This window comes from Lepidochelys kempii, chromosome 20 (assembly GCF_965140265.1).
Source record: "Lepidochelys kempii isolate rLepKem1 chromosome 20, rLepKem1.hap2, whole genome shotgun sequence".
NCBI classification, from domain to species: Eukaryota; Metazoa; Chordata; order Testudines; family Cheloniidae; genus Lepidochelys; species Lepidochelys kempii.
The window spans coordinates 22,851,501-23,097,934 of NC_133275.1; the positions used below are offsets into that span (position 1 = coordinate 22,851,501).

Here is a 246,434-nt window from a genome sequence, read left to right on the forward strand (position 1 = left end):
AATCAAAATCTTGGAGAGCTAAACTCCACGAAAGAAGTTTTTTGTTATCATCCTTGATGGTAGGAAGCCACTTCAGCACAGCATGGTTGGTTTGTAGGTGGAAACGCTGTCCCCAAATGTATGGGCGTAGCTTTTCCGGAGCGTAGACAATGGCATAACATTCCTTTTTGCTGATTGACCAGGGGCTTTCCCTCTCAGACAGCTTCTTGCTGAGAAACACGACAGGATGGAATTCTTGATCCAGTCCTTCCTGCATTAAAACTGCCCTGTAAAGGTTCGGACTCACCCCTGCGGCGCCTCCTGCTGGTAGTCGTCGGGAATTAGCTCGTCCAGCCCCCAGAGCGCCCTCTGCAGACCAGTGATCTGCCTTACCGCCAGCCCCCATGTCCCTCCCAGGACCCGGTGACCCTTTCTTTGGGGTGCTGCCCCCCCTGGCAGGACCCCCACACTCTCAGGTTCTGGGTCTCCCCACCCAGGGGGACCCCCACTCTCTAACCCCCCCACACCTCACCTCAGTCTGGGCTACTGCCAGTCCCCACTTAGCCCTTTGTATTGGGGGCAGACTGCAGTGTGTATACCACTCATCATAGGCAAGGGGGTTTTGGACCTGCTGCCTCTGCCTACCCGTGGACTGCCCCTCTGCAACCCTGCGCCTATTCAGGCTGTAGTCAGGCCTGCAGCCTGAGGCTTTCCAGGCCGGAGCTCCCAGCTCCTCTGGCTCTTCCCCGGCCCTGGTACAATCTAGGTGTCCTGCTCGGCACCTTGCAGCCAGGCCTTTTTCCCTCTTCAGGCAGAGGGAAACTGACTGGGCTCCTGGCTCACAGCCTCTTATAGGGGCCAGCTGGGCCTGATGGACCTGGCCACAGCTGCGGCTGTTCCCTTAATCCGGCTGGGCTTTGCCCCACAGCCCCAGCCCTCTCCCTGGGCTGGCATCAGCCCTGTCAGGGCTGGAGCGGGTAACCACCCCGCTACATGCCCCCACACCACGCTCAGACGCATCTGTGGTTACTAGGAACAGTTTGTCAAAGTCTGGGGCCCTTAGCACTGGGTCAGTCAGACATGAGTGTCGCTTTAAGCTGGTTAAAGGCCTTCTGACGCTCTTCAGCCCACTGCACTGCATTTGGCTGTTTCTTTTTGGTTAGGTCTGTCAGTGGGGCGGCGATTTAGCTGTAGTGTGGTACAAATCGCCTGTAATACCCGGCCAAGCCTAAGAAGGATAGGACCTGTTTCTTTGACTTTGGGACAGGCCACTTTTGGATAGCATCCACTTTGGCCTGTAGGGGGTTGATAGTTTCTTGACCCACCTGGTGTCCAAGGTAAGTCACTCTGTTTAGGCCTATTTGACGCTTTTTAGCCTTAACAGTTAGTCCCGCCTCCCTAATGTGCTCAAAGACTTTTTTCAGATGCTCCAGGTGTTCTTCCGATGAATCAGAAAAGATGGCCACATCATCAATGTAGGCGACTGCAGATTCTCCCAATCCCGCTAGGAGACTATCTAACAGTTTTTGGAAAGTGGCGGGTGCATTTCATAACCCGAAAGGGAACTCATTAAATTCATACACCCCTACATGGGTGATGAAGGCTGACCTTTCCTTGGCAGAATCATCCAGCGGTACCTGCCAGTACCCCTTGGTTAAATCCAAGGTAGAGATGAACTAGGCACGTCCCAGTTTCTCTAATAGCTCATCTCTGCGTGGCATTGGATAGTTGTCTGGGCGAGTTACAGCATTTAACTTACGGTAGTCCATGCAAAAGCGTATCTCCCCATCTGGTTTGGGAACTAGAACCACTGGAGATGCCCATGCACTGTTAGAGGGGCGGATTACACCCATCTGTAGCATGTCCTGGATCTCCTATTCTATAGTAGTCTTGGCTTGAGGAGACATCCGGTAAGGTTGGGCTCTAATTGGGTGAGCATTACCTGTATCAGTGGAGTGGTATGCCCATGGTCCGTCCTGGGGTGGCTGAGAACATTGGCGCAAAGCTAGTGCACAGCTCCTTGATCTGCTGTCACTGCATACGTCCAAGGGTCATGGAGAGGTTCACCTCTTCCACACCACCGTCACTTTTTCCTTTGTAGTAGACACCTTCAGGCCACTCAGGGTCATCTCCTCCCTGGGCTGTAAACTGACAAACCTTTAATTCTCTGGAATAAAAGGGCTTTAGAGAATTAACATAGTACACTTTAGGCTTTAGGTTTGAAGTGGGGGATGCTATGAGACAGTTAACAGCTCCCAGGTGCTCTTGGACCGTGAATGGCCCTTCCCACAACACTTCCATCTTCTGGGCCTGGAGCACCTTCAAGACCATGACCTGGTCCCCTACTTTGAAGGAACACTCTCTGGCATGTTTATCATACCAGGCTTTTTGCTCTTCCTGAGCATTTTTTAGGTTTTCTCTAGCAAGAGCTAAAGAGGTTTGGAGGGTGTTTTGTAGGTTGTTTACAAAGTCCAGAATGTTAGTTCCTGGAGAAGGCGTAAACCCCTCCCATTGCTGTTTCACCAACTGTAATGGCCCCTTAACCTCGCAGACATACACAAGTTCAAATGGTGAAAACCCTAAACTGGGATGTGGTACAGCTCTGTAGGGAAAGAGCAACTGCTGCAAAACTAGGTCCCAATCACTGGAGTGCTCATTTATGAATTTACATATCATGGCCCCCAAAGTTCCATTAAACTTCTCCACCAGGCCATTTGTTTGATGGTGGTAAGGGTTGGCAACCAAGTGGTTCACCCCATGAGCTTCCCACAGGCTTTTCATGGTCCCTGCCAGGAAATTAGTTCTCAAATCTGTAAGGATGTTGGAGGACCAACCTACCCTGGCAAAAATGTCTGTTAGTGCCTGGCACACACTTTTAGCTCTGGTGTTGCTTAGAGCTACTGCTTCCGGCCCTCGGGTGGCAAAATACATGAAAGTCAGTATGTACTGCTTTCCTCTGGGTGTCTTTTTTGGAAAAGGACCCAGAATATCCACAACTACTTGCTGAAATGGGACCTCCATGATGGGGAGTGGCTGGAGAGGGGCTTTGATCTGGTCTTGGGGTTTTCCCACTCTTTGGCACACCTCACAAGTAGAAACATCCTTGCCCATTTCCTCCCAGTGGAATAACCTCCCCAAATGGTCTTTGGTCCTGTTCACCCCAGCATGGCCACTAGGGTGATCATGGGCTAAGCTCAAGAGCTTTTCCTGGTACTTAGTTGGAACTATCAACTGTCTCTGTGATTCCAGTTCTCCTGGTGCCTCCCAGAAAGAGTTTCCTTGTATAAAAGTCCTCTGTCTACCACAAACCGGGATTGGTTAGAAGAGTTGAGAGGGGGTGGGTTGCTCCATGCCGCCGTCCAAGCTCCCTGGAGGCTTTTATCTGCTTCCTGTTTGGCCTGGAACTGTTCCCTTGATGCTGGGGACATCAGTTCCTCACTGGATAGTGGACCTGGGCTTGGTCCCTTGGGAAGCAACGCGGGGGATGGGGATGGTTCCAGGGACAGTGACCCGCTCTCTGTGGGTGCGCTAGGTTGCGGTTCAGGCTCCAGTTGACCCTCTTGTGCAGGTTTAGCTGCTGCTGTCAAGGCAGGTTCGGTGGTGCCCTCTGGCGTTGGAGCTGCAGACGGGGTTGGAAGCGCTGGACTCAGGGCTGGCAACGGTTCTGGTGCTGGTTGCTCCGCCAGTTCTGCTTCTGGGACTGGCTCTGGCTGGATCTCTGCGACTGGATCCATGACCGCTGTCACAGACGTTGGCCTGGGGTCCGATTCCACCACCTCAGTCTGGGTCTCTGGTAACACAGACGGGGCCCTGGTAGAAGTTTCCAGAACAGAGCTAAGTGTGACAGCTTGCTTAGCCTGGCTGCGGGTGACCATTCTCACCCTCTTGGCTAGCTTTACATGGTTGGCCAAGTCTTCCTCCAGCAGCATGGGAATGGGATAATCATCATAGACCGCAAAAGTCCACATTCCTGACCAGCCCTTGTACTGGACAGGCAACTTGGCTGTAGGCAAGTCAGAAGAGTTTGACTTGAAGGGTTGAATCATCACTTGTGCTTCTGGGTTGATGAATTTGGGGTCCACTAAGGAGTGGTGGATAGCTGACACCTGTGCTCCAGTGTCCCTCCATGTGATAACCTTCTTCCCGCCCACACTCACAGTGTCTCTTCGCTCTGAGGATATCTGGGAGGCATCTGGGCCTGAGGACCTTTGGTGGGACCTCGGTGCAATGAACTGTAATCTTTTGGGGTTCTTCGGGCAGCTGGCCTTTACATGCCCCAGATTATTACATTTAAAACATCGCCCAGCTGACTGGTTACTGGGGCGAGGTGGGTTGCTGGAGAATGGTGTGGTGGGACGATAAGGTGTTGGGGGTTTTCCTTGGGGTTTAGTTGGGGCTTTGGGCTGCCCCCGGTGGTACGGTGTGGTCTCAGGGTGTCCTTTCTGGTATCTGCCCAAACCGCGACCAGGGTTTTTCCTCTCTGCTACCTCTACCCGTTTGGTTCCGATTTGCCCCACCTCCCTGACGGTCTGGGACTGCTCATATTGATCAGCATAAGAAGTAAGACTTTCTGCTGAGTCCATTTTCTGATCCCATTAACACTGTTTTATATCATCGTTGGTCAAAATCAGGAACTGCTCTTGTATAACCAAATCACACATCCCTTCAAAGCTAGTTACACCCCTTCCTTTGACCCATTTATCTAACAGATGCTTCATCTGGTTTACATAAGCCGCATTACTTAGTCCAGGCCCTCTCTTAAGGGCTCTAAATTTTACTCTGTACGTTTCACGTGTAATTTGAAATTGTTTCAAAACCAAATCCTTAAATTTACCATAATCAGAAGCATCCTCAATAGGCATCTTGCTGAATATGCCAAGAGCTCTGCCAGTCAATTTTGCTACCAATGTGGTCATCTTGTGATCGTCAGGAATTGCATGGAGTGTGCACAGTCTCTCAAAGGTGATGAAATATTCAACAATATCACTGGATTCATCATACTGTGGACACAGTCACTCCCATTTGTGGATTTTTGGGGAAGGATTGTTAGGGTTATCGCTTCAGCGCTAACACTGCCTCCAAGCGTTTTGCTTCCATTTCCGTCTCCAAGCATTTTGTCTCTGCCTCCGCTTCCAAGCGCTTTAAGGCCATCTGCCTTTCATGTTCTTTCTGTCTCTCTTCAGCTTCAAATCTGGCTAATTCTAGTTTTCTCTGGACATCACTTTCTGTCATCCTAGCCTTCCTGTGCTTAGCCTAGCCTAAACCCGAGAGCTAAAAAGAAAAAAAAAAGAAAAGAAAAAAACAGCTTGTGAATTCCGTTGCTGTAACTCAACTCCTCTGCCTTCAGGCAAAATAAAAAAAAACTCCAGTTGCTTTCAGCTTTTAAAAAAAAAGAAAAAAGAATCACCTCTGTAAAGTCAGAATGGAAGGTAACTTTACAGGGTAACAAAAGATTTAAAACAGAGGAATTCCCCTCTAGGTTTAACTTCAAAAGTTACAAAAAACAGGAATACATCTCCCTCTAGCAAAAGGAAAATTCACAAACTAAAACAAAAGATAACCTAACGCGCTTTGCCTTGTTTACTTACACTTTTTGTAATATCAGAGACTTGTTTCAGGATTGTTTGGAGAAAATGGATTTCCCTGACCTGGTGCCTCTCTGCCTCCCCAGAGAACACAAAGAAACACAAAAACAAAAACCTTCTCCCACAGATTTGAAAGTATCTTCTCCCCTTATTGGTCCTTTTGGTCAGGTGCCAACCAGGTTATCTGAGCTTCTTAACCCTTTACAAATAAAGGAGGGATTTTATGATACCCTTAGCTGTATGTTTATGACAGCAGCTAAAACAGTTATATAACAAATAGAAGAAAGGGAAGTTGATAGTAATGTAAATCAGAAGCTAGGGATTGTAGAAAACTGATAAGGAAAGTCAAGGGGCACAAGGAGAAATCTATGGCTAGCAGAATTAAGAACAATAAGAAGGAGTTTTATTAAGTATGTTAGGAACAAAAATAATTCTATCAACAGTAATGGTCCACTACTAGATGGAAATGGTAGACGTGTCAATAATAATTAAGAAAAGGCAGAAGTGTTCAATAAATATTTCTGTTCTCTAATAGGGAAAAAACAGATGATGTATTCATCATATGATGATGATAACACTCTAACATCCTCAAGAGATACTAGTGGAATGGAAAAATAGCAGCTACTAACGTCAGACATTTTTAAATCACCAGGTCCAGACAACTTGCATCCAAGAGTTTTAAAAGAGCTGGCTGAAGAGCTCACAGGACCATTGATATTGATTTTCATTTAGTCTTGGAACACTGGGGAAGTTCCAGAAGACTGGGGAAAAAAAGCTAATGTTGTGCCCACATTTTAAAAGGGCCAGCGGGATGACCTGGGTAATTATATTCCTGTCAGTCTGACATCAATCCCAGGCAAGATAATGGAGCGGCTGATATGGGACTTGATTAGTAAAGAATTAAAGGAGGGTAATACACTTAATGCCAATCAACATGAGTTAATGGAAAATAGACCCTGTCAAACTAAATGATTCTTTTTTATTCTATTACAAGTTTGGTTGATAAAGGTAATAATGTTGATGTAATATACTAGGCTTCTGTAAGGCACTGGACTTGGTATTGCACAACATTGTGATTAAAACCTAAGAATGATACAAAATTAATATGACACATTAAATAGACAAAAAGCTGGCTCAAAACTTAACTGTAAATGGAGAAGCATCGAGTAGGTATGTTTATAGTGGAGTCCCACACAGATCTGTTCTTGGTCCTACGCCATTAAACATTTCATCAATGACCTTGAAGAAAACATAAAATCACCTCAGATAACGTTTGCAGATGACACAAAAAGAGTGAGCGGTAAATAATGAAGAGGACAGGTCAGTAATACAGAGCCATCTCAAACGGTTGGTAAACTGTCACATCTCTACTCAAGTAGCAATAGAGAGGTTCTTTTATCTCTGTATTTGGCACAGGTGCAACCACTGCTGGACTCCAACGTCCAGTTCTGGTGTCCCTTATTCAAGAAGGATGTTGATAAATTGGAGAGGGATCAGAAAAGAGCCACAAGAATGATGGAAGGATTAGAAAACCTGCCTTACAGTGAGAGACTCACGGAGCTCAATCTATTTAGCCTAAGACAGAGGTTAAGGGGGGACTTGATCACAGTCTATCAGTACCTACATGGGAAACAAATATTTAATAATGGGCTCTTCAGTCTAGCAGAGAAAGGTCTAACACAATCCAATGGCTGGGAGTTGAAGTTAGACAAATTTGGATTAGACATGAGGCATACATTTTTAACATTGAGGGTAATTAACCATTGGAACGATTTACCAAGGTTATGGTGGATTCTCCATCACTGGCCATTTTAAAATCCAGATTGGATCTTTTTTCTAAAAGATCTGCCCTAGGTATTATTTAGGGGAAGATCTCTGGCCTGTGTTATACAGGTCAGTCGAGGAGATCACAGCGGTCCCGTCTGGCCTTGGAATCTATGAAAAGCGTTATCTTCATTGCCGGTCAGGGATCTAGCTTCCCTGACTGTCTCTTTGCCTTTTGAACAGCCTGGCAAAGAACCCTAAACAAGAGAAATATCCAGCACCTGTGCTCCGTGCTGGATCATTGAGCTAAAAATACTAACATGGAGCTAGTAGTTCTAATAACAGGGCCTCCCCATTTCTACAGTCTCTTTCATCCTACAGAATCACAAAGGTTTTGCAAGCTGTGTGGACAGAGATCACTGAAATGCAGCCACCCTGGCCGTGGGTAACTGTTTATCCCGGATTCCTGCACCCACCACTAATATGCAGCACCTTCTGGGGTGGGGCACAGCAACTGTTTATACAGGGATCCTTCGCCCAATGCTGAGGTGTAGCTGTCTCTGGACTGGGGGAGGGGGCGCACACAGGGGCTGTTTATACAGGGATCCCTCGCCGAGCACAAAGATGCAGGCACCTTGTGGGTGGGGCTGGCTATCTGTTTAACAGCTCAGAACAACACTGTTCAAAATGTCTGATAAAAAAACCAACCCAAACGGAAACAGTTCTGGGATGTTATCCATACCCAGCAAATACTGAGGCACGTGGCTGGCCAACCTGTGCCCAGGCTACCAGTGAGGAGGGGGCCTGTGCGCCAGGCCAGTTCAGGACCCCACAATTAGGTAATTCTGAGGTAGTTACTCTATTAAAACCTTCTCTCTCCCCAAATACATGCTCTGTCCATCCATCCCTTCACACACCCACTACCCATCCATCCCCATATACACCCTCCCATCCTCACACACCCCTCTATCCCCCTACACACCCCACTATCCAGCCATCCATTTATCCCATACACCCCCCTCCATCCAAACGCATACACACCCCACTATTTATCCATCCATCCCTCCATCAATCCCCATATGCACCCCTCTCTCCTTCCACCTATCTCCATACACATCTTCCAGCCCCATACTCACCCGCCCATCCACCCAAACCCATACACACCCCACTAGTCATCCCTCCATTCCCATATGCACCCCTCCCCGATACTCATCGCTCCATCCACCCATCCTATACACATGCATCCCTCTATCCATCCCCATATGTACCCCTCCATGCACCCCCCATACACACTCATCTATCTGTGGATTTTTGCTAGTGCCTATCACCTTGGGCACCTATGAACACAGATGTCCTTGCTATCTTACCATCCTGTGGCTGGCATCATTTACAAAACAGACAGGCTATCCGACCTCACCCACCCTTGGAGTCTGTTGTGCCATAAGATGTCAATTACACAAGCTCCTGAGCCCATGAGGCGAGGTTGCCACACAAACGGATTTTATTTTGCAATCCAAACGGCTTCGCTGGCAACCAGGCCAGAGAAAGATGGCAGAGGGAAAAGGCAGGGCATCCCAGAGAGATAAGAAAGGGAGGAAAAGAAAGAGGGAAGTAGCTGGCGTATCTGGAAGGCTGGGCCAGCCAGGTGGTTGGACTCACTGAGTTTCTCATTATTACAAATCCCAAGCGCCTGGTCTCTCCCCTTACCCAGAGCACCTCGCAGGAGAGAATTCGAGATAAGCAGCAGCTGTCGTGTTCTGAGCTGGTGGGACCTTAACTTCCCCACGGGACTGCCCATGCCGACGCCGTGCCGCTGGTCTCAGTTCAGAGGCCGGGAGCTAGGCTGGGTGGGCAATCACTGAGCCAAATCCTAGGTCGCTTCTGCAAGGGGCTTTTGGCAACTCAGCAGTGTGCGTCTCTCGAGTCAGGGCTGAGCCCCCGGCTCCATCGGGTGCCGCATTACAGGAGGGGTCTTAGGTCTTGCCAGGTTGTGGCCATTAAAGACCCCCCAGCCTTTTTCACAGGACTGGAGGTGGCAATGCCAGAGTCCTGCCCGGGGCAGAGCCAGGCTTTGCACCAGGCAGGGCGATGGGTCATTGGCAGGAAAGCAAGTCCACCCAGCACCCACCTAGCAGCGGCGGCTTCTGTCCTGTGGGACTGGGCCCGGTTCCCCATTCCGGGTGTTGAGACCTGGCATTCTTCCTTTTCTCAATCAGATAATATGTTTGAAAAGGTGCCACATGTACACCAAAATGCTGCCGGGGGGTAGAGGTAGGGGAGGGGTTGTGACCCCTTGGTACAGCTAGCAGAGGGCACAGGCATGCATAGGATTACAGGGATCCCGTGGGTCTGATATCTACATTATAACGCGCCAGAGGGTGGCATGTGAGGTCTCTACCCACAGCCAGCAATGCACGGGGACGGCATGACGAAGGCAAAACGTACATACAGATTATATTTAAGGAGCTATGTCTCTATACTGAACATTATGGTCTTAGCCCTGGTCTACACTAGGACTTTAGGTCGCCGATGTAAACCTGCACCCGTCCACACGATGAAGCCTTTTATTTCGACTTAAAGGGCTCTTAAAATCGATTTCCTTACTCCATCTCTGACAAGTGGATTGGCGCTTAAATCGGCCTTGCCGGGTCGAATTTGGGGTACTGTGGACACAATTCAACGGTATTGGCCTCCGGGAGCTATCCCAGAGTGTTCCATTGTGACCGCTCTGGACAGCACTCTCAACTCAGATGCACTGGCCAGGTAGACAGGAAAAGAACCGCGAACTTTTGAATCTCATTTCCTGTTTGGCAAGCTGCAGGTGACCATGCAGAGCTCATCAGCAGAGGTGACCATGCAGAGCTCATCAGCAGAGGTGACCATGATGGAATCTCAGAATCACAAAAGAGCTCCAGCATGGACTGAACGGGAGGTACGGGATCTGATTGCTGTATGGGGAGAGGAATCCGTGCTATCAGAACTCCGTTCCAGTTTTCGAAATGCCAAAACCTTTGTCAAAATCTCCCAGGGCATGAAGGACAAAGGCCATAACAGGGACCCGAAGCAGTACCGCGTGAAACTTAAGGAGCTGAGGCAAGCCTACCAGAAAACCAGAGAGGCGAACGGCCACTCCGGGTCAGAGCCCCAAACATGCCGCTTCTGTGATGAGCTGCATGCCATTTTAGGGGGTTCAGCCACACCTACCCCAGCCATGTTGTTTGACTCCTTCAATGGAGAGGGAGGCAACACGGAAGCAGGTTTTGGGGACGAAGAAGATGATGATGATGAGGAGGAGGTTGTAGATAGCTCATAGCAAGCAAGCGGAGAAACTGGTTTTCCTGACAGCCAGGAATGGTTTCTCACCCTGGACCTGGAGCCACTACCCCCCGAACCCACCCAAGGCTGCCTCCTGGACCCGGCAGGTGGAGAAGGGACCTCCAGTGAGTGTACCTTTTAAAATACTATACATGGTTTAAAAGCAAGCATGTGAAAGGATTAATTTGCCCTGGCATTTGCGGCTCTCCTGGATGTACTCCCAAAGCCTTTGCAAAAGGTTTCTGGGGAGGGCAGCCTTATTGCGTCCTCCATGGTAGGACACTTTACCACTCCAGGCCAGTAACACGTACTCGGGAATCATTGTATAACAAAGCATTGCAGTGTATGTTTGCTGGCGTTCAAACAACATCCATTCTTTATCTCTCTGTGTTATCCTCAGGAGACTGAGATATCATTCATGGTCACCTGATTGAAATAGGGTGCTTTTCTTCAGGGGACACTCAGAGGTGCCCGTTCCTGCTGGGCTGTTTGCCTGTGGCTGAACAGAAATGTTCCCCGCTGTTAGCCACGGGGAGGGGGGAGGGTTGAGGGGGTAGCAACGCGGTGTGGGGTGGCAAAATGCGACCTTGGAACCAAAGCACATATGCTACGTATGTAATGTTAACAGCAAGGTTTACCCTGAAAGAGTGTAGCCACTGTTTTATAAAATGTGTCTTTTTAAATACCACTGTCCCTTTTTTTTTCTCCACCAGCTGCATGTGTTTCAATGATCACAGGATCTTCTCCTTCCCAGAGGCTAGTGAAGATTAGAAAGAAAAAAAAATGCACTCGTGATGAAATGTTCTCTGAGCTCATGCTGTCCTCCCACACTGACAGAGCACAGATGAATGCATGGAGGCAAATAATGTCAGAGTGCAGGAAAGCACAAAATGACCGGGAGGAGAGGTGGCGGGCTGAAGAGAGTAAGTGGCGGGCTGAAGACAGGGCTGAAGCTCAAATGTGGTGGCAGCGTGATGAGAGGAGCCAGGATTCAATGCTGAGGCTGCTGGAGGATCAAACCAGTATGCTCCAGTGTATGGCTGAGCTGCAGCAAAGGCAGCTGGAGCACAGACCCCCGCTACAGCCCCTGTGTAACCAACCACCCTCCTCCCCAAGTTCCATAGCCTCCACACCCAGATGCCCAAGAACGCGGTGGGGGGGCTCCAGCCAACCAGCCACTCCACCATAGAGGATTGCCCAAAAAACAGAAGGCTGGCATTCAATAAAATTTAAAGTTGTAAACTTTTAAAGTGCTGTGTGGCATTTTCCTTCCCTCCTCCACCACCCCTCCTGGGCTACCTTGGTAGTCATCCCCCTATTTGTGTGATGAATGAATAAAGAATGCATGAATGTGAAGCAACAATGACTTTATTGCCTCTGCAAGCGGTGATCGAAGGGAGGAGGGGAGAGTGGTTAGCTTACAGGGAAGTAGAGTGAACCAAGGGTTTCAAGGAGTTTCATCAAGGAGAAACAAACAGAACTTTCACACCGTAGCCTGGCCAGTCATGAAACTGGTTTTCAAAGCTTCTCTGATGCGCACCGAGCCCTCCTGTGCTCTTCTAACTGCCCTGGTGTCTGGATGCGCGTAACCAGCAGTCAGGTGATTTGCCTCAACCTCCCACCCCGCCATAAACGTCTCCCCCTTACTCTCACAGATATTGTGGAGCACACAGCAAGCAGTAATAACAATGGGAATATTGGTTTCGCTGAGGTCTAAGCGAGTCAGTAAACTGCGCCAGCGCGCCTTTAAACATCCAAATGCACATTCTTCCACCATTCTGCATTTGCTCAGCCTGTAGTTGAACAACTCCTGACTACTGTCCAGGCTGCCTGTGTATGGCTTCATGAGCCATGGCATTAAGGGGTAGGCTGGGTCCCCAAGGATAACTATAGGCATTTCAACATCCCCAACAGTTATTTTCTGGTCTGGGAATAAAGTCCCTTCCTGCAGCTTTTGAAACAGACCAGAGTTCCTGAAGATGCGAGCGTCATGTACCTTTCCCGGCCATCCCATGCTGACGTTGGTGAAATGTCCCTTGTTATCCACCAGAGCTTGCAGCACTATTGAAAAGTACCCCTTGCGATTTATGTACTCGCCGGCTTCGTGCTCCGGTGCCAAGATAGGGATATGGGTTCCGTCTATGGCCCCACCACAGTTAGGGAATCCCATTGCAGCAAAGCCATCCACTATGACCTGCACATTTCCTAGGATCACTACCCTTGATATCAGCAGATCTTTGATTGCGTGGGCTACTTGCATCGCAACTGACCGGTAGCTTTCTGGCGTTGCAAGCTTCCACAGGGCTGTCACCACTCGCTTCTCAACTGTGAGGGCTGCTCTCATCTTGGTATTCATGCGCTTCAGGGCAGGGGAAAGCGAGTCACAAAGTTCCATGAAAGTGCCCTTACGCATGCGAAAGTTTCGCAGCCACTGGGAATCGTCCCAGACCTGCAACACTATGCGGTCCCACCAGTCTGTGCTTGTTTCCCGAGCCCAGAATCGGCGTTCCAGAGCATGAACCTGCCCTATTAGCACCATGATGCATGCATTGGCAGGGTCCATGCTTTCAGAGAAATCTGTGTCCATGTCCTGATCACTCACGTGACCGCGCTGACGTCGCTTCCTCGCCCGGTATCGCTCTGCCAGGTTCTGGTGCTGCATATACTGCTGGATAATGTGTGTGGTGTTTAATGTGCTCCTAATTGCCAAAGTGAGCTGAGCGGCCTCCATGCTTGCCTTGGTATGGCGTCCACACAGAAAAAAGGTGCGGAACGCTTGTCTGCCGTTGCTCTGACGGAGGGAGGGGCGACTGACGACATGGCTTACAGGGTTGGCTTACAGGGAATTAAAATCAACAAAGGGGGTGGCTTTACATCAATGAGTATTTCAGGCAGAACTTCACGGAGGGTTCCAATAAGAAATGGTGCACCTAAGTAATTGTTCTTATTGGAACAAGCAGGTTGGTCTGGCCTCTGATTGATACATGGCTAGATTTACCTTGCTGCACCTTGTCTGTGAGTGACTGCAGTGTGACCTAGAGGAATGAGTCCCCTAGACGGGGGACGGGGGGAAGCAAATGAGTACAAAACAAATCTGGTCTATTTCTTGTTTTGATCCACTCCATCTATCTTTTACATCTTTGGCTGGCAGCAGACGGTGCAGAAGGACTGCAAGCCATCCACATCTCATGGCTGCTCGGCAGAAGACGGTGCAGTAGGACTGCTAGCCATCCTCATCTCTTGCCTGCCTGGCAGAAGATAGTACAGTAGGACTGCTAGCAATCTGTATCGCCTGCCTGCTCACCATAAGATGGTTCAATAGGACTGACTGCAGGACTAAAGAGAATGACCTGGTCAAGTCACTCCGAATTTAGTCCCTGCGCCCATGTCTGCCCAGGCGCTCCTGGCCTGACGATGACGGCTACCAGTCGTACTGTACCGTCTGCTGCCACAAGGCAATGGGTTGATGCTGCTTGTAGCAATGCAGTACCACGTCTGCCAGCACCCAGGAGATATACGGTGACAGTTACCTGAGCGGGCTCCATGCTTGCCATGGTATGGCGTCTGCACAGGTAACTCAGGAAAAAAGGCGCGAAACGATTGTCTGCCCTTGCTTTCATGGAGGGAGGGAGGGAAGGGGGGCCTGACGATATGTACCCAGAACCACTCACGACAATGTTTTAGCCCCATCAGGCATTGGGATCTCAACCCAGAATTCCAATGGGCAGTGGAGACTGCAGGAACTGTGGGATAGCTACCCACAGTGCAACACTCCAGAAGTCGACTCTAGCCTCGGTACTGTGGAAGCACTCCGCCGAGTTAATGCACTTAATGCACTTAGAGCATTTTCTGTGGGGACACACACACTCGAATATATAAAACCGATTTCTAAAAAAACGACTTCTATAAATTCAACCTAATTTCGTACTGTAGACATACCCTTAAGGTCTGTGAGGTAAAGCAGGTCCCCAGGCAGAAGGGAACAGACACTTATCCCTGTCTGTCTGGGCTGGGCACATGTATATTGCATGCCCCAGGGCTAACTCAGTCAGCATATAAAACAACGGACACCCACAAGACAAGCTACCTTTGCTGTCCGGGCCAGGGGCGGGCTGGAGGATTTGCAAAGACAGAAGACCCCACAATGAGTCTCTGAAGGGGGGGCCTCTTGGGGGAAGGGATCTTATTCCATAGCTACATAACAGAAGAGGAGAGGGGATGAGGTTTGATCTTTCATTTAGGAACTAGGCTGCCAGCTCAGGGGTACCTATCGCTAACCTGTGGAGGGACAGTGGTTGAGAGGGGCTCTCAGCCCCACCTATAGCTAGTGGAGTTGGGGAGCCAAGCCCTGGCAGCCACAGATGCAGGCTTCCTCAAGCTAAGGGCAGGTGGTAGCGAGGGGCCTTGCAACCCTGGGTACCCCCGGGAGGTTTACCCCCACGCTTCCCTATCAGCTCTGCCACTGGTCCCCACCAAATCCCAGTGGCCGTGATCTCCTTTTCACTCACTTGGTTTTTATACCGTTCCCATCTGATACCCTCTACTGGTACCAGAGTGCTTGGGGGATTCTTTGGAGGAGGAACGTTGCGGGACACTGACCAGCTGAGGTGTTCCACTCCAGAGGGGGCTTTGGCGTGTGACATGGTCCCTATATACGTGTACTAAGGCAAAGAAACCTAAATTAAGATGCAATTAAGATGAAGAGTCCAGATCAGTAACCGAAGGGTAAAAACAGGACAGGGATATTGTACACCAGGACTTTCATAGTGAAAGTGACACTTAAAAGACATCCAATCATGTTAAGGCTGGAAACCAACAGTTAAGGCACCCAAACAACCTTAACTCTGCCCATGCAATGACCAAAACTTTATCCATAGAGATTAAGGAGAGAAGGGACCACTATGAGTCTGACCTAATTGCGCAGGCCATCACGCTTCACCCAGTTACCCTGCACTGAGCCCAAGTGACTCGTGTTTGCCTAAAGCCGCTTCCAGAACAGGCCTCATGTGTGGACGGGAAGCCATCAAGTTCTGCGGATTCCATCCCTGCCCCTGGCCGTTTGTCCCATGGGCAAGCAGCCTGATTTAAACATTGGTGCCTCATTTCTCATTTGGGTTCAGCTTCCAGCCATTGTTGTTTGTTCTGCCTGTCTCTGCTAGAATGAAGAGCCAGGATTTTCTCCCTGAGATGCTGCTGAAACAGCCACCTCATCACCTCACTAGCTTTCGGCTAAGCTCAACAGCTCCAGCTCTTTCAGCCTCACAGTCAGGCGTTTCCTCCAGCCTGGGGGTCCTTTTTGTGGCTCTCTAGGTGGGCTCTGGTCCTGGCCCCAGACTCCCCAGTTGTGACTTAACAATTCTGACCAAGGCACCTCAGGCTGTGCTCTGCGCAGAGTTTTCATGCAGTATAATTATTGCTAGACCTGTGACTTTGTACAGAGACAGTTCTACCTGTACAACGCCTGGTGTGAATGCACTTATATCAGCATACAGGTGCCTTATGGGACACCTCTCCCCTCCCAGAGCTGAGACTAGAACCCAGGAATCCTGCCTCCCAGTCCCCTCTAAACCTGCTCTAACTACTGGACCCTGCTACCAGTAGCCAGACGGGTCAGTTTTACCTCCTGGGACGGGAGTTGCAGGGGCTGGATTTTAAAGAGGGTGTGCCTTTAGTTTGTCGCTTTTACTGTGCAAGAGAGTTATAACCCATGAAAACACATGCCCTGAACATCCTGTTCTACAGGCAGAGTAAGGTGTTTCTGTTGAGACTCCAACTCAGCCCATACTTGGTTTGGGCTCAGGACAGGAATGATGGTGCAGGGGAGGGGGACAGTATCCAGGGAGAGGAGTGGCTAGTGGTCTGAGCAGACGCTCATGCGATGAACTCCGGGCCTCTCGTCCTTGGGAAGGAGTGGGGGCTAGCAGTCAGAGCAGGGGAAGGGAAATGGGAGTCAGGATATGGTTTTATTCCCAGTTGTGGCGGTGAGAGCAGAGGGGCAAAGCTAGGAATCAGGACTCCTGGCTTCAATTCCCAGCTCTAGGAGGGGACTAGGAGTCAGGTTCTACTCCCAGCTCTGAAAAGAGCCTGGGGGATAAGCAGGAATGGAGGACTCCTGGCTCTAGTCCCAGCCCTGGGAGAGGTCTACCTGTTCTGCCACTGACCTGTATATTTTATGTAGCTCCAGGAGAACAGAACATCCTCTATCGGCTGGTCCTGCTTTGCCACTAAAGCTCAAAGCCTCTTTCCGGGTAGCCAGCAAGTGTTACTGTCCATCCCTCTCGCTGGGGTTGCACTAAGGAAGTTACAGTGAATCCAGACCACCTGCCCCAGCTCCACACCCTGGTAGCAACCCAAAAGCAAGCACCTCCCAGGCTGTAATTAGTCCATTATCCCCCTTTAACAGATGGGAACCTGAAGCCCAGATCCTCAAAGGTATTTAGGCTCCTAACTTCCACTGAAATCAATGGAATGAGGGGAAGGGAAGTGAATCAAGAGAATGAATTCAGTGAGTCCTGATACCCTGTTCCTATCACTAGACCCCACTCCCCTCCCAAACCTGGAAATAGAACTCAGGAGTCCTGGGTCCCAGTACCCCTGCTCTAACGCTATACACGATTCCCTTCCCAGAGTCGTGGATTGAACCCAGTAGTGCTGGCTCCCTGCTCCACCCTTCTCTAATCCATTAGGCTCCTCTCTCCCCACAGTGCTGGGCATAGAACCCAGGAGTCCGGATTTCCAGCCCCCTGCTCTAATCTGTAGCCTCCCCTCCTAGAAAAGAGCTTGCACGCCCCCTGTTTTAAATCTAGTTACCAGAGAATCTGGAAATACAGGAGGGCAACTCCTAGAGCCAAAGAAACTGCAAGTGTGTAGGATGGGGACTCCTTGGCAGGTGGGACCTAATTACCAGGGTGTCAATTAATGCCCTGACTTTTAGGACAATACCGCAGCATCCGTGCTGACCACCAGGAGGCAGGGCCTCACTTCTCAAATACTGTATACCTTTTGCCGTTTACAGTCTCTTCCATTCATTCAGAGCTTCAGGGGGCTGCTCTTGAGATTCTCCTTGAAACCTTTTATCAGCTGGAAGGTGCCCAGCTGAGCCAGGGGAACTGTCCACTCGCTCCTCCACAGCGACCCCTCTCCTGCCCCCAGGATCCTGGAGAACAAAACATCACAGACCAACTGTCAATCGCAGTTGACTTCCCAGGCCCACCTGGGGGCTGATGGCTGTGTCTGGGCTGAGTGATTAGGGATCAAGCAAGGGGAGCCCTCAGCATCTTGCACCCAACTCACAAATCCAGGGAGGAGGCAAAATAAGCAGCTGGCATCTCAAATGAGTTTGGATGCCGTGCAGATGAGCTCTTGAGATCCAGAGTCCTCTGCTGGGGTCAGCTGCTCCACTAACGAGGAACGGAAAGGCTCATTAGATCCTGCACCCAGATTCCTGTCCCCTTGCAGTCTATTCTTGCCTGTTCCTAGCTTTAAGTGTCCTCTGAGTGATGGGGCTCCTACCGTTCTTTGGGGAGACTCCCCCCACACCCATCACTGCAGGGTTTAGGGGCAGTCTCCGCAGTCAGCCACTGTCAGCCCCCACAGGATCTCGCAGAGGACACACTGTTTGGGTTCATCTCTGGCAGCGCTGTAGATATGTCTTCATTGAGATATCAAGCGCTCTGTGACATGACTGAAGGGTTTTTTTTAGGGGTCTGTAAGGTTTAGGGCAGGTATTCCCAACCTTTCTGGGACCATTTCCACACACCCCTCCTGCTCAATATGGGAAGGGCAAGGTGGTCACAGCATCTCCACAGCCCCTGTCATGACCCCCAGCTGGAGAACCCCAGACTTAGGGGAAAGGCATTCAGAGCCTTTCACGTCTACGCTGCCACTTCAGATCCAGCCCAGTAGCGATCAGAACCCATTCCCATCTGATGCCCCCACCATGTGATACGAGTTTGCTGGGGCTCAGCCAAATTGCTAGTGGGACAGGTGCCCACAACACCCAAAAAGGCAGTCTATTTAGCACAAACCTGCTCCCAGTTTAGCAGTGTTGGCAGAGGGCATGGCGACCAAGTGAGCTCTCTTCCCTCTGAGATAGGGCAGCGGCACCTTGGTAGGGGGCACTGAATCGTGCCCTGCCAATGGCTGGGCTGCACCTGGTTTGTGGCTAAGAGGATTCACTTTCTATTGCTGGAACTCATTAGCTAGCTTTGCCCATAAGCAAACAAGCTGTGTTTAGCCAGCAGGAGGAAGTTGTAATTACAACTACCAGGAGGCCCCAGGTGGATTAAAAGTCCATGGAGCCTACATTGCATTGCTGCATGCTGCCCAGCTGTGGTTTCCATCTGTCACGGTGCGGTGGGGGGTGTCTGGCACACCCCCTGCCTGGTATTTAACAAACAGATTTTCTTTCCATGATGATCCAACACCCACCATTGTCCTGACAATTTCTAGGGCTACCCATAGAGAGGAACTGCTGTTCATCTTTGTGTCTGGGTTGCCGTTTTAGGTGATTTTATCACAAGTCTCATGATCTTTGGGGTTTGTCTTAAAGCGCCAGCTCCCAGAGTCGTGGGTTTACAGGAGAACTGCAGCTTTCGTTGAAAGAGAGTTTCTTGACCTTGTAGTTGTGGAGAAAAGCTTGAAAATGTGACCTGTATGCGGCCGAAAGGCTCAGACATGAGAAGGCAAAGGAAAAGAACCCAAAATGTATTATTTTTTTTAAAAAAAAATATTTTTAAGCCAATCTCATGATTTTCGAGGCCTGACTCGTGATTTTTGGATGCTTGGAGTTGACAAAGCTGTGTTCCCCCTGCTGGCACACGTGAATAAGCAGCCCTCCGTTTTCAGGAGCACCTGATGTTTCGCACGCTTGGTGCACACACAGGGCCGCCGGAATGCAGCCACCTCTGGGCTGGAGAGCACCAGGCCGAGTTGCACAGCAGAAAGGGGAGGAGTCTCAGTCCAGATGCATGGTCACGTCCACCCATGGCAGCTGTGCTGTAATATCCTGAGGCAACAACCAGGGCGAATAGCCTGTGCCCATCGCCATGGTAACCAGGTGCCTTGGCATGGAACTTGGGCCCATCACCATGGCAATAGAGGGCGGCCTCACAGCATGGCCTCGTGGCGCCTCAGAAGGTGGGATACGCATGTTGTCATGGTAACCAAGCGCCTCATGCCATCCTCACAGGTGGGATGGGCCCATCGCCACGGTAACCAAATGCCGCCCCATGCCCCCACCTGATGTCACAGCCACCCAGGTGGGTGGGATGGGCCTGTTGCTGTGGTAGCCAAGCCCCTCATGACATCATCCTCAGGCCCTGTCATGTCTGGGGAGGCCCCAGTGACCCCCTGAATGCAGCCACCTGCACAAGCCTGCCCTGTCTTCCCCCTCCAGGCCCCACACCCACCCCACAGCTGGGGATGAGGCCTCATGGGAGAGGTGCTGCCACACTCAAGATGGCACCTCCTCCCACGTTCAGGGGTGGCGGCCGCGGGGCTTTAGCAGTCGCCCTTGTATGCCACACTCAAGATGGCAGACACTAGGCGGCCCTCCCGATGTTGCCCTTATTGCCACACTCAACATGGCGTCCGCCCGCTCGTCGATCGGTTCGTGCCACGCCCAAGATGACGCCCGCGTTGGGCCGCTCCTCGTGTGCCACACGAAAAATGGCGGCCACCGGGCGGTAATGAGAAAAATTCCATACCCCCGGAAGTGGGGGGTGGTTTTCGAGACCACTTCCGGGGCGAGAGGTCACCCGGTGTTTTGCCCGCCCCGCCCCCTCCGGCAGGCATGTCCCCCGCCATGGCGACGGACGGGCCCGCGCTGGCCGAGCTGCTGCTGCAGCGGCTGGAGCGGGCCGGGGGCAGCGGCCTGGGCAGTCTGGAGGCGGCCGCGGCGCTGGGCCTGGAGCACCAGCAGCTGGTGGGGGCGGTGAAGAGCCTGCAGGCGCTGGGGGAGGTAGGGCCGGGGGTGGGGCAGTGGGAGGTGGGGGCTCCCCGGGGGAGGGGCAGTGGGGAGTGGGGGCCAGCAGGGGGAGGGGCAGTGGGGGATGGGGGTTCCCGGGGGATGGGCGTGGGGCAGTGGGGGCCAGCAGCGGCATGGGTGTGGGGCAGTGTGGGGCAGTGGGAGGTGCAGGCTCCCGGGGGAGGGGCAGTGGGGAGTGGGGGCCAGCAGGGGGATGGGCGTGGGGAGGTGGGGGCTCCCGGGGGAGGGGTGTGGGGGATGGGCGTGGGGCAGTGGGAGGTGGGGGTTCCCAGGGGAGGGGGCCTGCCGGGGGGGACGGGGGGACTGTTGAGCCTGAGGAGAGGTGAACAGATGGGCTGGAGGGAGCAGGGGGGAGGGGAGGCTCCTAGGGAAAAGGGAGTGGGGGTGTTGAGGGCCATGTTGAGGTGTCCTTCACGATAGCAGCTTCTCTCCCCCCCCCTTACAAAAGGACCCCTTCTGTATCTCTCTTTACCCCGATACCCCTTCCACGCACCCACTGCTTCTGAAATCCCTCCTTGATCCTGTCTCCCCAAACTATTCTCCTTGTCCCCTGTCCCACCCCTTTGTGCCCCCAGTCTTTCCCAGTATCTCTTTGATCCTTGCAGGAGCTCCCTGTGCTTCTCACCCTGCCCTTCTGGAGCAGCCATGGAATTGTGCCAGTCCCGGCCGGCCTGGAGTAGGCTGAGCTGTGGCAGTTGAAGTATCCATGGTATCCCTAAAATCACTCACTGTCTTTTTAATCTTGCTCTGTTGGTCTCAACGATGTCCGGTGGCAGCAAGTCCCACAGACTTTTCACTTGGTACATACATACATAACCTGTGGAACTCCCTGCTACAGGATGTTGAGATTGATGAGATTACTGGTTCTGTGGAAGAAGGTAAAGCAGTGGATGTATTGTATCTTGACTTTAGCAAAGCGTTTGACACGGTCTCCCACAGTATTCTTGTCAGCAAGTTAAAGAAGTATGGGCTGGATGAATGCACTATACGGTGGGTAGAAAGTTGGCTAGATTGTCGGGCTCAACGGGTAGTGATCAATGGCTCCATGTCTAGTTGGCAGCCGGTGTCAAGTGGAGTGCCCCAGGGGTCGGTCCTGGGGCCGGTTTTGTTCAATATCTTCATAAACGATCTGGAGGATGGTGTGGATTGCACTCTCAGCAAATTTGCGGATGATACTAAACTGGGAGGAGTGGTAGATACGCCGGAGGGCAGGGATAGGATACAGAGGGACCTAGACAAATTGGAGGATTGGGCCAAAAGAAATCTGATGAGGTTCAACAAGGATAAGTGCAGGGTCCTGCACTTAGGACGGAAGAACCCAATGCACCGCTACAGACTAGGGACCGAATGGCTAGGCAGCAGTTCTGCGGAAAAGGACCTAGGGGTGACAGTGGACGAGAAGCTGGATATGAGTCAGCAGTGTGCCTTTGTTGCCAAGAAGGCCAACGGCGTTTTGGGATGTATAAGTAGGGGCATAGCGAGCAGATCGAGGGACGTGATCGTCCCCCTCTATTCGACATTGGTGAGGCCTCATCTGGAGTACTGTGTCCAGTTTTGGGCCCCACACTACAAGAAAGATGTGGATAAATTGGAAAGAGTCCAGCGAAGGGCAACAAAAATGATTAGGGGTCTGGAACACATGACTTATGAGGAGAGGTTGAGGGAACTGGGATTGTTTAGTCTGCGGAAGAGAAGAATGAGGGGGGATTTGATAGCTGCTTTCAACTACCTGAGAGGTGGTTTCAGAGAGGATGGTTCTCGACTATTCTCAGTGGTGGAAGAGGACAGGACAAGGAGTAATGGTCTCAAGTTGCAGTGGGGGAGGTTTAGGTTGGATATTAGGAAAAACTTTTTCACTAGGAGGGTGGTGAAACACTGGAATGCGTTGCCTAGAGAGGTGGTGGAATCTCCTTCCTTAGAAGTTTTTAAGATCAGGCTTGACAAAGCCCTGGCTGGGATGATTTAATTGGGGAAGGGTCCTGCTTTTGAGCAGGGGGTTGGACTAGATGACCTACTGAGGTCCCTTCCAACCCTGATATTCTATGATTCTATGTTGCTGTGTTCAAGAGCTCATCAAGATTCAAAGCGGAATAGCAGAAATATCCTGAATGGTGATTGCTGATGCTAAAATAAGAGTCCCAGAAGGGATAAAAACACTTCATTCTGCCCAATCAATCTATGAGGGAATAGGAGGAGACCTTCATGAGGGAAAATTATTCCTCCCTGCCTGCGGTGTGGCTTTCATGCCTTCCTCTGAAGCACTTGGTACTGATCACTGTCAGAGACAGGATACTGCACTTAAATGGGCCTTGGGTCTGATCCAGTGTGATGGTCCCTGTATTTCACAGCCCCCCTGTGTGTTCCCCTCAGGTCATCGAGGCTGAACAGCGATCCTCTAAACGCTGGGAGCTGACGTCCGAGGGGAAGGAGATCATCCAGGAGGGAAGCCATGAGGCGCGTGTCTTTGACAGCATCCCTGCTGAAGGGCTGCCCCAGAGCAAGCTGATGGTGAGGCTGGCTTCCCATCCCTCACATCTTCAGTGTCTCATCTCCTGCCAGAACTTCGCTGTTCTTCTACATTCTGCAGCCTGGGAGTCAGGACTCCTGGGTTCACTTCCTGACTCTGGGAGGGGAGTGGGGCTGGGAGTCAGGAAGCCAGGGTCCCGTTGTAAAATTGGGATAACTCTGGCCTTCCCCATGAGGGTGGTTGTGTTGCTTGACCAAGTGCCTGTAAACATTTCTGAGCCCTGGGAGGGAGGGCAGAATATCCTGCTTGTCCCCCTTTCCCCTGCGGGTGTTTCTTTTCTTTTTTGCTCCGCCTGGATCTGAAATCTCCCTTGTCTCTTGTTGCAGAATCTGCCGAGTGGGAAAGTGGGGTTCAGCAAGGCCATGTCCAACAAGTGGGTGCGGCTGGACAAGAACGCGGATGGGGGTCCGCGCATCTTCCGGGCTGTGAGTGTTTTGTGGCGGGGCTTTCGTCAGAAGGGAGATTTCCAAGCTGGGCCCTCCTGGCCCCCGAATCCCCCTTTGAATCTCGCTGGGCCGAGCAGAGACCCTTTAGCTCTCGCAGGTCAGTCGGTGAGCACCGAGCGGGTGGTTGGACCCCTGAGGTGAAAGGCACTACGGAAATGAACAAGCTTATTCCACCCTCCACCATTAGGAATGGCACAGTGCTGTCACAGCTCGAGCTTACTGAGTCCCTGGCTTACTCTGGGCGAAGCTGCCTGGGGCACCTCAGGGGTGGGGGAATGCTCCCACACCCAGGGGGGTGCTCACTGCTGGTCTCCTGTCCCCCAGGTGGAGAGCGTGCAGGACTCTGTGCGGGAGAAGCTGCAGCTTGTGCAGCAGGGAGAGGCTGAGAGCCTGGAGGAAAAAGACAGGAACGAACTGAAGAAACGGAAACTCCTGACGGAAGTGTGAGTTGAGTGCCCCCCATCCCCTCCACCGGCTTGAATCCCTCTGCTGCTGCAGCACGGTCAGGAGTTAGGGATTCTCCCCAGCAGTAATGTGGGGTGCTGGGGCTCCCCTGTGCTCAGGAAGCAGGCATGGGTCTGATTGTACCTTTGGGGTGCACATTTTCCTCTCCCCACTAGAGGGCAGCAGCTGGTGGGTCCATTTCCCTGCTGCATCTGTGCAGTGTCCCCTGCTTCTGATCTTTCCTTTGGTGGTGGGGAAGCTCCCATGTCTAACAGCCTGCGCGTGCGTGCACACCCACCCCCACACCCCTACCTCCCTGCCCCTCCAGGCTGTACTGCTTAGCCAGCCTGGCTGCCGGGCACCCAGCCGGGCCGTCCAGTCCCGCTGAGGGTCGTCGGTGTCCTGGCTCGTGGACTGGTGCAGCCGGCTCAGACTACAGCTCCCAGCATGCATGGCTTGGGTGAAGACAGACTGGGCCATGCTGGGATTTGTCGTCTAGATGAGCTGTGCCGCCACTGTAAAGGCCAGTAGAAGTCCCAAGGGCCCGATGTGGTTTGTTAGGCAAATGGGCTGCCTGGTTCTGCTGTGCCCTTCTCCCAGTCCCAAGCCATGATCTTTGGCACTAGGCTTCCCACTGGGGTCACCTCTCTGCCTCCCTTCTTGTGTACAGGGTCATCAAGACCTACTGGATCCGGAAAGGCAGCGCCTTCTCCACCACGGTCACCAAGCAGGAGACGGACCTCACGCCAGAGATGATCGCCAGGTGAGGCGCATGCTGCCTCCGGCAGAGTCTGCATCCTTGCTCTCCGCCCTGCGCTAGGACCATGGGGGAGCCGCAGCCGCGCACATGTAAATGTGGCTCTTCGGAATCCCTCTGCAAACGGCCAAGGCCTGCCTGCCTGTGGACGCCCCTGCCCCCTGTCAGGGCTCTGTGGTTTCTGCGATGGCAGATGGGGGCACCCCCAGCGTGCGCGTATGCTATTTAAAAGGCCACGAACGAGGCTGTAAGAACATCGTGAGCTGTGGTTTTGTTGCAGAAACTTGGGCCGGTGGGGGGTTATGGCTTCCGCACATGTGAGTGGTGTGGCCCCGCGTGCCAGGTTTGGCCCAGCCTCCCCTTCAGGCCAGATTTGAGTGGCATTTTGTCCTGGCATGTGGGGTCACTACACCACTCAAAAAAATGCTTTTCTATGGTTTTGGGTGGGGGGGGTTAAACGTGGGGTTTTATGGTGCTGGAACCGACCTCACCAAAACTGCAACGTTAACAACCACGACCACAACTTTTGAACTAAAACCTCTCGGCTTCCTTACAGCCTTCGCTCTTACCCAATGTCTAGACCCTAGAGTCGCTCCTGGGTGGACAGGGGGCTGGAGGTGAGGGGATACTAGTGTCCTCTGAGCAGCTTGGAGTGCCGGTACTACAGGGCCCATGGGGCGGGTATCCCAATGAATAGGCAGCCATGGGTCAGCTGAGCAGGTGGGTGTGGGGGGTACAGAATGTGTGGGCATCTTCCCCAGTGCCTCAGGCAGAGCTTGTTTCCCCACTTGACGAGGTGGGTGGGGCTGGGGGCTGTTGGCTCAGGAAGCAGCTGGAGTTGCTCTGTGCTTGCTGACTGGTCATGAAGGGGTTGGGAGTGTGAAACGGATGACACCCGATTCTCCAGGCATCAGCTGGGACGGTAGGCCTCCTTCCTGCCTCGGCAGCTCCCACTTTACCTGCTTCCAGCTATGGCTGAAATGTCGACCCAGCCCCGATCTCTGGGCTCCAAGTGCCAGGTTTTCCTCCACGTTCACTGTGGGTTCATATCCCCCCTGGGGTCCCCTCCCCCCACCGGTAGATGTGTAAAGCCCATGTGGCTCAGCCTCGTGGGTCTTTCAGACGAGCCCTGCCCACTCTGCAGGGACAGTGACAGGCTTGTGGCCTGGGTCCTCTTGTCCCCACTGTTACGTACTGGCTGGCTGTTGCCCTCCACCCCAGAGGTGGCTGCATTTCAGTGGCACCATGGACTATAGGTGGGTGGAAGGTGCTGTACAAAGCCTGTTACTCGCTCAGTCAGTTCCACAGGGCTCGCCCCCTGTGACCTTTCCCCACCCTTCGTCCACAGCGGCTCGTGGCGTGACCTGAAGTTCAAGGCGTACAACTTCGAGGCGCTGGGGATCATGCCTGAGAGCGGGCACCTCCACCCGCTGCTCAAGGTCCGCACCCAGTTCAGACAGATCTTCCTCGAGATGGGGTGAGTAGCCACATGTGCCCCTGCAGTCTCTACCCTGGCGGTTGGCGGGGGCATCTGCCCGGGGGGCTGCGGTACAGAATGCAGACCATGTCCTGCAGTGGCGAGTACCGGCTGGGGTCTGCACAGCTGCTGCCAGCCCTCTTGTTTGGGAGGGGAAGGGAGACAGAGAGCACCCTAGGTTCCAGCCAGCCCGGCCCAAGGTTCTGGGATGGGACTGTTCCCTTCAGCATGATCTCCAGTGTTGGGAGCCAGGACTCCTGGGTTCTCTCCATGGTTCAGGGAGGGGAGGAGATGTAGGGGCTAGAGTGGGGGAGTTGGGAGTCCTGGCTCAGCTGTTCCTTTGCTGTGTAGCTTTGGGCAAGTCACTCCCCTCTCTGTGCCCAGTGGGGCTACCCGGTGCCGTCCCCCAGGGGGATGGGTGTGTGTGGAAGCTGCTCTGGGCTCCTCTTGTGACCTCTCCTCTCACCATCCAGAGGCCTTGTGCCCCTGCCCATGTGGATGGCAGTGCCCGCACAGTGCCAGGATTGCCCTGCGCTCTCTGGAACGGGGGTGCTCACTGGTCCCGTGTCTCGCTCAGTTTCACAGAAATGCCCACCAATAACTTCATCGAGAGCTCCTTCTGGAACTTCGATGCCCTCTTCCAGCCACAGCAGCACCCGGCCCGCGATCAGCACGACACCTTCTTCCTGCAGGGTCAGTCATCCGCGAGCCCCTGCTGCCAGCAGGCCTATCTGCTGCTGTGGGGAGCACAGCAAAGAGTGGGCCTTTCCCCTCTAGGGGGCGCCGCCTGCGCCCCAGGGCTGGCTCAGGGCGCGGGAATGGCTTCTGTGTGAGCTTGCAGGGTGTCCACCAGTCCCTACCTGGCCAGGTCTCCTTATCTCAATGGTGCTGGCAGAGGTGCTGTGGGGAGTGACCAGAGTCCCAACCCCCCGCTGGGCTGGGGCGCAGTGAGGGGTGGGTTGCTCACCCAGGCCTGTGGCTAAATGGGGGGCATCAGGCTGGGGGGGTGCAGCATCTTCTATGCACATTAGCCCCACTTGTCACCCCTGCTGCCCCTCTGGCTCCCCGCTGCTCCTTGGGCCCCCTCCCAGACCATTTAGCATCCCCGGGTTCCTGGTGGGTCAGGGGGAGTCACTCCAGCCCCCTTTGCACCCCCTGGATTCCCCCAGATCCTGCCAAAGCCACGGATTTCCCCATGGACTATCTGAAGAGAGTGAAGAAGATCCACTCGCAAGGAGGCTACGGTTCCCAGGGGTGAGTGTCCCCAGCTGTCGAGCTGGGCTTGGAGCCCAGAGGAACAGGCTGATCTCGGGGTGGGGGTGGGAAATAGGACATGGGGCCTTTCCCCACTTGGGGGCGCTAGCTCTGATCTGGACCGGGGGCTGGCTGGTTCAGGGTGGTGGGGAATGGGGACACGGGGCCTTTCCCCTGTAGAGGGCACTGGCTCCAAACCGGCCCCAGGGGTGTGGGGGACTGGCTGGCTCAGAGTGGCGGGGAAGGGGACACGAGGCCTTTCTTCCCTAGGGGACGCTGGCTCTGATCCAGCCCAGGCTGGGAGGGCTGCCTGGCTTGTGGGGGGGCAGGGAATGGGATTTGGGGCCCCTCCACTCTAGGCTGCTCCTTTGGTCTGGGGCAGCTCCCGTCCCCCATTGCTGCTTGGGGAACCTGCCTGTTCCGGGGGCACCGCTTAACCCTTTGGCACCTGGACTGGGGGGGACTTTGGGGGGTGTGGGGGGGATGTTCCACCCTCCCCTTCCCCCAGCGATTTGCCCGCAGCAGCCTGGTGCCATGGGGAGCTCTCCCCGCCCATCCGGGGATTGCTCTGCTGCGCTCCTGCCCCACCCCCATGCCCAGCGTGTGTCGGATCTCACACCTCCGTACCCCCCCCCCGCCCCCCCCCCCCAGGTACAAATACGACTGGACGCTGGAGGAGGCGCGGAAGAACATCCTGCGGACGCACACCACGGCTGTCAGCGCCCGCATGCTCTACCGGCTGGCCCAGCAGGTAGGAGGTGCCACGCCCCCCCCCCCCCCCCAGCTGTGCTCCCCCCCCCCCCCCCCACAACTCTGAGCCCTGGCTGCAGCTGCCCCTCAGCCAGACCCAGGGCCCCACCCTGACTGTGTGTGTGTGGGGAAGGGGAATGGGAGATGCCGGGGCGCAGGAGGAGCTGGGGGGCAGGGCTCTGCTGCCCCCAGTGGCTGGGGCTCAAGGGGCTGGGGGTGAATCTGGCCTGGGGCTGGGATCCCATGCTGCAGTGGCCTGGTGGGTGGAGTCCAGGGGATGGGCTGGGGCTATGATTGACACCTCTCTTCCCTGCCCCCCCCCAGGAGAAGTTCACCCCAGCCAAGTATTTCTCCATTGACCGGGTCTTCCGGAACGAGACACTGGACGCCACCCACCTGGCCGAGTTCCACCAGATCGAGGGGGTGGTGGCCGACTACGGGCTGACGCTGGGGGACCTCATGGGCACCCTCAGGGAGTTCTTCACCAAGCTGGGTATGTGCCAGCTGCCCGCCGACAGGGACAGACAGCGCCATGTGCGGAAGAGCGGGAAAGCCGACCTCTGCGAGGAGCTGGCAGGATGGGGGAAGCCGGGATGGAGGTCCCTGATAGGGGAGGATTTGGGGCGCTCAGCGGTATCTGCTGCCAGCGAACACCCTGGACAAAGCCCAATCCAGGGCTGAGCTTCTGCCACCAGCAGGCTCCAGAGGAGGGTCCTAGCAGGAAGGGGCGGGGGCCAGGCAGGGTGGGGGTGCAGGAGAGGACACAGGGTCTGGCAGGCTATGGGGTGGGTTCAGGATGGAGGGCCAGGCAGGGTGTGGGGTGCAGGAGGGGACATGGGTCTGGTAGGATGTGCAGGGAGGAGGGGGCCTGGCGGTCCATGGGGTGGCTGCAGGGGGCCTAGCAGGGCCGCATGCTCTCACTGGCCTGTGTCTCGGCAGGGATCAGCCAGCTGCGTTTCAAGCCGGCCTACAACCCCTACACGGAGCCCAGCATGGAGGTGTTCAGCTACCACCAAGGTGAGGGGGCGCCAGCCCCTCGCAGCCAGATCAGCCCCTTCTCCCCTGAGCAGCACACGCTGGGCCTGCCGGCTGCGGGGGGGCAGGGCAGGGCAGCTTCAGGGTCTCGGATGAGGGAGTTGCAGGTTGGGGTGGCATGTGCCCCCCAGCCAGGATTAGCTGTGGTGCCCGCTGCAGCGTCTCCCAGCCCCCCGGAAATCAAGGTGCTCCCTGATCCTGAGCCAGCACTGGGCGGCGAAAGACCTGAAGTCAGGCCCTGGGGTCAGTAGAGGGGGTCCCCTTCCCCCTGGCAGGCTGGCACTGCGGGGCTCCTGCTCTCCAGTCATGCCCTGCACATCCATGCCTGGCCGAGCAGCAGCAGCCAGGCCAGGGACCTGCTGGGTCCAGCCCAGGGATCCCCAAGCTCACAACACCCCCATCCAATCCCACAGGGACAAAGGGGTCAGGGTTTGGGGTGGGGGCTGGCCCGGCAGTCCTGGCCCCATGGCAGGGCCTTGGATCCCACTCAGAACAGAACCGTCTGCTCCAGTCGCTTCTCTAGATGCCCGGAAGCGTCTCTCCCCCGGCTCCCTAGCCCTGCTTAGGGGTGCCCGACCGAGACTAACCGAGCTGCCATCTCCCTTCCCGTTGCAGGGCTCCAGAAGTGGGTGGAGGTGGGTAATTCGGGGATCTTCCGCCCAGAGATGCTGCTGCCGATGGGCCTGCCGGAGGGCGTGTCGGTCATCGCCTGGGGCCTCTCTCTGGAGCGGTGAGGAGGATGCTGTGGGAGGGGGTGGGCACACAGGCTCACAGGGGGTGGGCTCACAGGCGGCCTTGAGGGTGCCAGTGGAGGCAGTCAGGGCCCCTTACAGCTCCTGCTAATGTGGGGGGCCATAGGGCTGGCCATGCTGGGAAGGGGATGGAGACGCCCAGCGTGTGCCATGGCTGTAGGGCAGCTCCCAACTCCTCTTCCTGTGCCTGCCTGACACCCGGCACTGCCCGTAGATGGTAACGACTTGTGCTAATCCCCATGTAATCCTGCGCCTGTGGGAGGGGGTGTCTGCACAGCCCGGGCAGAGCTCTGGGGACCAGCACCCCTCTCAGCCGGGGTGACTCAGAGCCAGGGGGTTTCCAGCCAGCAACAGCCATGCTCTCTGGGTCTGGATTGAGGGGCACTGGCAGAGCTATGGGGCGGGAGCCCAGGGCTGGGCTAGCAGGGGGCTGCGGGTCGGGACTGAGGGGCACCGGCAGAGTTTGGGCAAGGGGTTGGCGACGTGGGGTTGGCGACGTGCTTGCCCTGTGCCCTCTGTTGCCCAGTGGAGGGTCCGTTACGGGTGGGTCAGCAGCAGGGCCGCACTCCCCTAACACCCGCCTTCTCCTCCAGCCCCACCATGATCAAATACGGCATCAACAACATCCGGGAGCTGGTTGGGCACAAGGTGAACCTGCAGATGGTGTACGACGGCCCGCTCTGCCGCCTCGACGCGTAGGGTCCTGCCGCTGGGCCAGCCCCGTATTTATTAGTGCCCTCTCCAGGGGGCTCCCCTCCCCCTCTGCAGCTGGGCTCGGGCTGCCCCGCTTCCTGGGCAGAGGGCTGGCAGGGCGCCCTTGGCCCCCTTCCGTCCAGCCCCCTGCTCTGCCCTCCCCGCTGGGGGACACGGCAGAGCTGCCCAGGCCAGTGCCGGCACCTGCAGCCTGTTGCGCCTCAATAAAGGGCTAGTGTCTGGGCTGGAGACTCTGCTCTGTTTGGAATGGGGAGGGGGTGGGGCGCACTCCTGGTGGGCTTTGGGGGGGGGGGAGGACTCCTGGGTCCTGTTCCAGGCTTGGGGGCGTGGTGGGGGTGGGAGTCATGACTATAGGTTCTTCCCCCAGCTGTGGGTGGGCAGTGGGGTGTAAAGGCTAGTGCAGAGACCTGGGTTCTCTCCCTCCCAGCCCTGTTTGTATGTGGGGTGACTGCACCCCATATGATGGGGGCGGGGCCTGCACCACAGCTGCGAAGAGAGGGGCAGCATGTTGGGGAGTGATTTCCTGACCCCCACCATCTGCTCGGGGTGTGTGCTGGGGGCTTTGTTCAAAGGGGGGTGGGGGCAGCACTGAGCCTGTGGCCCCAGGGCACAGAGCTGGGGGGAGCCTCATGGCCCCTTCCTCTGCAGGGCTGGATGGGGGGGAATGGGAGTGAAATCTCCACCTCAGCCCTGGGGCTGGGAGTGAGGGGGGCTGCGTGTTAGGAGTGAGGGGGGCTGATCTTGGGGCTCTTTCAAGAGCCCCCTCTGGCACGTGGGGCTCGGGGCTCTGTGAACCAACGACCGGAGCCAGGGGAATTTTCTGAGTCCATATTTTATTTAACAAACCGATCCCAGTCCCTTGTGCTGCCAGAGCCCTGGGGGGTCCCTCCTCCACAGGCACCTCGGGGCAGGGGCCGTGTCCAGAGCGAAGTGTTCCCTGTCCCTGTGGTGCAGCGGGGCTTCTGGCTGGGGCGGAGCACCCCTTCCAGCTGGGGGAAATGGCCCCCACTGTGACCCCCAGTCAGAGCAGCCCGTAGGCAGTAACTGCCCTTCCCTTCTCCAGGCCTCGGCTCGCTCAGCCCCCCAGCACAGACCCGCCCTCCTCGGTCCAGGCACTGTTGGCGCAGCCAGCCTCCTGGGGGGTTACAGCTGCAGGGCCAGGAGGAATCTCTGCTGGTGCGGGGGCTCGCTAGCCACTAGAGCTCCCCCCGTCACAGGGACCCCAGCCGGGATGCTGGCGTCGGGTGAAGGACGCGAAGTGACAGGGACGGGAGGGAACGGCAGTCCCCCCGATGTCTGCGGTGGGGGTCTTGCCTGCCCTCGGGCACCATCCGTCCCGGCTGGGGCTCTGGGCTGTGCGGTGTGTTGGGCTGGTGGCCGGCACAGCCTGCTGGTGGTCTCTGGGTGCGCCCGCCGGCTCAGCCCCTCCTGTCCATGGCTGGGTGGGGCCTGCCCTACGTGGGCTGGGCCGCCCCCTGTAGCATGATGTGCACCTCGCCGGGGCTGTGGGGCTCGGCTATGGGGGGCTGCGCACGGTAGAACCCTGAGGGGGGTGCGGGTGCGGTGTCCGAGTCGTTCTCCTTGTTGGGCGCATCAGGCTGTGGCCCCAGCAGCCAATCTGGGGGGAGATGGGACAGCAGTGAGCGGGGGGACGTCGCCCTGACCCCCAGCTGCACCCCGTGTCATGACCCTCAACCATGCACTCTGAGCCTCTCAGGTGCTCTTGGTCTACATCTCTGTGGGGAAACTGAGGCACAGAAGCGACTGACCTGAGGTCACTCAAAGCTGGGAACAGAGGCGAGGAATTCTGACCCCACCCTGCTCCTATTTAGGACTCTTGGGTTCTAGCCTGGCTCTGGGAGGGGAGTGGGGTCTAGTGGTTAGAGCAGGGGCTTAGGTGCCCAGTTCTCCAAGTGTCTTCTCCTTCCCCTCTCTGGGGGCAGCTTGGATGGTTCTGAGCCTGTTGGGGGTTCCCCTGGGTCACAGCCAGGCAGGGTCCCCATCCCAGGGAGAAGGATTCTTCTCTCCCCAAGTGGGGGTAGAAATGGGGGGCTCCTAGCAGGAGGAGCGGGGGCTCATTCTCCATGGCCCAGTCATCCGCTGGCTTCGAGCTGCTGGCAATCAGCCCACCTGGCCACAGAAGGCTTTTTTTGGGGGGGGCCCACTGGAAACCTAAAAACCTTCAACCTTCCCTCCCCCCCCTCTTTTTTCAAGTTTCTAAAAACTCTTGAGTTTTAACGGCAGCTTTTGGAAACTCGGCTGGTGGTTTTTCCAGGTGTGAATAACGCCCCGCCCTGAGTGACGTCCGTGCCGTTGCCAGCGCTGTCCACGCCGGCACTTCTGTCCGTGTGAGAGCTCCAGTCGCTTGCGGCGGTGGGTTTATTAAGCCGACGGGAGAACTCTCTCCCATCGGCCAGCCTGCAGTGTGACCTTGGACAGGTCGCTGCCCTGCTCTGTGCCTCGGTTTGCCCTTCTGTGAAATGGGGCTAATGCTGCTGCTCTTGTAGTGCTTAGGGGCTGCCTGAGGAGAAGCACGGGATAAGAGCGGTTATGACCTACAGGAATCGCCCTGCTGCTGCGCAGCCACCTCTGGGGTGGAACGTGGCTGCTGTTTAACACCCCACAGCACCAGCATCGCAGGGAAGTCGCGGCTGCCCTAGTGCTCCAACCTGGCAGCAAGAGATGATGATTTACCGCTCGTGCCCCTCCGTCCATCTCTCCCACCCCGACTCACCTATGAGGTCATGGGCCAGGTCCTTGATGAGGTGCCCCACGATGGCGTAGGCCACGCCCACCACCACGAGGGCGGCCATGAGGAGGTAGAGCACGGCCTTGGGCAGGGGGATGAGGTCGCGGACGGGCGGCTTGTACTCGCTGTACAGGGGCTGCTCGTTGGCGGACGAGTGCGGGGACAGGAGCCCCACTGCTTCGGTGCGATTGAGGCTGGTCAAGTTCATGAGCTGCAGGGCGGACACGGCTTCCATGCCCTGGTGCGGGGGGCGGGGAGGCGCCCGGACGCCTGGGGCGGGAGCTTCAGGGTGGGTGGAGATGGCCTGCAGCATGGGGACAAAGGTCTCATCCCTGTTATGGATGGGGAAACTGAGGCAAGGGGCGGGGCTAGGCTCATGGGGTGAGTCAGTGATGGCTGGGAATTGAACCCTGGCATCCTACCTCCTACCCCCTCCTTTTGTCTGCTTCATTGCAAAACTTCCTGCTTCAGGGAGAAAAATCCAGTCTCTGCCCCACTTCTAACACTCCCTTCAAGGAATTAGGATGGGAACCCAGGAGTCCTGGCTCCCAGCCCTCTCCTGCCGCTCTAACCCACTAGCTCCCACTCCTCTCCCAGAGCTTGGGATGGAACCCAGGAGTCCTGGCTTCCTGTCCTCTGCTCTAACCACCTGACCCTACTCCCCTCCCCAAGCTGGCAACAGAGGGAAGGTGAGTCATGACTCCTGGGTCTAACTGCTTCATTCTACAACTTCCAGGCTAAGAACCCAGGAGTCCTGATGCTCCATGTCTAACTGCTAGACAACACTCCCTTCCCAGAGGTGGGGTAAGAACCTGACCCCCAGTCCATTTCCTGACCCCCAGTCCATTTCCCTCCTGCCCTGCTGGAGCTGGGGATAGGACCCAGGAGTCCTGGCTCCTACTTCCCTGCTCTGACAAGGTGGTCGAACCCATGTATCCCGCTTCCATATGCCTCGCTGTAACCAGGGGGCCTGCTCCCCTCACCCAGCCTGGGGGCAGACAGGCGGAGGGAGGGGGGCTGAAGCTTCGGCCCTCTGGGCTCTGGTGTGGAGCAGGCAGAGTTTAACCCTGCACTTGCTGGTCGGGCCCTTTGTCATTTTCCTTGCACTCTGGATCTTAGTCTCACTAGGCGGAGCTGGAAATCACTCCAGGTTCCTGAGCCCTCCGCCCTGGCAGGACCGTTCCCCACGGCACTCCCCATGCCTACTGCAGGCTTCCCCTGCTGCACCCTGCGGTGTGCCGGCCAGGTGTGCTCGGGTCCGGGCTCAGCAGCTGGGCTTAAGCCTGACCTGTCACCCCTTTGGCTGATTCCCCACTTGCTGCTGGTTAGCCACAGAGCGATGTGGGGCAGGGGCTGGGAGCTCCGGAGGGCGGGCGTGGCTCAGAGGGGAAGCTCACACTCCCGCAGTGTGGCGGGGTTTGCCCATTGGGAGCTGAAGGGGCTAATTTGGAGCAATACATATTTTGCATTCTAGTCGTGACTGGAGTCCTCAGCCAAGGTCAGACTCTGTTGTGCCAGGGGCTGCACAGACCCGATCCCAAGATTGGGGTCCCCATGATGCTGGGGGCCAGACAGACCCCCTGAGATCTGGGCCCCCACTGGGGGCCACAGAGAGCCCCCCCCAAGATTGAGGGCCCCATTAGGCCAGGCGCTGCCCACATGCAGAGCGAGAGCTCATGAGCTAATCGGCCAAGGCAGAACCGTTATCCTCACTTTACTGACGGGGGAAACTGAGGCCCAGATTGACCAAATGGCTTGCCTGAGGTCAGCCAGGCTGCTTGTGGGACTCTCCTCCCTGAGGGCAGCACAATCCAGTCACCAAGGCAAAGCTGGGTTCTGCTGTCAGCTCTGCCCCCGTGGCCAAACCTTTCCTCCCCATCCCCTCGGCTGCAGGTTCCCCTCCCAGTGTCCCTGGAGACAGCGAGCTCTGGGGCAGGGGCTGGCTCTCGGTTGGTTAGAACAGAGGACAGGGAGCCAGAGCAAACGGGGCCCCTGATCAATCTGTGCCTCCAGTGTTTCTGGAACACAAGCAGCCCTAACTCAAACCAGTTGTGTCCTGGGGGGAGGGTGCCTGCTGGGGGGGGCCAGCCCAGGCCCGCTTTCTAGGAAAGTCCAGTGACGTCAAAGCAGCTAAACCCCCACCCAGGCAATTGATCACGCTGCTCTGCTGGGGTCAGCCCCCCCCATATCCCCCCTCTCCAGGAGCGTTACTGGGGTCTCAGGGCTTGTGTGGGGCCCTGGCCCTGTCCTGCTGGAAGAACCCAGCAGCTTTGTCCCTGGCACTAGGGTAATTTCACTTTTATTCCCTTTTGCTGCTCCAGGTCTCCCCTGGCTTCGGGGGGAGCCCCCACCCCAGTGGGTGGCCGCCAGGTCCCAGAACACCCCTCCCCTGTGCGGTTCTCCAGGCGATGCTTCTGCTAAAAGCAGCAGAACTACTCCCCCCTCACTAGCCATCCTGGGGGAACCAAGGGTTCAGCTCGGCCCCCTAGTGAGAGACCAGCCCTGCCCCTCAAAAACCTCCTTTACCAAACGTGGCTCCGATCCTGGCAGGACCCCTCCCCCATGAAGTGCACCCATCTGGCTCTGCCAGCCTCTGCCCTCTCTTGGGCTGTCTCAGGAGGGGTTTGCCTGCAGGTGCCAACCCCCAGGCTCAAAAATCATGAGCCCCCCAAATCTCGAGCCTGGGTCGCAAACCCTGAGCTCAGCCGACTACGGCACAGCGGGGGCTGGTTATCTGCCTCCGGGGGCATTTCGGGGTCGCAATGCCCAGCTTGTCTCCACAGCAGAGAGTTCACAGCTCCCTCTTTGTGCAGCACTCTTGCCCTACGGCAAATAGCCCAACCCGAACTCCAGCTATTGCCAGCATTACCACCCTGACAACGGCGGGCACCCACCCAGGGCTGACATGGGGCTGTAGGACCTCCTGCAGCCAGAGCTGTGTTAAGTCTCCGGGGGGGCTCAGGTCTCGGCCCACGCAGTCAGTAGCAGGAGCGGGCCCTGCATGGTTCAGTTCAGTGGTGGGCCTGGCTGCCATCACTCTCCTGCTCCAAGGGGTTTCATCGGGGTTCAGAACTGAGCCCTACATTTGCACACGCCCTGCAGGCGAGGCAGCCCCTGGTCTCTGTGCATCTGCAAAGCAGGGAGAACAGGCCCAGCTTCCTTTGGCCCAGCTGGCTTCAGGACTGTCTCTCACCACATAGAATCATAGAATATCAGGGGTGGAAGGGACCTCAGGAGGTCATCTAGTCCAACCCCCTGCTCAAAGCAGGACCAATCCCCCATTTTTGCCCCCGATCCCTAAATGGCCCCCTCAAGGATTGAACTCACAACCCTGGGTTGAACAGGCCAATGCTCAAACCACTGAGCTATCCCTCCCCTGCAGCACCTGGCACCATGGGCATCCCCTGACCTCAGCCAGGGGTCTGTGCAGCTCCTGGCATCATGGGGGGCCCTGATCTCAGCTGGGGGATCCATACAGCCCCTGGTACCATGAGGGTCCTCCCCACCCCCAGGATTTCAGCTGGAGCCTCGTTGTGCTGCCATAATACAAATAATAGAAGTGTCCTTACTCTGACTTTTTTGGTCAACTCCAGGGTCTTGGCTGGGGCGAGCAAGCCCTAAGCCCAGAAAACAAGCCATGGGTGTTCGAGCAGGTCTGGGCTATAAAGGCCGGATGGGAGCACTGTGCCCTCTAGCCTGTCCTGCTCAGCCCAGCCCAGGGCTCCCTCCCAGCCAGTCCTGCATCCAGGCCAGTAACTTCCCAGCTAGAAAGTCGCCGAGGCTCGATTTGGTGACTCCCCAGTGCCACAGACCCCACCCTGGAGAGTCAGTTCAAGGGTCAATTCCCTGCCCTGTTAATGGGCTCCTTCCTAGGAGGGGCCCCCAGAAGAGCCAGAGGCGTGGGGGTTCCCCACTGGGCAGCAGGCTAATTCCCTTTGCGCAACAGTCTGGGCTGGGAGCCAAGGGCTTTGCCGAACGCTGAGACTGGGCCCAAGCTTTCCAAGGAGTCACAGATTTATGAGGCTTAAAATAACTCCCCTGTCGCACAGGGCATGGAGCTAACACCAGGGGCAGCAGAGGGGAAGGGGCAACACAGCCGCTGGGCAAGGACGTCTGGAGAGCTCTCGATTCAACTGTTAACTGTCCATCTGCTGCGACCCCGCCTCCAGGAACAGGATGTAGGAGTCCTGACTCCCAGTCTCCCTTGAGCCCCTTGCAGCTCTGAGCCCACTCCTGGGACCAGAGAGAGAACCCAGGAATCCTGGCTCCCAGTGCTCTAACCAATAGACCCAGCTCCCCTCCCTGAGCCATGGTTAGAACCCAGGAGTCCTGGCTCCCAGTGATCTAACCATTAGACCCCACTCCCCTCCCAGAGCCAGGGATAGAACCCAGGAGTCCTGGCTCTCAGTGCTCTAACCACTCGACCCAGCTCCCCTTTCTCACCTGGGCTGCGTGGATTCTGTCTGCTCTGTTGCTTGATGGTGCATCTGTTCCCACTTGGTGGCTTCACCCAGGCGGTGAATGGGACAGGCCCAGCCAGGAGCGCTGTCCGGGAGGTGGGGAGCTGGGCGTCCCTGAAGCGATGAGCCACAGTCGGACCCTCTGGAACGATCAGAGCAGACAGCTGGAGGTGAGCATTAAGGGAGAGGCTCCACCCACACAGTTATGTCATTACCAGGGCTGTGGGTGATTGGCTGTCTGGGACTGTTCAATAGGGGGCATTGCAAAGGGGAGACCTAGGCTGTGGGGTTTGTTGTGTGAAATTATGCTCTGGACACCTGGGTTCTATTTCTAGCTCTTGGAGGGGAGCGGAGACTAGTGGTTAAAGCAGGAGGGCTGGGAGTCAAGACTCCTGGGTTGTATTCTGGGCCTGGGGAGGGGAGTGAGGACTAGTGGTTAGAGTAGGAGGGGGGAGGAAGGCTGTGGGTCAGGACTTCTGGGTTCTATCACCAATTCACACAAGGTCCTAAGCTGGCAGTTCTTAACCAGGACACAGGACAGAGCACAGACAGACTCCAGTCTGGGAAATCGTTAAATCTTGCTTTCCTAAAGGCCCTTGGCAGCTTCTGTTCCATACCGCGTTCTTCCTCACGTCCAGTTCCAAACTGCAGGTCAGCCGCGATCACCTTCCACCCAAGGCACAGCTGTGTTAGATGAAGTGATGAAAATGAGGAGGGATCCCCCTCAAGGTGTGATGTAACTATAAGGTAAAATACATTACAGTGAAAGGGGATCCGTCCCTCAGGCCAAAGGATATCAGCATGCTTTGTGCTCTGAATCTGCTGTTCAAACGCTAACAAGTACAGGGATTATTTGCCCACCAGTGAAATGGAGCCACCTCTGGGGTGGACCGTGGCAGCTATTTATACGGGGGGATCGCTCACACAGCACTGAAATGCAGCCACTTCTGAGGTGTAGTGTGGCAGTTGTTTAACAGCACAGCAAGGCTGCAAAGCAGTTCAGGACAGGAGAATTTAGCTAGCTTGTGGTTTCTGGCTGTCTAGCCGCCATTCAAGGAAGCTAACCATGAGAGTCGTGGTCTGGGAGTTTTCTTTGCAACCCTAAGACCCTTCGTTATTTATTTTAATGAAAGCCTGACATCTGCAAAGCCCGCTAATGCAGCTCTTGTGTTGCTCGTTTGGGTGCAGCCCCGCACCTCCATTCCAGTGAAGGGGACAGGGGATAAGTAGGTCTAGAAAGAGGTAGCCTGGTTTATTGGCTAGGGCACTGCACAAGGACTCAGGACTCCTGGGTTCTATTTCCCATCCTGCTGTCTGACCTTGAGCAAATCCGTTCCTCAGTTTCCCCTCCCAGTCGGTGTCTACTGAGACGGTGTACACCCAGCACCGTGCGACCCTGGACTCGGAGTGGGGCCTGAGGAATACAGGAATACACATAAGATGTGACTACAGGTGCGTGGGGTAATTTTCAGACTTGTCTTCCTACGATGAGCTGAATCTGGGAGTCGCTGCATAGGCAGAACACAGTGTGGGCAGGTTTCTATCTCCCAGCCCTTCCCCGAAAGGGGTGAAGCCGGGATCACTAGCTCCAGCGCACAATTTCCAGCTGGGAGCAGTAAGGAGCCTCTGTCCTCTGCCCTGGGGACACAGACTGTGAAGGCAAGGATGGCAATCTCCCAGGGCAATCTGTGAGGCCAGGGCAGTTGTGGGCATAGGATGGGCCCCGCTGTTCTTCCTCACTTCACCATTCCTCCTGCTTCCCCCCTCCGGCTGCTCAGGAAGATGACGAGCTGGGAGTGCGAAGAGCAAAGGGGTGTTAACAAGATAGTGTCAACGCCGGGTGGAGTGCTGGTGTGAAGCACTGAGTGCAGTGTGTCGGGCCTCTCTCTGCAGGCCTGGTGGCATGGAGCTCTCCTGGCAGGAGACGTGGGAGCTGACGTGATCCAGCACAGAATGAAGCAGGGGCCTGATCCTGGAGCTCTAGCCGATGTAGGGATTCGACGGGGCAGGGCCCAGTGGGCTGTGGGAGGGTGTTTGCTGCCGATTCACTCGGGTGCATTCCAGCTACCAAGGTTCCACCCAACAGCGATTCCCACGGTGTCTAACTGTCCTGAGGAAAGTGGGAGGGAAGGAAACAGGGAAACCACAGGAGGTCTGATGATATGGAGGAGAAAGAGAGCCAGAGGGAACCACCGGGTTGGCTCTGTCCAGCAGCCTCTTTGAAGTGTAGACCAAGCTTTTGCCACCAGGGTGGCAGAATTCCCTGCAAATAAAGGAGTGGGGCATATGAGAGAGAGAGAGCCATCTCGGGTCAACCAGAAGGCAATGGACTAGCTGATCAGATGGATCTGATCTGATTGGAGTCCAGCAGCCTGAACTGCAAGGGAACCGACCCTCTTGTCAATGTGACCTGGTTCTGCAGTGCTGAGGGCGACCTGCTGCTAATGGTATTTAGGTGACAAGGTGAGAAGCTGAGACATCAGATGTTGGCACCTCCACTGCTATAAATATCACCCTGCTGCTCCCTGCACAGATGCCAGGCTCAGAAGAGAAGCTTCCGATCTGGATCCCCACACGTGGGACATTAGCCCTGGTACACTTGACATGAGGGAAATAAACACCTGCTGAACTTGACAAGTTCAAGAAAGGAGCTGATGGGAGGTGCCTCTAAACTTGAATCTTTCTCCTTCAGATTTGGGCCAAGAGCCTGTTGAGTGCCTGGACAAGCAAGGGGCTTGAGGTGCTGGAAAGCAGAGGGGGCAGAGAGAGCAAGACAGATCTTGATGTGGATATGGTCGTCCAGATGCAGAAGTGATGTGTAAAGTGGTGTGAGCCCCCCTTTCACTCAGACTCTAGCCATGTGTGAAAGGGTCTAATGCTGCTGCAATATACACACCTCGGGGCTGGAAGAAAGTTTACGTTAAACAAGGCCTTTTCCTACCTCAACTTACACCCTAGGGTTGGGCAGGACGGGGGCAGGAGAATTCCATGCAAAGCCAATGGCTCAAGAGGAGCTGATTACGACATTTCCCCTTCAATGCTGTGGGAAGTGACTAAGGCGGGTGCAGGGATCGGAATTGGCAGCAAGTTACTTCCCCATCCAGTCCTGCTGAGCAAGCCGATTGCACGGCCCTGTGAGACAAAGCAGGGCCTCAGTCTGGTCAGTCACTCATCATTCCTGCCTTGGTCGCTAAACCCATTTGCATGGAGCCCAGTTAGCCACAGCAGCATTGCTGTCAACTTTGAAACGGCATGTCTAAGAGAGAGGCTGATCCAAACACCCCACATCGTACACCGCGAAGCTCATCTCTGAACATGACTCCCCTCTCTGCCAACTCTTCGCTCAGATGCCCTGGCCTCCATCTCCAAGATTACCATGCTGCCATCCCACCCCGGTCTTTGTTGGGCCATTTGCTGCATTTCTCATGCTCTGCTCCTCCAGGGTCAATTTCAGCATATTCTTTCTGGCCCACGCATGCAGGCGGTGTGGATTTTTCATTCTTGAGTGGCACAGTTTCCAGATCTTAAATTCTCTCTGGGAAGGGGGAAAAAGCAACCAACCACCAAACCCTGTTTCATGAGGTGGAAGGTGCTGCTATTCCAGGCATCAATGGATTACAAGTGTAAAAATAACACGAGCTGGAAGAACTAGCCTGTGATGTCACCCAAATCCCAGATGGGAACCATTCACAAGTTCTCACAGAGCAGGGATCACACTGAACTTCTCAGTCCCAAACCTGTGAAATTCGATATTTGCCACAAAATGTTTGTTTACAAAATGTTCCTTTCTTGTCCAACAATCCCTGGAGTGAGATGAGCTGTCAGATAAGGTCGGGGGAAGTGTCTATTTTATGATCAGAAAGACAGTAAACGTTATTAGTCCTCTTGCTGCCATAGTTTCTTGTTGAGTCCCTAGAACTGTTAAAGCTGCCAGAATACCTGCTTCCTGTAAAACATCTGGACTTTTGTGGAGATTTTCGGAGGCTATTGACTACACTACAAGCACTACCGTGGCACTGGGATTTTTTTCTCATCAAAGTAGTTGGCTCACTATTCTGAGGTAGTAGCTAGATCAAGGGTGGTACATTGTGTCTACCCTGGAGGTTAGGTTGACCTAACTATGGCATCTTTGGGCGCAATTTTTTTCAGGGCCCTGAGCGACGTAACTAGGTCAATCTAATTTTTTTGTGTAGACCAGGCCTGAGTTGCCTTATTGGAAGAAGGCACTAGTCTCCTACTGAATTTCAGTGGGGTCTAAACACCTATTTGGAAATCCCAGCCTTCTTCAGTGGACTGTTTTTTAAATGGTTTCAGAGTAACAGCCGTGTTAGTCTGTATTCGCAAAAAGAAAAGGAGTACTTGTGGCACCTTAGAGACGAACCAATTTATTAGAGCATAAGCTTTCGTGAGCTACAGCTCACTTCCTCAGATGCATATCGTGGAAACTGCAGCAGGCTTTATATATACACAGAGAATATGAAACAATACCTACTCCCACCCCACTGTCCTGCTGGTAATAGCTTATCTAAAGTGATCATCAGGTGGGCCATTTCCAGCACAAATCCAGGTTTTCTCACCCTCCACCCCCCCACACAAATTCACTCTCCTGCTGGTGATAGCCCATCCAAAGTGACAACTCTTTACACAATGTGCATGACAATCAAGTTGGGCTATTTCCTGCACAAATCCAGGTTTTCTCACGTCCCCCCCACCCCCATACACACACAAACTCACTCTCCTGCTGGTAATAGCTCATCCAAACTGACCACTCTTCAAGTTTAAATCCAAGTTAAACCAGAACATCTGGGGGGGGGGGTAGGAAAAAACAAGAGGAAACAGGCTACCTTGCATAATGACTTAGCCACTCCCAGTCTCTATTTAAGCCTAAATTAATAGTATCCAATTTGCAAATGAATTCCAATTCAGCAGTTTCTCGCTGGAGTCTGGATTTGAAGTTTTTTTGTTTTAAGATAGCGACCTTCATGTCTGTGATTGCGTGACCAGAGAGATTGAAGTGTTCTCCGACTGGTTTATGAATGTTATAATTCTTGACATCTGATTTGTGTCCATTTATTCTTTTACGTAGAGACTGTCCAGTTTGACCAATGTATATGGCAGAGGGGCATTGCTGGCACATGATGGCATATATCACATTGGTGGATGTGCAGGTGAACGAGCCTCTGATAGTGTGGCTGATGTTATTAGGCCCTGTGATGGTGTCCCCTGAATAGATATGTGGGCACAATTGGCAACGGGCTTTGTTGCAAGGATAAGTTCCTGGGTTAGTGGTTCTGTTGTGTGGTATGTGGTTGTTGGTGAGTATTTGCTTCAGGTTGCGGGGCTGTCTGTAGGCAAGGACTGGCCTGTCTCCCAAGATTTGTGAGAGTGTTGGGTCATCCTTTAGGATAGGTTGTAGATCCTTAATAATGCGTTGGAGGGGTTTTAGTTGGGGGCTGAAGGTGACGGCTAGCGGCGTTCTGTTATTTTCTTTGTTAGGCCTGTCCTGTAGTAGGTAACTTCTGGGAACTCTTCTGGCTCTATCAATCTGTTTCTTTACTTCTGCAGGTGGGTATTGTAGTTGTAAGAAAGCTTGACAGAGATCTTGTAGGTGTTTGTCTCTGTCTGAGGGGTTGGAGCAAATGCGGTTGTATCGCAGAGCTTGGCTGTAGACGATGGATCGTGTGGTGTGGTCAGGGTGAAAGCTGGAGGCATGCAGGTAGGAATAGCGGTCAGTAGGTTTCCGGTATAGGGTGGTGTTTATGTGACCATTGTTTATTAGCACTGTAGTGTCCAGGAAGTGGATCTCTTGTGTGGACTGGACCAGGCTGAGGTTGGTGGTGGGATGGAAATTGTTGAAATCATGGTGGAATTCCTCAAGGGCTTCTTTTCCATGGGTCCAGATGATGAAGATGTCATCAATATAGCGCAAGTAGAGTAGGGGCTTTAGGGGACGAGAGCTGAGGAAGCGTTGTTCTAAATCAGCCATAAAAATGTTGGCATACTGTGGGGCCATGCGGGTACCCATAGCAGTGCCGCTGATCTGAAGGTATACATTGTCCCCAAATGTGAAGTAGTTATGGGTAAGGACAAAGTCACAAAGTTCAGCTACCAGGTTAGCCGTGACAGTATCGGGGATAGTGTTCTTGACGGCTTGTAGTCCATCTTTGTGTGGAATGTTGGTGTAGAGGGCTTCTACATCCATAGTGGCCAGGATGGTGTTATCAGGAAGATCACCGATGGATTGAAGTTTCCTCAGGAAGTCAGTGGTGTCTCGAAGGTAGCTGGGAGTGCTGGTAGCGTAGGGCCTGAGGAGGGAGTCTACATAGCCAGACAATCCTGCTGTCAGGGTGCCAATGCCTGAGATGATGGGGCGCCCAGGATTTCCAGGTTTATGGATCTTGGGTAGTAGATAGAATATCCCAGGTCAAGTACTCCTTTTGTTTTTTAAATGATTCTTATTAGAAGTGAAGTCATCAGGCAAACAGAATGAAGGCAATGACACATACATGTGAGGCATCCCTTGTTTTTAAATACTGGATCTTTGATCAATCTGAAATGGTTATTCCTGGACAGGGACTTCCTGTGTGGAACTGAGGATGGACTACCCTTAACAAGAGAGGAGCCAGGAAGTGACACAAGCCTTTTGTTCAGATGTCCATTTGTGTGTAGATAGCATGACGCCCGCGTGGCCATTCAATGGGGTCGATTCTCAGTCACACTAATGGTAGCATAAAGGAGGCTTAAGGTGGGTCAAAATGGTTCCAGAATACAGGCCCAGTGGGGGCCACTGGCAGCAGAGTATAAACTAGAGCAACCTCAAAGACACTGTAATTTACAGGGACCTGCACAGCCTCAGAATATGGAAAAAGAAAAGGAGTACTTGTGGCACCTTAGAGACTAACAAATTTATTTGAGCTTAAGCTTTCGTGAGCTGTAGTCTCTAAGGTGCCACAAGTACTCCTTTTCTTTTTGCAAATACAGACGAACACGGCTGCTACTCTGAAACCTGTCAGAATATGGAGACAGTCAAATTGTCTTAAAGGACCCATCCTCACAAAGGAAATGAGAATTATATCCCAAGTTCTAACTTTGACTCTGCTGCACATCACTCCAATTCCTTGTGTGTTTCCCCAGCTCTAAAATGGGATAGCACTTTTAGATCCAAGGATTAAAAGAGAAATGCATGGATCCCTCTGAGCAGGAGGATTAATATAATTTTAACTAGCCTTTGAAATGCAAGCATTGAATAATGTGAATCGCCGTAAATAGGAGAAGTTACGTAGAACAAATCTACGAATTTTTATTAAGCAGTTCCAGACAGCGGTGGGGAGGGCTGGGAATGCAACTTTGCTTCCTTAATACAAGCAGGCATTCAAAACAAAGCCAAGATGGTTTAACCATCTCTTGCTGGTTTCCAGCTACTTCCCTTATACAAGATTGGATTGGGATAGGGGGAGAACCGGACTCTAAAAAGCAGCAGACAAATACATCTCTGAAGAAGTTGCATCCCCTGGTTGGACACAATCATGCAAATTTGTATTAAAGAGCCCTCTCGCCATGAAACCAAGAATGCCTCTGTCTGTAGTGTTTTCTTTAATAATTGTGTTTTCAACATCGCTGGCAACTACCAGTTTATTTTCATTTTTTACTGTTTGGAACCTGTTGCATTCACATAGGCATGAAGAACACCAGGGAGGTGCATACACAGTGAGATGAGGGGATGCTTTAGATCCTGCGCTTCTGAGCCACAGAAACCAAAATCTCCTAGGGGCTAAAGCAACAAGTGAGGGTAGATGATGTTCATGCTTCTCCAAATTGCTCTCCAGGTGCACCTGAAACCTGCCAGAAATCTGTGACTATCTAGGATTTCTTTGTCATTCCTGTCCTATGGCCACCTCGGATTGAATGGAGAAAATGGGGACGAGTGAGCAAAACCCTTCCACACCACGAGTAACCCATAGTTCTACAGCTATTTAGTCCTGGACTACCCATCCCCCAGAGCTCTGCTAATGTCCTTCAGTCTCAATCCCCACCTGCAACAGGAGTGTAAACAATGCTGGGGGGGGGGCTAGCTTCTGTTCCAAACTCAGTGTTTCCTTTATTAATGCAAGCTCTAGATTTGGGGGGATGAAAATCCCCCCAACACTGCAGTGCTCTACACCCAGGCTCCCTGCTACTCCAGCTGTCTTTTGTGCAACTAATTCTGCCAAACTATGTTGGATGTGCCGCCCCACCCCCCAGCCTGGACCCCTCAGCCCTGCCCCTTCCCCCAGCTTTGCCTCCCCCCCCCCCCAGCCCGGTCCCCCCAGCTCAGCCCCCCTCCCCCAACCTGGAGCCCTCAGCCCTGTCCCCTTCCCCCAGCCTGGTTCCCACCACCTCCGCCTTCCCCAGCCTGGACTCCCCCTCACTCCCCGCTTTCATGCCCCCTCGACTTCTCATTGGAGGAGCTGAGGGCGGGGAGGGCGCTGATTGGCTAGCAGGGCTGGCATTCTCCGGCCCAGGCCCGGCCCACCCCTCTTCTCAGCGGGGCCGTTAAGGGGCAGGGAAGTGGCGGGAAAAGCTGCGGGGAGGGGGGAGGGGCGCTGGGAGCCCCGATCCAGCCCAATCTCTGGGGTGAGCCGCCCCCCAGGCCCCACCGAGAGGCTTGCAATAACAGAGGGGCCACATATATAAGGGAGCCTTATACAGGCCTCCCCAGTTCTATATGGGCCCCCCTGGGAGCCCCAATACAGCCCCCCCAGTTCTGTAGGGTCCCCCTGAGAGCCCTAATATAGCCCCCCCCAGTTCTATATGAAATCCACCTGGTGAGCCCTGATATCGGGTCCTCATCCATCTACAGGCTGCTCACCCCCCTATGGGGTCTCCCGCACTGTGAGCCTGGGTACAGCTGTCCCATGTGGGGGTCCTTTCCCCTAGGGGCTCCTCACACCGGCCCATTGGGGATCCCCCCAGCCTTGCTATAGGGCACCACATGCTCCTATGGGGCAATACAGGAGCCCCTTCACCCTTAGGAGGGAACAAAACAAGCACCCCACCCTACAGAATTAAATCAAATTAGAGGGGTTTATATATACACACACACACACTGGTAGGATTCACCGATCTATTTATCTAGCAGGCAAAACACACACCCATCTAGCTATCCATCTCCTCTAATTTGATTGAATTGACTAATTTCAATGTATTTAACGCTTACCATCAGTATTCAGACACAGTGGGAATTCTTTTAGGCCCTTTTTGAGCATGAGAAAATCTTTGATCAATTGATTTTTTTTTAAAGCAAATATTAAGAGTCATAATACTGCCAACCCAAAAAAATCCAACCCCAAATTCTAAAAAAATCATGGCTTAAAAATAATCAATAGACAAATAAATTTGGGTTGTCAGATTACGATGACAGATTATTTGCTATCTTTAGGGGGTCATGATTTCAAGCATTTATTCTCATCCACAAAATTTAGGAATGACTTCTTTCATTTTTTGTTTTTAATGAAAACTGAGATGCTCACATGATCCCAGGAGCTGGGTCTTTAAGAAAAACAGCAATGTCTCAGAGGTGGGAATCCTGAAGTCAGATTTTTCCCAGTAAAATTTATCTAATTATATAAAAGAGGGAGGATGTGGAGTGGAATTGTAGTGATTGGTCAACAGCTAGCTTCCTGCAACATTTCAGTTTAGTAAATGATGTGAATTTAACAAACATTGTATGTACTTATCTCTCCTTTTCAAAATTAAATTCCTATAGAGTTTTGAAGATCTTGGTTGAGGTCAGACAAGGTTACACTTTCAAATCCAGGTAACCAGTGTAGGTTCTAGGTGTTTTATTATTAATTATTAATTATTATTATCATTATTTCTATTTTAGTAATTGCTAGAACCTCTTGACTGGGGATAGAAAAGGAGGACTTGTGGCACCTTAGAGACTAACCAATTTATTTGAACATAAGCTTTTGTGAGCTACAGCTCACTTCATCGGATGCACACTGTGGAAAATACAGAAGATGTTTTTATACACACAAACCATGAAAAAATGGGTGTTTATCACTACAAAAGGTTTTCTCTCCCTCCACCCCACTCTCCTGCTGGTAATAGCTTATCTAAAGTGATCATTCTCCTTACAATGTGTATGATCATCAAGGTGGGCCATTTCCAGCACAAATCCAGTGGGGACAGTGTTAGATGTGGTACATACACACATAACAAAAAGACAGTCCTTATCTCACAGAATTTACAATCTAGGTAAATACAATTGACTTATACAGCTAGAAAGCTAAAAATGTTTCTAGATCGATGCAATTTTGTAGTTCTCTAACAGAGGTTAGAGTTGCAGTGTCTTTATATTTATATATATATCCTCAGTGTTTTAACAGTTTTTCTTAGCAAATTTTGTTCTATAGTACATCTAATAAAATACAGACTATTTCAAACTCTCCAAGCAAAATCAAGTCAGACATAAAAATAGCGTATTTTGTCCAGCTCTCTAGGTAAATTGGGAGTAACTCCAGTGAAGTTATATCAGTGTAAAACTAGTGTAGAAGAGAAGCAGATTCAATATTAGAGCTGGTCAGGAAATGGATTTCCCATTCTATGACAAATTTTGAGAGTTTGACTTTTTTCCTGGTTCCAAATAGGGACGAAGAGCCAAAGTCTCAAAATTTTTCATAAACTGAAACACTGAAAAAAATGATTTGGGGTAAATTGAAATATTTCCTTTCCATTAATTCAATATGTTGTGTTTCAGTTTTGACCTTTTTTATTTTAAAAACATTTTAAAATATAAAATAACATAGATTTTTAAACAAAAAGTAGTTTTGAACTGAAAATTCCAAATGTTTAATTATGAAAATGTCAAAACTGGCTGTTTTGATATTTTTCAAAAAATTCTTTTTCAAAACAAAAAAATAATTGAAACTGACATGGTCCCATGGGAAGATTCAGTTAGGAGGAATCAGCATTTTCCAATCCCCCATAAATGTCATCAAAAGTTCCTATCAAGCTCTACTGGATATGAGTTTAAAACTCTCAGTTTGATTTGGTAGCTCATGTAGGTCAGTGATTATTCTGTTATTCTTATTAATTATATGTGTTACTATAGAGACTAGAGGCTGCAACAAGACCAGGGCCCCATTTTGCTAAGAGTTGTACAAATACTTTGTAAGAGACAGTCCCTGCCCTGGAGAGCTTCAACTCTAAATAGACAAGGTAGAAGGGAAGTGACTTGCTCAGGTCACACAGCAAATTAGTGGCAGAGCCAAAGGCTAGAATGAGTCCCAGTGGAGTGCCTGATCCATGCAGCCTCTGAAAAATCTCTCTAATTTTTAAAGGTTACAATGTCTAATCAGGAATGTGAAAGTCCAGAGCCAGAAGAGGAGCAGGCTAAACCGGACAGCCCGTTCTTTGATGATATAGAAAGACGTGAATTACATAGTGAGATCCTGTCCAGGTGAGGCGTTTTGCACAGACTTCTGTCTAATATTTGCTGAGAGCCAGAGAAAGGGGAGAAAATGCTTTGCCTTGTGCCAGGAATATGTCAACAGAAACTTCCCAAAGAAGAAATGTGTTTTTAATAAATATATAGTTGGGAATGCCTTGGTTGTTCATGTTAATTGTAGCAATTTCCCAGCCTGTATTCAGATTAGGTTTTCTAATTAATATAATTGGGTATGGACAATGTTTCTAATTGCATTCTTAAGTTAAAAAGTTAGTTTGGAGGCAGTATTTCCCAATGGATAGAGAACTGGAATGGCACTCAGGAGACCTAGGTTCAATTCCTGGCTCTGCCACTAGTTTGCTGGGTGACTTTGGGCAAGTAATGGCCCGTGCCTCAGTTTTCCCAGCTGTAAAATGAGGGTAATGATGCTGACCTCTTTTGTAAAGTGCTTTGAGATCTCCTGATGCAAAGTGCTGTCTAATTAATGACTCACACATTCTCTTGTGTTGAGCACAGGCAGAATTACTCATTTTAAGTCCTATAAAGTGGTTCCCAGGCCATCTACTGCTTTTAAAGAGGTGGTGACAGTCAGTGCATTTACGCCTACTCTCAACATAGGCTTTGAACCAATGTAATTATTTCAGTTGGGGTATGATTAGATATTAGTTTAGTATAGTTACATTGGGATACCCCTAGTGTGTGAATACAATGACATATGCTACACTGAAAAAAAAAGACACTGTCCGACGAGACTAAGAGTTATAACCATATTGGTTTCATTTTCCCGAGACAAGACCTACATGTAGCTAACAGTACCCACACTAGAGGGTTGTACTGCTTTATACTGGTTCATAGGTGCTGGAACTAGGGGTGATGCCGCACCCACTGGCTTGGAGTGGATTCCACTATATACAGGGTTTACAGTTTGGTTCATAAGCTTTCGTGAGCTACAGCTCACTTCATCGGATACAAATGCATCCGATGAAGTGAGCTGTAGCTCACGAAAGCTTATGCTCAAATAAATTGGTTCGTTTCTAAGGTGCCACAAGTCCTCCTGTTCTTTTTGCGAATACAGACTAACACGGCTGTTACTCTGAAACCAGTTTGGTTCAATGACTCTCAGCACTTCCACTATACAAATTGTTCCAGCACCCCTGTACTGGTTTGAAACTGATACAAAAGCTGTGTGTAGACAACCCTTTGGATGGGAGCAGTTATGCTAGGCAGTTTGTCTTTCAGCTCCTCTCTATAGGACTTAAATGGCCCCCCAGCACCTGACACTTCTAGTGTATTTATTTAGAACCCAGATCTCCTGCCTCCCAGGGCAGTGGCCAATCCAGTGGGCCACACTGCCTCTCTTGTAGTAGCTGTGTACATACAGCGCACTGACTGTATACAAAGCCACCTGGCATGGGGGTTGTTAACTTGTATTTCTGTATAAGAGGACAGAGCTAATCAACAGCAGGTGTCTCTGGCTTTTAATTCCATCACTGAGCTGCTTCACCTTGGCAGATGGCTTGGTTTATTTAGACCCATTTCCTCCACGCCTCCTCAGGACCAAATGCCAACATAAGGCAACATAAGGCAAGGTTAAGAAACATTGATGTAGGCGTGCCAGCCAATAGCATCAGGAGTTGAGCGGGAATCCTGATCAGTACAGTATATAATGTGCTAATGCAATAATGTACCCAGAAGGCTGATCCTAAGCACACTGCCTTCCATAGGCAAGGGTACTGATTTAGAACCTGAGGCTGCTCATCATGTGTGTCATCCCCCCCCACCCCATCAAATGGAATTAGATGTCAATTTTGCTAGCATTGCAGAAATAGTTTCACAAACAAGTCTGCCAACAGGGACTCTGTATTTCCTTTATAAAATAGAATTAGCTAACACAGGAGCTGTCAAGTTTGTGATTAATGGATTCTGGTTAATAAGCTGCTTTAATTATTGGATACACAAATGTAAAGGACTAAAATTCCCACAAGAGAGAAATTAACAAAATAGCTGGGACCAGTTTTCTTTGGCATCTGATTTTGCTCGATAACTTTGGCTCTAGTCTTTGTAATTTTTCTTCATGTATTGAATTGTGATGGTAGTTTTGTATAGCTGCAGCCTTCTTACATGCATACAGGCACCAGTGACCAGGGGAGGATCTGACCTTCGCTGTTTGGTTTTAAAATGCTCCCTTACTTTAGGAGTGACAGCAAGGGAAAGGATGGGAAGTTTACCTTTTCCACAGAGCAGGTAAACTTCCCCCCTTGCTTCAGATATGTCAGTTACTCTTATCTGGAAACAAAGTGAATGCTTTCACAATGAGTCCTCAAACTCACCTAAGTTTTGGCCTTTGAGTGTAAGTTGGGGTACAGGTGAATACAACACACGTTCATTTATTTCAATTTAAATGCAGGAAGGAATCGCCCAGCACATCTCTGCTCTGCCCCACTGCAGATGTACCTGTAACAGCATTGGATGGCAAGTCATCCAATTATTTCGCAGCCCTGGATTCAAACATTGAAAATCTGCAGAAAAGAACGCAGCAGCTGATTGAGAAGATCAACGAGAACCGGAAGAAAGACCACACTGTCATGAGCAATTTCAGGGAGAGCCTCCTGCTGAAGGTGAAGTGGATAGTGAGATGGCTATATGCAAGGGCTCGAGGGTGGAAGCCAAAGGAAGGAAGAGAAGTTAGCTAGCTTGGTGAAGGAGGAGGGGTTTTAATGCTGAGCAAAGGAAAATGTGTGTGTGGGGAAGTGCTATATATCGGGGGGGTGGATTGTCCCCTTCCATGGTATAAACCCCATGTCATTCCAGCACAGAGGCAGGGTTTGCCCCAGGCTGGAACAGGCAGCAGGACCCACCATATATCCCAGGGGATTGGCCTGAGACCGGAGACATCTGCATGAAAGCCCTTTGCTTCTGATGCATCGCCCCCTCTCACACACACCCTGGAGTCTCCCTAGAAGGCCCTCCCAAGCAGGAGCTGCACTAGGGCCCCTCCTCAGAGGGATAGGTCACACAGCACGGGGTGGGAAAGGTAATACAGCCCAGAACTGTGTTCTCTTTTCCTTTTGAACTTCACTGGGTGCAGCGTTCTCCAACCCACACGCCTCCTCCAACAGTCATGCTCCTATGCTCCTCTCCCCCACCACCCCCCCCAGATCCCAAGACAACTGGGCCAAGGGGAGGGATGGCTGAGCCCTCCATTTTCATGGGAGTGGGAAAAGCCGTGTGAGGAAGGTCTTCTCGCATGGGTCTTCTTCCCAGGGACCCATACTGGGTTATGGAATCATCTCCCCAAGGAAAGTTGGGGGAGTTTCACCGTATAGAGCATTTAAAAGTAGATCGGACAGAACAAAAGAGGGGAGCAGCAGCTAGACTCTACTTGAAAGGAGATGGACTAGAGGGGCCCTGTCAGTCTCCATGTTCTCCAATTCTCTGCTACGTTGCAGCGAATCAGTACAGAGCTTGTTTTTAATGTAAAACCACTTTACCTGCCAACATCAGTGAAATCCCAACATCACGCCTCACCCACTAACTTGAATCCCTGTGACATGCAGCAACCCCCATTGCCTCGCTAATCTCCTCTCCACTCTGACTGCACACACATTAAAGATCGTGCACTCACAGAATGTTTATTTAAATGTATTTTAATCATGTTAATCAGTCACAGATCACCCGCCTGAATGTCCTCCTTGCCTCCAAGGCATTAAATCAGATGCTTTGGAGCATACTTTTACATACATGTAAAGAAAAATAATGCAACAGTGGGGCGCTTTCCATTATAAAATCAGCTACAGACGCTAACTTGTAATATATAGAACGCCTGGCTCTTATCTAGCACTTTTCATTCATAGATCTCAAAGCACCTTACAAAAAGTCAGAATTGTTGTAAAATGGGGAAACCGAGGCACAGCAGGTCAATATGACTTGTCCAAGCTCACCCAGCAGGCCCGTGGAAGAACTGGGAATAGAACCCAGGTCTCCCAAGTGCTATACGAGAGTGAGATATTTATTAATTATTATTAAGAGAGGCAGTGTGGCTTATAGGATACAGTACTGGACTAGGACCCAGGAGACCAAGGTTCTATTCTTGGCTCTGCAACTGGCTTGCTGGGTGACCTTGGACAAATCACTTCACCTCTTTGTGCCTCAATTTCCCCAGGGGGATAATGGTACTGACCTCCTTTGTGAAGTACTTTGAGATCTACTGATAAAAACTAGGGATTATTATGCAAAAGGAATAACAAACCAAAGCTTCATTTTATGCCAGTGACTTCAAAGCATGGAACTAAGTTAAGAGGAAAGTCATTCGAATTCTTTACCACCTTCTGATCGCTGTGGTCTAATGCACTCCAACTTGCCATAAGGCTTCCACTTCCATCTCCAACAGATGCAGAAACCAACACGTCTCCCATTTCACACTCGCCCTCGCAAAACCTTCATCATGGCCTCTACCAGGAGCAGCTCAGCACATCTCCGGTCACACATTCCATGCACTTGGGAAGTTATTTCCGCCTTACCATTGCTGAGGCGGTCATTAAAGCTTTGGGCCAGATTTTCAAAAGTATTTAGGAGCCCTAAAAATGCAGGTTGGGGCTTTTGAAAATCATGCTAGCCACCTAACTCCTGGGAGAGCTGGAAATAGAACCCAGGTGTCCTGAATTGCAGTCCAGTGCCCTGATCTCTGGGGCACATGGCCGCTAGTAGGCTAGAATCCTCTTGTGTGCCATATTGCTGTTTCCCATGAAGATCCCACTCCTGCATTCAGATCCATGCAGGCAGATCCTCATGGAGTTGCACTGAAGTGCTGCATGGACCAGTTGTAGGGCTGGGGTCTGCATAGGAATAAGGAATTGCCAGCCTGGCCCAGGCTAGCAGTCCCTGGAGTCAGTATCCTGGCTCCCACATGGCCAGCCCCAGATGCTTTCAGAAGATGGTATAAGAAGCCTGCAGTAAGCATTTACATTTATGCAGAGATCAGTTTTGGTCTACTCTGTCTAAAACTCATGAAAAAAGTCACACTTAGGGCAAGACTCAGCCCCATCCCAACATGGCAGAGCACCCACTGAAATCAATGATAGTTGCATCCCGTTACTCTGGGAGTGGGGGGATAATGCAACCCTTAATATTCAAGCCATCAGCCTCTGATCCATTTTAATTCCTAAGGCCTGTCTTTCCTTGCACTGCAAAAGGTTTCGAGTTTGGCAGAGAAGCTGGAGGAAATGATGTTTCTCATTTACGATCGCCATAACAAGCAAATGCAGGATAAGCTCCAAGAGCTCTCGGAGATAATGGAGAGGATCAGCCAGATCCAAACGGAGCTCAGACAAGTCTGCCACACTGTGGAGGCAGCTTATAAAGACTTGTGCGTGCAGCCAGAGGTGTGAGAACACTGGGAAGAAGGGCCAGCTGGAATGAAAAGCCCAAAGGAACCACTCAAACCATCGTGTAGCTACTATTCTGATGCAAAAGGAAAAATAAGACTACAGGTCAGATAAGGGCCCCTTTTTCTATTCCTGTTGCAGTTTGTTTAATTGTTAAAGTTGTTTTAAAAACTCCTAAACTTTCAAGCTCTGATAGTGTCCTAAAGGGCATGAAGCCAGACAGGTTAAAAACCACAGCTGGCAAGAGTCAGTCTTCATAAAAGTGGGAATAAGTCTTATCTACGTGGGAGGGAATGTTGAGATGTCATTAAAGCCCACTGAAGATACGAAAGGATCATGCAATGGCCAGTGGCTGTTGTCAAACTTCTGCACCCTGCTGCCTTTGAAATGTCTTTCTTCCAGTGTGGCAGGGGGAGATTGTTGTCGCTAACTCTCTCCTAGCGCTGTTTATTGTAAAAGGCATTTTATAAAGATCACATGAATGTTACATTCCACTTTGTTGGTTTATCAATAGCTGTAAACATGTCTCCTTCAGTGACTTGCCTGTTCGTTATTTCCAACCGCTGTCTGTGCTGATATGAAAAACACAATGGGATTTAAAGCAAAAACATAAGATTCTGTCGCTCAGTTTCTTTACAGGAGAACAGAGTTTAAGCTGCTGTTCCTGATAAGCCCTTATTATTCTCAAACGCAGAGAACAAAAAGACCACTTACACATGCAGGGGCTGAAAACAGAACCTGTTCTGCTGCACATCAGACCTACAGGAAAGGAACAAAAAGTCCTAGCCAAGCGGGGGTGTGTGGGGAAAAGGGCAGGGAGCACTGCACTTTCTGTCCTAAGAAGCCACTTCCACCCATCAGTCACAGCCAGCAGATCAGAAAACCGGCAAGTTATTTTTATATACCGTTCCTGTTGCCCAATGCTGGACACGGCTATTTTATAATTCCTGGGGCAGCCCCAATTGTCTTAGCACATGTAGGTGGGCTGGGACTTTTTGCCACAGTCATGGAACCTGAAGCGGTGTGGAGGAGAAGGGTCGTTTCAGGTGGATCAATCCAGAGAAACCACCCTGGTTGTTAAAGAGTTTTCAAGCAAGGATGGCTCAGCTGTCTAATCCCCTTGATAAGGGCACATCTCCTACTCTTGGTCTAATGTCCATTTCACATAACGAACAGTACAGACCAGATTGTCAAAGTTGGGTGTTGAGCACTTTGAAAAAAATCTGGAGCTACATGTAGTCATAGGCCATGGCAGTTGCCTGTATGAAACTTTGCTTTCTTGTAACCTATTTGCCAGAGATTAGGGGCTCAATCCACCTGCCTCAGCTAGGATTGAATTTAGCTCCAGCTGTTCAGCAAGTTGAACACTGCTGGCAGAGAGACTACAGTACAATTCTGGTATTGAACATACTGGTTCTTGTGCAGAGATGGACTGTGCACTGAAAACTCAACCGCCAGCACATCACTAGAGCTAGGGCAGCTATTCTGCGTAGGTTCTGATACCACCCCATCACTGTCATATCTGAGTGCTTGAGCGAAACACCTTGGAATAAAAGGCAGGCCCGAGGGCCAGAAGTTTCAAGAGAATTCAGCATCCACCATCGGACCTAGATCAAGGAAAGAGCTCAGGGCATCAGGCGTTGATATCTCTCGGAAATCTGGCTTCAATTGTGGGGGCCAAGCACTTGAAAAATCTGGCCCTGGTTTCTTTGGAAAACTTTTCCCTGAAGGAAGTCAAGTTGTGCACCCAGAGCTCCCATGACTGCATCTCACATACACAACCCAAGGGACACATTTCCAATCCTTCTGCCCTGATGATTGTGGGAGCATTACAGTGAGTTACTGAACATCTTGATCTGTGCTCAGCCACTCTTCAACTGCTCAGACTTCACCACTCACCCCCAAGCCCTACAATCCGAGAGGTCTCAACAACCTTCCCAAGTCAAGAAAGTTACCTTTGAGTGAAGGGATGTGAAATTTGAACACAGCCTATTGCTGGTCATTTTCTTCTGTTTTGCAATGGCCAGGGCAACCAGCCACCAAATGTTAACAGTTTACACAGTTCAGCGGCTCTGATTCTATCCAGCAGCGGGTTGCAAGGTACACAAACAACTAACCACCGCAAACCGAAAAAGCAAGATACCATATATTTTAAAATTTATTCATGTAAGTAACAGAAGGGATATGAGATCAGCTGGGTTCAACTGTGGGATACTGTGAAAGAGAAATTTGGTAACAGGAATGCTAAATGTGTCTTCTGTGGGTTTTACAGCTGGGGAAACTGAGGCATAGAGTTGCCTGCAGTAAGTCCGTGGCAGAACCAGGAATTTAACCCCATTCTGACCCCCAGCCCTGTACAGCATTGCTTCACCTTGGTAACAACGTTTAGCTCAGTAGCTACATTGTGCAGATGCCCGTTCGACACGTCCCATGACCTGGCTGTGTGTGAAGATTCAGGTTTTACGGCTTCAACACAGCTTTGTAAAGAGCAGAGAGTTCTCCCAGCATGCAATAGTGCCTCCATTCAGATAATTCTCAGAAGCAAGTTAGCTGAACTTGGACACCCAGTGGAAGGAGAGGTGAACCACTGATGATTGACAGTGCATTCCCGCCCTGTTGAAACAGGCGGGCTTTCCCACACAGCTCCTGAATTTACAATCAAGGAGAAAGCAAGCAAGCCAGCTCCATGCATCAAGCAGCCAATCCAACATCACAAATCCACTGACTTTTGTTACATGACAATCCACTTCACAGAAGTTTCGCTAATTGCACCCTCTCCCATACCCCCAAAATACAAATGCAATGCTGGCAAAGATGGTCCGCTACTGAGCCTCTCTCCTTGATCCTTTACGGCAAACAGAGCGGAAGATGACCTCCCAGATCCTTGAGCTTGAAAACCAACTAGCTGATTTGGGGGGGAATTGTATTGCAAAGTAAGAGAGAATCTAGGAGTCAGCCCGAAGAGCTACATTCAGATTCTGTATCACAGCAGCAGCCTCTGGCTTGTGACTTATTATCTTGAGAAAGAAAAATCAAAAATCTTTGTATACAAAACAATCATTCTTCTGATGTAGTGAATTTAAGGCAAAGGTGATATAGGCCTCCTCCATATTGGATTTATTTGCTGACGGTGAAGGATTGAAGTCCGGTGATTGCTCTGCCAAGGATGAGAGCATGGATATCATGCGTGCCTGTGGAGTGAAGAGAAACGGGAACAAAGATCTCACTGGGTGATGTTTAGGATAACCGGAAGTCACCAATTTGCATGCGGTATGTCTCAGTTCCATGGAACTGCCTCTCCGGAGCTAGCAAGGACAGATTTTGGCTGCTTTGTTGCAGAGAGGATGGTTTGCATCATAACAACCGTGGGAGAATATGGATCCCTTTGTAAGGAAACAAACCCCAAACCTTTCCCCCCAGCAGCATGGCTTTTGTAGCACGAAACCCAGGAGACTAGAAAAGGTAAAACTGAAATCCAGTGAAAGAGGAACGAATACAAGGTCTTGGCTACATACAGAAGTTTAACTAGACTGGCATGGCTAAAACGGTTCCAGTGGTACAACCATTATCTGTGTGGACACAGTTGTACTGGTGCTACATACCAGTGAAGTTCCTGACATATGGGAAGGGGAATATACCATATAAGGCACCTTTATTCCCCTTCTATCATGTCCACACCAGTGGTTGTAGTCATGTAACTATATTGGTAAATGAAAGTCACCCCCTGCCCCCCCAACAAACACCATTATCTGGGGGTAAAACCTGTGTATAGACCAGGCGTAAATCATCAGATGCTACAGGGATGAGCATGTTCCAAGATTATCCATCAAACAGTGGCAGGGGTTGCTTCCCCCGGAAGGTGAAAAAAGACTATATTAGCGACGAGCGAAGCAAATCACTAACATGCAGCCACCTCTGGGGTGGAACATGGCAGCTGTTTCAGCAGCATACAGCAAGAACATCATATTCAGTTGGAGCTCTAAGCCTCAACGTGACACAGGGAGATTAGATTGGAGGGGAGGATGCCTCCTACTGAGGCCCACCCTGCTCCCTGAAGCACAGCACCCCTGAGCATCCTGCTTTCTATCCCTTACCTCCACTGTCCCGAAGGAGCTGGGAAATCCTAGGAACCTTCATGACATTTGATACAGAGGTGTATGGAGTGGGGGGGGGGAGATTTACCTTCATAGGTGTTCACAGCCTCCAGGTTCATGACATGTCGGATGACATGATATTCGTCGGCGATGCCGTTGCCCCCCAGCATGTCCCTGGCCTGGCGGGCAATATCCAGGGCTTTGCCGCAGGAGTTCCGCTTCAGCATGGAGATCATCTCGGGGGCAGCCCTGCAGCAACAGCAGCAATCAAGGGGACTAGGGTGGAAGGACGAGCTCCCCGGTAGAGCCAGGGTTTGTGCCATGTTGGCACCAGGCTTAGACCCAGCAGCCTCGTTTCATACTGGGGAGACCTAGCGGCTTGGTCAAAGGGGAACAGCCTGTTTTTCTCTAATCACGTGGTCTGGATCAGAACCAACGCTCCTAGAGGGGAATAGGACCCCCTTCCCCACCTGCATGAGCCAGGCAGTCCCCAAATTTGGGGCTGGATTGGAGCCATTGCCCCTTAGAAGGAAAAGGCCCTGTATGTCACACATACAAATTGGGGAATGACTGCCTAGGAAAGAGTACTGCGGAAAGGGATCTGGGGGTCACAGTGGATCATAAGCTAAATATGAGTCAACAGTGTAATCCTGTTGCAAAAAAAGCAAACAATTCTGGGCTGTATTAGCAGGAGTGTTGTAAGCAAGACACAAGAAGTAATTCTTCCACTCTACTCCGCACTGATTAGGCCTCAACTGGAGTATTGTGTCCAGTTCTGGGCGCCACATGTCAGGAAAGATGTGGACAAACTGGAGAGAGTCCAGAGAACAGCAACAAAAAATGATTAAAGGTCTAGAAAACATGACCTATGAGGGAAGATTGAAAAAAAAAATTGGGTTTGTTTAGTCTGGAGAAGAGAAGACTGAGAGGGGACATGAGAACAGTCTTCAAGTACATAAAAGGTTGTTACAAGGAGGCGGGAGAAGAATTGTTCTTCTTAATCTCTGTGGACAGGACAAGAAGCAATGGGCTTAAATTGCAGCAAGGGCGGTTTAGGTTGGACATTAGGAAAAACTTCCTAACTGTTAGGGCAGTTAAGCACTGGAATAAATTGCCTCGGGAGGTTGTGGAATCTCCATCATTGGGGATTTTTAAGAGCAGGTTGGACAAAACACCTGTCAGGGATGGTATAGATCAGGGACAACCAACCCGCGCCTGAGAAGGAGCCAGAATTGACCTATGTACGTTGCTGAAGAGCCACAGTAATACGTCAGCAGTCCCCCCGCCTGCCAGCAGCCCTGCTGATCAGTGCCTCCCCCTCCTTCCCCATGCCTCCTGCAGCATGCAGGAGGCTCTGGGAGGAGGGGGAGAAGTGAGGGCATGGCAGGCTCAGGGAAGGAGGCAGGAAGGAGAGGGGCCTTGGGTGAAGTAGGGGCAGGGCCTGTGGCAGAGCCAGGGGTTAAGCAGCGAGCACCCTCCCCCCCGGCACATTGGAAAGTCGGTGCTTGTAGCTTCAGCCCCAGAGCCGGTGTCTAGACAAGGAGCCGCATATTAACTTCTGAAGAGCCACATGAGGCTCCGGAGCCCCAGGTTGGCCACCCCTGGTCTAGAGAATACTGAGTCCTGCCTTGAGTGCAGGGGACTTCCAATTTTATGATTCTATGTCATTCCACAATGCCTTACGCCACCAGTCCCACCGCCCAGCCTGGGGCTGGATCAGAGCCTGTGTTCCCTGGAAGGATAAGACCCTGGATCCCATTCCCCACCCCTGAGCCAGCCAAACCCCTTCTAGCTTTGCAGTCTAACCCACAGAATAATATTTTTTAGTTAAGAAAGGCAGGTACATACTTGTCTTCATCCTTTAGCCTCCCCAGCTGCAGGCAAGCCTGTAAGCCAATGGTGATCTCGGTGAGCATATCAGCCAGCTTCTTCTGGACCAGCTGGTTCCTAGCCAGCGGCACCCCAAACTGGATCCTAGGGGTGGACAACTTAGTTAGGAGACTGAGGAGCAAAAGTCACTTAAAACTCCTGGGGCAGATCCGCCTCTGGTGACTGACTTTAACTGGCATGGAGTATTATACTAGGTGTATTAGGTAGAGCCTAAAGGCCCCATCCAAAATCCACATTGTGCTGGGTGCTCTCCTGATAAGCTCACGTGGTGGGAGGGGAAAACCAAGGCCCAGAGATAGGAAGGGACAGCAGAATCAGGGACAGAACCTAGGTGTCCAAGTCACAGTTCAGTGTCTTATGCACTACACCGTCCTTGCTTCTCATTTGACCTGATCTCTGCTCAGCGACAAAGAGTTCCATTGGACGCTCTACAACGGACAGTTCTTCTGAGAGCTAGAACGCTTCATATATACTGCATGTAATCGGCTGGCAGCACAACTGGACTGGAAAGAGCTAGTGAGCCCCATGAAAGCCCTTCACTGTTGGACTCCACCGTGTTCTCCCACAGCTAACCGCTGGCATTCACCCTGGTGGGTTAGGGAAGGGGGCTGGGAGTCAGGACTCTTGGGTCCCATTCCCAGCTCTGCTACTGATCCACTCTGCGACCTTGGTCAAGTCCCTTCACCTCTCTCCCTCAGTTTCCCCTCCTGTCAAGGACTCTCCCATGAGGTCTGAATGAATCAGTGCCTTTAAGAAGAGGCAGGCAGGGATCCCCCAAACCTACGTGGGGCTTCCACCCACCCCAGGCACAAAGAATTCTTCCCCCCGACCCCACATGCAGTCATTACCTGTCCAAGGCATACTGCCTAGCTGTCTCCAAGCAGAATTCAGCAGCGCCGAGCGCTCCCCAGGCAATGCCATACCTGGCATTGTTCAGACAGCCAAACGGACCCTGGCAGGACACGAGACAGAGCCTTGATCATTAACCTCCAGGCAACGTTGCCAAGGAAGAGCACATGACCTCTGCTCCCGCCAGCCCCCTGCATTAACAGGGCAACAGGATCCTGGCTTCGTGCCATTGTCTCTCTCTGCCCAGAAGGATTTGGGGACCACATTTCTAAGCACAAGTTCATTGGCATTCATCAAAACTGACCACAGGAACGGCTCATCTCTCCAACGGAACGCCCCTGGACAGTGGGGGCTGTTTTATACAGCGATCACTCACCCCCTGAGGAAATGCAGTTGTCTCTGGAGTGGAGAACAGCAGCTACTTATCCAGGGATCACTTGGCCCTGTGCTGAAATGCAGCTGCTTCTGGGGTTGGGGCGGGGCACAGCAGCTGTTTTCATCAACCACACAGCAACCATACCCAAGACAGGAAGCAAAGAAGAATCCAGCAGTCGATTGCTTCCTATGGTTTGGGAAGCTGAAGGCAATTGCCAAGGTGAGGATCAGGCCAGGACACCTGGATTAACATCCCTTGGTTTAAAGGCCATTCCCCTGCAGCACAGTGCCCCCTAGCACCGCACTGGAATCAGCACTGGCTCTATGGGGAAAGCATCCGCTGCTGGCCCACCTCCCCACGGCAGCTGGAGTCTCTCCTCCTAGCAGTGTCCCCAGCCAACCCTGCTTAGGCTGTGAGATCATGGGGAACCGAAGAATCGGCTGGTGGGAAAGAGAGGCTGGACTTACCGCAAGCCCGGAGACATGTGGCAGCAGGTTCTCCTCCGGCACCTCCACATCCTCCATCAGGATCATGCCGGTGGTGGAGGCCCGCAGGGAGAACTTGCCCTCGATCCTGGGTGTCGACAGGCCCTTCATCCCCCTCTCCAGAAGGAAGCCCCGGATTCTCCCGTCCTCACACACAGCCCACACCACGCAGAGATCCGCCAGTGGGGAGTTGGTGATCCTGGGAGGAGGCGATGTGAGACCCCGCTCATTTCGGAGCCTCCCAGAGCTCCCTCCTCAAAGGAGGCAGGATGGTACCAACCAGACAGGGAAAACGAGCTAGAGGGGAGATGTGAAACGCTCCAGCAACTCAGTAACGGAGCCGGGGATAGAACCCAGGAGTCCTGGCTCCCTGCTCTAACCACTGGACCCCACTCCCACCCTAGAGCTTGGGATAGAACCCAGGAGTCCTGGAGAGGCCCAGGATTGGCTGAGCCATGGGGAGCAACAAGGCAGGGCCAAGGTTATCGGGGTACAGCAGTTGTCTGGGAAGAGGGGGCTTGCCCAGCTCTGGGGCCCCAGAGGATCTGGTCTCAGGACAGGGTTTCAGTGAGACCAAGGGCCTGGAGCGTGGGTGGCTGCTGAGAGCCGAGGGCAGGGCTAGCGGCCGGGCTGCCGGGGCCTGGCTCTGTCTCTGTCTCACCAGGTCTTGGAGCCGTTGAGCGTGTAGGTCTTGCTGGCCGGGTGGTAGCGAGCCCTTGTCTCCATGCCCCCGGGGTCGCTGCCGTGGTTGGGCTCAGTCAGCCCAAAGCAGCCCAGCAGCTCCCCTGTGGCTGAGGACAGGAAGCCAGTGGGCTTGGGCTTGAGCCGCTGCCCCAACCCTCCCCCCAGGTCCTGCCCCCCCCCAAGGTCCTGCCGCCTCCCCCACCTCCCATCCCCGAGACACCCTCCCCCACGGCCCAGGTCCTGCACCGACCCCTCCCTCCACCAATTCCCACCTCTCTTGTGACCCTCCCACCAGGTTCCTGCACCGCCTCTCCCCCATCAATTCCCACCCCCCATCTCATCCCTGCCCCAGCTCCTGCACTGCCCCTCAACCACCAGGCAGTGCCCGTCCCCCCGCCCATCTGCTGCCCCCAAGCACTTTTCTCCTAGGTTCCCCCCAGCTCCCAAGCCCCTACTCACCCCAATGCCCTCCCCCTGCCCACCCCACTGAAGGCCCCTCTCCCTCCCCCAATTCTGCCCCCAACACCCTCCCCATGGGTCCTGCCCCTCCAACCTAGTTCCCACCCTCCAGACGATACCCAATCCCACAGTTGCCACCCCTCCCGCCATGGCTCTCACGTCACCCAGGCCCAATACCTGCCCTGCCCCCGACTTCTGCATCCTCCCTCCCCCGACATTCTCCTCATGGCTCCTTCGCCACCAGTGGCCACCCCCCACTCCCTGTATGCCTGCCCCCACAGACCTTCCCCACCCTGTGCTCCCTCCCAGCAGCCCGCCTCAGGGGGGCAGGGGGCAGTTCCTTCCCCCTCCCGCCAACCCCCACTCCTTCCAGGTTATCCCAGCAGAGAGCATTGTGGGAAAGAACCATCCCAGCATCCTCCCTGCTCTGCCAGCTGGCCAGACAGCCGGGGCCTGGCTACAGGGGACGTCTACCAGCTCCGGAGCCAGCAGCCTCCCGGGTGGATCCACGCTCCCCGCTCCTAGCCAGGGAGAGCCCCCACCCGCGCCTCTCGCTCACCCAGACGGGGCAGGTATTTCTGCTTCTGCTGCTCCGTGCCGTAGGCGTTGATGGGGTGCATCACCAGGGACGACTGGACGCTCAGGACTGAACGGTAGCTGCTGTCCACTCGCTCGATCTCCCGAGCCAGCAGCCCGTAGGCCACATACGTGGTTCCGGCACAGCCATAACCTGAGATGGGCAGAGAATGTGGACAGGACACACATCAGCAGCAGCACGGGTCCGAACCCCGCCCTGGGTCGGTCAAGACAAGAACCCCCTCCCCACCTGAGGACAGCTGGGGAACGGCTCCCCTCAGCACCTGCTACCTCATGTGCCAAGGACTGATGGGGGCCATGCAGGCAGAGTGGATGGAGGAGCTCAGAAGGGCTGAGACATGCCAGTAGGGGGCATCGTGTGCACTGGGGATAGTCCATGGGCACCTGCCGCCTTCCCAAACGGAGCCACAGGGCCTGCATCGCCCGGGCACAAAGCCACAGGGTTTGAGATGCCACAGCAGCCACTGGAAAATTGGTCCCTAGATACCGGGGGGCCCAATTCAGCACAGCCGTGTGACCCCTTTTTGCCACCCAGGCTGGTGTAAAAGGGCCTTGGGACTGGTGTAACCCCTCCCCCTCACAGGACAGGAGCTGTTGTACCCCCCTCAGCCACAGGGGGCATCCCAGGTGGGGCAGAGGTGGGCATGGCCAAGGCAGGAGGCGGCATGACTGGGGTGAACGTGAAGGCAAGGAGGGGCATGTCAAAGGGGGGCCGTGGCCATTACACGGTCCCAGGTGAGCACAGGTCAGATCAGCTCTCAGGACTGTCCATAGGGGTATCCAGCGTACTTCAGGAGAGCTCTCAGGGGCTTCACCACCCATGGTGCCCATCCGTCAGCTGCTGCTGCTCTCGCCCACCATCCCTCTGCCCCGTGTCAGCTGGTGAGATCCCTCCCCGTGGCGTGCCAGCCCCTCCCTCCATGGGACGCACTGTCCTCGAACTGAGATCCACTCCACGTCCCGGCCAGTGACCCTCCCAGCCATGGCCGGAGGGGAATCCCTCCTGGATCCAGCTCACCTTTGATGGTGGAGCCCAGGATTCCCAGCTCCCCCAGCTCCGACACGATGTCCCGGTGAAAGACTGGAAAGAGGAGACACCAAAGTGTGTCTGTGAGTGCAAAAGGCAGAGTCACTGCCCTCTGCCTCCTCCCCCCACCCCGGACACGGGGATCCCCAAACCAGATCAGGACTGGAGCTCCAGCCATGCAGCCCACCTGGCTCTCCCCGACAGCAACGCACGATCTCTGCAGCCCCACCAGCGGGTTTAATCTGCAGTTCCCTCCCCCAAATGCCTTTAATTCAGGCATCCACCAGGCCCTGAAGGAGGCTACAGACATACAGGCACGTTCCGATCTCAGTGAGCCCTGGGTAAATCTGGAGTCACTCCCTGACTACAATGGGGTCAGGGCCGGATTCTGATCTCGGAGCCCCTGGGGCCAATTCCAGAGTCACCCACTGAATTTAAAAGAGGAAGCTGGAAGAACAGCGGGCGGCATCTGGGTCTGTAAATCACCCCCAAGCACCTCTGGTTTGCATGCAGCCATGGCACATGGATCTCTGGGACGGGCGGGTCTGGGCAACGCTGCCGCAGACTGGACGCAATCGGACAGCTCCCGGTGCTAGCGGCTGCAGTCAGCATCTAAACCCGAAAGAGCTACTGGGGGCTCCGGGGACAGAGACATGGGTTTTTGGAACAGTCACGGGTTCTATCCCTGGTGCTGGCTTCAGGCACCTTCATTCCGGTTGGCCATGACAATTCGTGGCATCAACTTCTCCTGGCAGTAGGTGCGGAAGGAATCCCGGATCATGAGCTCCTCCTGGGTTAGCTGCCTCTCCAGCTGCAGGGGATCTCGCCAGTCAAACTGGGCTCCCGGGGCTGGAGGAAGACAGTCAGAGCTAGATGCACACCTCACAGCTTCAGCGCCAACCCCTACCCCTACCCACGCAGGGAGAGGGGAAATGACAAGCCAGGTACCTCGTCTTCTCAACCCAACCTCCCTCGGGCTGGAGGCAGATCACAAAGGGGAACATTAATCCCAAAAGTAAAGCGTGAGGGTATTGGCTGCGGGGTGGGGGGCCCAGGGCTGGAATAGCAGGGGCGGCGGGTCAGAATTGAGGGGCATGGGATGGAAGCCATTCATTAAAGCCGATTCCTGCCCAGCCTTTACTGGAATCAAATTAGTAATTAATAATAGACCTAGTTCAGGCCAATGCTTTAAACCCCTGATTTACAGACACTGGGAACCCCTTGTTGTAAAAAACCCCAAGCGCTGCCTTCTGGCTGTTTCACTTTCTGCTACTGATGGATTCGTAGAGGCACTCCGACCCTGTTCTCTTCAGTTTCTCCAGCTGTCCAAGGGTCAAAAAGTCATTTCCAATGGGAGCTGGAGGGCGGGCAGTTACCTTTCCGGGGCTTCTCTTGGGCCTTCGTTTCTTTTTCTGGAAAAGCAGAGAAGAAGCCGGGCAGGTGGGTTATTTTATCCCTGCTCTGCTGAGGACGCAAAGCAGGAATCACTGGATCAGATCTCTACCCTGTGCCACGCTGAAGGGACCCCTTCTGGGCATCCCATTACCCGTGCCAGCTTCTTAGCCCTGCGGAGCTAAAAAGCCAGGGATACGGAGGTGGGGCTGTGACAGACTCAGACCCTCCGTGGTTGGGGGACTTGTGACACCAGTGGGTCCATGGTGATGGAGGCCTGTACTTCCCCCATAGCTCCAGCCCTCCACCCCCACCCCCCCCTTTAAAAAAAACCCCAACATTTAGGGGGGCTGGCTTGGGGGGTGTTGGGAGGGGCCGCACCTGCTCCTACTCACCCTTCTGTGCCGCTATGGTGCCCTGGAGCCGGCTGGCGCCTATCCCTGCCGCACAGCAACGGCTCCGTTCTAGCAGCCTGGTCGTGGTGAGTCTCAGAGCCATCTGGGGTTGCTGCTCGTCGGGAAGGGGAACGAGAGAGAGGCTGCTTGGGGGCGACCGCCAGACTCACTGATAAATCACTCTCACGATGCAGGGCGTAGACAGGCCCCGCTGATCTTGTAAGCCTGTTTCCCCGATGTGTCCCCTGGATGTTGTTCTGTCTACATGACAAGGCAGGGCGGCGTTTTAATGACACTAGGGAAGCTGTGTTGCAGCCGGGGCCCTCCCATGGGTTCTGCTGTGTAGACAAGACCCACAGCACCCTTTGTTGTTTGCGAAGGGGCAGGAATTGCCCAGACACACAGTCCACACTGGATCTCTGAGCCAAGCCCCACCTCTGGGTGGGGAGTGGGGTCTAGTAGTTAGAGCAGGGGGCTGGAAGCCAGGATTCCTGGGTTCTCTCCCGAGCTCCCGGTGGAGGGGGGAGGACGGCAAGCGCAGCTGGGAGCCAGGACTCCTGGGTTCTATTCTTGGCTCTGAGTCTCCTCCCAGTGCAGCTCCCCACGGATTCGGGAGGGCTCTGCTAACGGACCCAACTCCAGGATCGGGGCCTTCGTTAGGTTACAAGCCCCGGTGGTTCAAAACCTTTATAAACCCGCCTTCCCGCGGCGGCACAAACCCCTGTGCATTAACCCCCTGGCTGCCAGCCCCCAGCCCCTTTGCTTTAGCTGCCGGGGGAGGGGAGAGGGCCAGGCATCGCCCAGCTGCGGGAGCCCGACCGAGCCCAAGGCACCACGGGGGCCTCTGCAACTGGGCCCCGGGAGCGGAGCTGAGCAACCCCCCCCCACGGAGAGCCCCCCTAGGCCTGCCGCTCCCCCAAGCTACCCCGAGCAAAGAGACCGACCCCCACCCCCAGCACAGAGCGACTCACCTGGGGGAGGTTCTGAAACTGACCCGGGGGCAACACGGGAGACCCTGGGGTGACGTCAGCAGGAATGGGGGCGGGGCGGCATTTTGAGTGTGGCGGAAGAGAGAGAGATTAACTCCTTGCTGTCCCTCTGGCTCAGCAGCGAGGCCGCAGCGGGGGGGGGGGGGGGGGCATGCCACATGCCGGTACCGCGGTGCGGGCACATATTGCCTGTAACAGACCGCATCATGCGAGCTTGCACGTGGCTGCACGGGACACGCCAGTGGACGCTGCATGCAACCCCTGTGTGGCGGCCACTTCACCTTGCAGCTACGCGTGGGTGAATCATCTGTCTGGGTGTGCAAACGCTGCAAGCATGCAACCTCACGGCGCATGCAACGCTCACGCGCGGCATTTGCAGACACGCAGGGGGAGAAATCATGCATGCCTGCAGCAGGCGCATGCCGGCCCCCTCCGCCTGCAGCAGCCGCGCACTTGTGAAAGCGGCGTGCAACCCCTGGGTGCCTGCAGCGTTTGCATGCAGAATCTGCAAACACGGGGAGGAGGAGATTGTGCATGCATGCAACAGGCGCTCGCCGGCCGCCCCTGCCAGCCGTAACCGCCTGCTTGCAAAGGCCGCTTGCCACTATAAGAGGCACACTGCGTTTGTTTGCAATATCTGCATGCATGCAGCATCTCCTGGCTGCTAACTGCTCCTGCAAACGCTGGATCCTTCTCTGCCTGCAGCTGGGCTGCCCCGGGGGTGAAGAGATTTGGGGGTTAAAAAAACCGGTGAGAGAAATTATCAAAGGGGAGGAGGGACGAGAAAGGGAGCGCACCCCGCCTTTCACCGGGGGGGGGGCGTGGTTGACAAGCCTCCGTCCGTGATTGGCCACCGAGAGGGGGCGTGCGAAGGATCTTGAGCAACGCAGCCGGGGGGGGGGGAGCCCGTGGTGCAGAAACAGCCCCGCCCCCGCTGTCAACGTGGGCCGCACACAGATAAAGTGCATGGGGGGGGATATCAATATTAAATGTCCCCCCAAACTCCGCCCCCCAGAGCAGGTGGGGGCTGTGATTGGGTGAATAAGCAGACCCCCCCCAACCCCTGCAGTCAGGGCGGGTTAAGACAGCTTCGGAAATGGGACCCCACTTCCCTCAGTGGGGGCGGGGGTGTGACATTGGTAAAGTGTGGGGGGGGAATGCCTGGCAACCCAAACCAGCCGGTCCCTTCCAGCCAGAGTGCCCCCCCCGCAGCTGGTCCCTTCCAACTAGAGCTCCCCCCCCCAGCCGGTCCCTTCCAGCCAGAGCGCCCCCCGCCCAGCCCCAGCTGCAGATTCTAGCCCGGGGCATCTGGCCCACTGGATCCCTGCATCAAATGGGTGGGGGCCCATTGATGCTTTTCTCTCTCTCTCTCTCTCTCTGATACACACTCACACAGAGCCTGCCCCCCCCCCCCCCCCCCGGCGAGCCTGGACACCCCAGTCTGTGAAATGCAGTTGTCAGGACGCAGGCATGGGCTAGGTGCGGCCAGCAGAGGGCCCCACTGGCCATGGATTGTGGGCCCTCCCCCCAGCAAACACCTTGAGATCCCTGTGCTCCATGGGCCGGGGGTGGGAGCAAAATAGGAGAAAGGAGTCGGGAGGGGTTTGTGGTGCCCCTCACTCCCAAGCCGCAGCCCCCTGCTGTCCCAGCCCTGAGCTCCCCCCACCGCAGACAGCTGTGACAATGCACCTTGAGGAAGGGGCCTGGGAGTTAGCTCTCCCCCTGGGTTCTATTCCCAGTTCCAGGAGGGGAGAGGGGTCTAGTGATTACACCCCGGGGGCTGGGAGTCCTGGACTCCTGGGTTCTGCTACCACCTTTGCCACTGACTCACTGGGTGACCTTGGGCAAATGACTTTCCCCACTCTGTGCCTCAGTTTCCCCAGGGAGATGACACCAATCCCTCTCCTGGGAGCGCAGGGAAGGCATTTGGCAGTGGAAGCCCTGAGTGGGAGGGGAGCGGCCCTGGGTCTCCACCCCCGAGTGCAGAGGTAAGAAGGGGTTTCTCAGAAAAACCCTTGAGGTTGTAATGTGGAAAGAGCGCAACAGGCCCCACTTCCCCAAATTGCTGCAGGAGGATGGGCAGACGACGCAAACAGCTCGATAAGGGAGGTGAAAAGGTCCCTGTGACATGATGCCACCAGCCTGGGCGGTCACAGGCCGGGCAGGTCGTGCCCTAAACCACCCCAACTCTCTCCTTGTTTATTTACTATCTGTGAAATGGGCACATCTGCAACCAGCCCCATTGTACCAGGCTCTGCACAGACCGCAAGCAAGATTAGGGCCCCATTGTGCCAGATGCTGCCAGACCCTGACCGAGATCGGGGCCCCCTTGTGCCAGGCATTGCACAGACACAGAATGAGCCACAGTCCTTGCCCCAAAGAGCTTACAAACTAAATATACAGAAGGTGGGAGGGGAAACTGAGGCACCAATGAGGGAAAGGGCCTTGCTCAGAGTCAGGAAGCACATCGGGGGCAGAGCTGGGAATAGAACCCAGGGGTCCCAGTCTCGGCTGAAGCCCTAGTCACTAAGCCAAACTGCCACCCTGCCAATCTTCCCACCCACTTTTTAAAAGACCCTTTACCTCTTTCTTGCACAGAATTTCTAAACCCAGCAGAATCCAGTTCGCCTGCTCAGAGGCCCATGCGCAGGGTCGCTCCTTCCGTCAAAGAGGGGGGCTTAAAGAGGGGGGGCTTTAAGAGGGGGGTCCAGCTGAGCTCTAATGCAGAGAGGTACAGGGAGGCGGGAGCTGCATGCAGTGGAGAAGGCTCTTGATCCCAGAGGGCAGAGCTGCATTAATGTCCAGGGGCTCTAGACCTGTGTTGAGGGCCTAGCTCCCAGTGTCACCATGAGGCTCAGAGAGGGATGTGTAACTGACACAGAGATGCTGCCTGAGTCAGATAAGAGCCTAAGCCCATTGCTCCCAGCAGGGGGAGCTGCCCTGTAGCAACTCAGTGAGGTGTTGACTGAGCCCCACAGCTCTGGTGGCCCTGTGTGGGGCAGGAGGGGGAGAGCCAAGGGATCATCTCCCAAGCAGAGACAGCCTGGCTGCGTTGGGAAGTCTGGGGGACCCCACTGCTACCACCAATGTCTCTCTGGGAGTGGAGGTGGGGACAGTGGGGGTGAGGTCAGAGGGGAGCTGGGTCCTTATGGGGCATGGGGAGATCTGTCGGGGGGCTGTATGGGAGGAGCTCTCCCTGCCACACACCACCCTCACTCTGCGGGCATCCAGAAGGCAAAAGGCCACAGGCAGGGCCAGCCCCAAGGGCTGGGCACGGGCTGCCTGCCGCATGGTCTGTGCCTGGCAGGGATCATGCCCTGGGCGGGGGTGGGGCTGTCACATGGCTCATTGTGGCAGCAGGGACATGGGCCAGAGGAGCCACAACGGGCCGAATTTGGGGAACGAATCACTTCCCCTTTTCTACCCGCTTGACCTCTGGCAGGGCCTGTGTGTGCAGGGGGCACAGTTCTGCCAGTGCCCCTCACTCCCGACCCGCAGCCCCCTGCTATCCCACCCTGGGCTCCCCCCAGCTCTGCCAGTGGCCCTCAGTCCCAATATGCAGCCCCCTGCTCTGGGAGAGCAGGGGGACTGGGAGTCAGGACTCTTGGGTTCTATTCCTGGCTCTGCCCTGACTCGCTGGGAGAGTTCTGGTTCAGTTTCCCGCTCTGCCTCGTGGGGATAAGGATCTCGGCCCTTTCCCCAGCATGGGGTCGGGGAGGGGGGGTGTGAGGCTGGTCCTTGCGGGCCGCCTAGTGCTCAGAGAGCCTGGTAGGGCTCTGATCTCACAGCTCTGCCCCCCCTTCCCCAGCACTAATCAGGGCTCACACATGGCCTGGTGCAACAGGAGCTGCAGATTAGGGCCCAGCAGCCCCTAACTGCCATCAGCCGCAGAAGCTGGGGGAGCTGGTGGGGGGGTCGGAGCAGCTAATGTGGGGGACGGACACCTGATCCCAGCTCTCCACCTCTGTGCAGCCATCGCCCTGGGGCTGGGATCCCCCCCCACACACGGACCTTTTGGGAGGCTGCAGGCTCCGTGGCCTGGTCTTGGGGGCGGGGCTGAGGCCTGGCGAGCTCGTCTCACGCAGGGGTCAGGCCATGGCTGCTGGGCAGGGAGGGAGCGAGCGCCTGGGGGAAACACTCAGTGCCCCTCCCCCTGGCTCATCTGCCCCCCTTCTCTGTGCCCAGTGGGGCAGGGGGAGAGATGCAATGGCTTCTGGGATCAGGGGTGAGAGCGAGGCTGGGGGTAGGCAGAGGGGACCCCCAGGGGAGGCAGGGGAGGGGGCTCCCCACTGCACTGGCAATCGGGTATGTTGTTCCCGCAGCGCCTGGCAACCCCTGGGGCAGCCGGGTGGGTCAAAGCCCATCACCAAACTCCCAGAGGCCAAGGCGCCCCCAGACTCAGACCCAGGATTTGGGGACATGAAGCTGACCCAATCCCTCCCCCGCTCCACGTTATTCCCGTCCTGGGCCCCATCCCAGCTCTTTGGTGCCCCTCAATCCCGACCTGCAGCCCCGTTCTAGCCCAGCCTTCGCTCCCCTGCCCAACGGGGACTGCCTCCCCCATGTCTCAGCTGGAAAGGTCCCCGCTGCTGGAGCCGGGGTAGATCCTGGGGCTTAATCTCCAGCTCTGCCCCGGTATCAGGGCTGGGGCAGGTGGCCGAGCCGCTCTGGGGCAGTCCGATAAAGCTCAGGCGGATGGTGATCTACGTCCTCGTACTTCCCTGAGAGCAGCAGGCCGGGTATCTGGAAAGGGGGGTTGTCTCTGCAGGGAAGACCTGGCTCGAGGGGGTGGGGGGGGCAATGGGGAGACAGAGCCACCAGGGAACAGGAGAGAGTAAATAGCTGCTTCAGATAATCAGGATCAGAACCCAGGAGTCCTGGCTCCCAGCCCCCCCTACTCTAACCACTAGACTGTACTCCCTCCCTCGGCTGGGGTCAGGAGGGTGCGGTTCCCTGAATCTTGTTTTGTTTCTCAGGAAATTCTCAGCATTTCTGGTTCCTTGTTTCCTTTCATGAAATTCGAAAGGGGCCGAGGCCGGAAGAGAGAAAATAGTGCCATATAAAAATCCAGGACCAGCAGGGTTGGGGGGCAGAGAGTGAGAAATGGGACTCCCGGGTTCTCTCCCTAGCACGGGGTGGGCAGTGGGGTCTAGTGGTTAGAGCAGGGGGCTTGGGAGGCGGGACTCCTGGGTTCTCTCCCTAGCTCAGGGTGGGCAGTGGAGTCTAGTGGTTAGAGCAGGGGGCTTGTGAGCTGGGACTCCTGGGTTCTCTCCCTAGCTCGGGGTGGGCAGTGGGGTCTAGTGCTTAGAGCAGGGGGCTTGGTAGGCAGGACTCCTGGGTCTCTCCCTAGCTCTGCCCCCATTCACTGTGTGACCTGCTCTGGGCCTCGTTTCACCCACTAGAACCTGCTTGTGGGCAAGACAATGATTTGTATTTCGGTGGCACCTTCCGTCCCCCAGATCTCCTGTGATTCCTACAGCCTCCTTCCCACCTGGAGGCCCCGGCCTTGTGCTGTGGTAAGGGAGTTGCCTTGCCTCTGACCAGTCAACCTTGAACCTTCTATGCTGCTCTGGTCGCTGGGCCCGTATCAGTACCCCCCATTTCACAGGAAGTGAAACTGAGGCACAAAGGTGGGGGCGGGGAGTGAGACTTGGCCGAAGGCACCCAGCAGGTGAGTGGCCGGGGGAGGAATAGTATGTAGAACCTCTGACTCCCAGCCCCCCCTGCCCTAACGACTAGACCCCACTCCCCTCCCATAGCTGGGGGGAGTCCCGACTCCCTGACAGGGTCTATCTGCCCCCCCAGTGGGAGGGGGCTGCCAACTGGCATCAATCATCCCCCCCATGGGCAACAGTGGCAGCTACTGATGGGCCCGCGGGAGGCACCTGGGGGCTGAGTCTAGCAGGTGCCAAGCCCTAGGCCTCTGCCCCCCCATAAATCAGCCCCTGAGTGGGGCAGAAACTGCAGCTGCTTTGAGATCCCTGGGCGGGGCGGGGCGGGATCGTTTCCCAGCCCTAAGCCACCTGGGACCCCCCCATGCACTTAGAGTGAAATTATCCAAGTCCCCAGCTAGCCCTCCCTCCATACCTGATGGGCCACACCCCTCATTCTGATTGGCCTAGAGGCTCCCCTTATCACCTTAGTAAGCCAATGAGAGGGGAGCGGGAAAGAGGGAAATGTAGCGTTTGAAGGGAGGGGGGAAGCTCTGCTCAGAAAGTTGCTCGAGGGAGCCAACAGCTTGGGGGGGGGTGAAGGAGAGACGAGCACGTGAGGGGGGCTAGGTGTGTGGAGGGGAAGGAGTTGGAAGGTTGGTCCCCCCCCCGGCCCTTGGGCTCTGATCTTCCATCCTCCCCCACCCTGACCTGGCTCCGGATTGGGGCCCGGCTGGCCATGGCATTCGCCGATGCCGTCCTGCCCTCCATCAGCAGCCTGGCCGGCTTCTGCCACTTCCAGGAGAAGCAGTCGGAGATTCTCAAGGTAAGGGGGGGCTGGGGGGTGCCCTGGCTGCCTGCCTGCCGCAGCGTGTGTGGTGTCCCTCCTCTGTGGCGTGAAGGCGCAGCCCTGCGGCTCCCCAGAGGTGGCTGCATTTCCAGGCTCCGTGTTCTTGGGGGCAGGGAGGTTTGGGAGCTCGGTTGGCAGGGAATGGGTTGGGGGGGGGGAAGGACTGTACCCTGCCCCCCAACCCCGCCGCAGCTCTGCTGAATTGCATGGGCCCAGCAATGGAGGCAGAGTCCTGCTCTGAGCCCATGAGGGCCCTGGGGTAAGACAGACGGCAGGCAGGAGGCACCTGGTTGCTGGAGGAGGGGGTGGGGAGCCCCTTCCCTAGGGGGAGGCTTCACTGGGTGGGTGGGGTCCTGCTAAGCCATGGGGCTGTGGGGGCAGGATGCCTGGGTTCCATTCCTAGCTCGGGGGGGAGGAATCCTAGAGCTCGCCTTAAAGGCGCTTCCAGCTGACGGTGCCCCTCAATCCCTGCAGTGCCCCCCCACTATCCAACCCTGGGGGTCCCCGCAGCTCTGCCAGTGCCCCTCAATCCTGACCTGCAGCCCCCTGCTAGCCCAGCCCTATCTAGTCAGCTGAGCCTCTGATCTGGGGTTTTTGCTGAGCCTGGAGGGGGGCTGGGCTGAGAGCAGACAAACTCACTTCACTTGCGAGATGAATGTGCACCCGGAGGGGGCCCCCACCTCTCCTTTAACCTATCCTGCCTGTGAGCCCCATCCTGGGGCGCTCTCCCCTCCGGGCTCTGCCGGGCAGCCGGGATGGCCCCGTCCCTCTCCTCGGCCAGCAGCTGGTGCGGGGTCCTGATAACAGGTTCTCTTATCTCTGGGTCCCAGCGCGGCAGTGTTGGAGCCAGTCCCATGGGCCGTGCTCCCAGCCCCACAGGGTGATGGGGGCTGGGCTGGGGGGAGGTTTGTGGCCAGTTGGGGCTGGCTGCTCTCTGGAATTTCGCTCAGTAAAACAAAATTTAGCTGGAAAAGGGGGGTGCTTCATGTATATGTGAGCTGAGGTTAGAACCCAGGAGTCCTGGCTCCCATCCCCCTGCTCTAACCACTAGCCCCCACTCCCCTCCCAGAGCTAGGGATGGAACCAGGGGGTCCTGGCTCTAACCACTAGTCCGTTCTCCTAATGTCTCCTCTGGCCTGATGCTGCCTGTTGGTTTCCTCTCCAGTGGTGGAAGGTGGAAGATGACCCGGACCCCCCAGTGCCCAGCCCCATGGACCTGCCCAAGCCCCACGGCTCCCTGCAGCTCAAGCAAGAGGATGAGGAATCCTGCTGGGACCTAGACTTCCTGCTCAGCAATTTCCCCAGCACGGAGGCCGGTGGCCCCGGCCCAGGCAGGGGGTTCGAGGCAGGGCTTGGGCTGTGCCAGCCAGAGGGCTATGAGGGGCAGAGCCCAGGCGGGTACACATCGGGGGATGGGCTCCCGGGCCCCACCAGCCTGGTGGCTGAGCTCCTGTCGGGGGACGAGCCCCTGGGCTGCAGCTCGGTGCCTCCCGGCTATGCCCACGGGCAAGAAAAGGGGGGAGCGGGCACCTTTGTGGCCCATCTGCCGGCATACCCCTCCAGGCCGGACTGTGAGGCCCAGCCCCCTGGCGAATACAGGGATCCCCGGCCCGTGGCCCTGCGGCATGGCTACCAGCTGACGTACGGGGGCTATGCCCCGCTGGCCCCCACCCTGCTGGCCCGGGGCGCCCCCTACTGCCAGCTGCCCCCCTACAGTCTGGGGGGCAGCTGCCAGGCCTTCTGTCACAGCCAGTACCAAGCCCGGTTCCAGCTGTACCGGGGCAGCCCAGCTCTGCTGCCCTCCCCAGCCCCTGCGGGCTACCTCGGCCTCCTGGCGCCGCCCCACCCGCCGGCCAGGGAGCTCCAAGCCAAGCCCAAGAGGAGCCGCAAGGCCTGTGCCCACAAGCGCCCCACCAGCCACACCTGCAGCCACCCCAGCTGTGGCAAGACCTACACCAAGAGCTCCCACCTCAAGGCCCATCTCCGCACCCACACAGGTGAGGGGGTGAGTGCTGGGGGGGGCCCTCTGACTGCACAGCCTGCGCTGGCGGGGGGGGGGGAGGGCTCTGATCTTGTTGTTAGGGCATTAGGGGGTGGCTTGGTGGGAGGCTGTGGGGGCAATGCTGTGGGGAGTAGAGGTTTGGGGTGGTGCTGTGGGGAGGATTTGGGGGGGGTCAGGAGGGGGGCAGTGCACTGTGGGGGAGTGTCGGGGGCACTGTGCTGCAGGGAGCAGGGGAAGCTCTGGGGGGGACATTGCATTGTGGGGGGCACCAGGCTGTGGGATGGGAGGGCCTCGTGATGCAGGAGGTGCTGGCTCTCTGAGACGTGAAAGGTCCCGTCCATTTTGGGTTGTGGAAAATGCCGGAGCACCGATGCCCTGGGCTCTGGTCCTTGCATCCCGACCAGGCCCTGAGCCTGGGGCTTTCGGTCAGCCTCCCTGCACTTCCCCCGCAGTAGGTACAAGTGCTGTCACTTCCTGTCCTAAATGTTTGATGGGGGTTACTGTGTGGCTGCTAAACAGCCCGTGCGTTCCACCCCAGAGGTGGCTGCATCTCTGTGCTGGATCCCTGTATAGCCAGCCGTCGGGCTCCACCCCAGAGGTGGCTGCATCTCTGTGCTGGATCCCTGTATAGCCAGCCGTCGGGCTCCACCCCAGAGGTGGCTGCATCTCTGTGCTGGATCCCTGTATAGCCAGCTGTCGGGCTCCACCCCAGAGGTGGCTGCATCTCCGTGCTGGATCCCTGTATAGCCAGCCGTCGGGCTCCACCCCAGAGGTGGCTGCGCGGGCTAGGGCGGGCCAGCTGGGCTGGGGTGACGTTCCCTCTGTCCCTGGCAGGCGAGAAGCCGTACCACTGCACCTGGGAGGGCTGCGGCTGGAAGTTCGCCCGCTCGGACGAGCTGACGCGCCACTACCGGAAGCACACAGGGCAGCGCCCATTCCAGTGCCGGCTGTGCCAACGAGCCTTCTCCCGCTCCGACCACCTGGCCCTGCACATGAAGAGACACGTGTAGGGGCTGCGGCCGCGCCGTGCCCCGCTCTGCCGGCGCCACGGACTGGTAGCGAGCCGTTTCAGCAGGTTCTGTTCTTGTCTTTCCCCCTCAGCAGCGACAAGCAGCAAGTGCCTCCTTGTTAAATGTCAGAAGGGGGAAGAGCTACTCTGGCGTTATAAACTGCAGGAGACGGGGTCCAGCATCTTTCCCCTCCAGGGGGTGCCGGCTTCGCTTTGCTGCTGGGGTGGGGAACGGGCTGGTTCAGGGGCTGGGGACTGGGACATGAGGCCTTTCCCCTCTAGAGGGTGCTGGCTCTGACTTCAATGATTAAAGAACCAGATGTAGTTTCCAGCTCCATGAAATGAGTTTGAGAGCTCCTGCCACCCTCTGGGTAGGGGTGGGGATTGGGCCAGGCCCATGGGAGAAGGGTGAGGAGAAGCAGGGGGTGGGGGCGGGAGACTTCTCTGAATGAACTGACTCCATTCAGAACAGCTGCTGGCCCTGGCCTCATCTCACAGCGGTAGCAACCAGACCTCACTGCTCAGCATACACAAGTTGTGGGACTCTTTGAAGGATTAAATTTACCCTGTGAGTAACTCTTTGCAGCTTTGGGGACCCAGTTCTTCTCTCTCCATCCATCAGTTCTGGTCGCAGGCATCAGAATTACAGATTCTCTTTGTTTTCAGTATGTTTCTCCCCCCGTGCAGTGTCTCATGCCCCATACTGTTATCAGTGAATGGGGATTCCTCTTGCTGTGTCTTCTATGCAGAATCTACACCCCACTGTGTTTGAACCTCTCTAAGCCAGGAGAGGATTGAAATGAAGTTATTCCTTCTCCCCTGGCTCTTTGAAAGTGTGTCCTGGTGGATTGAAAAGTAAGAGCTGCAAGGGACGACTCTGCGGAAGTATCACAGAAACGTTTACCCAGCTTGTGACCTCTGTCAGGCTGGGTGCTGCACAGTGAGGGCCAGCTCCTGCTCTACATTGCCTCAGTTTCCCCTTCACCTTGTGTCTCTGAATGTGAAAGGGACTTGCCCTAGCTCAGAGAGCGGGTCTGTGGCCGAGTCGGGAGGAGAACCTAGGAGTCCTGACTCCTGGTAGGGGGCCCTGGCCATTCAGCCAGGTTGCCTCCCCGAGCCTAGTGAATAAGAGTGGATTTTGTTTAATGACTGCAGGAGGGTCAGTGCCCAGCCCAAGGGGTCCCGCCCTGGGATTAGGGCCCCTGGCTGCTACTGTAATGCACCTAATAAATCATGTACAGTGCCCAGCATAAGGGGGTCCTGAGCACTACTGTAATGCACCTAATAAATTGTGTACAGTGCCCAGCACAACGCAGTCCTGATTTATGACTGGGGCTCCTGGGTGCTATGGTAGGTCCCTTTCCACAAGCGGCTTCTACCCTGAATTCCCAACCTGCCATTTTAACTGAAACATCATAACCTCCCTGCGACCTGTTCTCCTGCCAGCGGTCAGAGAGGCTCTCTGGCTATATATAAGCCCCGCCAGCGGAGAGGTAGGTTTCGGAGCCCCAGGGGAAGGCAGTGCCTACTGCCACGCTTGTCTCAGTTCAGGAAAAGACCCCACGTTTTCCCTGCTGTATTAATGAAAAACAACCCTACGGGCTACACCTGTCCCAGCCGTGAGTCTTTCCAGGCCTCGGCCCTGGTGGGTGGAGCCAGCCCTTCACTTGGTGCGTTTTGCCTTCACGTACTTTAAAAAAAATTAAAAATAAATCTCGGAGCGCATTGAAAGGGATGGGGGTTCAGAGGGTGAGCAGGCTGTCATGCAGAGCCTTTGAACAGAGGGGGTTTAGTTCCCTCTGCCAGGAGATCTCGAAGTGGGACCTCAGGCTATCAAAAGACAGGGCTAGGGTTGGAGGATCTTTCTCTTCTCCCTGCCTTGTAATGCGAGCTCAGGAGCCAGTCAGGGGCAGGGAGCAGTAGCAAATTCAAATCCAATCCAAGGAATGATACCCACAGGGTTAGCCAATGGAACTCACTGCTACTGGATGGTGCTGAGACCAGGGCCTCAGGAAGAGGGCTGGGAGGGTGATCTGGACACTGAAACTAGCCCAAGGTAGCATGAATGCTGATGACAATTCAGGAAGGGGTATTAACCTCGTATGTCGATGTGCCAGGGCTGAAGGTGATCTTCAGCAGAGCGCACAGCGTGACCTATGGCTGCAGGGGGTCTTACATCTTCCCCTGTGGCAGCAGATGCTGGGCTAGATGGGCCTCGGGTCTGACCCCACCTAGCAGGCCCAGTTCCTCCTCTAATTGCGAATGAGTGTTTTCCAAACAGCGTGGCTGGGTTCTCTGGGGGGCCCAGCAGGGGGGCCCACAAGGGCCCCGATCCAGGGATCGGATCAATTACCTTTTTACCAGCAGAAACAGGCATCTGGGGGAGGACTGAGTAGGGTCGCTGCTCCCCCTGGTGGTGTGAAGGTGCAGCTGCAGCGTCACCCTTCAGCCTGCCTGGTTTAGGGGGTCATCTTGCAGGAAAGCACCCCAAATCCAGCCCTACCCCCAGCCGCTTCTGTGCCAAGCCGAGTTGGCCTGCGGATCTGGGAGCGTGTGGCCGACGCATCTGTGAAACACGAAGGGACACGCGCCCTTTCCAGCAGTGGAAGGGTCAGAGAAGAGCCATAGGATTTGATTAAAGGGGTAGGAGACAAACCTACAAACCTCAGGCTGCCCCCCGGGCTCCTGGTGGGGAGGTCAGTGCCTGGAGCCCGGACGGCTGCTGGGCTCCCAACGGGGAGCGGGGCTGGGAGCTGGGACCCCAGGGGCAGCAGGGCTCCCAGCAGGTAGCGGGGAGCTGGGGCAGCAGTTCAGCTAGAAGCAGGAGCCCAGGGGGCAGCCGGGCTCCAGCTGGAGGTTCCCACCCACCCCTGGGGTTCACCGCAGGGAACCTTCCACCAGCCTTTCTCCTCAATTTCAGGCCTGTAGCCCAGGAGCTGTGAAATTGACAAGAAGGGCAGCCAGCGGCCCCTGTAAGTAATGCAGGGTCCGCAGGGACACAGTCACCCTAACTGCACTGACATTAGCCCTACGCCTCTCCCGGAGGGGGAGTAATGATCTCGGGGCAGCCGGGCACCGGCATCGGCGGGAGCACGGCCGTAGTGTGGATGCTGACGTAGTAAGCTGCCCTACGTCAATCTAGCATTGGACTGGCCTTGTCTACACTTGCAAGTTAAAGCGCATTAAATCAGCCCCGGGCACGCAAATAGCTCCCTAGATTTTGGGTAACGCAGAGAAGGAGAAGGGTTGGCTCGGTCCCAGGCTGAACGTACTGCCATGGGGAACAACTCGGTAATCGTGGGGTCTTCAGGCGAGCAGAGGAAGGACGACCATAAACCAACGGCTGAAAGCTGAAGCGAGGCAAAATGAGGCTGGAAATAAGGTGTGAATGTTCAGGGTGTGAGAACTACCCACTGGGGCAGGTCACTGAGGGGCGTGGTGGATTCTCCGTCACTTTGACAGCTTGTCTAGCTGGCCGATTTTTCCAGGAGAACCGCACGAGTTCAGACAGGGATTAATTGGGGGACGGCTGATGGCCTGAGTCATGCAAGGGAATCGGCACATGGGGCCTTGCAGCAACGGGAGCGGGCGGGCCGTCGAGCGCCCTGGGGAACGCCAGCTCTTCACGAGAGCTCAGCTCGGCCTCAGCTGCACCGAGGCTGCCCCTGCTCAGGGAAGAGTCTGAAGTCTCTCAAAGAGATTGAGAACCCTGGTGCCAGGCGCTGCTGAGACCCCGACGGAGATCAGGGTCCCCTTGTGCCAGGTGCTGCCCAGACCCTTCGCCTGAGATCAGGGCCCGCACTGGGCCAGGCGCTGCACAGACCCTGACTGTGGTGCAGTCCCTACCCCGAAGAGCTCACACGCTGAATAGACACAGGGTGTGGAGGGGAAACTGAGGCACAGCGCGGGGACGCAACATGCCCAAGGTCAGAGGTAGAGTTTGGGAACGGAGCCCGGGTGTCCAGACTCCCAGTTGAATGCTGAAGCCTTTGGGCCAGGCTGCCATGCTCAGACTAGGCAGGGGGGGAGAGCGCCCTCTGCTGTGCCCTCTGGGGACAGTCGCCCCAAGGCCAAGGGGTTGCCCTGCCCCTCCTCCCTCCGGTGGGGGCTGGTGAACTGGCTGCCACCCCAGTCTGGGGAAGGGGATGCCCAGTAGCCATGGTTACAGGGACCTCCCACACACACATTCCCGGCTCTCTCCCAGGCCTGGGGGGGGGTTATGGAGATACAGCCCCCCCCGCCCAACCCTTGTGTTGTATCCCATGTGTTCCAGCTGGTTGCTAAGCAACATGTGGTATGGCGATGGCAACCGTAACCGGGCAATGTGGGGTGGTTACCGGCCCAGTCGGGGAGGAGGGGCTGTGTCACATCAGACCCCCCCCATAAGAGAAGGATGGATGCTGTGTGAGTGCAGCCTACTATGGGTCTGACTTCCAGTACTGCTGCCCCCTGTAGGGGGATTCCCCATCCGCTCAGGTGTCCTGTCCTGGCTGCTGCGTAGTGGGGGGGTGACCGGGGGAGGGGGAGCACTCAGCCGTGGCTTTTCTGGCTGTGTCAGGCATTGCTCCCCCCCCGCACCGCTGTGCCATAGACCAGCCAGGGCCTGTCCCTCCCCTTCACTCCCAGCCACTCCGCAGGCCCTCCTCTTTGGGGAGAGGGGGCTCCCCTCCGAGATCCACACCCCCCCGTCCATTCCCCTCAGCCCCCCCCCCGGGAGCCCTCCCCGGGCCTTATTCTGTATGGGGACCTCTGTAACGACGGGTGCGGGGGGCAGCATGTGGGGCTGAGCGGACCTAGGTGCCGGAGCGGCGGTGGGTGGGCGCGGGGGGCACCCCCTCGCGGGGGGGGGACTGGCTGGTGCCGGGGGGGCCCTGACACCCGCTGCGCTGCAGGAGCGTGGCGGAGGAGAACGCCCGGCTGCAGGAGCTCATTGCGGAGGAGCTGGCCCAGGCCGAGCGCTGGCAGGGGCACTATGAGGGGCTGCTGGGGCGCCAGGCCCGGCTCCGCGCCCTGCTGCAGGCCCAGAGGTGAGACCCCCCCCCACCAGGTGTAGGGGGGGCCAGGCAGGGAACCTTGGCGGAGGAGGTGCGTGGGGGTGGAGCCTGTGCTGTGGTCCCTGGGGGGCAGGGAGGGCCAGGCCCTGGGCGTGCCCCCCCCCGCCTGATGCCCCCTTGTCCCCGCAGCCTGGAGTCGCTGGAGCAGGCCACCCGGGTGCTGCGGGAGGAGCTGGAGGAGGCTCAGGGCGCCTTGCGGGAGTGGCAAGAGCAGAACCGCCAGCGCCACATCCCCCAGTGGGTGAGAGCGCCACGGCAACCGGCGCCACGGCAACCGGCGTCACGGCAACCGGCGCCACGGCACCATGGGGACCAGCGCCATAGCAACCACGGGCCGGATTGGATGCCCCACCCCCCCCCCCGAGCCAGCCGGGCCCCTGCCCTGGGGCTGGATTGGCGCTGGTGCCCCCTGGGGGGCCAGGTCGCATGTGTCATTCCCGCGAGCCATCTGGTCTCCCTGGACAGGCCAGCAGCAGGGGGATGTGGCTTCAGACTGGCGAGCGGGGTAGTGGCTGGGCAGGGTTGGTGGGGGGGTCTGCATGGAGGCAAAGGCTGGGCTTGGCAGGAGGCTTAGCATGGGGCTAGGAGCCAGGTCCCCCCCCCCCCGCCCTGCTTTGCAACAGCAATTTCCCCTCATTGCCCAGCAGGAAAAAGAAAACCAGAGACTGGCTGAGACCATCCAAGAGCTGGAGGGAAAGGTGGGTCTGGGGGGTGGCGGCGGTCAGGACTGGGGTTCTATCCCCAGCTCTGTCACTGTCTGTGTGACCTTGGGCCTCAGTTTCCCCATATGGCCTTTGAGGTGCTCTGGGATCCACATCCGGATAGGGTCATTGTCCACAACTGGGGGCCTCCGTTCCTTGCGAGCGGGCGCCCTGCAGGTCCCACCCAGTCCTTCCCACTGCCATTATCCCCACCACCACCCGTGTGCTCACTGCCTGCCGCTCCCCACACAGGTCTCCAAGCAGAGAGAGTGGGAGAAGACCCACAAGCAGGCCCTGCAGCAGCTGTGGGTGCAGGAGGACGAGCTGCAGGTGAACTGGGGGGTGGAGGGGGAAGGTCTGAGGCTGGGGTGTGTCACTGAGTATGGGGGACAGCTGGGCAGAGACCGACTCCCCCGTGGACTCCTGGGGCAGGGAGGGGCAGGGAGAGCCCCTCCTCATACACACCAGCCCCCCACCCCATGATGCTCCCCCTGCACCCCAGAGTGAGGGCAGCTGGGGCACCAACAAAGAGACCCCCGCGCAGCTTGCCTCCTTCTCAGATCCCATCTAGGGAAACTGAGTCACAGAGGTGTGTTCCGTCCGGGTGGGACGATGGCTTCTGAACCATGGATGTCCACCCAGCCTAGGTCCACTGGGGAATCCAGACCCTACAGGAACTATTCCTGAAACACAAGGGAGTGTCTTGGGGGGTCTCTGACAACCCTTCTCCCCAGCCATGGGCAGCAGCTCCTGTTGTGGGCGAGGGGAGTGGGGAACCCAACTGTTGGACAGGGGCTAAGGGAAACCCTGTGTTTTTCCTCTCCCACCAGAGGCACCTGTGGGACATGGAGGCCAAACGTCGGGCCAAGGCTGACAGGATCCGGGAGGTAAGGCCAGGCCCCAGCTCCAGGTCTCAGCACAGGCCCCTCACTCCTGACCCACAGACCCCTGCTAGCCCAGCCCCTCTAGTCAGTTCATGCCTTCCCTGGAAGTCTCCTATTGCTTGGTTTGAGCAGGGGCATGACAGGCTCACAGTGTTTTCCAGATGGGATGGGACCAAAGAATTCCCTCACATCTTGGGCCAAGGGGCTGATCTCCTGGCCCTGCCCCCTCCTCCCTCCCCCAGCCCCAGTCAGCCCCCCTGCATCCTCCTCCCTCAACCTGTGCTCCCGTCACCTCCTCAGAATCACACACCCCAGCCTGTGCTCCCTAGAACCCCCTCCCAACCTTCCCCCTCTGCGCCCTGTTCCCCCCCCAGCCTGCGGTCTCCAGACCCATCCAGCTTTTCCCAGGGGCGCCCCTTTGTGGCGGTGGCTGGCTGGGGAGATCTGTGGGCTCAGACCCAGCCCGGGTGCCCCAGTGTTTTGTAGCTCTGAGGTGGCTGCCCCCACCCACAGCCTGGTCTGCACCCACCCCGCCCGGGTTGCCAGAGATCATCACAGCTCTCTGGTTGGTTTCACGGGCTGTAATTAACGAGCTGTGCCCTTCTGGGCCCAGAACCAAAGCCACATTCCTGTCTGGGGGTGGGGGTGGGTTTAGAAGCAGCGACACATGGAAGAGCTGAGTGGGACCATCCAGGGACTTTCTCGAAGAACCCAGGTACGTCCTGTCCTGTCCTGTCCTGTCCCACCCCCGGGTTTCAGGGAGCTTCATTTGGGTCAGAGCAATCCGCCTTATCCTGCAGGGCCCAGATCCTTCCTAGGCTCCTAACTTCCCCTGATTTTGGTGGAGGATCCTGAGCCTGGGAAAGCAGCTGGTTCCATGCTTGCAAAACCCAAATTCCTTCCTCTGCCAGAGAGAGTGGTCCTCCAGTGAGTGTGGGCTGGGCTGGGGACACTGGGGCCCTGTTCCCTGATGGGAGACCTTGGGCACAAGGGGGCCTTGATCTCAGTCGGGGTCTGGGCAGCGCCCGGCACAAGGGGGCCCTGATCTCAGTTGGGGTCTGGGCAGCACCGGGCACAAAGGGGCCCTGATCTCAGTCGGGATCTGGGCAGCGCCCGATTTCAGTGGGACCATCTCACCATAGAACCGTTAGCCTCTGGGTTGCCAGTGCGAATCCAGCAGGTGGTGGCTGGAAGCTGTTCCCATCTATGGTGTGGGATGAGCTCGCTGGGGCTCAGCCTAACACCGGAGCATCCTGTCACACGTACACACCAGCCCCATAGGCTGGGGACTGACTGGCCCACAGAGACCAAATTCCCCTCTGCCCGGGCTGGGGGTGGGGCTGTTGCAGCCAATCGGATTGTAACCAGGGTAGGGGCACGATCCTGTCCCTCCAAGGTCCTGCACAGGAATATCAGCTGCTGGGGTGATCTGGTGCTGGAGGCTCAGCAGGAGGCAGAGCTGTGAGTGATTGGCCACCCAAGGCTCCTTGTGACTGTACCAGCCTCTCCGGTGGGGGGGTGGGGGAGGGGGGCTGACAGGAAGCAATGGGCATCGCTTGCAGGGCCTGGGGCGGTTCTGGGGGCAGCCACTCGCGGGAGCTGTGAGATATTGTCAGCAAGTCGCAACCCCTCCTGCCTAGGATGGGGGTGGAGAGGGCTTGATTTTGGGGGGGGAGACCCTGATGTCATGGTCACCCCACCCCCAGGCCTCAGACACTGGTCACAGACGGTGGGGTAGCACCCTGGGGTGCCTGGGGTGGGGCTACGCTTGAGGAGGCAATGCCTGTAGCAACCCCCGCCCCCTGCTTCAGCCTGTGGCCCCCCGACCTCCAACACAGGCAGGGCCGAACAACAGAGGGACTGCCTGGACTAAGGGGACCCCAGGACTCAGACATGGCCCCTGGCTGGCGCTGGGTGGGGGGGCTCAGAGGGGGGGCCCGGGGATCCCAACGGGGGGGTGATGCCTGGGGCTCATCCCCCCTGGGGGGGAGAAGCTGCATTGTCATACCCCATTCCTTCCAGAGTATGGGGGTGTCTTGGGGGCACTAATGTTGTATTCTGCCTCAGCTTCCAAAGGAAGGCGCTATACAGACTCCCTGGGACCCCAGCCAGCAACCTCCTGTGGGAGGAGAGATTGCGTGACCAGACGGTATGGGGGAGACGGGGGGCAGGATTGGAGGGCTGTGGGCTCAGCTGTACTGGGTGTGGGGGGGTGTCAGAAGGCTGGGAGGAGGTGGGGGTCAGGCTGCGGGGGGCAAGGGGGCTAGTAGGAGACAGGGGCCAGTCTACAGGGAGATGGGGGAGGGAGAGGGGAGTGGAGACAGGGGGCCGTCTATGGGGAGGTATGGTTGGGCAGCAGGGGGGTGAGTGTTTCCAGTGGGGGGGTTGGATGCAGACAGCCAGTCTCTGAAGTTTGGGGGGCATATAGGGGGGCCATTTGGGCAAGGAACCCCACCGGGATGGGGGTGCTGAATGGGGGTCCCCTCCCAGAAGCGCTTGCTGCCATTGGGCCCCTCACCCTGACTCCCTGTGAAGTGTGTGTGGGGGGGGGGCTCCAACTCACTGGGTTTGCTGTTCCCCCCACAGGAGAAGCTGCTTTGTCAGGAGTCGGGGGCCTCAGGGCCAAGGGGGCGACTCCCCCTAAGGTGAGGAGCCCCAGCAACCATGGAGGGGCTGGGGGAGTTTGGGGGGGGGACCAGGGGGGATGAGGGGGACCAGGGCTCTGGAGCTGGGGGGCCAGGACCTGGGAGGGCCTCTGGGGGAAGGGGTCTTTGGGGAGCGGGGGGGAGGGGTCTCTGGGGGGAGAGGACATGGGGACAGGGCAAGGGCGGTGTCTGGAAGGGTATGGGTCCAGGGGGGCAGGCCAGAGGAAGGTCTGTGTGTCTGGGGGGTGCATGGGGGTTCCCCCCAGGCCCCCATCTTATGCTGCCCCCCGTCTCCCCAGGCTGCGGCTGGCCGGGCAGCTGTTCTGGGCCCTGGCCAAGGCCCTGTTCTTGGCCCTGCTGGGCCCCCTGGTGCTGGGTCCCCTCTGTGCCCTGCTGTCACACCAGCCCTGCCCCCCGCCCGCCAGACCCTGGCTCTACATGCGCCCCAAGGAGATGCAGCCCCCCTGAGCCATGCGGGGCTCAACGACAACTGCTAATAAACAAATAAACCACAGGAACTTGTCTCTGGGGTCATTTCCCCACCACCCAGCCCCCCAGATCAGACTCATGGGCCATCCATCCTGGGACCCCCCCGAGCTCCCAGATCAGACCCATGGACCAGCCTGGTCTCCCCCTCCTCCCTTGCTACCACCTCTGATGGGCCCATCTAGTCTGGTATCTGGTACCCTCTCCCACCCCAGCCAGTTCAGTGGCTCAACACCCTGCCAGCCCAAGGGGGCGGGGGGAAGTGGGTCAGGACATGGGGGCTGGTTCCCTGAATCCCAGGGAGCTGGGGTTCTTCTCTTGCCAAAGCGGCAGCTGCTGTTCAGAATCCCTCCCCCACAGGAGGCAGATAAGCTAGTGTCAGGCTCCACAGCCCAGCAGCGAGGAGTTCCACAGGGACCATGGGATGAATTAGCAGCGCCACCTAGTGGTGCTGAAGGGATCTGCCTTTTAGTGAGGGGCAGAGCTAGGGAATCACATTCCCTTGGAAGGAACAATTGGGCACTTGGGGCTGGAGTAATTAATAATTGGTAATTAATAACCCCTAATTCAGAAAACTGTCCCCCTGGTCTCCAAGCCCCTACCAGTGATGAACTAACTGGCCCTCACAGCCAGGCTGCATTCGTGAGGCCATTATCCACGTTGTGTGGATGGAGAAACTGAGGCACAGAGCACACACTGATTAGAGCCAGGACTAGAACCCAGGAGTCCTGACTCCCAGCAATGCCCCTCCCCAAACATGACCCCACTCCCACAGCTGAGAGTGGAACCCAGGAGTTCTGGTTCCCAACCTCACCCCCTAGCTCTAACCACTAGACCTCACTCCCCTCCCCTCCCAGAGCCAGGAATAGAACCCAGGAGTCCTGGCTCCCAGCCCCGCACTCCCTGTAATTAATAATCCCCACCGGGCCCACAGGACTCATTAAATCCTTAAAAGACAATTAAGTCGTTAACTGGCAGGAAACCCTCCCCTAAGCCATCTCTGGTGGGACCCACCGTGCGTGCCCCACAGACCGGCCCTGGGGGTGTGGGAGCTGGCTGGGAGCCGGGGGGGCGTGGCGGAGGAGGGGCCCCAGGGGTCACGTGCTGCTCAGCTGGGGAAGGGGAAGTGGGGCTGGCGCAGTGGGGCAGGCAAAGAGGGCAGGTCCGGGCGCTCCCGGGACGTGGCGCTCCCCCGTGTCAGGTAACCCCCGGCCCCGGCCCCGGCCCAGAACAAGCCCAACCGCAGCTGGGCTGGACCCCCTCCAGCTTCTAGCCCCGGCGAACGGCCCCACGCCCACCCCAGAGGCGGCTGCATCTCCGCGCCGGGCTCGGGGAGCCTGTATAAACAGCCCCCGTGCCCCACCCCAGCGGCAGCTGCATCTCCGCCCCGGGCCGGGTCCCAGGGCTCAGGCCACTGCAAGGTATCTGCTGGGTAGCCCCCAGGGACCCCAGAATCCAGCCCCCCCATCCAGCCCCACAGCGACAAAGGCTCTATGTGTTTGTGTGGGGTCAGCGCAAGGGGAAGGAGCCAGCTTGGCAGCCCCCAGAAACCGACTTTGTACAGCAGCAAGGAGAGACACCCCCCCCTCCGCAAAAACCCCGCCTGCTGTGGAAGGACCCCACTGTGGGGGGACAAAGCCCTGGAGCTGTGACCAGTTCAGCTCCACATCATTTCGGGGAAGAAGACCTTGGGGGCGGGGGGATGATCCAAGAATCGAATTGGGAGCCAGGACTCCTGGGTTCTGTCCCCAGCTCTGGGAGGGGAGTGGGGGCTAGTGGTTTGAGCAGAGGGGGGTGTCTGAGAGTCAGGACTCCTGGGTTCTGTCCCCAGCTCTGGGAGGGGTGTAGGGGCTAGTGGTTTGAGCAGGGGTGTCTGAGAGTCAGGACTCCTGGGTTCTGTCCCCAGCTCTGGGAGGGGAGTGGGGGCTAGTGGTTCGAGCAGAGGGGGGTGTCTGGGAGCTAGGACTCCTGGGTTCTGTCCCCAGCTCTGGGAGGGGAGTGGGGGCTAGTGGTTCGAGCAGGGGTGTCTGGGAGCTAGGACTCCTGGGTTCTGTCCCCAGCTCTGGGGTGGGGCACGGGTCCCCAAATAAACAGCCCCCCCTGCCCAGCGCTGAGATGCAACTGCCTCTGGGGCGGGGTACAGAATGGGATCACCCGCACTGGCTGAATGCCGGGCCCTGCCTGTGGCCTGCGTTGCTCTGTCCGGTCCCCTCCCCCCGAGCCGTTGGCACAGAAAGAGGAATTGGTCCGAGGAACTCGGGGTTGGGACTGGAGTGTGTGTGCTGGAACAGGGCCGTGCCTTCGGTTTGTGATACCGGCCCCTGGCGCGTCATCCCCGGAAGGACGTCGGCCCCACCGAGGGGCCCGGGGACAAGCCACACAAATGATTCAGGGCTGCAGGGGTGGGGGAGGGGGGGCAACGAGCCCCGGCCTGAGCTCCCCTCTGATTCTGGACACCTCCAGTTTGGAAGCCCCCTTCCCGGAGCCCAAGTCATGGACTAGCTGGGCACCCCTGGCTCACCCAGACATCAGTGGATGTGAGGAGCAGCTGGTGCATAGAACCCAGGAGTCCTGGCTCCCAGCCCTGCCCCTGGCTCTCACCCACCAGATCCCACTCCCCTCCCAGCCCCAGGAGTCCTGGGTCCCAGCTTCCCATCTAACCACTAGGCCCTCCCACCCCTCCAAGAGACCCCCCAGAGTCCTGGTTCCCAGCCTCTGCCTTGCTTTGACCCACCAGCCCCTCATCCCTGGCTGGGGATGCCCTGGTGGGAATTGGTTGTTTTTGTAGGGCAGGGGTGGGCAAACTACGACCCGGGGGCCACATCTGGCCCTTCAGAAGTTTTAATCTGGCCCTTGAGCTCCCGCCGGGGAGCACGGTCTGGTTTTTGCCCCGCTCTGAGCATGCTGTGGCTCTGCACGGCTCCCGGAAGCAGCGGCATGTCCCCTCGCTGGCCCCTATGTGTAGAGGCAGCCACGGGGCCCTATATGCTGCCCCGCCCCAAGCGCCGGCTCTGCAGCTTCCATTGGCCAGGAACTGCAGCCAATGGGAGCTGCAGAGGCATCACCTGTGGACGGGGCAGTGCGTAGAGCCGCCTGGCTGACCCTCCGCATAGGAGCCAGATGAGGGGAAACGCCGCTGTTTCTGGGAGCTGCTTGAGGTAAGCGCCACCCGGAGCCTGCACCCCTGACCCCCTCCTGCACCCCAACCCCCTGCCCTAGCCCTGATCCCCCTCCTGCCCTCTGAGCCTCTTCGTCCCAGCCCAGAGGACCCTCTTGCACCCCAACCTCTCATCCCCAGCCCCACCCCATCACCTGCACCTCCAGCTGGAGCTCTCACCCCCCTACACCCCAACCCCCTGCCCCAGTCCAGAGCCCCCTCCCACAACTTGAACTCCTCATTTCTGGCCCCACCTCAGAGCCCTCACCCTCTCACACCCCCCAATTTCATGAGCCTTCATGGCCCCCCCCATACAATTTCCATACCCAGATGTGGGCCTCAGGCCAAAAAATTTTCCCACCCCTGTTGTAGGGCCGACATGCATGTGTGACTCGTGTGCGCCTCACGGTGGTACCTGTGTGCATTGCAGGGGCTGTTCCCCTCAGATCCGGCTTGGTGTCTTCCCCCCTCCCCAGGATGCTGCCCCTCTTCCTCCTGGCCGTGGCCCTGCCCCATGTGGCTGGGGGCGGCATCTCCTGCTATGATGATGCCGGGCAGCCCGTGGACTGGTGAGTTCCCCCCTTCCCCTATGTCAGCCCCCCCCAGCCCGTGTGACTTGTTCACCCCATAAAGGGACAGCGTGTGCCCCTGGGGCCCCGGAGTGGGGCTTAAATGAGGCGGGGGTGTCCCTGGTTCTCATAGCACATCTTTCCCCCCCCCCACCCCGAGCCACAGGCTGGGTGAGTGGGTATCGCAGTGAGCCATGGCATCCGTGCCAGGATACCCTTGCTCCTGGCATCAGGGGGAGGCACCGGGGCTCCCTGTGTATGGCTCCCCCACCCCCTAGGCAGGGTCTGGCCCCAAAGGGTTAAAAGGGTCTGGTTTCCCCCCAGGTTCCTGGCCTACAAGCTGCCCTGGCCCCGGCACAGCCCCCCGGCCGAAGGCATGCGTTACATGTACCAGGATGCCCGCTCCGGCGGCTGGGTGCCCGGCCGCACCCTCATGAACAGCACCCAGAGCGCCGTGGGCAGGACCCTGCTGCAGCTCTACCAGGGGGCAAACAGGAGGGTGAGTTGGCAGGAGGGGGACAACTGGAGCCGGGCTGCTGGGGGAGGGACAGTGCGGGGAGGGAGGAGCTGGGGATAAGCTGGGACAGACAAGGGGGCAGGGGAGGTGGAGCTGGGCAAAGGGGTGGGGAGGCTGTGTGGGGGGAGATGGGGCAGCCGGAGGGCAGAGCAGGGGCAGGGCAATGGGGGAGGCAGAAACTGGGGAGGGGGAAGTAGGTGAGAAGCTGGGGAAAGAAGGGGGCACTGAGGGTACGGGCAGGAGAGGGAGCAATGGCTGGGGGAGGGGCTGTGCTGTGGGAAGAGACAGTGGGGCAGGAGAGTGGGCAGTGGGGGGCACTGGGGCAGAGGGGCGGGGGAGGGGCAGTGGGGGGAACTGGGGCAGGGGAGTGGGCAAAGGGGTGGGGAAGGGGCAGTGGGGGGCACTGGGGCAGGGAAGTGGGGAGAGGGGTGGGGGGCCAGGGGGCAGCGGGGCAGGGCCTCCCAGAACTCAGCCCCCATTTCTGTTGCAGACGGAGGACACGGCCTATGTCCTGTACAACGACCAGCCCCCAAAGAACGTCCCCTCCTCCACCAGCCCTAGGGGGCACACCAAGGGTAACCCCCTCTGCCCCCCGCCACGACCAGCCTGAGCCCAGCCGCCCCCAGGGGGGCCCAGAGCAGCTCTGGGCAGCACCTCCCCATGCTGGGGAGGCAGCGAGTCTGCCCCAAGGGAGGGAGAGAGACAAGGGACTGCCCCAGACAGCGACCCTGGCTCCCAGAGGGGAGTGGGGGCTGGTGGTTAGAGCGGGGTGTGAGGGGGGTCTGGGAGCCAGGACTCCTGGGTTCTTTCCCCAGCTCCAGGAGGGGAGTGGGGTCTAGTGTTTAGAGCCGAGGGGGGTGGAGGGGGGAGGCTGGGAGCCAGGACTTCTGGGTTCTCTCCCTGGCCATCTGGACCCTGACTCTCCTCCCTTGTGTCCCCGTCTCCCAGGCGTGGTCCTGCTGGACAGAGCCCAGGGCTTCTGGCTGCTGCACAGCACCCCCCACTACCCGCCCCCTGTGACGGAGACCTACGCCTGGCCCCACAGCGGCCTGCACAACGGCCAGTCCTTCCTGTGCGTCACCTTCCCCTATGCCCAGTTCAAGGAGATCGGTAGGTGCTCCATCTGCCCGGACGCCTGGGTCCTCTCCCAGCCCGGGGTGGGGAGTGGGGTCTAGTGGTTAGAGCAGGGGCTGGGAGCCGGGACTCTTGGGTTCTATCCTGGATTTGAGCGGGAAGTAGGGGTCTAGTGGCTATAGCCGCAGGGGAGCGGGGAGCCAGGACTCCTGGGTTCTATCCCAGCTCTGTCAGGGGAGTGGGGTCTAGTAGTGGCTACAGCTGCAGGGGAGGGGAGAGCCAGGACTCCTGGGTTCTATCCCAGCTCTGTCAGGGGAGTGGGGTCTAATAGTGGCTACAGCTGCGGGGGAGGGGGGAGCCAGGACTCCTGGGTTCTATCCCAGCTCTGTCAGGGGAGTGGGGTCTAGTAGTGGCTACAGCTGCGGGGGAGGGGAGAGCCAGGACTCCTGGGTTCTATCCCAGCTCTGTCAGGGGAGTGGGGTCTAATAGTGGCTACAGCTGCGGGGGAGGGGAGAGCCAGGACTCCTGGGTTCTATCCCAGCTCTGTCAGGGGAGTGGGGTCTAGTAGTGGCTACAGCTGCGGGGGAGGGGAGAGCCAGGACTCCTGGGTTCTATCCCAGCTCTGTCAGGGGAGTGGGGTCTAATAGTGGCTACAGCTGCGGGGGAGGGGAGAGCCAGGACTCCTGGGTTCTATCCCAGCTCTGTCAGGGGAGTGGGGTCTAGTAGTGGCTACAGCTGCGGGGGAGGGGGGAGCCAGGACTCCTGGGTTCTATCCCAGCTCTGGGGACTGACTCTGTGTCTACCCTAGTGAGGGTGCAGCCTAGTCGTGGCAGAGTGACCCCCGCCCCTGTGTGCCCCCCCCACCCCCCATGACTCAGCGGGGCTCACTCTCCATGGCTTGTTGCTGGGGCAGAGTCTGTGATGGGGGCACCTGGGGCTGGGCTGAGCCCTGGCCAACCCGTTTCACCTGGGGAGGGGGGGCTGCAGGTCTTGTCCCGCTGCCCCCCAACACCCCCTCCCCCAACTCACTCTAGGCACCCAGCTGAGGTTCGACGACCCCGTGGTGTTCGATGCCCGGGTGCAGGGGGCCTTCGCCCAGGCCCTGCCCGACCTGCACCTGGCCTCCGAGATGCAGCATGTGCGGGAGCCCCCCTGGAACCGCAGCGTGGCCCTGACCTCGCTGGGGGGGCGTCGCTTCCTGAGCCTGGCCAAGTTCCGGCTCTTCCACGACGGTGAGAACAGGGGCGGGGGGAGCCGTGTTACGGGGCGGGGGGAGTATCTGGGGACTGGCAGGTCCCAGACCCACACTCATGCATGGGGGGGGATAAACCCCAACCCCCCCCATGGCCTTATAACCGCCCCAAGTGGTGCTACCCCCCCAACACCTTGGCTGCCCCAGATCTCTACTCCAGCTGGCTCCCCCTGGGGTCTTCTACCCCCCAACCTTCCATCTTCCCTCTGATGTGTTCCCCCCAGATCAGCCCCACAGTGCCTCTGACTCCCCGCCCCCGTTTCCCCTCCCTCCAGCTTGCTAACCCCTCCCCTGCTCTTTGCCCCCTAGATCTCTACTCCGGCTGGGTGGCCCAGGCACTCTCCAGTGACCTCTACGTCCAGTTCTGGCCCAACTCGCGGGGTGTCCTGCCCTCCAACTGCTCGGGGCCCTACCGGGTCTATAACATCGAGGAGCTGGGCTTCCCGGCCCCGGGGCCCGACTTCCCAGCCACTGTCGACCACTCCAAGTGGTGCGTGAGCACCGAGAGCACACCCGGCTGGGCCTGCGTGGGCGACATGAACCGCAACCTGGAGGAGGAGCAGCGGGGAGGTGGGACCCTGTGCCAGCAGGATCCGGCCGTCTGGAAATCCTATTATGCCCTGGTGCAGAAGTATAGCAAGTGCTAGGAGGGGAGCGGGGTCTAGTGGGTAGAGCCGGGATGGGGAGTCAGGAGTCCTGGGTTCTCTGCCCTGGTGACTCTCTGGGGGACCTTGAGCACTTCATTTGCTGGTTCAGTGCCTCAGTTTCCCCATCAGTGATGTAGGGACAATTGCACTTACCTACCTCTCTGGGGCTGTGGGGCAGAGTGGATTCAATGGTGTCTGCAAAGCTGGGGGGGGTCTCCATGCCCCTGTATAAATGCAGCCACTGCACTGGTTCTTTCAATAATAATCTCCTGATTTCTAAGTCAGTCTTGCAATTTTCTTGGCCCGACACCTGATGGTGGTGCTCTGGGGGCAGCCAGAACTGGGGCAGGGGGACATCCCTTCAATAACCTAGGGGTGCTAGAGGAGAGAGGTCAGTGCCAACCAGGGACAGAGGACATCTGGGTTCAACTCTCTGCGCTGCCTTCCTGCCTCAGTTTCCCCAAGGGAATAGCCCTTCCTTACAGCGGGGTGTGTGTGAGAATGGATGTTGTACAGGCCAGGAGCTGCCCAGACACTAGGGTGACTTGGATGTGATCAGTGAGTCCCCGGCCCAGCTAGGGGAGGAGTTTAGGGGGTCCCACTCTGCCCCAAGAGGCAATCAGGGCAGGGTCGGGGGGGAAGGAGGGTTCCCAGGGTCACCTGCAGGCTGCTGCTGTGGAAAGTTTCAGCACCAGTGAGGCTGGGGGGCCCAGTCATGGGCCCTGATACTAGCCAGGATCCGCTGGGGAGGGCAAATCTCTGCTTTGGTTAACAGTGAAGGTGGCGGGGGGGCTGTTGACATTGACCGGACCCCTGAGGTAGATTCCCATCCCCATACATCCCCCAGCTATCTGTCCATCCCCAGGCCCAACCCTGCAGTGCCTGGCGCTGGGTGCTTGCCTGTTGCTGGGCTGCGTGCCTCAGTTTCCCTCCCCTGGCTTCTCCATCCCAGTGCCCTGCCCTCAGTTAGTGTCTATTTAGTGTTAATGTTGTTCTCCCTGGGGAGGGGAGGTTGGAGCATCCCTCACCCCCCCCAGCCCCAGGTAAGCAGGGGGTCGGAGTGGAGCCTGGGGTGCGACAAGGGAGTGGGCCCAGGGCAGGTTATTCCATCAGTGCCCACGAGGGGGAGTGTTGAACCTTCCTCTGCAACCCCTCGTCCTCGCCACTGCGGGAGGTGGGATGCCAGGGTAGATGGGCCCATGGGTCTGATCTGGGGTGGATCTCTTCCGACCAGCCGGCTGGCCTGTCCCCAGTAGCCCCACCGGGAGTGGCCCAGGCTTGCAGGGCAGCCGAACGCTCCAGTCCCTATGGCCGGCGTTCGGGGTGGCTCTGGGCGTGTCTGTCAGTGGGGTGAGGGCGTGTATGGGGATTGTGGGGTGTGTTGCCTACAAGCTGTGTGTATCTGTGGCGGAGTGCATGGGACTCTGTGTTGGTGTTGCAGGGTGTGGGGGTTGCGGTGTGTGGGTTGGACTGTGCAGGCTGTGTGCAGGGTGTGTGTTTGGGGTGGGGTGAGGGGGGGTCCCCAATGGAGTGTGTGTGTCTTGGGCTGTTTGGTGGGAGTGTTGTGGGGAGTGTGGGTGTTGTGTGTGTGTGGGTGGGGGGGGGGCATCATGTCTTTACAATCTCTGCCAGCAGGGGGCGCCCTGTGCTCCGGTCTCTCCTCCCCCCCCCCCCCCCCCCCCCCCGCCGCCGCCCCTTGCCCAAGCTGCTGCCTTGAGATCTGCTGTCGAAGGTCCCGTTTGGCTTCCCGTGTTTTGGTAGGGCCTACTCTTCCCCCAAGGCTCAACAGGGGTCCTTGGTGGGGGCGCAGCGGTGTCATCATCCCTGCCTAGTCCCTGTCAGGCTGAGCCCGCAGCCCCCCCCGACCTGTGTCTTCCCCCCCCTCCATCGGGCCATGGGGCGGATCCAGCCCCACCGGCCATGGGAGGGAATGGGAAACCAGGCTGGGCTGCCCACTGGGCCCTGCTAGTACCCCCAGAGGAGGGGTGTGATCTCACTGCTCCCCTGCTACAAGCCACTGACACCCCAACAAGAGTGGGGGGGCCCTGCCCACCTCCTGCAGCCTGGGACAGGGGGCAATCGCCGCCTGTCTGCCCCAGGCCTCAGTCAGAGGCTGGGCAAAGGGCCCCGGCCCCAACCTCTAGGGCAGGAAACAGCAGCACCAGAGGTTTTGGGGGTGGGGGTGGAGAACTCTGGGACCCCTGGGGAAGGGGGGCTGGGACAGACTCTGGCCTGTCAGAGGTGGCAGAGTCCAGATCCCGGCCGGGTCACGGGGCAGAAATGAGTTTGCTGGATGGTGCCCAAAGGTCCTAGGGGGCAGGTGCCCCCGTCACAGAACCGCCAGCTGGACCAAGACCCCCCGCCGCCCCCTGGCAGGGGGAAATGGGACTGTCTGTGTTACCTAAGAGCCCAGGGGGCTGCAGGTCAGGGTTGAGGGGCACCTGCAGAAGTGGGGGGGGTGGGCAGCCCAGGGCTGGGTTAGCAGGGGGCTGCGGGTCAGGAATGAGGGGCACCGGCAGAGCTACAGCAGTTCGCGCCCCCCCACCCCCCATGGATGGGGAAGGTTCTGCCAGCGGCCCCCCAGGGCTGCTACCTCCCCCCATCCTTCAGAACCTTCCCCATCGTAGGCTGCAGCCAAGGGGGCACAGACTTCTGGCCCCGGCCCCCGGCTCCGGCCCCGCCTCTGGGGGTGGGAGCTTGGGCTGGGATTCTAGGAACTGGCCAGAGCCTCATGGGGAGGGAAGAGACGCCCTACCCCCGCCCCCCCCACTTACTGCTAGACCTTCCCTCCCAGGGAAGGAACCCAGGAGTCCTGCCTCCCACCCCCTTCTCCACCCCCTCCCCTCCCAAGGAACCCAGGAGTTCTGCCTCCCAACCCCCTTCCCTGCCCAAGCTGCATACGCAGGTAATGGGGGGGGGGGGCGGGCACTATAAATAGGCAGCCTGGGAACATGATGTCCCAGCTGGGAGCCGCATTACACAACTCGCCTGCCCTGACCCAGCTGGCGCCAGGGGGGTGGGGGTGGGGGTGCAACCCAGCTTCCTTCCCCTTCAGTCCCACCCCCTTTCTAACCACTAGGCCCCTTCCTCCAGATCCAGGGATAGAACTTCAGTCCAAGCCCCCCTGATATAACCACTAGCCCCCACTCCCCTGCTAGAGCTGGGAACAGAACCCAGGAGTCCTGGCTCCCAGCCACCCCCCCACCCCCGCTCTAACCACCAGCTCCACTCCCCAGGTCCCATGAGCGCTTCCCTGATGGGCACCTTCCCAAACCATCCCCTCCCTGGCCAAGCGCCGCCAGCCATGGTGGGTGGGGGCTGGGCTGGCTCCGATACTTCCCAGCTCAGCCCAGCCACTGGCCCATTGAGCCCCCTGGAAGAAAGCCCACCCCCACCCATCCTATGAGGAGCCAGCCCTCCCGACGTTTTAATCCGGCCCTCGAGCTCCAGCCAGGGAGCGGGGTTGGGGGTTTGCGCTGCACGGCTCCCGGAAGCAGCGGCATGTCCCCGCTCTGGCTCCCACGCATAGGGGCAGCCAGGGGGCTCCGCACGCTGCCCCTATCCCAAGCGTGGCCCCCACAGCTCCCATTGGCTGGGTTCATTAACATCTGGAGGAGAGATCCCCCCATCATGCCGTGTTTCCCTGCTTTTCTGGTCCCAGAGTTCCCTGTGGTTCTTGCCTTGGAAGCGCCGTTCTCCATTCTGGATGCTCATGGAGATGCCTCCTTGTCCCCTCCTCGATGCAAATGAGGCCAGGGGAGTTTCCTTAATCCCGTCCCCCTTATCCTAGGGGTTTAGGGGGGTCTCCCACGGCCTTGGCACTGCTTTTTGTCAGTCTTTCTTCTGATCGGTTTTGGTTCAAGCAGAGGCGGGGGGGGGGTGAGGGGAAGGTCTTTTGTGAGTCAAGACGGGCTGAGTCCTGCGCCCTGGTTCCCCAAGAACACAGAGCTGCAAGGTAACAAGCCCCCCGCGCCCGCCAGGGGTCCTCCTGCGGCCTTGGCTGGTCCCGCCTGATTATGTAACTGGATCCAGGCCCCCAGGCTGAGCAGCTGGGCTGGGGCCAGGCCCTTACATAACAGTCTCCGGCTTGCGTAACCTCCTTCCCCGCCCCCTGGATCCCTTTCCTCCGGGCCTGGGTGTGGGGCCCGCTGGGAGGGAGGGGGCAGCATGTGTGCAGATCAGGCCCCTGGGGTCACCGCTCTGTGCCTCTCTCCCAGCCTGACCCCTTGATGTCACCTAGGGGGTGCATCTCCTCCCCTACCCCCCCATGGGGCTGCTGCCTGCCCCCAGATTGGAGCCAGTACCCCTTAGAGGAGAAAGACCCCATGTGCCATTCCCTGCCCCCTCAGCTAGCCAGTCCCTCCCCTCAAGTGTGTCCTGATGCCGGTTGTTGAGAGACCACAGTATAACACACACACACAGAGCAAAGATCGAGATATGGGACTCACAGACACACCCCTCCCAGACTCTCAAAATGGGGCAAAGGGCCAGGTGCCAAAATACAGTGTAGGACAAACACTCCCCTCTACGCACTCACACACGCTCTGCCCACTCACCACTTGCCGCAGCTCGGGCAAAGGGCTTGTGCTAAATTCACGAGCTGCACAAAGCCACCCCTCGCACTGCACACAAACACCTGACTCCTGCACACCACCACCAACACACAAACACACACACACACACACACACACAATGGCTCACATGCCCCCCTGCACTCCCAATGCACAACACTCAGAATACCCTCAGACCTCGTAAACTGTGTCACTCCCACATACAAAGATACCCTCGGCAACAAACACACTGTACAGCCACTCCCTCCAACACCCACACCCTGTACACAGCTCGCACACACACACACTCACTCACACCCCCTCCCCTGTACGCTGTATACTTCCACATAAAGCCACACTTCCCTTACACACGCACACACAGCCCTCATACACCCTGGCCCACTCAATGGACACACATGCAGCCCATACGCACTGTGTGTCCACTTTGCAACACACACTCAGGCACACACGTGTGTGCATACACACACACACAGCATACACACGGTGGTTTGCTGAGACTGGTTCCTAGAAGGACAAAATGAAACGTAACCAGCAAAGATCCCAAGGGCGATGGACACGGGCCAGGAGGCAGCTTAGGGGAGGACGGATCGGGGGGCAGAAGGTGGCTTGGCTGGGGGGGACAGGGTCATTCGGGGTCGCGGAGAGCAGGCCCTGGCCCCGCTCCCAAGGGGGCGGGTTTGAAATCACCTGCGTGTTTAAGCAAAGAGGCAGCCTGGGTTAGTGGCCAATGCACCCGGCTGGGCCTCAGGGCACCGGGATTCTCTGGGAGGGCAGTGGGGGCTACTAGCTGGAGGTTGGAGGATGGGAGTCAGGACTCCTGGGTTCTAGTCCCAGTTCTGCCACTGACCTTAGGCAAGTCCCTTTCCTTCCTGTGCCTCAGTGTCCCCTCCCAACCTATGCAGATGGCGAGCTCTCTGGGGCAGGGTCTGCCGCTGCAGCACCCGCCATGGTGGGGCCCCGAGCTCAGCTGGGGGGCCTCTAGGCATTGCCGTAATTCACCTAATGAGCAGGACTCCATCAGGCCCCCTTGGTCGGGTCCCCCGGCTCCAGGCATCTGCCGGATCCTGCCCCAGTTATTCCGGGCCCTTTGACATCAGTGGGTTGCCATGGCAGCGTCTGGTTGCCACAAGCTCCGGCCCAGAGGAGAGGACTGTTACTATGGTGAGAAAACGGGGATGCCGGAGGTAGGGGCTGGGTGGGTGGCGAGCTAGGGATAGAAACCAGGAGTCCTGAATCCCAGCCGCCCCCCCACTCGCCCCCCTAGACCCCCCCCCACTCCCCTCCCAGAGCTGGTGAGAGACCCAGGAGTCCTGAATCCCAGCCGCCCCCCCACTCGCCCCCCTAGACCCCCCCCCCCACTCCCCTCCCAGAGCTGGTGAGAGACCCAGGAGTTCTGACTCCCAGATCTGGGAGGGGAGTGGGGTCTGGGGGTTGTGTGTGTGTGTGTGTGGGGGGGGGGGGTTCTGGGAGCCAGGACTCCTGGGTTCTATCCTCAGTTCTGGAAGGGGAGTGGGGTCTGGGGGTTGTGTGTGTGTGTGTGTGGGGGTTCTGGGAGCCAGGACTCCTGGGTTCTATCCTCAGTTCTGGAAGGGGAGTGGGGGCTAGGGGTTAGAGCGGGGGGGGGCGGGCTGGGAGCCAGGACTATCCCCGGCTTGACTGGGAGGGGAGAGGGGTCTAATGGCTGGGGACCAGGACGCCTGGGTTCCACGTCGGGCTCTGGGAGGCGGGGGGGGGGGGGGGGCCCACTGGCTTGGAGCCAGGGGTCCTGGGGGTGCCCCTCAGTGGCTCTGCCACCCCCCTTCCTAGCCCGGCTCCCCCGGAGCATCCCAGCCCGTTGCCAGGGGGCTGTCCCTGTTGCCATGGCGCGCGGTTGCCAGGGGGACGGGAGGGGGGAGGGCGGCGGTGACGTCCCGGGGTTACCCGAGGTGAGGCTGGGACCCGGGCTGAACTTGGCACAAATAGGGGCCGGAGCGGGCGGGCGCGGCAGACGCGGAGGCAGCGGCGAAGGGGCGCCGGGCCCTACTGCAGCGTAGCGACCGCCGGGCGGGAGGACTCGGAGCAGCGCCCAGCCCCGGCGGGGGAGAGGGGGCTGCGGGCGCCACCGGGACGCCGGGGGGACACGGGCACCGTCCGCACCGACACCTGCGTGAGTGGGGAAGGGGCTGTGTGTGTGTGTGTGTGTCTGCGGGTGGGGGCTGGGGGGGCGTGCATGGCTCTGGGTGTGTGCAGAAGTGTGTGTGCAAACATGTCTGGCTCCGGGTGTGTGCAGAAGTGTGTGTGCAAACATGCCTGGCTCTGTGTGTGCATGTGTGTCACAGCTCTGGGTGTGTGTGTGTAGCTGTGTGTCTGTCTCTGTGTGTCCGGGCGTGGGGGTGTGTGTATGGCTCTGTGTGTGTGTGTGTGTGCAATTGTGTGTGTGCAAACATGCCTGGCTCCGTGTGTGTGCATGTGTGTCACGGCTCTGGGTGTGTGTGTGTAGCTGTGTGTCTGTCTCTGTGTGTCCGGGCGTGGGGGGTGTGTGTGTGTGCATGGCTCTGTGTGTGTGTGTGCGTGCAATTGTGTGTGTGCAAACATGCCTGGCTCCGTGTGTGTGCATGTGTGTCACGGCTCTGGGTGTGTGTGTGTAGCTGTGTGTCTGTCTCTGTGTGTCCGGGCGTGTGTGTGTGTGTGTGTGTGCAATTGTGTGTGTGCAAACATGCCTGGCTCTGTGTGTGTGTCACGGCTCTGGGTGTGTGCCTAGCTCTGGGTGTGCTCGTAAGCCTGACTTTGTGTGTGTAGCTATGTCTGTGAGCGTGCGCACGGCTCTCTGTGTGTTTCTCTCTGTGTACGCAAAGCTCCGTGTGATTGTGTGTGCTGGTGTGGCTCTAGGTGTTACTATGCTTCCTTAACTTTGTGGGTGTTTTATTATTCGTTTGCATTTCTGGCTGCCTACGCGTGTCTATGTTCATGTGGTGGGGTGTGTTTGCAGGTCTGTGTGTGTAGAGGGATGTGGTATTTGTGAGGGCATGGTAACATGGCTTTGTGTGTATGACTACATGTTTAGCATGTGTGTATTTGTGGTCTCTATGTGTGTAGCTTTGTTCTTTGAATCCCTCTATACTTTGCATTTGGGCTTGTGTGTCTAGAGGGGTTGTGTATTTGTTGGGCTATTGTATGTGGGTTTCTTTGCAGGTGTAATGTATTGTGTGTGTGCAGATGGGGGTGTTGATGTGGCATGGATGGCGAGGTGTTTGTATAGGCATTTTGTGGCTGAGAGTGCAGCTTCCTAGCTCTGTGTGTGTAGATGTGGGTGTGTACACTTGTGTGTTAACCGTTTACATATACAGGTGTGTGTACATGTTTGTGCCAGTGTGTTTGTGCGTGGGGGTATATGTCCATATATGGGTGTGCAGAAATGGTGGTATATTTGTATACTTGTATGTGTGTTCACATAGATGTGTGTGTTTTGTGTTTGCATATGTGGCTGTGTGTATTTTGTGCTTGTGTGTACAGCTGGGTGCATTTATATGACTATTCTTTGCATTCCTGTTTGTGTGCTTAGAAGGATTTGTGTATTTGTGCGTGAGACTGTGTGTAGTATATAAATAGTGGTGTGCATTTCTTTGCAGCTGTGTTTGTGTGACTGTGTGTGTTTGTAAGAGTGCATGCCTGTATGGATGTGTGTGTGGTGTGTGTAAATGTGTATCGTTGTGTACATTTATTTCAATTTGTGTGGATATATATATGTGTAAACAAGTGTGATTGTGTGTGCTTGTGTGCTAGAGGTATGGGTGGTGTGATTATGTGTACCTCTGTGTATGTGATTGTGTTTCTGGCTGTTGTGTGCGATTGTGTGGCTGGCTCTGTGTGTGTGATTGTGATTGTGTGCTGGCTGGCTGTGTTTCTGGCTGTGTGTGATTCTGGGTGCGATTGCTTCACTTTCTCTTTCCTAAATAAAATATCAACCACCCCCCCCATCTCTGGTCCCCGGAAAATTAACCCCTTCATGGCTTGTGCAGTTTTGTGCAATGCCCCCCCCCCCCCACCCCCTGTAGCAGCCAAAAATAGCAGATGGTTCAGAGCAAGTTTGTTTATCCTGTTGGGGGGGGGGGGAAGGGCAGCACGTCCTGTCCCAGGGCTGGAATGTTCCCAGTGAAGGCGGGGGGGGGGACGGGGGAGGTCACGGGGGGGGTCTGAATTGCCTGGAGCAGGACAGCAGGTCCGGGATGAGGATTGGGCCCCCAGCCCAGGCTTTGGGGGAGGGGAGGATGTCAGGGGCTTGATTCTGAGCTCAGCCCCCCACGGGGGGTTTTACACAACTGTGAGTCCCCCGGCTGTGCGCTGCACAATACACAGCAGGCCAGAGCAGGGAGGAGTCCCAGAGTGAGGCCTGCCTGCGCCAGAGGGTGGGTGGGGTGAGGCCTGGCGGATCTATCCCTGTTCATGTAAGCATGTGTGTGCGGCGGTGGGGGGGGGTGCATCTGTTACGAGGGTTGTGTATGTCTGTGTGACCGTATGGGACAGTGTTAGAGTGTGACTATGTGTTGTGTTTTGAGAGAGAGGTGAGGTGCTGTTGATCTGTGTGGGTTGTGTTAGGCTGATTTGTGTTTTGTGTGTGTGTGATTGTGATTGTGTGTGGGAGTATGTGCATGCACTTACCTGGGTGTGGAGCCCAAACCCTACTCCAAAGAGCTCCCAACCTGAGAGACAAGGGGGGAGGAGGCCAGGGGGGCAGGAGGAGCTGTGCAGTCCCATAAGTGACATTTATGCAAATTACATATGGACTTAATTTGGACATATAAAATAACTTACTGTGACAGGGTCGGGTCAGATGGCTATAGGAGAGTAATTTTTTTTTTTTTTTTTTTTTTGCGGCATTCCTCAGCTTGGCCGTTTTTCTGAACCCACAGTCCAGGTCGACTCCTCCTGTGTCTGACCAGGAGTTGGGAGGTTTGGGGGGAACCCGGGCCCGCCCTCTACTCCGGGTTCCAGCCCAGGGCCCTGGGGAATGCAGCTGTCTAGAGTGCCTCCTGGAACAGCTGTGCAACAGATACAACTCCCTGGGCTACTTCCCCATGGCCTCCTCCCAACACCTTCTTTATCCTCACCACAGGACCTTCCTCCTGGTGTCTGATAATGCTTGTACACCTCAGTCCTCCAACAGTCAGCGTTCTCACTCTCAGCTCCTAGCGCCTCAGAGAAGGCAGATATATTAGCCCCAGGCTAAGTAGGTCCCTTTTCCCCGGGGTAAGGTAACAGGGAAGGTTCCAGAATAATCAGGAACCTTCTGGAGACAATGAAGACAGACAGGCTGATTAGAACACCTGCAGCCAATCAAGAATCTGCTAGAATCAATTAAGGCTGGGTAATCAGGGTACCTGGGTTTTAAAAAGGAGCTCACTTCGGTTTGTGGTGTGCGTGTGAGGAGCTGGGAGCAAGAGGCACGAGGAGCTGAGAGTGAGAACGAGAACGCGGACTGTTGGAGGACTGAGGAGTACAAGCATGATCAGACACCAGGAGGAAGGTCCTGTGGTGAGGATAAAGAAGGCGTTGGGAGGAGGCCATGGGGAAGTAGCCCAGGGAGTTGTAGCTGTCACACAGCTGTTCCAGGAGGCACTCTAGACAGCTGCATCCCACAGGGCCCTGGGCTGGAACCCGGAGTAGAGGGCGGGCCCGGGTTCCCCCCAAACCTCCCAACTCCTGGTCAGACACAGGAGGAGTCGACCTGGACTGCGGGTTCAGAAAAACGGCCAAGCTGAGGGCTGCCGTGAAGCTCCAAGGCGAGCAAATCCGCCAAGAAGCGCAAGACCCACCAAGGGAGAGCAGGAACTTTGTCACATTACTTATGCCACAAACTTCAGCTTCCGGCCAAGTGTGCGCACGCACACACAACACACACACAACACACACACACACCGGCAGATACACCCCCACTAGTACAGCTACACTCACTGTCGCCCACCCAGATACAGTCACAAGTGTGCGTTCACAAGCACAGAGACTGTCACACACACACACGTTGTCTCACACGCCAGTGCCTGCTCACCAACACTTGCACACGCCCTCTTGCACACCCACAGGGACGTCCGCCACGTTCCCCTCCCATCAGCCTCCGGGCATCGCCTGCCACACGCTAACCCCCCGCCTTTCCCCCCCGCAGCCGGGCGCGGCCTGTCCCCTGGCACCATGAGCTCATCCCCAGAGGAGCCACCTCGCCCGCCCTCGCCAGGCCCAGCCAAGCTCTGCATCGCCGGGTCCTGCTTCGCCGAGGATCCCCCGTCCCTGCTGACGGGCAGCGGGCTGCTGGCGGGGGGGCCCAGGCCCCAGGACCCGGCCAGCGCCGCCCGGCGCAAGCGGGAGTTCACCCCGGAGGAGAAGAAGGACGACGGCTACTGGGACAAGCGCAAGAAGAACAACGAGGCGGCCAAGCGCTCGCGGGAGAAGCGGCGCGTCAACGACCTGGCGCTGGAGAGCCGGGTGCTGGCCCTGCTGGAGGAGAACGCCCGGCTCAAGGCCGAGCTCCTGGCCCTCAAGTTCCGCTTCAGCCTCGTCCGCGAGCCGGCCGAGCCCCCACGGCCGGCTGCAGCGCCCGCCCCCTACCTGTACCCGCTGGGCCCCGAGCCCCTGCCACCGCCACGCTGTGGCCGCCCCTTCCAGCCGGAGCTGGGCGCAGGGTACTCCGAGGACTCCGGGTTCTCCACGCCCGGCAGCTCCAGCATGGGCAGCCCCGTCTTCTTTGAGGAGCGGGACGGGTTCGAGGGGCACTGCCTGGTGCCCGAGGCCCCCGGGGAGGCGGGGGAGGCAGGCCGGGGGGGGCGCTACGACCCGGCGGGGGATGCCATCAAGAGCCTGCCCCACAAGCTGCGCTTCAAGATGGCTGGGGGGCCCGAGGAGATGGGGGGCGAGGCCCAGGCCCCCTATGCCCCGTCGCCACCCGCCGGCGACTGGCGGGGGGGCGCTGCCGGAGGGGAGGACCAAACGAATGGGGCATCAGGGGTGGGGGCTGCGTCGTTTGGGGGGTGCTACGGCACTGGGGGGTCGTCCCCCCTCCAACTCCAGGAGCCCGGGTACCAGACGGAGAACGGTGCCCTCCGGAGCCAGCTGGCATCACTGTCGGCTGAGGTGGCTCAGTTGAAGAAGTTCTTCTCCGAACAGATCCTGGTCAAGATGAACTGAGGGGTGCTGCGGGGGGGAGGGAAGGGGGTGGCTGGGAGCAGGTGTGGGTTATCATCTCCCCGCCCTAGGGCCCTTCCCCCCATGTTAATTTACCCCCTCCCCATGTATATTTGTACAGATTTCTGCCCCTTGGGGCGCGTGGGAGGTTTTTCTATCATGTATCCATTGCCGGAGACTTTTAAAATAATAAACATGTTTCTTGGGGGATGCACCCCTGTTTGTTTGGGTGGCTCCCCCAAGATCCTAAGGAGCACAGACAAGATCAGACCTGGGGGCCCATCTACCCCGGTCTCCCTCCTTCCTGGCCACCCTGGATCAGAGCCGTGGGCCCATCTACCCCGGTCTCCCTCCTTCCCCTCCTCCGCCATGTGCAGCTGGAAGTGATCTGACATCCCTCACAGATGCTTGCCCCTCCCACAGCCCCGGGTGCTGTGGCTGGATTTGAACCCTGATCCCACCTCCCTCCCCCTCTAACCCCGCATGGTAGCAGCATGGCACCAACGCCAAACACCGCCCTGCCACTGGGCTCGCACACCCTGAGATGCAGCCGCTGCTGGGGTGGGGCCCAGGGGCTGCTTAGACTAGGATCCCCCCCCCAGGGTCAGCTGATGGCCCAAGACGCTCCACCTCTCCGGCCCTGATCTCAGAGTCGCAGCATGCTGGGGCTTGGGTCCCCGCCTGCCCCGGCCCCCTGGCGTTTGTAACTGGGCCTTTGCCCTGCAAGGCAGGCTCAACACCATCCAGCCGGGCCATCTCCGACCCGTGCGCTGCAAACTTCTCTGCACACTGGGGCGCCGCCCCGTCCCTTGCTTCGTGCCCTGCCCTGGCACCAGGTGGCAGGACCTGTTGCCCCCTGAAGAGGGCAGGTTGCCCTAGTGGCCAGCCTGTACTCTGCCCTAGTCCCGCCGCCCTCCGGTGACCTCCTCTGGCGGCTTCTCCGTGGGCCCACGAGCGCAGGCGGGGGGTTGGCGCGGTTCACCCAGAATCCTGCCACCCTCTGTTTCTGCTGAGCACGTGGGGTGCCAGCCAGGCGGCAACCCCGTTTCCGGCTCATCAGGTGCCTCCCGCTGAGGTTCTGGCCGGACTCTTCCTCCATTGTGTTTGCAGGTCCCGTCTGCGACCCCCTCATGACCTAGCACTGCCCATGACAGCCAAGCCACCGGGCCAGGAGTGTGCAGCTGGGCAGGGGGTGCCCTGTGACTGTGGGGCCCGGACCCGGTCCCTTCGTGGATCCCAGCTCCGGACAGCATTCCTCTGGGCAGTGTCCAGGGTTCTCTGCTCGGGGTCCTCCGCTGAAGCTCTGCGACCTTCCCTCCCATCCCACCTCTCCCAGTTTTTGTCCCGCACATTCAGTTGTGGCCTGGACTTTGTGGTCCCTTCGTCTGGAGGGTGGGGGGCTGGGGGGACTTAAGTCTTAGGCTGGCCTCTGCCAGCCCATGCCAGTACCTGTAACCGGTCCCTGGGGAGGGGCTGGGCGGTCAGTCACTCTTCCAGATGCCACAGCTACAGGGGGGGAAGGAAGAGGGGGGCACCTGATAGGGAGCGTTGATGGGGGTCCCCAGGAGGCCAGGCCTCTGCAGTTCCAGCTCACATGGGGGAAGGGGGCCTACTTGAAGGGTGGGGGGGTCTGATGGGTGAGGAGCCTTTCGCTCAGGGGTGGGGGAAGAAGAACAAAACACAACAGGACCCCTCCTTTGAGGGGGGGCTAAGCTGACACCCCAGACTGCTCCCCTATGCAAACCAACGTAGCCAGGATGCGTTGGGCCGCCACAAACTACATTTTCCAGAAAAGAAAAGGAGGACTTGTGGCACCTTAGAGACTAGAATCATAGAATATCAGGGTTGGAAGGGACCTCAGGAGGTCATCTAGTCCAACTCCCCGCTCAAAGCAGGATCAATCCCCAATTTTTGTCCCAAATGGCCCCCTCCAGGATTGAACTCACAACCCTGGGTTTAACAGGCCAATGCTCAAACCACTGAACTAACCAATTTATTTGAGCATAAGCTTTCGTGAGCTACAGCTCACTTCACGATGAAGTGAGCTGTAGCTCATGAAAGCTTATGCTCAAATAAATTGGTTAGTCTCTAAGGTGCCACAAGTCCTCCTTTTCTTTTTGCGAATACCGACTAACACAGCTGTTACTCTGAAACCTGATTTCCCAGAATGCACGGAGGTCACAAAACTACACGTCCCAGGGTGCTGTGAGACTTATAAAAACTACACCCCCCAGGATGCCCTGGGACCTTAAAAACTACATTTCCCAGGATGCTCTTGGGAATGGAGCTGAATTTTCCAGGACTGTCTTTGGCCCTGTCATGCGGCCGCTTCTGGTGTGGGTTGTGGCAGTTGTTCGGGGCCAGAAGTGGCAGGGACTCCCAGACCCGCATGAAAGTTGCACTGGGAGTTAAGGATGCCGGGTGCAAACCTCCAGGCTGGCACTTGGCCAGGATTAGCTTGTTATTGCAGTGGGAACTGAGCGAAGATACCTGGCTTCTGTTCCTAGCAGTGGGGTGGGAATGGGGTCTAGTGGTTAGACTGTGTGTGGGGGTGCTGGAAACCAGGATGCCTCCATTCTATCCCAGCTTCCAGGGTGGGAGTGGGGTCTAGTGGTTAGAGAAGGGGGGGATGGGAAGATTGGAGCAGGGGGATGGGCGCCAGGACTCCTGGGTTCTATGGCTGACTCACTGATTCCGTGTGTGACCATGGGACACCCATGTCCCTCGCTTTCTCCCGGTATGACGAGGAGGGGCTGTGAGGCCAGTCAGAGCTGTAATGCCCCAGATACACAACTGGGCTGAAATCCTGCCCCATACTCTCCTGACCCCATGGCTGGCCTGAGCTGGCCAGCCCCCTTGGTCCAGGCTGCCCCATATCAATCCTGTTGGAGATGAACCTGCCTCTGAGGAGCAGCACTTCCTATAGGTCCTATGTAAACAACAGGGTGGTGAGTGGCCCAGGTGCCTGCTGATGGGGCAGGGAGTGCGGGAGGGCCCTCACCTCTTCGCGGGGGGAAGCCCCTTGGGGTGTTTGTGCTGGGGGCATGTCACTGGGGGGGCTGTGTGTGTGTTGGGGGGGGCTTGTCCCACCTAGGGAGACACAGAGACCCCCCGTCCCAGGAGACGGCCGAGACGGCCCACGCCCCGTCTCTGGGGACGGGGGGGTCTCTGATTTACAGATCCGCTGTAAATACCCCCATGACCTGCATTGTCACCGGTACCCTCCTTTAGTGGTAGGGTGGGGCTGGCTGTCACACGCAGCCCGGTCCACAGGCGGCCCTGCAGACGTGGTTATTGACCGTGACACAGATTCCGGGTCCTGGCACCTTGACGCATTGTCTCTCTCTCCCCCCATAGGCCTCCGCCCAATCTGTCTGAGCACCAAGGAGGGCGAGATCATATCTTTTATTGGACCAACTCCTCCCGGTGAGAGAGAGAGAGAGAGATGAGCATTCGAGCTTCTTCTCCAGGCCTGGGAAGGGTGCTCTGAGCATCACAGCCAAATGCAACGGGGGACGGATTGTTTAGCATAAGGAGGTTGCATGTTTTCTAAGGGACCCTTCAAGGGGAAGTGGCTTCTTAACACTCCTGCAGCCGTAGGCCAGAAAAGGGGGGTTAGTGGGCTACAGATGGTTGGAATCGCCCTAAATCCAGTGTCTTTATTAAGCCCATGATTTTTAGCGTTTTAGTAAAGTTATCCATTTAAGCTCCCCGGCTTGGCTTGTGAAGGGGTTGCGCGGGTTTCCTTTGAGGATGAGGATGGAGAGGTCAGATATGGAGTGACCACTTTGTGAAAAGTGCCCACCCGCAGGTGACAGGGTGGTTTTGTCTTTTGTCCTTGTCCCGTGCGAGTCCGTTCAAGGGTGCCACGATTGTCTGGTTTCACCCACATGGCTGCTCTTGGGGCACTGGCTGAAGGCCAGCGCACATTGCCATAGGCATGTGCTGGTCCCACGGGTCTTGAAAGGTGTGTTGTGTCGAGATATGTCTGCAGGTTTTGCATCTGTTGTTCTGGCAGGGTCTGACGTTGCTTTGAGTTGGTGGGTCCTGCTCTGTGGGGAACTGGCTTATGAGGATAAATTTGGCAAGATTGGAGGGTTATTTGAAGGCCAGAAGAGGGGGTTCAGGAAAGCTTTCTTTCAGGATGTAGTCCCCATCAAATCTGGGTTGTAATTGCTGAATGACACTCCGTTTGGGTACCAGTGTGGGGTAGTCAGTGACAACTAGGGGCGAGTGGGCAGAGGGGGTTTTATTTCCATATTAAAGCAGGTTCTCTCGGGGTATTTGGGTGGCCCGTTCCATGATGTGATCTACTTCCCTGGTGGAGTGTCCCTGTTTGGTGAAGGCGGTTTTACATGCGTCAAGGACTTTCTCCTCGGAGTATGTTCTGTGGTACCTGAGGGCCAGGCGGTAGGTAGGAGATTTCTGGGAGTGCCTGCGGTGGTTACTGGATCTGCGGAGGTAGGAGTGGTGATGAGCCGTGGGTTTCTTGCAGATAGTTGTTGGAGCTGATGGTGGTGTTCAGGAAGCTGATGCTGGTGAGGGTGTGTTCCAGAGAGAGTTTGATGGATGGGGCAGTGGTGGTGGAAGTTGGTGGAAATCTGTGAGGGAGTTGAGGTTGTCTCTCCAGAGGAGGAAAATATCCTCACTGTGTATCATGGGTTTCATGGTGCATTTGTCCAGCAATTCTTCCTCAAGGTGGCCCTTGAAGATGTTGGCTTATTGGGGAGCCATCCTCAAGCCCAGGGCTGTTCCCAAGGTTTGGACAAAGTGTTTGTTGTGGAATCTAAAAGGGTCTGTCTGTTTGACACCCCCTCAGCCCCCCCTCTCATTTTCTACCCCATTGGCTCTGGGAGGAAGCGCCAAGGGGCTGGTTTGAAATGTACCAGGTGGGCACTGGAGGCCGCCGTCAGAAACTGGAGTGGAGATGTCGATAGCCAGTGAGAGATGATTGGGCGGGGGAAGCCAGAAAGGGCTGTGATAACACATGTCCCAGATTCAGGGTAGCTGCACCCGTGTTCCCACTCTGCAGTCTACCGAGGGCACCCACATCCGGCCGTCACAGACCCGCGTCTCACTCCCTCCTGACCAGGGTTTTGAGGCTGCCCCGCTCCCTGCATTACACTCTAATACCCCCAGCAAGCCAGAGTGTAACCCCGGCTTCACCCCCACCTGGCCCTCTGGATATCCTTATATATGGCCCAGCCACCCCATCCCATGCCTGTCAGAACTGAGCCTGTACCTGGGGAGTAGCACTTCCTGTAGGCCCTACATAAACAACAGCGTATGCTTTGCTTTCTTTCCAGTGACTGTGGCCAGTGTGTTGCCTGCCCTTGTAAGCAGGCTCGACAGAATTCTAGGTTTATTTTTGTATAATTTCAATGGATAAAATCGATGTTTATTTTTAAGCCTTTTTGTCTCTTTGTATCTCTCTAAATGTTCACGGTTGTGGGAAATTGTGAGGGCATCAGACCATGGGATGGGGGAGCCCGACAATAATGATTTAATTACAGCAGCCACCGAAGAGGCAGAAAGTTAAAACTTTATAACCACTCAAACCACAGCTCATATGTCAAATCAAATCATCTGTCAAACTTTTAGCCTGAAAGCCAGCTCGAATACGTTCTCGAGCAGCGTTTTGCTTCCTTTGCCTGTCTATAAATGTCGATGATTATCAGTGGAAATAACTTTTCATCCATTTGCGTGTACTGCAAAATCGATGTTTCTCGACACTTACCGATCGAAATCTAATCCTTCCCAGCTTAGTTATAAATTACCACACAGCTGCTTCTAAGCAAGTCCATTTGCTAACATTAAAACAATCGAAAAACCTACATGCATGCTAAGTAGCTTACCGGAGCTCACCCCCATCTCCAGTCTAGGGCTCTGGTAGATTTCAGTCCTTAAAATCCCACAACTGGGTTTTCCCCAGGGTTACAAGTTCATATAGCCACCATTTCATAATATGTCTCAGGCCTTTTATCTTGGCCTTCTATAGAAGTGATCACCAGACAAAGATCCCTCTCTCCAGAGCATAGCTTCCAAAGGCTGGGGTTTTGCATAACTGGATTTGGGGAATTTGTATTCACCTCCCCGGAGAGATTCCCTAGGAAATTCGCTTCTTGGTCCAAAAACGCCATGCTTGTCTGACACATTTTCAAGACAGTCTTCTGAGCTTCCAGGTCTCACATCTCTTTATACGATCCCGGCCTACAAGAATCCATAAATTCAATACAGGAAGGTCTTTGAAGGATATTGCGTGAAATTGGCATACCTGTTGCAGAAACAAGTTGGGGGAGGAAATATCTTGGACTAACTTCTGTAGGTGGAAAATACAGGCTTTCGAGCTTGTCTCTTTCACCCACAGATGTTGGCCCAATCCAGGATATTACCCCACAGACCTTGCGGTCTCTAATATCCTGGGACCAACAGCACCATTGCAAACGACATCTCCATCACAGGACGCAGTGGCAGGGTCGTTGTCACCGTGGTGCGCAGAGCTGCTTGGTATATTGGAGTTGTAGGTGGTGGTTGGAGAGGGGGAGACCCGTTTTGTTCCTTGCAATTGGCTTGGGGCACAGATGTGGCTGTTAAGTTTGGCTTCCTTTTCCTCCACGTGCTGATGTTTCCATCTGAGACGGCAACGTGCGATAGCAACAGCTGCTTCTGTTGGTGGTGCGAGAGAAGGGGGAGCCAGCGGAGGGCTGCACAGAGAGCCAGGGACATGGTCACCGCGACGGGCTGGAAGAACGTACAAGTCTGAACAAATCTTAAGAACATAAGAACGGATTTATTAGTCAGCTGGAACATGGCAGCGGAAAGTCCTTAAGTTAGCACAAGACAAAGTCCAGCTGGGCTCAAACCAGGCCTCCACCCGGCCATGCTGCTGTGGAAACCACCTTGGCTCTGGCTCGCACTGTCCTTGTCCATCCCGGCATGTGGCAAAAACCCAGCTCTTGTCTTGCCTCCTGTCACTTCTCGGTCCCTCGTCCTCCTCTGGCAGGATCCTGATGAGCTCCGGGCTCCTGCTTTGTTCCAGGAGCAGATGTGACCCTTCTGCAGCCCCCAGGGAATGGTCCCAGGGCAAGTCAGTCACTTCGTAGCAACACTATGGGAAATTCCCCCACTGCCACTCCTCCTTTGTAAAGTGCTTTGGGATCTGTGGAGCCTAAAAGCTTGAGAAAGGGCTCTGGCCCTCTGCCTCCTTTCCAGCACTTGTAACCCCCTTTGGGATAGATTTTCCCCAGCTTAAATGGGACTGTTTATATAGGGGTCCCTTGCCCGGTGCTGAAGTGCAGCCACCTCTGGGATGGAGTGTTTCATCTAGGGTCAGTTTAAGGCCTGGACTGGGGGGCCTGGTTCCATGGGCCCAGAGCACCCCCTGGCCTGGGCTTGGATGCGAGCAGATCTTTTCTCCGCTCCTCATCCCCCACCCCAGGTCTAATGCATCCCCAAGCCAGCGCCAGGTAACGATGGCGCCATCCCAAGTCAAATCCTGGTGGGTGGAGGAGGCAGGGAAGTGGCAGAGACAGAAGCGGGGTGTGGGGAGGGCAGACCAGAGGACCCCCTCCTGGCTCCTACTGGTCCGACTTCAACAGTCAGTCCCCATTTATGCCTGGGGTGGGGGTCAGCGGTGAGCTAGCAAGAGGCGGAAGAAGAAAGATCAGGGAAAGGGGAACTGGATCCGACAGGAACCCCCCATCTCTTCTGTGGGGGGGGGTGTCCAGGCACCTCCCCCCACCGTGCCAGGGGGAGCATTTAGACAAACCCCACCCCAGCCCATCTCTTCTGGGGGGGGTGGTGTCCAGGCACCTCCCCGCACTGTGCCAGGGGGAACATTTAGACAAACCCCACCCCTAGCCCATCTCCTCGGGGGGGGGGTCCAGGCACGTCCCCCCATCCCTGCCAGGGGGAGCATTTAGACAAACCCCACCCCTAGCCCATCTCTTTTGTGGGGGGTGGGGGTGTCCAGGTACCTCCCCCCACTGTGCCAGGGGGAGCATTTAGACAAACCCCACCCCTAGCCCATCTCCTCGGGGGGGGGGTCCAGGCACGTCCCCCCATCCCTGCCAGGGGGAGCATTTAGACAAACCCCACCCCTAGCCCATCTCCTCGGGGGGGGGGTCCAGGCACCTCCCCCCTCCCTGCCCGGGGGAGCATTTAGACAAACCCCACCCCTAGCCCATCTCCTGGGGAGGGTGTCCAGGCACCTCCCCCCTCCCTGCCCGGGGGAGCATTTAGACAAACCCCACCCCTAGCCCATCTCCTCTGTGGGGGGGATCCCGACAGGCCACCCCCCTCACGCCCCTCCCATCCCTGCCATGGGCGGAGCCGGGCAGACCCCACCTCCCCAGCAGCCAGCCCGGCCCCCGGTGGGGGGCGGGGCGCGCCCATCCCCGCTGCCCAGCCTCTGGGCTGGGCTCCGATCGCTGCTGGTGGTTTCGCCTTCTGGGTGGATTAAATATCCCCGCCCCCCCCCCCCCCCCGCCGCTCGTTGGCTCCCGGCCCAGCCCCCCCCGTTTTGTGTGTTGCGAAGCAGAACGTGACTGAGGCGCCAAGCGGCTGTTATGCAACCGGGTGACCCAGTAACACACATTCCGTGCGCCGGCTGCAGGGACCGGCCGCCACCGCCCGCAGGGACCGGCCCGGCTCGGCCCGGCTCGGCCCGGCCCGGCCCGAGAGGTACCGAGCCCTGCCCGCGGTGGGGGGCCGGGGGGTGTCGGGTACCGCGCGCGCGCATGGAGGGGGGCGCGTGTGTTTGCCGGGGTGTCGTGTGTGTGTGTGTGTGTGTGTGAGAAGTGTGTTGGGTGGCTAAGAGTGTTATGTTTTGTGTATTTCGGGTGTGCATTGTGTTTCTTCTGTGTGCAGTGTGTATTGTATTGCCTCGTGTGTGGGGGGAGTGTCGTGTGTGTGTTTAAGCTTGTTGTGATTGTATGATGTGTTTCGTATGGTTGGGGGGGGTTGTGTTGTGTTTTCCGTGTTATGTATTGTATTTTGTGTGTATTGCATGTTGTCTGTGTAATGTGTTGTCAGTCTAAGCATGTTGTGTTGGTATGATGCGTTGTGTATGTTTTTAGGGGGTGGGTATGATGTATGTATTCTGCTGTGTGTGTTGCAGGTTGTCTGTATATTGTGTATGTCCTGTGTTGTGTGTTCTGTGCATAAGCATGTTGTCTGTGTAGTGTGTGTGTGATGTGTTTTTTTGTGGTTGAAGGTGTGTACGTATTGTGGTTTGTGTTGTGGGTGTATGTATGATGTGTTGTGTATATTTGGGGGTGCATTGTGTATGTGTTGTGTGGTGTGTGTATATGGTGTGTATGTAGTGTATACATATCATGTTCTGTGTATATGTTTGTCTTGTGTGGTTATGTAACTGTGTTGTGGCTGTGTGTATTCCTGTTGTATTTCTTGTCATGTATATATGTTGCATGTATGTAAAGCAGTATACGTGCATTGTGTATATCTCGAGTGTGTTTCATGTGTGCTTGTAGGTATGATTCACTGGTGCTCTGTTGTGTGTGTATCTATTGTGTGTTGTGTCTGGATACACTGTGTGCACATGTTCTCTGTGTTCTGTGTGCGTGTAATTATGTGTGTGTGCATCTGTTTGTGGTGTATATGTGTGTTCCCTGGAGTATCCTTCCCACAACGCTCCCCGAACTCTCCTGTATCAGGGAATCGGCCCTGCTGGATCAAAGCCCTGACAACACACACACACACACACACACACACACACACACACACACACGCTCTCTGCCTGTTCATTCCCAGTCACTCCCCTCAATCCTGACCTACTTTTGCTGGGTGTGTGTAGCAGGCACAGCCAAGCCAAAAGGAGCCAGGGTGGGGTGGGTGTGTGAGGGAGGGAGAAGGTTTTGGCACTCTCTGCTGAGGGTGAATTTGGCCCTTTGGAGGACACCCATAAATTTGGGGTGCAGGGGTGTATTGTGAAGCAGCAAAGTTGGGGTCCCGGCATCTCAAACCAGGGGAACGCTGCCTGGGAAGTGTGGAGTGAAGTTTGTGCGTGAACACACACACACTTTCTGTGTACGCAGAACTCCCCCTTCTACACACACACACACACACACACACACACATCCTCCAGTACACCCACTTCCTCACACCTCCATCTACGCACACATACAGACACCCCCCCCACACCCATTGTCTATGTACACACAGACACCCCCCAGTATCCTCACACCCCCATCTACACAGATATCCCCAGTACACCCTCACACCCCCATCTACACACACACAGACACCCCCTCCCTACACACACACTCTCCATATTGCACCCCTCTCCCCAGGTTTACATGGTGGTTTTCCCTCCCTGCTCCGATCCCAGCTAGCAGGGGCGGATGAGGTCGTGAGGGCCAGGTCTGTGGGGCAGATGGAGCTGGAGGCACTGTTGTGTTGGGGGTGGGCATAGGGACAGGGTCTGATGCAGCAGCAGAGGGAAATGGGGGGGGGGGCGTGTGCCCATCTGGTACCAGCCTGAGATAGCTCAAATCTGCCCCCCAGTCCTGCTCTTTCCTCCTCTCCCCTCACAGAGTCAAACCAAAGAGCAGTGGGGCAGCGACCCACCTCGACTCTCCCCACCTGGCTGGGCTGAGCCCTTTGGGGCAGTCTCTGGATGAGGGGCCCCGATCCTGGCTAGTGTGCGATGACGTTACATTAGCTAGCTGGGCTCATACTCCACCAAGGTGACGGGCGAGCCCCAGGCTGCCACCAGGCTTTGTATGGGGGGTGGGGCACGGTCTACACACCCATGGGGGCCTCAGATTTATAGCCACAGGTCCCATGGGCCATGCAGGGATCCCAGCTTTATCTCGGGGGTTGTCTCTGAGCACCAAATGCTGCTGAGCGGGAGATGGGGTTGGGAAGAGTCTCCGGGTAGCTGGTTAGGGGAAGATTGACCAGTGGAACTCCCCACCACAGGATCAGCTCGGCTCAAAGGCCAGGGCTGGGGTTGACTTGAGTCCGATCTTCCTGTGATGCTAGGGAGAGCCTATCACCGTGGTATCTGGGCAGATGAAGGGGCAGGTAAATTGGATATCCTCTTCCTGAGGCCTTTAAGCAACCAATGCCCACCCCACTCTAACCACTTGACCCTACTGCCCTCCTGGAGCTGGGAACAGAAGTCAGGAGTCCTGACCCCCTTGTTCTCTCCTGCTTTAAGCAGTAGACCCCACTCCTGCCCCCCAAGCTGGAACAAAACCCTGGAGTCCTAACTCCCAGCCCCCGGCTCTGACCACTTGTCCCCATTCCCCTCCCCGAGCTGGGAACAGAACCCAGGAGTCCTGGCTCCCATGCAGCTAGCACTGAAAGCTTCCCCTCCCCATTGTCTCATGGGGTGACTGTCCCACCCCCATCCCCATGGAGTGAGGGTAGCTCAGCGCTGGGGGGGTGGCGGGATCCTGGCCGGCCGGGACGTGTGGCTCGCGCTCTGTGCTGTTCCCAGAGCAGGGGACAGGCTGGGTGTGGGGCTGATAACAGCACAGGGCGGGCGGGGCCAGGGCTGGGATCAAAGGGTTCAGAGCGTTTCATGGCTGGGAAGGTGGCCTAGGGCTGCTGGCTCTGGGAGGGCAGTGAGACTGGTGGTTCAAGCTGGGGCCTGGGACTCCTGGGTTCTCTCCCTGGCTGTGGGAGGAGTGGGGCCTGGTGGATTAGGGTGGGGGGCATACAGGGCTAGGTGGGCCCATGGGCCTGATCCTGATCCCAGGCACAGGGAGGGGTCAGGCAAATATAGGCTGTATGGGCCCGTTGCTTGGCTGGGTCCAGGTCCTGGCGAGGGGTGAGGAGCCAGGGCTGGCCCAGAGGCCTCACCAGCCAGGGGGATGGTGCCATGGGGAGCGATGGTGCCTCTCCAGCCCCGCCAGGGACAGAACATCCCTGCGTGGCAAGCGAGCGGGGCGCTCTATAAAGTTACATCGGGAGGCGCTGGAAGCCTGGGGGAAGGGGCTGTGCTCCTGGGGGCCGGTGCTGCGAGCCCTGGGCCCAGCCATGGGCTGGCAGGCAGGACTGACTCCCCGGGGGCAGGATGGATCCAGCCACAGCCTTGTCTCCTCAAGGGACTCACCCAGGGGCCCCAGAGTTTGGGGGGTGTACGGTCCTTCGGGGGGGGACACATGGACTGTGGAGAAGGATCCTGGCCAAGCTGGGATGCCCAGGGCTTCCCTGAGTCAAGAGGGTGGTGTGCGGCTGGGAATCCAGACTCCCCGATTCTATCCCTAGCTCAGGGAGGGGAGTGGGGTCTAGTGGTTAGAGCTGGGGGGCCAGGACACCTGGGTTCTGTTCCCAGCTTGGGAGGGGAGTGGGGTCTAGTGGTTAGAGCTGGGGGCCAGGACACTTGGGTTCTGTTCCCAGCTCGGGAGGGGAGTGGGGTCTAGTGGTTAGAGTAGGGGGGCTGGGAGCCAGGACGTCTGGGTTCTGTTCCCAGCTCTGGGAAGGGAGTGGGGTCTAGTGGTTAGAGTACAGGTGGCTTTGGGAACCAGGACTCCTGTGTCTCTACGTTGCATTATACCAGCTGAGGATCTGTCCCCTTGTACTAAAAAGCCCCTCCTTTGTTAGCAGCAGGCCGTGGAGGGGTGCACGGGGGATTCTGTGTGTGGGTTTGACACCCCCTAACACCTCCGCAATCTCTCTCACACACACCGCCACACGGCAGGGTCCCTGTAGGAGGCATTGGGTGTTGCTCAAGCTGTGGCAGCATAGGCTCCTAGCTCTGGAGAAGACTGGTGTGATCCTGGGAGGGCAGTTGCTGTGACAACACACTTCTCCCATCGCCTGGGATCTGATTCTCCTGTGGCTTGCCCCCATTGACCTTGGGAGAGTCACTCCAGAGTCACACCCGAGCTGGGGATAGTTCCTTCTCAAACCCAGCTGGGGCCTTGGCAAGCAGAGATCCGCCCCATTCCTGACCCACTCCCTCACCTTCTGCAGCTCGGGTGATGTAACCCCCGGCCCACGCTGGCTGCCATGGGAACGCCCCGGTTGGCCAAGGCAGATGCTGAGTTGGTTCCTTAGCTCTGGTTTCATGGGTTAGTAGGGCAGAGCCGCGAGGGCCGAGCCTGAGCAGAACGCAGCGGTGGGTGGGCGGACTGCATGCAGCTACCTCCTGAGAGGTACCTGGGGGCACGTATAGGCACCGAGAAGGAACGTGAGGGGGTAGGGAGACAGGCGGACCTGTCACCAGCTCACCCAAAATATGGTGTGTGTTTTTCTAACGCACCAGCTCCTGGAGTCATGTGACATAAGAGGACCTTAGTTTTTGTTTACCTTTTGGTAGACTGCTGTTTATTAGGTGTAATATAGTGAATGAGCATTTCATGTGCTGGGTGCTGCGCATTATGTATTAGGTGTATTACGGTAGCACCCCGGACCCCGTTGTGCTAAGGATGGATGGATGAATGTGTATGGGGATAGATGGATGGATGGAGGATGTGTATGGGGAGGGAGGGATAGGAGGGATAGATGGATGATGATGGGGTGTATGGGGAAAGAAGGGTGAATGGACAGACAGACTGACCAAAGTAGCCCAGACAGACTCCCTGGGAGCCGACTTTGCCGGAGGGGGCTGGTCTCTGCCTTTAGGTAACCCGGTAGCCCAGGGTGACGACACAGAGCTGGGAAGTAGGTCAGCAGTGCCCTTCATACCAGTGCAGCCAGGCGATGCCCAGACTTGCCCTCACCTGGAGTATGCACCCGGACCAGCCCACCAAGGGCTCCATGTGCCATGAGGACACGGGGCCAGTGCCTGGGGCGGATCCTCCCTGTTTGGGTGGAAATTCTCTTACAGCCTTGACCTAAAAAGAGAAGAAAACAGAGTAGGTGGTGGGAAGTGCAGGGAGAGACTCAGTGGAGAATGCCATGCTGCAGGCAGTTCAGTAGGGGGCGCTGTGGAGCAGGGAGCAGGATGGGGGCTTAGCAGGGGGGGCTTGTGGCTTGGGCACCGGACACCTGGGTTCTCTTCCCAGCTTTGTTACTGACCCGCTGTGTCACCTGGTGTCCCTGCCGCTCTCTCTGACTCAGTTTCCTCTGCTCTCCTGTGTCTACAACGTATATTGTAAACTCCGTGTGGCAGGGACTCTCTCTGATGCTCTTTGTGCAGCACCTAGCGCAGTGGGGCCCTGCTCCATGACTGGGGCACCTAGGTGCTACCGTAATACACCAAATAAATGACAAGTAAAGGAGGGAGGATTATCCCCCCGTTTACAGATGGGGAAACTGAGGCCCAGAGCGATTTAAGGGGCAGCAGGCTGGATGGTGGAACCTGGTGGCTTGGTGAGGGGCAGACGCTTTTGCAAACTGGGCCCTAAATAAGTTCTTAAAAATCTGGCCCCGGTCTTCCAAGGGCATGAGATACCTAACTCCCATTGGTCCCAAAGGTACCTAAACCCCTTTGGTGATCTTGGGCCTTGCCCCAGATCTCTCAGCACACCTGAGGATGGAGGCTGCATCTCCTGAATCTGCCGTCCACAGCTTCCACCTCCCGTTTTTCTCCCCTCCTGGCTCAGCTCCTGCTTAGATCATCTCTCCGGGCGGCATCGGACCCAGCAGCATGGAGCTAAGCCACCCAGGCCCCTTTGCTGCTTCCAATCCCCCCACTTCCTCCCCGCCCCATAGCCCCATTGTTCCTCTGACTTTCGCACAGAACTGCTTTCTAGGCTAGTAGGTTGCTGGCGACGTGCCCGGGCCTAAGCAGCGGCGTTGTGCAATATGCCAGCAGCGGACCTGTTTTGACTGCCGGGGCTGATAAATATTCAATGTTTACTGACCTATATTCGTAGTGCTCACATCTGCCGGCCTGGCTCGCGCGGGCGGGGGCGGACAGGCCGAGCGTGCTGCTCCACACACACACCCCGGCTCGGCCCAGGGGGTTGGAAATATTCCTCCCCGGGACTGGGTCAGTTGCACAACGGGCTCTTGTGACCCACTGGGCGTCCTGCCTTGTGCAACCCACCTCCCCGCTCCAGCCCCACTGGCCTCCTTCCGGGAAAGAGCCAGGCCAGGGGAGGAAGGAGAGTGGGAAGCCGCCTCGCTCTTTTCGTCTGGCTTTCAGGGCTCCCCTCTGCCCAGGGTGGACGCGCCCGGGCCGGCTGCCCTGCCACTGCTCGGACGTGCCACATTACAGCCGCCCTGGCAGTCAAAGCAGGGGTGCTGCAAGGTGGGGGTGTAGTGTGTGTGTGTGTGTGGCACTGTGTGATGTTGTGTGCATGGGGTACTGTGTGTGGCGGGTGCCTGGTGGGTAGGGGGTGTGGTGTGTAGTGTGGTGTTAGCTGTATGGTGTGTGTTGGGCGGTGTGTGATGTCTGTGTGGGGGGCAAGGTGTAATTGGATCCTTGTGCCGTGTGTGATGCGTACACGGTGTGCAATGTGTGTTGGGCCGTGTGTGTGTGTGGTGTCTCTGTGGGGTGTGTAATGGTAAGTGTGCAGTGGGGGGGGGGTGCTGTGTGTAGTTGTGTAATGTGTGCCATGTGTATGGTACAGTGTGGGTGTTGGGCAGTGTTTGTGTCAGGTCTATGTGGGGTGCAGTGTGTAATTGTGTGGGGTGTGCGTGCGTGTGGCTGTGCAGTGTAGTGTCAGATGTGTGATGTACACCGTGTTCAGTGCGTGTTGTGTGTTGTGCAGTGTCTGTGTGGGGTGCAGTGTGTAATTGTGTGGGGTGCAGTGTGTGATCGGTGTGCGCTGTGTGTGTGCAGCGTGTGCGGGGTGCAGCATGTACAGTGCGCTGTGTGTGATGTGTTTGCGGTGTGTGGTGTGGCGTGCGTGTTGGATAGTTGTGTGGCAGGCATTATACAGTGTGCGTCTGTGGGCAGTGTGTGGCGTGCATGCGGTGTGTTCACCCAGTGGGCAGTGTGTGCGTGCCGGTAGGTGCACGTGTGGTGCGCAGTGTGTAGCTGCGGGCACTGTCGTGTGGGCATGGTGTGTAGCTGGGCGCAGGGTGTGTGCATATGTAGTGTGTGTGCGTGCAGTGCGATGGGTGTAGCTGTGTGGTGTGCAGTTTGTACTGGTGCGGTGTGCAGTGTCTAGTGTGTGTGTGCAATGTGCACTGGGTGTGCACCATGTATAGTGTGTGTGTGTGCGGTGTGCAGCTGTGTGGTGTGCAGTGTCTGCACAGTGTGTAGTTGTGTGGTGTGTGTGTATGCCTGGTGTGTGGTGTGTCTCTGTGTGTGTGTGTGTGTGTGGTGTCTGTAGCTGTTGGTGTGTGTGTATGCCTGGTGTGTGGTGTGTGTGGTGTGTGTGTGTGTGTATGCCTGGTGTGTGGTGTGTCTCTGTGTGTGTGTGTGTGTATGCCTGGTGTGTGGTGTGTCTCTGTGTGTGTGGTGTGTGTGTGTACGGTGTGTGTGTGTCTGTAGCTGTGTGGTGTGTGTATGCCTGGTGCGCGGTGTGTCTCTGTGTGTGTGTGTCTGTGTGTGTGTGGTGTCTGTAGCTGTGTGGTGCGCGGTGTGTGTGTGTCTGTGTGTCTCTGTGTGTGTGTGTGCCTGTAGCTGTGTGGTGTGTGTGTATGCCTGGTGTGTCTCTGTGTGTGTGTGTCTGTGTGTGTGTACGGTGTGTGTGTGTCTGTAGCTGTGTGGTGTGTGTGTATGCCTGATGCGCAGTGTGTATCTGTGTGTGTGTGTGTGTGTCTGTGTGTGTGTATGGTGTGTGTGTGTCTGTAGCTGTGTGGTGTGTGTGTATGCCTGATGCGCAGTGTGTATCTGTGTGTGTGTGTGTGTGTCTGTGTGTGTGTATGGTGTGTGTGTGTCTGTAGCTGTGTGGTGTGTGTGTATGCCTGGTGCGCGGTGTGTATCTGTGTGTGTGTGTGTGTGTCTGTGTGTGTACACGGTGTGTGTGTGTCTGTAGCTGTGTGGTGTGTGTGTATGCCTGGTGCGCGGTGTGTATCTGTGTGTGTGTGTGTCTGTGTGTGTGTACGGTGTGTGTGTTTCTGTAGCTGTGTGGTGTGTGTGAATGTCTGGTGCGCGGTGTGTATCTGTGTGTGTGTGTACGGTGTGTGTGTGTCTGTAGCTGTGTGGTGTGTGTGAATGCCTGGTGTGTGGTGTGTCTCTGTGTGTGTGTGTGTGTGTCTGTGTGTGTGTACGGTGTGTGTGTGTCTGTAGCTGTGTGGTGTGTGTGTATGCCTGATGCGCAGTGTGTATCTGTGTGTGTGTGTGTGTCTGTGTGTGTGTATGGTGTGTGTGTGTCTGTAGCTGTGTGGTGTGTGTGTATGCCTGATGCGCAGTGTGTATCTGTGTGTGTGTGTGTGTGTCTGTGTGTGTGTATGGTGTGTGTGTGTCTGTAGCTGTGTGGTGTGTGTGTATGCCTGGTGCGCGGTGTGTATCTGTGTGTCTGTGTGTGTGTCTGTGTGTGTGTACGGTGTGTGTGTGTCTGTAGCTGTGTGGTGTGTGTGTATGCCTGGTGCGCGGTGTGTATCTGTGTGTGTGTGTGTCTGTGTGTGTGTACGGTGTGTGTGTTTCTGTAGCTGTGTGGTGTGTGTGAATGTCTGGTGCGCGGTGTGTATCTGTGTGTGTGTGTACGGTGTGTGTGTGTCTGTAGCTGTGTGGTGTGTGTGAATGCCTGGTGTGTGGTGTGTCTCTGTGTGTGTGTGTGTGTGTGTGTGTACGGTGTGTGTATTTCTGTAGCTGTGTGGTGTGTGTGTGTATGCCTGGTGCGCGGTGTGTAGCTGGGGCAGCCCTGGCACCCGGCAGGCCATGGCACACGCGTCGCCGTAGCGGGGCGGAATGTGGGGCACGCTGCCCGCTGGGCCCAGAGGCCTCTCCCGCCCTGCCCAGACCTGCTCGCCTGTGGCTTATGTAAGCGGCGGAGAGGGGTGTGACGTGCTGGGCCATGCTCCAACCGCCCTCCGTGTCCTTCCTCCTAGGTGTTCCCTCCTCCTCCTCCTCCCGGACCTGACACAGCTCCCGCCCCCTGCCCGCCTCACATCCCACAACACCCGCAGCCCAGCCGCGTCTCCGCAGCCAGCCTCCCGGAGCAGGACGCGGGGGCCGGGGGCCAGCCCCTTCCCAGCGCGGCCAGCAGGCACTGAAGGGACCCAGCCGAGCCTGAACCGCCCCCAACAGCGGCTCCTCCAGGCACCCAGAAGATGGTCCACAGGTCCCCAATGTACCTGCTGGCACCCGAAGGTGCCCATCGTGGCTTGTCGGTCGCAGCTGGAGGGCCATTCACGGCAGCAGCTTGCCTGGCCACCGGGCTTGTTAACTGCTTGGGCTGAGGAGCTAGTGAGAATCGTCTGTTCCAGTGGCAGAGATCTGGAGCGCGTTTTCCCTGTGGCAGAGATTCAGGGTGCAGTGTCCTGGTGGCAGACGTCTGTGGACCTATATCCCCGTGGCAGAGATCTGGGACACGTTATCCCCGTGGCAGAGATCCAGGGCACAGTGTCCCGGTGACAGAGATCCAGGGCGCAGTGTCCTGGTGGCAGACGTCTGTGGACCCATATCCCAGTGGCAAAGAGATCCAGGGTGCAGTGTCCCTGTGGCAGACATCTGTGGACCTATATCCCCGTGGCAGAGATCTGGGGTGTGTTAACCCCGTGGCAGAGAGTGCAGTGTCCCAGTGGCAGACGTCTGTGGACCTATATCCCCGTGGCAGAGAACTGAGGCGTGTTATCCCCGTGGCAGAGATCCAGGGTGCAGTGTCCCAGTGGCAGACGTCTGTGGACCCATATCCCCGTGGCAGAGATCTGAGGCGTGTTATCCCCGTGGCAGAGATCCAGGGCACAGTGTCCCGGTGGCAGACGTCTGTGGACCCATATCCCCGTGGCAGAGATCTAGGGCGCAGTGTCCCAGTGGCAGATGTCTGTGGACCCATATCCCTGTGGCAGAGATCTGGGGTGTGTTAACCCCGTGGCAGAGATCCAGGGCGCAGTGTCCTGGTGACAGATGTCTGTGGACCTATATCCCGCTGGCGGAGACCCACGGGTGAGTTCTTGAGCCATCTCTAACCTCAGCGTCCCGACCCTTCGCCGGCGACCGTCCTGGGCTCTTTGAGGGCGCCAAAGGAGTGTCGAGGGTCAGAGCAGGGGTGCCCTGGGTTCTATTTCTGGCCCTGCGATGGAGGGTCTCCGCTCGCCTGCCCAGTGTGTGGCAGGGGGCGTCCCCCCGGAGGGCGCGACGCCCCGGGCTCGGGCGCTGAAGGGCAAAGCCAGCGCCAGCTGCCGGCGCAAGCGGGAGTTCATCTCGGACGAGAAGAAGGACGCCAGCTACTGGGAGAAGCGCCGGAAGAACAACGAGGCGGCCAAGCGCTCGCGGGAGAAGCGGCGCTTCAACGACCTGGTGCTGGAGAGCCGGGTGCTGGCGCTCAACGAGGAGAACCTGCGCCTCAAGACGGAGCTGCTCCAGCTCAAGCTGCGCTTTGGGCTTCTCAGCACCGCCGCCTTCGTGGAGAAGAGCCAGCAGCTCAGCGCCGCCAGCCGGGAGCGCTGCGGGGGCAGCAGTGGCTACTCCAGCGCCTCCTCCCGGGCCCAGCACTCGGAGGACTCGTCCGAGACGGAGCAGCCCGGCCGGGACGCCGCCGGAGCCAAATACTCGCCGCGGGGCTCCCTCTCCGACATGTCCGACGGCTCCTCCCGGGACAGCCCGCTGCCGCGGACGCCGGGGGAGGCACAGGCCGTGAGCCGGGCCCGGGGGGATGACGGGGCGCTGCGCCCCCCCGACCCCCAGGCCCCGGCCTCCCGGGGCGTCATCCTCTTCAGCGCCAACGGCTTCACCGCGGTGGAGCCGCCCCGAGCCTGGGGGGTGCCGGAGCAGGGGGACGGGGCAGAGGAGGAAGAAGAGGAGAAGGCCCTGGGGAGCTATGCCCAGCAGATACCCGGGGGTCGCCATGGCGACTGTGAGGCCTATTGCCAGCAGGGGGAGCTGCAGGGCCCCCCCGAGCCGTATGGCTGCCCACGGGCTGAGGGCTATGGCGCCCCTGCCGGCTTCCTTGGGGAGGAGGCGGCGCGGGAGGCCAGGCCGGAGCCCACGGAGATGGTGGTCGAGCTGAGTTCCCCCTTCGCAGGTTACTCCAGCGAGGAGAGTGGGGAGGAGCCCGGCTGGGGGTGCCCGCCCGCCCCCTACCCGCCCGCCCCGGACGTCAAGCTGGCTGCTCTGCCCCACAAGCTGCGCCTCAAGTGCCGGGCCCACAGCAGCGGTGGCCAGGACCTGGGCCCTGAGCCTGGCGCCACCGGCTGCCAGCAGGAGGCGCCAGCCGACTGGGAGAGCGAGAGGCACGAGGAGATGGCGGCCCTGGTGCGGCAGGCACTGCTCCTCAACGGGCACCCCCCCCGCCGCCGGCGCCCTGGACAGACTGCTCTACTGCAGCCCCCTGCCCCCCTCAAACAGGCTGGAGCCCGGGGACTTTGCCGGCGGGTGGAGGGGCAGTTGCCACAATGAGGGTGCCAGGCCCATATGACGGTGCCCTCTAGCGGGGCACAGCCCTTGAACAGCGACTGCCTGGGCAGGTGACGTGGACAAAGCCAACACTGACTGTCCTGCTGGGCCTGGAGATCTGCCCGGCTGGGATCCGGTGAGCAGAGAGATCCCTGTTCTGCTGGGCCCAGGGATCTGCCCGGCTGGGATCCAGTGAGCAGAGAGATCCCTGTTCTGCTGGGCCCGGGGATCTGCCCGGCTGGGATCCAGTGAGCAGAGAGATCCCTGTTCTGCTGGGCCCGGGGATCTGCCCGGCTGGGATCCGGTGAGAAGCAAAATCCCCGTCCTGCTAGGTCTGGGGATCTGGAGAGCAGCAGGTTCCACTTGGCTGAGCTCACAGATTTGGGAGCTGTCAGACGGTTCCCACCAAGCTGAGGTCTGAGCCCCATGTGCTGGGTGGGGCTGGCCTTGAAGGGGGAGGACCAAGCAGGATCTCCTCATCCCCCCACCCCCTTGGCTTTGGAGCCCCCAGGATGGTGACAGCGGGGTGCAGCCAGGGCCTGGGACCAGCAGCCTCCCTCGTCCTGGGACTGTCTCACCAGCAACGCCGCCAGCCAGCTCTCTTGATGCCAGTGGGATTCACTGGGGGTGGGGGATTTTCTGAGTCGGGGAACATTTGATGAAAATAAAACTGTATCTTTTTAAAAAAAAAAATCCAAATAAATGTCCCAAAAAGATTTTCCGAAGTGTTGTGGAGCCACTGTGGGGGGAGGGTGTGGAATGAGAGAAGGGAAGAAGGTTGAATGGATGGATGGATGTGTACGGAGGGAGGAAAATAGATAGACAGAGGGGGTGCGTGGGGATGGATGGATAGATAGAGGGGAGTGTGGCGATAGGCTGTACGGGATGGATAGATAGAGGGGTGTATGTGGATGGATGGATAGGTAGGTGTGTACGGCATTGGATAGATAGATAGATTGCAGGGGTGCATGGGGATCGACAGAGAGGAAAGTGTATGGGGATGGATGGATGGATGGGTATGTGGGGGCATGGATGGATGGTTACATAGGGGAGGAATGGTACAAGCTGCACCCCCTTGGCTGCTGGAGGGGTTGGGGTGGAGCCAGGAGGGGGCGCTGTGCTTGCAGGTGGTGGCTGGTCCATACGAGGTGCGTCTCGGACACCATGCCTCCCCGTATTTTCAGAAGAGGGGGTCTGGGTCTGGTTTTTGCTCCCCATCCCCTTTTGAGGCTTCAGATAAGGGGGCCCCATGTTAAGAATCGAGGGGCTCTGCGGCCTGAACCCCTGGTGATGGGGGGGTGTTAGAGCAACTGTACCTTGGGGTATACCCCAATACCCCCCCCCGTACCCAGGGGACAGCATGGAGCTGTGCCCTGGGACTCAGACACCCACCGCAGCGAGAAGGGTGTAACCAGGAGACATGGGAGGAAGCACAGCAGTGCTGCCTAATAGTCTGAGTGCAGCCCAAAGAGCCAGGACTCCTGGGTTCTATCCTTGGCTCAGGAAGTAGAACCCAGGAGTCCTGGCTCCCAGCTCCCCTTCTGCTCTAACCACTAGACCCCGCTCCCCTCCCAGAGCCAGGAGTCTCCCCATGGCAGCCTCAGCAGGCGGGGGAGGAGGGGTGCTGGCAGGGGCAATGTGTGGTGCGTGGGGGGGCAGGTACGGGGGCATCTCTCCCTGCCGCTGCTCCCCTGGTACTGTGGTTACTATTTGGGCCAGCACGGGGCCTGGCTGGCATCTCAGCATTAGTAGGTCAGGCAGCTAAAGTAGGGCAGCACCAGCACCCAGAGGGCACCCACATCAGCAGCCATAATTGACAGCGCGGGGGAGGGAGCGTCCGGTGCAAGCCACAGGGGTTGGGGTGGGGGGTGAGTGCCTGTGTGGGTCAAGGGAGCATCCCAGTTCTCCAGGGGAAGGAGGGGTGGTGAGGGCCTGGGGATAGATGGCGGGGTACGTTCCACACAACATACACAACATCTCCCACAGAAACACAAAATACAGATAACAAAACTCACAGATCCAACGATCCCCTACGCAAAACAGCACAGAGACAAAACACCGTGCACACACGCACAAAACAACACACAAAAGCACCAAACACCATGCTCACAAATACACAACACACACACACACACACACACAAAACGACACACTTTATGTAAAATACAGACACACACACCACAGACAAAATAAATCACTGCAAAAAACACACATGCTCATGAAAATAATACATGTAGACACACACACAAATTCAACCAAACACACAGCACAGACAAAAACAATACCCATGAAACACATTCATGTGAAAAAACACGCAGATGCACACACACACATGCATGCAGTGCGCACAATGTAACACAACCAACCTCCCACACATGACACACAGCACCCATACCCCCTCTCCAGCTCTTGGAGGAGGTGGGTGTGCTGGGGGTGGATACAGCCCTGGGGACCCCCCCCTTACAGGGACATTGCACCCCAAATCCTGCTCACTCCGGGAGGTCAGCTAGGAAGCTGGGGGGGGGGAACCCCAATCCCACTGGACTGGGTCTAAGGGAGAGGGCCAGGCCAGGGCCTAATCCAGCTTCCTGGCTAGGCCTGGGGCAGAGGCTGTGGCCCAGCCCCACACACATAAGAACTTGGGTGAGGGGCAGGGGGACAGCCCAAGGGATCCAGGAGATAAGTGCTCCCTTCCCAGAGCTGGGGATAGAACCCAGGAGTCCTGCTCCTAGACACCCCCCGCCCAACCCCAAGAACACAGACAGGCTCAGAGCTGCCTGTGTCCCCACATTGCTCCTGCCCTGGAAAAGCCGAGTCCCGTCCCCCCCACAGTCAGGGCAGGATAATCCCCGATTAACGTGGGCCGGAAGAAAGCACCAGAGAAAGTAGGTCATGAGCTCCCCCAAGCCCCGGCGGCTGGGCTCCAGCTTGGCACCACCAGTGCCCGTCCTGTTGCCATGGCAGTCCCTTCGCATCCTAGCCACTGGGAGGGAGGTTTCATGGTGGGGGGCTCATCGGTGCGGGGTGGAGAGACGGGTGGGGTGGGGATCAGTGATGGGGAGAGCCTGTGACAGCCCGGGGCAGGGGGCTGGGGAGGCTGGGAATGGGTGGGGGGAGCCCAAGCAATGCTACAGGGCTGGGACCGCTGGGGGGAGGGACCCGTAATGCTGCGGTGGGAGATGGGGCACCGGGGTCCCATAGGATGCAATAGTGGGATTGTGATTGTGGGGTGCAGAGCAGGGATCCCCTATGCCACTGTGGGGAGCTGGGGGCCCATGGGATGCTATAGCGGGCAGGGGCCCCCCTGTGATGCTGCAGGGTGGATGGGGGGGCGCTACCATAATCCCGCTCTGGTGCCCCAATGCACCCTGGGAGGGTCCCCTCGTGGCCTCCCCAGCTGCTGGGGCTGTTGGTTCTGAGCTCCTAGCCATTGATGGGGCAGGGGGGATGCATGCGGGGGAGGGGGCACTGGGCTCATGGGACCCCACTCCCCTCCACAAGCTGGGCTGGAACCCAGGAGTCCTGCCTCCCACCCCACCCCACCACTGTCTCTCTCCTCTAACGGCTAGTCTCCACTGCCTTCCCAGACCTGGGGATAGAACCCAGGAGTCCTGGCCCCGCTCTGTTTAACCTTGGCCCCTCAGGTCCTGGGCTCAGAGAAGGAGGGGGACAGCCCTGGGGGTGGGGGGAGTCCTCAGCACTAGGGTGGGAACAGAGATGCCACCTCTGGGCTGAGGCTGAAGAGGGGAATGTGCCCCCAACCGACCACCCCACAGATATTCTATGAGCTGGGAGAGGACAGGAGTGTCTAGTGGTTAGAGCGTATGTGTGTGGTGGGGGGGATAGGCTGGGAGTCAGGACTCCTGGTAGCTAGTCCAGGCTCTGGGAGGGGAGTGGGGGTTAGTGGTCAGAGTGGGGGTGGGGGATAGATTGGGGGAGCCCCCAGGACTCAGGGAGACAATGGCCTGGATGCCTGCCCCACTGCCCCCCCAGGCATTGGAGGGAGACACTGGTTCATGGGCCACACAAATGCCCAGTTCTGGCCCCTCTGCCCCATGGCAGGTTCATCCTGGGGCGGGCGGAGCCAGTGGAGGAGGCTGCAGGGTTTGTGCCAGAAGGCCCTCGCCAAGGGATAGGTGACACAGAGCTCGCCAGCCACCCCGGAGCAGCGCCCACCCTGACCTGGAAAGGGGCACAAGGTCTGGGGCAGCCCCACAGCGGAGCTGTTGGCGGGGGGGGGGGTTCCCACTGGTGCCAAGGAGGCTGGGGATCCTCTTTGGGCCATCTCAGCTGGGGGGTGGTGGTTCTCAGGAAGGGGAGTTTGGGGCAGCAAGGGAGTGTGTATGGGGGGGGTTTCAGTTGGGGGGGATTTGGGATGTTGGGATGACAGATGGTGTTGGGGGGGCCTACAGCTGGATCCAGACCCTCAGGCCTCAAATGGGCTGAACCAGAACCCCCATGCTGGGCTGGGTGGCGGATCAGAACCCCACGGCCGCTGCCCCATGGGTGGGTGGGGGTGACGCCGCCATGACACCTTTGGCCTGTTTCCTCCGGCCTGGCCCGTGTGAGCCCAGCCTCACGTGAATGCAGCTGGTCACACCAGCCCGTACAGAACTGGCAACGCCCGGCCCCGTGGGCAGCTGGATCGGGGCCAGGGCTGCGCAGGAGGCCTGGCGTGGGGCCGGAGCAGAACCAGGAGTCAATGGGGCATGCGATCCAGGTGGCACGTGGCGGCTGGGGGAGAGGGTCTGATCTGGGAGGCGAGGGGGGGCTCAGAACTTGCACCTGCAATAGTGATTAATGCTGTTTATGGGTGGGGGTGTCCCTCGATTTCACCCAGCCAGGCTGATGGGTTCCCCCGCCCGATCACCAAACCACGACACCCTCCCACTTTCCAAGTGCAGGGAGGAGCCGAATGCCCTGGGGGGTGAAGCACCTGAAAAACTGGAGGCCCGCACGTGGGGGGTGCAGTTGGGGGGTGGTGTCATCTCAAGTGGGGTGTGGCTGTAGGTGCTGACCCCCACCCCAATTCAATCTTCCAGTTAGTGCCCCCATTCTGTGTTATGGGGGGGCACAGGGCAAGCAGGCTGAGCCCCGTCCAGTCAGTGCAGCAGATGGTGGTGGGGGGCATGTTTGGGATGCCCCCCCCGATCATGCAGGGAGGAGGGTTGTGGGGGGGAACAGGATGCTGCTACAGGTGCGGGGGGAACAATCGACCCCAGATAATGCAGCAGGGGAGGGCTGACTATGTAGACAACCCCCCCCCCACAATGAGACACCACACCAGGGGAGTGATATGTGCTGTACAGTCTTTATTATTACATGAGCACACGGTTGCTTTAGGACCCACTTGAGGGCTGGACACAGTGTGTCCCTGTTCCCCTGCCCCCCCCCCGCCAACATCTCCTGGGCAGCCAATGCCCCCACCTGTGGGGCCCTCTCATATACATGGGGGGCTCTGGAGTAGGAGGGGGCGGGAATTCACCCCCCCATAGCCAGCGTGATTAGGGGTTATAGCACCTTTCTTTGGGGGGGGTTATAAGGGATAATTTCCCCCCCCCCCACCATCCCCCTCCTTGGTTATCACCTGGCCCAGCCTGCGGAGGCACCGTTGCTGGGGACCCCCCCAACTCTCATTCTCCTATCTGACCCCCAGGCTGGAGCGGGGCTTGGAGACCCCGTTCCGTGAGGAACCCCCCCATGGCCTGAGTGGGAGGGGGGGCTGTCTCCCACTGGGAAAGGCGCCCCCTGCTGGTCCCTCTGCGGCAGGGGGGGTGTGTGCACAGGCCATGGGGCAGGCGTGTGAATGTGTTTGAGCAGGGTGCCCACGGCATGCAGGGTCCATTAAGGCTTGGTTGGTGGGGAAATATTTGGGGTGGGGGGTGAGACAGCGATGCCCCCCCCGCCCCCTCCCCCATGGGCTGTGTGAGGCCCCCAACAGCTCGATTTGCTCTCAGGGCAGCACCGGGCATTTGCATAGCGAGAACCGTGCCCATGGGGGACGCCCCCACCAGGGCACATGACGGGGGGGGCACTGCCATGATGATGTCCAAGATCACCAACACCCAGTAGGGAGGCGCGGTGCCCAAGGGTGGAGCTTGATGACATCACCAGGGCACTAGGCACCTTGATGACATCACACAAGCACCTTGATGACATCACACAAGCAGCCACGGCTTGACAACATCATCATGCCAGCACGGGGAGGCCGGGGGTGGGGGTGGGGGGGTGTTGAGCTCCCCAGGCTGGACCATGCCCTTGCAGCACCATTGGCTGCCTGTTGATGACATCACCGGACACCTGATGATGCTACAAGGGCTGCTCAGTGACCTCAGCAAGCCAGGCCCCAGATTGGCTCAGGCCAGCTGGTTGCCATGGTGAAGTATAAACCAGGTGTGGCCGGGGGGGGGGGGTGACAGGCCAGGAACTGCCCCCCCCCAAATCCCTGGCAGGCTCCAGAGCAAGCTCCCCACCCCCAGGGAATCTGGGGTCCAGTTAACCCTTTCCTGACTGGGGCCATGGCAAGGAACCTGGTGGGGGGGGGGGAGGGGGAAATCACAGTATTAACCCTTCAGTGTACGTGGTATTCTTGCGCGTATATATTATATATATATATATGTATAGATACTTTACACAGGACATGCCATTCACTGGGGGGATTACAATGGGGCACTGCCTTCACTCCCCCATGAACTGGGGGGGGTTCCTCCTGGCTCGGTGCCCCTCACCCCACCGATGGAAGCAGCTATTACGGGGGGGGGGGGCTTTGTGTAACCCCCATACCCACCCACCGCCCCGCACAAAAACAGACGAGAGTCCTTTTGGGGGCACGGCCGAGGGGCCCCCGACCATGTCTCCCAAAATTCAGGGGTGTCCCCCTGTTTTCCTGCAGAGCGTGTACACTCCGGGGGGGGGGGCATCCTGCCCCCCCCACACCCATTCTTCTCAGTGTCCCGCCCCATTTTTCTCCACAGCGGCAGGGGGTGGGACTTGCGGGGCAGGGGCCGCTCCCGCCGGCAGCATCACTCCCAGCGTCTTTGCCTCAATCAGGCCCTTCCGGGGGGGGGCCAGCCCATTCTTGGAAGCCTCAGGGCAGGGGACTTTGGGGGAGGGGGGCTTGGCTCGGGGCCCCAGGGTGGTGTGCTCCTCCACCACCTCCAGGATCAACTTCTCCTTGGGGGAGCCAGCCTGGTTCTGGGGGCACTTGGGGGGCTGCCGGCCCTGGGGCCCCTCGGCCTTCCTCTCCCACAGCCCCTGCCCGGCGGCGCCCCCCTGGGGCTCCACCACCAGAGGCAGAGGCCCGCGCGGCACCCCCTCTGCCTCGCCCCTCCTGCCCAGCTCATGCTCCTGCACCGGGCTCAACGCTTTGGCCGGGGGCCGGGCGGGAGCGGCAAAGGCTTCTTCGGTCTGAACCCCCTGGTGTCTCCTGACGCCCCCCGCCGGGTCGCGGGGACTGCCGGCCACCTCGGCGCAGGCCAGGCCTTCCTTGGGGCACGTCTGGCCCCCGCCGGCCGTGCCTGCCGCCTCCCCGGCTCCGAAGCTGAGGGCCAACTCCTGCCGGCCCAGCCGCCGGGCGGCTACCTGCCTGCCGGCCCCGTCGCCGGCCCCCGGGCTCTCGCCGTCCGACTCGGCCAGGCTCTGCAGGCCGGCCTCGGGGTGGAAGTCCTTGCGGTAGTCAGCATGCGTCACCTCCAGGCTGTGTTTGCGCACGGCCCCCTTCTTCTCCGAGCCCAGGGGCGAGCCCAGCTTCTCGGCCGACTGCACCCGCTTGAGCAGGGGTGAGCGGGGCGGCTCGGCGCTCTTGGGCCGGGGCCGGCCCACGGGCGGGGAGGAGTGCAGCTTGGCGGGGAAGCTCTGGGTGGTGTGGGAGCTGCCCACCGTGTGGCCGGGCAGCGGGGGGGGCGAGGCCTGGGTGGGCGAGGGGGTGTGGGCCAGGGGCGAGAGCGGGATGTTGCCGGCCGACTTGCAGCGGGCCGACCGGTACTGGCGGTGCAGCTTGGGCGACAGGCCGTGCAGGGTGCTGGGCCGGATGTGGTGGGAGGAGGTGGCCGGGGAGTTGGGGGTGCTGGAGGCTGGGGAGCTGCTCTGGGACGAGGCGCCTGCAGAGAGAGGAGACCGGGATGGGGGGTGAGATCCCGGAGTGGGGCGGCTCGGACCCCTGGAGACCAGGACCTCTTGAACGCCCTGGGGGGGCAGCCCGGGGGAGAACCCGTCACACAGCCCTCCCTCCCACAGCCTGATCCCCCCCTACTTCCTGGGGGGGAAGTCCTGAAGGAGCCCCCCCATGGCATACAGGCTGTGTTTCAGCCTGCTCTGGATCAGCAGAAGTGGGGAGAGCCCTGCCCCCACCATCGCTGGATTGACAGATGAGTGGGATGGGGCTCCCCCCGAATGGATGGATGGTTGGATGGATGGACAGACAGACAAGTGGGATGGGGCTGCCCCCCCGATGGATGGATGGATGGATGGGCAGACAGACAAGTGAGATAGGGCTGCCCCCCGATGGATAGATGGATGGACAGATGAGTGGGATGGGGCTGCCCCCCCCCCATGGATGGACAGACGAGTGGGATAGGGCTGCCCCCCGAAGGATGGATGGACGGACAGACGAGTGGAATAGGGCTGGCCCCCCGATGGATGGATGGACAGACAGACGAGTGGGATGGGGCTGCCCCCCCGATGGATGGATGGACAGACAGACGAGTGGGATGGGGCTGCCCCCCAGATGGATGGATGGACAGACAGACGAGTGGGATGGGGCTGCCCCCTGGATGGATGGATGGACAGACAGATGAGTGGGATGGGCCCCCCCAGTTCTCTTGGAGCACTCAGCTCACCCCATATCTCTAGTTGCTGGAGCTTTGGGCCTGGATCCCCCTTGCCCTTCTGCCCCCCTGCCCATGGGCACCGCCTGACGTGGGGGCACAGTGCCCGGGCAGGGGAGATGCCCCTTGACAGAGTCAGGGCGTGGAGCGGCTTGAACGGGGTTGGGGCACCACCTGGTGGAGGGAGAAGCCCGTGCAGCCCAAGGACGCCCCAGATGTTCCACCACCCCTAAATCCAGCCCCACACCTGCTCCCCCCACCCCCATGAGTGGGGGCAGAACCTGGCTCACAGACGCAGGAAGGCGGCTCTGACGCCCCCCACCTCACCTGCACCATGCCTTTTGGCATGGGGGGCAGGGATGAGGCGGTAACAGAGATCCCGCCATGTCCCTGTCTCCCCCGCTCCCCCCTGGTGATCCCTTGCAGCTGTGCCCTCCCGCCGTGCCGCCAGCCCCCACCTGCTGTGCCCCCTCAGCCATGCTCCCTGCTCACCCCATAGTGCCGCCCCATGGTGCCCCACCCCCAGCCCACCCCAGGGTGTCCCCTGTCCCCCAGTGCCCCCCCATGGTGCCCCACACCCAGTACCGAGGTAGGCAGAGTCGGGGGTGGCGCGCAGGCTCTGGGTGGGCGAGCGGGCACTCAGGCTGTGGGTGGGCGAGCCGGGCAGGCTGTCGCTGGAGGAGAGCGAGCGGCTGAGCGAGGAGAGGCTGCGGCTGGTGTGGAGCAGGTTGGCTTGTTTGGTGATTTTCCGGAAGAGCGAGCTGCGCTTCTTGCTGTGGGGAGAGGGTCAGTGCAGGGGGGGGATCCCCCGGCACCCCTCCTTCCCCCAGATCCCCCTCCTGTCCCCCCCGCACCCTTCTTCCCCTGCCTCGGCACCCCCTCCTGTCCCCCCCACCCCAGTACCCTTTCCTGCCCCCAACCCCAGGACCCCTCCCCCACACCCCGGCATCCCCTCCTGTCCCTCCCATCCCACCACCCATCCTTCCCCCCTGCCCAGGCACCCGCCCCTTCCCTCTGCCCCAGCCCCCCCCTCCTGTGCTCCCCCGGCACCCCTCCTTCGCCTGCCTCGGCACGGCCTCCTGTCCCCCCCACTGTGGCACCCCTTCCTGCCCTCTGCCGCCACGGCTCCCCCTTCTGTGCCCCCCCACCCCAGCACCTCTCCTTCCCCCGGCCCCGGTATGCCCTCCTATCCCCCCCCACCCCTGTACCCCTTTCTGCCCCCTGACACCCCAGCACCCCTTCCTGCCCCCAACCCCAGGACCTCTCCCCCCGGCCCCAGCACCCACTCCTGTCCCCCCTGCCCAGGCACCCCTTCCTGACCCCCACCCCAGCACCCTTCCCCCCCACTGCCCCAGCACACCCTCTTGTCCCCCCTAGCCCAGCACCCCTTTCTGTCCCTCCCACCCTGGCACCCACCTCTTGCCCTGGCCCCAGCACCCCTTCCTGTTCCGGGCCCTGCCCCCCCCATCCTCCCCACTGCCCCAGCACCCCCTCCTGTCCCCCCCCACCTCTCCTGCCCCTCCTTGCTGACACTCCTCTTGTTCCTCCGCGCCATCTTGGATTTGTAGCTGCTCTTGCGGGCCGGCCCGACGCGGATGGACGTGTTCTCGAAGGGCGTCGTGGTCACCATCACTTTGTTCCCGCTCTGCCATGAGAGACGGGCCACGTGAGTGGGGGGGGGGGAGCAGGAAACAACCTCCCGCCCCATCCCCATTAGCCAAGGCCTGCCTCTGGCCCGGGGCCGTGTGGGCGGCACCTGGGGGCACAGTTGGGCTCCATGCGCAACGGTGGGGCAGGGGCTTGGCATCAGGCCCCTGTCCCAGCGTGCACTGATCCCCGGCGGGGCGCGAGGCCCCTGTCCCAGCATGCACTGCTTCCAGGAAGGTGTGTGAGGCCTCTTTCCCAGCATGCACCGCTCCCCAATGGGGCACAAGGCCCCTGTCCCAGCATGCACCGCTCCCCGACGGGGCGCAAGGCCCCTGTCCCAGCATGCACCGCTCCCCGACAGGGTGTGAGGCTCCTTTCCCAGCATGCACCGCTCCCCGACGGGGCGCAAGGCCCCTGTCCCAGCATGCACCGCTCCCCAACAGGGTGTGAGGCTCCTTTCCCAGCATGCACCGGTCCCCGACGGGGCGCAAGGCTCCTGTCCCAGCATGCACCGCTCCCCAACAGGGTGTGAGGCTCCTTTCCCAGCATGCACCGGTCCCCGACGGGGCGCAAGGCCCCTGTCCCAGCATGCACCGGTCCCCGACACTTACCTTCAGGATGAGCTCTACCACCTCCGTGTGCACCAGCCCGTGCACCGGCTCCCCGTTGACGTGGGTGATGAGGTCCCCGGCGCAGAGACCTGCCTCGTGGGCGGGGCCCCCCTCCTCCACGTGCTGCCGGGCAGGGGGCAGGTGTCAGGGCTGGCCCGTGCTCCTTACCCACAATGCAACGCCCCAACCAAAGGCGCAGGGCCTCACCCAGAATGCAACGCTCCACCCAGCGCTGTAGAGCCTTTACCCACAATGCACCTCCCCGCCCAAGGATGGTGTGAGGACCGTACCCAGAATGCCCTGCCCCCAGCCTTTCCCAGCATGCACCGCACCCTCAGGAAAGTGTGAAGTCCTTTACCCAGCATGCCCTGCCCCCAAGTGGGCACAAGACCCCTCTCCCAGTATACCCTGCTCCCCTGTGGGGTGTAAGATCCCTTTCACAGCATGCACTGTCCCCCTTGGGGCACGGGGCCCCTCGCCCGGCCCGCACTGCCCCCCATGGGGCACGGGGCCCGTCGCCTGGCCCGCACTGCCCCCCATGGGTGCGGGGCCCCGTCGCCCAGCCCGCACTACCCCCCCCATGGGTGTGGGGCCCCTCGCCCGGCCCACACTACCCCCCCTCATGGGTGTGGGGCCCCTCGCCCGGCCCGCACTGCCCCCCATGGGTGCGGGGCCCCTCGCCCGGCCCGCACTGCCCCCCATGGGTGCGGGGCCCCTCGCCCGGCCCGCACTGCCCCACCCATGGGGCACAGGGCCCGTCGCCCAGCCCGCACTGCACCACCCATGGGTGCGGGGCCCGTCGCCCAGCCCGCACTGCCCCCCATGGGTGCGGGGCCCCTCGCCCAGCCCGCACTGCCCCCCATGGGTGCGGGGCCCCTCGCCCGGCTGGGCCGTACCCAGACAATGTGGTGCACGCTGTAGACGTTGCTGTCGCCCATGTAGACGCGGATGGCACGCAGTGTGAAGCCGTACTTCTTGCCGGAGCGCTGGATGGTGATGGGCGAGCGCAGGATGGTGACGGCGGGCGAGTAGTCGCGGCTCGGCGAGGAGTCCCGCGAGGACGGGTTGGAGGAGAGGGAGCGGGGCGACATGGGGCTGGCCAGGGGGGAGCTGCCGTGCTGTTCCACTGCAGAGAGACGGGGTGAGTGAGACCAGCACGGCACCCCTGGGGCCCTGCCAAGAGAACCCAGGAGTCCGCTCTAACCAATAGGTCCCACTCCCATCCGAGAGCCGGGGATTGAACCCAGGAGTCCTGCTCTCCAGGGCGCAGGACCTCTGGGGATCATGACAGGCAGCTTGGTGGGGTTAGGAGATATCAGTGCGGGGTACCTGTGGGGATCATGGTGGACAGGGCGGGAGCCCAGGGATACCTGTGGGGATCATGACGGACAGGGCAGGGGGGGCTGGGGGGGTACCTGTGGGGATCGCGACGGACAGGGCAGGGGGGGCTGGGGGGTACCTGTGGGGATCGCGATGGACAGGGCAGGGGGGGCTGGGGGGTACCTGTGGGGCTCGCGATGGACAGGGCAGGGGGGGCTGGGGGGTACCTGTGGGGCTCGCGATGGACAGGGCAGGGGGGTTAGGAGGTATCAGTGCGGGGGTACCTGTGGGGATCGTGACGGACAGGGCTGGGGGGTACCTGTGGGGATCATGACGGATAGGGCGGTGGCCGAGGCAGACTTGATGACCTTGCCCCCCGCCCGGGCGCTGCGCCTCTCGCCCGCCGACTCCCCGGACAGCTGCTGGTGCCGGGCGCGCCGCAGAACCAGGTCGCTGGTGGCCTTGGGGGTCTGGGGGTCCACGTCCTTCGGGGCCTGGGCTTCGCCCCCCTTCACTCTATCGCCTGCGGGGAGAGACACAGAAACAGGGTGGGGGGGCACTGGAGGGTCTCAGCCTCCTCCCTGACCCCCCTGCCACCTGGGGCGGGGCCATGGGGCAGGGCAGCCCATGGTTCCTTACCCAGAATGCACCTCTCCACCCCACACAATGGTGGCACCATTACCCAGCATGCACTGCTCCCTCAGCATGGACTTTAGGGCCCTTTCCCAGAATGCACCTCTCTCTGCCCCCCCATTACATAGAGCTGGTACCCACAATATACTGCCCCCCCAAAGCTTTCCAGCCTGTTACCCAGAATGCACCTCCCCCTGCTCTGCCTAGTGGGGCCAATGAACAGGGGCAATTACCCACGGCGAGGGGGAAGTTACCCCGGTTGGGGGGGGGGCGATGCCACATTTAACCCTTTGCCTGGCTCCCCTCCCTCCTTGCTGGGAGCCCCAGGTCCTACCCACCAGCCTCGGCGTCCCTGGGGGCAGCGGGGTCCCTGGCTCCCCCCGTGGTCCCGTCCTTGCCCTCGGCCTGGGGGGCAGCCGCGGGGCCCCCGTTCTCCCTGGCGGGGCCCCTGGCCCGGGGCTCGTCATCGTCCTCCAGCGGCGCGGCGAAGCGGCTGGTGTCCATGAGCGCGGAGAAGCGACGCCGGGCGCCCAGCGGGGGGCTCGACTCACTCTCCAGGCAGGTGTACTCCGAGGCCGAGAGACGCTTCCTACAGCACACGCATGGGGTGGGCGGGTGAGGCCCCAAGGCCCTCCCGGAGCCGGGAGAGAACCCAGGAGTCCTGGCTCCCAGCTCCCCCCCCCCAACCACTAGACCCCCCCGCCTTCCCGGAGCCGGGAGAGAACCCAGGAGTCCCGGCTCCCAGCCCCCCGCTCTAACCATTAGACCCCACTCCCCTCCCAAAGCTGGGAATAGAACCCAGGAGTCCTGGCTCCCAGCCCCCCCTGCTCTAACCACTAGACCTCCCCCCCGCCCTCTCGGAACCAGCCTCTGCCAGAAGGTCTCTGGGACTGTCCCAGCAGGGGCGCTGCAGGCTGGGATGAACTGCGGTTTCTGGGGGAGAGCCTGCCCAGCCCCCTCCTGTCCCCCTTCACCTCTCTGGGGAGCCCCCCCCCACGCACAGCTCTGGGGAGCCCCCCCCCGACTCACAGCTCCGGGGAGCCGCTGCGCCAGCTCTTGTCCCGCAGGGTGAAGCTGCCCAGGCCTTCGCGCTTGCTGAGCTTCTCGTCCTTGTGCTTGTTGCTCTGGTCCCGCTTGGGGACGCCCGGGCCCTTGGGCTCGTGCTGGGAGAGGTGCTCCATGCTGCTGTACACCTGGGGGGGGCGAGGGTCAGGGCAGGCGTCGCCGGCCCCACTGATCGCACACGCTCCCCCAGCCCCCTGGATCGCACACGCTCCCCCGGCCCCACTGATCGCACACGCTCCCCCGGCCCCCTGGATCGCACACGCGCCGCCGGCCCCCTGGATCGCACACGCTCCCCCGGCCCCCTGGATCGCACACGCGCCGCCGGCCCCCTGGATCGCACACGCGCCGCCGGCCCCCTGGATCGCACACGCACCGCCGGCCCCACTGATCACACACGCACCGCCGGCCCCACTGATCGCACACGCATCGCCGGCCCCCTGGATCGCACATGCACCGCCGGCCCCACTGATCACACACGCACCGCCGGCCCCACTGATCGCACACGCGCCGCCGGCCCCCTGGATCGCACACGCTCCCCCGGCCCCCTGGATCGCACACGCGCCACCGGCCCCCTGGATCGCACACGCACCGCCGGCCCCACTGATCACACACGCAGCGCCGGCCCCCTGGATCGCACACGCATCGCCGGCCCCCTGGATCGCACACGCACCGCCGGACGCACTGATCACACACGCATCGCCGGCCCCCTGGATCGCACACGCACCGCCGGACGCACTGATCACACACGCACCGCCGGCCCCCTGGATCGCACACGCTCCCCCGGCCCCCTGGATCGCACACGCTCCCCCGGCCCCCTGGATCGCACACGCACCGCCGGCCCCCTGGATCGCACACGCATCGCCGGCCCCCTGGATCGCACACGCACCGCCGGACGCACTGATCACACACGCACCGCCGGCCCCCTGGATCGCACACGCTCCCCCGGCCCCCTGGATCGCACACGCGCCGCCGGCCGCACAGCTCGCACATGCTCCCCCAGCCCCCTGGATCGCACACGCACCGCCGGCCCCCTGGATCACACACGCGCCGCCGGCCGCACAGCTCGCACATGCTCCCCCAGCCCCCTGGATCGCACACGCACTGCCAGCCCCCTGGATCGCACACGCGCCGCCGGCCCCACTGATCACACACGCACCCCCAGCCCCCTGGATCGCACACGCGCCGCCGGCCCCCTGGATCGCACACGCTCCCCCAGCCCCCTGGATCGCACACGCACCGCCGGCCCCCTGGATCGCACACGCATCGCCGGCCCCACTGATCACACACGCACTGCCAGCCCCCTGGATCGCACACGCGCCGCCGGCCCCACTGATCACACACGCACCCCCAGCCCCCTGGATCGCACACGCGCCGCCGGCCCCACTGATCACACACGCACCCCCAGCCCCCTGGATCGCACACGCGCCGGCGGCCCCCTGGATCGCACACGCTCCCCCAGCCCCCTGGATCGCACACGCTCCCCCAGCCCCCTGGATCGCACACGCACCGCCGGCCCCCTGGATCGCACACGCATCGCCGGCCCCACTGATCACACACGCACCGCCAGCCCCCTGGATCGCACACGCACCGCCGGCCCCACTGATCACACACACCGCCAGCCCCACAGCTTGCACACATGCTCCCAGTCCCACAGATCTTCTATGTGCCCCCAGACCCATGGCTCGCACACACGCCTCTGGCCCCACAGATCACACACACGGCCCCACGGATCGCACATGTGCCACGGATCCCACCCACGGACCTGGCCCCACAGGTACAGCTCCCATGTCTCCAAGTCCAACAGCTCACACAGGTCCCATGCATCACACACACCACATAGGTCTCACACACACAAACTCCTCCTGCACAGCCACAGCCGCAGGGGCCCCGGACGGGGCAGCCCTTTGCCCTCGAAGTTACGGGGTCCCACCTTGCTGAACCTGGGGGAGCAGGACGAGAACTGCCGGATTTCCACCGGCTCATCCTCCGTTGTGTCGTCGTCGTCGTAGGAGTTGATGTGGTGATACTTGTCCGAACGAGCTGGAGGGGGAAGGGAGATATAAACAGCCCCTGCGCCCCACCCCAGAGGTGGCTGCATCTCAGTGTTGGACGAGGGGTGCCTGATCCTGCTTCATTCCCTGCTGCTGAAATGCCCCCCCCAGCACAATGAGTTTGCAGGCTCTCGGCACGGCTCCCAGCAGGCTGGGCGCCCATGGCACAGAACTCCTCTCCCCCGACTGACGTTAATGGGACCCCAGAGGGACTAGGGATTGAACAGGCCATGGAGACCGAGGTCCCTTCTGCCCCCGGCCAGACACGCTGCCCGTGGGCATGGAGCGTGGGCAGCTTGCCAAGCCACTGACTAGGCAGAGAACACCAGACCCAAAACCCCTTCAAAAGAAATGGGAATGTAGAGTGCCCTGGTGGCAGCATGGAGGATTGACAACCTCCCCGCCCTGCCAGAGCTGGGGATAGAACCCAGGAGTCCTGGCTCCCAGCCCCCCTGCTCTAACCACTAGACCCCACTCCCCTCCCAGAGCCAGGATAGAACCTGAGCCCCCAGGCCCATGGCTCTAGATACACGAGTCTCTTGAGTCCCCATTCCCTGAGCTCCGGACCCCAGGCTGGCTCATGCTTCGGACATGGCGGGCTGCCCGGGCAGTGCCCTTGGTGGGGGGGGGCAGGAGCGGGGGATATGGGGGGTGGCACTTGCTGTCGAAGTAGCTGGTGTCCTCCTCCGACTCCAGGTGGGGGATGAACTCGGCTTTCTGGCGCAGCAGCCCCGCCCAGTCGAGCTCCTTGAAGAAGTTGTGTTGCTTCACCTCAAAGGCGCCACCTGCAGAGACCGACCCCCGCCGGGGCGGGGTGTCAGGGGGGGAAGCCCTGGGGGCAGGGCCCTGGGCTGGGGGCAGGCAAGGGGGAGACCGGGGAGCAGGGCCCTTGGCTGGGGGCAGGCAGGGGGGAGCCTGGGGAGCAGGGCCCTTGGCTGGGGGCAGGCAATGGGGAGACCGGGGAGCAGGGCCCTTGGCTGGGGGCAGGCAATGGGGAGACCGGGGAGCAGGGCCCTTGGCTGGGGGCAGGCAAGGGGGAGCCCGGGGAGCAGGGCCCTTGGCTGGGGGCAGGCAGTGCTGCTCGGGCCCATGGCTGCTGGGCACCAGCCCGGCTATAGTGGCCAAAGCCTGCCATCAGCACGGGGTCACTGGGGTCGGGTGCGGGCACCTGGGGCGGAAGGGACTCTGGGGCATCAGAGATGCGGGGGGCACAAGGCTGGGGGGAAGGGGCTCTGGGGCATCAGAGAAGCGGGGAGCACAAGGCTGGGGGGTTACACCACGGCATTAGCTGAGCGGGACCCATGGCTGCAGCAGGTCCATGGTGCAATGGTCCTGGCCCCGGGCCCGAGAGCCCGTCCCCAGCTGGGCCCTGTGGGGGGAGCCAGGGGGGGCAGCGTCTTACCGGCCCCCAGGCGGACGAGCGGGTCGGTCTGCAGCAGGCAGGAGACGAGGTGTTGGACGTCCATGGGCAGGGCCTCCTCCCCGTCCGGCCACAGGATGTCGTCTGGGGGGGGGGGGGGGGGTTAGATGGGGGCAGGGTCAAAGCTGGACCCCAAACTCAGCCCCACCCCCGACCCTTCCCCCCCCAACTCAGCCCATCCCCAAACTCAGTCCCACCCCCAACCCTTCCCCCCCAAACTCAGCCCCCACCCCCAACCCTTCCCCCCAAACTCAGCCCCACCCCCAACTCTTCCCCCCCAATCTCAGCCCCATCCCCAACACTTCCCACCAAATTTACACTGTCCCCTCCATGAACCTGCCCTCACACTTTCCCCGAGCCTGAGGATGTCTATGTCCCCCGCGCCCCCACCTACCACTGATGACCTGCCCGAAGAGCTCCTCGGGGGTGTCCCCGAAGAAGGGCACACAGCCCACCAGGAACTCGTACAGGATGATGCCCATGGCCCACCAGTCCACCGGCTTCCCGTAGCCCTGCCGCAGGATCACCTCGGGTGCGATGTACTCGGGGGTCCCACACACCTGCCCGGGAGCGCCCGTCAGTCCTCGGCTAGTGCCCCCAGCCCCCCACTGAGCCCCCCACCCCGTCAGCCCTCAGCTAGTGCCCCCAGCTCCCCATATACACTAAGCCCCATCGGCCCTGGCCTAATGCCCATCCCCTGCCTGATCCCCCCCATCCCCCATCAGGGGCCCCTGTAGCTCCACCCCTATGGCCCCGCCCACTGCAGCCCATCCCCCATGGCCCCCCATCCCCTGCCCCATGGCCTCACCTGCTTGTCCAGGAACTCGCGGGCATCCTTCTCGATGTGGCCCTCGTATAGGTTGGTCGTGAGGCTCATCAGCCCCATCTTGGAGAGGCCGAAGTCCGTCAGCTTGATGTGCCCCATGGAGGTGATGAGTAGGCTGGTGGGACAGTGACAGGGAGCCCCTGAGAGTGGAAGCTGGGGAGGGGGGATTCTGGGGCCCCCACCCCGCTCCTGGGTCCCAGATCACCACATTGCATGGCCCACCCCATCCTTGGGAGGAGCTGGGGGGCCCCAGATGGGGCTGAGGGAGGGGGATGAAAGAGCAATGGAAGAAGCTGCCTCCTTTCGCGAATAGAACCCAGGAGTACTGCCTCCCAGCCTCCCGCTCTAGCCACTAGGCCCCACTCCCCTCCCAGAGCTGGGAATAGAACCCAGGCGTTCTGCTCCCCGCCCCACAGGCTCCGTACTTGTCGGGTTTGAGGTCACGGTGGACAATGCCATAGTTGTGCAGATACTCCAGGGCCAGCACGGTCTCAGCGAAGTACATCCGTGCCAGCTCCACGGGCAGGGCCCCAATGTTCTTCAGCAGCGTGGCGCAGTCCCCACCTGCCAGGGGAGCCAGGGAGACCCTGTTTATTCTGGGAGGAGGGTTCCCCTCGTACTCCTAGAGCAGGGAGCATTCTCGAGCCCTGTTGATGGTGGGGTGCATGGAGCCCCAGACCCTCTCCAGAAATCTCAGCTTCCAGCCCCAATGTACTTAGATACTCCTGGGGGAATTCTGCACCACTGCGCACTAACTTAATTCATGTGCCATGCATACTTTTATTGTTTTCCACAGAAAATAACTTCTGCTGGAAAGTTGCTGCAGTTCCACCTTTTGCCCACCAGAGGGCGCTGTGGTGCTAGAACAGAGCAGCTGCTCCCAGCCAGCCCCAGCTGCAGATGGGGAAGAGAAAGAGCCTGCAGTGCCTTCTTCACCACACCTGTCGGGCCAGGTCAGGAGACAGGGGATATGGGCAGACAGACAGTGTTGGGCACATGGGGCTGCTGGGAGGTCACAGTTAGGGAATCATAAGGACTAGTGGGGGAGGACCAGCTGGGGCAGGGGCTGAATGGGAGTGGAGGCACAGGGCCACAGGAGGAGGGGATGCAGGGCCACGTGGGGGAAGAGGGTTGGCTGAGTGGGGGCACGGAAACACATGGGGACAGGAGCGGTGCAGAGACATATGGGGATGGGGGGAAGGGGTATCCGAGTGTGGGGTGGAGGGTCACATGGGGACAGGGGCTGATGAGCTTGATGAATGGGAGAAGCTAGGGGTCAGCCAGGGTCTGCATGGGGGAAGCTCCCCAACAATCCCCCCCCCAAAAAACACCATTTCATACTTTTCCCACCCATATCCAACAACCCTCCAAGTTCACACCCAGGCTCCTTCCCAGTAATGACTTCCCTCTCCCTCAGCTTCTTCGTTACCCCTGACTCCTCCAAGCCTTTTGCACTGCTTCTAAGAGGTGTGGGAAATACGGTTCTGTACTGTAGTTAAAATGAATTATTACTCAGAGTTCTGTATTAATATGCCTAGTAAGGAATCTATTTGTCAAAAAACATTTCGTGACTCCTTTTTGTTGCCTGTATTGTTACAGACATACACGCTGAGAGGTATTTTGAAATAACTTACCAAAATAATTGAAACTGGTGTGATTATATTGTATTATTTTGACAAATGAAATATGCAGAATTTTGTAGAATTTTAAAATATTGTGTGCAGAATTTTATTTTTTTGGCGCAGAATTCCCCCAGAAGTAACTAAAATAGCCTCTCGGTGATGTTGGGTTCTCACCATGGGATGCCTGTGCCAAGAGGATGTGAGGCAACCCATGCACGTGCAGCTTGGCATGTCACAACTTCACCCCAGTAAAACGCAACACGGTGCTGTCACAACACACCACTGTCCTGTCCCAAGAGAATGGCAGGCACCCTGGCACGCCACAGTGCTGTCCCATCACAATACCACACAAATCCACCCCGTTGGGACACGACACTGCCCCATGATGCCACAATGCCACCCTGCCGCTCTAAACCACGGCGCCATTAGGACAGAACATGGCCCTGTCGTGACACAGCAATGCCATGTCCTGCCACGAGTGTTCCCTGGCCTGATAAGGTGGCCCTGTCGTGACACAGCAATGCCATGTCCTGCCACGAGTGTTCCCTGGCCTGATAAGGTGCTGCCCTGTCATGATGCAACATCTCCCCATCACATCCCCTCATTACAATACAACTCCACCCCATCGAGATGCAACGCAGACCCTGCTCCGTCATGACCCAATGTCACCCTGTCCCAACACCCACCCTCCAGCCATGACATGGCATCACCCCGCTGAGCAGTCAGCACATCATGCCACGCCACTATGTCATGCTGCACCACCCCTGCAGAGGCCGAATGGCCCAACACGCCACCACGTCACGACATGTCCCATCATGCAGAGACAGCCCAGCCCGACACACCACCACCATGTCGTGGCCACATCACTGCACAGAGAGGGCAGGTCACAAGATGACACCACCATGCTGGGACGCGTCACATTGCTATGCAGAAGGGGCACCTCACAACACAACGTCACTGTGTTGTGACACGACACGCTGCTAAGGAGCCCTACCACATCACAGCACACCACCACCATGTTGTGACACAACACACTGCTAGGCAGCCCCCACCGTATCACAACGCAACGCCATCAGGTTGTGACACGACACGTGCTCGCCAGCCCCACCAACGTGCAACAGTGCTGGATGGGCAGCAGAGCCAGTTTCAGGGCTGCCGTTGGTGTCCCCTCCCCAGGTGGGCCGGGCCGTGGCCCCCCACCCCAGGCGTGCCCACCCCCCGCCCTCCAGCCCGCCGTACCTTCCACGTACTCCATGACCATGCAGAGGTGGCGCTTGGTCTCAAAGGAGCAGAACATGCTGACCACGAAGGGGTTCTCGGCGAAGGTGAGGATGTCCCGCTCCACGAAGGCCTGCTGGATCTGGTTCCGCAGGATCAGGTTCTGCTTGTTGATCCTCTTCATGGCAAAGCGCTGCCGGGTCTCCTTGTGCCGCACCAAGTACACGGCCCTGAAACACAGAGCAGCGCTCGGCTCCGGCCCCAGCCACTGGTGCCAGGTGCGGACCCAGGAGTCCTGGCGCCAACCCCCCCACTCCCCAACTCTAACTGCTCCCCTCCTGGGGCTGGCGCAAGAACCCAGGAGTCCTGGAGCCAACCCCCCACTCCCCAACTCTAACCGCTCCCCTCCCAAGGCTGGCGCGAGAACCCAGGCTGACTCCCAGTCCTCCCCCACTCTAACCACTTAACCTCACTGCTGGCTCGGAGCTGGGATAGAACCCAGGAGTCCAGTGTTCTCCCTTCCCCGCTCCAAGTCTCTGTGAGACTGGGGGCGGGTTTGGGGGTGCTGATCCCTTCCAGAGAGATCTCTCCTGCCTCCCCCACAACCCCCAAGGGGTGCAGGCCACTGCCGCAGGAGGGGCGTCAGGTCAGGGGTCAACCCCTCCCCCAACACTCTCTCACCCATAGGCTCCGTTGCTAATAAGTTTGATGGTTTCAAAGTCCCCTTCTCCGGGCGGTTTCTTGTGTTTCAGGGCAGCTCCCCGGCCCTGGAATAAATCACATGCATCACTGACGGTGGGGGTGGGAAAGGGGGAGCCCCCAACCCCCAGATCCACCCCCATGTCAGCCCTCAGGCCCCACCAGCTCCCAGCCCCCTGCTCTAACCACTAGACCCCAACCTGCCAGAGCACCAGGTACCTGGTGCTCCCATGCTGGGCTACCGCCAGTCGGGGCAGACTCGGCTTAGCGCCCGGGCACAGGGGGCTGGGGGTTGTGTTTGTGCGTGTAGCTGTGGGGCTGGGTGTCCCTGGTGGAGTGGGTCTGTGGGGTGTGTTGGGTTCTGGGTCTTTGTATCTGTGTGTGCGTGTCTGGGTCCAGAGTGTGTGTTGCTTCTGGGGTTGTGTATCTGTGTGTCTCTCTCTGGGTGGGTAGGTGTTTCTGGAGCTCTGTGTGTGTGTGTGTGTGTGTGTGTCTCTGGGGAGCGTGTGTGTTATTTCCAGGTTGTGCCCCTGTAGGGGGTGTGATTGTGGAGGGGGGATGGCTCTGTGGGGAGTGCTGTGTTTCAGGTGTGGTGTGTCTATGAGGGAGTGTGAGTGTCTGTATGTGTGTGTCTGGGGTGGGTTGTGTTGTTCCTGAGGTTGGGGAAAGTGTGCGTCTCTGTATGGGAGGATGTTGTTTCTCAGGCTGTGTCCTCCCGGGGTGTGTGACTGTCGGCAGCGTTAGGTGTTGTTTGTTTCTGGGGCTGTGACATGTGTGCTCATGGGGAGTGTGTTTCTGGAGTTGTGTGTCTCAGCAGGGGTGTTGTTTGGGGGGTCGTTTCTCTGGAGCTGCGTCTCTCCAGGATAGGTTGTGTGGGTTGATTCTGGGGTTGTGTCCCTCTAGGTTTGTGTGATTGTGCTGCATGCTGGTCTGTGTGTGTCTGGGGTGGACTGTGTTGTTTTGAGGGTTGGTTCTCAGACGGTGTGTGACAGGGAGGGATGTGTGTGTCTCCTGAGTGAGTTGTGTGTGTTGTTTCTGCGGTTGCCTGTGTGCGTGTTGTTTCTGGGGCTGTGTCCCTCTCGGTGTGTGTGATTGTGTTGCACACCAGTCTGTGTGTGTTTCTCTGTAAACATGTACAGGAGCGTGCGGGTGTCTGGGCATTGTGTGGCTGTGTGGGCGTGCAGTTGTGTTGCCTCTGTTGTGTGTCTGTATCTCTGGGTGGGCAAATGCATTTGTGTGTTAACAAAATGCCCCAGATGGGGCAGCGGGGACCTACCCCAAGCCCTTTGCCATACTGCCACCCAGTGGGACCCAGCGGGATTGCGCCCATTACAGCACCTCGGGCCAGGGCTCCCCCAGGGGACTGGGGCGGTTCTGACACACAGAAGGGCTGTTCCAATCCCCTCCAGTAGGCGGCAGCGGAATGGCGAGTCCCCCACATTATTATGGCCCCATCAGTAGAGATCCAGAGCTGTGGGGCACCAGACCCAGCCCTCAGACACCGCCCACCGCCCACAGCTCGGAGCCCTGATGGCCATGTGCTGTATGTATCCCGGGGTGGGGACTTACCTCCGTGAACTCATCTGTCTCGGGCGTGTTGGATCCACCACTGTCATGTTCCTCCAGATGCACCATGTCTGGGGGGGGACATCAGCTGAGGAGAGGGGCCACGGGAGCCAACGAAGGCAGGGCGACGCGGGCAGCCACACACACTCACTCACACACACACGCACACCCATGGACATACGCACGGGGATATACACGCACATTCAGTCCCAGGCGAGGCAGCTGCGTACACACGTGTGCATGCCAACATGAATGTAATCACGTATAGGCCCACACACAGACACATGCATGCAGTCATACAGGCACCCGCCCGCGGCTGCAAACGCACATGCCGTCATACATACACATATGCAGTCACACATATGCATGTAGACACATGCGCCGAGTTGCAAATGTTTTCAGACCCCCACGTGAATGCTAACACACACGCAGTCATAGAAATGCAAGTGCAGACGCATGCCTGCTAACGCACAGTCACACACCCACGTGCAATCACACACACACGTATGATAACACACATGTAGTCGCACACGTGCAATAACACACCCACGTGCACACTAACGCACAGAGTCACACACCCACATGCAATCACACACACACACGTATGATAACACACATGTAGTCACACACGTGCAACACACCCACATGCACGCTAATGCACAGAGTCACACACCCACGTGCAATCACACACACATGTATGATAACACACATGTAGTCGCACACGTGCAATAACACACCCACGTGCACGCTAACACATGTGCAGTCACACACCCACGTGCAATCACACACACACGTATGATAACACACATGTAGTCGCACACCTGCAATAACACACCCACGTGCATGCTAACACACGTGCAGTCACACACCCACGTGCAATCACACACACACGTATGATAACACACATGTAGTCGCACACGTGCAATAACACACCCACGTGCACGCTAACACACGTGCAGTCACACACCCACGTGCAATCTTACACACTAAATGCTAACACGCACAGTCACACACGCACCCACAATCACGCACACATGCATGCTAAGACACACATGCCATCACTCACACTTGTGCAATGGCAACCCGCCCGCTCGCTAGCACAGGCCTGGCTGCAGTGGGCACCAGTCCCCATGCCCCCCTCCCCTGCTGGGGTTACCTGTGAAGGGGTCGCGGGTGAGGCCCAGCTGGCTGATGATGTAGCGGGGGATGTCCGTCTTCATCAGGTGTCCCTCCTTGGCGTGATCCTCAGCCGCCTCCAACAGGTGGTAAAACTCCTCGGGATTAAACTCCTGCAAGACACCGGCAGGGCCACCCAGCCCCGTCACTAATGGGCAGGCAGGGGGGCCACACCCCCAGATAGGGACCCTGCAGGCTGGGGAAACACCCCAGGGCTCCCCTTGTGTCCGAGAGCAGGCACTGGGGAGAGGTGCCCCAACTACGGATCTGCACACGAGGAGGGCGGTTACTAGGTCAGCGAGCAGGGTGGGGGTGGGAGCAGGGCACTGGGGCTCTGCCTACACACCTGTTCCTGCTGGCAGACCAGGGACTGCCAGCCGGTGGGCACAGGGACCAGGGACTGCCAGCCAGGGGCACAGGGACCAGGGACTGCCAGCAGTCTGTATGGGCGTATCAGGGGTGGGTATGTGAGTGAGTGTGTGTCAGGCAGTTCTGTGCACGTGTGTAACAGGCGTTTGTGCCTTTGTGTGTTTCAGAGGTGTGGGTGTGTCAGGTCAGGCCTTGCAGGCATTTGTACACACTTGTGTTGGGGGGGGGTGTTGGCGTGGCTCTGTATCTGTTTCAGGTATTAGTGCGTGTCTGTTTCAGGTGTGTGTGTGGGGGGTGTATTTGTGTTTCAGGGATTTGGACGTGTGTTGGTGTGTGTCTGTTTCAGGTGTGTGGGGGGGGGGGTGTCACGTGTGCGTGGGGTGTACTTGTGTTTCAGGGGTGTATGTGTGTTGGGGTGTGTAGCATGACAAGGTGGGTGAGGAAATATCCTTTTTTGGACCAACTTCTCTTGGTGAGAAAGACAAGCTTTCGAGCTACACGGAGCTCTTCTTGTGTGTCTGATGTTGGGGGGGGGTGTGGTGGTGTTTCAGGTGTCTTTGTGCGGGGGTGTTAGTGGGTGTATTTTGGGTGTTTGTAAGGGGACTCTCTCTCACACACACACACGGCTGTGTCCTTTGTCACCGTCTCAGAAGCTGCCAGACCCTCCCCCTGGCTCTCCCCGCCCCACGTCCCCGGGTGAAGCGGGGGTCACACACTGACTGGCGAGGTAGACGGCTGGGGCTCTTGGGGTGCAGGGCAGAGGGGCTAGTTACATGCCCTCCCCCAATTCCCAGCATCAAAACCCCATGGCGGGGTGAGGGGGGGAAGATCCCCGTTGGAGGATGCCTCTGCCTGTCTCTGTTGCCATGACGGCCCTCTAGCAACTGGGCAGCGATGGCTGTTGCCACAGCAACAGGCCGCATCAGCAACCTGCCTTGGCCAATGCCACACCGCCCCCTGCTGCCAGCTTGCTCGCCATTGGGCCAAGGCAGCAGCCCAGTCACTGGCTAGCTCGTTGTTGTCAGGGTAACCGGCTGGGTGCCCTCGGATTGGCTGGCATGGGTGCCAGGTTTGGGGATGGCTATGGGGCAACATAGACAGGTAGGGGCAGGCATAGGGGTGTGAGTGGGGGAGCTGGGGGGCAGGCACAGAATGGAGTCAGAGGGGTGGGTAGAGTGGGGGTGGGACTGGGAAAAAGGACTCCTGGGTTCTCCCCTGGCTCTGGGGGACGAGCAGGGGGGTCTAGTGTTTAGAGCAGGGGCCTGGAGACCAGGACTCCTGGGTTCTCTCCCAGCTCCGGGAGGAGAGCGGGGGTTAGTAGGCAGAGTAGCGGAGCTGGGAGCCAGGACTCCTGGGTTCTCTCCCAGCTCCGGGAGGAGAGCGGGGGTTAGTAGGCAGAGTAGCGGGGCTGGGAGCCGGGACTCCTGGGTTCTCTCCCAGCTCCGGGAGGACAGCGGGGGCTAGCAGTTAGAGCTGGGGCTTGGCATAGGATTTAGGGTCAGAGCAGGGATGGTAGCAGCATGTCACTCTGACGGGCAGCAGGGCTGGGAGCTGGGTGTCCCAGAGCAGAGCCCCAGACCCTAGCGCTGGGGGCAGCAGAGTGGGGGGCAGCTGCCCCCCCACCATGCTCCCACCCCCCTCACCAGGCACTCCAGGAGCCGCGCCGGGCGAGAGATGATGATCAGAAGCTTCTTCACCAGCTGGGTCACGAAGGCGACTTCCAGGCTCTCCGAGCGCTCGTAGGCCTGGGGACGGGGGAGAGGGGAGGTGAGAGGCAGCCCATGCCGGCCCTATGTCCTCGGCCTGCCCCAGAGAGCCTGCCCTCCTGCCCCGCCCCCATCACCCTACAATGCCCCTAGCCACCACCCCCCACGCCACTCGCTTCACCCCCAGGGCCCTCATCATGTTCCCCAGCACCCTCCTGCTCCCATCGCATCCCTGTGACCCCCATCACAGCCCCACTGCCCCATCACCCCCCACCCCGCTCCTGTCACAGCCCCGCTGCCCCACCCCGGTCCCGTCACCCCCCATCACCCTGCTCCCCTCACCCCACTGCTCCACACCCCCTGGCAGCCCCCCACCCCCCGCTCACGTCCTGCAGCAGCTTCTCCATGTTCTCCTGCAGCTCGTAGAAGTAGATGCTGGAGATGAGTCCCTCGCGGGCCTTGGCCAGACAGTCCCGGGCCAGCTCGATCACCTGGTGGTGGATGAAGCTGAGGGCCCCGTCGGCCAGGGGAAGGACGCTGTCTGGCTCGAAGGCCGTGACGAAATCCTGCAGCTTCTCCTCCATCTGCGCCGTGGCCTGGCCGGGTGGGAGATGGGGAGATTCTACTGAGCCGGCACCGGGGGTCAGGGGGAGTTTACCCCAGAGACCAGGCTGCTCTGAATGGGAACCCCACTGCCCTCCCTGAACCAGAGCAGAACCCAGGAGTCCTGGCTCCCAGCCCCCTGCTCTAACCACTGAACCCCACTGCCCTCCCTAAGCCAGGGCAGAACCCAGGAGTCCTGGCCGCCAGTCCCCGGCTCTAACCACTACACTTCCCCCCCCACCCCCACCCCCAAGCCAAGATGGAACCCAAGAGTTGGGAAGGCGTCACCTGGCCTGTCGCAACCGAACCTTGGCTAGACCCCCCCAGACCTCTGTCCCTTGGTCCCAGGGGTGAACGAGACACTGAGGGGAATGTGGGGCAGGGTCCCCATGGAATCCCCAGAGGGAGCAGGCAGCGGTTGTGCAACATATCACCACTAGAGGGCTCCCTTCCCAAAGGAACCCCCAGAGGGTTCATCTGGACACCCCCACCTCCCCATGGGGACCCCAGGGTCCTGCTCAGCCCGTCCTGCCCGATCCCCCTCGTCCAGAGACTCACAGCTGGGAGCTTCACCCACAGGCACTGCAGGGACCTCGGAGGCCTCTCCCTGGCCAGGCCCTGTCAGCCCTTCGTTGGTGAATCCCACACCAGGGCACAGGGCTTCCCTGCTGTGCCCCTGGGCCCCCGCCCACTGGACTCTGCCAGGTCCCTGGGCCCCCACCCCTGCTCCCTGGGCCACCGCCCGCTGGACTCTGCCAGGCCCACAGACCCCACCCCTGCTGTACCACTGGGCCCCTGCCTGCTGGACTCTGCAAGGCCCCCGGGCTCCCACCCCTGCTGTGCCCCTGAGCCCTTGTCTCCTGCGCTGCCCTCAGGGCCTGTTCTCCCCCCACACACACACCCGGGCCATACCTTGGGGAACCGTTCCTTGTACACATGGTTCATCATCACTATCTCATTGTCGTGAGAGGAGGGGGAGCGGCCCGGGCTGCACGGCAGGGAAGAAGGGAGGAGTCACATGGTGTTACATCTCCGTGCCCCCTACTGTGTTCCCCCCAGAGCCTCCCACCTCCCAGAAACCACCCACCCGGCGCTGAGATGCAGCCACCTCTGGGGTGGAGACCTGGTAGCTGTTACACCAGAAAGGCTTTGCACAAGGGAGGGCGCCCCCTGCTAAGCCCTCGATCGCTCTCCCTATCACCCTACTGCGGCTCTGGGGTCAGCACTAGCTACGAAAGGAGAGCGCCCCCTACTGAGACCCCACTTCCCGCAGCACAGCACCCACTAGCATCACACTGGGGCCAGCACCGACTGCCGGGGGGAGGGCGCCCCGCTGCTGAGCCCCCTGCCCCTACAGCAGACAGATTTCCGTGGCAAGTCTCCTATGTGACCCCAGCCCAAGGGGCTCGGGGGAGGGGAACAGGGGCTGGGGAGATGGGGGCGTCCCCTCTGCTCCTGCAGTACCTGAGGCTCCGGGACCGGGGGCGCACGGCGGGGGAGCGCCGCCCTCCATCGTCGTCCGTGATGCTCTCGGTGCTGCCAAAGTGCTTGGAGAGGAAATGCAGCTCGTCCATGGTGGGCTGGTAGGGCAGCTGGTGCAGCCGCTCCTGGGACGAGCAGGACGACTAGGGAGGGAGAGAAAGAGGAGGGTTCGACAGGGACCCGTCACCGAGGTGCAGCCACCTCTGGGGTGGGGCGTGTCAGTAATTAACCGCCGCTTAGGAGAGGAAGTGAACGAGGCTCCAACGTCCTATTGTAACTGCAGCACAGCGCCCCCTAGTGCTGCACGCAAACCGGCCCTGACAGAGTGAGGAGAGCGCCCCCTGCTGACTCCCTGCCCCGTTCCCTGCCGCACAGGCCCCCAAGCACCTCACGGGGCCAGCACTGACCGCCAGGGGCCAGCATTGTCTGGACGCGCCGGCCGGCCCTACCCGCCCGTCTGGGGTCACGACACTCACCGACACGGTGGAGCTGGGGGTGTTGGTTCCATATCCGGACGAGGGAAGGGAAGCCAGAGACCAGCGGCGTCCGTCTGCCCTGAGGGGACCAAACAGGGGAGCGTGAGGGGATCCAGTCTAGGGGGATCCAGCCCTTCCGGGGGATCCAGTCTTCAGAGAGCAGCGAGGACCTCAGCCCCGTCCAGCCCGGCCACCCCCAGTGCCAGGGGCTTGGAGCTGCTGCCTGGCATGTGGGATGTGGGAGAACGGGGCTGAGCAGAGGTGGCAGGCAATGCCCCGTCGCAACAGCTACATGGGGACCCCTGAGGGCTCGGGGCTCACACAAGGGGCCACTGGGAAAGATAGAGGTGTTAATTAACCATTGGGAGATGGAGGATTAGCAGAGCCAGGTAGAGAAGGCAGGAGTCCCGGTTCCCAGACCCCAGCTCTAACCACTAGACCCCACTCCCCTCCCAGAGCTGGGCAGAGAACCCAGGAGTCCCAGCTCCCAGACCCCAGCTCTAACCACTAGACCCCACTCTCCTCCCAGAGCTGGGCACAGAACCCAGGAGTCCTGGCTCCCAGGCCCTGTCCTGCTCTCACTCCCTTCCTGGATTTGGCCCAAGCAGGCTCCACCAGTCCCTCGCCCCGTCCCAGTGCCAAGGCCATGCAGAGGGACAGACCTCGCACCCCATGGGCCAGAATGGGGAAGGGAACGGCACTTCCCACCAGTCGGTTCGTCCGAGGGACGCCAGGACCCCACAGCCAGGGACCCGCCAGCCGGGTGAGCCCAGCTGCTCCAGGAGGAGACAGTGCCATTTCTCCCGGGCTCTTGGCAGGGGCTGGTGTGGGCGGGCAGGGCTGTAATCAGAGCAGGGAGCAGATGGGGCGTAGGCTCCTACGTTCCCAACTGCTGCATGGGCCAGGGGATCGGATGGGAGTCAGGATTCCTGGGTTCTATCCCCAGCTCTGGGAGGGGCATGGGGTCTAGTGGTTAGAGCATGGAGGGGGGCTGGGAGCTAGGACTCCTGGGTTCTTTTACCAGCTATAGGAGGGGAGTAGGGTGTAATGGGTAGAGCAGGGGGGAGGGGATGGGAGTCAGGACTCCTGGGTTCTCTCCCCAGCTCTAGAGCCAGTTGAGGCCTCAGTCTCAGTGCTGAGGCTGCTGGCAAGGTGGGAGGGTGTCAGCTAGCTGTGGAGGGAGAGGGTTGTTTATGGTGAAGACTCCTGGGAACTGGGCTGAGGCCCGGTAAACTCATTCCACTCCCCAGAGACTGGCATCAAGGGGGCGGCGCAGCCCTTACCTGCGTGAGGAGGTGAAGGAGAAGTGGGCAGGTGCGTTGGGGGAGAAGTTCCTTGGGCTGTCCAGGGGGCTGCTGCCTGCGAGGGAGAGGGAGCAGGGGATGACAGACAGATATAGAGTATGTTAGGATCCCCCAACAGATAGCATCCCACCTCTGCCACCAACACCACATGCTGCCCCCATGGAGCCACTCATCCTCCAAGACCCCTCCCAAGAGGGCAGAGCCACAGGGGGGTGGACTGGATTGCTACTGGCTGCTGTTCCCACTTCCTCCCAAGAGCAGCCAATGGATTGGGAGGCACTAATGCCAGGCAAAGGAGCCTGGATGTGTTGGCTGTTGGAGAAAGTGGTGATGGGGGCATGAGAAAGAGATGGATGGATGGAGACTCTGTCAATGGACAGACAGCTGTATTAGCAGATAGGTAAATGGATGGATGGACTGACAGAAGAATGGACAAATGGATAGACTGGTAGATAGATGGGCAGAAGGCTAGATGGAGAGATGGATGAATGGATGGACTCATGAATGGATGAATGATCTGAAAGACAGAAGAATGGATGGATGGACTGTAGCGAGGTGGACAGTGGATGGAAGAATGGAGAGTTGGATTGGTAAAAAGATGGATGAGTGGATGGACAAAAGGATGGCAACACTGCTTAAGTGATGGATGGATGGATGGATGGAAAGAGACGGATTGAAAGAGATGGATGGATGGATTGAAAGAGATGGATGGATGGATGGATGGATTGAAAGAGAAGGATGGATGGAGGGATGGTTGGATGGATGAATGGATTGAAAGAGATGGATGGATGGATGGATTGAAAGAGATGGATGGATGGATGGATGGATTGAAAGAGATGGATGGATGGATGGATGGATGGATGGATGGAAAGAGAAGGATGGATGGAGGGATGGTTGGATGGATGAATGGATTGAAAGAGATGGTTGGATGGATGGATTGAAAGACATGATTGGATGGATGGACTCATGAGTGGATGGATGGATCGATGGATGGATTGAAAGAGATGGATGGATGGATGGATGGATACACTGATGAATGGATCAATGGATGCTGTGATAAATGGATAGACAGGCAGCCAGACAGACGGATGGGAAGCCAGACACTAGGCTCCAGAGATGGAGCTAGACGAAGAGCTGAGCAGCCGTTGGGTGATGGGCGCAGCCCCAGGCCCAGCTGGGGCCTTGGCAGGGCTGGCTTAGTGCGGGAAGGGAGCTGCCCTTGGTGGGGGCAAGTTGTGATGCCTCGAACAAGAGCTCCCCCTGCTGGCTACGGAGCAGCATGGCTGGGGCGACGCTGGATGGATGGCGTCCCAGGCTGGGGGAACTCACCGATGTGACCCGGGATGGGGGAGTGGGGCCGCGGCAGCGTCGGGGACGTGCTGGTCAGGATCAGGCTCTTCCTGTTACTGGTTCGGCAGCTGCAGAGAAGGGAAGGAACAAGAGAAGGGGGGACCGGACTCAGTGGGCCAGCTCGGGGGCTAGGGGGAAATGGGGTCTGATCCCAGTCCCAAAGCCAGCATGGGATCAAGGGAGTTTCAAGAGACAGCTCCCCTTCAGGGTCTTCTCTACTCCCTCAGGCCCAGGACTAGAAACCCTGAGCTCTGCTTTGCTCCCAGCACCAGGGATAGAACCCAGGAGTCCTGGCTCCCAGCCCCCCGCTCCCACACTAAGCAGTAGGGCCCCTCCCAGCCGTTCCCATCTCGATTTCTTCTGGGCTCTGGAGTTTTTTCGTGTGCTATTTCCAGTGCGGGAATGGACAAAATGAATCGAGACCAGCTGGGGGTGGGGCAGTGATGGGGACGGACGCCACTCCCAATTCCCCCCATGCCGCACCAAGGCAAGTGCTGCTGGGCTCCCAGTCCCGCCCTGCGCTAACCACTAGACATCACTCTTCTCCCAGGGCCAGGCTCCCCATCGACTTACATCCTTCACTTCAGCTTCAGGAAGGGGGACTGCATCCGGTCCCAGCTCTGTGAGGGGAGGGGGGCCAGGACTTCTGGGTTCTATCTCCGGCTCTGTGAGTGGAGGGGGGTGTAGTGGGGGGAGGGGCTGGGTGCCAGGACTCCTGGGTTCTATCTCTGGCTCTGTGAGGGGAGTGGGGCCTACTGGGGGTGGGCAGGACTCCTGGGTTCTATTCCCTCACTCTTGTGCTGTGTTTTCATGCCCTGTCATGAACAGACTCCAGGACGTCTCTCACAAGCTGACCCCAGGGTCCTGCCTAAATTATCTGGCCCTGACATTCCCCCCTCCCCCAGCCCCATCACGCACATTCTACTGCTGGTCCTTTTGCCTTGCTCTGGGCTCCTACCCAGCTGCCAGGCTCCACCCCAGAGCTGGCTCACGGCCGAGGTGACGAACGAGGTAACTCGCCCAAGATCACACAGGGAGTCAGTGACAGAGCTGGGAATGGAACCCAGGAGTCCTGACCTCCCCCTTCCCCCCCCCACAAAAAAACACCCCAGAGATAAATCAGGATTGAGGTGCAATAAACAGAGATGGAGAAAGGGAGTGCCAGGAATGAGGGGCATTGGCAGAGCTGGGGGGGCAGGGCTGGAATAGCAGGGGGCTGCGGGTCGGGAGCGAGGGGGACCGGCAGAGCTGGGGGGGCAGGGCTGGAACAGCAGGGGGCTGCGGGTCAGGAGCGAGGGGCACTGGCAGAGCTGGGGGGGCAGGGGGCTGCTATTCGGGAGCGAGGGGGACCGGCAGAGCTGGGGGGGCAGGGCTGGAATAGCAGGGGGCTGCGGGTCGGGAGCGAGGGGCACTGGCAGAGCTGGGGGGCAGGGGGCTGCGGGTCGGGAGCGAGGGGGACCGGCAGAGCTGGGGGGGCAGGGCTGGAATAGCAGGGGGCTGCGGGTCGGGAGCGAGGGGCACTGGCAGAGCTGGGGGGGCAGGGGGCTGCGGGTCTGGAGCAAGGTGCACCGGCAGAGCCATGGCCCTACCAGTCTCTCACTGACAGTTTGCTCGCCCACCATCAGCTCCGGCGGCTGTCGCTGCTTCGGCCCACGGGGCCCTGCAGAGTTCTAGCCGCTGCCTCTTCTGGGGTAATTCATCTGCCCCACTGAGGATCATTTATAGCGGCTGGGCTCTGATGCCCATTGGCTGGGCGGGCAGCAACCCCTGGCCCGTACACAGAGCTCAGAGCCTCTCTGATACCGCACTGGCAGGGACCTAGATCTGTCCCCGCTCCTTGCTGGGTGCTGAGAGGCAGCTGTCTCTGGGGTGGGGGCTGTTGAACGGCTCACAGCACGGGGACAGACTGGGGACAATAAAATAGATGTGTTCTCCTAAGCCAACCACCCACCCACATCCCTGAAGCAAGAGCATGCCCAGCTAATTGTGCCAGTCCCCCGACACTCACTCTCCTTTCTCCTCTGCTCTGTTCAGTCGTGAAACCCTTAACGGCGCTGACATGTAACTGGCTATCAGTAGTGTTCAGAGTCAACAATGCATGGAGGGGAAAAGGGGGCCGGGAGAGCCAGGGAGAGCAGGGGATTATGGGAATGCTGGCTGCTCCCCTCTGCTGTGATACAGCCAGGTTGGGATGAGCATCCTCAGTCATGTGTCATACACCCTACACTGCTCTTCGCAGAGGCGACCCCTCCCCCCAGCTCTGGACCGGGGAACCATGTCTAGGCCATGATGTGGCAACTGCCAAACCCTAGACTGTCCCATCCCCTAAGCACCCTGGCCTCAGCCCCCTTGGTTCCTGTGCCCTGCTCCTCCCTTGGCTCGTGACTTTGGTGCCAGCCTGGGACCAAGGGGGGCAGCCTGGACACAGAGCCCCCAGGACTGGGGCCTGCGCCGCCATCTTGAAACAACCATCAGCCATTGTTCTGTGGTCGGTTAGCAGCAGCCTACTCGTTAACAACGGCATTAGTGTGAGCACTGGTAGGTCTGGGATTTGCCATCCTGGCCCCTGGGCTCCCCCACCCCCACCGGTGCCCCTCAATCCCGACCCACAGCCCCTGCTAGCCCAGCCCTGGGCTCCCCTCATCCGTAGCCCAGCCGGTGCCCTTCCGTCCCGACCCACAGCCCCCTCTCAGGGTCACATATTCCCGCTGTGTCTGCGTTGTGTGTGCGTGCTTGATGGAGTCTGAGTCTGCCTGGTGTCTCAGTGTGTTTGAGTGTGTAGGTGTCTGTGTTTGTCTGAAACCAGGGTGAGCAAGATCTGTTGGGTGTCAGAGCGTGTGTGGCTGTGTGTTTGCCTCCCCTCTGGTTGGCCGGGTGTGCGTGAGAAGATCTGTCTGGTGTGACGGGGTGCGAGGTGGGCGTCGGGGGGAGGGAGGGGGGAGCTCTTGCACCTGAGTGTGAGCGGCTGTGTGTGTTGTGTCCGGGTCAGGTCTGGCTGTGAGTGTGGCTAAGGATGTGTGTGTGTCTTTCTGTGAATGTATTGTGTCCTAGTGGATGTGTAGCTGGTGTCTGCCTGTCTCCATGCCCTGTCTCCCTGGAGATGCCCTGTCTGTCTGTCTCCTGTCTCCATGGTGATGCCCTGTCCATCTGTCTCCATGACGATGCAGTCAGTCAAGAAGCTCATTAAACCCAACAATGGGTGGAAGCTGGGGCGGTGGCTCTCAGTCAGAACAAGCCCTGCCGGCAAAGGCCATGTCGGTGCATGTGCAAGTGTGTCAGTGTGTGCACGTGTGTCAGTGTGTGTGCACAAACATGTCAGCACGCACACAAGTGTGTCAGTGTGTGCATTAGTGTGTGCACGCGTGTCGGTGCGTGTGAGTGTGTCGGTGAGTGTGTGCAAACGTGTCAGCGGGCACAAGTGTGTCAGTGTGCGCATTAGTGTGTGCACGCATGTCGGTGTGCGCGTGTGTCAGTTTGTGTGTGCAAACGTGTCAGCACGTGCACAAGTGTGTCAGTGTGCGCATTAGTGTGTGCACATGTGTCGGCGTGTGAGTGTGTCAGTGTGTGTGCAAACGTGTCAGCTTGTGCACAAGTGTGTCAGTGTGTGCATTAGTGTGTGCACGCATGTCGGTGCGCGTGTGTCAGTGTGTGTGCAAATGTGTCAGCATGTGCTCAAGTGTGTCAGTGTGTGCATTAGTTTGTGCACGTGTGTCGGTGTGCATGAGTGTGTCAGTGTGTGTGCAAACGTGTCAGCGTGCGCACAAGTGTGTCAGTGTGTGCATTAGTGTGTGCACGCATGTCGGTGTGCATGAGTGTGTCAGTGTGTGTGTGCAAACGTGTCGGCGTGTGCTCAAGTGTGTCAGTGTGTGCATTAGTGTGTGCACACGTGTCGGTGTGCGTGACTGTGTCAGTATGTGTGCAAACATGTCAGCGCGTGCACAAGTGTGTCAGTGTGTGCATGAGTGTGTGCACGCATGTCAGTGTGCATGAGTGTGTCAGTGTGTGTGCGTGAACGGGGCAGGGTGTGCATCAGGGTGTGCACATGTGTCAGTGAATGCACAAGCATGTATCAGCCCTTCCCCCACCACACATACTATCACAAAAACACCAATTACACTGCACAACACCACATACCGGGGGTAACACACGCTCTCTCAAGGGACCAGTAGCTGTTCCTCTCGCACACGCGCGCACACAGTGTAACTCCCCCAAAGGTGCCCACCTCACCAACCAGAACCCAACTCGGCTCCACACCCGTCTCCCCCCATGCTCCCCAGACTGATCCCAAAGGGCCCTGCCCCCCACTCCCACCCCAGCCCCTCCAAGCAGCCAAGCAGCACGTGGCAGGTGAGGGAGGTGCCTGGGGGGTGGATGGAGACAGGGTGGCTGGGGGGCAGATGGCTGGGGCTGGGGGGCAGAAGACTAGAGCTGGCTGGGGAAGGCCGCTGTCTTTTGCTGTGATTCCAATGTATGTCTCCAGCCCCCTCCCCCCCATACACTATTCAGCCCCTAAGACAGGAGGCGCCATGGGGCAGGGGCTGGAAATATTGAACAACCCTCAGACCCCAGAGCTGGGTCCCCCCCCCCAGGCCTAGCGGGGTGCAGAGCTTGGAGGGCCAAGGAGATGGGTGGATCTGGGGTGTTACTGAGAAAGAGCAGAGTATGTGAGATAGATAGATAGATAGATAGATAGATAGATAGATAGATAGATAGATAGATAGAGGGGGTAGGAGGCATAGATAGATAGATAGATAGATAGATAGATAGATAGATAGATAGATAGATAGATAGATAGATAGTGTATGGGGAGGGAGGGAGGGTGTGTCATAGGATGGAGGGGGAGGGAGGGTTTGTATGGGGAGGGAGAAGTGTATCTGGGGAGGGAGGGGGAGGATGGATGTGTCAGGGGAGGGAGGGGGGGAGGGAGGGGTGTGTCAAGGGACCCTCCCCCATCACCAGCATAACCCCAGCCTCCCCCCCGGCTCTGAATCCCCCCACTCCAAATCTGCCCCCCTCCAGCTTTGAACATGCCCCCCCAGCCAAAGACATTGCACCCACATCAGCTCTGAACGCATCATTGTCCCCCCCATCATTGTTGGTCACTGTGGGGGGGGCAAAATGAAGCTGGATCCTTGGCACCCCCCAACAAAAATATCCCCAAGACATCAGAGAAAGAGACGGAAAAGCCCGGCAGGGGAAGGCGAGTGGGATGGAGGGATGGGGCCAGGGGGCAGGATGGAGGGAAGGAGGTGCAGATGGAGGGATAGTGAGGAGGAGGAGGGCGGCGGAGGGATGAAGGATGGCGGGACAGAGGGGCTGGAGAGGGGGATGACAGGGATGGAGTGGTGAGAACGGAGGGGGATAGGGATGGAGGGATGATGGGGGAAAAGGATGAGGAGGGAGAGGATGGGGGAGGGGATGGGAATGGAAGGATCAGGACAGAGGGGATGGAGGGATGATGGGGGGATGGGGGATGAGGAGGGGAGATGGAGGGAGGGGGATGATGGGGGAGGGGATGGAGGAAGAGGAGAATGGGGAGGGGGGATGAGGAGGGGAAAGGAACAAGGATGGAAGGATCAGGACAGAGGGGATGGAGGGATGGTGGATGGGGGGGAAGGGGGATGAGGAGGGAGGGGGAAGGGAGGATGGAGGCGGATGCGGGAGGGGGAATGATGGGGGGATGGAGGATGACGGGGGGCTGAGGAAGCAGGAGGAGGAAGGAGGATGGGGGGCTGAGGAAGGAGGGGGGAGGAAGGGAGGGGAGGGGATGGAGTGGGGGCTGAGGAAGCAGGAGGATGGGGGGAGGAAGGGAGGGGCAGGGGGATGGGGGAGCAGGAGGGGGATGATGGGGGGATGGAGGACGATGGGGCGCTGAGAAAGCAGGAGGAGGGAGGGGCTGGGGGGCTGAGGAAGGGGGAAGGGAGGGGCAGGGGGATGGAGGACGATGGGGCGCTGAGGAAGCAGGAGGAGGGAGGGGCTGGGGGGCTGAGGAAGGGGGAAGGGAGGGGCAGGGGGATGGAGGACGATGGGGCGCTGAGGAAGCAGGAGGAGGGAGGGGCAGGGGGGCTGGGGGGCTGAGGAAGGGGGAAGGGAGGGGCAGGGGGATGGAGGAGGATGGGGGAGCGGGGACGGGGGCAGGTGTCTCGGACCCGGTACCTCTTGGTGCGGCGGAACATGCTGCCGTCCAGGCTCCGGGGCCGCGGGGGCTCGGCCGGGGCCGCTCGCGGGGGCTCAGACATCGCCCCCCGGGGCCGCCATGGGGCCGAGCCCAGCGCGCCGAGCGGCTGCCGAGAAGCCGGAGCGGGGAGCCGGGGGGCGGCGCTGTGAGCGGGGAGGGGCCGGGCTGGGGGTGTGTCGGGGGGGGGGCGGCGCTGGGAGCGGGGGGAGCTGCGGGTGTGTCTGGCGGGGGGGGCGCTGGAAGCGGGGGGGACTGGGGAGGTGTCGGGGGGCGCTGGGAGCGGAGGGGAGCTGCGGGTGTGTCTGGCGGGGGGGGCGCTGGAAGCGGGGGGGACTGGGGAGGTGTCGGGGGGCGCTGGGAGCGGGGGGAGCTGCGGGTGTGTCTGGCGGGGGGGGCGCTGGAAGCGGGGGGGACTGGGGAGGTGTCGGGGGGCGCTGGGAGCGGAGGGGGGCTGGGGGTGTGTCTGGCGGGGGGGGCGCTGGAAGCGGGGCGAGCGGGCCGGGGATGTGTCTGCCGTGGGGGGGGGGGGGGGCGGGCTCTGGTCCCGGGGCCGCTGCGATGATGCAGCTGGAAATGCTGTTTGGGGCAAAGGGACCATGGCGGGGGCAGGGGCGGGATCAGAGATAGATACACAGACGCACACACTCCAGCAACCCCCCCCCATATAACACAACACACACACACACACACACACAACCTCTCCAGAAACACACACACTCCAGCAACCCCCCCATATAACACACACATTCCAGTAACACACACACACACACAACCTCTCCAGAAACACACACACTCCAGTAACACACACACACACACACAACCTCTCCAGAAACACACACACTCCAGTAACACACACACACACAACCTCTCCAGAAACACACACACTCCAGTAACACACACACACACACAACCTCTCCAGAAACACACACACTCCAGCAACCCCCCCATATAACACGCATGCACCCCATGGAATCCCCCCCAAACAGACACGCACACCGATAGACCCTAGGAACACACACACACGTGCACTCTCCGGGCTGTGACACACACATGACACCGGTACCCCACACACAGACAGACGCAGCCCCAGCTGCCTGGAGCGAGCTCCCAGCTGATCCCTGGCCCCTGCGGTGGGTGTAGGGAGACAGGGGGCTGCTGGGTGCAGGCGGCTGGCATGGATTTCAGAGCTGTGATCTCTGCGAGGACACATCTCTGTGCGGGGGGGGGTGTCTATTTGTGTGTGTGGTATATTACTGGCTGGAGAATGCCTGTGTGGGTGTTACTAGAGTGTATCTGTGTGTGTTTCTGTTTGGGTGGGGGCCACGGGGTGCGTGCGTGTGTTACACAGTCTGTGTTATAGGGTGAGTGTTACTGTGTGTTAATGGAGTGTGTGTGTATAGGCCCCTCTTCCCCAAATCACGGATAGTGTGTATCTGTAGTGTATGTATGTGCCGTGCGGTTGTGCACATTTTGTATGAGTGTATATTTGTGTATATAGGGTGTGTTTATGTGGCTGGGTGCATGATTGTCTATACGGGAAGTGGGTCTATATATGGGGCTCTATCTGTGGGGGAGGTGGGTATGTACACGGGGTGGTGTCTGTGATTGAGTTTGTAGGTGGTGTGTGGTTTCGCGTGGACTGTTTGGGTGCCTACCTGGTGTGGTTATGCGTGAAGTACACGTGGGACTCCGCGTAGCCTGGTGTGGATGCGGGTGTGTAGGGTGTGGTTGTACACACAGCATAGGTATGCGATTGCACGTGTGGGTGTCTCCGTGGCTGGTTGTGTGCACAGCCTGGCGTGCATTCCCAGACCTCACCCCCAAACCAACCCTCCGACTCTGAGATAGCGCGTCACAGGAGAGGAGGAAAGACCCTGAAGAGCCCAGCACAGGCCCTGGGATGTGCCAGGCTGGAATCCGGGCAAAGCCCCAAGGTGACCCAGGAGGGGCAGATTAACCCCTGCCCCACGGCCACGTCGCCGGGTCCTTGCCTGGGATTGATTCGTAGCTCCCCTCTGCCCCCAGCCAGCCAGCGAGGGAATCGCCTGGATCAGTCCCGTGCGAAGTCTGTAGCGGGACACTGACCACTGGCTCACAAGGCGGGGAGTGAACCCCCCCATCTCAGGCCTGCAAGGCTGCTGCAGGGAGGTCTGGGATGGGGGGTGACCACCCGAATCCCGGGACACACAAACACTGCAGCGGAAGGGGCTTACCTGCTGCTTTTCCGTGGCAAGGGCAGGTCCTTCTGCAAAACAAGACAGGGGACGGGAAGTTAGCCCCTGGGGGGGGAAGGGGGACAGAGGGGATTTTGCCCCCTGGATCATCGTCAGAAGGTGATGGAGTCCCAGGGCTGATCTCTTTTCTAGAATCCCTTTTGTCTGAACAGACTGGAACATTTTTACTGGGTTAGTGCAACACAAGGCACAATGGGGGTCCTGGCCCATCCCCGGGGGATGCTAGATACCACCGCAGTACAAATAATTAATAGTAGTTCACACACACAGGGATCTCTCACCTGGCACTAACAGGCAGCCACCTCTGGGGTGGGGCACAGCAGCTGTTCATACAGGGATCCCTCGCCAGACGCTGATATGCAGCCACCTCTGGGGTGGGGCACGGCGGCTGTGTATACAGGGACCCTTGGCCTGCTACTGAGATGCAGTTGCCACTGGGGTGGGGCAAGGGGGCTGTTTATACAAAAAAAACCCTGTGTCCTCCTGTGTCAGCAGGGGGCAGGGTAGGGTACAAGCAAGCGTGAACCCAGTTAGAACCAATCCAGGACCTGGGTATCAAAACCCCGCCTCTCGCGAACAAGCCACTGACGATGGTCATGGAGGCGGGGCCTTGGGGTTACAGCGCATCTGAAAGGCAACAGCCTGGCGCTGGGGCATTGGGGTCAGCACTGCCAGGCAGGGGAGAGCGCCCCCTACTGAGTCCCCCCAGCCAGCTCCCTGCAGCTCAGCGCCCCCTAGTGCTGCACTGGGCAGACTGCGAGGGGAAAGTGCCACGCGCTGACCCCCACATCGCGCTCCCTGTAGGGCACCCTTCCCTAGCACCACCCGGAGATCAGGACAGCGGGGAGAGCGCCCCCTGCTGAGCCTCCCGCCCTGCACCCTTGGACTCTCCCCTCCAAGCTCAGACTCCACTTGGCCAGCAGCAGCTGCAGCAGGCAGGGGGGCATTTGGCCGCTAAGGGCCTGATTGCATTAGCAAGCCGCAGCAACTCTCCCTGTCTGTCTGACTCTGTCTGCCCATCTGTCTGAGTCCCCTCCTGGCTGCAGCCGGGGCCAGCGGGGCGGCAGTCTGTCCTGGGAGCCCAGGTTGTCTGTAGGGCACTGTGCCCAGCAGCCGGCATGCCAGGGGCTCCGCAGACGACACATTCTGGGATGCTCCCATCCTGGAAGGAATCCGGGAATCTGTTCCCTGATCCCCCCCCACTCCTAATGCAAAGTTCACTTGCCCCCCTCCCCAAACCCCCTAAGGCCCAGATCCTCGAAGATATGTCGGCACATTGGAGGATCTGGACCCAAGTGTCTCAAGCTCGGATCCAGGAGGAAAAAATTAATCAAATCTCTCAAAGAGCCTCGATTGAGGCCAACGGACACTTCGCTCAACAGACGTGCAAGGGGCTGATGCGGCCAACTGCACCAGATGCTGAACCTCTCCCTGCCCTAAGCACTACACCCCACTCCCCTCTCAGAGCTGGGGGTAGAACCCAGGAGTCCTGGCTCCTAGCCCCCCCCCAACCACTAGGCCCTACTTCCCTCCCTGAGCCAAGACTTGAAAGAACAGCTCTCTCCCCACAACCACTCACCCACCCTGTGTAACTTCCAGCTGCGAGCCCTGGAATTGGTGCGGCTCTGGGAAGGGCAGTGCCAGGGCGTCTCTGCCTGCCGGCTGCAGGGCCCGGGGCCCAGGAGGGAATCTCAGCAGGAGACACACGGGGCAGGGCAGAGGGGATGGACTCACTCCAGGCCCCTTTCCTGTACTCTGCCCCCCAGGAGACAGAAAATAGCTCTGTGTGCAGATGGCCGTGCACGTGTGTGTTTGCATATGTGCGTGTTTGTGCGTGCAGGTGTGGGTCTGTGCACGTGTGCATTTGCATGCGTGTGCATGCGTGTGTGTACGTGTATCTGTTCAAGTGTGCATATGTGTGTGGTGTGCCTTTGTATGTGTGTGTTCGTGTGTATGTTTGTGTGTTGGTGGGCATGTGTGTGTAGGTGTGTGAGCATGTGTGCCTATGTGGGTGTGGGTGCCTTTATGAGTGTAATCGTGTGTGTGAGTGTGAAAACAAGGGTGGGTGAGCATTTGCCCATGTACGTGAGAGCGTGAGGATGTGAGAGTGGATGTGTGAGAATGAGGGTGTGAGAATGTGTACACACAAGTGGGTGTGCGAGAGCAGGTGTGTGGATGAGAGGGCGTGAGAAGAGGAAGCCGTCGTGTTAGTGTGTGTCCCCCCTGTGGGGTGGGCACATGAGTATGAAGTGTACAAAGTGCACATGGGAGAAGGTGGAAGTGGGAAATCCGTGTCACACCCCATGTGGGTCTGTCTATGGGGAACACTCCCTGGGGTGTGTCATGTGTACAATTCCCCAGTTACCTTCCTTCCTCATCTTCGGTGGGTCATATTTCTGACCGTGTGTGTGCAGCGTTTCCCTTTGTGTGTAACGTTTCCCTAGGCGCATCACACCCCAGGACCGCGGCTTGCGTGTATCCGGGTGTGCGTGGAAAAATGCCGTGTCCGGGTGCGTGAGATATTTCAGTGGATCTGTGTGGAGAACAATTCTGTGTGTCTGTGTGTAACATTTCTCTGTGTTTGCACGTAGAACAAACCCTCTGGGTGTACAACACCCCCAGACACGTGTGCCCCGCTCCCCCACCCCAGGGTGCTCCTTCCCACCAGCCCACTCCAGCTGGGAGAAGAAAGCCCCACCCACGTCTCTGACACACCCCCCCACTGATCCCCACAGCTGAGACCATTTTGGGGAGGGGGGCATCAGCCGCAGGACCCCAAGATAGCACCGCAGGGGTTAATTCGCTCCCTGGGGTCCAGGCCTCCAGGGAGCCGGGGCCAGCGGGGTGCGGGGAAGATGCTCAGCCCCCAGCAGGATCGGGGCCCTGGCGCTGCTTCCCGGCTCCTCCAGTCGCATTGCAGCACCTGTGGGCTCCCCTCCCCGCAGTGTGTGGACAGCACAGGCCTTAAAGGGACAGGCGCCCCCCACCCCCCACACAAGGATGGAGGGGGGGCGTTGCTGGGACCTGGTCATTATCCGAAATATGGGGCCCCCGCCCTAAATCCAGACCCCCACAGCACCCCCTGCTGGGAGAGACCAGGACTGGAGTAGCCAGGAGACACCCCCACCCCACAGCCAGAGCTCCTGCCCCACTCCCCACAGAGCCCCCTGCTGGGAGCCCGAGGACTTCCTCGGGATGGAGGCAGATTTCTCCTCCCCCACCACTCCAGAGCAGGGGGGGCGGGGGGGGACTGGGCTTCCCTCCAGCACCAGCAGCTGCTGTGCCCGCAAGTTCCCAAAACCGCGCCCGCTGCCGGGAACTTGCCCCCCGCCATCTGATCCCTCCCCCCAGGGCGGGAGACACAGCTGGGCAGGAGGGGGGTGTAGGGGCTGCGCTGGCATCTGATTCCCCACCCTCCAGCAATGGGATAATACCTCCCCCAAATGTCCCTGCCCAGCGCCCCTAGACTTCTCGCACTGCACCCACAGACACTCTGAGTACTCCTCAGCCCTGCCCCACATCTCACATCGCCCCCTCACAACCTCCTCAAATGCCCCACAGTCTCCCCACACCCTGAAGAGCCCCCACAACCCCCTCAAATGCCCCACAGCCCACCACCACCCCGCACATCCCCCCATGACCCCTCAAATTCCCCACAGCCCCCATGCTCTGCACTGTCCCCACCCCCTTAAATGACCCACAGCCCCCCATGACCCCCTCAACTGCCCCACAGTTCCCCAATGCCCCACACAGCCCCCCAGAACTGCATACAATTTGCTTGTGCCACCAACAGCCAGCAGCCTTGGGGCTCCCAGTCCACAAAGCCACTACTTATGGGTCTGCCGTTCCCCCCACCAGCCACCGGCAATGGGGCTCACACCTCCTGATGTCCCCTTGGACCCCCCCTCCCATGTCCTGCCACCCCCACCCCCACTCCAACTTCCCAGGCCTGTAACTGACCCCCCAGCGCTGCCTGTGGCCAGTGGGGTAGGTTTGGGCAAGCCCCACCCTGTGCCTCAGTTTCCCCATCTACTAAATGGGAATAATGACACAGCTGTCCTTTGTCGAACACGTTGTGATCCATGTATGCTAAGAGCGAAGTGTGACTCCTCAGGCTCTATATAGATACGCATCCCCAGGGATTGCTCATTCAGTGATGAGAGGCAGTTGCCTCTGGGGTGGGGCTGTTTATATAGGGAGCCCTCACCCAGCACCAAAATCCAGTCACCTCTGGAGTAAGAGTTGAGGTTTGGTTATACGGTGATCCCTTGCCCATACTGAGATGCAGCCTTTTCTGGGGTGGGGCACAGGGGTTGTTTATACTGGGATCCATCAGCCGGGGCTGAGAAGCAGACACTTTTGGGGTGGGGTGCAGGGGCTGTTTATACAGGGATCCCTCGCCCGGTGCTGAAATGCAGCCGCCTCTGGAGGCGAGGTGTGGCAGTTTTTTCACAGCCCCACGAGACAGGCGTTCAGCACAGGAAATGTATTAAAATCCTTCACACAACTGGGGGAATCGTGACTAGAATTTGCCCTGCTCCAATCTGGCCAGGACCCTGGAGCTGACACTTCCCCCTGCTCTCTTACAAAAAATGCCAAGGGACCTAAATCACCAAAACGTGTGTGTCACCCATCCACAAAACAAACAGGGCCAGGCCCAGCTTAGGCTGTGGCCCTGCAGACTCTCCCCCGCGCACAGGCCCACTGCTGCAAGCCCAGACCTGCTTGCCCTATGGGGCAGAGCAGTCTACAGCCAAGAGGGGCAGAACCCCTCCTCCCCCGCAGCTTAGCCCTGCAACGAAAGAGGCACCGAGCTAAAGATCCCTGTCACGCCAGATGAACAGCCGCACATTTCCGGTGCGGCTCATCTCCGGCCCCCAACCCGGCCCCTCCTGGCTCCGGCAGAAGGCAGGCAGCCATGGAAATTGAACCGTGCCAATGATGCATCTGGGATCTCTCCCGGCACCAGGAGCTCTGCCCCCAGAGATGGAACCCGGGTGCAACACTGAGAACCCTTTTCCCTGGGGGCTCCCTCGTCCGTCTGAATCCACCTGTTGTTCTTTGTCTTCTACTTTGCTGGGAAGCTCCCCAGGGCAGGGCCTGTCCGTCTGGTCTGTGTCTGTACAGCGCCAAGCACGATGGGGTTCTGAGCCACGACTGGGTTCCTAGGTGCTACCATAGTGCTCCTAATAAATAGCATACAGCGCCCAGCTCAGTGGGGTTCTGGGCCACGACTGGGCTCCTGGGCACTACCGTAATGCACCTAATAATAATAAAAACAACATGGATCCGAATTTCCAACATCCCACGTTTAGTCAGAGCAGCTCCACCTTGTGCTCTGAGACTCTGGAGACTGATCAAGATAATTTGGTGCTCAAGGCAAAGGGCTAAGAGTCCTTGGTTCAGTTCTCGGGACGGCCTTAGGCAAAGCACTTTGCCGCTCCATTCCTCGGTTTCCCCAGATTGTTAGGCCAAGCAAGGCAGGGCCCTGATCTCAAAAGGCAGAGCCCCTTTTAACTGCTCTCTTCCTGATCAAGTATTGTTGAACTGGAAAGAGGCCCAGAGAAAAGCAAAGTAAACTCATGAGGGGAGGGCGGGGGGAGGGAGGGAATGGGTTATGAAGGGAGACTTTTTTAAAAATCCAGCAGAGCCACCTGATTCCGCAGGAGCGAAGTAATCACCACTCACAGTAAGGGCAATTTTAGGAGGGCTGGTCACCATCATGCTTCAGGGCTTAAAGCCACCAGGGGTCAGGAGGCGAGGTCACGGGGGCAGATTACCCTGTGTGCTGCAGGGTTCTCACAAGCTCCTGCGGACCCTGCCCAGCAGCCCCCTGTAGCATTTGTCACTTGTTTGCCCTGCACTTGGCACCCTGGCCTGGGGTTCCTGGGCTCCGCTGTTACACCAATCCATCGTGAGCAGCCTCCCTACCCCTCTCCAGGGCTGGCTCCGGTTTGGGGAGAACCTAACACCCCAAACCAGGGGCCGCTTTTGGAAATTTCTGGGCCTGAATCTGCCGGGGAAGAAATGGCGGAAGCCTCCGTGTGAGGGGGGTGGGGGTTTCCCCCGCCAATGGCTGCACAAGTGGCCATGAGTTCCACAGGTCAGTTTCAGCCCAGAGGCATTCTGGGGATTGTCGTCCTGGAGGAGGAGGGGAAGAGGATGTCTTGGACCCCCTGCCATTAACTTCCCGGGGTCAGCTCAGTGCAGTTGGTGCCGTGGGTTCTGATCTCCAGAGGGTTCGGCGTTGTCCAGTGATGGGGGGAGGGGGCAGGGGGGTGATTCTGGGGATCCCAGAAGCAGGCCCCGCAGTGGGGGCAGGTGGGTGTTGTCCCCACTGCAGCCGTGTCACTCCCGCTCTCTCTAGGCCCAACTCTCCTTGATACTCTTCTAGGCCTCTCCGGCAGCCCAAAGGAGTCTGAAAGTCGGGGGAATGGCCCCCCAAGGATCATCCCTGAGCAGGGGGGCATCTCCAGCTGGCAGCCCTGCAGTCCAGCTGACTGCTCTGGCTGTTCGCAGCCCAGCAGCAAGGGGAAGATGTTAGAGTAGCCCCGAGGCTGCTCTGGATTGCACAAGGGGGTGGGACATGGCCCAGGACTATGGGGAATGCAAAGAGGGAGCCTAAAGTGGGGCATGGCGGGGGGCTTTTTTAACAGTTCTAGACAGAAAGTGAAGAATACGAGCTCTGAGTGCAACTCAGAGTGTGGGGTGGGGATTTGGGGGAGCTGGAGTGACTTCCCCCGCTCTGGAATTGGGCCAGAATCAGGCTCAAGACTCACACCCCCAACTGCAGAGGATCTTGACTGGGCCGGACTGGGCCAGCAGTTCTGATCCCCACTGTGTGTCACAGCCCAGCCCAGTGTGGGATCCACAGGCACTGAAATGAAACAAACATGTTTACCGCCTTGGCAGAGCTGCCGACAGGCCGGTCCCGAGGGCCCTGCGAGCCCCACGGCGGGAGGGAGGTTTCCATCCCAGGTGCTAGCAGGGTGGGGAGGATCGTGATGCTGCACACTGGGCCTGGGGACAGGGGGGTGGGCCTCTGGCCCCTCCCCCATTCCCCCCGCATATATAATAACAGATGGGGGCTGCGCTTGCCCCACCGAGATCAATGCACTTTACAGACATTACTCAGATCAGCTCCATGACTCTCACCCACCCCGGGGTGTTGGGGTCATTATCCCCCCTGTACAGAGGGGGAAACTGAGGCATGGAGGAGGGGAAAGATCTGGGAATAGAACTCAGGAGTCCTGACTCCCATCCCAGCCCTAGCTCTAACCACTAGGCCCCATTCCCCTCTCAGTGGCCAGACAGAGACCATTTGCGCATGTTGCCACCTAGCTGTCCTATGCCAACACCTCCCACACACACACTCCCAGCTGACCTGGCATCAGAACCCACCAGCCAAACACCAGAGTCAGAATGGACCGCATCGCCCGCTCATGGCAGGCAGGGAGCGCCTTGCCCCGTTCGGTGCCAGACCTCTCGACATCGCTCGACGCGGCCCACCCCGAACAGCCAGCTCCGCCCAGGCACCCCGAGGTGCAGTGGGGAGCTCAGAGCAGCTGTGCCCCCTCATTTCACCCTTTGCCACTCCCTCGCTTTCTGTCTCCACCAGCCTGCCATGCCCGACTCTGACAGTGCCCACCCCCCAGAGCCCCATTCACACACCCCACGCCCTGCAGCACCCGCCCCCTGCTCCACAGCCCCTGTGCACCCTAGAAAGTTCCCAGGGTGGGGGGGTTCATGGCCTTGGATGGGGGAGGGTCTCTCAAAGTGGGGGACACCTGGAAAACAGACTGGAGAGACCCCCGGATACCACAGCACCCCACCACAGGAGGGGATGCATGGGTGGGGTGACCCCAAACAGCACCCTCACCCCAAGGATGCCCACCAAACGTGGTCCCGGGGCCCAATGTCCCCATTTAAGCGTGGGGGGGGCAGGGAGGGGATCTATGGGAGGGCGGCACCCAGACAGACCCACACGGCTGTACTGCAGGGAGCATTAGCAGCGGGGGGAGGGGGTGGCACCCTGGATCCGTCAGGGCTCCTCCCCCGTCCGTGAGCCAGCAGGGGAGGGGGACCAGACACCCACAAAACCACAGCACCCCCTCCCATGCCAGGCGCGGGGTCCCAGCCCCCCTTACCTGGAGCCGTCGCCTGCGGATAATCCCCGAGTCGTCCATCTCCCCCCAGCCAGCAGGCCCCGGGCGCCCCCGAGCCAGCGATGGAGCCGAGGGAGGGGTGGTGGCTGCGGGGGGGGGGAAGCTGGCTGCGGGGGGGGAGCGAGGATCCTTCACTCGCGTCTCCTGCCACAAAACTTGGCAGCCACCAGGCCCCTGGCAGCGGCGGCGCCCGGCCCAGCTGCCCAGCGCGGGGGGGGGGGGCAGGGCGGGGCGGCTCAGGTGTGCCCCCCCCCACCACGCCCTGGGGGTCTCAGCCCCCCCGAGGCTTCGCGAGACGCCGCGCAGCCCTCCGCGGGGATCAGCCCAGGTGCGCCCCCGGCTCCATCCTCGCCAGCCGCCGCCGCCTGCGCCCGACCGCCCGGCCCCGGCGAGCTCCCGCTTCCCGCTTAGCTGGGGGGTCCCGGGGCCCCGGGGCCTCCCGCCCCCCCCATGCTGCCCCCGCCTGCCCGGCTCCCGGGGATGCAGCCGCCTCTGCGCGTCGCCGGCTCCGCTCCTGCGCGGCGGCGAGGGGGGGCCGAGATCCCGGCTGGGCGGCCCGGCCTCGCCAGCCCATGGCCCCCGGGGACGGGGGGCTGCTCTGCCCGGCTCCCCGCTGCTGCGGCAACCGCGGGACACCCCCCCTCCCCGCCCGGGGCCGGGGGTTTAACCCTTCCAGCCCCGCAGCCCCCAGGGCCCAGCTCCGCTGAGCTCCGCTTCAGCCCCTGCCCCCACCCCATGTGCCTCCCACCACCTGCTGCCCCCGTTCCCCTGTCACCCCCCACCATCCACTGCCCCATCAACCCGCTCCCCCAATGTGCCCCCCTGCCCACACACCCATGAGCCCCCCTGCGGCTGCCCCCCAACCCCACACGCCCCCATCACATCCACTGCTCCCTGCCCGTGTGCCCCCCGTACCACCCACTGCCCCCCCTTCCCTCAGACCCTGTCCCTAGAGTCCCCTTAACTCTGGCCCTCTCTCCATGCAATTTTCACACACACCCCTCCCATGCTGGCAATCCTGCGGCCTCTCCCTCTGCACCAGCCTGTTTCCCTCCCTCTACACTGTTGCAAGCACGAGTGTAGACAGCAGTCTGGGGGGGTTAGCTCCTGGGTTAGCGAGGGCCCAGCAGGGCTCGACGACCCCGGGGTTATTGTTGTTTGTATTGCGGAGTTTCCAATCTATATGGGCCCCCTTGGGCCAGGCAATGCACAAACCCCGACTGGGATCAGGCCCTCATTGGGCCGGGCACGGCACAGACGCCCACCCGAGATCAGGGCCCCCTATGAGAGACAGTCCCTCTCCTGAACAGCTCAATAACCCATGCAGCCAAAGGAAGAATTATTATCCCTGCTGTACAGAAAGGGAAACTGAGGCACGGAGTGATTAAGTGGCTCACCCATGGAGTCGGTGGTGGTGCTGGGAATAGAACCCAGGAGTCCTGGGTTCCCAGCCCCTTCCTCCCCTGGTGCAGGATGGGTCCCCATAGGACCCCAGGAAGCTCCAGGGGGCTGGGGGTGGGGAGCCAGGTCCTCCCAAGGCTAATTGCTTTTGGATTAAGGGCAGGATTAATTGTTAACCCTTTCCCTCCAGGAGTCCACAGCATCTGGTGCCCTGAGCTGGGCTGGCTGCATCAGCTGACAGCGCAGGGAACCTGGGGGGGCAGAAAGACTGACAGGGAGTCAGTAACGCTAGCTCAGCTCTTCCCAGCCCCCCTCCCCTGGCAGCTTCCTCCCACCCCTTCCCCCCCGCCCTTCCTCTGCAGCCCTCCCCCCTCCGGCCTCCTCCCCCTGCCTCTAAGCCCTTCCCCGAGGGGGCCTCCCCTTCCCCCCTCCTGCAGCCACCCCCTCTTCCCCCACCTCTCTCTCCTCCCCTCCCCCCCGTGGCCTCGCTCCCGGTCTCCACTTGCCTCGACCCCCCCTCCCGCCTGCCCGTCTCTCCCCTCCCCCGCCAGCCCTGACATATGTTAAGAGCCGGATGCATTATTGATCAGGCAGTGTCTGGTCCCGGGGGGCCGGGGCGGGGGGGCTGTCATTGCTCTTAGAAGAGCTGCCAAGCTGTTGCTTCTGCCCCCCTCCCCCACAACGGGGGCTCGTCCAGGAATTTCCACCTGGCTGGGGAAGGGGCGAGGGGGTCTGGGGTAAGGGGCTGGGGTCCCCAGTATTGGGCAGTTCTGGGGCTGGGTTAAGGGGCTGGGGGTCTGCATCATTGAGTAGTTGGGGGGCAGGGATAAGGGGCAAGGGGTCCCCAGCATCGGGCAGTTGTGGGGCTGGAATAAGGGGCTGGGGTTCCCCAGCATTGGGCAGTTGGGGGGCTGCGATAAGGGTCTGGGGTCCCCAGCACTGGGCAGTTGGGGGCCTGAATAAGGGGCTGGGGTTCCCCAGCATTGGGCAGTTGGGGGGCAGGGATAAGGGGCAGGGGGTCCCCAGCACTGGGCAGTTGGGGGCCTGAATAAGGGGCTGGGAGTCGCCAGCATTGGGCAGTTGGGGGGCTGGGATAAGGGTCTGGGGTCCCCAGCACTGGGCATTTGGGGGCCTGAATAAGGGGCTGGTGGTCTCCAGCATTGGGCAGTTGGGGGGCTGGAATAAGAGGCTGGGGGGTGAGTCCTTGGTGCCTGGCAGTGGGGAATTTGGGCTCTGGCGATGCCCAGAGGGGTCAGTTTCTGTGGGGAGGGGGAGCATAACCCTCCTGCTCATCCCCATTCCCCCCTCCCTCCCCAAGGCCTAGAAAAATCCAGGCTCCAGAGCTCATGGAGCTGTGTCCCCGGCCACGTCAGGGAAATGAGCAGGGATGAAATATTCATGGGGGCGACGGAGCGGTGTGGTGGGGGCTGCTCCAGGGGAGGCCGCTGGGCGCATGGCCTGGGGTGGGCAGGGGGGTGCTCCTGGGGAGGGGGGCTCTGCTCAATGGCGGTCTGGCTCTGGTCTGCCCCCTTTCCCCCTGCCCCATGTTCTGAATTCACAAACCACACTGCAGAGGAGGTTGCTGCTTCAGGATGGGGCTCAGTAGGGGGCGCTCTCCCCGGGCAGTCAGGGCTGACCCCAGTTCGGCACTAGGGGGCGCTGGGCTGCAGGGAGCAGGGTGGGGGCTCAGCAGGGGGCGCTCTGCCCTGGCAGTCAGGGCTGACCCCAGTTCGGCACTAGGGGGCGCTGAGCTGCAGGGAGCAGGGTGGGGGCTCAGTAGGGGGCGCTCTCCCCGGGCAGTCAGGGCTGACCCCAGTGCGGCACTAGGGGGCGCTGGGCTGCAGGGAGTTGCTGCATTTCAGAGGAGCTGTAAAGCGGAGGGCCTGGCCCGTAACAATCCCCTGGTAGTTTTTGTAAGCCAGGGAGATTTGCAAAGGTGGGTCGCCTGCTGCCGGGGGGGTTGGAGACCATGGGACTCTCATCGTCAAGTAGATCCATCAACATGGGGCCTGGGTTCTGGGGAGACGCAAGCCCGGGGTGACTCTGGTCTCCGCGGCGATTGGCGCAGGCAGCTGTCGGGGGTGACGGGTGGCGTCTGGTCTCCAGGGCAGTTCGTGGCTTGGGCCAGCGCCCGGCCCCGTCCTGCACCAGCCTCAGCACGGACGGCCAGGCAGCATCGGGTCGATAGGCTGGGCCAGCGCCGTAACTGCACTTGATGGGCGGCCAGGGCGATCCACAGCCTAATGGGGCAGTTAAAGGAAATCAATAGCTAGGGCTGGGCCCAGCCGGCAGAGCAGGGCCTGGAGGCGGGTGTCTGTGTGTGGGTGTGGGGGGGTGTTGCCTGCAGGGGCAGGTGTCTGACTGGTGGCGGGGAGTGTGGGCGCGTGAAGCTGTGTTTGTGTGCACTGGTGTGTGACGAGGGAGTGGCCGTGGTGTGCGGTAACGGATGGTGTGCAGGGAGCCACAGAGAGGGAGAGAGAAACGGGGCCACTGATGCAGAAGGCCCAATCTCGGAGTCTTGGAGGCCATGGGCCTGCCCCCCGGAACCACGTGGGCCCAGTAACAGGGTCACTTCCAGAAGACCGGTTACCGGATGGGGCAGAGAGCAGACCTGGGCCAGGGTGCACGGCGAGCGTGCGAGCCTGGCGTGCGAGCCTGGGTGACGCGTGTTCCCACCCGGACGCGGGCAGTGGCAGGGTTAGCTTGGGAGGAGGCCGCCACAGCCCAGAACTCTGCCCGGGGTGATGGAGAGGGAGGGCCTGGGACAGGCAGAGGAGGGAGAGGCATGTAACACGCTCACACCCACACACACAGTTGCAGCCAGTCACAGCGGCGGGACATGCCCTGCTCTGGACCCTGCGCTGTCCATGGTGCTGGTGCTGAAGGACGGGGGCTGGGAGCGATACAAGGGCCGGACTCCTGGGTTCTCTCGCCTCCCCCGGGCTGCCGGGGTGGAAAGACCCCACCGCGCTGTGTTTCTGGGCCCGGGGGTGCGAACAGCGGAGCCGCTCAGAGCCCGGACCTCCCCCCACCCCCGCTGGGCCCCTTCCAGACACAGCACTTTAAGAATCATCCCTGGGGACACGTGAAATATTGGTGGGCCCCACAGAAATGCCGCGGGGCTCTGTCGCTCTCTAGTGGCCAGTCCCTGTACTACAGCCTGGGGGACCGGGGTTCTCTGACACTTCTGCTTCAAGAACTTCTGTTCAGTCCCCACGGCGAGCGCAAGGGACGGGGAGGGAGGCAGGACTCCTGGGTTCTATTTCTGGCTCTGGGAGGGGAGGGGGGTCCTAGTGGCTTAAAGCAAGGGCGGGGCTGGGCCGCGGGAGAAGGCAGCCCATGAACCCAGCTTTTGCCTGCTCGCTGACAATCCAGAACAGGTGAAGGCCCTTGCCTTGGGCCCACGCCCTCAGGTGCTGGCCCCAGCCAGATGGCAGAAGCTGGTCTAATTCCCCTACCCACAGCGGCCCCTAACCCCTACCTGCTAATCCCATCCGGCGCTTAGTGGAGGTCAATTCCCTGCCGGGAGCACTGAGGTCACAGCAGTGAAGACACCTGTCTGGAGCAAGCCAGGCAGAGCCCCGGTCCCCAGGGCATGGGCCAACCCTGCGGCCATGGAGGACAGAAGGAGCAATTTCCCCCAGCCTATGCCAAACAGCCGTTGGCAAAGCCCTGGTAATACCATGCAGTTTGCTAGCCCTGCCCAGCTATGGATCCCATTGGGGAAACTGAGGCATGGAGCAAGGGCATGAGACTCAGACTCACTGTGACTCAGCCCTGAAGCAGAACCTGGGAAACCTGGTTTTGTGTTCCTCTGTCCCTACCACTAGACTCCACTCCGCTCCCAGAGCTCAGCAGAGAACCCAGGAGTCCTGACTCCCAGCCTCCCCTGCTCTAACCACTAGACTCCACTCTCTTATCCGATCTCATAATTGAACCCAGGAGACTTGAGTCCCTCTCCCTGACTCAGAGCAGACCCCAGGAACCTGCCTCCCAGTCCCATGTGTTCTCGAGTCCCACTTTCACCCCCAACACAAGAGCCATTTAACCCACCCGTAACGTGGGGGGATGCGGCTCCTGCCCTATCTCAGGTGTAGTGGCCATGTCCCCAGAGCTGCCCTGGGGACCCCTGAAGTGCAGTCTGGGATTGTTCCGTCATGGCACATGTAGGACACAACTCCTGCCCCCGCCATGGGCACCCCAGAGCCTGGCACCCACCAGAGCACGCAGCCCACTAGGTGGCAGTAGTGATCCGCAGCCAGGGCCCCCCAGTGCCCGGCAGCTCCCAGAAAGGCCACTGGGCTCAAGGCCACAGGGGGCTTTAGCCATGCCCCTGCCAGAGCTTGAGCAGGACACAGGAGTCCTGACTCTCATCCCAGCACCCCCATCCCACCCCACCCCACCCCACTCTAACCACTAGACCTCACGCCCCTCCCAGAGCCAGGAGTCCCCATGTGGTGGGGTGAGGGTTAGTGCATTGAACCAAAAGGCTCTTCCAAAACCATTGTGGCCCAGTGGCTCGGACTGGGGCAGTGTGACGAAGTGGGCCTGTTCTTAATGTGTTCTCCGAATATTGTGGGGGTGCCTCAGTTTCCCCTATGCAGTTCTTAAGTATCTAGGTGGTGGGGTAAGGGTGTATGATCATTGCAGAGCCCTAGAGGGCCGGTGTGTGCAGGGGGTCTGGACACAGAGAATGGCCGACACCCTGTTTCCTGGCAACTGATGGCCTGGGCCCTTCCCCCCCTGCAAGGTGAAAGCTGAAGGGTTGGAGAACAAAGGAATCAGGTGACCACCTGGCCCAGGAAAGGAACAAAGCCCAGGGGAGGAGGGGCTGGAGGGGGTTTTCAGTTTGGGGCTGGCTGGGACATGGAGTGAAGGGCAGACGTGGTTGTCTGGCTCACTGCCCCCAAAATGGACCCGGCTGAGGGGTCCCGTTCTCTGCACCTACAAGCTCTGTGTTAGACCATGTCCCTGTCATCTAATAAACCTTCTGTTTTACTGGCTGGCTGAGAGTCCCGTCTGATTGCGGAGCTGGGGGGCAGGACCCTCTGGCTTCCCCAGGAGCCCCGCCTGAGTGGACTCACTGGGGGGAAGCGCACGGAGGGGCAGAGGATGCTGAATGCTCCGAGGTCAGACCCAGGAAGGTGGAAGCTGGGTGAGCTGTGTGTCCTGAAGACAGGCTGCTCCCAGAAAGGCGACTGCCCCAGAGTCCTGACTGGCTTCATGGGGAGCAGTTCCAGAGCATCGCCCAGGGACTCCGTGACAGGCAGGTTCTGGCTTTGTAAGTTACGCAGCTCGGGCTGCAAGGTCCCACCCTGGGGCTGGGGCTGTCCGTCCGTCTGTCTGTGCTGATCCCTGACTCGTCCCCCCTGGAGACTCCCTTGCAAATCAGACTCCATGGCTGGAAGGCAGCTCCTCGGGTGGGCCATGCAGCCCCCAGTGATCCCCGGGGGACCCGAAAAGACAAGGGGGAGTTAATCACCATTACAAGGGCAGAAGGAACCCAGAGATCACCTCATGTGGTGTGTGTGCGGGGAGTAAGATGGGGGTCTCAGGGTCCCCTACTTCCCTGGATGCACTGGTGGAGGGCATTCCCCTTCCGTCTGTGCCAGGGTGGCCCATGCCCCAGGCACATGGGGAAGGAGATTGTGGCAGTGAGAAAGCCCTGTGTGCCTGTCTCCAGGATGCCTCCCTAACCAGCACCCCCTGCTGGTTCAGTTGGATACAGGCTGGCATTTCACTGTTAAATAGCCGCCATGCCCCACCCCAGAGACAGCTGCATCACAGCACTGGCTGAGAAACCCCTGTATAAACGGGCCCCCGCACCCACCCCAGAGGTGGCTGCATCTCAGCGCCAGGCGAATAAGCTGCGTCCTGCCCGACCACCGGGGGGAGCGCAAGACATTGGCTTTAGGGGGCTCCCACGGAAAGAGTCGCTCGCCATTACCCGTGCAACGTTCCCAGCTGGAGGGATTCATGCTTCAAACACTGGCCCGAGCCCGGCCCCTCCCGCGCACGCTGGGTCATGTCCCCGCCTGGGGCAGTTTTTGGCCCTGGGGAAAAACCTGATGGAAGCTTCCCCCGGATTTGCCTTGTTAATTTACATCAGCTGACCACGTCCCTCCCTGGGCCCGGCCCAGAGCAGGCCCCAGACGATGTGATGTGGGAGGAAGGAGCGGGAGAGACAGAGCGCCCCCCACAGCCCCTCCCGGGCGTACACCAGTGTGACGCGGGCAACTCCGGATTCACCCCAGCGCCGCTCCGGCGGGCGAGCGGCTGCTGCAGGGATTTGCTTTGCAGCAGCCGGAGCAGGAGGAGGCGAGCTGAGGCGCCGCTCCCCTGCCCAGCGGCGGCAGTGGGGTGGAAGAAGGGGGGAGATCGCCCCCCCGGTCACCCAGGCAAGACCCCCCAATCCAGCAGCCAGCCCAGGTAGGCACAAGGGGTGGGGTGGGGTGGGGAGGGTCGATTTCCCCCCTGGTTTATTATAGCAGGCGCGGGGGGCGGGGTCTGGTGGCCCAGTTCCACCCTCCTGCAGCCACTAGGGAAAAGGGGGTGCGGGGGTCCCCCATCCCCTGGCGGTAACACATCCACTCTGGGGCGCTGCAGACGCAGAGGAGCCCGACGCCCCCAATCCTGCGGGCTTGGTTCTGCCCCTGAGAGTCGCCCGTGGCCGGGGGGGCTGGGAAGTGGAGATGGGGGGCTCCACCCCCCATAGAAATCCCAGCGGCTGCTGTGCGGGTGGGGGGTTATCACATCAGAACATGGGGCTATAAGGGGGGCTCCTGGGTCACGGAGTTCAGCTCCTTGCTAGCGCAGGCCGCCCCTATAACTTGGGGGGGGCACGGCTTGGGTGGGGGAGGGAGAGAATCAGGCACACGGAGTGAGAACCGGACTCTGTCCCTCCCGTGGGTCGCAAGTTTGAAATCACCTGAAGAACTATTCACTCCACCCCCCCTCCTCGATTCACTCCGCCCCCCCCCCATCTACCCCTCCCCCGGCAGCCGGGCTCCCTCCCCACCCGGGTCAAAGCCAGACGGGTCCAGAGCAGGAGAAGGAAAACCTCGCCCCGGCGGAAGAGCTGCCGGGTAAATCAAAGCAGCGGAGAGTTTGGGGTGAGTGGGGGGGGGCAGGGGAGAAGGTCCTGCCCCATCGAGGGGTGGTGGCTTTGATTTTATTGGGGGGAGAAAGCGTGATTTCAGGGCTATGGAAATCGTGACTTGGGGGGGAGGTTAAGGAGCTGGCTGGGGTGTCAGGACTCCTGGGTTCAGAGCCCTGTTCTAGCACAGGGTTCCCCTGGGAGCTGGGACCAGTCACTTTAATTTCTCCCTGCCTCAGTTTCCTTCCTCTATAACCCCCCCACCACCGCCACTCAGCTCCCCGGCAGTGCCCCAGTTCTCAGCCAGGGGTCCGGGGAGCCCTGCCAGGTTTATAACAGGGGACATGAAACTGGCCCAGTCAGTACACAGGACAATGCTTTGTTTCTACCGCTGGACAGACTAGCCACGGAAATGGAAGCAGGATATTTCTGTCCCAGTGGATTGATTTTACCACCATCTGGTTAAAAGGAGAAAGTCGGCAGTTGCTCAGTAATGGTCTGGCTGGGGCACTTGTATTCTGATGTCTGATTCTGTAAGCAAGTGGTTTTTAGGTGAGGTGAAACTTGGGGTACGCGAGGCCAATCAGGCTCCTGAAAGGGGGCGGGTGGTCTGGAAAGGCCGGGAGCGGCTGCCGTAGGGCACCTTGAGTGCTGAGAGGGCTGCAGAAAGGCATTTGACACATGAGGAAAGGGGGGCACGGAGTAGGGAAATGACTCCCCAAAAGTCGTGCAGCACAGCTCGGCAGGGAACCCAGGCGTCCTGACTTCCAGTTCCCCCTGCTCTAACCCACCAGGTCCCACTCCCCACCCAGAACTGGAAATAGAACTGACTGCCAGCCCCACCCCCTTCAAATGCAACCAAGATGCCTGCAAAGTGCTTGGTTCACAATTGCACAGTGGGGACGAGCGGCCTAGGGGGTAGCAGGGCTGAACAGGGGCTGGTGTTACAGTGGGTCACAAACTGACTATGAGTCAACAGCCGGAAGTGGTTCCAGTTGCAAAGGTGGCGAGCACCCTCCGGGGTGCGTTAGCGAGACACGGGGGGGGGTGTCACTGTCTGGCTCTGCTCAGCCCCCGTGAGTCCTGGGCCCACTTCAGGGCGCCGCATTCTAGGAGTCCTGCTTGTTGGTCCTCTGCTCTAACCACTAGACCTCCCTCCCCTTGCAGAGCAGGGGATAGAATCCAGGCCTCCTGCTTCCACTCTTTGCACCCCGCTGCAGCCGGGGCACAATCAGCCGCTGGAGCCTGTCGAAAGGCTGCTCTAGATTGAGCGGTTTGATCTATGGTCCTTGGGGCCGTGTGAGCATGGTGCTGCCTGGGTGAGGGGGCTCCTCAGGGGGGCTCAGATGGGATTGCTGCCCCAGATCAGACCTGGGCCCATCCAGCCCCTTACCCTATCAATTGCAGGGCCCAAGTCCAGCTGCTTCATAGGAAGGTGCAAGAAATGCCCTAGTAGATGATCCGGGAGTAACCTGCCGGGGGCGGGGGGGGGGGCGGGGAAATGGTCCCTCCAGCCCCAGGTGGAGAAATTGTCTCTACATAGTCACATGCAACTTGCCTGGCCCCCACTGGCTCCCAGCAGGACCTGGGGGGTGGGGGAGACAGGAAGGAGGGAGGCTGTTAGCTCTCAATAGCACCTGCTGGCTCTCCTCCTTTGCTCTCCTGGCCCCCAGCTCTAACCACTAAACCATTCCCCCTTCCCGAGCTGGGGATAGAACCCAGGAGTCCTGACTCACAGCCCTGCCCCTCCTCACTCTAACTACTAGACACCACTCCTCACTGGGACTAGCAGTCAGGAGTCCTGGCTCCTGGGGTCAATCCTTTGATTGCCTTGTGCCTCAGTTTCCCCCATCTGACTGGGGATAATGATCCTTCCTTGGTCTAGTTAGACTGAGATCAGCTTGGGGCAGGGACTGCCTCAGAGATGTCTGCAGCGCCCGGCACAATGGGGCCCTGATCGTGGGGGGGGGGGTCTCCAGGTGCTATCGTAATGCTGCTAATGCTAAGGCCGCACACACCATAATGGGACCCTGACTTGGCTGAAATTGTATCAGTTTAAAAAAACAGAACAAAACCAAAAGTGCCACCCGAGGGGTGTGTCAATAATTCCCGTTCACCGGCGGTTCCGGGGGTCAGGACAGGAGCAGAGAGATGCTGACTCCGGCACGGTGTGCAGTACGGCTCGGAGCCTCGTCCTCTTCCTGCAAGCCCCAGCTCCTGGGGGGGCGGGGGGGCACTCTGCTCCTGTTTGTTTTCCTCAAAAGCCAGAATCCAGCCCTCACGCTGCCAACGAAAAGCAGGAAAATGCAACTCCCCAAAGACTCAACCTACCCCCCCAGGTCAAAAAATGACTCCCTGGTTTTTCTAAATTTCTCGTGTTTTTTTTGGAGGGGGGGCGACACATTGCTGGGGCTGGTAACATGGCACCCCTCCCCCACCCATGCAGGCATTTGTCCTTCTGGGAAGGAAAACCAGTCCTTTCTGATGTGACTCAGAGCCAGGACTCCTGGGTTCTTTCCCGAGCTCTGGGATGAGGGGAGCAGGGTCTAGTGGTTAGAGCAGGGGGAGCTGGGGAGCCAGGTCTCCTGGGTTCCGTTTCCTGCTCTGGAATGAGGGGAGCGGGGTCTAGTGGTTACAGCAGGGGCTGGAAGCCAGGTTGGGTTTGGTCCCTAGCTGCACTTTTACCAGCTGCCCTTGGGGAGAGCAGGGAGTTGGGTTTCTCCTAGGCAAGCAACACGGGGTGTGTGTGGGGGGGGGGGGGGGGAAATCTGATCTCCCAGTGGGGAGGATGCTGCCAGAGCCAGGTGCCCCCCCCCCATACCTGTCTTGTCTAATTTCACCCCGTCGGCCTAATTCGCTGGGGAAGGCAGGATCTGGCTCTGTAAGTAGGAGTCACCTTGGGCCTTGGGGGCAGAAGCTGCCAAGTCCAACTTAGAGTCAGGTCTTTAATTCAAATCCAATTAGGGGGCATGGATCAGATGCACTGAGCCTCTCCCAAGGCACCTTCCCCAGCATGTGAGCCGCCCAGCTCCTTGCAGGGGATGAGGGTCTAACGTCACCCACAGGAATGAGCCCCTCTGCCAAGGAAGGATCTGAGGCTGGAACCCAGGAGTCCTGGCTCACAGCCTCCCCTGCTCCAACCCCTGATATAGTCTCCACTGGAAGTCAAGTAGACCCTGGAAAGATGCAGTTCATCCAGCATAGTGGGAATTACAGCAGAGATAGAGCCCAGGGGCTAGGGCAGCCAGTGAGAGCTTAGATGTGAGGACTGAGGCTGGTTGGATCCTTTCCTGGCCTAGGGGATGGTCTATGGTTACTGGGGAAATTCTGGTCAGTCACTGTGATGCTCCAGGGCACTGATCACTGCAGGGGTCAGGAAGGACTCTGTGCAGCTTCCCAGCCAGCCCAGTGCCAGAGGGCAAAGCGGCTGGGGGTCAACGACTGACTGTCCCTGCTGAGCGTCAGCAGCCCCCAGTCTCCAGCCCTGTGGGTGCTGAATAATGCCCAAAGGAGCCGTGCCAGAGGGGACTTGGGCTGTCAGAGAGACCCAGATGGGGCAGGGGGTGGGGAGGTAGAGAGAGACAGCACTGTACACTGCCTCCCCCCCTCCCTGGACTCAGTATTACCCCTGCCCTTCCCCAAGCCAAGCTGGTCCCAGAGTGGGGACCTCCCAACCCCCACAGCCAGCCTTACTGTCCCCCCCACCGTCCCCAACCCATCCCCCTCCTAACCCCACTCCCACCCCCCAGGGCAGGCCGGTCTGTCCGGTTCAGGGGCAGGCTACCGGGGGAGCCCCCAGTCTTTCCCTTCTGACCAACCCCCCCTGCTTTGATTCTGTTCCCAGGTGCCATGAGTGGTGGGGGCAGCGTGTGGGCACTGGCCATCGGCTGGGTGCTGGCCATGCTGTGCGGAGGCGCTGGGGGCCTGGACAGCCGCTGCCTGGCTGGAGGGAAGCACAAGGTGGCCCCTAGCCCCGAGGGGCAGCTGGGCGTTTGCCAGCTCTACGCTGCCAGTGAGTGATGGGCATGGGGTGGCCTGGGATGGGGTGGGGTGTGCAGCGGGTAGGCCACAAAATCCGAGGTTTGGGGAGGACGAAACTGGGTCAGAGCAGGTGGGTTCTCCAGTCCCAGCCCCCCTGCTCTAACCACTAGACCCCACTCCCCTCCCAGAGCTGGGGCTAGAAGACCTGACTCCACAGCCCACCCCTCGCTCTATCCACTAGACCCCAGTGAGCAGTAGCTTTGCCCCCGTGTTGCTGGGGATCCCTGTGCTTTGGAGAACGAGAAGGGCCCAGCACCCCTCACATGCCAGGCCCTGCCCTGGGGAGCCGGGTCAGTGGGGGGTCAGGGCCCTGGGTGAGGAGTCAAGGGTGGCGCTGATGGACGGTCTCTTCCCAGACGCCTGCTGCTCCCCCAAAGTGGCCCAGGAGATCTCCAGCGCCCCACTCGCCAAGGTCAATGACATCTCCTGGAATCGCTGCAGGAGCCTCAGCCCCAGGTAGGACTGCCTGACCCCGCCCTCTGCCTGCCTCGGCTGTGAGCTTCCCCGCAGCAGTGCCCTGCTAGCACCCAGCTATCCCCCAGCTGTGAGCTTCCCTGCAGCAGTGCCATGCCCATGTCTTGTTTCCCCTGACTCTGAGCTTCCCCGCAGCAGTGCCCTGGTGGTGGATGATGACACACACTCAGTTTGAAATTCTAGCCTAGAAGCCGAGGGTTACACAAAGACCTAAGTTATAGCCCAACCTAAACAGATGGGACCAGCAGGGCAGAGCGCCCCCTAGTGCCCCCGCCCCACTCCCTGCAGCACAGTGCCCCCTAGTGCCGCCCTGGGGCATTGGGGCCAGCGCTGCCTGCTTGGGGGATAGCGCCCCCTAGTGCCGCCCTGGGGCATTGGGGCCAGCGCTGTCTGCTTGGGGGATAGCGCCCCCTAGTGCCGCCCTGGGGCATTGGGGCCAGCGCTGTCTGCTTGGGGGATAGCGCCCCCTAGTGCCGCCCTGGGGCATTGGGGCCAGCGCTGCCTGCTTGGGGGATAGCGCCCCCTGCTGAGCCCCTGCCCCACTCCCTGCAGCATCCTGCCAGTGCGCGGCTCAAGGTGCAACCACTGTGGGCCTCCCCACTCTAATGCCCCCTCTCCCCGCTCTCCCTCCCCAGGTGCAAGCGCTACCTCCAGAGGGTTGAATGCTTCTACCGCTGCTCCCCCAGCGCCGCCCGCTGGCCCCACCCCCAGCGCCCCACAGCTGTCCTGGAGGTGCCCCTCTGCCTGAGCTTCTGTGAGGCGTGGTAAGTCAATGCACCTTCCTGGCCGGGTTAGAGCAGAGGGGGCTGGGAACTGGGACTCCTGGGTTCTATCCCTGGCTCTGGGAGGGGAGTGGGGCCCAGCGGTTAGAAGGGAGGGGGAGCCAGGACCCCTGGGTCTATCCCTGGCTCTGGGAGGGAAGCAGGGTCTAGTGGTTGGTAGGGGGAGGGGCTGGGAGCCAGGCTATTCCTAGGGAGGGTGTGAATTCACCTGTGACTCCAGGCAGCAATGGCCAAGGGGAAAAGAGAATCCAGGCCCCATGACAAGCTCCAGGATGGGCTGGTCGGAAGGTCTCTCCCACCTGTGGGGAACTGCCCCTTTAATGCAGCCCAATGGACTGGTGGAACTCCCTGCTGCAAGGAGCTGGAGTGCAGCAGCAAAGCTGGGCTACTGGGCTGGATGGACCCTGGGGTCTGATGTGGGGCAATACAGGGATAGATTGGCCCTGGAACACCCCAGCTGAACAGCCCCGTAGTCTGTCTCAATTCTCCTGTTCCCCCTTCTCACCCCTCCCCCCCCACCAGGTATGAAGCCTGCAAGGATGACCTGACTTGTGCCCGCAACTGGGTGAGTGACTGGCAGTGGGGTCCCCAGGGAAACAACTGCAGCCGGGACTGTGTGCCCTACAGCCAGGTGAGGGGGCTCTGCTGCTGGGGGAGGGGGTTGGCTCAGCCCTGCTGGGGGAAGGCCGGGGGGGGGGAAGTGGGGGACTGGGACTCCGTGGCTGAGCTGCCCTGCTCAGGCTGCTGGGTTGGCACCAACTGGGCAGGGCGGATTCTGTAGCACAGACACCTCAGAGCTGGGCTGAGACCCGTCCAACTCCTGGCATGCAATGGGACACGGGGCCTCTCCCCTCTAGAGGGCGCCGGCGCCGATCCAGCCCCAGGGCGGGGTGCTGCCTGGCTCAGAGGGACAAACCCGCAGGGTGCTGTCCTACTTGGGATGGATAGAGGGGGCTGGGTGAATTGGGCGGGGGGATAGAGATCCCCACTCCTGATCCCCATGTGCCCACAGCCTGGGCAGCAGCTCAGGGGGCTGGGGGGGGAGCTGCCAGCAGCTGGCACCACCCCAGCCATCGCCAGGAGATCTCCCCGCGCCCAGCCCAACAGGCTGCTGCCTTGGCCCACATGCGGCTCCCAGACACTGAGCCAGCTAGTGCCTGCCGGGGGCAGCAAAGCTGCAAACGCTGGCAGGGCCCCCTGCCTGGCAGCCCCCACCACAAAGGGGGTGCCCATCAGGCCCAGCACCTGTACTTGGGGACGGAGAATGAGCGTCCCTGCCCTCTCTGTGCTCCGAGACTGGCAGAGGGATTTGGTCTGAGACTCAACCTGTCCTCCCCCTGCCCTGGATCCGAGTGGCACCCCCTAGAGGGGAAAGGCCCCATGCCCCATTCCCCACCCCCCTGAGCCAGCCAGTTCCCCTGCCCTGGGGCTGGATTGGAGCCAGCGCCCCCTAGAGGGGAAAGGCCCCAGGTCTCACCCCCTAACCTCTCCCCTCTCTCTGCCCCCCAGATGTACCGGGATGGCAGGGAGCTCTGCGAGAACATCTGGGGCGACTCCTTCGTGGCCGCCCAGGAGCCCTGCCCCTGCCTGAGCCTGACAGGCTCCGACACCGACCCGTTGCCCGAGGACGGGGACAGCTCGGAGGAGCCTGACTCCACCAAAGCCGGCAGCCCCCGGGGGCCCTGCCCGGCCAGCGGCCTCCTCCGGCACGGCCTGCGCAAGCGCTCAGTCTTCATGGAGGACGTGGAGGGGAGCGGGAGCGGCTCTAGAGCCGCTGGCCCCTCCCACCCCAGCTCCCCCACTCCCTAGGAGAGCTCCTCCCACACCAGGTGTTGGGGGGGGGGGCGGGAAATGCTTGTAATCTATGCAAACCCCTGACTGTCCCCCCCACGCAAACTGTGACTGCTTCTCTAGCTCCTCTTGCACCCCATCCAGCCACCTACAGGAGGGGGGGACCCACATAGCCCTCCTCCCACCGCAGCCATAGGGCCTAGCTCAAAGGGGTGTTAGCTTCCGACTCCCCAAGCACCCAACTTCCCAGAGAGGGCATCCCTGCTCGCCACCAGCTCCCCCCATGCCCCAGTCACATAGGGATGCAGCTGTATTATCCTCTTGCTATACTACAGGGGGGAAACTGAGGCACAGAGTGGGGACACCTGAGAGTAACTCAGTGTAGTGGCTCGGCTCTCTCGTGCAGGCCAGGACCTGGAGTGGCTGCTGGCCAAAGGCTCAGGGGCAAGGGAGGATGGTGCGCAGGTTCCAGGTTGACACCCCCCACCAACGGGGATCAACCCCTTGACACGGAGGAGCTGATGATAAGCCAGGTCCATTTGCTTCATGCTGGGCCGACTCCTTAACTGCTCTACGAGAGTCAGACAGCAGGGGGTGACAAAGAGCCCACTGACACCATGGGGGCAGCAGAGGGCGCTCTCCCCACTAGTCACTGCTGACCCCAATGCCAGGCTCGGGGACACTCTGTAGGGGCCCCCCTCTGTCGATTCCACTCAGCCCAAGCAACAGCGTTTGCACCTAGCCTGCACGCTAAAGCTTGTTGCAACCCCTCACACGCTAGTGTAGACAGAACCTGCCATGTCTTTGCTGCGGCTAGCGGGCGGGAATTTAGCTGGGCAGGGTGACCGCATGCCCACCCAGGACAGCGCTAGGGGACGCTGGGCTGCGAGGTGGGGGCTCTCTCCCCGAGCAGTCTGTGCTGACCTCAGGGCCCCAGCACAGCAGTAGGGGGCGCTGTGCAGACAGATTGGTGGGGCAAACCATGGACACTCATTCCACACTGCAAGAGCCCAGGGAGCCAGAGGCTTCTGTCTCAAAGCAAGGATCTGCCCCCCCTGCAGGGGGAGAAGGGGAATCGGCGGTGTAGGGGGAAGATCGTGCCAGTGTTTTAAGCCAGCCCCCCCTCAAAGCAGCCCCAAACCTTCTGAAATATACCCCACCCCTGGACTCAACCCCCTTGCTCTGAGCATCAGTTCCCACGGGGCCACCCCTGCCCCTTACTTGTCCATTTGCTCCCCAGACCTGGGATTACAAGGGAAAAATGCTGTTTGAAAAGCAGATGAAACTGTGGAAAGAAATAAACTAAAATAAAAACCTTTCAAATTTGGTCCATGGGATTTTTTTGGCCCCTCCCCTTTTTTCTAGTCAACTCCACCGCAGAGGTGGCTGCAGGGCTCAGGGACACAGCGGGACACACCGCATTGGGGGCGGAGGGGAGAAACACACCTATTACAAACTCCAGAGATGTTTCAAAATGTTTTATTAACTAAAATGAATTGGGGGGGGGGATTCACTGTGGGTGGAAAATCCACAGCAAGGAGGCGCCGGCGAGACTGGGGCAGCTGGTTCCTAAAAGCCCCTTTTATGGCTGGGCTCCTCCCAGCCCCTGGAGAGGGGGGCTCAGATCAGCTGGCACCACGATTAAATACAACCCCAGACACTGTGAGTCGAAAGTTCTCGCTCTATGTCAAGCTGGGCCGACTTGAGGGGGCCATGGGGCTGAGGGGGGGCATGGGGCCAGTCCTCCGCCCCCGGTGCCCACTACAGCCCAGTCACTGTGTCCAGTTTGCGCTCGTGGAAGAAGCGGTGGGGCTGGTGCTTGGAGGACTCTTTGCGGGCAAAGAAGGACAGGACGGAGCGGGTGCCCTTCTGAGCAGGGTCGTCCTCACTGTCGTCCCTGGGGAGGGAATAAGAAGTTAACGGGGCCCTGGCACCCCCCGTTAACGCTCAGCTCTCTCCAACACACACACACAGGGTGCCAGGGCGGAGGTAGGCGCCAGATCAAGCGGAAAGAGGTGGGATGGGTAGAGCCAGCAGGTGTGCTGGGCTCAGCTGGTGTCTACTCCGGACGGATGTATCTAGGGACCCCTTGCCTGGCGCCGAGATGTGACCACCTCTGGGGTGGGGCGCAGGGGCTGTTTATACAGGGATCCCTCACCCAGGGCTGAGATGCAGCCACCTCTGGGGTGGGATGTGGGGGCTGTGACCCGGCACAGGAAGATAATGAAACAGCATGAGGCAGGGCCCCTCTGAGCCCCTCTACGCCCACGGTGGACCCCCCGCGTCTGAGGGGGTGCAGAGTCCCATAACCCCCCCATCTCCTCTGCCCTCTCTCCCCTCGGGATGGATCCACACCCAGCTGCCAAGGTCATACCTGGGAAGGGGAGGGGCCAGGCCTGGGAGGCACTGAACCATGCTGCTCTCAGTACAGCCCCCTGGGCTCCCCAATCCCACACACGGGTGCAGGATGAGCCAGTGGGTGGCGAGGGGACCCCAGAGGGGGAGAGGAGCTGCGCCCAGCACCCTCCACGCATGCCGGGGGGAGGTCAGCAGAAGGGCCCCGTTAGCAGCATGCGGTGCTGCCCTTCCCCCCAGCAGGGCCCTGGTGGCAGCCGGGGCATAATCGGGGGTGGCAGGGCTGTCGCTTGGCATCAGAGCCGGCTCTTCTGAGCTGCTATGGACGGCGCCCGCGGGAGCTTGTTCGGGCCCATCAATGCCAAGTGGGGGTCAGACTGAGGTCAGGCCCCTTGCAGGGATCTAACAGATTGGTACCCTCAGTCCTGTCCCGGCCCCCCCTCACCTACCAGCGCACGGGCACTGCCTTGCTCTCCAGGATGGTCTGGGCCGTGCTCCAGCTGAAGCGCACGAACTGGGGGTACCCGAACACAGGGTCCAGGCACTGCGCCAGCCACTCCTTGGTCTTGGGATCTGGGGGCCAGGGAGTGGGGGGAGGGGTGGGGGAGAGATGAGAGTCAGGGAGGGGGCTAAATGCACCAGCCCCACCTCCCTGACTGCAAACGGGGGTACCTGCCAGCTTTCAAACCAGTCAGGACTCCTGGGTTCTATCCCTGGCTCTGGGAGGGTGGGGGAGTCTAGTGGTTAGAGCAGGGGGGCTGGGAGCCTGGACTCCTGGCTTCTATCCCCAGTTCCACCACTGCCATCCCCCATGCCCTCAGCACGTCACTTAGCTTCCGTCTCGGTCTCTGGAAGGCAGATCAGAAATCCAGCCTGATGCAGCTGAGGGGGTTAAAGGAAGCCCAAGGGGCTGGGAGGGGGCTCGAAGCCTGGCACCACAGCCCGCACCCCTAGGCAATGCAAGAGCCAGGGCGGGAGGATCCAGTGAAAGACGGGAGCAGATCCCAGGTCACATGCGCCCTCTGGTGCGTGAAACCAAACACAGCTGGCCAGTAGGAGCTGGGTGAGAGACGGAGTCGGTGCAATCTAGGAACCGGGTGGAAGGCAGGATACCGGGCTAGATGGGCCCATGGGGCAGCCTCGGTTTATCTTCAGCTCCTATATATGCAAATAGCTCCACGTTGTGGTCAGACCTATCACTGCCCCTGAGAATTACACAGGGGGGAAGGGGGGTCCATTTACCATTGGGGTACCCAGACCCATACTCCACGCTCACGTCCCCCAGATCCTCCAGGAACGTCCAGTTCTTCACAGCACGATCCCGCGCCACCTGCCAACACATCAGGAGTTGGCTTGGGGCGGCGCCTCTAGGAACATGGTCTCCTAGCGCTGGGCTGTTTTGACAGGGATCTGTCGCCCGGGGCTGAGATGCAGCCGCCTCTGGGGAGGGGCGCAAGAGCTGTCGAACTGCCGTGCAGCATTTGGGATAGGAAGTGAGGATGAATCTGCTAGTGTGGAGCCGATTGAGGGACACCCAATGGAACCCCCTTATTAATTCACCCAGGAGATCCCAATAACAGGACGGTAAGTGAAGCTGGGGTGTCTCCATATTCCACAAACCCGCCCTGGTCCATTGCTCCAGGGAGCCTGGTGACTCCTAAGCACACAGTAAGATCCAGCCCGTCCCCCACCAGGCCCCCTGAAGAGGGGGGACCCCAGAGGCTCACCTTGGCACAGATGCTGGCTGCGCTGACGATGGGGAAGAGGGAATCGGCCTTCGGCCTCACAGTCACCTCGAGCTCCGGAAAATGCCGTTTTAGCTTCTCCTGGTACTTCTCCGCTGGCCCCACCGTGTCCACGAAGACCTGCCAGGGTTGGGGGGACCCCGCAAGAGGTGTGGGGGGGTGGTGTCAGATCCCCTCCCACCCTCCCCCGCTACACCTTGTGCTGGGATCAGGGCACCACATGGGGAGGCAGCTGCCCTGTTGCCGTATAGAGAAACTGAGGCACGGGGAGGCTGGCTGGAAGTGGGGGGAGCAAGGGTGCCTGTTAGCACTATGCCCACAGTGGTCCCCTTTGCCAACCCTGGCTGAGTCTGTGATCGGGGCACCCCGTGGACAGAAATCTGCCCCACAGAGAAACTGAGATGCGGGGGAAAACTGCAGCCGGCTCACCTCTGCCACATGCACTCCCGCGTCCAGCACGTGCTGTATCAGCCCGATGGCTGTGTCGTGGGACAGGGCATTGAGGTTGTATTTCGCCCTGGCCGGGAGAGGAGAGGGGTTAGTATTTACCAGCCAGAGACCTGGGCCCCACTGTGCCAGGCGTTGCACAGACACAGAGCAACCCCCTAGAAACTCTCCAGCTGCCTCACCCACCCAGCGATCTGGCTCCTAGGGTTAACAGGAGCGGGGAAGGGGGACACATAGCCTTTCCCCTCTAGGGAGCGCTGGCTGATTCGGCCCCAGGCTGGGGGGCTGGCTGGCTCAGGGGGGAAATGGGACACAGGGCCTTTCCCCACTAGGGGGTACCTGTGACCCCCGTGCGAATCGAGTTCCCTGGGGCTCTCACCGCTGCTGCATGCTGGTGGAGATGAGGTTGGGAGAGAGGATGTGCAGGGCCCAGCCGACGAAGTCCCTGGCCCCGTCCAGTGTCCCAAACAGCTGCTCCCGCTCGGCCTCCGTCAGTGTCTTCGAGTCTGGGGGGCGGACGGGGGGGGATGACACTAGGGTTGGCCACCAGAGGAAGCCTCGGTCTTCCTCGAGATCTTGGGGGGGGCCCCCTCATGATCCAGCATTCCCTCTGTGGGGCCCTTCCCCACTGCTGTCCCTATCCCCTGTCCCCACTTTGCTCCCCCCACGGAGATCCATATCCCCCCTGCCTCCCCCATTCCCCAAGCCTCAGTTCTCCTGACCCCCCCCCATCTCTCTGCAGTTGCTCTGTCAGTCCCAGAACTCTGGAATTCCACCCCCTGACCCCCCTCACTGAGATCCCTGGGCCCCTTCTCTGGCGGGGGGGAAATCACAGGAGGCCCGGGTGGAAGTTGAGCCCCCCACCCCCACGATGCCCTTGTCCTTACCGGCCATCTTCAGAGCTCCCAGCTCCTCCTGCTTTGCCAGCGGGCAGTAGCAAACACCATAGACCATGGGACCTGGACGGGGAGACAGAGGCACATATGGCGGGGGGCAAGGGCACAGATGGGGGGGCAGCCGAGCCCGATCCAGCTGGTGCAAGAGCCTCCTACTCCGCAACTCCCACCCACAGCACCGGGGGGTGGGGAAATCAGCCCTGCCCGCACTATGTGGAGAGGGGTAACTGGGCAGGGCCTGTCTAACCCCCCTGCCAGCTACAGGGCTCCAAGCTCTTCTCCCCCAGGGCGGGTGGACCCACCTCCCTGGCAGGGAGTTGGGGGGGGATCCTGTGAGATGCCTTGTGCTCCCCCACCCATCACCCCCTCCTCACTGTACCAGGGGCTCCCCCTTCAGGAGCACAGACAGGGAGGGCCCTACCCCTATCATTCAGTATGGGGGGCCTCCTATCCCCACCCCTAAGCAACGCTGGGGGGGTCCCTACTCTGTGCAATGCTGGGGGGTCTCCCCTTGCAATGCGGGGGGTCCCCCCCCGTACCCAGCACGGGCCCCCGGCCGGCCTCATCGATGCCCAGGCAGCAGGGCCCGGCCCGGCACAGCTCGGGCACGGGGGAGCCCAGGCGGCAGCTGCCCGCGTTATCCCGCTCGAACTCCCCCAGCTCCATGTTCCGCGCGCGGGCGAGCGCGAGGCCCCGAGCCCGGCCCAGGGGGCGGGGCCGGCCTCGCACAGACACCTGGGAGTTGTAGTTCTAGGGGAGGGGCAGCCCCATGCTTGAGCTCTGGGGTTGGGGGGGGTCAGAGGTGAGGTCTCCTGGGTTCTATCCCAGCTCTAGGAGGGGAATGGGGTCCAGTGGTTAGAGCAGGAAGAGGTTGGTGGGTGGGGGGCAAGACTCCTGGGTTCTGCCCCTGCCTTGTGTGTGTGTCAGGACTCCTGGGTCCATTTACACCAGATTCATTGCATTAGCTTGGAATTAGTCATTCATCGCCACTTTCTAAGAGCAGCCACTGATTGTGGGGCCCAACTTGGGACCCCTCCCCGAGCTCCACAGATCCCATTAGGAGTCTCTAAGAGCCAGGCTCTGAAGTCCCTGGGATTGGATCAGAGCTCATGTCCCTTGGAGGGGAAAGGCCCTATCCATGTCCCTCTGCTTCCCACATCCCCAACCTGTGGTTGTGCGTGGCACGGGGTAGCATTTAGGAGTGAAGGGGGGGGGGCTGTATGTGGTGGTAACTTAGGGGGGGATCATGTGTTTGGTGGGGGTTCTGTGGGCTCAGGGGCATGTACGTGGGTAAAATCCTGTGCATCACAAGGCCATTCATAAAGCCATAAACAAACCCTAGGGGACAGTCCTAACAATTATGCTCTAATTCCCCAGCTCCGCCGACCCTCTGGAAGTCTCAAAGGCTTGGGATCATTGCACCAGTGGGGAAACTGAGGCACAGGGGCTGGGGTGAAATTCCCCATAAACAAACGGACTCAGCAGAGTCATGAGTGATAAATAAATAAACCCAGCTCGGTCCAAAGCTTGGCCCCAGACCCCTAGGGAGCCTCCCCCTCCTGGGCTGTGGGGTTCCTCCAGGGCAGCATTGCAACCCCACCTGGCCTGCACTGTAACGGGGAGCACGGGAGGGTTAGCCCCACCCCCCCATGTGCAATGCTGGGGGGGCCCATAGCCCCGCCCCCGTCTGCAACGCAGGGGTCCCCATACATGGCCCTGTCCCCCCTCTGTGCAAGGCAGAGAGAGCCCATAACCCCGCTCACCTCTGTGCAATGCTAGGGGGCCCCCCCGAACCTCGCCCTCCACGTGCAATGCGGGGAGTCCCCTTGGAGGTCTAAGCCCTGCCCCACCCCTGGCTTTATCTCTCTCGTCTTCACCTCCCCCCTCTCTCTGCTCCAAATGGAGCAGCCCAGCCCGGACGGGGGCGTGGAGGGGGCGGCTATAAGACCCGGCTGCAGGCGGGCCGCGAGCTGTGCACGCGCCGCGGAGGTCGAGGGTGTCTTTGCTGTGGTAGGGCGCAGCGACGAGGTGGGTGCTTTTGTGTTGCACGCTCCTGGTTGTGCATTGCAGGCCGGGTTTGCTTTTGTGGGCCCTGGAGCGGGGGGGCATTTCCAGCCCCCGGGCCTGGAGCAGCCACATGCAGGAGGGAGCGTCTCTTTTGCAAAGTGGCTGCTCGGAGTGGGGAAGGTGACTGGGCCCCCCCTGGAATCGCTGCCTTCAGCGGTAGATGTCGGCTCTGGGTTCCTGTAGCCCTCGTGCAAATCCCGCAGGAGGAGCCAGGCGGGGTATTGTTTCCAGCCAGGGCCTGGCAATGCTAAAGGGGCCTTTCGTCCTCCTCATCCCCCCCCCCCCCCCCCCGGTCTCTGCTCCTATGTTTGGAGGGCCCTGACCTAGGCTGCAGCCTCCATGTTTCACTGTCTCGCGTGCCCTGGCGGCTCCCTGCTTCGTGGCTTCGAAAGCAACTGCGGGGGGGGGGCGTGGATCCTGAATCGCCCTGGGCCCCTCTCTGGCCCTCACTTACGTACCAGCTCCTCACTTCTTCCAGCAGGTGCCAACCGCTGTAAGGGTGCATCAGGGTTTTCCTGGGTGGTGCCGGTGGGCTGACACCGGAGAGCTGGGGAATGTGCAACTTTCTCAAGTGGCTGCATAGGGAAGAAACTATGGCAGAGTGTCTCTGTTCCCCCCCCCGGAAACAATTGGGGGGGCTGGAAGAGGGGCTGATCCATCAGTGGGGCCCTAGCTGGGTGAATTCTAGGCTGCTAATTCCCCGCTGCCTCCCCTCCCTGCGGTGGGAGCATTTCGCCTTCGCTTTGTGCCGTTAAGGACTCTCCAGATGGGAGCACAGAGGTGACTTGGCTTGTGGGTCTTAATTCATGCTTGGGTTTTGTCCAGTGAGTTTCCCCTGTGTCCTGCTTCTGGACGGTTAGGCGAAGCTTCTAAGGGGGCAGGGAACCGAGCGACTTCAGGTGGCTAGTGAAAATGGCAGCTGGAGGCCTGTTATTTTTATATGCCCCTTTGCTGGGAGGTGGCCCCCGCTTCTTCTGCTAAGGTGGCTTTAAGAGCCTGTTGTGTCCGGTGCGCCACAGACACCGAGTGAGAAGTGGTCCCTGCCCTGAGGAGATTACAGGACAAAGGGCAGGAGGGGAAACCAAGGCATGAAGCTGAAAGTGACTTGCCCAAGGTAACTCACCAGGCCAGCCGGGGACAGAACCCAGGTCTTTAGACCATAACCTGCCTTCAGCTCTAAAGACTCTTGTGCTGACCGCGAGCTTGCCCCATGATGGCAAATCCCGGATGCCGTGCCAGCTACCTTGCAGTGGGGCTGCCTCTGGGGTGGCGGCTCACAATGCAGGGGGAGAGAGTGCTTTTTGCCCTAGTGTCACTGGGGGAACTCCCTATTGCTTGGTATCCTTTGGGGCCATTCTGCCCACCCCGAGTAGGGTGGTTCTTATCTGAAGGAACCCCCCCCCCAGCAGAGTTGCATGTCCTGCAACGGCTCCGCACTCTTGCTTGTGGTATCTGTTGGTCTGTCATGGTAGCGAGCGGGGGCCCCCCAGGCTTGGTGAGGTACAGCCACAGAAGAAAACCCCAATAAAATTCTTGCTAGCCCATATCTCTTCCCCGCCGGCTTAGCCGGCCTCATCCCGCAGCAAAGCCATATGTTTTTCAGGTCTCTGAGCCGAAATGAGACAAGGTCTGCTCCAAATAATGGGAGCTTTGGGGGTCCTTTCCTTGCACTTTCAGATAGAATAGATTGAGAGCAGGACTGTTACTTTTAATGCTGTCGGTGTGGGGTGCTGGGAGGCAGGACTCCTAGGTTCTGTCCCCAGCTGTGGGAAGGGAGAGGGGTCTAGTGCTTAGGGGGCTAGGAGTCGGAACTCTTGGGTTCCCTATCCCCAGCTTTGCACTGACCCAGTTTGTGGAATCACCGATTAGTGGTGTTGGTTTGCACGATTTTGGGAATGAAAAGTGCTTTGTGTGTGCAAAATAGCCTCCTGTATGCAAGCTGTAAGAGGGGTGAGCTGGTTAATTGTGATTGATTGGTGGGTTCACACTAGCACAGCTGTGCCTGGCTGCACATGGGGAGGAGATGCCACCAGCCTTTTGCCCTCCCCCAAAGATCTCTCTAGCCTGCATTAGCTTGGCAGTCCCTGGGTTGTACCTGTGCCGGGGAGTGGGGTGCCCGCTGGGTCTAGCATTCCCAGTGCCAACCCAGAATAGCTAGTGTGCTCTGAGCTGTGAGATGTGAGTGATGCTTCTGTGACTGGGGGCTCGGAGCTGGGATTGTCTGCTCATGCAGACCAGCGCTGGGAAGATGATTGGGGTGGGCTGGAAGGGGGAGTTGAGATTGGGACTGGTCTGGAAGCTGGTATCGTCTCAGAAATCCAGGCACTGGTGCAGTGAGACCTCCTGGAAGTCAGGGCCCCCCTGCCAGCTCATCTGGTCCATCTCCAAGCTGCCCCTGTGCAGTGTTGCTTCCTGCAGAGAACGGGAGAAACTCCTCACAGTTGCTGGCCAGACCCGCTAACTAGTGCCACCTGTCCTGAGCCCCAGCTTCTCTTGCAGGACATGGCTTCTGGTAACGCTCACATCGGCAAGCCAGCCCCAGGCTTCCACGCCATGGCCGTGGTGGACGGAGCCTTCAAAGAGATCAAACTTTCCGACTACAGAGGTGAGAGGAACCTGCTGACGGCTCTGCACTGAGCCTGTGCTAATAGGGAGGTCTTTACAGCTTCCCCAGACACTGGGAGTGGGGCTGCTGGGAGCTCCCCCCATAGCCAGTGCTCCTGCCCTGCTCCCCGCAGCGCCCCCTGCTGGTACTGGATTAGCTGGATGTTCTGCGCATGAGCGAATGCTGGGAATACTGGGGGCACTCTACAGGGGCGTCTGCCTGCATGGGGAACAGGGTCACCACCTCTAGGGCAGGGGTGGGCAAACCTGGCCCAGGGGCCACATCCAGTGCTTCAGACATTTTAATCCAGCCCTTGAGCTCCCGTTGGGGAGCAGGGTCCGGGGCTTGCCCCACTCTGCGTGTGCTGTGGCTGCATGTGATTCCTGGAAGCATCAGCATATTCCCCCCCCCAGCTCCTACAGCCAGGGGGCTCCATATGCTGCCCCTGCCCCAAGCGCCAGCTCTGCAGCTCCCATTGGCCAGGAACTGCAGTCAATAGGAGCTGTAGAGGCGGTGCCTGCGGACGGGGCAGCCTGCAGAGCTGCCTGCCGCGCCTCCGCATAGGAGCCACAGCGGGGACACGCCACAGCTTCCAGGAGCCACTTGAGGTAAGCGCCACCTGGAGCCTGCTCCCCTGACCCCCTCCTGCACCCCAACCCCTGCCCTAGCCCTGATCCCCCTCTGAGCACCTCAGTCCCAGCCCAGAGCACCCTCCTGCACCCCAACCCCTCACCCTGTGCCCCAGCCTGGAGCCTCCTTCCCACACCCTGAACTCCTCATTTCTGGCCCCACCCCAGAGCCCGCACTCCCCTCCCACACCCCAACCCCAATTTTCTGAGCCTTCATGGCCTGCCATACAATTTCCATACCCAGATGTGGCCCTTAGACCAAAAAGTTTGCCCACCCCTGCCCTAAAGGAAGTGTGGGGGGGGTCCCTTGTGGGGCAGGATTAAGGTCCTGTGGAGAGAGGGGGACCTTGCAGTTTTACCATCCTGCCTCTGGGCAGGCAAGTGTGCAGTGCTGTCTCTTTAAAAGATAAATGGGGACCCTGTGTATAATCCAATCGGCTGGCTTGCGATTGGCTGAGCCTGGGCTTGAGGGGGACATTCCCAGTGCCTCCTGGGGGAGACGCTGTAACCAGATCAGCTGGCTGGCAAGCAAGGCCTCCAGCCATGCAACTGGGTCTGGGGGGGACTTGGGTCTCTGCCCATGGCTCCACCTCTTGACACCCCATCCTATGGCAGCTCCCCCTGCTGACTGGTTCTCTCCCCCTCCCATCCCCCAGGCAAGTACGTGGTGCTGTTCTTCTACCCACTGGACTTCACCTTCGTCTGCCCCACCGAGATCATCGCCTTCAGCGAGCACGCCGAGGCTTTCCGCAAGCTGCGCTGTGAAGTCCTGGGGGCCTCTGTGGACTCGCACTTCACCCACCTGGCCTGGTGCGGGGGGGGCAGGGGGCAGGAGGGGGACATGGGTGAGGTCTCGCCGCCCTCTAGGGGGTGCCAGCTCCGATCCAGCCCTGGGCTGTGGGGACTGGCAGGGTTGGGGGGCCCATCTCTGATCTGGCCCTAGGGGTGGGGTGGGGAGAAGCTGGCTCAGGGGGGCAGGGAATGAGACATTGCTATGATTGCAACCCAAGCTAATGCATCAGGAACCATGGTTTCCACCTGGAAGGAGACTGAGACCCACAGCATGTGACAATGTCTCAGGCCAGTGACCAAAATGCCCTCTAGACACCCCTCTGCTCTCCACTTGTGATGGGTGTGAGGTCAGGATCTTGCCAGCCCTACACAAGAGGCCTGGCGCTGCTGGCTTGCTCTGCCCCAGATGCCCCAATGCAATCGGTACATGAGATCTGGAGCAAAACCTGGGGGGGCGGGGGGGGCTGGGAAGCCTGCCTGTCTAGTCCCTTAACCCATCTGGACCTGGTACCAGGCCTCTAGGGAGGGGAGGGGTCAGAGCCCCTGGGTGCCAGGGGTTGGAATCTCCCCACAGACCAGTTCCAATGCCTCACAAGCTATCAAAAAGCCCCATGCTCCCTGGTTAGATAGGGGGCAGGGGTGGGGCCCATCCCTCCCTTGCTGTGGGGAAGACACTGGGCTAGAATCCAGCAGACATTACCAGCTGTCCCAGAGGGGTGGGGCAGGGTGGGCCCCTACTGGCTTTATCTGGGCACACTCTGAGAGAAGCCTTATCACCCCTAGCCACGGGGGGTGGGGAGTGGATGGCTAAACTGGCATGATCTTCTAGGGTGGGGGTGTTCTTCTCTCCCCCTTCCAGAATAGGGCTCTCATCAGCATGCCCCCCCAGTCTGAGCACTGTATCAGATCCTCTGATTTAGTGTCTAACCTGGGTGTCTGTCTTCTGGTGGTTTGTGGGAGGAGGGGAAATTCCCCCCCCTCACTAGCAGCTCTGTGGGAGTCTGGCTGGACCAGCTGCCCCCCAGCCCCCGATGCTGCAAGCCAGGATGAGAGCCATGCTGCTGCAGGCTGGGGTCTGCCCCATGGGCCCCCTGAGTGGGAGACAGGGCCTGATGCACTAGGGCCAGGTGGCCTCATTCCCTGGGTGGGAGGTGGTGCCGGGGGGACAGATCTAGATGTGGGGTCCCTGTGGCTGGGATTAGGGGCATACCACAGCATGAGACTAACCCTCTTGTCTCCCTGTAGGGTCAACACCCCGCGGAAGGAGGGGGGGCTGGGCACCATAAAGATCCCTCTGCTGTCAGATCTCACCCGCAGCATGGCCATGGACTATGGGGTGCTGAAGGAGGATGAGGGAATCGCCTACAGGTGTGGGGGTTGACTGACTGCCCTTGTGTGTGAGCTTCTGGGGTCTGCTCTGGCTGGGGGTGGGGGTGGGGGGAATGGTGGTCACTTGTGCTGAGGTCCCCACTCCAGTCTCCCTGTGGCAGTTTTGGGGCCCCATTGGAGTTCTGCCCCTTAACTTCACAGCAGTGCCAGCTAATGTCGAACGACACCCCCACCCCCATGGCTGGTGAAGGGTGGGTGCATCTGGCGAACGGGACGCTGACTGGGGAGCTGGGGCAGTGTGTGGGGAACACCAGGGTGGGTATATGGGGGGGGTGGAAGGAGCCCCATGGGATGCCAGGCTGAGGGTGTCACTCTGGTATCCCCACAGCCAGTCTTGCCCTGACTGAGGCTAGAGATTTCCAATCTATGGAGCTGATGTACTCCCCACCCCACTGAATCTCTGGGTGTCTCCACTAAGCAACAGCTGGCTCTGAGCATCCAGGTGTCGGGTGGGGGTGCCCCACATCCCATGGGGGGAAGGCTGCAGGCTCCATGATCCCCTGGGATCCCCACCGTGACAGATCTGGGCTGGGGGGGTGCACCCCCCCATTGGTTCCCACTGGGGTGTGATCCCTCTCCCTCCTCCCCCCGCAGGGGCCTGTTTATCATCGACAGCAAGGGTGTCCTGCGCCAGATCACAGCCAACGACCTGCCGGTGGGGCGCTCGGTGCAGGAGGTGCTGCGCCTGGTGCAGGCATTCCAGTACACGGACACGCATGGGGAAGGTGAGGCTGGGCCCAGCTCACGGGGGGAGCTCTTGGGGGGGGGGGGGCAGGGTAAAGGCCAACCCCAGGTTAGGGGGAAGGCAGGGCCCAAGTGCAGCAGTGTATCTAGACGGGGTGGGACAGCAGGTCTGAGTTTGTTCCTGGGGGGCAAAGTGGTGGGGGGGCTCTCAATCCCAGCTGTTTCCAGCTGGCTGCAGACTCTGCTTGTACTAGGAGGTTTCTCTTGAAGGGTTAGAGACGCATGCACACGCCCACCCCCATGCCAGGCAGGAGAGGTGGGGTAGAGCCCCATGCATGGACCTACAGTGCTTGCTCCATCCAGCCTTGGGCAGACCTCCAAGCTGGAGGGGAAGGGTTGCCTAGTGGTTACAGCACCAGCCTAGGACTTGGCATCAAACCCAGGTTTTCTGTACTCTGCCTCAGTTTCCCCATCTGCAAAGGGCAGGGGGCGGGGGGGAATACAAAGCTCCTGCCTCTGGTCTCCTAACCCCCCCCACCCCCACTTTCTCCAGTGTGCCCAGCAGGCTGGCAACCTGGGAGCGACACCATCAAGCCCACAGTGAAGGACAGCAAGGACTACTTTGCCAAGCAGCACTGAGCCGGGGGGGGGGGGCAGCAGCAGCAGCTGACCGAGAATCAGGTCTACTGTGAAGGAGCCCCTCCCTCTGCCCCACCCCACCCATTGGATGGGGATATTTTGGGGTAGGGGGAATCCGAGAAGATGCTTGTGACCTAAAGTAAAAGGGTTTGTTTGAAAAGGAGCTGGCTTGTCTCTGATCCTGAATGGGGGGGGGGGGGTCGGGGCAACCCTGCTGGGGGTGGGGGGGGTGTCCTATCCAAGCCCTGGGGATCCAGTCAACCTCTGATCGACCCCAGATGTCTCTTGGTGCCAGTGGGTGCTGTAGCACTTTGCACCACTAGGTGGTGCTGTTGGCTGCATCTAGCTAGCTCCCTGGTGTGCATCCAGCTCTGGGGAGGCGAATCCAGGTCTCCTAGAACATCAACTGGCTCCCCATTAGGGCAGCTGACTCTGAAGGGCCTGGGGTTCTCTGCTGGGGGACACCCCTTGTGGGCTCTTGGCTTCTCTCCCTCCCCCACTCACAGCACAGCTGCCCCCAGGCTGGAAGGAGCAGGGATTCCTGGTCCCAGAGGGTCCTGGCTCAGGGTTGCCAGATTCTGAGGGGGCTGGGATCCCAGGGGGCGGGGGGGGGTAGCTGGATGGGGCATTGAGGAGTGTCGGACTTAGAGGGGGTGGGGGCAGGGCCCAGCTCCTGCTATGAGCAGTGTGCTCATCTCCCTTCCCTTAAAGCCAGCCCCCTGCTGCTTGGGGAGGAGGGGGCTCTCCAGGCATGTCCAGCTTCTGCCACTCCCCCACCATGCCCAGTCATCATTCAGGCTGGTGCTGTGCCAGCAGGGGGTGCTACCTGCCCCCCAACAGCCTGGCTTGCAGCTACTGCCCCAGAGAGCTCTAACTACGCCGGGGGGACACACCCAGGAGTCCTGACACCCCCTTCCTCTGACAGTTGGTGCTGGGGGCTCCAGCCTGCCCTGGTACATAATGGGGGGGGCACCTTGCCCTGGTCAGCCCCAGACACTGTGTGCCAGGAGCGGTGCATGAGCCAGACATGTCCCTTCCCCTCCCACACCAGCCAGCGCTGGGCCTGGAGGAGGCGAGCTGGGATCTGCCTGTGACTTCATCAGCCCCTGGGAGTGTGGCCTGGCAGCTTCCCTGAGGCCAGAGGGGAGCCAGGGCCCCTTGCAGGGGAAAGGCCCCTTTTCCTGCACCCTGAGCTGGCCTCCCTGGGGGCTATTCCTAAGGGCTGAGCTGTCTGTGTAGAGGGGCCAGGGAGATGGGGACATTGTGGCTCAGAGTAGAGTCAGGGGGTGTAGGGGCAATGGCTGGGTAGGTCACTGCTGGCCTTAATGGGGAGGGAGGGAATGGGGGTGGGTGCTGCAGGGGTTAGGCTGACCTGGGTGTGCTTTCCTGGCTGGGACATCATGTTCCCCAGCTGCTCCCAGACGCTAGCCAAGCTCCCTGTGCTCCTGCTTCCCTCCCGCAGGCTGGGCCCAGCCCTCCTGGCCCCTGCTCTGTTCCCTGGCTGGGCTTGGCTGGTTCCAGTCTTGGCCTGAGGACGAGGGCTGGGCTCCCCCTGGGGCCAGAGGGCTGGGAGGCGGCCTGGCAGCCTGCATGCCCGGACAGGGCTGTGCAGAATTACCACACACAGCTGTGTCCACAGCCACCCCATGCAGGCATGCACGCAGCCCTGGGTGCACCCAGGTGCCGCTGCACCTCTCCGCCCATGGCCCTGGGCTTAAGCACTGGCCTTTGCACCCAGCCCCTCTTGTGCCCTGCACCCCCCCCGCAGCTGCACACTCTTCCCCTCCCCCCCATCCACACACCTGATTGCACCCACAGCCACCCTGTGCACATGGCCACACCCTTCTCTTGGGGGCTGTTGGGGTCCATCCCTTGGCCAGGTCTGGTCTGGCACCATCAGCCTGGCATGCAGGGGGGAGGGGGAGCCTGCCTGCCCTGCCTCCCCTTCTTTTCTCTTTCCTCCCCCCCTCCCCAAGGGAATTCTGCCCTGCTTGAGTTGCTCAGCTGGGGGGGGGGCTGCAACTCAGACATAAAATGAGTCAAAGCAAGGGGGGGCAGGGGAGGGTACCCTGTGGGCATCAGTCTGCAGAGGGGGTGCTGGGAGAGAAGCATGCGGTGGGGGGGTGTATGGGAAATGGGTTTGTATGGGAAGTGTGCACAGGGGGGTGCTGCAGTGTGTGTACAGAAGGGGTGTATGGGGGGGGATGCAATGTGCTCACAGGAGCGGTGTGGGGGGAGGGGTGTTGCAGTTGTACCGGGCAGTGCATGCAGGGGGGAAAATGGTGCATGGAATTGGTGTATGGGGGAAGGTGGATGCTGGGGTGTGTGTACAGGACAGGTGGATGCAGGAGGGTGTGCAGTGGGGTGGATGGGGGAGAGTGGCTGCGGGGGGGGGTGGATGGAGGTGGATGGGGGGAGAGTGGCTGCGGGGGGGGTGTTTAGGGGGGAGGGGTGTGTACAGGGTGGAGGGGTGGCAGGGGGATGGGGGAGAGTGTGGGGGGGAAGGGGGGATGGGGGGAGAGTGGCTGCAGGGGGGGTGTTTGGAGGGGGTGGGGTGTGTACAGGGCAGAGGGGTGGCAGTGGGAGGGTGTATGGGGGGACGGGGGGTGGATGGGGGGAGAGTGGCTGCAGGGGGGTGTTTGGAGGGGGAGGGGTGTGTACAGGGCGGAGGGGTGGCGGGGGATGGGGGAGAGTGTGGGGGGGACGGGGGGTGGATGGGGGGAGAGTGGCTGCAGGGGGGTGTTTGGAGGGGGAGGGGTGTGTACAGGGCGGAGGGGTGGCAGGGGGATGGGGGAGAGTGTGGGGGGGACGGGGGGTGGATGGGGGGAGAGTGGCTGCAGGGGGGGTGTTTGGAGGGGGTGGGGTGTGTACAGGGCGGAGGGGTGGCAGGAGGAGGGTGGAGGGGGGAGAGTGGCTGCAGGGGGGGCGTTTGAGGGGGGAGGGATGTGTACAGGGTGGAGGGGTGGCAGTGGGAGGGTGTATGGGGAGACGGGGGGTGGATGGGGGGAGAGTGGCTGCAGGGGGGGTGTTTGGAGGGGGAGGGGTGTGTACAGGGCGGAGGGGTGGCAGGAGGAGGGTGGAGGGGGGAGAGTGGCTGCAGGGGGGGTGTTTGGAGGGGGAGGGGTGTGTACAGGGCGGAGGGGTGGCAGGGGGATGGGGGAGAGTGTGGGGGGGACGGGGGGTGGATGGGGGGAGAGTGGCTGCAGGGGGGGTGTTTGGAGGGGGAGGGGTGTGTACAGGGCGGAGGGGTGGCAGGAGGAGGGTGGAGGGGGGAGAGTGGCTGCAGGGGGGCGTTTGAGGGGGGAGGGATGTGTACGGGGTGGCAGGGGGATGGGGGAGAGTGTGGGGGGACGGGGGGTGGATGGGGGGAGAGTGGCTGCAGGGGGGGTGTTTGGAGGGGGAGGGGTGTGTACAGGGCGGAGGGGTGGCAGGAGGAGGGGGGAGGGGGGAGAGTGGCTGCAGGGGGGCGTTTGAGGGGGGAGGGATGTGTACGGGGTGGCAGGGGGATGGGGGAGAGTGTGGGGGGGACGGGGGGTGGATGGGGGGAGAGTGGCTGCAGGGGGGGTGTTTGGAGGGGGAGGGGTGTGTACAGGGCGGAGGGGTGGCAGGAGGAGGGTGGAGGGGGGGAGAGTGGCTGCAGGGGGGTGTTTGAGGGGGGAGGGATGTGTACAGGGTGGAGGGGTGGCAGTGGGAGGGTGTATGGGGAGACGGGGGGTAGATGGGGGAGAGTGGCTGCAGGGGGGTGTTTGGAGGGGGAGGGGTGTGTACAGGGCGGAGGGGTGGCAGGAGGAGGGTGGAGGGGGGGAGAGTGGCTGCAGGGGGGCGTTTGGAGGGGGAGGGGTGTGTACAGGGCGGAGGGGTGGCAGGGGGATGGGGGAGAGTGTGGGGGGGACGGGGGGTGGATGGGGGGAGAGTGGCTGCAGGGGGGGTGTTTGGAGGGGGAGGGGTGTGTACAGGGCGGAGGGGTGGCAGGAGGAGGGTGGAGGGGGGGAGAGTGGCTGCAGGGGGGCGTTTGGAGGGGGAGGGGTGTGTACAGGGCGGAGGGGTGGCAGGGGGATGGGGGAGAGTGTGGGGGGGACGGGGGGTGGATGGGGGGAGAGTGGCTGCAGGGGGGGTGTTTGGAGGGGGAGGGGTGTGTACAGGGCGGAGGGGTGGCAGGAGGAGGGTGGAGGGGGGGAGAGTGGCTGCAGGGGGGCGTTTGGAGGGGGGAGGGATGTGTACGGGGTGGCAGGGGGATGGGGGAGAGTGTGGGGGGGACGGGGGGTGGATGGGGGGAGAGTGGCTGCAGGGGGGGTGTTTGGAGGGGGTGGGGTGTGTACAGGGCGGAGGGGTGGCGGGGGGAGGGGGGAGAGTGGCTGCAGGGGGTGTTTGAGGGGGGAGGGATGTGTACAGGGCGGATGTGGGGGGGTGCCGGGGGGGATGCGGGGGAGGGGCGCGTGCAGCTGCCGCCCGTGTGTTCCTGCTCACGTCCCTGGGCGCTGCTCCCACCCCCGCGCTGGCCGGAGCTCCCGGCACAGGCTGTTCCCGGCCCCGGCACGCCCAGCGCGTCTGCAGGCAGCCGGGGCTGGGTTAGTGGCGGTGACTCAGGGGCATCAGCTGGGGGGAGCCCAGGGCTGACACAGCAGAGGGGGCTGCGGGTCTGGAGTGGGGGGCAGCGGCGGGGCTGCGGGTCTGGAGTGGGGGGCAGCGGCAGCGCTGGGGGGCTGCGGGTCGGGAGTGGGGGGCAGCGGCGGGGCTGCGGGTCGGGAGTGAGGGGGACGGTAGAGCTGGGGGGGCTGCGGGTCTGGAGTGGGGGCAGCGGCAGAGCGTGGGGGGCTGGGGGTCGGGAGTGGGGGGCAGCGACAGCGCTGGGGGGGCTGCGGGTCGGGAGTGGGGGGCAGCGGCAGCGCTGGGGGGGTTGTGGGTCGGGAGTGGGGGGCAGCGGCAGAGCTGGGGGGGCTGCGGGTCGGGAGTGGGCGGCAGCGTTGGGGGGCTGCGGGTCGGGAGTGGGGGGCAGAGCTGGGTGGGTTGTGGGTCGGGAGTGGGCGGCAGCGCGGGGGGGGCTGCGGGTCGGGAGTGGGGGGCAGCGGCAGCGCTGGGGGGGTTGTGGGTCGGGAGTGGGGGGCAGCGGCAGAGCTGGGGGGCTGCGGGTCGGGAGTGGGCGGCAGCGCTGGGGGGCTGCGGGTCGGGAGTGGGGGGCAGAGCTGGGTGGGTTGTGGGTCGGGAGTGGGCGGCAGCGCTGGGGGGCTGCGGGTCGGGAGTGAGTTTTGCTGTGTGGGGGAAGCTGGCGCAGCAGCTGCCTGTGTCATCCGTGACTCACGCCAGCCCCACTGATCTCCCTCGCGTCCCCCCAGGAGCTCGCCCGCCGCACGCTCCGTGGGCCCCGGGGACCAGCGGCTGCCAAGGAACCGCTTTGAAGCTGCCTCGCGCCCTCACGCAGCAGGGGGCTACTCTGAGAACACCCCAAGCTGGGAAATAAAGGGTGACCGTCCCCCAGGCCTGCCCCACCCCAGAGCTGGAGAGGCAGGGACCCCCCCCCCAATCTGCCCCAAAGCACCTGCCAGGCCTCTACCTTGATTCCTCCTCACACCCATGCGTTTAGCCTGCTAGGTCAGCTGGCAGCCCCCACTCAAACACACCCCAACCCACACCCCTTGGTGTATTCTCGGTGCCCCCCTTTGCCGTCACATCCTGCCAGCCCCCTGTGGGTGTGGGGTTTCTAAGAGGCTGGTGGCACATGGCAGGGCCAGGCTTGGTCAGGGGGTCCCCAAGTGCTCCCTTAAGGCCACTGGGGGCCCACCTCTAGGCCCACCTCTAGGCATTCGCCTGGAAAGGGGCTTGCGCAGCTGATGAGCATCTGCTCACCCCCAGGATGAACAGACTGCCCCCCACAAGTGCTCAGCCAGGGCCCAGGCCTATGGGAGCTCACTGGGATTCAGCAGGGCATCACTCGGGTCTCTTGGGTCCAACTCTCAGCTTTGCCACCATGTCCCTGAATGACCTTGGTTCAGTCATTTCACCATCTCGTGCCTCAGTTCCCCACTCTGTGGAATGGGAGGTGAGAATCCCTTCCTGCATCTGTCTTGTCTGTTATCTGTGGGGCAGGGGCTGCCTCTCACTCCCCTGCTGTCCCGTTTCCAACAGGGGAGCAGGAGCTGCTTTGGAGAGAGGTGTAAGAACCCTGCAGCAGACAGATGTAGGGGAAACAGCCCCCCCCCCCCGAAGATTGCCTCATTCCTGCTAGACAGGGGCCTGGCCCCTGCCCTAGACTTTACCTCCCAGCACTAATTGTCACCTCTGGGGTCCAGAGGCTCATCCTCTCCCTCTTTGACTCTTGCTCAGTTCTTGGCCCCAACAACGTCCTGTGGCAGGGAGTTCCACAGGCTGGTGCCACAGCACCTGGAACCGTTTTTCCTCAGATCCCGTGCAGCGTTCTGGTGGGACCCCACTCTCACACGGGGGTGCTACCATTATACACCTAATATCCCGCCCCCAAGCAGGGTGCTACAGTAAGGCACCTACTAGATCCCCATCTCAAAAGGTGGGTGCTTCTATCGGCTCCCTTGACCCCCGGACCAACACCTCCAACTTCCAGCGTGAGGAAAACATTCTCTTTGCCTTTGATCTGAGCGGTGGGAACGTGGCAGGGTCTTTCCGGCCTCCGCTGAGAGAAACGTCCAATGCCCCCGTGGGCTCGTCCTGCCCCCTCCCCCCGAAGGGGGGGGGATTTTGCAGATGCCCCGGCCTGGAAATGAACGGGCTGGTTTCGAGCCAGCGGCCTCCAACTCCGCTCCCCCGCGGCCCCTGGGAAAAACCCCTCCCTGGTGCCTGCCGCCCTGGCTGGAAATGAAGCCAGGCCAAGCCCCCTCTGCCCGGCAGCCGGCGTGGGCGGGGGTTCCCGGAACGGGGCCGGGCACGTCACTAGCCAGCCCGGGCCCATATATGGGCATCTTCCCCTGCGTCACTGGGAAAACCCTTCCCCTCGCCTGCCGCCCGCCCCCTTCCCGTGCGCCGGAGCCGGGCGGGGGAAGCAGCGCCGCGCCGCGCCGGGGGAATTTTTAACCCTGGCCTGGGGCGAAAAACAGCCGCGCAGGGCCTCCAGGGCGTTGCGGTCTGCCATCAGAGCTAGGGGGAGGGGGGAGAAACACAGATCTCTTCCCCCCCCCCGCCCCCGAAAAGAAGTCAGACCCCCTGGGAAAGAGCCAGGCCGTAGGGGTTGCAGGAGGGGACAAGCTAGAGAGAGATTCCGAGCTGTAGAAGCCCCAAGGCCCCGTGTGATGAGCCCGGCTGAGCTCTTAGCTACCACAGGCCCTGGAGCCAGACTGGGAGGAAAAACACAGACCAGCTGAGAGCCATCAAATCCACTCCGGCTGGGGGGGGGGGGGGGGGGGAAGTCGCCAGAAACGCCTCCTCCAAGCTGGGGCAGGAGGTAAAGATTTTGTACAGCACCCTAAGGTCCCAGCCCCTGACACAGGCCCAAAAGCTGCCACCCCAGAAACAAAAGGGGTGATGAAGAATCAGGGATCCGTTAACAATATATTCAGAGGGAGTCCTGTAGAAAGAGGTGAAGGAAACGGACAGCAAAAATTTCTAGTTTAGACCTTTCAACTGTAAAAGTCTCACCTAAAAAATACAGAACAGATCCTGTTTTATGACCAGACACAGTCCCCTCCCCCCCACCTGAAATAATGTCCGGGCCAAAAAGGATTTGAAACCAAGCCAAACCTCAGACAGGAGATCAGAGAACTTTTTTTTTTTAAAACTTAAATAAAGGTCAATATAAAGTCAAAAACACAAATACAATCAACTTTTTAAAAACACAACAAATTCAAGGACTTTTGTTTTTAAAAAAACAAAACTAAAACACCACAAAAAAAGTAAAGTAAATAAGCCATATTTCCTTTCATGGGCAAGGCAATTCTATGGTGTGGCACTCAGTTTCTCTTATCAGATTTTTTTGTTTGTTCGGTTTTAAGTTAAGGAAAGTCCTGGCCCCTTAATTCAGACACACAGTTCCCTTATTACATGGTTTCCTTGCCAAAGTACCTCTTGCCGCACTGTCCAGCTATGCAACAAGTTTGTTGGTTTGTTCCATTTTTAAATACACTCACACAACATACACAAATTTTAGGCAATATGCACATATTCTGAATCCAGCAGAGAGCAAAATACAACCCCCTCCCATCCAAAAAAATAAAATAAAAATACAACCATCAGCAAACAGGAGGAGGCCAAGAATCATCTTCAAAGTCGCATGCAGAGGTTGGTCCGACTCATGAGAACGCTACAGAAGTCCAGCTAAAGTTCATGTAAACTTTCCAACAGGGAGTCCAGTTACACACAAGTCTCTTAAATAAGATGGGGCTCAGGGGGGTTTCAGAAGGATTGCATTTTAACAGTCAAAAGCAACTGGCAACCATTGTTCACGTGATTCATGACTTTCTGCTTGAGTTGGGCCACCTGATCTCTCAGGACACTAGCCGTGTTGGACAGTCCCGCATTCTCAGTCTTCAGCGTCTTGACTTTGTCCTCCAGCCGGGCTATCCTTTCCAGCTTCCTCTTCCGGCACTTGGTAGCCGCCAGCCGGTTCCTCAGCCGCTTCCTTTCCACCTTGATCCTCTCCTGATCTTCCATGTTGATGGGGGACACAGGGGGCGACTGGACATCTGGCACAGTCTGAGGCTCTTCCTTGAACACCTGCACCCTGGACGGGAGGGAGGTGGCCAAGGAGTGACCCCCATAGGCATGGGTCTGGGGCAGGTAGCTGAGGTTGGCGGTGGGGTAGCTGGAGGAGGTGGTCATGGTGCCGGGGTTGTAGCTGGTCAGGTTGGTGTAGACGGGGGGCGGCTCTTGATGGAGGGAGGCCCCGTAGACACTGCTGGCCACTGAGGCAGCTGCGCCGATGGAAACGTTGGGCGGGGTCATGTGGTTCATTTTGTGCAAGTCGTCCAGGGCCTTCACAAAGCCGTCAGCAAAGCCCTCCTGCTCCTCCGTGGCCCCCCGGGGGTAGAAATAGGGGCCTGGGGTGGGCGTGGTGGTGATCACCCCATTGCTGTTCTGGATGATGAGCCGCTCCAGCTCCGGCGAGGCCAGCTTAAGCGAAGAGTTGGCCCCCGCCTCAGCAAGGCCGGCGGGGGCGTAGAACGCGCCTCCTTCCTCGGCCGCCTGGCCCCGGAGGTGCAGCTGTGCCTTGAGGCCCCGGTAGGGCTCGGAGAGGTTGACAGCCATGTTCTGCTTCAGCGCCTTGTAGTCCGGGGGCCCGCTCAGCTCTGCACGCCCGTAGCCGGAAAGAAAGGAGTCGTCATGATAGAACGGCTGTTCCATTTTGGTACACATCAGCCACGCGACCCCAGATCAGCACACGGCGCCCCGGCCTAGACAGATAGAGGGGGCACCAGGGAGAGGGGGGTGCAGATCCCAGAGGCAGGAAAGCTGGTTTCACTGGGCAGGGCAGGAGGGTGAGGGGGGGTTAAGGCAGATCCAACGCACACCCCTCCCAGGACGCCCGGAGACCAGTCCACGGCTCGGTTTCACTTCCAGAAACGCTCCCGCTTCCTCGCCCCCTCGCTCCTCTTCCTCCTGGCTGTGTAGCGGGGGGTCCCCGGCCGGGCTCTTCTCCCCGAGCGCAGCCCCCACGCGTGGCGGGCGATCGGCCCGGCTCCCTGCTCTCTAGCCCCGTGGGAAGCGACAGGCGGCGGGTACCGTACCGTACCGGGCGGGGGCTCCGCGGCTGGGCTGGGCTAGGCTCGGCGCTACGGGGATGGGCGCAGCAGGCGGCTCCGATCACGCTCCGGCTCTGTCCCCTTCTGAGTCAGCTGCTGGCGGCGCCGCGCGAGCCTTTATAGGGCCCGGCGGGCGGAAACGCGCCGCCATTGGGCCGCGCCGGAGCCCCACGCGCGGGGCGTGGCCGCGGCGCCGCCTGCCGGGCAGCCCCGTGTCTGCTGGGAAGGGCCCGCGCGGCGCGGGGCCGGGCTGCGCGTCACCGGGGGCGGGGCCAGAGAGACTGACGGAGACAGACAGACACACGCCCACACACAGCGACACAACAACACACCCGAACCTCCTGACACAACCACACACACCGATGGGCACGTCCATAGAGACACACGCACAGAGAGAGACACACGACAACACACCCAAATGTACAGACACACAACCACACTCAGAGAGACGACAACACACCCAAATGGACGGTCGCACAACCACACATAGAGGTGGGCATGCAGCCCCAGACAGTCACAGAAACACGGTCATAGAGCCAGACCGACACACAGGGACACACAACCACAGACAGAGACAGACACACAACAACACACCCAACCATATGGACCCACAACCACACAGAGACACACAGCCCGCGAGACAGCCGCACACAGCGGCACACACAAACACACACACAGACACACACATGCGGCCATAGAGACAGCCACACACAGACAGACACACAGCCACACACAGACAGACACACAGCCACACAGCAGCAGCACACAAACATACAGAGACACACAGCTGCTCACAGAGACAGACACAGAGCAACACAGAGACACGCAACCACACACAATAAGAGACACACACAAACATACAGACACAGCAACACACAACCACACAACCAGGCACACAGCAATGCAGACATGTCGAAACACAGAGACGCACAAACTGCCATACTCAGAGACACGCCACACACACATCAGGCCCCCGCGTGTGTGCACAGACATGAACTCACTGACAAAACACACTTGTGAACGTTTGCATGCCTGAAGACCTCCATCCGCACACACTCACCCAAGACCTCCCCGCCAGCCCCGGGGCCCCCTATCTGCCGGCAGACACCCCTAAAAAGGGCTGGGCCATGGGGGGGGGTGGCTCTCAACAATGCCCCCCTGCTAGCCCAGACAGCTACCCCTTGTGGTCCCCACCCTGCTCCCTGTGCCCCCCCCACATGTGAATTCAGCCATGATCATGTGGGGGGAGGGGATACAGAACCTGGAGTGGGACCTGGGGATGGGCTGGGGGGATGGGGATCAGGGCCCTAGGGGGGGCCCTTGGGGAGGGGGATCAAGGCCCTATGGGCTGGGGGGCAGCTGGAGCTATAGGGAAGGTGGCTAGACTGGACCCCACCCTTCACATGAACTGATCCCTCCAGCTGGAGAGGGGCGGGGGAGCTGCTCCATCTCTCCAGCCCAGGAAGAGCCCATCCCGAGCTGGCAAGCCTTTAACCACCGCCTGTTTGCCCAGCTCACTCCAGACGGGGCAGGGTGCCGGGGTGAAGGTAGGGTGGGGTGGGGACCACACCCTCTGTGGGTCAGGGACCTGGCTTGTGTGATGGGAGAGGCCTTAGGTCATGGGCGATCCTGCAGCAGCCTGTCAGTGCAGCACCCTGGGACTCCTCCTACAGCACCGGGCCCCTGGCCCCTGAGGACTGCAGGGGCCCCTTACTCTCGGCTGGGCCGGCTGGCAGATTAAATGCTGCAGTGTCTGATCAGTAAATACCCCACTCACCAGCAGGCCGGGGGACAGAACTATGCAGCGTGTGGAGAACAGACAGCAGCTGCTGAGCAGTGTCTCTGCAGTACTCGGCAGTGTGTGCGGAGAGACGGCAGCGGCTGGGCAGTGTGCACTGCAGTACTCGGCAGTGTGCGGAGCGACGGCAGCGGCTGGGCAGTGTGCACTGCAGTACTCGGCAGTGTGCGAAGCGACGGCAGCTGCTGAGCGGGGTGCTCAGCAGTACTCGGCAGTGTGCGGAGCGACGGCAGCTGCTGAGCGGGGTGCTCTGCAGTACTCGGCAGTGTGCGGAGCGACGGCAGCTGCTGAGCGGGGTGCTCTGCAGTACTCGGCAGTGTGCGGAGAGACGGCAGCTGCTGAGCGGGGTGCACTGCAGTACTCGGCAGTGTGCGGAGAGATGGCGGCTGCTGAGCGGGGTGCACTGCAGTACTCGGCAGTGTGCGGAGAGACGGCAGCGGATGGGCAGTGTGCACTGCAGTACTCGGCAGTGTGCGGAGCGACGGCAGCCGCTGAGCGGGGTGCACTGCAGTACTCGGCAGTGTGTGGAGCGACGGCAGCTGCTGAGCGGGGTGCTCTGCAGTACTCGGCAGTGTGCGGAGAGACGGCAGCTGCTGAGCGGGGTGCACTGCAGTACTCGGCAGTGTGTGGAGCGACGGCAGCTGCTGAGCGGGGTGCTCTGCAGTACTCGGCAGTGTGCGGAGAGACGGCAGCTGCTGAGCGGGGTGCTCTGCAGTACTCGGCAGTGTGCGGAGAGACGGCAGCTGCTGAGCGGGGTGCTCTGCAGTACTCGGCAGTGTGCGGAGAGACGGCAGCTGCTGAGCGGGGTGCTCTGCAGTACTCGGCAGTGTGCGGAGAGACGGCAGCTGCTGAGCGGGGTGCACTGCAGAACTCTGCCAGCTCTGGTACAGCACCCAGCAGCAGGCTGAGAACGTACTACAGGACCTGATACTTTCCTGTGCACCAATATTCTTCAATATATACCGCAGCACCGTACAATATTCTAATCAAGCCCTCTGCAGTTTGTTACGCTCATCTCCGCTATACGCTGGAGTGCCCTGCAGGGCTCTCACAACGGGCTGGGGCCCTGCTGATCATACACACTCCAGTGTGTTTACCCCAATGCTACAGTATGGGAGTGTGTATGTCCAGCATTTTAATAAAGTACCATCCTGTTGTACTCGACAGCTCAGACTGTGCTGCAGGACCTGACAGGATGTAATGCTGGTGGGCAGGATCCTGGCTTCCGATCCCAGTTTTGGGAAGAGAGTGGGGTCTAGGGGTTAGAGCATGGGAGCCAGGACTCCTGGGTTCTATTCCTGTCCCTGAGGGGGACGAGGTCTAGTGGTTAGAGCAGGGAGGACTGGGAACCAGAACTCCTGGGTTCGATCCCCAGCTCTGGGAGGCAGGTGATGGGGTCTCGGGGGTTAGAGCACGGGGGTGGGGCTGGGAGCCAGGACTCCTGGATTCTATTCCTGGCCCTGCCACTGACTCACAGTGTGAAGTGAGGTGAGTCACTTCTCCACGCTGTGCCTCAGCTTCCCCATGTGGGAAAGGGCCTTTGCTGCCTTCGTTTGGGAAGTGCTCTGGGCTCGCGGGTGACAGGAACAGCCCTGACAGCGCCGGGTCCCCCAGGGGCTGGTCAACCTTCTCCTTAAAACCTGCTCACTCCCACGCTCCTCCCTGCTCCAAGTGATGTACCATTTGTATCACAGACACTGAAAGGCAGCCACCTCTGGGGTGGGGTGCAGGGGCTGTTTGTACAGGGATCCCTCATCTGGAGCTGGGATGCAGCCACCTCTGGGGTGGGGCTTGTGTAGCTCTTCAGGCCCTTCCCTAGGGTTAAGGCTAGGGAAATCTGCTCTGCAGGAGACCACACAGTATTATGACCCTCTCTGGGCCCAGCTCTGCTCGGGGATCTACTCTGGCTTCTCCCACAGGGCTCACAGGACCGAGGATCCACTTTGGTGCCCATCATGCAGGGGATCCACTTGCCTGGGCGGTGCCCTCTAGGGGCGGGCCGTGCCCAGAGGAGGCCTCGCTGCTGGGATTGTTTGGACAGGAAATAAACAGCCCAGGCAGGTTTGGTTTGCAAACAGCCCCAAGTGGCAGGATGGGCTGGGCCGTTATCAGGGAGTGGCAATGGCAGAGCCAGGCACAGAGCAAGGAGCAGAGTCTGAGAGCCATGCCCACGCCCAGCTGGGAGCTCTGCCAGGACGTGGCCCTGACCCAGAGCACGGGCAGGCCGGAGCTGGGGCGAGGAATGGGTGACACAGCGGGGGGCTCCTGTCCAAGTCGCAGGCTGGTTCCAGTTCAGCCCAAATTGGTTCCCCCCTCCAGCCTGCATGTATTATTATCCCCATGTTACAGAGGGGAAACTGAGGCAGGAGAGGCCGAGCTGGGGATAGAACCCAGGAGTCCTGACTCCCAGCCAGCCTCCCAGAGCCAGTGACAGAGCCCTGGATTTATTTGCTGCTTCTGGTGTCAGACATAGCCTGATTTCCCCCTGCAGAGTGCCCCAAACTCCCCCCAGGGACTCCCTCCTCTGGGCCTGTCAGGAGGGTCTGCAGGGAAGGGGCCAGGGCAGGTGGGTTTGGGGTCACAGGGCAGGAGTGATATTGAAGCCACTAGGAGGAGCTTTACAATCGGATGCTTCCTGTCTCCACTTGTCCCCGGGCAGGGCCGGGCCGCCCCCTCCTGCCCCTGCCTGGGCTCCTGTACACCTCTGAAGGGAAGGGGGAGGGGCTGCCCCCCCAAGGCGAAAGGGGGTTAACCTGCAGCCACATGTATGGAAATGCACAGATACACACGTGTGCCCGTGATCACCTTCACGCACGCACTTACACGCCCCATGCACACGCGTGTGCACACCAGCACACACTCCTATGTACATCCACACGCACCGGTGCACGCTTGGGGACACACCCACGCCCACATGGAGCCGCTCACCTGTGCTGTGCCCAGCCGTCCACAGAGACACTCGTGTACTCACGCACCCGCCCCTCCGTGGCCTCTTGCACACCCACCCCGCTTGCACGAGGATGCTCATCCCGGAGCTGCTCCATGGGTGACTCAGGCCCATATAAGGCAGCGGAAGGAGCCGGTGTGCCCCCCCGCCCCACCTCCCCCACACGCCGGGGCACGTCTCTGCCTGCTGCAGCTGGGCACCAAGCCCAGGCTCCCAGACACACCCCAGCTCATGGGGTCCCCCATCCCCTCCCCCGCCCGCCAGGCCAGGGCACGTCCCAGTGCTGGGGACAGATGGTGGGGGAGGGCAGGGGGCATGAGGAACAGTGGGGGGGGGGACTCAGGGGTCATGGCCCCACAGGTCCCCGATTGACCCCACATTGGAACCAGGCACCAATGAAATGAATTTCCCCTCCCCCTACTGAGTCGCCTTCCCCCCCTCCCCTGTTGCTCAACCCCCCTTCTACCCCTCCCCCCATCGACCCCTCTCCCAAGCCCCCCTAAACACCATCCCCACACTGAGCCCCCCCACCAAACCCATTGCCCTCTACAGCCCCCCGGTATGTCCCCACTTCTGCCCCCCCCCCACTAATATTCCTTCCCCTCCCTCCCTGCAGGGCAGCATCAGGGCCTGGCGTCTGAGCCCAGTGGCTCTGTCTCCCCATGCTAATGAGGGGATGAGTCGGCAGCACCTGGCCCAGTCCCTGGGGATCGGTGGGGGGGAGGCGGGGACGGGACAGGGGTGGGGGATGGGACTTTCCCGGCACAGGAGCAGCTGGGTGGGGAGGCCCAGGCGTTCTCGCTCGGGGTCAGGGACAGCCCCGTAGAGCGGGGCTGGGGTCTCAGGGGGCTGCGGGTCGGGAGTGAGGGGCACCGGCAGAGCTGGGGGAGGGGGGAGCCCAGGGCTGGGGTCGCAGGGGGCTGCGGGTCGGGAGTGAGGGGCACCGGCAGAGCTGGGGGAGGGGGGAGCCCAGGGCTGGGGTCGCAGGGGGCTGCGGGTCGGGAGTGAGGGGCACCGGCAGAGCTGGGGGAGGGGGGAGCCCAGGGCTGGGGTCGCAGGGGGCTGCGGGTCGGGAGTGAGGGGCACCGGCAGAGCTGGGGGAGGGGGGAGCCCAGGGCTGGGGTCGCAGGGGGCTGCGGGTCGGGAGTGAGGGGCACCGGCAGAGCTGGGGGAGGGGGGAGCCCAGGGCTGGGGTCGCAGGGGGCTGCGGGTCGGGAGTGAGGGGCACCGGCAGAGCTGGGGGAGGGGGGAGCCCAGGGCTGGGGTCGCAGGGGGCTGCGGGTCGGGAGTGAGGGGCACCGGCAGAGCTGGGGGAGGGGGGAGCCCAGGGCTGGGGTCGCAGGGGGCTGCGGGTCGGGAGTGAGGGGGGCGAGGGCTCTTGCTGTCTCAGCGGCTCCTGCGGGAAGCAGCGCCAGGCGTGGCCGGCGAAAGGGTCGAGCTCTTCCCCCTGCATCCCGCGTGGCACCAGCCCAGCCAGTTCGGGGGCCCCTTGCCCGGCCTGGCAGCTGGCAACGCCAGGTTGGCACCACGCTGGGCCCAGCCCGGCCAGGCAGCACCCCAGCCTGGGCCCTCTGCACGGGCAGGTTCTCGCCAGGGCTGGGCCGGGCACCCAGCGGGAAAGATCCCGTGTCCTGGTGCCGCTGGGAAACCAGACAGATGTCTGCGGCCCCCTCCCTGCCTCCCCAGCTCTGCCGGTGCCCCTCACTCCCGACCCGCAGCCCCCTCCTCGCCCAGCCCTGGGCTCCCCCCTCCCCCAGCTCTGCCGGTGCCCCTCACTCCCGACCCGCAGCCCCCTCCTCACCCAGCCCTGGGCTCCCCCCTCCCCCAGCTCTGCCGGTGCCCCTCACTCCCGACCCGCAGCCCCCCGCTACCCCAGCCCTGGGCTCCCCCCAACCCCAGCCCTGCCGGTGCTCCTCACTCCCGACCCGCAGCCCCCTCCTCGCCCAGCCCTGGGCTCCCCCCAACCCCAGCCCTGCCGGTGCCCCTCACTCCCGACCCGCAGCCCCCCACTACCCCAGCCCTGGGCTCCCCCCTCCCCCAGCCCTGCCGGTGCCCCTCACTCCCAACCCGCCGCCCCCTCTTCGCCCAGCCCTGGGCTCCCTCCTCCCCCAGCTCTGCTGGTGCCCCTCACTCCCGACCCGCAGCCCCCTCCTCACCCAACCCTGGGCTCCCCCCGTCCCCAGCCCTGCCGGTGCCCCTCACTCTCAACCCCCTCTGCTAGCCCAGTCCTGGGCTCCCCCCACCCGCCAATCCCCGCAAGCTGTGCTTGTGCTGATGGGATCTCACAACTATCCAGGTGTCCCCTCCCCCAGGAGGCATAGGACGTGGGGGGGAGGGGGAATGTGGCACCCACCCTGCTCCATCCTGGGCTCCCTGCAGCTAGCCCTGGGCTAGGATGAGGGGAGGGAGGGGGTTTACAGCTGCCCATGGCTATGGAGCTTCAGCCCCCCCATCCCATTCCCTGCTCCCCAACCTCCACTCTGGATTCTAGGGGCTTTTGGGCCATGTGTTTTTCCCTCCCGCCTGACTTCTCCTTCCCTATAAATATCCCGTGAGTCAGTGCCAGGAGCCAGGATCTCAGCCTTGCGGTGGTGGGGGTGGGGGGAAGGTTGGGGGCAGGGAGGGGCTCCTGGCTGGCAGTGACCCTGGGGGGCCCAGGGAGAGGGTTTTGCCTTGGGCTAATGTCATTTCAAAGAGGGGCTCCGGGTGCCGATAAGGGGAGTTGGGTTTGTTATAACTGGGGGAAACTGAGGCAGGGAGCTGGGACAAGACTTACCTGCCTCCTGTTTGCAACAGAGTGAGCCAGGGGCGGGGCTGGAGATAGAACCCAGGAGTCCTGGCTCCCAGCCCCCCACCACCACGCCAGACTCTAACCACTAGACACCGCTCCCCTCCCAGAGCTGGGGATAGAACCCAGGTGTCCTGAGACACCATAACTGATAGCAAGGGGGCTGGGGAGCCCTGCCAGATTTGCACCCAGTGCTGCTCCCGTCTGGCCAAACGTCTGGCCAAACCCCCAGGCCCCTGGAAGAGCCCTGGCCATGGGGAGCCTGCTGACTTCTGAGCTGGGTGGCAGCCAGAGCCCCTCCCTCATGGGGTTCATGACCACTCCCCCCATCCCTGCTGGGCCAATGGGCTGGGGAGTCCGGGCGAGGGGCCTTCGAGGCATCAGGGTTTATGGGGTGTCGCCCCCCACCATGAGGCGGGAGGGTCAAAGCCCAGACAGATATCTCCAGCCTGGGTGGTAGGGCAGGATATCCTGGACTGAGGCAGGGGAGGAACTGGGAATTGGGGGACCCATCCTGTGTGCCCCCCTGTGGGACTGGTTCCGCCTGCTGCTTTTCCATGGGGTGCCCAGGGTCCCCCACCCCCACCCCAGAGCTGGCCAGAAGCACTTCTGCCTTTCTCCCTGAGGTCTTTACTCCTCCCATCCCCAGCGATGCCAACTAATTCCCCCCCGCCCCCGCCATCCCCAGCTCTGCCCCTACTATGGGGCCAGACATCACTACGTTCAATTGCCCATCCCTTCAGCCTCATCCTGGGGCTAGGGAAACTGAGGCACTGAGCAGGGGAGGGACATAAATGAAGTCACACAGGGAGTCAGAGTCAGAGCTGGGGATAGAACCCAGGAGTCCTGGTTCCCAGCTCCCGCTTTAACCACTAGCCTGCACTCCCCTCACATACAGCAGCCTGTGTGGTGAAATGAGTTACTAGGTCTCAGCCCAGTCCAGCCCATCAGGCAGCCCCAGTGGAAGGGCCAGAGGCTGACTGGAGTGTGGGGACACCCCTTCGTCCCTAGGGGGAAGCAGGTGGGGCAGGCAGCTCCCACTCTGGGGGTGCCCAGGGGAGTTGGGATCCCAGGGCTGCTGCCCCTGCCCGCTCCAGGAGGCAACAAAGGTGGATGCAGAATCCCCGGTGTGGAGCCCCCCCGGCCTCCTCCACCAGCATGTGTCGCTGTTTGTCTCTGGCAAGGGAGCGGGGTCTTTCCGTTAGAGTGGGAAGGGGGGCTGGGAGCCAGGATTCCTGGGTTCTCTCCCCAGCCCTGGGTGGGAAGTGGGGTTTTGTGGTTGTGGGGAGGGGCAGGGAAGGGAGTCAGGATTCCTGGGTTCTCTCCCCAGTCCTGGGAGGGGGGTGGAGTCCTGTGGTAGGATGTGGGGGGCAGGGGAGTGGGATCTAGTGGTTAGAGTGGCGGGGGAGGGGGAAGCATCAGGACTCCGGGGTTCTCTCCCTGACTCAGCCAGCTGCCCTGGCATGCTGCCCCCTTGCTGTCTCTCCCCCCACGCCCCCTTCCCTGCCAGCCCGTGCCCAGGAAGCACTGGGGGTGGGTGACGGAGTCATTTCCCGTGAAGCGCCCAGGCTGGCGGGCAGGGGCAGAGGCAGCTGGTTCAGAGCCAGCGGGCGGGGAAGGGGGGTTGGTCTCCCCCGCTGCCCTGGCCCAGCTTCCCCCCACCCCGGCAGATGAGGAACGACCCCCCCTCCCTTGCACCGGAGTCAAATACTGACTGGAACCAAGAGGAAGTTGGGGGTGGGAACGTCGCCTCATGGCTCAGACTCAAGGTCAGGGCCCATCAACCCCCAGTTCAGCCGGTGCCCCTCACTCCTGACCCACAGCCCCCTGCTAGCCCAGGCCTGGCTCCCCACCCCCACAGCTCAGCCGGTGCCCCTCACTCCTGACCCGCAGCCCCCTGCTAGCCCAGGCCTGGCTCCCCACCCCCACAGCTCAGCCGGTGCCCCTCACTCCTGACCCGCAGCCCCCTGCTAGCCCAGGCCTGGCTCCCCCTAAATCTGAATGGATTGATCCGATCACATCACTTCTTCTCTTAACCCCTCCCGCTCCACCGGGTCCCCCCCACTAGGTCCCTGCCCCACCTGGAGCCCAGCTACTGAGACATGAGGCCGGGTTACTGTCCAGCCCCTCCCCTCACAGGATGCCCCCCAGACATCCTTCCCGCACCCCTGGGGACCCCAGATCCTCCCAGAGTAGACCTGGAACCGCTTCTTGGATGCAGTGTTGGGGCCAGGCTGGGGAGGACACCTGGGTCCCACCCGGCCACTGCTCTGACCATTAGACCCCACTCCCACCCCAGAGCCAGGATGGAACCCAGGAGTCCGAGCCCCCATGAGCTTCAGCCCTGGCGTGATGGGCTCAGATCCCCTGGTGGTCCCAGATCAAAGGGCCTTGGCGAATCCCTGCTGGGGGGCTGTGCCCTCCCACTGCCCCATAAGGGCCAGAGGCAGGGGTCTCCCCAAGGCCAGGACCCACACTCCAGACTGGCTGCCCCCTGCCCCATCCCCCCATCCTCTGGGGATCCCCGGCCCCAATGTCCCAGGCTCGGCCCCAGCCGGCTCAGAACTTGGGAATGAAGTTCCGGGGCCAGGGGGCAGGGACTGGCCCAACGGGTTCAGCCTCATTCCTGGGGCTCTGCTCACATCCGCGGGGGGCGGGAGAGCTAGGGGCGGATCCCAGGACTCCCCGTGCTGGGAGCCAGCCTGGGTGAACCCGCTGCCCTCTGCAGGGAAAGGAGTCCCGGGGCAGGTCGCGGGGTGCATGGCAGGGAGACTCACTGAGGTGCTGAATCAGCAGCAGGGAACTGCTGGGCGGGGGTGGGGGTGACGCTCAGTGCAGGGAGATGGGGCAGTGGAGGATGCTCAGTGCAGGGAGATGAGGCAGTGGGGGGGTGCTCAGTGCAGGGAGAAGTGGCAGTGGGGGGTGCTCAGTGCAGGGAGATGGGGCAGTGGGGGGGCACTCAGTGCAGGGAGATGGGGCAGTGGGGGGGTGCTCAGTGCAGGGAGATGGGGCAGTGGAGGATGCTCAGTGCAGGGAGATGGGGCAGTGGGGTGCTCAGTGCAGTGAGATGAGGCAGTGGGGGGGTGCTCAGTGCAGGGAGAAGGGACAGTGGGGGGTGCTCAGTGCAGGGAGATGGGGCAGTGGGGGCACTCAGTGCAGGGGGATGGGGCAGTGGGGGGTGCTCAGTGCAGGGAGATGGGGCAGTGGAGGATGCTCAGTGCAGGGAGAAGGGGCAGTGGGGGGTGCTCAGTGCAGGGAGAAGGGACAGTGGGGGGTGCTCAGTGCAGGGAGAAGGGGCAGGGGGGTGCTCAGTGCAGGGAGATGGGGCAGTGGGGGTGCTCAGTGCAGTGAGAAGGGACAGTGGGGGGTGCTCAGTGCAGGGAGATGGGGCAGTGGGGGCACTCAGTGCAGGGGGATGGGGCAGTGGGGGGGTGCTCAGTGCAGGGAGATGGGGCAGTGGAGGATGCTCAGTGCAGGGAGATGGGGCAGTGGGGGGTGCTCAGTGCGGGGAGATGGGGCAGTGCGGGGTGCTCAGTGCAGGGAGAAGGGGCAGTGAGGGGTGCTCAGTGCAGGGAGAAGGGGCAGTGGGGGGTGCTCAGTGCGGGGAGATGGGGCAGTGGGGGGTGCTCAGTGCAGGGAGAAGGGGCAGTGGGGTGCTCAGTGCAGGGAGATGGGGCAGGGGATGCTCAGTGCAGGGAGAAGGGGCAGGGGGGTGCTCAGTGCGGGGAGATGGGGCAGTGGGGGGTGCTCAGTGCAGGGAGATGGGGCAGGGGGGTGCTCAGTGCAGGGAGATGGGGCAGTGGGGGGTGCTCAGTGCAGGGAGAAGGGGCAGGGGGGGTGCTCAGTGCGGGGAGATGGGGCAGTGGGGGGTGCTCAGTGCAGGGAGATGGGGCAGTGGGGGGTGCTCAGTGCAGGGAGATGGGGCAGTGGGGGGTGCTCAGTGCAGGGAGAAGGGGCAGTGGGGGGCGCTCAGTGCGGGGAGAAGGGGCAGTGGGGGGTGCTCAGTGCAGGGAGAAGGGGCAGTGGGGATGCTCAGTGCGGGGAGATGGGGCAGGGGGGTGCTCAGTGAAGGGAGAAGGGGCAGTGGGGGGTGCTCAGTGCAGGGAGAAGGGGCAGTGGGGGGTGCTCAGTGCGGGGAGATGGGGCAGGGGGGTGCTCAGTGCAGGGAGAAGGGGCAGTGGGGGGTGCTCAGTGCGGGGAGATGGGGCAGGGGGGTGCTCAGTGCGGGGAGAAGGGGCAGTGGGGGGTGCTCAGTGCGGGGAGATGGGGCAGGGGGGTGCTCAGTGCGGGGAGAAGGGGCAGTGGGGGGTGCTCAGTGAGGGGAGATGGGGCAGGGGGGTGCTCAGTGCGGGGAGAAGGGGCAGTGGGGGGTGCTCAGTGCGGGGAGATGGGGCAGGGGGGGCGCTCAGTGCGGGGAGAAGGGGCAGTGGGGGGTGCTCAGTGCGGGGAGATGGGGCAGGGGGGGCGCTCAGTGCGGGGAGAAGGGGCAGTGGGGGGTGCTCAGTGCGGGGAGATGGGGCGGGGGGGGCGCTCAGTGCGGGGAGATGGGGCAGTGGGGGGTGCTCAGTGCGGGGAGATGGGGCGGGGGGGGTGCTCAGTGCGGGGAGAAGGGGCAGGGGGGGTGCTCAGTGCGGGGAGATGGGGCGGGGGGGGTGCTCAGTGCGGGGAGAAGGGGCAGTGGGGGGTGCTCAGTGCGGGGAGATGGGGCAGTGGGGGGTGCTCAGTGCGGGGAGATGGGGCAGGGGGGTGCTCAGTGCGGGGAGATGGGGCAGTGGGGGGTGCTCAGTGCAGGGAGAAGGGGCAGGGGGGTGCTCAGTGCAGGGAGAAGGGGCAGTGGGGGGTGCTCAGTGCGGGGAGATGGGGCGGGGGGGTGCTCAGTGCAGGGAGATGGGGCAGTGGGGGGTGCTCAGTGCGGGGAGATGGGGCGGGGGGGGGCGCTCAGTGCGGGGAGATGGGGCGGGGGGGGTGCTCAGTGCGGGGAGAAGGGGCAGGGGGGGTGCTCAGTGCGGGGAGATGGGGCAGGGGGGTGCTCAGTGCGGGGAGAAGGGGCAGGGGGGGTGCTCAGTGCGGGGAGATGGGGCAGGGGGGTGCTCAGTGCGGGGAGATGGGGCAGTGGGGGGTGCTCAGTGCGGGGAGATGGGGCAGGGGGGTGCTCAGTGCGGGGAGATGGGGCGGGGGGGTGCTCAGTGCAGGGAGATGGGGCAGTGGGGGGTGCTCAGTGCGGGGAGATGGGGCGGGGGGGGGCGCTCAGTGCGGGGAGATGGGGCGGGGGGGTGCTCAGTGCAGGGAGATGGGGCAGTGGGGGGTGCTCAGTGCGGGGAGATGGGGCGGGGGGGGCGCTCAGTGCGGGGAGATGGGGCAGGGGGGGCGCTCAGTGCGGGGAGATGGGGCGGGGGGGTGCTCAGTGCAGGGAGATGGGGCAGTGGGGGGTGCTCAGTGCGGGGAGATGGGGCGGGGGGGGCGCTCAGTGCGGGGAGATGGGGCGGGGGGGGTGCTCAGTGCAGGGAGATGGGGCAGTGGGGGGTGCTCAGTGCGGGGAGATGGGGCGGGGGGGGGTGCTCAGTGCAGGGAGAAGGGGCAGTGGGGGGCGCTCAGTGCGGGGAGAAGGGGCAGTGGGGGGTGCTCAGTGCAGGGAGAAGGGGCAGTGGGGATGCTCAGTGCGGGGAGATGGGGCAGGGGGGTGCTCAGTGAAGGGAGAAGGGGCAGTGGGGGGTGCTCAGTGCAGGGAGAAGGGGCAGTGGGGGGTGCTCAGTGCAGGGAGAAGGGGCAGGGGGGTGCTCAGTGCAGGGAGAAGGGGCAGTGGGGGGTGCTCAGTGCGGGGAGATGGGGCGGGGGGGGGTGCTCAGTGCAGGGAGAAGGGGCAGTGGGGGGCGCTCAGTGCGGGGAGAAGGGGCAGTGGGGGGTGCTCAGTGCAGGGAGAAGGGGCAGTGGGGATGCTCAGTGCGGGGAGATGGGGCAGGGGGGTGCTCAGTGAAGGGAGAAGGGGCAGTGGGGGGTGCTCAGTGCAGGGAGAAGGGGCAGTGGGGGGTGCTCAGTGCAGGGAGAAGGGGCAGGGGGGTGCTCAGTGCAGGGAGAAGGGGCAGTGGGGGGTGCTCAGTGCGGGGAGATGGGGCGGGGGGGTGCTCAGTGCAGGGAGATGGGGCAGTGGGGGGTGCTCAGTGCGGGGAGATGGGGCGGGGGGGGCGCTCAGTGCGGGGAGATGGGGCGGGGGGGGCATTCAGTGCAGTGACATTGGATCTCCACAGAGCTGCTCCTGTGTCCTCCGCCCCGAGTCCACCCACCCCGTCACCCCAGAAGTGCTGGTTCCAGGGCTCTCTTTCTTTCACTCATCCGTCGCTTTTGGGGGTAACCCTCAGCCCCCCATGGGAATCTTTTTGCTCCCAACCCTCCTCTCGCTCTTGACCACAAGCGAGCCCCGAGCGGACTTCGCCGGGGCCGGGCTGAGTCATCAGGGGAATGGGGAACAGGGCCCGCCAGCCGCAGCCCCCCTGCGCCTCTCGCTTCGTGTCACCCGCGGCGGGCGAGAAAACGGATTTAACCGTTTGGGCGCCACCCGGGCTTTCGGTGCACGAACTTCCGGCCTCTGGTGACATGTGGGGATGGAGGTGGGGGGGTCCCAGAGACAGGGAGGAGAGTCAGAGGACTGCAGCCCTCGGGGAGCATGGGGGAGCCCTGCCAGAGAGGATTGGGTGTGCCCTGCACGTCTGCTGTTCATATGTGCATTGCATGTCCGCTGAATGTATGTGTGCTGCATGCATGCCCGTTGCCTGCCCTCTGTGTGCTGCATCCATGTGCATTGCATGTGTTCCATGTACGCTGTGTGATCGTCTGTTACGTGCCCTGCATGTGGACTGCATGCATGTGCATTGCATGTTGCAGGGGTCTGTACCAGAGGCTCTGTGCTTCGTGGCGTGGCTGAATTGTGTGCCAGGCACAGCATGTGTGTTGCACAGCTCTCTAGTTCTCTTCGGGCGTGGCGAAGCGTGTGTCAAAATGATCTGCCTTGCACACGTGTTGCGTGAATCTTCGGCACGCCACCCACATGCATGCAACATGCATGTTCCTTGCAATACATCCCTGTCTCCATGTTTCACCGCCGGCACGCTTCCCCGGGGCATGCTCTGCGTGTGCATTGCGTGTCACACACATGTGTACTGTCATCCCTCCGTGTGCGTCCTGCGGATGGGTACTGTGGGTGCAGGATCGTCTAACGGGGGTCAGCCTTTGCCCCTCACCCTCCCAGGAATTCAGGGCCTCCGCCGCCTCCCCACACACCGGGAAGTGTCGCTGCCAGGCAGGGCTCTGATCTGTGTCCCAGCCTCACCCCTCACCCCACTGCTCCCAGCTGAGTCACGCACCCGGCCAGCTCCCACGACAGGAGGTGGCCGGCCTGGGGCGAACCTGGCTCTCCTGCCTGCCAGACAAGCCTCCTGGGAATCCTGCAGCGGCACCTCCTGCTGGGCAGAGCTGGGAGCAGCCCAGGCTTCTGGAACAGGGCAGGGATGGGAGCAGGGGAAGTAACTCAGAAGTGGTGCATTGTGGGAATATCTCCCACAGGAAGGAAAGAGGGGCGAAGGGGGAAAAGGAGCAAAACAGGACGGACACCCCCCCCCCCAAATATAGCTGCCTCCCCTGTGTTTGGGGGCACAGAGAGCCCTCAGTTGCTCACCCTGCAGCATAGTACCCCACCAGCAGTGGGCCCGAGCCCCCCCCCGCCAAACCCCCTCCCCCCACTCCCCGCAGCACGGCACCCCCTGCTGAGCCCCCCCACACACTCCCTGCAGCCCAGCGCCCCCTGCTGAGCCCCCGCCCCATTCCCCCGCAGCCCGACACCCCCTAGCACTGGTGGGGGCTGCATGCGGCACAGGGCCAGGTTTGGAGGTAGGGCTGGGCCCCGCAGCGTCTCCTGGAAGCTCGCTCTTTCTCTGAATGCGGCTGAGGCTTGGGGCACAGGAAGGCGGCTATGAATGGCTGAGGTCAGGCTGCCTTTGTGGGTTTCGAGCCTTCGCTCAGATCCCTGGCTGTGTGCACCTCCCCCCCCCCCCGGCCACAGCTAGCTTCTCTCCCTCCTCTCCCGCACAGGGTTTCACCCCACATTGGCCACCCTCCCCCCCACCCCCAGACACAGCAGGCCAGCGAGGGGGAAGGAGCAGCCATTGCTGAAAGGACAGGGCGTCCCCCCACCCCGCCCTATGGGGCACTGGTGGGGCACAGGGATGAGGCAGCCAGGCTATGTCAGTGATAAAGCTGGGGAGAGAACCCAAGAGTCCTGACTCCCCCCTTCCCCCGCTTCTCTAACCACTAGCCTCGGGAATGCTGCCGCGGAAGCCTGTATGGGACAGGTTCCCCCGAACAGGCACTGATGAAATTTCCCGCTGTGTAGAAAGAGGAATAGAAAGAGGCAGATGGGGACGGTTTGGAAGGCAGCGGAGGGGGTGGGGGATCTGCGTGTGCAGAGGGGGGAAACTGAGGCACTGGGCTTGGTCCCTGGGATTGACGTCAGCATTGACCATACTCCAGCCGTTCCCGTCTCAAAATTGGGTAACTAGAAAAGACTCCCTTGCCGGTCCCTGGGATGCAGCTGCTTCTGGGATAGGCCGCAAGGGCGGATGATTCCGGGCTCCCTCCCCCAGTGCAGGGCGATGCAGCCGCCTCTGGGATGGGGCGTGGCCAGCTGTTTGCTAGTTGCCCAGCAATAAGACACAACAGTTTAGGACAGGAAGTGAAGCAGCTGCCTGTGTCCAATTGAACCCACAGGGAGGATTTAGGAAGGGGTCTAGAATTTCCCAACCTGCCACTTGGCCGGGACACGGAGTCACACCCCAGCACTTACGAAACAGACTCTGAGGTCGGCTGGAACCAATAGACCCCCCAAGTGCGCAGTGGGGCATTGGGGTTAGCCCCACTGCACAGGGTGGGTGTCCTCTGCTGAGCCCCCTACCCTGCTCCCCTTCCCCTCTAGGGGGGTGCCATCTTTGCTCCAGCCCCAGAGCCTGTGCCCAGGGGCTGAAAGCGTCCCAGCCCTCCACGGGGTGTCCATGTGGGGCAGGGGGAGTCCAAGCGCCGTGGGGCTGGCCCTGGCCAGAGGAGTGGGGCTCCAGACCCAGAGTCGCCCAGCTGCCCTGCAGCTGGGGCCCTCTGGGCAGCAGGCCCCGCATGGGGTGTGGATCAGAGGCCAGGCAGCATCTTGCCCAGGGAAGAGCTACGCGCGCGTGGGCCCAGGGCCAAGGCCAGCCTCTGGCAGCGTCAGCTCCGCGCCCTTTCCCAGCAGCAGCGGGGGGGCACATCAGCAGGGAGGGGGGCGTGCGGGGTTCTCTGAGTTCAGCCCCCAGAGCTGGGAGCCGGCGCATCCTGTGGGCTGACCGCAGCGGGGAAGTGGATCCGGGCGGGGGCGGGGTGAACTGGGACGATAGGCCAACACCCCCCGCCCCAGCCCTGCACCTACACACGCTGCTCCCCACACCCCAGGCTTCTCCCCCCATCCTACAGCCCTGCAGGGCTCCTGCCTGGAGCCAGGGGTACCAAGCTGAGGGGGGTAATCTGGGAGGGCAGAGGGGTACCAGGCTGGATGGGCACCTGGGTTTGATGGGGGTGGGAAATACAGGACTGGCTGGGCTCAATGGTCTGATGTGGGGAGGGGGCGAGGGGGGATATGGGGCTGGATGGACCCATTGGACTTCTCTGTAGTTGCTGCTATGATCTTGAGCTGGGGGGGGGAGCAGACCCCAGTTTAGCAGTGGGGAAGGGTAGAGGGGTGTGTGGGGTGACCCCATCCCGCCCCCTGAGTCATGCCGACCTGGGGGAAGCTGAGAGTTATGGGTCACACGAGAAAGGGCTCGTCCCCTCTTGTCATCCCCCCTCTGCCTGAGTAACGGGGGGGGGGGTTGCGGGGGGGACAGCAAGGGGGGTCTCGGGGCTTCCCCAGCCCTGGTGACCGGCTTGGCCAGAAATGGGCCAGGGGTGAGTCAGCCCCCAAGGGGGTGGCCAGACAGACGGCCGGGGGGGTGGGGAAGGCAGGCAGGGGCCAGCCCAGGGACACGCAGCCCCCCACCCACCGGCGCCTCCTCCCCCCGCCTGGGGAGAAGGGGGGGTGGCTGACCCCTCCGACCCCTGACCTGGGCTGAGTCCTGGCAAACTCAGGTCACGGACTGGGGGGGGCACTGAATGGGACCCCCCCCAGCCAGCCCCCCCCCCGGGGCGGGGGATCAGCCCCCCCTTGCAGGGAACGGGAAGTGTCTTTGTTCCATGTGGGCGGAAGCTCTTGGAAGCTGCCAGACAAAGCAGGAAGCAGCTGCTGCCATGGTGACGGCGCGTGACACCCCCTTGCGCCATCGCCGGGGGCGGGGGGGCGGTCTCCGCGCCCCGGACGCCTGGGTCCTCAAGTCGCCCTTGCAGCCCTGGGGCGGGCAGGGGGTGATAAATGCACGGATGTGGGGGGCAGGATGGCTGGGGGAGCTCCCCCCCCCAAGCCTGGGACCCCTCCCCGCCCCCCGGGAGGTGCGTCAGGCCGGGATTGCGCAGGCCCCCGCAGGGGAGGCGCCCAGGCCCCGGGCCGCGAAGGGTTAAGCAACAGGAGTCACTGGGGTGGTTGCCTACGTCAGAGAAGGTTTGTTAACCAATCCCAGCCCGGAGGGGGAGACACCCCCCCGCTGACACGCACGCACGGAGCCAGGTCCACACGCACACGCGGGCCACCGGCACACACGGGTCCGCACACGGACCCGGAGCCAGACACAGCCCCGGACGCAGGGTGCGGACCCACAACACAGACCCACCGGCCGACACACACGCGGACACAGACCCACACCCAGGCTGTAGCACAGCACACACCAGCAACGCATATACCAGCAGGGCACACGCACGGCGCACACAGGCCACGCACACGCACGGCCAGCCGGGCACACGCACGGCGCACACAGGCCATGCACACGCACGGCCAGCAGGGCACACGCACGGCGCACACAGGCCACGCACACGCACGGCCAGCCGGGCACACGCACGGCGCACACAGGCCACGCACACGCACGGCCAGCAGGGCACACGCACGGCGCACACAGGCCACGCACACGCACGGCCAGCAGGGCACACGCACGGCGCACACAGGCCACGCACACGCACGGCCAGCCGGGCACACGCACGGCGCACACAGGCCACGCACACGCACGGCCAGCAGGGCACACGCACGGCGCACACAGGCCACGCACACGCACGGCCAGCCGGGCACACGCACGGCGCACACAGGCCACGCACACGCACGGCCAGCCGGGCACACGCACGGCGCACACAGGCCACGCACACGCACGGCCAGCAGGGCACACGCACGGCGCACACAGGCCACGCACACGCACGGCCAGCCGGGCACACGCACGGCGCACACAGGCCACGCACACGCACGGCCAGCCGGGCACACGCACGGCGCACACAGGCCACGCACACGCACGGCCAGCAGGGCACACGCACGGCGCACACAGGCCACGCACACGCACGGCCAGCAGGGCACACGCACGGCGCACACAGGCCACGCACACGCACGGCCAGCCGGGCCTGGCAACAGACATACACGGATGCACGGGGCACAACACACACACTCACACGCACCAGCCCTGCAGACCCGCAGAACACGTGCACGCGCGCCACGCCCCCCCCAGCATGCACGCGCAATGGCAGTGCACACACTGACAACACACCAGCAACACCCCCCCGCCATGCCAGCAGCACAGGCCCTTCCCCCCCCCGCCTGCCCTGGCTCCCGCCCCCCCTCCAGCCAGAGCCCCCCCTGGACACGTGCCCCGCCCCCCCCAGGGCCAGAGAAGGAACTGGGCAGGACGGGGCATCCAGCTGGGGTTTACCCAGGGTTGGGGCTGGGATTGGAAGTGGGTCCTTCCAGCTCCGCTCTGGAGATCCGGGGCTGAGTCCAGCTGGCCCCATAACCCCCACCCCGCACTGGTCCTGCTCACCTCCAGACCCACACGTCCCCCCATGGGTCCCCTCTCATATGGGCTCCTGGCATCCCGCCCAGACGATGTAAACACGCACACGCACACACACACCCCCAGCCTCCCGGGCTCCCATTGCCACCACTTCAAAGGCAGCCTGGGCCTGGCCAGCTGCCCAGCTGCGGCTGGGTCTGGGGGAAAGCAGCTTTGTACCCCCTCCCGCCAGTCTCTGGGGAACGGAACAAGGCTGAGGGGGGGGCAGCGTGTGAGTCACGGCTCCCAGACTTCCCAGCAGCCGGGGCAGGAGGCCCAGCTGCCTTCCTGGAATCCGCTAGCTGGGCCAGCCGGGGCAGCACCGGGTCGCTGCAGCTCTCCAGTGGCCTCAGCCTGCTGGGGGGTGGGGGGAGGCATTATCCCAGGGTGGGAATTTCCAGGGGAAACAGCTGTGAGTCGGGGAAGAGGAGGGAGAACCCCCCCCACTCCATTAACCCCTGGGCCTGGATCCCCCAAACACGCCCCCCCCTCCCCAGCCAGCCACCGGCATGGGCCCCGGGGTCCCAGTCAGCCAGCACCCTCTGCTGCAGACACCACCATCTAGCCAGCCAGACACCCCTCTGTCTGTCTGTCCATCCCCATACACACCCCTCTGTATGTCTGTCCATCCAACTTACAAACTCCTCTGTCTATCTGACTATCCCCATACACACCCCTCTGTCTGTCTTACTATCCCCATACACACCCCTCTGTATGTCTGTCCATCCAACTTACAAACCCCGCTGTCTGTCTGTCCATCCCTATACACACCCCTCTGTCTGTCTGTTCCCATATCTATCTACCTATGTATCTATCTATCCCCACACACACCCTCTATCTATCTATCTATCCCCACACACCCCTCTATCTCCCCAATCTCCCCCATTCCTGGTCCTCTCCCCAGCCCCTTGGGGGTGTGAGGCCTGCGGCGTTCAGGGAGGCTGATGGGCCCGTGGGGCCAGGGCCGGTGCCCCCCTCCCAGCAGGATCTGCCCGTGCCAGCAGCTCGCTCAGAGGTCGGTCCCGACACACAGGGCAAAGTGCGGCCACTTCCCCAGCCTGGCGTCTCCGCGGCCACCCCCACCCTGATCCCTGCCGCTCGGGAGAGAGGATGCTGGGATACTTGGCTGCGGTCCTGCAGCCCCACCTCTGGGCAAGGGGCAAGGCCACTGGCTCTCCCCACCCCCAGTGTGGTTGTCAGCATCCCCCTGGGTGTCCTGCTGGCAGCTAGGCTGAGGCCCAGCGAACTCATTCCACACGCAGGCACTCGGGGGGTGTAGGGGGATGAAGAGGGAGCAGGGAGGGTGCAGGGGGAGGGAGGGGGTGCTTATGGGGAGCAGGGGGCTCATCCCAGAGCAGCAGCCGGGTACAGAGCCCAATCCCCCCCCAGCTCTCCAAGGCATGAGCAGCTCCCCCTGACTTGTGGGGGAGCATCACCTCGCCCCCTGGGTCCGGAGGTTAGTCTGGGATCTCAGGCCAGCTGGGCTGGAAATGCCCGGATGGGGGACAGGGGATGTGTCTGCGTCTCTGTGGGGGTGTGCGCCTGTGGGCAGCTACACCCCCAGAGTCTGGCCCTGCACTGGGCTGGCCAGTTCCTCCACCCCTCCCCGTCTCTGAGTCCCCCCCCCAGATTCGCCCCCCGCCCCAGCCCCACCAGATATCCCATGCGGGGCTCGTGCGAGCTGCTGGATCCCTGCCTGGTTCTCGCCCCAGCCTGGGCTGTAATTAGAGGCAATTCAAGGTCATTATGGAGCCAGAGCTAATGAGCAGGTAGGAGCCCAGCCGCCCCGACAGCCCCGTCCGGCTCCTTGGCGGCATCACCTGGGCGTTGGCCGACTGGGGCTGCAGCACCCGTTGCTCCGACGCCTGCCACCCTGGCCTGCACCCCTCAGCACAGACTGGCTGGGCCGGCCCAAGGGAGACCTGCTGCAGGGAGCGGGGCAAGGGCTGAGCAGGGGGCGCTCTCCCCTACAGTCAGGGCATGCCTCCCTGGGGCACTAGGGGGTGCTGTGCAGCAGGGGGCGCTCTCCCCTTTCATCCCCCCCCCCCCCCCCCGCGCATGAGGGGTTCCTCTCCCCTAGCAGTCAATGCTAACCGCCAATGCCCCAGCATGGCACAAGGGGGCGCTGTGGGGGTGAACCTGAGGGCCTGACGCTGCATCTTTGTAAGTGCTGGGGTGTGAACCCCGCTGTCCTGGCCACACACTGACTGAGCTAATTCCGTTCTTCCTGTTCCCTGAAATTCCTCCCCGGGCTTCGAACTGGACCCAGGGTTATTCACTTCCTGTCCCCAGCTGTCGCGTGTTGTTGCCACACTTCTGTCAACCAGTTGCTGTGCCCCACCCCAGAGGTGGCTGCCTCTCATTGCTGGGTGATAGGGCCCTGTAGGATGTCAGGTGGCGAATACCTCATTTGGCCCACTGGGCCTCAGCCCTACAGGGATCTTCTCCAGGGCTGAGAGGGGGCCAGTCACATGGGGCTGCTGGTGAAGGGGCCGGGGGCTGCTGATTTATCCCTCACCAGGCCCAGTCCATATCCCCGCCTTACAGCCCACCCTGTGCTGAGCCCTATCACTGGGGGGGAGGGGACGGACCCAGCCATGCCCCCTGGTGCTGGAGCGGCTAACCCTGCACTGCCCAAGCAGGGAAGGGGAAGCTGGAAGCAGACGGTCACTGAGTCGCCCGTGAGTCACGGCACCCGATAACACGTCCCGCCCTGGGAGAAGCCGAAATAGCCCCAGCCAACGCGCCCCCCGTGGAGTTTGTTTTCCATCCTCAGCGGCTGAGAGCTGGGGCAGAGGGGTATCTAACACACCAGGTTCCCATTTGGGGGGCTGCAGGTTAGGACTGAGGTGCTTTGGCAGAGCTGGGAGGAGAGGGCTGCGGGTTGGGAGTGAGGGGCACCGGCAGAGCTGGGGTGTGGGGCAGCCCAGGGGTGGGGTAGCAGGACGGGGTGGGGTCCAGCAGAGCTCTCTCCAGGCTGACGGACACGGTTTCTGCCTCAGCCAGACTTTAAAGTTTCATCTGTCCAGAGCCAAAGGGAACCAGCCCAGCCAGGACGGGCCACCTCTCCCTTCCCCCTGCTCCCGGGCCTGGCAAGCACGGAATCAGGTGGGGTGTGTCAGGGAACAGGACACGGGGCCTTTCCCCTCCCAGGGGGTGCCAGCCCAAACCGGCCCCAGGTCAGTAGTGTGGATGAAGCTGCTGGATCTCAGCTCGGCCCCCAGTGGGAGAGGCCCCCATGTCACTAAAAATCCCCTAGGGCCATACAGGCCCCAGGGACCAAGCCCCCGTCTTCACCCCAGCTCTGCAGAGCCCTCCCCCATGCAGGCAGGCAAAGCTGGAGTCCCTTGTACCCCAGGGCGGGGATCCTGATACAGAGACAACCCCTCCCCCATTCCTGCAAGTGGAGAGGGGTGTTACAGGGTGTCACGGAGTGTGGGGGACTCCGGGCCCTGCACCCCTGACTTCCTGCGATTCACCGGGACTCTCAGCCAGCCAGTTATACAGAAGGTTTATTGGATGACAGGAAAACGGTCAAAAACAGAGCTTGTAGGTACAGAGAACAGGACCCCTCAGTCAGGTCCACCTTGGGGGGTAGGGAGCCCAGACCCCGGTTCTGCGCCTCCCTCCGTTTCCCCAGCCAGCTCTAAACTGAATCCCCCTCCAGCCCCTCCTCTGGCCTTTGTCTCTTTCCTGGGCAAGGAGGGCACCTGATCGCTTTGTTCTCCAACACCTTCAGTTGGCACCTTGCAGGGGAGGGGCCCAGGCCACGGCCATTCTCTGTGCAGACACCATCACACTGGCCCTCTAGGGCTCTGCAACAATCACACCCCCTTATCCCACCACCTAGATACTTAAGAACTGCATAGGGGAAACTGAGGCACACATGCAGTATTCAGAGAGAACATTAAGAACATATCCACTTCGTCACCTCTCTCCCCGCTTCGAGACTGAACTGAGCGGGGTCACTTTAGCCAGGAAGTTCAAACCCACCAAAGTTCCCATGGATGCCCCGGCATCTCTCCCATTCCTTGGTGGGAGTTACACCAGGCCCTTCCAGTTTCATGCCCACCCTTAGGTCGGGTGTGCTCGATGGCACTCCCAGGCCGCATGTGGGAAGGTTTATGCGGCTCGTGCCCTTTTGCCACCCCAAAACCCCTGGGGTTCAAACTGGGATCGGGCCTTCTCCCAGCGCTCCAGTCTGGAGGGCTCATTCGGGTTCTCTTGGTTAAGAGCCCCCATCTTGACCTTGGCCACCCTCTAACCAGGTGTCTCTGTCCCCCGCCACTCGGCATCAGCCCCTTTCATTGGATGCAGCCGCGTCGGGGCAGAGGGGTCAGTGTACCCAGTGAAGCGCTGCCCAATAGATACGGCTGCAGCTTTTTAAGGGCCTCCCCCATGACCAGGGATTTCTTCTCTATGGCCACATAGTTCTGCTCCCGGGGCAGCCGCTTCTTGCTCAGGTACCCGATGGGGTGTCTCTCCCCCTTAGCATCGGCCTGCATCAGCACCGCATCCAGCCCTGCGTCAGAGGCGTCGGTGACACTGAAAAGGGCCTGGCACTGTCCGAGTTTACCAGATTTACCGGGCCCTGGATTAGAGCGTCCTTCAGCGACAGAGAGCCCTCTGGCACGGCTCGGTCCAGACCACCTTGTCTGGCTTCCCCGTCTTACACAGCTCAGTGATGGGGGCAGCTAGGGAGCTAGAGTGGGGTACAAACCTCCGGTAGTACCCCGCCACCCCGATAAAGGTCAATCTCTGATCATCTCCACCTTAGCCGGCTCTGGGCTTGGGCAGCTGCTCCCCACCTTGTGGCCCAGGTACGACACCTCTGCCATCCCCACCTTAAACTTTCCAGCTTTTACTGGCAGTCCTGCCTCCTTGAGGCAGCCCAGCCCCCTCTTCACCTGGGACGGGTGTTCCTCCCAGGCCTGGCTAAAGACACAGATGTCATCAATGGACGCCAGGGCCAAGTTCTCCATCCCCCTCAGTAAAAGATCCACCCGGCGCTGGGAGGTGGCTGACGCTCACTTGAGGTCGAAAGGCAGGACCAGGAACGCAAAGAGCCCCAGGGCGGTGGTGAAGGCAGATTTCAACCTGGCATCTGGGTCCAAAGGCACCTGCCAGTCACCCTTGGTGAGATCCGTAGTACAGAGGTAATGAGCCCCCCTCCACCAGCTTGTCTAGAATCTCACCAGGCCTAGGCATGGAGTAGGCATCGGACACGGTGATGGCATTAAGCTTCTGATAGTCCCCACAGAATCAGATCGACCCGTCTTTCTTGAGGACCAGCCCATGTGAGGCCCATGGGCTGTTGAACAGCTGGATCACCTCAAAGCCAGCATGTCCTTGACCTCTTGCTCCGGGTTCTGGGCTGTTTTCCCAGTGACTCTGGATGGGGGACACCTGATGGGAGGATTGGCTCCCACCTCAGGGAAAAGAAAAGGAGGACTTGTGGCACCTTAGAGACTAACCCATTTATTTGAGCATGAGCTTTCGTGAGCTACAGCTCACTTCATCGGATGCACACCATCTGTAGCTCACGAAAGCTCATGCTCAAATAAATGGGTTAGTCTCTAAGGTGCCACAAGTCCTCCTTTTCTTTTTGCGAATACTGTCTAACACGGCTGTTACTCTAACACCTCAGGGAAGAGATCCACCAGGGGGTCTTCCCCCTTCTCCTCCCAATCGTCCCTTTCCAGGTCCAGGGGCCACCTCACTCTCCTCCCACACAGCAGCTCGAAAGGGAAGAACCCTGTGGATTCCTGGGGCACTTCCCTGTACCGCAGGTGGGGCAGGTCCTTGTCCCAGTCCTGTGGAGCATCATCCTCAGGGTCCCATAAACTCTCTCCACCTGCCTGTTGGACGGAGGGTGATATGCAGGAGCCCAGATCCCCCATTTCTCCCACAAGCCCCGGAGCAGGGCTGGCATGACATTGGACCCCTGGTCTGTAAGGGCCTCGCTGGGACCCCCCCTCTGCTGAAGATGGTCAGCAGCCCGTCTGCCACGGTGTTTGCCTTGGTGGAGGACAGAGCCCCTGCCCCTGGGTAGCAGGTGGCAAAATCCATCCCCACCAGGATGTATTTCTTCCCCGTCCAGGTCACCTTGCTGAGGGGCCCCACTATGTCCATGGCCACCTTCTGGAAAGGCTCCTCTATGATGGGCAGGGGTCTCAAGGGGGCTTCACACTTATCCTGGCCTTCCCCCCTCCTCTGGCCGGGGTCGCAGGATCTGCCGTGCCGCTGGGCCATGACCCAGACTCCGGGCCAGTCACGGTTCTGCAGCAGCCACTGCCTGGGGCCTGGATCCCCTGGTGTCCCGAGAGAGGGACATCGTGGGCCAGGTACGACAGCCTGCGGCGACACTTCTGGGGCATCCCCAGCTGACTCCTGATCCCCCACAGTTCTACTTCCCCTGGGGGAGCCCCTTCCCGGTACAGGAATCCCTTCTCCCGCGGGAATCTGTCCCTGCAGCCTTCCCCACGGGGGTTTGCAGCCTGTGGCCAGCAAGGCCCCTCAGCTCCTCCAAGGAGGGATCGGTCTGGAATTGAGCTGCTGGGGAAGGGAGCGGGACCTGCTCCCTCTCGCGGGCTGGGCCTGGGGTCACAGCCCCGCTGAGCCCTGTCCCTGGTCGCTCCCTCCCTGCCATGGACTCACTTCCCAGCAGCGCCTCTGGACCAGGCAAACCTGGTTGGCAGCCGACCTGCCCTGCCTGTGGGTCCCCCACTCAGCTGGGGTCTCAGCGCCCCCCTGGCTCAACGCTGCCCTTGCTGTCCCAGGTGTGCAAGGGGGCGGGGAGCATCTCTCTGTCCCACTAAGCCCCAGGGGTCTGGTTACAGGAAGGCTGGTATCTGAGCTTAGCAGGTCATCCCTGCCAGCCAGGTCATTTGCATTTTCACTGGCAATTTCCGTCTTAGTTGATTGGTTCCCTGGATTCAAATTCAAACCCTCAGCCTATAGAGGAGCAGGGCCTGGATCCTGTCCCAGAGAGACACAGTCATCCTCCAACAGGACCTCACAGCCGATATCCTGGAGAACCCCAAAGACCAGCCAGTCTGACCCCTCCTGTGTCTGCACAGGGATCTGGGCCATAGGCAGGGGGAGGGGCGTCATCCCTGGGACCTTCACCCAGCTCACAGCCCCTCAGCATCTGGTGAGGCTGCACCACACAGGGCCTGACAACAGTTCTCTCTGTCCCAGGGTCTCGCCACCCCAGGAATGTCTCCCCATCGACCATCACCTTCCGCTCCCACTGGGAGTCCGAGGGGCTTGAGCCCAGGAGACTCCATGCAGACATATAGGCTGGGTCAGGAGTGGGAGCCTGTCCACCTCCCCACCCATCTGGCTGATGTGGCCTTGGGACCCAGCAAGGGAGCTAGATACTGGGGCTTTTCCGCAGGGTCCCCCTGGTTCAAATCACCAGGCTGCTCAATGGCAGTGAGGTGGGCATCCACACCCCCCCCTCCTTAACCAAGGGCAGCAATTTAGCATCGAGGTTCCCTGCGGAACTGGCCCCCCGGGGTCTATCCCCACTCACCCCAGGGAGGTCCCCTAGGCCTCTCCGCTCCCCCACCGCCAGTTCATGCTGCTGCTGCTTCTCCTGCAGCTCTTTGTCGGGCTCTCGCTGTCTCTCACAGTCCTCTCACTCGTTTGGACTCAGCTCCAATCCCATCCATCTCCGATCCCCCGATGGGAAACCTGATCATGGAGACCCCCGTCTGGTTGGGGACAGGAGTCTTGGGGATGCCTGGCTCCCACTCCAGCTGCTCCCAGATCCTCTTGTAGCCCCATTTGGGTCAGGAATCTGCTCCTTGGAATGGTCATCGTCCTCCAGCTGCACGATAACTGTGCTTTGGTGAACTTTCCAATGTGTAACCCTCTCTTTTTGCACAGGTTTACAATGTCCTTCTTAAGGAGATGGTGATAGGCCATCACTCTGCTGTTCTCAAGTTGTTTTGGACTCACAGGCCTGGGTGCTCTCAGCTCCCCAGGGTTTCCAGGAAGAACCCCTATTGTGCCAGCCCTTCTCCAGGTCACCACCTCTCTCCCAGGGTCAAGCTGCAGATGACTCTGCCCTGGAACTGCTCACCGCAGTCCCCAGGAGGACCCCATTACTGCACCAGTCCTTCTCGCTGGTCACACACTCCCAGGGGTTAAGCACAGCTCCTCCGCCTCCAGAAACCGCTCCTCTCTGAGCCTTCAGCACGCCTGGTTCACATTACTCCCCCTTCGCTTTACTGCTCCCCAGTCACTTACTGCAGGAAGCGCCATCCACGGGGTGCAGTACATCCCACCTCTGCCACCAGTTGTCACGTAGTGTGGGGGAGTCAGGGCCCTGCACCCCGCACTTCCTGCAATTCACCATGCCTCTCAGCCAGCCAGTAAAACAGAAGGTTTATTAGATGACAGGAACACAGTCTAAAACAGAGCTTGTAGGTACAGAGAACAGGACCCCTCACTCAGGTCCATCTTGGGGGGTAGGGAGCCCAGACCCTGGTTCTGGGCATCCCTCCATTTCCCCAGCCAGCTGTAAACTGAAACCCCCTCCAGCAGTCTCCTCTGGCCAGCAATGGGATCTGGGCTGGTGTTAGCCAGGGTACTGCTGTGGGGAAGCTCACAGTGCTGGGATCTCAATTGGTGTTAGCTAGGGCACTGATGAAGGGAAGCTCACAGTGCTGGGATTAGGCTCATATTAGCCACAGCACTGCTATGGGGAAGCTCACAGCCCTGGGATATCGGTTGGTGTTAGGCAGGGCACTGCTTCAGGGAAGCTCACAGCAATGGGACCTGGGTGTTAGCCAGGGCACTCTTGAGGGGAAGCTCACAGCAACGGGATCTGGGTTGGTGATAGCCAGGTCACTGCTGTGGGGAAGCTCACAGCGCCGGGGAGGGGAGAGCAGTAAGGGAAAACTGGCTGTACCAGGAGCGGTGGCCCACGCTGGTGTGTGAAGGGTTAACGGGGCCCTACCCCGTAGTGACGCGATCCGCCGTGCTGTGCTGCCCTCTGGCGGCCAGCGCTCAGCGCTGTCGGTCTCTGCGTGGAGCCTTGGGCTGCCCAACAGTGCCCCCTGCAGGGCTCCAAGGCTCCGCACCGGCCTCTCGGGGGCCGCAGCCGCCCCCAGCCGCGCTGCAGGGGAGGTGAAGGGGGAGGGGGTTATAGGGATCCCTAAATGCCCAGGATAAATAGGGCCTCTCTCTATACTGTTGTGAGCTTCACTGCAGCAGTGCCCTGGCCTGACTAACACCAGCCCAGATCCCAGTGCTGTGAGCTTCTCCTCAGCAGTGCCCTGGCCTGGCTAACATCAGTCCAGATCCCAGTGCTGTGAGCTTCCCTGCAGCAGTGCCCTGTCTAACATCAGTCCAGATCCCAGTGCTGTGATGGACTCATTCTTGTTCTTGTGGACACAGACTAACACAGCTACCCCCCTGATACTTGGCAGTGTTGTGAGCTTCCCCACAGCAGTGCCCTGGCTAACACCACCTGCTTTTCCCATCTGTCAGTCCCAGCACACAGAATATTGGTAACCAGCCCCCAGGCGCCTCCCCACCCCACAGCCACTGCACCCTGAGACATAGACATAGAATACCAGGGTTGGAAGGGACCTCAGGAGGTCATCTAGTCCAACCCCCTGCTCAGGGCAGGACCAATCCCCAATTTTTGCCCTGATCCCAAATGGCCCTGTCAAGGATTGAACTCACAACCCTGGGTTTAGCAGGCCAATGCTCAAACTACTGAGCTATCCCTCCCCCCTGCTCCCTGCCCCTCTGTTGTTCGCAAACACCCCTGGTGCTGGAGAACAGAACAAGGCCAAAGTGGGACTCAGAACACACCCAGCCCCCACTGGGGAGCTGGAAGAGCCTGCAGAAGGTCAGTCCCAACCTGGTTCTGATTCATCTGCCGGGGAACTCCTGCAGTTCAGCTTCCCCAAAACAGCACGCTGGGGGAAGCCCCCCAACCTGGACTCACCCCTCCAGCTATGCAAATCAGGAGGCTGGGGAGTCCCAGGGCTGCCACTTCCCCAAAACCATTAGCCTCTCCTGGGCATCTTGCCGCCAAAGACCCCCCTGCACTAGGCAAGCATCGCTTGCCCCACCCCTACCCCATTTACTCTCCCCCCCTTGGACTCACTGCTGTGGCTGCAAGCAACGGGGCCTTTGGTCTGTGGCTGGGGCGAGTGCCAGAGCAATGCACCCACCCCTGGGGTGGTGCACCGTTGCGGAAATGGCCGAGGAGTGGGAGCAGTGAGGGGTATGGGGGCAGTGCAGGGGGGCTGTGGGGTGCAATGGGGAATATCTCTCTGGCAGGAGCTGATATCCTCACACACACACACAGCCCACGGCCAATGGCAGGGCGCTGCCATGGGACGCACAGTGCACCAGAAGCACAGCTCCCCCCACCCCAGCTCGGAAACTTGGCACCAAAGGGGGGCAGGAAGGGGAGGGGTGCTGGGGGCCTACAGAGAAGCAGCCCCCCCCCCCCCCCCGTTGTGTCACTCTATACTCCCCACAGCACCAGCTCCTTGTCGGCCACCCCTCTCCTACCCGCTGCTGTCTGGGGCAGTTTGCAAGGCATCTGGCGCCCCCTAGTGCTGCAATGGGCCCACAGCCCCCTGCACCAACAGGCCATGAAGTGTCCACCCCCCTTCCCTCCCCCAGCCCTGTGCTTGAGCTCCAAACTCCACAGGGCAGCGTGAGATCCTCGGGGTTTTGTCTACACCTCACACAAAACCTGGGCTCTGACTCAGGTTTGAGCCCAAGACCAGCTTCTGTCCACACACAAATCAGCCCACGAGGAGTCATCGAGCACTCTGACCCTGGTCAGAGGACCCTGCTGGGGGGTGTGTGTCTCAGAGCGAGCCCTGCTGTGGCTCAGGGCCAAGCCCTGTTGCTACGCAGTTTGGACACAGGTCGAGCCACAGACCCGAGCCAGGGCTGCGAAGCACAGTGTGACCTTGTCAGCACGGCTGTGAGACCCGGGGCCAGCAACTGGAAACCCAGGTTTACAATGCAGTATGGACGCACCCTTAGGGGCTGGGAGTCTCGGTGGGGGGTATTGCTCCCAAATGCTACCTCTAACGCTCATTGCTGGGTATGAGACTCTTTGGATTCTGAAAAAGTGGGATAGATAGATAGATAGATAGATAGATAGATAGATAGAGGGGGTGTATGGGGATAGATAGATAGATAGATAGATAGATAGATAGATAGATAGATAGATAGATAGATAGAGGGGGTGTATGGGGATGGATAGATAGATAGATAGATAGATAGATAGATAGATAGATAGATAGATAGATAGAAGGGGGTATGGGGATAGATAGATAGATAGATAGATAGATAGATAGATAGATAGATAGATAGATAGATAGATAGATAGATAGAGGGGGTGTATGGGGATAGATAGATAGATAGATAGATAGATAGATAGATAGATAGATAGATAGATAGAGGGGGTGTATGGGGATAGATAGATAGATAGATAGATAGATAGATAGATAGATAGATAGATAGATAGATAGATAGATAGATAGATAGATGAGTGTAGGGCTCCATGTCTAGTTGGCAGCCAGTATCAAGCGGAGTGCCCCAAGGGTTGGTCCTGGGGCCGGTTCTGTTCAATATCTTCATTAATGATCTGGAGGATGGTGTGGATTGCACCCTCAGCCAGTTTGCAGATGACACTAAGCTGGGAGGAGTGGTAGGTACGCTGGAGGGTAGGGATAGGATACAGGGGGACCTAGACAAATTAGAGGCTTGGGCCAAAAGAAATCTGATAAGGTTCAACAAGGACAAGTGCAGAGTCCTGCACTTAGGGCGGAAGAATCCCAGGCCGCGCTACAGGCTAGGGACCGAGTGGCTCGGCAGCAGTTCTGCAGAAAAGGACCTGGGATTACAGTGAACGAGAAGCTGGATATGAGTCAGCAGTGTGCCCTTGTTGCCAAGAAGGCCAACGGCATTTGGGGCTGTATATGTAGGAGCATGGCCAGCAGATCGAGGGACGTGATCATTCCCCTCTATTTGACAGTGGTGAGGCCTCATCTGGAGTACTGTGTCCAGTTTTGGGCCCCACACTACAAGAAGGATGTGGAAAAATTGGAAAGAGTCCAGCGGAGGGCAACAAACATGATGAGGGGGCTGGAGCACATGGCTTACGAGGAGAGGCTGAGGGAACTGGGATTGTTTCGTGTCTGCGGAAGAGAAGAGTGAGGGGGGGG

General features: G+C 59.8%; 13 protein-coding genes and 1 long non-coding RNA gene across 32 annotated transcripts; 10 read left to right on the forward strand and 4 right to left on the reverse strand.

Annotated features, from left to right (window-relative positions):
• The first annotated feature begins 20,391 nt into the window (after positions 1-20,391).
• On the forward strand, positions 20,392-31,010 carry FARSA (phenylalanyl-tRNA synthetase subunit alpha). 2 transcript variants are annotated; one of them, XM_073318675.1, is made up of 13 exons: positions 20,392-20,604; positions 23,002-23,139; positions 23,485-23,583; positions 23,929-24,047; positions 24,719-24,811; positions 26,154-26,282; positions 26,860-26,975; positions 27,452-27,536; positions 28,188-28,287; positions 28,611-28,779; positions 29,226-29,303; positions 29,937-30,051; positions 30,667-31,010. In XM_073318675.1, exons 1-13 carry the CDS (start codon positions 20,437-20,439, stop codon positions 30,770-30,772), a joined length of 1,515 nt encoding a protein of 504 aa, XP_073174776.1. In that variant the 5' UTR covers positions 20,392-20,436; the 3' UTR covers positions 30,773-31,010. The 2 variants fall into 2 exon arrangements, with proteins under 2 accessions (XP_073174776.1, XP_073174777.1); XM_073318676.1 differs by having other exon boundaries at positions 20,392-20,568.
• Positions 31,011-33,434: 2,424 nt separating this feature from the next.
• On the forward strand, positions 33,435-38,176 carry LOC140901026 (uncharacterized). The gene is made up of 3 exons (XR_012155765.1): positions 33,435-33,606; positions 34,273-34,335; positions 38,051-38,176. It is a non-coding gene; the product is annotated as an uncharacterized lncRNA (long non-coding RNA).
• A 9,538-nt stretch (positions 38,177-47,714) lies between these two features.
• SYCE2 (synaptonemal complex central element protein 2) lies at positions 47,715-55,367 on the forward strand. The gene is made up of 4 exons (XM_073319193.1): positions 47,715-47,792; positions 49,321-49,439; positions 51,835-52,045; positions 54,620-55,367. Exons 2-4 carry the CDS (start codon positions 49,327-49,329, stop codon positions 54,812-54,814), a joined length of 519 nt encoding a protein of 172 aa, XP_073175294.1. The 5' UTR covers positions 47,715-47,792; positions 49,321-49,326; the 3' UTR covers positions 54,815-55,367.
• A 1,589-nt stretch (positions 55,368-56,956) lies between these two features.
• On the reverse strand, positions 56,957-70,991 carry GCDH (glutaryl-CoA dehydrogenase). Of its 4 annotated transcripts, none has more exons than XM_073319178.1 (12): positions 70,632-70,991; positions 67,060-67,320; positions 66,649-66,684; positions 65,978-66,121; positions 65,264-65,326; positions 64,208-64,378; positions 63,167-63,296; positions 62,488-62,704; positions 61,644-61,747; positions 60,754-60,879; positions 58,994-59,154; positions 56,957-58,002 (listed from the first exon to the last, which is right to left on the reverse strand). In XM_073319178.1, exons 2-12 carry the CDS (start codon positions 67,160-67,162, stop codon positions 57,929-57,931), a joined length of 1,329 nt encoding a protein of 442 aa, XP_073175279.1. In that variant the 5' UTR covers positions 67,163-67,320; positions 70,632-70,991; the 3' UTR covers positions 56,957-57,928. The 4 variants fall into 4 exon arrangements, with proteins under 4 accessions (XP_073175279.1, XP_073175277.1, XP_073175278.1 ...); XM_073319176.1 differs by lacking the exon at positions 70,632-70,991 and adding an exon at positions 68,031-68,165; XM_073319177.1 differs by lacking the exon at positions 70,632-70,991 and having other exon boundaries at positions 67,060-67,932.
• A 3,211-nt stretch (positions 70,992-74,202) lies between these two features.
• KLF1 (KLF transcription factor 1) lies at positions 74,203-78,871 on the forward strand. Of its 2 annotated transcripts, none has more exons than XM_073319181.1 (3): positions 74,203-74,525; positions 75,715-76,554; positions 77,386-77,537. In XM_073319181.1, the coding sequence occupies exons 1-3, from the start codon at positions 74,439-74,441 to the stop codon at positions 77,449-77,451; spliced, it is 993 nt and encodes a 330-aa protein (XP_073175282.1). In that variant the 5' UTR covers positions 74,203-74,438; the 3' UTR covers positions 77,452-77,537. The 2 variants fall into 2 exon arrangements, with proteins under 2 accessions (XP_073175282.1, XP_073175281.1); XM_073319180.1 differs by having other exon boundaries at positions 74,227-74,525; positions 75,715-76,546; positions 77,386-78,871.
• An 82-nt stretch (positions 78,872-78,953) lies between these two features.
• On the forward strand, positions 78,954-87,358 carry LOC140901024 (uncharacterized). 10 transcript variants are annotated; one of them, XM_073319183.1, is made up of 10 exons: positions 78,954-80,942; positions 82,744-82,855; positions 83,259-83,312; positions 83,568-83,645; positions 84,146-84,202; positions 84,855-84,914; positions 85,596-85,660; positions 86,267-86,348; positions 86,786-86,844; positions 87,144-87,358. In XM_073319183.1, exons 1-10 carry the CDS (start codon positions 80,926-80,928, stop codon positions 87,310-87,312), a joined length of 753 nt encoding a protein of 250 aa, XP_073175284.1. In that variant the 5' UTR covers positions 78,954-80,925; the 3' UTR covers positions 87,313-87,358. The 10 variants fall into 10 exon arrangements, with proteins under 10 accessions (XP_073175284.1, XP_073175290.1, XP_073175291.1 ...); XM_073319182.1 differs by lacking the exon at positions 78,954-80,942 and having other exon boundaries at positions 82,600-82,855; XM_073319185.1 differs by lacking the exon at positions 78,954-80,942 and having other exon boundaries at positions 82,600-82,855; positions 83,262-83,312.
• A 1,086-nt stretch (positions 87,359-88,444) lies between these two features.
• Positions 88,445-94,826, forward strand: DNASE2 (deoxyribonuclease 2, lysosomal). Of its 3 annotated transcripts, none has more exons than XM_073318828.1 (7): positions 88,445-88,531; positions 90,860-91,056; positions 91,381-91,555; positions 92,064-92,148; positions 92,522-92,683; positions 93,682-93,879; positions 94,209-94,826. In XM_073318828.1, exons 2-7 carry the CDS (start codon positions 90,965-90,967, stop codon positions 94,544-94,546), a joined length of 1,050 nt encoding a protein of 349 aa, XP_073174929.1. In that variant the 5' UTR covers positions 88,445-88,531; positions 90,860-90,964; the 3' UTR covers positions 94,547-94,826. The 3 variants fall into 3 exon arrangements, with proteins under 3 accessions (XP_073174929.1, XP_073174928.1, XP_073174930.1); XM_073318827.1 differs by having other exon boundaries at positions 90,918-91,056; XM_073318829.1 differs by lacking the exon at positions 88,445-88,531 and adding an exon at positions 88,563-88,751 and having other exon boundaries at positions 90,918-91,056.
• Positions 94,827-101,059: 6,233 nt separating this feature from the next.
• LOC140900782 (uncharacterized) lies at positions 101,060-106,532 on the forward strand. The gene is made up of 2 exons (XM_073318601.1): positions 101,060-101,263; positions 105,257-106,532. Exon 2 carries the CDS (start codon positions 105,283-105,285, stop codon positions 106,270-106,272), a length of 990 nt encoding a protein of 329 aa, XP_073174702.1. The 5' UTR covers positions 101,060-101,263; positions 105,257-105,282; the 3' UTR covers positions 106,273-106,532.
• Positions 106,533-120,232: 13,700 nt separating this feature from the next.
• LOC140900926 (uncharacterized) lies at positions 120,233-127,353 on the forward strand. The gene is given in 3 exon segments (XM_073318928.1): positions 120,233-121,438; positions 124,132-126,526; positions 126,528-127,353. Coding segments are annotated over 2 exon segments (1,338 nt in total). The 5' UTR covers positions 120,233-121,438; positions 124,132-125,320; the 3' UTR covers positions 126,660-127,353.
• A 4,576-nt stretch (positions 127,354-131,929) lies between these two features.
• On the reverse strand, positions 131,930-175,419 carry MAST1 (microtubule associated serine/threonine kinase 1). 2 transcript variants are annotated; one of them, XM_073318462.1, is made up of 27 exons: positions 175,166-175,419; positions 166,998-167,029; positions 158,586-158,674; positions 157,236-157,311; positions 155,953-156,031; positions 155,459-155,619; positions 154,907-154,982; positions 153,778-153,987; positions 153,329-153,430; positions 151,297-151,429; positions 150,144-150,211; positions 148,557-148,642; positions 147,897-148,105; positions 145,461-145,599; positions 145,018-145,150; positions 144,604-144,769; positions 144,192-144,293; positions 143,452-143,574; positions 142,669-142,778; positions 140,703-140,866; positions 140,012-140,262; positions 139,360-139,563; positions 138,617-138,846; positions 137,721-137,843; positions 136,971-137,107; positions 136,048-136,235; positions 131,930-134,736 (listed from the first exon to the last, which is right to left on the reverse strand). In XM_073318462.1, exons 1-27 carry the CDS (start codon positions 175,202-175,204, stop codon positions 133,583-133,585), a joined length of 4,584 nt encoding a protein of 1,527 aa, XP_073174563.1. In that variant the 5' UTR covers positions 175,205-175,419; the 3' UTR covers positions 131,930-133,582. The 2 variants fall into 2 exon arrangements, with proteins under 2 accessions (XP_073174563.1, XP_073174562.1); XM_073318461.1 differs by lacking the exons at positions 166,998-167,029; positions 175,166-175,419 and adding an exon at positions 164,763-164,909.
• An 8,179-nt stretch (positions 175,420-183,598) lies between these two features.
• RTBDN (retbindin) lies at positions 183,599-192,091 on the forward strand. The gene is made up of 6 exons (XM_073318539.1): positions 183,599-183,696; positions 187,525-187,692; positions 188,078-188,177; positions 188,831-188,959; positions 189,500-189,608; positions 190,487-192,091. The coding sequence occupies exons 2-6, from the start codon at positions 187,530-187,532 to the stop codon at positions 190,784-190,786; spliced, it is 801 nt and encodes a 266-aa protein (XP_073174640.1). The 5' UTR covers positions 183,599-183,696; positions 187,525-187,529; the 3' UTR covers positions 190,787-192,091.
• A 146-nt stretch (positions 192,092-192,237) lies between these two features.
• Positions 192,238-196,924, reverse strand: RNASEH2A (ribonuclease H2 subunit A). 2 transcript variants are annotated; one of them, XM_073318809.1, is made up of 8 exons: positions 196,751-196,924; positions 196,203-196,274; positions 195,695-195,821; positions 195,298-195,385; positions 194,851-194,988; positions 194,366-194,453; positions 193,573-193,696; positions 192,238-192,665 (listed from the first exon to the last, which is right to left on the reverse strand). In XM_073318809.1, exons 1-8 carry the CDS (start codon positions 196,875-196,877, stop codon positions 192,530-192,532), a joined length of 900 nt encoding a protein of 299 aa, XP_073174910.1. In that variant the 5' UTR covers positions 196,878-196,924; the 3' UTR covers positions 192,238-192,529. The 2 variants fall into 2 exon arrangements, with proteins under 2 accessions (XP_073174910.1, XP_073174911.1); XM_073318810.1 differs by lacking the exon at positions 194,851-194,988.
• A 1,206-nt stretch (positions 196,925-198,130) lies between these two features.
• PRDX2 (peroxiredoxin 2) lies at positions 198,131-205,179 on the forward strand. Its single transcript, XM_073318610.1, has 6 exons — positions 198,131-198,239; positions 200,778-200,883; positions 202,169-202,322; positions 203,550-203,672; positions 204,288-204,418; positions 204,931-205,179. The coding sequence occupies exons 2-6, from the start codon at positions 200,781-200,783 to the stop codon at positions 205,014-205,016; spliced, it is 597 nt and encodes a 198-aa protein (XP_073174711.1). The 5' UTR covers positions 198,131-198,239; positions 200,778-200,780; the 3' UTR covers positions 205,017-205,179.
• Positions 205,180-212,724: 7,545 nt separating this feature from the next.
• On the reverse strand, positions 212,725-214,829 carry JUNB (JunB proto-oncogene, AP-1 transcription factor subunit). The gene has a single exon (XM_073318633.1). It carries the CDS (start codon positions 214,329-214,331, stop codon positions 213,372-213,374), a length of 960 nt encoding a protein of 319 aa, XP_073174734.1. The 5' UTR covers positions 214,332-214,829; the 3' UTR covers positions 212,725-213,371.
• Positions 214,830-246,434: the final 31,605 nt, after the last annotated feature.

Bases quoted from the DNA above. Each gene is read 5' to 3' on its own strand.
- RNASEH2A (XM_073318809.1), bottom strand. From the start codon at position 196,877: ATGGAGCTGGGGGAGTTCGAGCGGGATAACGCGGGCAGCTGCCGCCTG. The intron at 195,386-195,694 runs GTGAGAGCCCCA...TCTCCCGGCCAG, and splicing joins TCCACCAGCATGCAGCAGCG to GGCGAAATACAACCTCAATG. The intron at 194,454-194,850 runs GTGAGCCTCTGG...ATGTGTTGGCAG, and splicing joins CAGCCAGCATCTGTGCCAAG to GTGGCGCGGGATCGTGCTGT.
- RTBDN (XM_073318539.1), top strand. From the start codon at position 187,530: ATGAGTGGTGGGGGCAGCGTGTGGGCACTGGCCATCGGCTGGGTGCTG. The intron at 187,693-188,077 runs GTGAGTGATGGG...GTCTCTTCCCAG, and splicing joins TTGCCAGCTCTACGCTGCCA to ACGCCTGCTGCTCCCCCAAA. The intron at 189,609-190,486 runs GTGAGGGGGCTC...TCTGCCCCCCAG, and splicing joins ACTGTGTGCCCTACAGCCAG to ATGTACCGGGATGGCAGGGA.
- JUNB (XM_073318633.1), bottom strand. From the start codon at position 214,331: ATGTGTACCAAAATGGAACAGCCGTTCTATCATGACGACTCCTTTCTT.
- GCDH (XM_073319178.1), bottom strand. From the start codon at position 67,162: ATGGCTCTGAGACTCACCACGACCAGGCTGCTAGAACGGAGCCGTTGC. The intron at 62,705-63,166 runs GTGAGACAGAGA...GCCTCCTCCCAG, and splicing joins CTCAACGGCTCCAAGACCTG to GATCACCAACTCCCCACTGG. The intron at 59,155-60,753 runs GTATGTACCTGC...CTGTTGCTGCAG, and splicing joins AGGCTAAAGGATGAAGACAA to GGCTGCCCCCGAGATGATCT.
- FARSA (XM_073318675.1), top strand. From the start codon at position 20,437: ATGTCCCCCGCCATGGCGACGGACGGGCCCGCGCTGGCCGAGCTGCTG. The intron at 24,812-26,153 runs GTGAGGCGCATG...CTTCGTCCACAG, and splicing joins ACGCCAGAGATGATCGCCAG to CGGCTCGTGGCGTGACCTGA. The intron at 29,304-29,936 runs GTGAGGGGGCGC...TTCCCGTTGCAG, and splicing joins GGTGTTCAGCTACCACCAAG to GGCTCCAGAAGTGGGTGGAG.
- PRDX2 (XM_073318610.1), top strand. From the start codon at position 200,781: ATGGCTTCTGGTAACGCTCACATCGGCAAGCCAGCCCCAGGCTTCCAC. The intron at 203,673-204,287 runs GTGTGGGGGTTG...CTCCCCCCGCAG, and splicing joins GATGAGGGAATCGCCTACAG to GGGCCTGTTTATCATCGACA. The intron at 204,419-204,930 runs GTGAGGCTGGGC...CACTTTCTCCAG, and splicing joins CACGGACACGCATGGGGAAG to TGTGCCCAGCAGGCTGGCAA.
- KLF1 (XM_073319180.1), top strand. From the start codon at position 74,439: ATGGCATTCGCCGATGCCGTCCTGCCCTCCATCAGCAGCCTGGCCGGC. The intron at 74,526-75,714 runs GTAAGGGGGGGC...TTTCCTCTCCAG, and splicing joins AGCAGTCGGAGATTCTCAAG to TGGTGGAAGGTGGAAGATGA. The intron at 76,547-77,385 runs GTGAGGGGGTGA...TGTCCCTGGCAG, and splicing joins CCATCTCCGCACCCACACAG to GCGAGAAGCCGTACCACTGC.
- MAST1 (XM_073318461.1), bottom strand. From the start codon at position 164,845: ATGTCTGAGCCCCCGCGAGCGGCCCCGGCCGAGCCCCCGCGGCCCCGG. The intron at 156,032-157,235 runs GTAAGGGCTGCG...TGGTCCCCTCAG, and splicing joins TCCTTCACCTCCTCACGCAG to GGCAGACGGACGCCGCTGGT. The intron at 136,236-136,970 runs GTGGGGGGGGAC...CTCTCCCCACAG, and splicing joins AGCAAGGAGGGGCAGGAGAG to CAAGAAGCGCAGCTCGCTCT.
- LOC140901024 (XM_073319182.1), top strand. From the start codon at position 82,724: ATGCCCCCTTGTCCCCGCAGCCTGGAGTCGCTGGAGCAGGCCACCCGG. The intron at 83,646-84,145 runs GTGAACTGGGGG...CTCTCCCACCAG, and splicing joins TGCAGGAGGACGAGCTGCAG to AGGCACCTGTGGGACATGGA. The intron at 86,845-87,143 runs GTGAGGAGCCCC...CCGTCTCCCCAG, and splicing joins AGGGGGCGACTCCCCCTAAG to GCTGCGGCTGGCCGGGCAGC.
- SYCE2 (XM_073319193.1), top strand. From the start codon at position 49,327: ATGTCTAATCAGGAATGTGAAAGTCCAGAGCCAGAAGAGGAGCAGGCT. The intron at 49,440-51,834 runs GTGAGGCGTTTT...ATTTAAATGCAG, and splicing joins CATAGTGAGATCCTGTCCAG to GAAGGAATCGCCCAGCACAT. The intron at 52,046-54,619 runs GTGAAGTGGATA...GCACTGCAAAAG, and splicing joins GGGAGAGCCTCCTGCTGAAG to GTTTCGAGTTTGGCAGAGAA.
- LOC140900782 (XM_073318601.1), top strand. From the start codon at position 105,283: ATGAGCTCATCCCCAGAGGAGCCACCTCGCCCGCCCTCGCCAGGCCCA.
- DNASE2 (XM_073318828.1), top strand. From the start codon at position 90,965: ATGCTGCCCCTCTTCCTCCTGGCCGTGGCCCTGCCCCATGTGGCTGGG. The intron at 92,149-92,521 runs GTAACCCCCTCT...CCCGTCTCCCAG, and splicing joins CCCTAGGGGGCACACCAAGG to GCGTGGTCCTGCTGGACAGA. The intron at 93,880-94,208 runs GTGAGAACAGGG...TTTGCCCCCTAG, and splicing joins GTTCCGGCTCTTCCACGACG to ATCTCTACTCCGGCTGGGTG.